Source organism: Arvicanthis niloticus, chromosome 1 (genome assembly GCF_011762505.2).
Source record: "Arvicanthis niloticus isolate mArvNil1 chromosome 1, mArvNil1.pat.X, whole genome shotgun sequence".
Classification (NCBI taxonomy): domain Eukaryota; kingdom Metazoa; phylum Chordata; class Mammalia; order Rodentia; family Muridae; genus Arvicanthis; species Arvicanthis niloticus.
In genome coordinates this window covers 98,048,800-98,273,614 of record NC_047658.1, presented here as the reverse complement: position 1 = coordinate 98,273,614, position 224,815 = coordinate 98,048,800, and the positions used below count along the sequence as shown (strand labels likewise).

General features: G+C 43.1%; 6 protein-coding genes across 32 annotated transcripts; 4 read left to right on the top strand and 2 right to left on the bottom strand.

Annotated features, from left to right (window-relative positions):
- Positions 1–5,390: 5,390 nt before the first annotated feature.
- C1H10orf88 (chromosome 1 C10orf88 homolog) lies at positions 5,391–27,084 on the top strand. Its single transcript, XM_034488992.2, has 6 exons — positions 5,391–5,628; positions 6,245–6,448; positions 7,222–7,294; positions 9,935–10,141; positions 15,936–16,387; positions 23,059–27,084. Exons 1-6 carry the CDS (start codon positions 5,465–5,467, stop codon positions 23,291–23,293), a joined length of 1,335 nt encoding a protein of 444 aa, XP_034344883.1. The 5' UTR covers positions 5,391–5,464; the 3' UTR covers positions 23,294–27,084.
- Positions 27,085–32,636: 5,552 nt separating this feature from the next.
- Positions 32,637–33,825, bottom strand: LOC117697216 (protein FAM24A-like). Its single transcript, XM_034488179.2, has 2 exons — positions 33,707–33,825; positions 32,637–32,817 (listed from the first exon to the last, which is right to left on the bottom strand). Exons 1-2 carry the CDS (start codon positions 33,820–33,822, stop codon positions 32,637–32,639), a joined length of 297 nt encoding a protein of 98 aa, XP_034344070.1. The 5' UTR covers positions 33,823–33,825.
- A 5,014-nt stretch (positions 33,826–38,839) lies between these two features.
- On the top strand, positions 38,840–44,928 carry LOC117723298 (protein FAM24A-like). The gene is made up of 3 exons (XM_034522831.2): positions 38,840–39,827; positions 43,613–43,748; positions 44,643–44,928. The coding sequence occupies exons 2-3, from the start codon at positions 43,615–43,617 to the stop codon at positions 44,854–44,856; spliced, it is 348 nt and encodes a 115-aa protein (XP_034378722.1). The 5' UTR covers positions 38,840–39,827; positions 43,613–43,614; the 3' UTR covers positions 44,857–44,928.
- A 5,093-nt stretch (positions 44,929–50,021) lies between these two features.
- Positions 50,022–70,051, top strand: Cuzd1 (CUB and zona pellucida like domains 1). The gene is made up of 9 exons (XM_034522817.2): positions 50,022–50,178; positions 51,799–51,949; positions 54,151–54,365; positions 55,569–55,719; positions 56,055–56,272; positions 57,405–57,577; positions 60,024–60,415; positions 68,803–69,071; positions 69,775–70,051. Exons 1-9 carry the CDS (start codon positions 50,085–50,087, stop codon positions 69,945–69,947), a joined length of 1,836 nt encoding a protein of 611 aa, XP_034378708.2. The 5' UTR covers positions 50,022–50,084; the 3' UTR covers positions 69,948–70,051.
- A 4,361-nt stretch (positions 70,052–74,412) lies between these two features.
- LOC117710731 (scavenger receptor cysteine-rich domain-containing protein DMBT1) lies at positions 74,413–191,558 on the bottom strand. Of its 27 annotated transcripts, XM_076911717.1 has the most exons (75): positions 191,460–191,558; positions 182,005–182,103; positions 180,147–180,461; positions 177,146–177,190; positions 176,461–176,490; positions 175,482–175,796; positions 175,079–175,111; positions 171,651–171,680; positions 169,913–169,975; positions 165,733–165,786; positions 164,651–164,716; positions 154,244–154,303; positions 151,579–151,896; positions 151,053–151,082; positions 150,257–150,295; positions 148,417–148,564; positions 146,307–146,497; positions 145,311–145,340; positions 140,723–140,764; positions 140,407–140,460; positions 139,536–139,853; positions 138,636–138,665; positions 137,419–137,736; positions 136,840–136,872; positions 134,590–134,622; positions 133,031–133,184; positions 130,951–131,168; positions 128,966–129,283; positions 128,280–128,306; positions 126,636–126,789; positions 122,574–122,791; positions 121,345–121,656; positions 120,685–120,717; positions 118,152–118,305; positions 116,354–116,571; positions 115,452–115,763; positions 114,253–114,303; positions 113,395–113,433; positions 111,415–111,726; positions 110,824–110,847; positions 110,087–110,128; positions 108,435–108,749; positions 106,960–107,004; positions 105,643–105,957; positions 103,583–103,612; positions 100,450–100,491; positions 99,637–99,705; positions 99,283–99,321; positions 99,056–99,094; positions 98,861–98,899; positions 97,299–97,337; positions 96,659–96,691; positions 96,524–96,562; positions 96,315–96,350; positions 96,141–96,185; positions 94,875–94,907; positions 94,313–94,348; positions 94,173–94,211; positions 92,996–93,034; positions 92,633–92,677; positions 91,083–91,118; positions 90,559–90,594; positions 90,409–90,447; positions 90,043–90,087; positions 89,735–89,773; positions 89,599–89,637; positions 89,407–89,445; positions 86,108–86,146; positions 85,765–85,803; positions 84,281–84,319; positions 82,108–82,419; positions 80,757–80,789; positions 79,860–80,035; positions 77,884–78,263; positions 74,413–75,174 (listed from the first exon to the last, which is right to left on the bottom strand). In XM_076911717.1, exons 1-75 carry the CDS (start codon positions 191,521–191,523, stop codon positions 74,889–74,891), a joined length of 8,238 nt encoding a protein of 2,745 aa, XP_076767832.1. In that variant the 5' UTR covers positions 191,524–191,558; the 3' UTR covers positions 74,413–74,888. The 27 variants fall into 27 exon arrangements, with proteins under 27 accessions (XP_076767832.1, XP_076767852.1, XP_076767842.1 ...); XM_076911737.1 differs by lacking the exon at positions 89,407–89,445; XM_076911727.1 differs by lacking the exon at positions 94,875–94,907.
- Positions 191,559–213,159: 21,601 nt separating this feature from the next.
- On the top strand, positions 213,160–216,726 carry C1H10orf120 (chromosome 1 C10orf120 homolog). Its single transcript, XM_034517018.2, has 3 exons — positions 213,160–213,406; positions 213,551–213,626; positions 215,563–216,726. The coding sequence occupies exons 1-3, from the start codon at positions 213,210–213,212 to the stop codon at positions 216,289–216,291; spliced, it is 1,002 nt and encodes a 333-aa protein (XP_034372909.1). The 5' UTR covers positions 213,160–213,209; the 3' UTR covers positions 216,292–216,726.
- The last annotated feature ends 8,089 nt before the right edge of the window (positions 216,727–224,815 follow it).

The following is a 224,815-nucleotide window of genomic DNA, read 5'->3' as shown; positions in this document are numbered from 1 at the left end:
AAATGCACATCCTTATCCCCAGTGCATGCCGGCAGAAAACTCGGATTATAAATAGATTTTATAAAAGTATTAGCGAGCTTGGAGTTGGGGTATAATTCCAGCACTTGGAAGGAACTGCACACAGCATAGCAGCACACAGGAGAAGCAAGAGTTCGAGGCAAGCTTATGCTACAAGTGACCGTCTCAAACTCCTTACCCTTAACAAACAAACAAACAAACAAACAGACCTCGGCGGAGAACTACCAAACAAAAATTTGTGAGTGGTATTAGAAAAATAAGCTCAGATTCTTTGACTACCTTTATGGTTCTTTTTATTCATAAGAGATGTATTCAAACTGTGGTCAACACTTAAGAACAGAATCAGTGTGTGCTGATATAATAAGCAGGGTGTTACACTCCTCTGGAGGTGCAGTTAGGAGAGTCATAGTAAGTTCAAGGCCAGCTTGGTCTACAAAGAGAATACCAGACCAATTAGAGCTACAGTGTGAGTGAGACTTGTTCTCAAAAGACCAAACCAAATCAACAAGAATAAACAAGAAGCAAAACCCAAATGATGATCGGATGCTAGCTTTGGTGTAATGTATGATTATAAAGTGCATACACGTTCTCTATCTCTCTTTTAGTTGAAGAGGAAAAGCACTTCCATTTTTGCCATTGGCCCAATACAAGGGTATATCCTAAACCATTTGCTTTTATTCTTCATCCTTCTCCATACCCACAAGTTTCCTTCTTTTCTCAGGCAACAAAATAAAGGCTATTTCGGGGAGAATATCTATATCTATATCTATATCTATATCTATATCTATATCTATCTATCTATATCTATATCTATCTACCTATATCTATCTATATATATTTGTTCAACTAATTCTTTAAAAATCCTTTATTGTTGAGAATTCCATACAGGTATACAATGTAATATGAATTTATTTATCCTTACTGTTCTCTTCCTCTAACACCCTCACCCAGCACCCCGTCAGAAGGTGTGAATGGCAGAGCTGCTTATGCCTGTAACCCAATATTTCACGTGGGAGACAGGTGAACTCTGAGAGTTGGTATCGTGTGAAACTCTATCTCAAGGCAATAGACAGGGAAGGCCTTCCTCTGCCCTCTGTATGCACTTGTGCAACTGGACGCACCCCGCCAAATGCTTGTATCATAAACATACTCTATCTCTCCACACACAGTTTTCAAGTTTACATTAAGGTTCACTTTTCAATTATATATTCTGTAGTTGTATTTTGAAGTGATAGCAAAACCCAAGGCTTCACATATACTCAATAACTCCATCAACTGAGTAGTAATATCTAGAAAGTATTCAGGATCAGTCTACTTGCAACTGTTACAGATTTAAACATTTATTGACCTCAGATCATTTTCATTACTTCAAAAAAACCTATGTAGTTTGCTCTCCTTTTTCTCATTAAAGTAATAAAAAGCAATGTGTCTACTCAGTTAACCTGTTTCCCTTGGTTCTTGCTCCTTCTTTACCCCAATTTACCAGCTCCCCCATTTTCTCTTCAAAATACATTTCCATCTTCAGCCACCATATTAGTTATATGTCTCATTACCCACAAAAAGCAGTTTAAGCATTTGTTTTGCCTTGGTGTTCAGGGGTACAGTGAGATAAGGCAGGAAAATCTTGTCAGTGGAAACATGATGCAGATTGCCACCTTGTATCCACCAGAAGTAGAGAAAGATGATTGCTGGTGTTCCAGTTGCTTGCTGCTTTCAATTCAATCCAGGACCCCAGTCCATAGGTTGCTCACATTTGGAGTATTCCCACCTTAGTCACCCCAATTTAGAAAGTTCCTCATATAAACAAGCAAAAAGAAACTTACAGACATGCCCAGAAGCATATCTCATTAGTGATTATAATGCCAGGTTGCAATGTTAACTATCACTGTTATCTCTCATTCCTAGGCTGTACAGGTTCATGGTACTGTAAATGAAACCACTGCCCCCACATATGTTCTAAAGTTTGTAATGTGTCTGGATAAAGCCAGTGGGTGTCCAGGATAACATCGCATATCAAATGCATTACCATGGGTGTTCCTCCAAACCAGGGAACATCATCTGGACCCCCATACTCATCCCCCTTTTGGATCTACATTCCTGAAATTCTTCAAATCTTTAGAAGAAGCATGATGTTATCTGTAGGCTTCAGGAATGTAACTTTATATTAGCTTGCCAAGAGTCAGCCACCCATTGTGCTGTATAGCTTTATGTAAGCAAGTCATTTGAGGAGGGAACTTCAGCTAAGAAAACGCCTCCACAAGATCTGGCTGTAGGCAGGTGGATAGGGCATCTTCCAAATCAGTGACGGATGGGGTTGGGACCAGCCCACTGTGCGTGGTGCCATCCCTTGGCTCCTGGCCTTGGTTCTATAAGAAAGCAGGCTGAGAAAACTACAGGAAGCAAGGAAGTAAGCAGCACTCCTCCATGGCCTCTGCATCAGCTCCTGTCTCCAAGTTCCTGCCTTGTTTGAGTTCCGGTCTTGACTTCCTTCAAGACATTTGGAAGTATAAGCTGTTTTGATAAGTTTACTGGCTTTGAAATATATTCTGATTTTATTTGCATAAAACTGTTACACAATTAGACCAAAGGCCATATTTAACTGCACAACTCCATAATCTCCAACATAACTGTTATCCCTAACAAATCCACTTAAAAACAAAAAGGGGGAAGATGTAGTGATTTGTAAAGTAAAGCCTTTGTGTCTGGTTTTAAGTGAAATGTACAGTAAACTTATACTAAAACTCACTATGTAGAGCAGGCTGGCTTCAAACCCACAGAGATCTGCCTGCCTTCCAAGTGCTGGGACTAAAGACGTGTACTGCTACCTCCAGCAACTAACAAATACTCTTAATTATTTCAAAAGGAAAAACAAAAACAAAAAAAATCCTTTGCAATTTTTTTTTTGCATGTTGAGATTTAGGTCAGCTTTGAACCATAGCCATGCAGGCTTTGAAAAGAACCTTAGTGTTCATGATTTTGCTTTGCTGTACTTTTTGTGATATAGCTGCCATCTCTCACCAACTTATTCACACAGTAGAACTGTTCATTACAAGTGCAGAATGATTCCTTATGCCACCAGGCATGCAGCTGGAAGGGAAAACAACTCTGTTAATGGGCTAAGCCCAGGGCTGCAAGGGAATTATAGTACTTCAAAAAGTACATGTACTCAGTTTCATTCTACAAGACAGATTTAAGCTGGGTTGTGAATGATAGTTCTTTTTTTTTTTTCCAGAACTATTGAAAAGAAATAGTATTCTAGGGAGAGGAGATTGGAAGGAAGGTAGGATCAGAGTCCAGGAGGCTTTGAAATGCTAAGGTGTAAAGGTCATGTAGGTTGGGTCATCAGCATCAACCATTAGAAGGGAGAGAGGGCAGAGCAAAGGATACGGTGGTGGTGTTGAGAATAGACTCATGATCTTGATAAACTCCCAGAACAGTTCAGATGAAGCTAATGCCTCAACACATGACAAGCAGAGATGAAGAGAAGAACTTTTGAGAGGATGGAGAAATGGTGACTTATTGGCAGGAGTCTTTTATGATAGGTGTCTTTAGTTTTCTGATTCATCAGCCTTATTTAAGGCTAAAAACCCACACGGTATTATTAATCTTGCACGCAAAACTGCAAGTTAGCGTTTCTAGAATGTACTTTCATTTGGACTGTCTACATGTTTTAACCTAATTCATCAACAGAGGATCTGGAAAGACAGAGTAACAGGGCAAGACAGTGCAAAGGTTATTCCACCTTGTATTCTTGTCGAGCCCAATTTCAGGTTTATCTAGCATCTGATCTCCTTGGTGGAGAATCCCATAGAAAATTACTCAACTCTGTTCTAGGAACCAAAGGTCAGGATGTTCTAGATAACTTATCTTAGCCTTTGTTGAAACTGCTTGTTTGTGCGGAACCTCCTCCAGCTAACTGTTCTTTTAAGTTGCCTGTTTGTGCAGAACCCTCCTTGGCGGCTGGCTAACAGTTTATCTTAGTTTCTGTTAAAACTGCTTACTCTGAGATGCTCCGATGCAGCAGCCAAGGGAGATGCCTTAACTTTAACGTCTCTTAAAATCCCATGTTCTGGACACTTAGGGGCTATACCTAGAATAAAGACTTTAAATTGGTTATGCACTCTGAGGGGGCTACCCGTACTATACAGAACAAGAACGATGACCATTTAGAACGAGTGGAATTTCTTTGAAAAATATAAATTGAGTCTTTTAAAATTAAAGGTTACTGCTTCTAAATTTTGTTTATATTGAGTCTCTGATTTCTCCTTCAAACTTGATGAACTCACTATACATACATTCTGGTGACTGCCTATAGAATACAATCATCTTTTCCTTGTCGGATGCCATAAACACGTTTTGAACAGGGGTACACATACAGACTAAAATGAAAATTAAAGCAACACTTTATTTCTGGGTGATGAACAAAAAGTTCTGGGACAAAACTAGGTTATAGGTGAACAAAACTTCTCCAGAGATTATACATAAGGCCTCAAGCACAACTTTGAAATTCAGGTACTTCACATTTCTATAAACAAACTTCTTCCTTCATCTTAAAAGATGTTTAAATTATCTACACAACCCACTTCAGGAAGATAACTGGGGGCAGCTGACACCTAGTTTTCTTTCCTATGAGTATAAAGTCTCAAGTCCCACTTGTCACCACAGAAAGCTTGACGGTACAATCTACTTCTGCAGAGAGACCGAGGTCCATTATCGGTTCTTGTCAAGGTTATGAGTGAAAAATTTTTAAGTCGCAGCTTTGTGTCCCCTGGACATTTTTAACCTTGAGAATTCTGCCAGTTAGGACGTGCAAGCACGCTCCACCTGGTTGCTGATGCCCAGAAGCCGGAGTTTTAGTGGGTTCAGTGTTTAGTGCCTTCTGCCACTCAGCAGTATTCTGCAGTGCGTGACCTGAGGAGTGGAACAACACGATCAGCCGTGGTCGCACTGCTTCAAAAGCAGCCCGCGCGGCCTTTACTTCACAGGCTGGCGCACGAAGGGTCCCCGGACTCCTCTTCTGAGGTCCTCAGATTGGGAGCTGGTCTTACAGGCTGCTTGAACCAAGGAGACCACAACTATCTGCTCTGGGACTATCCTCAGGGTTTGCAAACCGCCTAGTCTGCCTAAAAGCATCGCTGATTTGCCAACATAGAAATAAACCCCTTCGTTTCCGCGCGTAGAGTACTGCGCATGCGCACGGCACCTGCTCCAGGGGCGGAGGAATTCTGCGCACAAGCGAAATCCTGGAGCTTCTCCCGCGAAGATTTTAAACAAACTTCTGGATGTGAGATGAATGCGCATGCGTACGAGTGGTGGCTCCCGGGATTTGAGGCGGAAAAAAAAAAAAAAACCGGAAGTTGTGCGGAACCTTCACTTCCACTGGGCACTGAAGGAAACGAAAGCTCCGCGAGAAAGTTCCGACGCCGCCTGGGCTGGAGGAGACAGAATGGAGACTGCGATCGAAGATGCGGGGCTGGACAGCGGCCCGACTCTGACCTCGTCCTGGGATGTAGCGTGCGGGACGCTGACCCAAAGCCTCCTTCTTACTCGGACTGGGCCACGTGCCCAAGACTTGGACTTCGAGCAGCTGCTGGAGCCGCCAGCTCCGGGGTACGCCGGGCCAGGGCCGGGTGACAGTCACGCTGCTGAGGAGCTGGGAGGAGGACGGGAGCCGAGACGGGCGAGGGAGCAGAGCGAGGCCGCGGGGCCGGCGGGGGTGGGCGGAGGGCGGCGGTGCCTGGAGGTGGGCGAGGCTGCGGGCAAGTGGTTTGCGCCGGGCCAGAGAGGCTGTGAAACTCGTGTTCAGGATCCCAGAGTCAGGCGGGACCCCTCCACAGGCTCCTGTTAAATTCCTCCTCGCCCCCACCCGCGAACTCTCCCAGTCTTCCATTTGGGGGAACAAGAACGGAACAAGAACCACGGCATCTTAGAAATAGACACATCGTTATTTTTACATTCAGTAAACGCTTTTAATTGCCTGCGAATGAATTAGATATTTGAATAGACTGTCCACGGTCTAGGAAAGGTGGAAGGGAATGAATGCCCTAGCGCCTCAGGTCTGTTCCTTATGAATTCTGTGTGAAGTATCTGTGGGTGTTGGGGAAGGGTCTTGATTCTCATGGCAAGTAGAAGTGAGTTTGAAGGGATCAATGGGTTATGAGTCTACTCAGAAAAGTTCTCTGTGTGATGGTTTTTGTTTTGTTTTGTTTTTCGATTTCCTTCTCAGCTCGGATCTGGTGAGTCTGAAAAGCAGCTTGAGCTCCCGAGATGAGAACCCCTGCTTCATTTACTTGAAGTGTGGGCCTAATGGGGGTGAAGAAATCCTTTCGGTTGGCATTCTGAGTTCAGCAAGAAACATGGAAGTGTACTTGGGAGAGGAGTATTGTGGAACCAGTCGAGGCAAGAATGTCTGCACTGTCCTGGGTGACAGGTTTGTGACTTGTCTAGGTGAAAGTGTTCATATGAATCAGTGTCTTTAATTCTCAGCTCTTGATATTTGTAGATTTTCTAGCATTGCCAGGAGTCATTAGGGGAGAGAAATTAAAAACATGCCAATAAACATAGGTTAGACCACTAAGCCTTCAAATGACAGGGTAGATGAGCAAGCTTATAAAAATGGAAATTTAGGGCTAATTAACTGGAAGTGAATTGGCAGGTCACTGATGATTAGTGGAAGAGTTTTATTAGAATGAAGTCCAGGTAAGTATTCCTGTTCCTCTCATATAATTCAGCAGGATCTGTTTTACAGCCATTAGACATTCTGAAACTGAATATTCCCTTCTAGAAAGCTCCTATAATTGGGATATCAAACTAAGACTGTCACGTCAGCCTATTTATCAACCTATTACAAGATGAACAATTTGTGATTTTTAACCCCCTTAGTCTCCTACTAAGAGACTAAGGGTTATGCCCAGTTCTATCCTTAATATAATGCAGACTCTGTGTCCTACACATGTTGGAAATGATAGTGGTATTTACTGAGCTTTAAAATATGCCATGTGCTACCTTATTTAGTTTCCACATAGCTGGTAAGCAGATACTGCTCCTCCAAGCAGTGCAGCACAGTTGGGAGCCTCTTACACCCTGTGCCTGACCAGGAAAAGGGAATCCCAGAGATGAAGGAATGTCCCTGGGTCATTTGTTCTTAAGTATATGTTAATGCTTACAACCAATAGCTGTTAAAAATGAATTCTTTTATTTTAGTGAAAATGAAAAGATCTTACTGTACAAAAAATACCTAAAATTGGAGTCTCCCACACATGCCTGTAAAATAAAGGTAAGTCTTCACTACATTTAAGATTTAAAGTTAACCAAATTGTTTTTGTTCTGTACATACTTATTTTCTCTTGGTTTGGCAGTATAATTAGTCCAGCTAGGTCCCTAGGTTTAGTCCAGAAATGCTTAGGTAGCTTGTAAAGGGGTATTATTTTCTAAAAAATGGTCAATCTTTTAAACATTGAAATGCTCTTTAAAGTGAGGTAATTTATATTAGTTAGAGAAAATGTTCTGCTAATGTAGTAGTACTATGTTTTGAAGCCTTGGGAAGCTCAGCTAAGAACGTTTTAAAAGTCTTTCTCTATAACTGTAGTACCATAAAAGGCAGATGTGACACTGGCCCTGCGTCTAAAGAATGGAGGAAAAGGTCAAATGAGAGCCAGAAGTCCTAAGGAATCTGGACTGTTGTTTTCAGCCAGAATACTATTCCTGAAATAAGTATTAGTGATGTTTTCAGAGTTTAGGAATAGGTTCTGAGTTGGAATACTCAAGTGACATTATAAATACTAATTAAGCTGTGTTGCCAAGTAGTACTTTGGCCAGTGCCAGCTTACTTAACTGTTTGAACCTAATTCATGAAGAAAATTAATGGACCTTAGAAACCAAATTCTTGGGTCTTTTTTTAAATATCTAGAATCATGTGCTTATTATCACAGAAGACTGTAAGACTTAGTTTTAAAATAAGAAAAATAAATTATTTTCATTGAAGAGCTCAGTTCACAAAGCTGGTTGTGCCAACATCTGTTTAAGTGGAATAAACTAATAGCCTGTAAAGGCATTTTACATAAAGTAATTTAATTCATCTAGCATATATTTTAGTACCTGTTGATAACAGATACTGCACTAGGCATTTAGGAATATCAGTTGAAAATTGAAGTGCCAGCCTTCATGTTGCATCTATTTTAGTGGGATAAGACATGATAATCAAATTTAATGATTATATGTAATATAAAATATATACTGCAGTCTCTGGTTATGGTGGCACAGACCTTTAATTTCAGTACTCTGGAGGCAAAGTCAGAGGCAGGTGTATTGCTATGAGTTTAAAGCTAGCCTGATCTACACAGTGAGTTCTAAAACAAGCAGGGCTACATAGAGACCCTGTTTCAAAAGACAAACAAAAAGACACTATAGTTGATGGTGAAAAAGGGTCCTAGGATTATAAAATATAAAGGAAAGAGTAGGACCCATTATGATGACACACATACCTATAATTCCAGCACCCAGAATCTCAGAAGCATTGTATGTTTGAGGCCTGCTCTATGTAGTGAGTTCCAGACCAGCCAGAGCTACCTACTGAGAGTCTGAAGAAACAAAAAAGTGGAAATGCATAGATAAAAGAAGGGAGGTAATTCCAAGGTAGAATGCACACTTAAAGAGTGTTTCCTTAACTGTTGAGGACTGTCACAGACTTTTTTGGTACCACTCTTGAGTTTATAGAGCCTGAGTTTTTTTGACCCTTGTCTTTGTGAGTGGAGTCCATGTGTCTTTCAAAGTAAATAATTTTTGTAACTGTTCTTTGGAAGTATGTGTTAGTCTGAAGAGAGCTTTCAATTAGTGAGCCCCTCTGGCATATATCAAAGCTTGTGTAAATGTTCCTAATAGAGAATTCAGAGTATTACTTAGTGATACAGAGTGGGTATTTGGCCACACAAACTTCTATTCAAAGTCATCTTACCATCGTCTGGTTCAGTGTTAGTATTTGCCCAGGATTGCACAGGTTACAAAATGGCAGAACTCACAATTTAAACTCATGTGTGTCTTATTTAAAGTCATTCTCTTTATAGCATGTATGAAATGTCTTTTGGTTCAGAAACATGCATAGTCTAAACTGCCAGAGTGTTGGGAGTATGGCTTAGGGGCAAGCACTGACCCAGCATGTAGGAGTTACCATTGTCTCCTATTGTACCCCAAAGGTAATGGGAAGACACAAAAAACAAAAATGGAAAATGTATGGTGAAAAAAGCCAGGAGACCTTACACCCACTGAATGTCCTGCACCAGTTAGAAAGTCACTCTGACCTCCGAATTCTATGTAAACCACCAGCTATTAAATATTAAGATTATTATGTATATTATTATGTACACTGCATATTAAGTAGTTCTGGCATTACATCCCTTCCTTTCTGTGCTACAGAAGATGGAATTATGGTAAGGATTTAGATAGATCTTGAATGGGCATCTAGATAATTTTATTTTATACTAAGTAATATTAAAGCCAACTGGGATATGCTAAGATCTAGGGTTCTTGGGTTTCTTCTTCTCCCCTGGTCATATGGAGGACTCAAATCTGGGATCTTGAGCATGATAGTCAAATGTTATACCACTGAGCTATACCACCAGCCAGGTGTGGTTTCCTTTTAATTCCTTAAGCCAAGTAAACAAAACTTTAATATTCTTTTTTTTAATGTCTTATGGCTTGGAAAAGATTTCTTTATTTAATTAGTTGGTGTTTGCCTCATGATATATTGGAGTTTATTTTCTAACTTTGACTACTATAAAGGAAATGTTAAATGCACTTGAAGTTAATTTATAGACTCTTGAATGCCCTGTCTTGCTTTGATAAATACTAAAAAGTCTTCCTGAATGATAGTTGTTTGTAATACCACCGTCATTTCCTGGGATGTTTTGTTTCATCACAGTTGTTGTCCTTCGGTGAAAAGCAGTGTGTGCTCGTCAGTAAAGTTGTGGTGCACTTGAGACCACGGTCTGCAAATTCTTCACCAAGCTCTGCTGCTCTGGGATCACGGATAGACCTTGACAACATCCAAAGCATAATGGAGTCCATGGGGTCCAAGTTATCCCCTGGAGCCCAGCAGCTGATGAATATGATTAGGTTTCAGCAGCAGGCAAGTAGAGATGCATTCTATTAAAATTTTAAATGCTGTTTTGGGAAGATGGTTCAGTGAGTTAACCTGAATTTGGATTCCCAGAGCCTGTGTAAAAGCAGGAAGTATTTTTAAACATGTCTGTAGTCCCCGTTTTCCTACAGAAAGTTAGGCATGAAAATCCCTTGAAGTTCACAACCCACTTGGTAGGGTATATACCTAGTCCCAAAGAGGTGGAAAGTGAGAACTTGAGATAATCATCTGACTTCAGCTCTCCCCTGCTCCCAAACACACACACACACACACACACACACACACACACACACACACACACACCCTTCCTCAAAAAAACAACAGAAAAAAACTCCAAAACCAAACAATTTTTTAATGCTAGCCTTTAATAGAGTAACACAGTGTATGTGTGTGTACATATTTTTTAATTAATTTCTACTACTCACTTAACTGTCATCTATTCTTAATTTTTATAAAAGTCACATTTTGTAGGCTTGCCCTTCTACAAAATGTTCTGACTGATATCTTCAGTTTTTCCTCAGATCATTTTAGGCATTGATTCAGCAATGAATAAGACTCTGGCTTATTCTCTTTTGAGGGTATAAAGGTGGTCAGTCAGTGTGTAGCCTATATTTACACATTATATGTGGCAAATGATGAGATTAAGAAAGGTATAATGGCCAGAGACTTTAATCTCAGCACTCAGGAAGCAGAAGCAGGTGGATATCTTGAGTTTGAGGCCAGTCTGGTCTACAGAATGAGTTCAGGACAGTCAGGGTTACACAGAGAACTACCAAGAAAAAAAGTAAACTGAAGTAAGTTCCATTTCATTTGGGTTATGGAAGAGGAAGGTGGGGTATTCACGTCCAACTGGAGTCTGGTTACTTTAGAGAAATTCCAGTAATGGGTATGATCCTCTGTGCTGGAAGGAGTAGGATCTAGCTAAGAAATGAAAGGGAGTGAGGAGACAGGAGAGATTTAAAGATTTGTGCTAGATCATAGAGAGCTTTGATGCTATCTTTAGTGTGTAAATGCTTTTGGCCTATTTTAAAAAGATTTCAAACAACTATTATGTGGAAGGTAAATCAAAAGACTACAACAGAGAGACCAGCTGTATGGGATTTCCCCACTCATGAGAGATGATGTGGTTTACACTAGGTTTGTGACACTGGGTTCTGAGATTAATAAGCCAGGAAGCACAGAGTCATTGTGATTAGACAGTTAATATTGCTGTTGAAGGAGAAAATAAAGTCAGATGAAAAATTGAAGTTTTGAGGATGGCAGTACCAGAAATATAAATGGAACCAAGGGGATGAGGGCACTTGGTAAATGAAGTCTAACTTGGGATATATTAAATTCAGCTGTGAACAAGGGATTGCCTGGGAGGCTATTATATACAGCATTAGCAGATAGGATCAGGAGGGGAGGTGGGAGCTGGATAGAAGGGAGGCTTGGGGGAAGTGTGCCCACAGCAGAAACACTAAACAGAGAGACTGAAACTAGAGAGAAAGACCCTTGCAAAGTAGTTACATCTGGCAAACTGTAGGGAGAGGAAGGAGTCACCAGAAGAACAGAAGGCACCAGTGTGACCAACTAACAAGTGCCATCAAAAAAAGGCAGGTTTTATGCCAGGTGAGCTCCTGTCTTGTCACTCAGTAGTTCTGTCTCCTTCAGCTTCACTAAAGTGAGATTAAAGTAATATATTTATAATGAAATTCTCTTCACAAAATTTATGTGATACCACTGTAAAGATCACAGTGTTGGTGTGGAAATGTAAGCTAACTACTGAAAAAAACTTGTAAATACCATATGGTTTCACTACTGGAGTCAGGGCAGTCCTAGAGTATGGGCAGAAGTAAGACAACCAGGAGAACAGAAGATTTGGAATCTGCAAAAGCATTTTAAAACAGATGGCAGTCTCTGGTTTACTTCCTGTCCAGCATTATCTCAGTTGGATAACTTAGGCTCCTGTTCAACCACAGCCCACCTTTAACATCCAAGCAGAATGAACTCAAAAGGAAGCGCAGCTTCCTGTGTAAAGCCCTGACTACTTGTCTTTGCATGTAGATATTTGAGTGTCTTGGCCATCTTTCCTTCCTCAACTTGGCTACAGATGCTTGGGTCCCATATTGAAATTCTGATGTTTCTATTCCTCACATAAGCAAACATGTTGCTACCTCAGGGCCTCTATATTCAGTTATTTTCTTTGGCTGGAACTCACCTCTTGTGGTATTATTTTTTGTGGGTTTTTTTTTTTTTTTTTTTTTTTTTTTTTTTTTTTTTTTTTTTTTTGCCCCAAACCCCCCAGACAGGGTTTCTCTGTGGCCTTAGCTATACTGAGCTTATATACCTTGTAGACCAAGCTGGCCTTGAACTCAGAGATCCACCTGCCTCTGCCTCGAGAGTGCTGGGATTAAAGGAAGGTGCCACCACTGCCCACTGTATCTATTTTCTTAATGTTCTTACTACTCTAATTTTACCTTAATTATTATACCCTTAATGACACCTTTTCTGTCACCCAGTTTATAGTAGCACATCCCTCTTAATCTCTATCATAGTTTTATTTGTATCTTTCTGACCACTTTGTTAGTTTTTCTCACTAAATTGAGATTAAAGTTGCAGGTAGAGAGTTGTTTGTTTTCTTTATGGCATTGTGTGTATGTATACATATATTGCCAGTTTGGTTTATCATATGAATACTTCTTTCAGTGCTTCTGGGAGTGAGTTTAAATAACAGTAGGATATAAAACACATTATAGAGGATTCAGTAGTAGCTGGGTTTGGGAGGTATTGATTGCAAACAGTTTTTTCCTCAAGCTATTTAGACATAAAGAAGAAATTAGAAGGTGGACATATAAAGAAATAGTGAGGATAGTGGAAATACTTGTCAGCTTGTGAGGTTTGTCCCTTTTTAGGATTATGACAGTTTGATTTTTCTTTTCAATTTGTTTTAGCTAGGGTCTCTATTGTAGTCTGGGCTGATCTAGAACTTGCTCTGTAGACCAGGCTGGCCTCAGACTCACAGAGATCCTTCTACTTCTGCCTCCTGACAACTGGAATCAAAGACATACTACCACCATGTCGGCTAGTCTGATTTTTCTTAAAGTATGTTCTACAGAATGCAAAGTTTTTCTAATGTCTTCAGAAGATTGGCTCCAAGCCCTTGCTTCTTACCTGCAACAGGACAGAGTTCAGGAATCAGTATTTTAGATGGTGACTTCTGAGGCAAAGTTCATGTGTATTATATAGTCTCTTAGTAGATATAAAAAAGCAAAAAAGTAATTATGCAAGGGTTATGGAGATGGTTAGAGGAGAGTAATGAATTAAATATAATTAGCTCACTAATTTCTGTCTTAAAAATCTTGACTGGGAAAAATTACATTTTTTTTTCTGGTTTTATTCTATTAATAATAAGTTTTCTATCCCATGAGTTTCACTCAAAGAAAATTACTGGTGGAAAACCAGTGTTTTTGCTGCTGTCATTCTGTTCCCCAGAGGTAACCAAGGCAACAGTTTGTGTATGTCCTTTTCTCTGTACATGGAAACACATGGAAGGGCTTCCTCCTTGACAGTTAAAATGGTGGGTTACTACTACGTACCCTGTGGCCAGGGATTCCGGAGCCCACAGTGGAGCTTTTCAACCACGTGATAGTTATATTTTTAAATGTGTGAGGGATTTCCATGCTGTTTTCTGCTACTGCATTTTACATTACCGTTGGCTAATTTTTATAATCAGTGAATTCTTACAGATAACCAGTCAGGATTTACTGTCAAAAAGGATTGCCTTTAGCCAATACTTTTACATTTATGATTATCTGTTTTTCTTTCTGTTAAGCTAATGATAACCCTTGATTTTGACATGGACTATAGTATAAATACCATTACTGTTAGTATGTATATATCAATTCCCTAGTGCACACTTTTTAGCTATAATAAAGAAATGGCATTTTGGTTATGATTGAATAAAGCTTCAAGCTAAAGGAAAGATATCTAATGTTATAACTGTTGGTGCTTTGTTGGTGGTGGTGGTGGTTGTTGTGGAAATATGTTCAGGTTTATTCAAAACTGACATTCAGTAGAACAGGATAAATTAACGACAGGGTAATATTTCTCTAGAAGGAGCTTTTTGAAAAATGAAATTCAGTAAAGTTAGGTGGAGACTGTCTTATTACAGACACCACCTCAGCCCCGACCTCTGTTTCCCTGACCACTAGCCTCCTTTCCTCCCTGATGTCCCCTAACGTATTTATCATCGTCTTCATCCTGTGGTAGATTCCCTCTCTCCCTTGGGTCTTCCCGTACTTATGCATCACGTAGGCTCCATGAGGTTAGGGGATGTAATTTGGTTTGCTCACTGATGTATTTCTTACACTTGAAATGAAACATAGCACAGAGGGGACTTCTGGTAAACATTTGTTAGATAAATGCCTTGCAGCTCTGGCCTAGCCTTGTGATAATTAGAACATTTAGATGAACATATATGAGCATAGTTTTTCAGGTAATCTTGATTACTTTTTGGACTGGTCTCTGAAAATCTGTTGACCAGCCATAATGGCATCCATCATTGGCATCTATGTTTTGAAGTTAAAATTAAATCATTTGTATGACAGTGTTCATTGGACTAGAGGTATTTTACTTTTCTTATTGAAAAAACTGAAAGGCATACTAGAAAGGTAGTGTGGGCTTCTCCTTAACATAAGCCAGGCTCGTCTTATACTAAGTTTACTTATGGCTCTAGAATATAATGCTTATTATCCTAAAAATAACTAAAGCAAATGCAGCCAAGGTCATTTCAGTCATCAGAAATGTCACAAATGTACCCACAGAGCATCTACTTCTATAGTACAACTGTCTACCTTGTAACCTTTATGAAAACTCATTGCAAAAGATATGGTGAGGTAAAATGAATGTTTATATTAAAAATATATAGTTCAAATATTAATATATATGTTTATTATATGTAAAAAAGTTTATTATATATCTAAAAATTACAAGTTAAATTTTGAGAAGATTAACTGGGACTAGAGAGACGGTTCAGCAGTGAAGAGTACTTGCTGCCCGAATAGCAGGTCCTGTTTCCAGCATCAACATCAGGTGGCTCACAAGTAGTAGAAACTCTAGTTCCAGAGGCTGACATCCTTTCCTTCCCTTGTGGGCACCTGCACGTACCTGGTGCAAACACATATGCTCAGGCATACATGCATATACATATAAATAAAAATTAAAGAAATCTAAAAGAAAATAATCAACTATTGTGACTAATTAATACTATACTGCCATAAGAAAGCAGTGAAAACATTACAAACTGCTAGTGTATTTTACCATAATAGTAGTGTATATTTTAATATGTTCCTTAGAAAAGCTACAGTGAAATGATTAAAAGGAGTTTAGGTTGGACTGGAGAGATGGCTTACATGTTAAGAGCACTGGCTGTCCTGAGTTCAGGTCCCAGCAACCACATGGCAGCTCATGACCATTAGTATAATGGGATCTGATATCCTCTTCTCGACTGTAAGCAGACATACAGACAAAACACTCATACAGATAAAATACATAAATGGTTTTTGTTTTGTTTTGTTTTGTTTTTTTAAAGAATTTTAGGTCTATATCTCAACCCTGCCACTTACTGACTGGTTTCCTTGGGCAGGACTTTTCCCTTGGTGTCCTCTTGGTGACATTGAACAATAACAGCTCTCTTCATGGACATGCACGATCAAAGGAAGAATGCACAGTGCCTGACTTATAGCAACCACTCCAGAGGCTAGACTTTACTCTTTAATATTTGCTTATTTTCCTTGTCCAGAACTGTCTTCCCCTCGGGGATCAACTTCAGTCGGTGTTGGGAACAACAGGACACAAGCATCTAATTGCACTGCAGTCTTCACCGTCTTCAGGAGTCTTAGACAAGGCATCCTCTACACCTTTTCCTTTTAGAACTGGATTGACACCTTCAGCCATCACTGAAAATTTAAAGGCTCTTATTGATAAAAGCACACAGCCATCTGGAGAAGGAAATACCACAAACCATGATGAGTGTCACCTTATGCCACAAAACCATTCCCTTGAAAGTGATCTTAAAAACGCAGTGTCTTCTTTCTTACCAAAGAAGGCAAGTGGCAACTCAAATGTGCCCAACTCTGAGTTGCTGCCTTTTCTTCAGAATTTGTGTAGTCAGGTCAACCAGCTCCGTGTGGGACATAATGCCAGGTGGCAAGAAACCATCTCCAAACCCCGAGAGGGCATTGTTGGTGTTCCGTAAGTATTTTATTTTAAGTCAAATATAGTTGAGATTTGGTTGGTGGGAGAGTTAGATGAAGGGAAACAGATTTGCCTCAGGTGCACTGCCTGATGAGCTGTTTTCAGCATTTACAGCTCATCACTGACATTACTTACTAGGAATAGAATAGAATGGACTGCGTTGAAACAAATATCTAGATTGCCGTTGCATGGGTTTCAGGCATTTGTGGAAGAGTTCCAGCTATCAGCTAATGGTTGCAATAGAAAGCTGTGTGCATGAATTTGGAGAAATGATGAGAATTTATAATTTTTGATTAGGTTTGTTATGCATGTCACTGTAAGAGATTACCTTTATAGCCTGTGTTTGTTTCAGGTTACTTTATTGTCAAAACTGTAGTTCTATGTGAATTATTTATAGTGCAGAACCTCTTATCCTCTGGTCTCAGTGCATTATCTTTGTAGCATCTATTTGATGAACGTGTTGCCAAATGGCATATTCCTAATCCTTTTCACAGATATAGTTTGTCAAAATGTTGTTCTAGTTGAAATACAGGACTTTGGTCTGTCTTAGTTTAAAGTTTACATCTGGAAATGGTACTTTTATCAGTTTGGAAGTAAACATCTCCAACCAGCATGATTACATCAGCACTTATACTAGGTTCTACTGACAAGAGCAGAATAGCTTTTTCATGTCTGTGGAAGAGTCACAGAAATACATTGTATCTCAAGTCATAAAGAAGCCTCACCAAATTTAAGAGGACTGAAATTATAGAAGGTGTTTTCTCCAACTGTAAAGACAGATAAGAAATCACTTAACAGTAAAGGAAAGACAGTAAGAAAATTTCCAAACACTTGGATGATTAAGCAACACAGTTTATGTGTTTCAAGAAGTCCAGGAATTGGAGAAATGGCTCAGTTGGTAAAGTGCTTGCTGTGCAGGAATAAGGACCTGAGTTTCAGACCATAGTACCCATATATATATATATATATTTTTTTTTAAAAAAAATACAGCCTGAGTGTGGTAGTGTGTGCCTATAATCCTGGTCCTGAGGAAACACAGACAGGAGTACTGAGGGGATTGCTGGCTGGCTAATCTCACTAAATTGGTGAGCTCTGGGTTCTGTGAAAGGCTCGTCTCAACAAATGTGACAGAGTGACAGAGATAGACACTGAATATCAGCCTTCTGTTCTAAAGCTCTTGTGTACATACATGTGTGCATCCATATGGGCAAGTGCACATGCATACAGCATGCACATCAGACACAAAAGTGTCAACAGAAGTGGTTTTAAAATACATTAAGTTGAATAAGAATTCAGAGACCAGAGTTTGTGGGCTTTAGTTAAAGAAGCAACGACAAGTGTCTGTAGTATCATATGCTGTTAGTGAAGATGGCTCTGAGGACAGTGACACCAAACTACCCCAAAAGAATGACTGGAGAGAATGGGCTGGAGAGATGGCCCAGCAGGTGAGAACAAGTGTTGCTTTAATTCCCAGCACCACAAACTCACAACTCTAACTAGCCTGTAACTCTCGTCCCAGTATTTCAGTGACCTCTCTGGGCACCAGGCATGCATGGAACATACGTGTACATGCAAGCAAAATATTCATACAATACTAAAAAAAAAAATTCAAGCTAAACAATCAAATAGTTGCTCCGAGTAGTCCTATCACATTAAAGACTGAATTAAAAGTCCACTTGGGGCACAAACCTGCAGTGCCAGCATTCAGGAAGCCAAAGGAGGAGGTTCATACAACAGGAAAACAATAAAGAGACCAATGAAATAAAAAGATGATTCTCTGAAAGTTTCATTAAAGTTGGTAAGCTTCTATTAAGACTAGACAATAAGGGAGAAGATACAAGCACCAATATGATTTGCAGAGGGGAATATCATGCACAGCCTTGGACATCTTACAGGCAGTAAGGGGCTGTGGGAGTAACTTAATGCTTGCAAATTTAATGACTTAGAGGACATGGATTAACTTCTCAAAAAATGCAAGCTACAGAACACAACTTATCTACACAAGTAGATAATGGAATGACCTTATAGTCACTACAAGTGCTGAATTTGTAGTGGGAGGGAATTACAGTTTGAATGTGGTTTGCCCCCATGTTGAAGGTTTAATTTCCGCTCGGTGCAGTGCGTCTCTACCTTTCTAATGCTGCGACCCTTTAACACAGTTCCTCATGTTGTGGTGACCCCCAACCATAAAAAATATTTTGTTGCTACTTTATAACTGTAATTTTACTACTAGTATGAATCATAATATAAATATCTGATATGTGAGTATCTAATGTGTGAGAACTGCTGGCTTCGTGGATCTAGTCATTCCATGGTAATTTGATCAGCAGGGCACTCAGACTGATGGAATTGTACTTTAATAGTATTGTTTAGAGATGATACGAAGGGGCTGAGGTGGAGGAAATAGGTCACTGGGGCATAATTTTGGAGGATGTCCCATCCCAGGCCCTTCCCAGTTTCTTCTTTTCTAGTATCTGGCCACTATGAGGTGAACCACATTGCCATGGCCTCTCCCATGTATGCTCTGCATAACCCCAGGTCCACAGCAGACTGTATACTGAAAACTCTGAAACCACGAGCCAAGTAAACCTGGTGTTTAATATCAGATATTATTACAGTGATGAAAAGCCAACTAACACAAGAATGTTTATGAGAAGAAAAATCCTGGTCCAGATAGTTCCACTAGAGAATTCTGCCAAACATTTAGAGAACACCATTTTTTACATAATCCCGAAAAATCAAAGGAGAAAAAGACTTCTTATTTTATGAAGCTGCTATTACCCTTGTACCCAATTAGATACTACATAACTTTAAATACATAAGATATTGTTGCAGCCCTCTCCACTCCACGCTTGGCAGCCACTGTTTCCCAGCCCAAGCTGCCGCTCCGGTCTGCGGATCAGGGTCTAGCAAGAGAGAGAGAGTCGGGGGAAGAAGGGAGAGACTCGAAGAATGGAAACAAACCAGAGGATCTGTAGTCAAGTTTCCTTTACTGTCTCCAACACACACAACTCCTACTCTACTACACCACACACACAAGGAAATCCTGGGTATTTATAAGCACAAGCAGGGGAACACAGGTGAAAACATTTTACCACGTGCACCATGCAGCTGGGGTCACTAAACAGCAAAACAAGCTATGTGGGATAAACTATATTTATCAGAGTGTGCTTCAGCTGTTACAGGCTTTTGAAAAACGAGTCTCTCATAGGGGATATGGCTCCAGATGGCTGCAAAGTTGATAGCTGCTTTCTACTTAAAGTTGGCTCCCAACAAGATATATGTAAATACATACTTTAAATATCTATAAAATAATTATATCTGACAAAATATGGGATCTGTGAACTGAAAATTATAAAACATATTAATAGAAGAAATTTTGAAAAAGCCTAAAATAATGGTAAGACATGCCATGTTGTTACTTTGTAAAAGCAATAGTCTTCCCCTAATTGATATAGGTACTGGATGTAGTTCTGTCAAGGGCCATCATGATTTTTTTATAAGTATGGAGGAGATGATTCTAAAACTTGGAATTAGAAAGCTCTATAAAGTAGAAAGATAACTAGAAAAAAAGTTTCAAAAGAATAAAGCAAGAGAAATCATTTCTCCACTTTTGGACATGCTACCTTGGTAGCATTAGGTGTGGTACTAGTGGGACCCACAGGTGGATAGCCAGAAATACAGAGGAGGCTTGGCAACATTGCAGCTCAGTTAGAAAGAGCAGTGGTAAAGGTGGTGCTAAGCCCGTGTGCTCTCCACAGGCAAACCTAACCCTAACCCAAAGCTCACACTTCTGTGAACATGAACACAGATGGCCTACTCCCAAAAGTAAACAGAAACGTTCTAATTATATGGGAGAAACACCTGGGGACTTAGGAAAAACTACACTGTCAAAACATGATCAACGAAACAAATGATGTGTAGACCCCAGCAAAATGTCAAACTTGATTTTAATGTAAACTGGAAGAAAATGTTTATAGATCACAAATCTAAGAAATGGCTTGTTCCTAACAGAAAGAAATGGCACAACTCAGCATTTAAAACAATACTAAGTAAACTGCAGAAGACAAAGGATCTTTTCACCAGGAGGAGGCTGTAATGAAAGCAGATGAACACAAAGGGTGGCCAGCACTGGCTTCACCGTTGCCAGGGAAATGCTTATTAAAACCAGAGGAATGCTGTGTGTTTCTTGGAATGACTAGAACTTAAAAATGCTCACAGGGACATGGAGCACTAGATCTCTCACAGCTTGCTGCTGTAATCAAAATGGTACAGTCACCCAAAAATATTTTGGCAAGTTGAACTACTCAGATGCACATTACCATATGACCTGGCAGAAATATTCCTAGGCATTTATTTATCTTAGAGAAATGACATTTTATGGCCATTAAAAAATGCAGTGAACAATAAAGTTCATAGAAGCTTTATCGTAGTAGTTGTGTTTTTAAGAGATGATTTAAGAACTTGTATCCACACTGTGGAGTGGTAATCAGCAATTATAAAAAACAACCACCTAAATGGCTTTCAGCTGAGAGGTGAGAGACACCAGAGACTCATTCGGCCACACAGCAGATGGGAGAGAGCATACTAATAGGAATTAGGAGACGGAAGGCGACATCTTGACTGGTGTTTTGGGAGGACAAATACTGTGTACATAATAAAATGGCACAGTGTTAAATATATATTTGGTAATATGAGTTTTGATGTTATTTCATGGTTCCTAAGTATGAAAATAAGCAAAAACTTAAGTGAAAATTATTTTTTAATATGTGCAAATCTACATATACATATATGTGTGGTGTGTGTGTGTATAGCTTTTGGCTACAGATTTCTATGTATTACCTTACAACATATAACTAGTAAGACAACTGAGAGCAAAGCAAGGTACTGTCTGAAGTGCACATATTTATACACTACCTCTACCACCTTAGGACATTCTAGGGAAGAGAAGAATCACTGCTACGTTTCTGCAAGCTCTCGAGTAGTGGCAAGCAGTGGCATTACACTTAATGTGTGTTTGGAAAATGCTACTGTGTGTTCACAAGAGCATAAGGATGAACGAGTCGTTATCACCAGTCTATTAGCATAGAAATCCTATGGACCTCATTGAGTCCCTGCAGGAGAGATGCAAGGTTTGTAGACCCCACTGTGAGGTTCACTGTCCTGGTGTTCACTGAATACAGCAGCCCTTTTCTAAAAGCTTAGTAGTTTTTATGAGACAAATTCTCATGTAGTCCAGTGTCTTAGTTATTTTTTATTGCCATGATAAACACCATGGCCTAATCAACTTATAAACAATAACAACAACAACAACAACAACAAAAAGCCATTTAATTTGGGAACTCATTTTTCCCAAGGGTTATAGCCATGGCCATCACAGTGGGGAGCATGGCAGCAGGCAGGCAGGCTAGCTGAGATCTTACAATTGATCTTTAAGCACAATGCAGAGAGTGAACTCATGCAATGGCATGGTGTTTTGAAACCTCAAAGCCCACACTCTCAGTGGCACACCTCCTCCAACAAGGCCATATCTTCCCTAACACTTGAGACCAGACTTTCAAATCTGTGAGCCTGTGGGGGTCATTCTCATTCAAACTGCTACACTCAGGCAAGCCTCCGATTGTCTATGAAATTGACCATGAACTTTTGATCTTTTTGGCTCCTTTCCCAAGTGCTGGAATTAGAGGTGTATGCCACACCTTGTGTTTGTGTATGCTTGCATGTCAAGCATGTTCAGCATATGGAAGGAAGCCAGAGGACAACCTCAGGTGTTGTTGTTTCTCAGAAGCCACCCACATTGTCTTTCGAGATAGGATCTTTCACTGGCCCAGAGCCCTCTGACCAAACTTGATTGGCTGGCTAGTGAGCCTCTGAGATCCTCTTGTCTTTTATCTTTACCTACCCAATGCTGGGATTTTTAAGTTCACACTACCACACCTGGCATGTCTATGTGAATTTACATAGTGTGTATTTCTGTATGCATGAGGTGTACGCATATGGGTAGAGGGGAGAGGTTACTTTTGGATGTCTTCTTCAATCATGTCCCATCTTGGTTTTTGAGACAGGGTTTCTTACTGAACCTGAAGCTCCCTGATTTGGCAAGGTTAGCTAGCCAGCCAGTGTCACGCATCCTCCTTCTGCCTCTTCAGCACAGGGATTATAGATACAGGCTGTAGCATCAGGTTTTTTATGGAGTGCCAGGGATAGGAATTCAGGTCCTCATACTTGTATGGCAATAGCTTTCCCAACTGAACCATCTCCCTAGCCCCAGCTTTTAATTTTAATTTTTAATTTGGATTATGAGACTCTAACTTGAATCTTCAAGCTTGTAGGCTTGCACAGCTTTTAGTGACTGAGCTGCTGTCTCTCCTTCCCCTAAGCCTGGTCTTTTGCAGTGCTAGGGACCCAGTCGAAGGTTTCTTGCAGTGTTTTTGTTTTTGGAGGGGTTGTCTTTGCTTTCTCTTGTTTTCAGTTGTCTAGACAAAAGCAGGAACATATTGTGCATTCAGGAAGGTGGCCACTGCTGTAGGTTTTAGAGCTGGAAATTGTGCCCTGAGGAGATGGCAGTTAGAGGCCAGTGTTGATGGTGTAGTGGGGCTGACATTTGGGGCTCAGTTGTTTTGTCATCACATAAGAGAACATTAATACACTGTAATTTTTATTTTTAGGATGGAAGAGCAGCCTATTTGCTCCTACTTGGAAAAGATTCTTTCTAAAAACATGGAGCTGATGGAAAAGAAGCTTATGGAGTACATTGATGAGAGGATCTATCAGCTCCAGGAACACATAGATGCTAAAGTGGCTTTGTTAGTGGACTTGCTGCGAAGTCCCAACTCCCCACCCCCAGGGATGCCTCTAAGACACTATGACTCCAGAGAAAGACTTTCCAACGGAGAAAGATAAGCTATGCAATACAGTTATTGCAGATATTTATTACATATTTATTACAAAGCCAGAATCCAAAAAGGTTATGAAAATCAAGTCTTTAATGTCCTTTGAAGGACTTGTCTTACATGAAGTGACCTCAGTGCTTGTTTGCATTGCGCTTGTTACTGTAGATCCAGGTCTGTGCGCCAACAGCTATCCTGATGCAGTCTAAGTTATTTTGCTTGCTGTATTTTTTACCCTTACAGAAGTGTATGCTTGTGTTGCTCAACTGTTTTAGATGTTTAAGGACTTCTAACGCAACTTGTTAGTTTGTATTGTATATTACATGTGTGTGAAGTGGATTTTTTTTATTTATACAGATACCTATAAAATACAGTCTCAGGAGTATGAAAAGTAATAAGATATTCATTTTTTTTCTAATTATTTTTGGAAAGTCGGATACTTGGGCTCTTTCAGATTACCAGTTTACACTTCCCATTGTTTAGCCGAGACGAGTGTGTGCCCTGCTCGGGCTGTTTGAGATAGTTTACACAGTCAGGGTAGTGCTGCGTGTCCATTAGAGTGCAGCTGTAGATTGCACAGTTTCAGTCCTGGGATTTCAGATTTGGTGCTGTAGGTAAAATGGAAGGAAATCCTCTTCTGGAACTGGCAAGTGCTTCTCAAATGTATAATGTGTGACATTCTGAGAATCTAAAATGAGGGTTAAGATAAGAATCCAGGGGACTGCAGTCCCCGACAGACTAAGTTTTCAGAACTTCACTGTTATATTTGTGTTGGTAATACAGCTGTGCCTAAAGGGATTGCTCTGAAGACCACCAGTGAATAGAATTCTTATCAGCTAATTCGACTAAGTTGGTTTTTTTGTCTTTGTTTTTTTTTAAGAGGAATATTTTGTACTTGTCCATTGTTTTGACAAACTGATGATTTTGATCATACAGCCAATGGCTGACACAGCATGTAGGACACACCACACTTTGGCCATCTTTGGTGGGCCAAGATTAGGCTAGTCATACCATGTGCAGATGCAAGATGTCATTCATTTCCTGATCAGTGAGGAGAGAGCCACTCACGCAGGGCTCCAGGCTGTGGTGTTGCAGCTCTCAGTAGTTGTGCTTCCTCCTAACATACAGAGCACCAACCTTGACTTAGTAATGCCTTCTGCCCATAAATCACCAGCTGGGACTACCGGGTCTGCAGGATGGGACCACACCCCTAAGTGAAGGCCTTGAAACCATCTTCACCTCAGCCTGACACACCTTTCTTGCCTCAGCTCCACAGCCAATCCCTGTGTTCTCACCTTTGATCTTTGTGACATAGAGACTGAGCAGGGAGCAGGAAGGGGCCAGTTGGAAGAACTTACAGAAAAGCAAGAAGTGTAAAAGATGGAAGCATAGTTCATAAGCCATACAGTGTCTGTCATAGAGTTACATGGACCCTAAAGAATTATAACCCTCCAGGAAATCCTGTGTTGGGGCGGGAATAGCCTGAGGTCCACAACTAGGACAGCCTCCTGCCAGGAAAAATGGTTCACAGTCTGATGAACTCTTTCACGGTTAAGTCTATGCACACATAGGCTTGTTTCACAGTTAAGTCTATACACACATAGGCTTGTTTCACAGTTAAGTCTATACATACATAGGCTTGTTTCATGACTTTTGTTTCATCTTTTCTGTTGATTGTATCACTGCCATAGAAAAAGTGGGGAGAAAGGAACACCTCCCCACCCTCCTCAGTTCTGACTAAAACTATAAACAAACCCATCTCCTTTTTCTGTCTCTTGATTTTTTTTTTTAAAAGAAGTTGCTGGTAGCAGAATCTCCAGATTCAGATTCGGCTTGATATGGGATCTATAAATGTCAAATTAGGCTTCATGTTGAAAAAGAAAAACTTTTAATTGTGGACACCATGCTTGATATTGTGCTGTGCACCCTGATATGATACAGAAATGAAATATTCCTTGTCAAGTGGCCTTAGTCAGAAATAATTTAAAATAGGACCACCAAGGCCTGTGCATAAGGGCTCGAGCAGTCCCCACTCCCTGTTGCATCTGTTTCTGCTCTGTTAAGAAAACCTTCCTCTCTTTCTCATCTCTGGCTTCTCTCTGGTGGTGGCAAGACTGTTTACACTGATGAGAGCTCTCAGGGCTTCTCTGAGACCTTCCAGGACTCAGCCACTAGTACCTCTTAACTGCCTCTGGTCTCCCCATCTGTCTCTGATGACCTTGGAAGACATTTACATGTCTTCACTTGAAGGATGCTTCTCTTGTTTACAGTTGCTCTCTGCTCATATTACAGATCTTTCCTCACCTCTGTGTCTTGCTTGTGCCTCTGAAACCTGAATCTTATTTAGCTTGGTGTTTTCTAGCCATGACTTTCTTTCCTAAACCAATACTCTGAACTGTGTACCTGAATCTCTTACAGAGCAAGAGTATTATAGAACAGGAGGTACTCAAGGAAATACAGATGAACTGTATTTTAGTGTGTGTGTAGTTTGTGTCCCTATGGGTGAGTGAACATGTATATGTGGAGGCCAGAGGTCAGCCCTGGGTGTCTTTCTCAGGCTCTGTCCACTTGTGTTTTACTTTACTAAAAGTGCTGTAGTTTGTGGGTATTTCTCAGTCCTACCCATGCTAGACTAGGCCTAAGCTGTAGAACACAGCCTGTTCCTACCATGTCTGGAGCTCCCTCACTTGTATGTAGGATTGGGGATGAGATAAGATGCAGAGAGAATGGAGCCTTTACTCTAAAGTATGGTTGTAGTCTCTAACCACCTGAGAATCAAGATGTTTACTAACATTTCCTTTGAAGGTTGCTTACATGCAGGCAATCTTTCTTTTATATAGAAATATTTCCCAAAAAAGAATGTTAAAAAGCTGGGCTTGGGTGGGTTGGTGAGATGGTTCAGCAGTTAAGAGCACTGGCTGCTCTTCCAGAGGTCTTGAATTTAATTCCCAGCAATCACATGGTGGCTCCTGACCATCTATAAAGGTATCTGATGCCCTCTTCAGGCATATAGGTGTACATGCAGACAGAACAAGTCTGCATTTAAAAAGATAACATAAGTAAATAAGTTTAGGTGTATGTGATAGCACATACTTTTAATCCTAGCACTTGGGAGGCAGAGGTAGGTGAATCTCCAAATTTGAGGACAGCCTGGTCTATAGAGTGAGTTCCAGGACAGCTAGGGCTACACGGAGAAACTCTACCTTGAAAAACAAAACAAAACAAAACAAACAAAAAAGTGGGCATGGTAGTGCACACTTTTAATCCTAGCACTCAGAGACTAAGACAGGCTGATCTTTTGAGTTGAAGGCTAGCCTGATCTATATAGCAGGTTCTAGGCCAGTAAAGCCTGCATATATAGTGAGACCCTTTATCAATGCCCCTCCCCTCCCCATACCTTCAAAAAGGTTAAAGTAGCAATAAACCAGATTTAAGGCCTAAGTATACATGACCTTGAGTATTCCTTAATATTCTCCTGGATATTTTCTGGAAACTCCACTCACAAAACTGTTAACTTTTGTTCACAGTGAAGATATTTTGTTCACAGTGAAGATATCTAGTGTGTTATAGTTATAATCCTGTCCAACATACCTCATGAGTATTCTGTGACTGCATTTACATTTAACAACTCTTTCAAGATAATAGCCTTCTATATAATAGAACAAAATTCTATGTATGACTATTAGAAAGACATGAAGGGTGCTTCTCCCTTAAGAATCCCACACTCACATTTTTGGGTGTAATCTTACCTCCTATTAACCCTTGTTCCTTAAACTGTCTTTAATAAACTACAACTCTGCTTCATACTGGCTTATCCTGAAATTCTTTTCTGCTACAAAGCCAAAATTTGCCTTTATCTGAATGGCTTTACCCAAGAGGGGAGCGAACTCAAAACTACTGCAGGTGTCAGAGCTGTGTCTCCTCCAGCACTTGCACCACTGACATGGAGGTTGTTCTGTGAGGGTTTATTTTATATATTGTTTTATTGAACTTCTGATCCTATCATCTCTGCTGCCTCCTGAGTGCTGGGATTACAGACTTGTACCATAATGCCTGGCCAAGGCTTTCTTTTGTTGACTCTTGAGGACAGTAATTATGACTTTTCTCTGGACTGATAGTAGAAGGCCTAGGACCTATTAGGTATCTTGAGGAATGATCTCTAGTCACGAAACAAAATCAGAAAATGTAGTTTCAAGATGGAATTGATGTTTTAGCACTCTGAGACTGAGAGTCACTGATGAGCAGAGATGAAAGCAGAGCTTTTCCTCTACCACCACCACCACCACCACCACAAAAGCACAATTAAGGAGTGAAAACTAGATTGGCTATCTCAAAGCTAGTTCATGTGGGACTAAAACAGAACTCACTTATTTTTGTCAACTTTGGTTGTCAACTCTGACTTCATCTGAAATTAGCTGAAACCCAAACAGGTGAGTATGCCTGTGAGGTGTTTGTTTTTTGTTTTTTTTGGTTTTTTTTTTTTTTTTTTTTTTCACTTAGTTAAATCTCTTAAAAAGGGAAAACCCACTTTTAATTTGAATCTTTTGAGGTGGAGAGATATTTAATCCAAATCTTTTGAGGTGAGAGGATCCACCGTTATTCTGGGGCACACCTTCTGGTGGCAGCCTATATGAAGGACAGAGAAGAAGGAAGCTTGCTCTTTTGCCTGCTTGTTCTTGCTCTCAATGGCAGGTCCATGCTTTCACTGGCATTAGGGCCGACTTCTTTGGGATCCTTGTATATACTGAAGAGCAGCTGAATCATCGAGCCTTGTGAACTGAACAATTGCTGGATTCTTGGACCTTCCATTGGTAGACAGCCATTGTTGGACTAGCTGGACCACAGCCTGTAAACTATTATAATAAGTCATACACACACACAGACACACACACACACACACATATACATATATATATATATATATATATATATATATATATATATAATAAGTTATATATATGAATCTCATAACATGTAATGTATATTTACATATTTATTATATTTTTATTTTATATAAATTTATTGTATTATATATACATATATATACATATATGTATATCAGTTTATTTTATATGATAGTCAGGAACTTGGAAAAGAACATGACTGGAAATTTTGTAAGACATCTGGGGAAGAAGTATGTGGATAGATCTATCCAAATGGAGGAAGGATACAATGATACCTGTGTCCCATGTAAGTGTTCATCAGAAGGTGACTTCAGCAGAGGAGAAGTTCAGTAATGAAATAAGATGACCCGTTCTGTGGACAGTCGGCCTCTTTTGACTCAGCTATCTCTGTAGTTGCCCAATGGGCACATGAAGAGAATGACCATAGTGGCAGAGATGGAGGTTATATATGGGGCTCAACAAACAACATGGATTTTCACTCATTGAGGCTAATCTTGCCTATGGGTGCTGCTGCTGCTGGGTGCCAGATCTGTCAAAAGCAGAGACCAACACTGAGCCCCAGATGTAGCATCATTCCCTGGGATAACTAAGCAGCTATCTGATCACAGGTTGCTTTTACTGGACCACTTCCTCCTTACTGGAGTAGATACTTAATCTGTTTATGGAGTTGCCTTTTGTGCATATAATTAATGCTTCTGCCAAAACCACCATTTCATGGACATAGAGAATGCCTTAATCGCTGTCATGGTATTTGCAGAATTGCTTCTGACCAAGGAACTCACTTCATAGCCAGAGAAGTGCAACAGTGGGCCCACAGTCATGGAATCCACTGGTCTTACCATGTTTTCTACCATCCCAAAGCAGCTGGTCTGATGGAAAGATGGAATGGCCTTTTGAAGACACAGTTTCAGCAAATATTTGAATAGCAATTAGGTGGCAGCAGCCTGGGTGCCTGGGACAGGGTTCTCTAGAAAGCAGAATATGCTTTGAATCAGTGTTCATTATAAGGTACAGTTTCTCCCATAGCCAGGATCCATGGGTTCAGGAACCAAGGGATGGAAAAGGCAATAGTTCCATTCACTGTCACCCCTAGTGACCCACTAGGAAAAAATTTGCCTCCTTTCCTGTGACCTTAAGTTGTGCTGGCCTGGAAGTTTTGGTCCCAGATCAGGAAGCATTCCTACCAGGAGCCACAATAAACATTCTATTGAACTGGACCCTCAGACTTCCCCCTGGGCTTCTGATGCCCTTAAGACAACAGGCTAAGAAAGGAATGACAGTGTTAGGAGGGGTGCTTGATCCAGATCACAAAGGGAAAATTGGATTGTGTCTTCACAACTGAGATAAAAAAGATTATGTTTGGAGCACAAGAGGTCCTTCCTTCAGGGTTTCTCTTGGTTACTGCCATGTTCTATGATTAAAGTTAATGGGAAATTACAACAACATAAAGTAGGATGACAAAGGGCACAGACCCTTCAGGAATGAAGGTATGGGTCATTCTGAGAAGAGCCAAGACCTGCCGAGGTACTTGCTTGAAGGTGGAGGAAACGCAGAATGGGAAGTAGAGGAGGATACTTACAAATATCAGCTAAGGCCGTGTGATCAGTTGCACAAGGGGCTTATAATTGGCATGAGTGTTTCTGTCATACTTTGTTAAGAATGTGTTTGTACAAATACTTGTGTTCTTTCCTTAGTGTGTTTATCATGTAATGTAACATCAATTAAGGGGATATCAGTGGTTATAATCATTTAAGTTTGAGAGGCTAAGAGAACGTCCCTCAATGGACCCTGCCACCTATTCTCAAACTTATGTTTGCAGTTGCACGAGGAATAGTTATATCATGTTACCTGTAATCATGGACTGGCTAAATATATATAAGGCGGTTGTGATTGGGTAGTTATATCAGGTAAGGTATGATTATGACCTGGTTATTGTTCTCATTGGGGTTTAAGGATGTCATAAGGAGATAAATTGTGTGTCAGGTTGAGAAGGAGGGGACTTGTGATGACTGTTCTTGGTTGTCAACTTGACTACACCTGAAATTGACTAAAACCCAAGCAGCTGGCCGCACCTGTGAGGAATTTTTTCTTTAATCATTTGAAGTGGGAAGACCCACTTTTAATCTGGGTCACACTATCTGGTGGCAGCATATTTAAAGGATACTTGCTCATTGCCTGCTTGCTCTCGCTGGCAAGTCCATTTCTTAACTGGCATTAGAGCCTACATCTTTGGGATTCTGGTGTGTACTGAAGGCCAGCTAGACATCCAGCCTCATGGATAGAATAACTGATAGATTCTTGGACCTCCCGTTGGTAGACAGCCATTGTTAGACTAGCTGGACCATCTTCATTCTGTATGTATTGTATTCCTCTAGAGAACTCTGACTAATACAATCACTCCATTCTTGTTTAGTCTGGTCTGTTAGGGCCTGTGCAGCCAGAGCGATAATTCTTAACACCCTGTAATGGTTAACACTGGTTGTCAACAGGGTCTCGGATCATCTAGGAGTCAAACCTTTAGATGTACCTGTGAGGGAATTGTTAGACTGGGTTAAGGTGGGAACACCAACCCTAAATGTGGGGGCCTGGGGTAGGTCCCAGGCTGAATAAAAGGAGAAAGCAAGCTAGGCACCAGCATTCCTCTCCCTTGCTTCCTGACTAAGGACACTGTGTTGCCAGCTGCCTCATGCTCCTGCCACCGTATTATCCCAGAGCACTGTACCCTGAAACTGAAGGCAGCACAAATCTTCCTTCCTGTATTACTGTCAGGAATTGGTCTCAGCATTGAGAAAAGTAACCAGTTTGAACTTGAATTTGGCAACTTGGTAACAGATTTGTCAACTTGATCCTGGGAATTCAGACTCACCAAACCTTTAAGTGTTTTATTTCCTGTTACACTTACTGGTAAGTTTTTTTTTGTTTTTTTTTTTTTAGTGGTACTACTTTTAATATTTAATAAATGGAACTTAGAAATAATACCTGTTTTCAGTAATAAAGTTTGAGCTAAGTAAATTATAATACATCCATAAACATTCTCATATTCCTGATAAAAAATACTTTTCGAGGGCTAAACCATGGCTCAGTAGTTACGAGGGCTTGCTACATTCTAGATGACTGAAGTTTGGTTTCCAGCACCTATGCCAGGTAGCTCCCAACTGCCACTCCAGCTTTAAGAGATTCACCACCCTCTTCTGGCCTCTATGGGTACTTCCCAGAGATGGAGAAACCTTGGAATTCTGGATGTCTCTGTCAATCCTCTCCCCTCACCTGTGGCTTAGGGAAGCCTACAGAAAAGGGGGTGGGAATATTGTCAGAGCCAGAGGAGATGGAGGACACCGAGTAAACAATGCATTCTAACACAGCAGAATCGATGCACACATGAATCCACTGAGACTGCGGGCAGGCAAAAGGCCTGCATGGGTTTGGGGTCTCAGCATCTAAGTACAAGTGGACACAAGCCCACATCCCTGACTGAGACGCTATCTTCAGTTGATAACCACTTGCAAGTGAAAAATTAGTTTTCTCCAATAGAGTCTCACTGTGTATACAAACCACTCAAGGCCAGGCCACATGCCCAGCAGCAGATGGACAACAAAATGAACTCAATGGTATTTTCGGAGGGCTTTTTGTTTGTTTACTTTCACAATGCTTTGAGATTTCTTTTTTCCTTTTTCTTTTTCTTACACTCTGCTTGTACATTATACTTTCCAACTTTGTAATATTGAGGAGGTTTCCGTGTTTGCTAATGTGTTTGTCTCTGTGTCTGTATGTGTTTCTTGTGTTTTCTTTGACCCTGTTTTTCTGTTCATTTGTTCGGTTTGTTCTATTCAGGTTTATTCGTTATTTTATTATTTATTTCTTTAGATGCCCGTTTGTTTTCTAATGTAGGAGAGCAAGAAAGGATGTGGACTTGAGTGAGTGGAGAGATGGGGAGGCTCTGGGAAGAGTTGGGGGTGGGGAAATTGAACTAAAATCGAAATGAAGGGAAAAAAACAAGAGCAGCATATAACAAAATTCAGGCAGAATTTACCACAGAAAAGCTCATCTCACTTAGAGGCATCATTTTTCTTTTTGGGCACAGGAAGTTTCAGCCTTAAACCTAACTTTAAAAAATGTTGAAAATTATTTTAGACATTTAGTAAAATGATATCCCATCTTTAAAATTGCTTACATGTCCCCTTTGCTTACATTGCAACATAGTAATATTACAGGCTAGTTGCCTCAAGTCTCAAAATGAGTAAAAATTTTAGAATAAAGGACATTATAACCATTACCATCACCAGTTAAAGGTACAGGAGTATTTTGATTATTGTGTGCTTATATAAAGTACATAAATACCATATTAGATAGTAATTAAGAATATAAACATTACAGAAATTGACTTGAAAAATAAAACATTCTACTAAGAAGGAGATACTGATTGTGAAGATTTTTGTGTCCACCATTGCCATGTCAGAGTCCCTCATTTGTGCCACAAAAGCATGGTGGCAGGGAGCCAACATCCTTATAGATGTTACAGTCATCACAACACTGGAGGGGACGACAGGTCTCAGCAATAATGGGCTTGGCCCGGATGATCTTCTCATGGGGGTCCTTGCATGGATCCATGCAGCTTTCAGCCTCCCTTGCGGTTCTTAAGAAAAGACACACAAAACAAGCTTAGAGTTTTCCTTCCCAGTGAGCTCCTTACAATGATGAGGGCTATGGGAGAAAGTCCAGGGTCAGAGCCCATCATACAAGTGACACCAGCCTTGACTTTAAAGCTCTCTGTTCCTTTCCCATCTTTTCCTCTCCTACAATTGCTGTGCATATGAAACCAGGATACCATTACAAGTGAAGGAGAGTGAATTGTACCCCAGTGGCTGCTACAGGCCTGGGAGATGTGGAGATGATGGAGAAGGCACAGCAGTTGGCTGGACTCAGCTCTGGCCCCTACAATCTAAGTCCCTAGTAAGGGACACTCTCACTGCTGACAGCCAGTTTCTCCCATACTTAATTAAAGCTTCTCTCCCAAACTTCAACCATCTCCTGTCTGACTTACATCCCTGTCAGCTGTCCTCCATGGACTCTCTTCTCTTGGCCCACTTCACTTTTCCCAAAGTCATTGGCAATGAATATAGGAACATATGAGCTTCCCTGTACGAGGAGAAGAGCTCACTATGGCCAAGCTCTGTGTGAGGAGGAGGCAGCTCATTCCCAAGGCATCCTCTGGCTTCTCCAGTCTACAGTGCTGAGGATAAAAAGGATGCTCATCCAGGGCCCTGATAAGTGGCTGAAGGTTCACTCCCTGTGTCTAAGAGACAGGAAGAGTGATGCTGGTACCCATGGTGTCCAGGCTGAGAGCAGTCGACTTACTGGTTCACAGTCCCAAGTCAGGAGGAGAACCTTCAGACTTCTGTGCCCACCTGGCCTCACTCTCAAACCTGACAGTGGACTTTGCTCTACAAGTGGCCAATTCGGGAAGAGGTTACCCAGCTCCAGCAGAGAGCCCCAGTGTTGTCCCCTCCGACTCCGAGACTCACTTGAGGGCCTTGGATATTTTCAGGTAAAGACAGAGGACAACAGTTATCAGCACAATTGCAGCAACCAGCAAAGTGCTAGCAATGCCGATCATAATCTTCGTCCTCAAGTCGAACATCTTTCACACCTGGCAAAGAAGTTCAGATGGGCAAGTGGCTTCACTCCCTAAGAGCCACTTGGCCATTCCCCTCCCTCAACTTCCTTCTGTGGAAAAGAAAGAGGCTTATGGAACTCTGCAGGGTGGCCCAAGCTGACCTCAGGTGAGTAAGAGGGTTGATTTGTGTTGAAAAGGGTTGGATATAAAACCCATTTACCAGGCAGTGAAAGGCCCTTGTAAAACAAACAAGCCTGCTCTGGGGCCTCCCCACAAGCCTTCTGAAGTGTGCCCACAGTGAATCAAGTACATTGGGTTAGACCTTTATGGATTCAGGGAATGGCTCTTCAAAGTGTTACTGCCCAAAACTGCTGAGAATGTACAAATCTATTTTCAAAGGGGTGCTTTTAGTGAGGGATGGGGGAAACCCTGAAAACAGACAAACTAGGTTTTGCTATCAGTATTCTGAATGCTTCTAGCCAACCCCTTCCTGAGGCTGTGACAGAGGCTTGCACAGACCATGATCCAGCTTCTCACAAGTCTCTTATGGCTCAGGCTGTCTTGTAGTGGACTATGTGTCTCCCTACTAAACCTTAATCCTCCCACAGAATCCTCTTTTTCTGGAATAAGCAATATGCTTAGTCTAACATCTGAAGCAAGCCCAGAGAGGACAGAAAACAATCTGACTACAAAACATACTTACTAAAGCCATCTGTCCAGCATTAAATTAAGGATAATTATTTAAACACACACACATACATATACACATACACACACACACACACACACACACACACACACACTATCTCAAAATAAAACAACAAAAAACCAGTTTTGGGAATAGAATGTTTCAGAAACCTTCAGTTTCTCAGATTTGAGAAAGAAGGATCTAAATAAACATACCTGTTAGGTCAATTAAGATCCGGGCTGATGTGCCTCACTGTTGGAGGGCTGAGGTCTGCCAGGACTGCTAGAATGTAGCGGCACCAGACCAGCCTGTGTGACATCAATCCACAGCCCTGCCTCCTCAGAATTCCAAATTCCATGTCCAAGCACATTTTTTTTTTTTCTCCAAGAAATATAAATACTATTTGGGATCACTTAAAAGTCTACCATTTGAGAGTCTGCTAATCAAAAGCTGGTTAACTTTCAATTATTTAAAAAGGCAATGGCGGATCAAGGTATTTTAAACATCCGTACAGTTAAAGCCATCCGTGATTGGCAGTGTTTCAGCTGAATAGTGAAACAATGTGAAGATGTTCAAAACTAAGATTCAAGCACACATTCAGTGACACTAGCAGAGTCGCACACTTCATAGTTGAATAGCTACAAATAAAGTTTAAGAGGAAACCTATTTTAGGCAGATTTGTATTATATGATTTTTTTTTTCTTGACTTATTTTTTCAGGCTCCATTTAATTATTTATTTACTTACTAATTTTAATCTAAGGTGACCTGAGAGAAAGTCCCACACCCGCTACTGGGATACTTATTTCTGAAGCTTTGTTCAGATGCAGATTTCTCCCCAGGAACAGAAGTTATTTCTCGATGAGAAAGTTCAGTTTCCAGAGGGATCAAGTTACCTGAGCCAAGTTTTGAATCTGATCAATTGTTACAATTGTCACCTAGACATAGACACCCAATTACACATCTCAGCTGAAAGGAAAAGATATATACAATTTAAGAAAATTCTCTCTCTCTCTCTCTCTCTCTCTCTCTCTCTGTGTGTGTGTGTGTCTGTGTGTGTATAATTTAAAAATTTATGCATATAACATAAAAAATCTAAAACCATATCTGAGACTCAAGGCAGTCTTAACTGTCAACCCTGTAAAGTTAAAAAAAGAAAATATAAACCTCTGACATACAATAGCAAAAAGTATACATCTTTCCCACTTTCTGACTGGACATCCAGGAGTTCAGCTAGCCCTCCTCCAGCCCCAGGAGTGTGATAATGACTAGCTAGGACTTCTAACATGTTGCTGGCTCTTGGGCAGTTTCTGCTGCTGGCAAGCTGTGGGTCTTTGTTCACCTGTCTGTGGGTTAGGGAATGGCTGTCTGTCCTGACTTTGGTTCTATGGCTGTCTTCTGTAGAGTTGCTGATTTTCAGTTCATCCAGCTTCTTGTTGTGAGCATGGGAATGACCCAAGCTCGTCACACAGTTGGAACAAACGGGAAGCAGCCTTGGATTCATTTCTGCCCTGCTTTGGCTGCCCACAGTTGGCCCATCTTCCAGTTCATTGATTCTGTCTTCTGCTTGCTCACATTCACTATTAAGTTCGGCTTAATGTTATTTATATTATAGTTTCCAACTCCATAATTTCTACCAAACTCTTTGTTATAGTTTTCTTTTTTCTACAAATATTCTTCATGATAACATATTTTCTCTTAGTTCTTTAGACATGGCTTTGAACATAATTTTAAAATGGCCAAATTAAATCTTCATCAAAGTAGGGCCGAAGTCTTATTTGGCTTTTTCAAATAGCATTTTGACTGATTTTTTTTTTTTTTTATGGACTCTGCTTCTCAATGATTTATAGTTACTTTTGAAAATTAGATTATTTGTCTCTTTGTTTACTTTTTTCTCATTTTTTTTTAAGACAAGATTTCTCTGTATAGCCCTGGTTATCCTGGAATTTATTCTGAAGCTCACTCTGTAGACCAGATTGAGGCTGGCCTCAAACTGCCACTGCCTCCTGAGTACTAGTATTAAAAGCGTGTGTACCACCACCTTCCAGCCTGAAAACCAGATATTTCAAATGACACAACATGGCATCTTTGAAAATCAGTCTTCTGTCTCCCCAGGACTGCTGTTGTGCCTGTTGTAGTTATGTAGTGTCTTTAGTGACTTTCCCCAGCTGATTCTCTAACATTTGTGTCCTTTGTCATATGTGTCACTGATTTGTCCAGAGGTGGTTAGGCAAAGATTCCTTTAAATTCCTGGAACAAGATCCACAACAAAATCTCCCAGTCATTGCTGAGGGGCTCAGTGTATCCCTAGGCCATCCCTGCAACAAATGAGCCAGGCAGCTGAGAACCACATCTCAGCCCCCTCTTCCTTGGGAAGAGCCTCCAACATCCTCCAGATGGATTAGCTTAGGGCTAGCTCGGACTTTTCTAGGCGTGTTTATAATCCTTCCTAGGCACACAGCTTTATACATGTGCATGGTCTTTAGACTCCCAGGAATATGTCAGAGCTATCCAAAATCCATATCATTTGGGAATCAAGGTGTCAGGTTCAAAGGGAACTCCTTTTCCCCAAATTTCAAAAGGTAGAAGGGACAAATGCCTGTCTGCATTGCCTGTTAGCATACCAGAGCACATGCTGGCCTCAGGAATCCCTCATTGTCACAAGTACCTGTTACACATTTCAAAGTTCTTGCCGGCATCCTAGCTCTTCTCCTCTCCTCCCCTACCCTCAACTCCCCCAGCTCATGGGCTCCCCTCCTCCCAGCTACTCCTCCTTACAACCCTGCTATTTTTCTATGCTCACTCTGTCTTCTGCTCTGTCTCCCTCATCTTCCTTTCTACAATCCTATGCCCTCCCTCTGTGTTCCCCTTTTTCTCTCTGCTCTGCTCTGTTTCTCTTTTGACTAGGTCTAGTCAGCTGGCCATGCTCAGTCTTCTTTCTCTGTCCTAAACTCTTCTGTATGCCTCTGATGGTTTGGTCTCTTATCTACAATAATAATAATAATAATAATAATAATAATAATAATAATAATAATAATAAAACCCTTCCCCTTATCATATATGGAGTCTTCATGTCATCAGTTCACACACTATGGATAATTGTTGCTCAGCCTTCCCTTCAGTCTTATTTTTGTCAACAAGCCAGAGTCATCTGAGAAGAGGGAACATCCAGTTGAGAAAATGCCTCCATCAAATTGGCCTATAGGCAAGTTTGTGGAGGACATAATTCTTGATTGATGATTGATATGGGAGGTCTCATCCCACTGCAGACAGTACCACCTCTGGGCAGGTGGTCTCGAGTTTTAGATAAAACAAGCTGAGTGATCCATGAAGAACAAGCCAGTAAGCAGTGTCCTTCGTGGTCTCTGCTTTGGTTCCTGCCTCCATGTTTCTGCCTTGAGTCCTTTCCTCAGTATCCCTTGAGGATGGGTTATAACCTGTAAGCTAAGAAAATACTTTCCTCTCTTAAGGTTTTTTTTTTTTTTTTTTTTTTTTTTTTTTTTTTTTGGTCAGTATTTCATCACAGCAAAAGAAAAGAAAACTAGAACAGTAGCCAAGGTTTTTGTTTTTCCCAGGCTTACAGTACCAGGCATGCATTTTCTCTTGTGGAGTGGACCTCAACTCCAGTCAGAAAGCAGTTGGTTACCTCCTCCCTCCCCATAATGGTCATGCCACTATTGCTCCAGTGGACACATGGTGCCTGGAAGGTTAGTATTGTAGTATTCAGGGTTCATTGATCTCTTTTCCACTCCAGAGGCCCACAAAGCACCTTCAGGCACTTACAAGCTAGCCAGCAGGAAAAAAAAGTTTTCCTGTCAGTTCCAACTTGGTTTCTCTTCGTTTTGGAAACAAAGTCTGTGGCATCCTTGGCTATAGAGTCTTACCATCCATCCAGTTATGGTGCCTAACCAACAATGTATATCTTTGACTGAATATGAGATTTTTCATTTAATAAGCTATGTTTACTGGAAGTAGCATTATCTACCCATGCTGCATATCTGTTTCAACTTTTTATTTCCTTAAAATCTTACATATTTAGTATATTAGATTTATTTATTTTATCATGTGCTAGTGTGCATACATGTATGTATTCCTGATGCCCAGGGAAGTTAGAAGAGGGCATAGGTTCCCCTGGGACTGGAGTTATAGATGGCAGTTGTAAGCTGCCAAGTGGGTACTGGGAGTAGAACCTGGGTCTTCTGCAAAAGCAACAAGTACTCTAAACTCTTTAGCCCCTCTAAAATTATACTTTAAAAATTACCCACATAGTGGGTCTCCATGAGAACTTTGATGGAGCTTGAGTTTTCACTATCCCCCAATCTTCTCCTCTCCCTCATTCACCTGCTCCCATCCCTGCCTTTAACCCTCAGTATCCTTCCCCTTGTTTTAATATCACATGTTCTACCATTGCCCCCCTCCATTAAGCTGCTTCTCTCCTCTCTTCTGGGCCATATCTGGCTACCTGAACATACAGGTTGAAATTAAACACACAGATCTAAATACTTTAAGCTAGGATCCAGGTATGAGAGAGAAATGCAGTTTATCTTTCTGGGCCTAGGTTATGTCACCAGTATAATGTTCTCTAGTTTCACCTATATTCTTGCACATTCTATTATTTCATCTTTCTTTGCAGCTGACTGCTATTGCATGTGTGCTGCATGTCCATTCTTCCGAATTCAGCAGATGAACATCTAAGCCAATCCCATTTACTACCTTTTGTGAATTTGGAGTTTCTTATGCCTGAAAAGGTTGACATAGTCACTGCTCTTCTTGGCTTCCCTTAGGTTTTTTCCAGAGCAGCAAGGAATACCTTGCACTGTCTTTTCTGGGTTGGAATACCTTGAGGACAGAGAAATATGATTAAAGCAGGTGTCTTATATGTATCAGCCTTTTGGGATCTTTTCCTCTTAACCATAAAGTATATGACACCAATGGGTTTATGATTGAGTTCTTTTACATGACCCCATATTTGTGTAGCTAAAATACAAAGTCTAGCCAGTCTTCTATTATTGGCTTTTTAGAGAAATGAACATTCTAAGACATTGGCTTCCTCACCTTACGTCTCTCTCTCTTTTTTAAACTCTAATTTTACTTTCGATTGACAGTCAAATTCTAAGCTTCTCTGGAAGAAACAGAGTCTGAAAAGGAAAATTAGGAGCTACACATGCTCAGATGGGTTTGGGCAAGTTGTGATGAGGTTTATTTGAGCATGGAATGGAATTCAGAACTCTGTGAAAGAAAGCTGGTATCCAGAGAGTTGATGTCACACAGCATGTGTCTCAGACTAGGGGAGATGTAAGAGCTAACAATGGCTGTCCATTCCAGCAGGCCACCCTTCTGAAAGTAAGCTCTTTAAACTTAGACCTCAATAATTACAATTTCATGTCTGTCTTGGGTAACGTTTTTAATTCTTTAAATGTGGGGAGCCAACAGAAGGCAGCTATCATCCTTGCAGCCATCTTGAGCCATATACCCTGATAAGAGATTTGATTACAATAGCCTATAACAGCTGAGCACACTCTGATAACATCTTGGTTTAGACACCCAGGATCTTTCCTTGGGTGTGTGAGACTTAAAGGTGTGTGACTTAAGGGTGTGACTTAGAGATCGGATTTAGAGACAAGCCCTAAGGGCATGACTTAAAGGCGTGACTTAGAGGCATGGCTTAGAAGTGAGACATATAAAAGGTGAGAGGCAGACAGAAGAGTTCAGTACAACTTACAGTACAACTTGGAACTAGGAATTAGGTTAGAGAGTACAACTTGGAACTAGGAATTAGGTAAGAGAGTACAACTGAGAGTACAACTTGGAGTAGGAATTAGGCATTGAGGAAGAAGACACTTGGACTAGAGAACTCAGAAGAAATTATTATTGTTAGGTATTAGACACTTGGAAGGGAGCTTGGAAAGAAGCTTGGAACTTGGAGGCACCAGGGACTAGGAATTAGGGACTAGGAACTCAAGACTTGGGACTTGGAGAGAAGAAGAGAGACTGAAGAATAAACGGGATTGAATCACACTCTGTCTGGTCTCCATTCCTCAAGTCCGTCCTCACTCTCTCTCTTGCTAAACCCCGACCCTGGGACCAGAGCAGCTTGGGGCAGTGCAGGCTCTAACAGTTTAGCCCCCAAGGCTTTTGGCAGTGCAGGTCCAACATTGATAGAGCGGTCCTCAACATTTTTTGGTGCCCAATGTGGGGCGCCAAAAAATGTTGTGACCTGAGCTGCCCCATGTTTGGGGGCCCAAGTGTCTCGGACTGTATTGTCAGTGTTGGAACTCGCACTGCCAAAAGCCTTGGGGGCTCAATTGTCCTGCACTGTCCCAAGCAGCTCTGGTCCATGGGTTCAGCAAGAGAGAGAGTGAGAATGGACGCAAGGAATGGAGACCAGAGTGTGATTCAATCCTGCTTATTCTTCAGTCTCTCTTCCTAGTCCAAGTCCCAAGTCTTGAGTTCCTAGTCCCTAATTCCTAGTCCTTAGTGCCTCCAAGTTCCAAGTTTCCAGTTCCAAGTTCTCTTCCAAGTGCCTGCTACCTAATGCCTAATAACTAACTCCAAGTTGTACTGTCTAACCTAAGTCCTAGTTCCAAGTTGTACTCTCTGAAGTGTCTGATTCTCTGTTCTTCAAATTGTTCTGAACTCTCCTGTCTGCCTCTCGCCTTTTATATGTCTCACTTCTAAGCCACGCCTCTAAGCCACACCTTTAATCATGCCCTTAGGTCTTGTCTCTAAATCTGATCTCTAAGTCACACCCTTAAGTCACACACCTTTAAGTCTCACACATCCAAGGAAAGATCCTGGGTATCTAAACCAAGATGTTATCAGAGTGTGCTCAGCTGTTGTAGGCTGATGTAATCAAGTCTCTTATCAGGGTATATGGCTCAAGATGGCTGCAAGGATGATAGCTGCCTTCTGTTGGCTCCCCACATTTAAAAATTTCATGTATGTCATGTATGAATATGATGTATCTTAATCATATCTATCCCTCTGCCTTTCATCTCTCATACCCAGAAAGCCTTCTGACATCTTTTTCCTACTCTCATGTCATCTTTTTATTTTTTATAACCAACTGAATCCAATAAGTGCTACCTATGTGCACATAGGTGTGGAGCCATCCATCATGGCACCGGCAAGCTTGTAGTGGCCATATCTCAAAGAAAATTGAGTCTTCTTTTCCCAGAAACACCCAATAGCTGCTGTCTAGGTGTGGAGCCTCAGGAGGCCCTACCCTGTATATACTGAAATTTTAACTGGCTTGATCTTGTGTAGGTTATCACGGCTGCTACAAAACCATGGCCACAAGACAGCAGTACATAGCACTCTTCATGCCACATCCTCTTGCTCTTATATTCTTTCTGCTGCCCCCTTTCCACAATGTTTCCTGAGTCTTAATGTTGGGGGAATCTAAAGTTGATACCATATGTCTCATCTATGCCTTAGCCTCATGGTCACTTATTCTTAGCACTCTAAACAGTTATGAGTGTGGACAATAACTACTGCCCACTGCAGAAACAACCTACTCTGGCTGAAGTGGAGACCAGCATTGGCCTATGGGTATAAATATAAATATGAAAAGGCAGTTTGACATGACCATTTATCAAAATAAGAATATGGATTCCCTCCTAAAGCCCAGACCCCCTTAGTCAAGGTTTTTGACCAGGATTATATTACCAGACATGGATTCCCTCTTGTGGAGCAGGCCTCAAATCCAGTCAGAAAGTAATTGGTTAGTCCCACCCCACATACCAAATAGTAATGCCACTATTGCCTCATACATAATGCCAGGGTACATACTACCTAGCAAGTTAGTGTCGTAGTACACAGGGTCCAGCATCGAGGAAGCCCTCTGATATCTCTCTCTCTCTCTCTCTCTCTCTCTCTCTCTCTCTCTCTCTCTCTCTCTCCCCTCCTCCCTCCCCTTTCCCCTCCCTCTCCTCCCCTCCCCTTTCCCCTCCCTCTCCTCCCCTCCCCTTTCCCCTCCCTCTCCTCCCCTCTCCCTCCCCCTCCCTCTCCTCCCCTTCCCCCTCCCTTTCCTCCCCTCCCCCTCTCTCTCCTCCCTTCCCCTCCCCTCCCCCTCTCTCTCCTCCCTTCCCCTCCCCTCCCCCTCTCTCTCCTCCCTCCCCTCCCCTCCCCTCCCCTCCCCTCCCCTCCCCTCTCCTCTGTACAATACATTCTGGCCCTATAAAAGCCAATAGTCAGGAGAAAGTTTTCTGATCAGTTTGAGATTAATTTCTCTGTTGTGCAACCAAAGTGTGGTGTGTTCTGCAAAAAGATCTAATTATGACAGATAACAAAGAACATTACAATACCTTGGGTTGTGGGGGGGGTCGGTTCTGGGGCCTCCCTGACCAGTAACCCCTAGGGAGTTAATCCATGCTTAGCATTGTTAAGGTTTATTTTATTCATCTAATTGTTGTCTAATTGTATTTTCACCCAGCAATGAAGAATCAGAAAACAGCAAGTCGGTTTCTGTGACCAGAACATCCCCCCCCCCCGCACCCCCTGCCCCCCAATTGATTTTTCTCTGAGAGTGTCAGAGAGTTAAGTTTAAAGAAATTCATTATTCCAAATGAGAAATGTTGAAGATTCCGGTCTTAAAAGAAAAACAACAGCTTTTAATACTTGATTTCCCACCCCTACCCACATTGCCCCTAATACATTGCATTTACAACATGGATTTTCAGGCTCTCAGACTGTTGGACATTCTTGTACAAGACCTCTGAGCTCACGCTCATGGTTCAGATAGTTCTGACTCTGAATGTGAGCATAATTCAGGAGGCCCAGGCATGTGTGCAGGAAGCAACGCTAGTTCTAGAGTAGGCCCATTTATTATTGTCTGTTAATTTCTGCATGTCTGTCCCTCCACTGCCTAGCCTTCTATCTTCAGACAGCTTTTAACTTTCATGCCTCTGGATTTTACATTTTAATCCCTTTTTACATGGAAAACTTCCCTTCTAACTTACCTTGGGCCAGGTAGGACCTCTCTAGAAAGAGTTCATCTGGTTTACAGGTCTAAGTAAGTGTCTGTGTTTGAGGTTCATTTCTCCCTCGCTGAAGGAAGTATGTGATGGCTGATACAGGTGTGTAGGAGGGACACCACATTTACTGCTTGTCTGCACTTCTCTGCACAGGTATGTATAAGCCTTTTGACCTCCGAACAGTGATCATGATCAGCATTGGTGGTGGGATCCTGGCAGCCATGTTTCTACTGATAGTTCTTGTGCTCTGTCTTTACTCCAAAATCTCCAAGGCACTGAATTCATCTGGGTAAGAATGAACAATACCCCCTCTAATGGGGCACTGGGGCCCTCTGCTGGAGCTGGGTAACCTCTTCCCGAATTGGCCACTTGTAGAGCAAAGTCCACTGTCAGGTTTGAGAGTGAGGCCAGGTGGGCACAGAAGTCTGAAGGTTCTCCTCCTGACTTGGGACTGTGAACCAGTAAGTCGACTGCTCTCAGCCTGGACACCATGGGTACCAGCATCACTCTTCCTGTCTCTTAGACACAGGGAGTGAACCTTCAGCCACTTATCAGGGCCCTGGATGAGCATCCTTTTTATCCTCAGCACTGTAGACTGGAGAAGCCAGAGGATGCCTTGGGAATGAGCTGCCTCCTCCTCACACAGAGCTTGGCCATAGTGAGCTCTTCTCCTCGTACAGGGAAGCTCATATGTTCCTATATTCATTGCCAATGACTTTGGGAAAAGTGAAGTGGGCCAAGAGAAGAGAGTCCATGGAGGACAGCTGACAGGGATGTAAGTCAGACAGGAGATGGTTGAAGTTTGGGAGAGAAGCTTTAATTAAGTATGGGAGAAACTGGCTGTCAGCAGTGAGAGTGTCCCTTACTAGGGACTTAGATTGTAGGGGCCAGAGCTGAGTCCAGCCAACTGCTGTGCCTTCTCCATCATCTCCACATCTCCCGGGCCTGTAGCAGCCACTGGGGTACAATTCACTCTCCTTCACTTGTAATGGTATCCTGGTTTCATATGCACAGCAATTGTAGGAGAGGAAAAGATGGGAAAGGAACAGAGAGCTTTAAAGTCAAGGCTGGTGTCACTTGTATGATGGGCTCTGACCCTGGACTTTCTCCCATAGCCCTCATCATTGTAAGGAGCTCACTGGGAAGGAAAACTCTAAGCTTGTTTTGTGTGTCTTTTCTTAAGAACCGCAAGGGAGGCAGATGATGACTGCTTTATTGATCCATACAACAACCCCCATGAGAAGATCATCCGGGCTGAGGCTTGTCATCCCTTCCCGGCCAGCACAGTTGCTGTTGGGAACTGCCATCCCCTCCAGTGTTGTAATGCATATGGTGTCTATGCAGATGTTAGCTCTCTGCCACCTTGCCTTTGTAATAGTGTAAAGGAAGGACTCTGACATGGCACTGGTGAACAAAAGCAAATCTTCGTGATCAATATTTCAATTTCTTAGTAGAATATTTTCTTACACAAGCCAATTTCTATAATGTTTATGTTGTTGTGTACTATCTAACATATTTATGTACTTTTGTATAAATGTACAATAATGAAAACAATCTCTGCCTTTATTATATTTCTTAGTTATATTTCTTATACCACTCTGTGAATTACCGCCCAGGACCAGCCTCAGTCATTTTGGATTTCTGGAGAATGGGAGGGTTGGATTGGTGCAGTCAGAGTGCAAGCTGACAGGTCATCATTGCTGTTCTGAAGCTGTGCTCAGAGACAACTTGCAGTCTCTCTCTCTCTCTCTCTCTCTCTCTCTCTCTCTCTCTTTCTCTTTCTCTCTCTCTTTCTCTCTTTCTGTGTCCCTCAGATTTTTTTCTTTCTCAGGTTTTTTTTCTCTCTCAGATTTTTCTTTTTTTTCCCTCTCTGAGTTCACCTTAGTCTTTTATTGGTTACACACTTCCTTGGTATACAATAATACATAATCAAAAGCCTTTTCAATATTTTCCTCAAGCCCATTGTTTTTCCTGAAAAACCCCATGTAACTTATGTCACCAGAAATCACAATGCACACACAAAGTCACAATTCAGTTTCTGCAAAAGCAAGTTATACATTAACTCTTAACTCTCTGAAAAGCCTCCAAATCACAAGTCATCTGGGCATAAACGTGTGGTTACAGCATTAGCCTGAGAACAGAAAGATGCTAAACAGGTCAGGGTAATGTTCATGTTTTTAACATGTCTAAATTTGCAGACTCTTTTTATTAAGCTCATCCAAATATCTATTTGTACAATGCTTTTCAAACTTATTTCTATATGAAATATTAATTCCTCTTGCAGCTTCCCCCGGTGCTCCTTCACAAGCCTGACTTCTCTTAGAACCTGTACCCTAGTTCCCTTAGGCAGGCAATGCCAAGGGTTCAAATCAATAACGTTTCAGTCTTTCCAGGAAGGTCAGTTCACTAATCCAACAGCCCCCTCACGGGGTCCAAACTCTTCCGCCTGAATGTTTATCTTTTTTATTATACATATATCTTCCTATTTTCCCCAATAATATCTCTCAGTCCAACTATTATTAGAGATCTCCCCTCGTGGGGGCTCTCACCATTGCCCTCTAATCCAGCAGGCCCAGCTGTTTCTTCCTCTGTCTTGTTTCTTGTATTTTATGAACATCCCTGTCCTTAGCGACCCAGCCCACTATTCCTTTTCCTTGGAGATCTTCAATTTTTGTAACCACTAAACTTCAGGTTTCTCAAAAACATTTCTTCCTTCAAATATTTCCTGGTACAACTTAATCATCATGAGCTGGCTAAGATTTCCCAGAGAACAATTAGGGCAGTCATTCTCCACATCCAGAACCTCTCGTCCTGTTATGCCTGGGTTGATTGCTTGAATGGCCAGGGCCAGAGCACTTTTTTGCTATAGACATCAGAGCCGTTTCCTTCTCTAGTAATACCCTCAATCCCTTGCTCAGATTTTTTTTTTTTTAACCAGAGTTGTATTTGAGGACAAATATGGTATAGAAAAAAGCAAACCAGACAGGAATACAAGAAAGAACAACACCATCCGTATAGAGAGCCAGAGATGCGCTACTCAGGTTGACCGTGCTCCTGCAGCTGAAACTGTGTCATGCAGCCACAGTTGCAGCTGTGTCACACCTGACATATTACCTACTATGAGATTTGGGCAAGTAGAAATGTAATATGTTTTTAATAAAAATAGGAAAAAGTACAAAAAAAAAAAAAAAAAAAAAGAAGTGTTGCACTCTTCCAGCAATGGGTGGAAAAGGAAAGTGGATTTCAGGGCACTTGTAACTGTAGCAGCAGTTAGGTGTGGGAAGCTGGGGGAAGGCAGTGCTGCTTTTGAGAGCTTATTCCTCCTCCATCCAGCTTGTCACTCACTGGGAGAGAGGGGGTGCATCCTGGTGGCATAGCTCTCAGGTTACACTGGCTGACATTTAATGTTGGGGCTGACCTTGGTGCCTTCTAAAGACAGGAAATGGAACATAAGGTTGCCTATCTATACCCCACCTGGGAGGTGGAGGATCCCATGCTCAAGGTCATTGGCAACTACATAGTGAGTTTCAGCCTATCTGGGGGGACATTAGACACTTTGGAGGGGTCGGGGAAGGGAGGAGAGGAGAGAGAGAGAGAGATGGAGGGAAGGAGGGAGAGAGAGATGGAGGGAAGGAGGGAGAGAGAGATGGAGGGAAGGAGGGAGAGGGAGAGAGAGAGAGAGAGAGAGAGAGAGAGAGAGAATATATGCATGCTAGCAGATTTCCCCACTGCTGACCACTCAGATCGCACATTTGGTCAGAAGCAGATCACTTTTTTACTGGCCAGTGCTGATTCAGCAGATAAAGTCAATTATACCAAAAACCTGGAACCCAAGACTATAAAGCCCAGGTTCCCTTTGTCACCCTCCAGGCAATAGGGTACACCTCTTCTTTCTCTTCTTTGTATTGAGGCCTCTGTAGCTCCTGCACAGGACAGATGTCTCTCCCTTAACCACCATGAATTTCCTCTCCTTAGCTAGACCTGTGAACACCGCAGATACAGTTAACATAAAGAGCAATTATCTAATGATGGGCTGTCGCCTACTAAAGGGAATTAAAGAGTGGAAAAGCAAATGCTTCCTAGAGGTGGGCAAATGGGGGGCTTCCAGATGGGGCCCCTGCTGCTCTTCAGGAAGCATCTTGCATCCCTGCCCTCATACAATGAGCACTTCAGTCCCAGCTCCATACTGGGCTCCCAGGGGCACTGCCAGGATTCTCACGGTGAGAGAATCTGTCTCTCTTGAGTTTCCAGCACTGCCCTCATTCCTTACTTGGTTTTGATTTCTCTTGTCCACCAGCAAGGTCCTAGTGGGTGGAGAGCAGCTGAGAACCTTCTAACCTCAGCCAGTTGGCAGCTGAATACCTGATCCGGGGAGGCCTGTGGCAGCATGCCCTTACCTAAGGGACTCGGTCTGTTTGGGGTATTGGAAGGGACATCAGGCAGGTGGGACAAGGCATTTGTGGGACTTTGATGTTAGGCAGTAGGTCAGAGCATGCACAGGGCTTTTAGAACCTTTGATCCAGATTGCATTTCATCTCCACTTTGGGAAGCCCCATGACCTCTCCCAGCCAGCAGTTACTTTAATCTTTAATTCAGAGTGGCACTTATATAGGGACCAGAAGGCTCAGAGAAGGTCCTCCCAGCCCATAGAAACCATGACTCATGGCAATGGCACAAAGCAGACTTCTCACCTACCTGAACCCCAGGTATTCTTCATGTCTACCATACCCCTTCCTGGTGGGACTACAAAGCCTTCACATGATCAGGGACAGACGAGCGAGGAGATGCCAGTCCTGGGAAGGAGGAGTGATTGAGGCAAGGCAAGGCCAAGAATGATTATATACAAATATAACTGGTCATGAATACTTCTTAGTAATTAGAAGGATCCACACACAAGTATACCACCCACTACCACATGTCAATACTATGTCCCTGCCTCATATGTGGCTACTTGTGTAGATAGGAATCCAGGAGAGTTGTGTAGGGATCTGGAGAGTTTCCAAGCTCCTTGTGAGAACCACTCCTCAGTACCATTGCAGCTACCTTGTTTTGCAGCCTAGGGAATGGGGCTAATGCCTGACCCAGGGATCACCAAGAGTGGATTCCCTGGGGGGAACTTGCTTCACCTTGATCTTCAAGGAGCTCCTGTGTGTCTTAGTTACTTTTCTGTTGCTAGGATATGACACCATGACCAAGGCAACTTATAGAAGATTGGGGCTTACAGTTTCAGAGTGTGAGTCAGTGACCATCATGGTGGGAAACATGGCTGCAGGCAGGCAGGCCTGGCGTAGCAATGAAGCAGTAGCTGAGAGCTCACATCTGATCCACAAGCATGAGGCAAAAAGCCCACCCCTGGTGGCATACCACCTCCAACAAGGCCATACCTCCTAATCCTTCCTAAACAATTCTACTAGCTGGAGACTAAGAATTCAATTACATGAGCCTACGGGGCCATTCTCATTGTAACCACTATACCTAGAACTGGCCATTCACTGAAATGTTCCACATGAAATTAAAACAAGACTGAGTTTTTCTCTGCCACACAGGTCTGTCTCTATCAACTGTTGCCTGAACTTTTCACTGCCTCCTTTCCCCCTTCCCTCTCCTCCACACATAATCATTTTATAGAAGTTCCTGCACCAAGGGCCTTTACACACACACTTTTAAACAAAATTCCTCAAGTAAGATACATGATTGTCTCCCTCTTTTTGTATTTGCTTCCATTTCATCTTCTCAAGATGCTTTTCCTTTGTCCAAATTTGCATTCTTTCCCAACCAAGGCTGCCACATTCTATTCTATCTATCTGTAGCACACTAAACACACATGCCCCTGTATGAACTGGGATTCATTCATTGTCTGTTCCCTCCACTTGGACTAAAGGTTCGCTAAGAGTCCAGTGTATGTATCTTGTACTCAGCTCTGTATTCCCACATCGTAGGACAGTGAGCAATAAAAACTTGCTCAGTGAATGAATAAATAAATAAGTGAATGAATGAATAAATAAATGAATCGGTAGTCCCTTTCACATGCACACTCTTCTCCCTAGTCTCATGTTGGACACCAGGACTTCTATCCCTGAGTTGCAAGCTCAATGCCTGAGGGATTCTAATCCATCCATGTTAGCCTCTTCAGAGGGAACAGGGGTCAGCAATCCTTGCAGGGTTGCAGGGAGGCCTGATCTACATTGTCTTTTCTTCCACATCCTTTGTCCCTTCCTTACCCCTTGGGTCAGCCTCCTGTAGGCATCTGAGGGCCCAGCTGGGTCCAAGAGTTTGCTCTCCCCTGGCTTGCTGAGCTTTGGATCCTGGAACAGTGCTCTTTCATGATCTTCACAGACAGGGTCAAGGCTCAAGTTCAGAGCAGTTTCAAGGCCAAAGGAACTGCTATGTAACTGCTGAGCTCTGTGGGGAATCCCGCTGGCTGGCCCATAGCCCTTTGAAGAGAGACCTGGAAGCATGAGCACAGTACCAGGAACTGCTGGCCAGGATGCAGCTCCACAGCTGTGGACTTCTCACCAGCACCACCCCTGGCGTGGCTAAACTGACACTTTTCCCTAGACACCAGGAAGCTTACAAAACTCAGGGGATTATAAAAAGCCTGAGGGCCCTGAGGCACCCTGCAAAGATGGCAGTCACTGGAAGGCTGGTCATTTGGGCTGTTTTATGGGCTGTTTTAGCTGTCTCCTGTGGGGCACAGCTGAATTCTACAGAGGCTGAAGGTAAGAAAATTGAACCAGATTCTTCAACTCAAACAAAAGCAGACTGGCTTTTACTAGGCTTCTCCCAAATCTTTGAAAGCTTTCATAGATGCCACTGCTCTCCATACAGGGAGTAACTCCGCCTCATGTTCTCTGGGCTTAATTAATAGTCACTTCATTAAGGCCCATGATCATTGAAATAAAAAAAGGTGCACACAATTTCACTTTGAATTCATAACTCAGGAAGATGATTTCTACATGAATAGATATTGGTCTAATTCTTATAAAAATAAGTTTTAGTTGCTGATTTTTTTTAAAAGGGCAAATCAATAACAGAGAAATAATCTGTTCAGTTCTAAAATGTTACATACACAAAAAATGGTCTCTGTTAAGAGGGAAAATGCCTTAAGTTTTACAACATGATGCTGTTTATGTCTAGAACTGTGCACAGAACTTCTTTAAAATCAAAAAGAGAGGAGGAAAGGAAAAGACAGAAGAATTCGCAGAAGGTTTTAATAAAGATGCTGTCCCTGGGTGGGTGGGACTGTGCCACCTCTTCTGTTATCTTTGCTTTCTTTTCCCTGACAAATGTAGACATAGTTATTATTAAGTAAAGATAGCTAGACAGTTCATTCATCAGTCATGGGTGAAAGAGAACATATGAAAGTTTGTTTCTAAGTACGTAGGGGTTTTTACAGTCTCTTTTGGAAAATGTGTCAAAGAGTGACAGACAGACACAGAGAGGGTGGGGGAGGAAGGGAAGGGAGAGGGATTGTGTGTGTGTGTGTGTGTGTGTGTGTGTGTGTGTGTGTGTGAGCTTCTTTGCACGGGAGCCTCTTCGTCAGCCTTCCAAACACTGCAGTTACAAAGGTACGCCTCCATATCTTTCTTTCCTCATTTTTTATTGGGTTCCTGATCTTTAATTTTTTTTTCTTTTTACATTTATTTATGGTGTGTGCTTAAGCACGCGTGTCCTCACATCTAACAGTCCTCAGGCGAAGGTCAGAGCATAGCTTCTAGAAGTTGGTTTTCTCCTTCTACTATGTGGAGTCTGCGGACTGGCTATGGATTGTCAGCTTTGGCAATGAGGGCCTTTACCCACTGAAGCATCTTATCGGCCCCATCTTTTTGTCCAATAAGTTTTTGTTATATAAAACATTTTTTCTTTTAGACAGAGTTTTAGTGTGTAGTCCTGGATGTCCTGGAGCTCACTCTGCAGACCAGGCTGGTCTTGAGCTCACAAAGATCTGCCTGCCTCTGCCTCCTGAGCACTGGGATCAAAGGTGTGTGCCACCACTGCCCAGCTAACACTTTTTAAATTTAAATGTATTTTGATCATATTCTTCCCTTTTTCCAAGTCCTCCCAGATCCTCTTCTCCTCTCTACCCACTCCACTTTAAGTTGTTTCCTCAAAACAATCCCCAAGCCCAATACAACAACAAAATCCTAAAAACCTAGAAAGCAAAATGCATCAACACCCTAAGGGAGAGAAACTGAATTCAAATAAAAGCACACAAAAAAATTGTGGAGTCTGGTATATGTTGGTCAACTACTTTCTCTTCCTGTGGGAGGTTGAATCCTAGTGCCTGCTGGGAGATGGGGACTGCTCCTTTCCTCAGTGCCAACTATAGTATCTACCAGGCAGATCAAGATGCACAGCCAGTCTGGGAGGGTCCAATCTGGGAGAGAACCATAAAGCCCTGATCCTACAGCTCAATGCTGATGAGAACTGCACTTGGACCATAGCGAGACCTGAGAACACAAGCGTCAGAATCATCATCTCCTACATCCAGTAAGTAGAGGCTTCAACTTCTCAAGGAGGGAGATGACTCTAGCCATGTTGGGGTGGGAGATGAGCTCTCTGCAGAGGGAACTCAGCTGCTTCCAGAGGCTGATGCGGTGATCCCCATGGTGACAAGAATAATGATCATGGCCACTGGTCATCACCAAAGACTGGCATGCAAAAATCTGGGTCACACAGTGATTGTGAGGCCAATGCTAAAGCTACAGGCACAAGGAGTTTGAAAGCTTGTGGAGGTCCATCAAAAAGTGTACACATTGATCAAGGTTGGTACCCAGCTATTTACTGCTAGAATGTAGGTCTTAAAATCTTAAACTCTGACTCCAAATTCTGGTCTATATTAGAGCCATTATGGAAGTTTCCCAGCGTGCACCCTGGGCAGTTAGTTCAGAGTATCAGAGGATGGGACCTAGCCTTGATAGTTTTTGAAATTGTATTTTAAAAACAGCAGACATATATTGTAATGCCTTGATGATGCCATGCTAAGATCTGAGACTCTGTACTACAAAGCCTCGGGACTTCAGAGGATCTGCCCCAGTTATTTCTCAACACCCCTCTGCAACGGGTACAACCTAACTCAGTAGAAAAGAAAGCTCAGAGAAGCTACTTTCTGGACCAAGGACACTAGTCCAAGAAGGGAGTGGGATCCCAGCATTCTTGCTCCAGGACTCCTATTCTAGGTCAATGCTTCTTGCTCTGTAGCTGTCAGATTCATCAAGAGGGCTCATCAAAATGCACATGCTGGGCTGGGCTGGGTTCTATACTATCTAATTTAAATAAGATATGTGGAGCCTGAAAATCTGTGTGTAGTCCTGGATGCCTTGGAACTCACTCTGCAGACCAGGCTGGTCTTGATCTGCCTGCCTCTGCCTCTGCCTCCTGAGCGCTGGGATCAAAGGTGTGTGCTGTGACTGCCCAGCATGGAGCTCATGACTGATAAGAAACATTCTCAAGTGACTCTGATCCCACTGTTCCAGCCACCATACTTGGAGAACCAGGGCTCTACATTGCAGAAGCTGGAATTGACTGACCGTCAGTGAAATGCAAAGACAGCAACTCACTGACTTCCCAGAACACTAGAAACCTACACCCCTTCCCCATTTTTTGATATATAAAGAAAAGAGCAGGATTGTGCTAAGAGCAAAACTCAGTAGAAAGACATCATGGATTGAGGCGACTTCTTGTATAAGAAGCCCATGGAAGGTTTGTCATGCTAAGATGGCAAAAAACAACAAAAAAAAACCAAACTTCCAATGCAAGTACAGAAGAGGAAACTGAGGTCAAGTGTGGCCTAAGTTCCTGGTCCAAAGCTATATATCAGGGGAGTGCTTAAGCTGGAAGGGAGTTCAGGCTCTCAGAGCCATCTTGGGTATAGATCCTCTATGGGTGTTTGGAAAGAGCCTGACGTATGCACAGAAAATAGAAATCCTGGGCTGTCTTGTCAGTGCAGAGCATTGGGCCATCCTCCAGAATGAGCATACGGTGGGGTGGAAGAGGCAGCTGGGGGATGCTTCACTGGAAGGCGGCCATGGAAAGTTGTTTTTTCAGCAAGCTTGGCTATCAAATATCAGTGAGGCTGGATTCTAAATTAGAAAGATCTATACTAACTACTCACCCTGCAGTTTCAGGGAACAGAGGCAAGAGGAGAAGGAAGAAGAGGAAGAGGAGGAGGAGGAAAAGGAGGAGGAAGAGGAGAATGAGGAGGAGGAAGAGGAGGAGAAGGAGGAAGAGAAGGAAGAGGAGGAAGAGGAGGAAGAGGAGGAAGAGGAGGAGGAGGAGGAGGAGGAGGAAGAGGAAGAGGAGGAAGAAGAGGAGGAAGAGGAGGAGGAAGAAGAGGAGGAGGAGGAGGAAGAGGAGGAGGAGGAGGAAGAGGAGGAAGAGGAGGAGGAAGAGGAGGAGGAAGAGGAGGAGGAAGAGGAGGAGGAAGAGGAGGAGGAATGCAACCCTGGATTCTAGGCCTGTTTTTGTTCATTTACTAAGTACAAAGTGCTGCAAGTTAGTTCACTTTCCTGAGCCCATTAAGGTTGTGGCCTGACTGATCTTGAAGAGGGATGGAGCTTATGATTGATTTAAGTGAACCAGATTGCCCTCACTCACTAAACTGCTGTGCTAATACGAACAGGGAACAATGCCTTTTAAAAGCCACTTTCGCTAGTGGCTCTTCTCCAATCACAGGTGTGTTCTGTTCCCAGGTTGGATCCAGACAGCAGGTGTGAAAACGAAAGCATTAAGGTGTTTAACGGAAGCTCCACCAGTGGGCCTCTGCTAGGGAAAGCCTGCAGCAGGAATGACTTCGTGCCTGTGTTTGAGTCGTCATCCAATTTACTGACATTGCAGATAGTCACTGACTGGACAAGGCTCCAAAGGAGTATCTATATCTTCTACTATTTCTTCTCCTCTGGTACCAGTAAGTTGTCCATGACACATCCTTTCTCCTGCCCTCTGCAAGCACAGGTTACACCAGTTCCTGCTGGGGACATTGTGCTCTTGGATCTGTTCCCTCACAGAGTTCTCTGGTGGAAAGGCAGTTCTCCAGTGGCGTGCTGAGAAGAATTGAGTGTTCAGTCGCCACCTTTGTAATCTGATCCTTTGGTTCTGGAGAAGCTCCTGATGCTCTTCCTCTAACCAGTCCCCTGGCTCACCACACAGCTACACGTTGATAAGCACTGTGTCTGAGCCCAAAGGACTCTGTTCAGCCTGTTTAATAACCTTGAGACCCCTTTGACATTCGTTAAATATGAGTTGAGGCTCTTGGGCTTTTGTCCAAACTATCAAGTTCCTGGGGATGATTCTGACAACCAAGCAAATGTGGGTGAGGCTGAGCTAGTTTGGGGGCAATCAGGCGCTACACAATTCTATGTAGCTGGCCCCTAATTCCAGTTTTACCTCAGGTAGAATGCCATGGACTTGAGCCAGCAGGTTCATAAGGAGAGCTTCACTCTTCTTTTCTAGAAGAGCTGATCTTGACACTGATATCTTTGTGCTACACAACCAACAAGGTGGAGACCAAGCTCTTCTGGAGCTGGACCCAGGCTACCTCCTCACACCTGACATGAAGACCCTACGTAATATGGGTCCTATGAGTCAACCAACCTAAACTATTTTATACCAACATAGCAGTCTTCAGTTTGCTTCTCTGTCATGCTGCCCACTACAGTACCTACGGTGGCAGGGATGGATAGAGGAAGGCGACATCTGAGTTGAAATTTGAATATTAGCCTGAGAGAGTAGCAGAGGACTCTATACTGAAGCCCTAACAGACATCTTAAGAAAGGACAGTTTAGAACAACAGCTCCTTTGGTGATAGCCAGTGAGCCTGGACAGCAATAGTGGGGGAGGAGCCTCCAGCACTAACCCCAAGAGTGTGGCTACTTTCTACAGCTCAGTCCAAGGGGTGGAGGGCCTCTCTAGCCAATTCAGTCACTTTAGTATGATTTGACTGCAGGACAGAGCTATGCTCTCGGGTGTCCCAAGGGCAAAAGGTCCGATGCTAAGAGAAGAAAACCCCCAACGTGATCCACAGAGGAGACGGGGATGGTGTGACACTCAGGGAATACATGTTAAACTCCATGCATCACAGAAACATCTAACGGTCTTTGTGTTTTTCCAGCTATTCCAAACTGTGGTGGTTACCTGCGAACACTGGAAGGATCCTTCAACAGCCCCAATTATCCAAAGCCGCACCCTGAGCTGGCATACTGTGTGTGGCACATACAAGTAGAGAAAGGCTATAAGATAAAGTTGAAATTCGCAGAGCTCTTGTAAGTATTGTGGTCTACTGTAGAGACCCCCAAGCCACTGGGGGACCAACCTGGGGAGCAAAACAAATCACATGCTCCCACATGTAGGAACTTCTCAGAGAATCACTGTAGAAGGAAACACACTTACCAGTTCTGTTGACTATTTTTCTGGACATTCTGAGGTACCATGAAGGGACTCACGAAGTTCCAGGTTTGTCATCATAAATCTGAGATGTCATTGTAAGGAAAACTCCTTCCTGACTTTAGAAAGAATGATCAAAAAAAATTAAAAATAAAAAAAAAAATAGAACTGAATACTTTTGAAAAGCTTTTACACCAGAGGCTGTCTTTCTCAGCCTAGAATTGGATGAGCACTGCAGGTTTGATTTCATGGCAGTCTATGATGGCCCCTCCACCACGTCAGGCCTGCTCAAGCAGTTCTGCGGCCGTGGGAAACCTACCTTTGAATCTTCCTCGGACACCATGACTGTTGTGCTGTCTACAGATTATGCAAATTCCTACAGAGGCTTTTCTGCTTCCTACACTTCAATTTACATAGAAGATGTCAACACCAGTAAGTCACTTGTCACAGCCCTCAGCTACTTTGAGCTCTCTGATTATTACTTACATAGAGCCTTCTCCTTGATTCTTAGCCCGATTGTGGCTAGCCTTGTTTGCCAGCCTGTCACATGTACTTGGGAATATAGCTAACCTGGAGGCTTGAGGAGCCGCCCTGTGTCCTGCTTACTACAGGAGGAAGTGAATGACTCCACTAAGCTGAAAATTATTTCAATAGAACCCAAGATCTGGTTGGCTTAATGTCTTCTGTAATAACATAATTTTAAAGAAAAGTAACAATAATAATTGGATAAGAAGAGGCTATGAATTTAGAAGTGGGGGCATAAAAAGAATTGGAGGGGGCACTTGGGAGGGGCTTAGGGGTGAAAGAAAAAAGGGGGAAAGTAATGTAACTGTAATAAGGTGTATAGATTATATAATTAAATCAGATGTGTAGATTATAGCGCTAAACAAGGTAGCAGTGGGCATTGTGAAAAGCTCACCAACAACTAGGCCGTGTCAGTCTTCCACCTACCATTTAATGTATTGTGAGTTTGGATAGTTATTTATTTATTGTGTGTGAAAGTGGGTGTGCATTCGTGTGTGTGTGTGTGTGTGTGTGTCTGTGTGTCTGTGTGTCTGTGTGTATAGAGGCCAGAGGAGGACATTGGGTATCCTGCTCTTGCACTTTCTGCCTTGTTCCCTGAGACAGGGTTTTAATCTGGCAGCCAGCAAACCCTAGTGATCTTCCTGTCTCAGTTCCCAACAGCGCTGAGTTACAGGAACGTGCACAGCAATAATTGGCTTTTTATCTGGGTCCTGGGGATTCTAACTCAGGCCACCCTGCTTGGGCAGAAAGTTCTCTTACTGACAGCCATCTTTTCTGCACAGAGGACTCAGGTTGTTTGTTGCTGTTATTGTTTTCTTTTTGACACTATGTAGCCCTGGCTATCCTGGAACTCATTATGTAGACCTAGAATTCACAAAGATCCATGTACCTTTATCTCCTGGCTGCTAGGGGTAAAGGTGTCTGGCACCAGTCCCAGCAGGTTAAACTTTTTATAGAATAGTCTGCACATGGACATTTTAAAAATGTAAAGTTCCTAGCTGGCCCAAATGTGATCATTCTTTCCCCCGTTTCTTGATAGCATCTTTAAGTTGTGCTTCTGACAAGATGAGAGTCATCATAAGCAAATCATACCTACAGTCACTTAACTACAATGAGAGCCATTTGCAGCTAAATGACCCAACTTGCAGACCGAATGTATCAAACGTCATAGAGTTCTCTATCCCTCTGCATGAATGCGGTACAACCAAAAAGGTACTGTGAAACCCACAGCAGGGTTCTGTCGAATGCTCACAGATGCGCCATATGGGGATGCACAGGTACGGAACTTGCTGTATCTTTCATAAACTACAGCGGACACACATGGCTGGACTGAGAAGGCATGCTCATAGCTGTGCAGTTCACTCACACACGGAGGCGTGAACATAGCTGTGTACACGTTCACTCACACACAAGTCACGATTGTCTTATTTATTTGCAAGGGAACTGGAGGTCGGCTGCTTTTCACAGAAGGCAGAGAGCTCTGAAGCCTCACTAGAGAGACTTGGGATATCTTTGGTGTTTAGGGTTTCCTAGCCTATTGGGAAAAGTTGTACAGAATATCATCATTCCGTATTTGGTAAAATTTAGTTGGATTTAAGATCTTATTATCTTATTATGAAAAGAAAGAAAGTAAAAGCATATTTTAAATATTAAGAGTTGTAAGTCCGTGATTTGGTCTGTATGCTTCAGAAATGCCACTTAGGATCCTAAGCACTGCCAACACTCTTAGGCCTCTCAATATACATATTGTAAACTTAAACCACTTTGTGTTAAGAGGATGGAGACTAGATCAGAGGAGCTGATAAAAAGTAAATATTTTCTTCTGTTTATTTATTTCTTCCAAAAATGAACACACAGGCTTTATTATTTCACAGACATCTATGGTGCAGCAAGGCCAAGCTTCTATCTACACACACTGGGGACCTGCCGGGTTAGACACACTAACTTAGGCCTCTTTGCAGAGGGAACATGTCGTAGAGTTTAGTCTTCTATTTATCAGCTCCAGGGCCTCACACACGCCAGGCAAGCCCTCTGCTGCCGAGCTGTATTCTCAGTCTTCTTACCTTATGTTTCAAAACAGGATCTCATTGAGTTGTCCAGGCTGACTTTGAACTCTGCAGTTTGCCGAGGACCAGCCTCGGCCTGCAGAGGGGTTCTAAGGAAGAGGTGTCCGGGAGCAGTAAAACAAAGGACTCGAAGTAAAATCTTGGGTTCAAGCTGACCATCTATGTTCTGCTGGACACGGCTTTTCATATTGCCTTCTCTATGGTCTGCTCTCTCTGAAGGTCTCCAGACAGCGCTCTCCTTCGATGTTCTGCTCAAGATAGTTCTCCAAGCAGCTCCCTCTCCCTCTCCCTCTCCCTCTCCCTCTCCCTCTCCCTCTCCCTCTCCCTCTCCCTCTCCCTCTCCCTCTCCCTCTCCCTCTCCCTCTCCGTCTCCCCCTCTCTCTCCCAAAGGAAAAAAAAAATCTACGAATAGCACATCTCTTGTAGATCATAAGCCCAGACTTTCATTTTACATATCAGTCCAGTTATTTACTCCAGGTTCCGTCTTGATTATCCTATGAATCAGCGTCTTGTGACCCAGCCCCTTAATTCTTAGGAGACAGCAAGCACACATTGCCTTTAACATTGTAAAAGAATTCAGAGATATGCCTGCCTCTGTTAAGCACAGACAACAAACTAGCTAAGTAGGACCCCAACATGAAATTACCATTTCTCTATTCCCCCCAGCCCCCGCCCCCTGAGTCTAACCCTGCTTTGTCCCTGGCCTACCCTGAACTCAGGAATCTGTCTGAAAACCTTAGCTGAGTGGGATCTCCTGTAATCACCAGTCCCCATATTTATCTTCTTTGTATCTTTCTGACAAGTTGGCTCACAGTACGGCTGTTTCTGTTCCTTTAGATCTGTGAAGCCCCTCGTATAATTCATATTGCATCCTTATTTTTTGAGAAATTATATACGTTTGAACTCATGTTTTTAGAGTTTTAGAGCCCTTAAGGGCTGTCCCTGAAGATCCCAATGTTTATCATTTTGCCGAGACATTAGTCACACCTTCACCTCCCAGACTTGTGTTCTCTCTGATTATGATGGAGTCATTAACATTAACATTAACATTAACAACATTAACATTAACAGGGAGGGCATTCCTTGAAGAAGGAACGTAAAATATGTACATTATTACACTAGCAAGCCTTATGCCCACAGCAACCATTGACAATGCTGGCTCTGTTTCAGGGGCAGGAACTATGTCATTCTGTCCTTATTAAGGCCATGCCAGACCTAGCAGTAGCTCAGGTGGGCTTTGAACTTGTGATCCTTCTGCCTCAGCCTGCCTAGGAGCCTGTGCCAACAGGCTTGATCTGGTGAGTTTAAAGTCCTAAAAGAGCTGGAAAGTTGCATTCCACAATGATGTTAATGTAATTGAAAGAAAATTCTACCCAATTCTATCTTTCAGTCTTTCTAATACAAGCTGTATCTTTCACTCCCTTCCCTCTGCACAGTAAAACACATTTAAGGTTGAGAGTATTTAATGTGAAAGCTGTTATCTCAAGACTAAAGGAAATTAATTTGCTATCAACAAGTCTTATCCTTCTCTATACTCTGCAATATATTGATGGATTAAAATATAAAAAATGGAATTCTTCCCCATTCTGCAGATAGAGGACGACACCATCAGTTATGCCAACGTAATCACCTTCACCAAGTTTCCAATTTCTGCTGTGATCACCCGACAGAAGCACCTCCAGATTGTGGTGACGTGTGAGATGGAGTATAATTCTACTGTGGAGATTCTGTATATAACTGAAGATGACATCATACAAAATCAAAGTGTTCTGGGCAAATACAACACCAGCATGGCTCTTTATGAGTCTGGCTCATTTGAAAATCTTATACAGGAGTCACCATATTATGTAGATTTGAACCAAACTCTTTTTGTCCAAGTCACTTTGCACACCTCAGATCCAAGCCTGGTGGTGTTTCTGGATACTTGCAGAGCCTCTCCCACATCTGACTTTGTATCTCCAACCTATGACTTAATCAACAGTGGGTATGTAGTGGATCTCTGGATTTATCAGTATTATTTTTTAACTGGATATTTTATTTACATTTCAGATGTTATCCCCTTTTCCCATTTCCCACCCAGGAAACCCCTATCCTATTCCCCCTCCTCCTGCTCCAGTGAGGATGTGCTCCTCCCCACCCTTCCCACTCAAACCTCCCCACCCTCAAATTCCCCCATACTGAGCATCCAGCCTTCATGGGACCAAGGATCTCCTTCCCCACCTATGCCCAACAAGGCCATCCTCCCCTACACATACAGCTGGAGCCATGGGTCCCTTCCTATGTGCTCCCAGGCTGGTGGTTTAGACCCTGGGAGCTCTGGTTGGTTGGTATTGTTGCTCTTCTCATAGGGCTGCAAACCCTTTCAGCTCCTTCAGTCTTCTCTCTAACTCCTCCTTTGGGAACCCCATGATCAGTTCAATGGTTAGTTGTGAGCATCTGCCTCTGAATATGTCAGGTTCTGACAGACCTCTAAGGTCTATCAGGCTCCTGTCAGCATGTACTTCCTGACATCCACATTAGCATCTAACTTTGGTGACTGCACATGGGATGGATACCCAGGTGGAATGGTTTCCAGATGGCCCCTCCTTCAGTTTCTGTCCTACACGTTGTCTCCATATTTGCTCCCTTGAGTATTTTGTTAATCCTTCTAAGAAGGACCGAAGCACCCATACTTGGTCTTCCTTCTTTATGAGCTTCATGTGGTCTCTGAGTTGAATCTTGGGTATTGCGAGCTACTGGGCCAATACCCAATTATCAGTGAGTGAATGCCATGTGTGTTCTTTTCTGATTGGGTTACCTCACTCAGGATGTTATTTCTAGTTCCATCCATTTACCTAAGAATTTCTTGAATTCATTCTTTTTAATAGCTGAATAATACTCCGTTGTGTAAATGTACTACATTTTAAAAAAATTTATTCCTCTGTTGAAGGACGTCTGGGTTCTTTCCAGCTTCTGGCAATTATAAATAAGGCTGCTATGATCATAGTGGAGCATGTATCCTTGTTATATGTTGGAGCATCTATCTTCTGGGTATATGCCCAGGAGTGGTATAGCTGGGTCCTCAGGTAATGCTATGTCCAATTTTCTGAAGAACTGCCAGACTGATTTCCAGAGTGGTTGCACCATCTTGCAATCCCACCAACAGTGGAGGAATGTTCCTCTTTCTCCACATCCTCGCCAGCATCTGCTATCACCCGAGTTTTTGATCTTAACCATTCTGACTGGTGTGAGGTGGAATCTCAGGGTTGTTTAGATTTGCATTTCCCTGATGACTAAGGATGATGAACATTTCTTTAGGTGCTTCTCAGCCATTTGACTTTCCTCAGTTGAGAATTCTTTGTTTAGCTCTGTACCCCATTTTTAATAGAGTTATTTAGTTGTCTGGAGTCTAATTTCTTGAGTTCTTTGTATATATTGGATATTAGCTTTCTATCAGATGTAGGATTGGTAAAGATCTTTTCCCAATCTGTTGGTAACAATTTTGTCCTATTGACAGTGTCCTTTGCCTTACAGAAACTTTGCAATTTTATAAGGTCCCATTTGTCATTTTTTTGATCTTAGAGCATAAGCCATTGGTGTTCTGTTCAGGAACTTTTTCCCTGTGCCCAAGTATTCAAGGTTCTTCCCCACCTTCTCTTCTATTAGTTTCAGTGTATCTGGTTTTATGTGAAGGTCCTTTATCCACTTGGACTTGAGCTTTGTACAAGGAGATAAGAATGGATCGATTTGCATTCTTCTACATGCTGACCTCCAGTTGAACCAGTACCATTTGCTGAAAATGCTGTCCTTTTTCCACTGGACAGTTTTAGCTCCTTTTGTCAAAGATCAAGTGACCATAGGTGTGTGGGTTCATTTCTGGGTCTTCAATTATATCCCATTGATCTTCCTGCCTGTCTCTGTACCAATACCATGCAGTTTTTATCACTATTGCTCTGTAATACAGCTTGAGGTCAGTGATGGTGATTCTTCCAGAAGTTCTTTTATTGTTGAGAATAGTTTTCGCTATCCTGTTTTTTTTTTTTTTTTTTTTTTTTTTTTTTTTTTTTTTTTTTTTTGTTATTCCAAATGAATTTGAGAATTTCTCTTTCTAACTCCATAAAGAATTGAGTTGGGAGTTTAATGGGGATTGCATTGAATCTGTAGATTGCTTTTGGCAAGATGGCCATTTTTATTATATTAATCCTGCCAATCCACGAGCATGGGAGGTCTTTCTATCTTCTGAGATCTTCAATTTATTTCTTCAGAGACTTGAAGTTCTTGTCATACCGATCCTTCACTTGCTTAGTTAGATTCACACCAAGGTATTTTATATTATTTATGATTATTGTGAAGGGTGTCATTTCCCTAATTTCTTTCTCAGCCTGTTTATCTTTCAAGTAGAGGAAGGCTACTGATTTGTTTGAGTTGATTTTATAACCAGCCACTTTGCTGAAGTTGTTTATCAGGTTTAGGAGTTCTCTGGTGGAAGTTTTGGGGTCACTTAACTATACTATCATATCATCTACAAATAATGATATTTTGACTTCTTCCTTTCCTATTTGTATCCCTTTTGACTTTCTTTTGTTGTCTAATTGCTCTGGCTAGGACTTCCAGTACTATATTGAACAGGTAGGGAGAGAATGGGCAGCCTTGTCTAGTCCCTGATCTTAGTGGAATTGCTTCAAGTTTCTCTCCATTTAGTTTGATGTTGGCTACTGGTTTGCTGTATATTGCTTTTACTATGTTTAGGTATGGACCTTGAATTCCTAATCTTTCCAAGACTTTTACTATGAAGGGATGTTGAATTTTGTCAAATGCTTCCTCAGCATCTAGTGAGACGATCATGTGTGTTTTTTTCCTTTGAGTTTGTTTATATAGTGGATTACATTGATGGATTTCTGAATATTGAACCATCCCTACATTTTTGGGATAAAGCCTACTTGATCATGATGGATGATTGTTTTGATGTGTTCTTGGATTTGGTTTGCCAGAATTTTATTGAGTATTTTTGCATCAATATTCATAAGGGAGATTGATCTGAAGTTCTCTTTCTTTGTTGGGTCTTTGTGAGGTTTAGGTATGAGCATGATTGTGGCTTTGTAGAAGGAATTGGGTAGTGTTCCTTCTGTTTCTATTTTGTGGAATAGTTTGAAGAGAATTGGTATTAAGTTTTCCTTGAAGGTCTGATACAATTCTGCACTAAAACTATCTGGTTCTGGGCTTTTTTTGTGGGGTGACTTTTAATGACTGCTGCTATTTCTTTAGGGGTTATGGGACTGTTTAAATGGTTTATATACTCCTTATTTAACTTTGGGACCTGGTATCTGTCTAGAAAATTGTCCATTTCATCCAGATTTTCCAGTTTTGTTGAGTATAAGCTTTTTTATTGGGATCTGATGATTTTTTTTTGAATTTCCTCAGTTTCTGATGTTATGTCTCTCTTTTCAGTTCTAATTTTATTAATTTGGATTCTATCTCTGTGCCCTCTGGTTAGTCTGGCTAAGGGTTTATCTATCTTGTTGATTTTCTCAAAGAACCAGCTCCTGGTTTTGTTGATACTTTGTATAGTTCTTTTTGTTTCTACTTGGTTGATTTCATCCCTGAGTATGCTTATTTCCTGCCGTCTATTCCTCTTGGGTGTATTTGCTTCTTTTTGTTCTAGAGCTTTCAGGTGTGCTGTCAAGTTGCTAGTGTATGCTCTCTCCAGTTTCTTTTTGTAGACACTTAGAGCTATGAGTTTTCCCCTTAGCACTGCTTTTATTGTGCCCCATAAGTTTCGGTATACTGAGCCTTCATTTTTATTAAATTCTAAAAAGTCTTTAATTTCTTTCTTTATTTCTTCCTTGACCAAGCCATCATTGAGTAGAACATTGTTCAGTTTCCACATGTATGTGGGTTTTCCATTGTTTTTGTTATTATTGAAGACCAACCTTAGTACATGGTGATCTGAGAGGATGTAAGGGATCATTTTAATATTTTTGTATCTGTTGAGGCCTGCTTTGTGACCAATTATATGGTCTATTTTGGAGAAGGTACCAGGACATGCTGAGGAAAAGGTATATTCTTTTGTTTTAGGATGAAATGTTCTATAGATAGCCGTTAAATCCATTTGGTTCATAACTTCCATTAATTCCACTGTGTCTCTGTTTAGTTTCTGTTTCCATGATCTGTCCATTGCTGAGAGTGGAGTGTTGAAATCCCCCACTATGATCATGTGAGGTGCAATGTGTGCTTTGAGTTTTAGTAAGGTTTCTTTTATAAATGTGGGTGCCCTTGCATTTGGAGCATAAATGTTCAGAATTGAGAGTTCATCTTGGTAGATTTTTCCTTTGACGAGTATGAAGTGTCCTTCCTTATCCTTTTTGATAACTTTTGATTGAAAGTCAATTTTATTCTAAATTAGAATGGCTACTCCAGCTTGTTTCTTGGGACCATTTGCTTGGAAAATTGTTTTCTATCCTTTTACTCTGAGGTGGTGTCTGCCTTTGTCACTGAGGTGCATTTCCTGTATGCAGCAAAATGCTAGGTGCTGTTTACATATCCAGTCTGTTAGTCTACATCTTTTTATTAAAAAATTGAGTCCATTGATGTTAAGAGATATTAAGGAAAAGTGATTGTTTCTTCCTGTTATTTTATTTATTAAAGGTGGAATTATGTTTGTGTAGCTATCTTCTTTTGGGTTTGTTGGAAGATTACTTTCTTGCTTTTTCTAGGTTGTACTTTCCTTGTGTTGGAGTTTTCCATCTCTTATCCTTTGTAGGGCTGGTTTTGTGGGAAGATATTGTGTAAATTTGGTTTTGTCATGAATATCTTGGTTTCTCCATCTGTAGTGATTGAGAGTTTTGCTGGGTATAGTAGTCTGGGCTGGCATTTGTGTTCTCTTAGGGTCTGTATGATATCAGTCCAGGATCTTTTGGCTTTTATAGTCTCCGGTGAGAAGTCTGGTGTAATTCATATAGGTCTGCCTTCATATGTTACTTGACTTTTTTCCCTTATTGCTTTTAGTATTTTTTCTTTGTTTTGTGCATTTGATGTTTTAATTATTGTGTGACAGGAGGAATTTCTTTTCTGGTCTAGTCTATTTGGAGTTCTGTAGGCTTCTTGTATGTCCATCGGCATCTCTTTCTTTAGGTTAGGAAAGTTTTTTTCTATAATTTTGTTGAAGATATTTACTGGCCCTTTAAGTTGGGAATCTTCACTCTCATCTATACCTATTATCCTTAGGTTTGGTCTTCTCATTGTGTCCTGGATTTCCTGGCTGTTTTGGGTTAGGAGCTTTTTGCATTTTGCGTTTTCTTTGACAGTTGTGTCAATGTTTTCCATGGTATCTTTTGCACATGAGATTCTCTCTTCTATCTCTGGTATTCCGTTGGTGATGCTTGCATATATGACTCCTGATTTCTTTCCTATGTTTTCTATCTCCAGGGTATTCTCCCTTTGAGATTTCTTTATTGTTTCTACTTCCATTTTTAGATCCTGGATGTTTTTGTTTAATTCCTTCACCTGTTTGGTTGTGTTCTCTTTCAATTCTTTAAGGGATTTTTGTGTTTCCTCTTTAAGGGCTTTTACCTGTTTACCGGTGTTCTCCTGTATTTCTTTAAGGGAGTTGTTTATGTCCTTCTTAAAGTCCTCTATCATCCTCATGAGAAGTGATTTTAAATCTGAATCCTGCTTTTCCAGTGTGATGGGGTGTCCAGGTCTGCTATGGTAGGAGAAGTGGGTTCTGATGATGCCAGGTAACTTTGGTTTCTGTTGCTTATGTTCTTGCGCTTGCTTTTTGCCATCTGGTTAACTCTAGTGCTACCTGCACTCACTGTCTCTGACTGGAGACTGTCTTTCCAGTTATCTTGCTTGTGTCAGAACTCCTCAGAGTCCAGCTGTCTCTGTGATCCTGTGATCCTGAGCTCCTGGGCGGAAGAGCTCCTGGGACTCAGGCCACCTCTGGGATCCTGAAATCCTGCTGCTCTGAGTGCAGTGGTTTCTCTGTTGCTCCAAGTGCAGTGTTTCCACTGTTGCTCTAAGATGGTTCAGGATATGGTGTCTTCATAGGAGCAGACCAACTAGGTGTCTGCCCCAGCCAAAAGTACCAAGCAAGGGGTGGTGTCGCGCCTAGATCAGCAAGGAAGACGCGACAAACTGGATCCTTCTCAACAGCCTTTATTGGAAGCGCTCTTTTAGATTTCTGGGAGAGACTGACTCGAATGCCCAGAACGGGCTGCTTATATACCCCCAGCCCTGGGCGTGGCAAAGCGCATGGAGGTGTCCGATTGGTCAATTTGCAATGCCTCATTAGCATACTCATTGGCATACCCTGCCCGGGAGGGGGTGATTGGCCAGGTTTGTGGTACCCTAGTGGTACCTCATTTGCATGCCCCGTTCGGGAGGGGCTGGAGTCAAATTCCTAAGTGCACTGATAGTTCTACCTGAGCCTAAGCAGCCGCCATCTTGGATTGTGCCTCAGAGCGGCTGACGTGCGAATGCCAGTCAAAGCGGCAGTGTTGTCAGCTGCTTTGAGGCAGGCGTCACCGCTTCCCTCAGCTGGCAGCTGCTTTTAGTCAGCTGCACTGTGCGTCAAAGCAGGCAGCCACTTCTAGTCAGTGGCGCCGTGAGTCAAAGCGGGCAGCTGCTTTACTAAGCCGACAGACCTTCGGTGCCTTTAGTCAGCCGTCAGGTTGGCTGCTTACAGGGTGGGAGGGGAGTTGTATTCTGGAGGGGCAGGGTTTGGGTGGGTGATGGGTCCAGAGTGCCCCAGGCTCTCAGTTGCAGTTCTGGGTCTTAGGGTTGTGGGGGAGGGTTCTTACCTGTTGCTCTAGAAAGGTTCAGGATATGGTGTCTACACGGGAGCAGACCTGCTAGGTGTCTTACCAGCATCATTTTTTTTTTCCTTTTTCTTTTTTTCTGATGTGTGTATGTGTCGTGAGTGAGCAGGTGAATGTGCACATGTGCACATGTGAAGCTAGAGACTGACATCAGTTGGCTTCCTCAAAGACAGCTGACTTATCTTTAATTATTTTTTCTTATTTGTATATACGTGTGGTATGTGCATGTACACATGTGCACTTGTGTACTGGCATATGTGAGTGTTCACATGCATGGGTGTGTGCATCTGTGGAGGCCTGAGGTTGATACTGAGAGTCTCACTCTGCATCTTAATAATAAGGCTATATAATAATAATAATAACAATAATAATAGTTATATTAATAATAATTAATTAATTAATAATGAGGCTCTGTGTCTCAGCTGAATGTAGGACTTAGCAGAGGCTGTCCTGGCTAGTCAGCTTGCTTTGGGGGTTTTCCCTGTCTCCACCTTCTGGGTGCTGAAATTACATGTGGACCACCACACTTGCCCTTTTATGTAAGTTCTGAACAGGATCCAAATTCTGGTCCTCAACGTGTGTGACAGGTGCTGTAACCATTGATCCATCCCCTCATCCTCTCATTTTATGAGATAGGGTCTTTCACTGAACCCAGAGCTTGTAGATTCAGGTAGGCTGTCAGCCAGAAAAAAATCAGGCATTGTCCTGGCTCTGCCTCCTCAACACTGGGATTGCAAGCGTGCTAGACTTGTATGCTTGTATGTGAGTGTAGGGACTGAACTCAGGCTCCCATGACAGTGTGCCCTTTACTGACTGAACAATGTCCAGCCTCTCTCTCTCTCTCTCTCTCTCTCTCTCTCTCTCTCTCTCCCTCCCTCAGCGTCTCCCTCTCACTGTCTCCCTCACTCTCTCTCTCTCTCTCTCTCTCTCTCTCTCTCTCTCTCTCTATATATATATATATATATATATATATTATAATATTTTTCTAGTATGGAATTTTATTAAGCTTAATCATTTAAAATTTGTTACTGTATACTAGCTGCAGATAATTCATGATAAAATTTTTAGATAGACTTTCCAAATTCCTGGGATCTTAAATGTGACTATAAAATATTTGATTGTAATTGGGAGAAACCACTTATAATTTGTCTAGAAAGGCCTATTTGTGTTTCAGTTTTTGTTTTTGTCTTGTTTTGTTTGTTTGTTTTGTCTGTTTTTAGCAAAGACTTGGAAAGTTGCAGCTTTTTTTTTTTTTTAAAGCACCATGGTCTTTTTCCTCTAAACGTTGATGGGCAATCAGCTGTACTTGTACATCAGTATAGAGAATGTGGGGAGAGGTGTTTGAGCCCGAGTGCATAGGTGCTTATGTCCTGGTAGCTCACAGGAGCAGGAATTTCAGAGTGGGAACATTATTACATTTCTCAGAACCAGCCCCATAGCTCAAACCCACAACGCTCTAACCCACTGGCGTCTTTCTAGAGAGGTTCACACATTGAACATGCTTGTATCACCTCATTTAAATATGAAAAAGCTGCTGTGATAAATTCCGTTCTGTCCCAAAATTCTGTTCCAGATGTAGTCGAGATGAGACCTGTAAGGTATATCCCTTATTTGGGCACTATGGAAGATTCCAGTTTAATGCCTTTAAATTCTTGAAACATCTGAGCTCTGTGTATATCAAGTGTAAGATTTTGATCTGTGATACCAATGACCACACGTCTCGCTGCAATCAAGGCTGTGTCTCAAGAAGGAAACGAGATATTCCTTCATACAAATGGAAGACTGATTCTGTTATAGGACCAATTCGCCTGAAGAGGGACCGAAGCGCAAGTGGAGATTCAGGCAAGAACATACTATTCATGATCTAAGGACACCCGTGGCTTGTAAAATGTGGCTCAAATCTGTTGTTCCTGAGGTGTACAGTTTAGACATTTAACACAGAAGTCTTAGCAAACAAGTGACTAAGTACACAAGATGAATATCTCATATATATACATATGTAATGTATATATAATATGTATCATATATGTGTATATATGGAGAGCACACTGATACTACAATGTTGTTTGTACAGCCATTTGTACATATATTTAAGAATGTATTGTACTAACCTCATATCTAAAACCAACTTTCCTTTAGCTTCTCAGTTCCTCATTATAGATGTTTGAGCAGATAATTAAATTAGAAATAATCTATTTTCAACTTCTAAATGAGGAACAAAGTCAACCAGTGTCCACATCAGAGACTATTTGGGGAAAAAGTTATTTTTTCAAAACAGACAATATTATGTTAACATAGGACAACCTACTTCTGGGCACACTGAGACCTCAGAGGCTATGTAGGAAAGACTCAAAGACAGTCCAGCACTAAATGGCCTAAGGTAAAACCTAATATAATGAATTTAGATGTTTGAGAATCATCTTTCTCTATTGAGTTGAAAGTACACATTATTAACTTACACATAAGATTCATAGGGTATAACTTGACATTATGAATACTACCAAAATTTTGTAATGGTAATACTTAAAACTATTTCTAATTTCAGGACTTCTGCCTCAAACACATGAAGCAGAAATTTCAAAGCAGCCTCTCAGCCGTCTGTACCTGTTTTCCTTCATGGTTCTTGCTCTGAATGTGGTGATTGTGGCTGCAGCCACAGTGAAGCACTTTCTAAATCGGTGGATGGATCACAGATACCAGAAGCTTCAGGTCTACTAGCCGTGAACCCCAAGAAAGGCCTCTTGTCTTCTCCTGGGTGCCTGATAGAACAGTTCCCTGTGCCTACAAGGGTTAGGAATAAACCAGGAAGGCCTAAAAAGCAACATGTGTACTGTCATGTTCAAATCACAGCAACGGTGTGTTTCATTATGGGATGGCTGAAATGAATAAATAGTACGTCTGGTCACTTTGTTTTGGACAGAGTCTCTGTTACCCTATAACTCTGACTGGCCTGAAACTTGCTATGCAGACCAGGCCAGTCTTGAATTCACAGAGATCCTACCTCTGTATTCCCAGTGCTGGGACTAAAGGTGTGAGCTCAGCTTCTTTTTTTAGATGCTAAATAAAATGTGTGCCATCTCTAAAATGTAAAGAATCAATGCAAATATTCAACCCTTTGAAAGATAAAAGTTGTAATTTGAAACTGGAGTGGAGTGGGCTCTTCAGCCCACTAAAGCTGCTGCTGACCCACAGTCTGAATACCTCTCCCCTGTGCAGCTCACAAAGGGGTTTTGGTGAGAAGAATCTGACAGTAAAATGAGACGTCAGACTAGTTTCTGAGTTATGAGATAAAAAACACTCGTCTTCTATTTCCCATGAGAATGAGCAGATGTTATTGGAGACTCTAAGATAAACTACTCTATATCTGCCAAATAACAAAGCTAATTATTTTAAACAAAAAGAAAAAAGAAAAGAAAATACAACCTCATCTTGCCACCTAACCAACACACGCATTCATGTTCCGAATAAATTTAAACAGGAATCTCGGATTGTCAAAGGCATTTGCTTCTTTTATTTTTTGTTATGTTTTTCTTCTATAAATGTGCACCACGCACACCAGATATTACAGGAAATTCATTGATATACAACAGATAAAAAAGACACCAACCCTGTCCTTACAGGCTTGCTGCTTTTCCAGCCCTAAATCAAAGCAGAAATTCCACATTTACTGTTTTTAAGGCTTTGAATAATTTTTAAAACTTTTTCCTGGTTCTTTGTGAATTTCACATCATGCACCCCAATCCCACTCCTCTCTTTCTCTTTGTACCTACCCCCCTACTCTTGCAACATCCCCCCAAAACAAGACTTTTTTTTTCTTGGTTTGTTGTAGTGTGTCACAGTGTACCCTTTTGCCCACACTTTGATTTCAAAATATTCATTGCAATGACTCATTGGTCTGGCACTGGCCTCTGGACCAACACTGGACCCTCCCTGGGACTCCTCTCAGATATCCTGTGATTGCCCTGTGTCATGGAGATCCTGTAGTTTTGGATCTGTAGGACCTGCTTCTTCATGCACTCTAGCAGTCCATCAGTGGGGTAAATGTTAGAGTGGGCCAATCAAAGTCCCGGATCTGCACCTGAGGGTATCTGAGCTGGTCAGCCCGCCTGCTCTCCTCAGGGCTGGCTTACCCAAAACCCTGCTACCAGGGCCAGCTCTACCCTGTTGCCCAGGCAAGGTGCCAGCCTGCTCTCTCAAGTGTTGCAGTCATTGAAGGACACGGCCAACTCTCCGGCCTGCCATAGATATCGAGAGATGAGGGAGGGGAGGGGAGCTCTATCCCTCATCAGCACCACCACCACCCAGCAGACAAGAAGCAGCTTTCCCATACTCACACCCTTGAGGCTGGCTCACCCTCAACCACCACATCCGTTGTGCTGCCCAGGCAAAGTACAGGGTCTGCTCTCCTGAGTGCTGCAGCAGGTGAGGGACAGGACCGCCTCTCTTGCTCTGATGACCGTGGGGCCAGCTCTCCTGCCTGCCATCGGTGGCAAGGGGTGGTGGTGGCAGTGGTGATCTCTCCCTCATCCATGTCACTGCATGGCAGGCAAGTGGCGGGGCCAGCTCTCCCACACTCACACCCTCAGGGCTGGCTTACCTGGGCCCTGAGGTAAGCTCTACCGTGCTGCCCAGGCGAAGTGCAGGGCCGGCTCTCCTGAGTGCTGCAGCTAGTGATGTACAGGGCCAGCTCTTCCACTCTCATGACCCCAGGGCCAGGTCTCCTGCCTGCCACAGGTGGTGAGGGAAAAGTGGGGAAGAAAATATCTCTCCTTTATCCACCCAGGAGATGAGTGGTAGGGCCAGGTCTCCCACATTCATATCCTCAGGTGATGGCTCACCTGCAGCTCCTGCAGTATATGGGGGCCATTCTCCCAAGAACTGCAGCTGGCAAGGGTTGGGGTCAGCTCTCCTGATAGCATGCCCTCAGGGCCAGTTTTCCCATGATGCCCAGGTGAGGGGTAGGGACAGTTCTGCACAGCCTTCAGACATTAACATGTCCCTAAACAGCAACCCACACCAAGAATGTCCACTTAGCCTTTGGTGATAGAAGATCCTTGCTGCTGAAGTGTCACAGACCCAGCTGTGGCCCCCAGTGGAAGCACAGACTATGACCCCACCGTGGTCCCAGGCATCATCATCAGCTACTCACATCAGGCCGATTCTCATTACCCTTGGCTCTCCAGTTCTGCCTCTCTTCATTGTGCCCACATCCTCCTGTTTCTCGTTCTCTTTCCTCTCTCCATCACTTATTCCATGAGAGCATGAGTCATTAGTGACACCTGAGGTCTCTGTATGTCTACAGTCATTTCAGTACTGGCCTCAGGAGTGCTATTCTCCCTCCCAGGCCTGCGAGGCACTGGGCTGGTGGTCATCTCAGGCTAGCTCCCTGTCCAGGTCCCATGGCCCCTCCATCATCTCAGATTTGTTCCTTGCTTGGCCTGCCTGAGTGGCTTTAAGCCCCCAAACAGATGATCCTTGCATTGAGCCTCTCAGGCAGGTCAGGCAGGTCAGGCAAGGAGCAAGCCCAAGATGACAGAGGTGGAGGAGAGAATTTCTAAGCAGCCAGGGTGTCCATGCTCCACTACCCACAACTGAAAGGTCACCTTTGGAAATGGGCTGCTCAAATGGAGCTGGGAACTTGGGCAAAGCAGTTGTCTTGATAAACATCCCCAGGGAATGGTGGCTGGTGAGCCCCTGGCCACACTAAGAGCCCCTGGCCACACTACACAAAGCCTAGTAGATGAGTCCATCTATTTGAAGGACATCTTTATTTCCTAAAATGTTTTCCAAAGCAAAATCTACTTGTATGCTTCCTTCAGGAGACTTACTTAACCAAGCATTTCAGAAACACTAAAGCAAAAGGGGAGGACTGAAGTACCAGGTATGGGCCAATCAGAGGGATGGAGGTGGCCTGGTCTTCCTGGTGTTCTCTGCCCCCATTGTCACCTTACTCCTGACTCTCCACTGGGCCTGCTCAGGGCAAAAGATTCCAGGTCCTTTCTAAATAGGAGTGGGAGTGGACATCCAGGCTCCCTACCTGGTCGGCTTCTGATAGGTGCAGATGAGGCCTCACTGCTGTCTGGCGGTGACGAGCGCCTCATTCTGCCTTCCCTGGTATCACCCTGTCCCGATAGAGGGTAGAGGCAAAGCTTCTCAGTCTTACCAAGCTGGCAATCGGCCAAGGATATTTTTGTAACGAAACTGAAATGGCCCTTAATTAATGTGAGTTGTTTGTCAAATGTCCACCTCAGTACCTCAGAGTCAGCCACCAAGCTCCACCAGACACCAGGCCTTCTCCCCTCAGAAGGACAAATGAATTTTTTTCTCACACACTTTTTTAACAACAGAGACTGAGAAACCATTCCTTGGGCAAAGATAAGGGCTCATTTTAGATATTTCTAATGAATATTTTCAGACAGGGGAAAGAACAAAATCTCTGTTCAAATTACCATTTTCAAAGCAAATGCTCTGAGCACAATTCCATGTTCAAAGTCAACCTGGGCTATGCCAAGAGAGCTTGTCTCAAAGGGTAAAAGAAAAACAGTGATAACTTTGAAGGTGCCGAGTACAGCACAGCCTGCTTCTCCTGTCAGGAAATAAGGTGGGGGCGGTCCTCCTGCCTCAGGAACAGGATGTTTCTGACCTGTTCTTGTTTGCTCTTCAGCTTTCTTGGGTTAATTTCAAGTTTCCCAGATGTTTTGTGAACTTGACTGTGTACATATGTGCAGCTCGCAGAGAAGGCACTGGGTTCTTAGGATTCTGTTTCACCCCTCTCATCTGCAAGCTGAGAGCTAGACTCCAAGCTGAGAGCTAGACTCCTAGCAGCTAGGCTCTGATTTGTTCTCTTCCAAACAACTGAATCAGACTTTTTTTTTTTTTTTTTTTTTTTGGTTTTGGGTTTTTGATACAAGGTTTCTCTGTGTAGTCTTGGCTGTCCTGGAACTTACTCTGTAGACCAGGCTGACCTCAAACTCACAGAGATCTGCCTGCCACTGCCTCCTTAGTCTGGAAGTAAAGGAATGTACCATCATGCCCAGCCTGAAGGACACTTTTAAATATATCATCAATGATTTATATCATAGTGACTTGTGTTGTCAATGACTTACATTGTCAATGACTTGTTTAGCTCAGTTGTTCTGCTTTAAAAAAAAAAAAAAAACTTAAAGAAAACTAACAGTCTGGCTTCCTGGAAAATACTTTATTTTTTACAAGATTACTGGCAAGGTGTGGAAATGAATTCTCACATTTCCAGAAGAGCAGAGAGAGACCCACCTCCCTATCAGCACCCAAATAGTAAGTAGACATTTAAAAACAATCTTTAATTGGCCACAGGGTAAAGAGAGACAACCTTGTGTTTTGTACATTTTAAGACAATGATCAAGTTGAAACAGTGAACAATAAGAACAAAATCAGCTTTTTTTTCTTTTTTTTTTTTCTTTTTCTTTTTTTGCCTACAAACAGAGCAACTGCCTTAGAGTTAGCACTCAGGGATCTATTTAGTAACAAATCACAGAGAATCCCTCGGGTTCTTCCACCTGTCTGCATGGATGTGTAGACAGTGTGGTCAATGTTTGGTTTCTGAGTAATCGATCAAACATCGATAAGAAACAGACCTGACTTCAGTTTTCTGCCATACTCAGTGAGAACAGGTAGGCGAGATCACACCAGGGCTTTACTCTGATTGACTTCTCTGTGGATCTTCAGTGGTCCCACTGTTTGGAAATATTCAGTTTGTTTTTCTCTGACCGCTGCAGAGCCTGCGCCTCTCCTTTCCCGACAGCCCTGTGAGCATCGGGAAGAGTGGTCTCCGAGTCGGCAAACGGCAACTTTACACTGCAGGTAGACCACATCGTAGCTTTTGAGGAAGCTGAAGGCATTGAACCTGAACTGGGCCACGTTCTTCTCAGGAGCATGGAGGTTGGAGTAGGAACTGTCTTTGATGCAGCTGATGGGAGAAAAACCCAGACCTAAAAAGTTAGCTAATACGTGACATGACTTTTCTCCAACCCACATAACCAGGCTTGGTTCTGAGATCCCAAATCCCAGTGGAGTGCTTTCTACTACCTTCATTTTCTGAATCAATCACTACTAGTTTCCATTGTTAATGGAAACCTCATACTTGGCCATGAACAGAAGGGAACAGTTAAATACAATGAAAACCAATCAAGGTTTTCGCTGCAACCTTTGCCTTCTAGGTCTACCCTATTTTGCCTACAGGGATGATTACAAAGTGGCTGTTACATTTAAAAGTGCACTTAGATTATTTAAGAACTGATGATGCAGGTCAGTAGTTGACTACTTGGCTAGCATCCCCTATACCCCGAGTTCAATTCCCAACACTACCCAAAGAAAGTATAGTGTAAACCATAAGGCGGTGTAAGTGGTACATCAAGAAGAGATAAGATGAAGTTATGTAGAATGTGCAGCTAAAAATGAACCAGAGAAGGCAGAAAAGACAGTAGAGCAGCTTTCATTCTGTACAGAACAAACTTCAGAGAGAGAAGAACTGACAGGGACAAGAAGGGCGTTTAACAACAACAAAAGAAAGGGGCAATCCTCTGAGAGGAGATCCTTAACCAAGATGATGGAAGTGAAGACTACTCTTTAGCCATATACAATAATTGCTAGTGTCATGTACCTACAAGCCGAGCATTAAAATGTGGAGGCAGATACTGCAGTCAGATACTGACAAACCACTACATAGCTGGAGGCTGCAATATCCCTCTATCGATTGATAGCCCCAGTGGCTTGAAGGTCAGTAAGAGTTCGGATGACCTAAGGATCTTGACTAGATCTCAACATTAATTAAACAGTCAATCATACAACAGCAGAATAAGTCCAGGTAGAACATTCATTAGATCAGACCTCATTCTGGGCCTTAGGGAATACTCTAAAGTCTCAAAAGGAGAGAGATACATCCTCAGGTAGCAGTGGGATTAAACTTGAAATCAATGGCAGCAAAAATTCTCAAAGACTTGAAAGTAAACAGTATACTTCCAGGTAACTGATGTTTCAAAAATGCCCTAAGGGAAAAGTGAGACTATTCTGAATGAAGTGAAAATGAACGCCTGTGCTGGTTTGAGTGAGAAGGGCCCCTTGAGGCTCATTCTGAACACTTGCTTCCAGTTGGTAGAAGTGCTTAGGAAGCCTTGTTGGAGGTGTGCGACTGGGGGCAAGATTTGGGTTTCCAAAAGACTAGTGGCACTCTCGATGCTCTCTCTGCCTCCTACTTGTGGGTCAAATGTGAGCTCTCAGCTTTCCTTGCCACTGTCCTTCACTCTGCCACCACGGACTCTCACCCTCTAAACCCATAAGCCGAATTAAACACTTTCTTTTACAGGTTGCCATGGTCATGATATTGTGTCACAGCAGTAGAAACGTAAATAACACAATACCCAACTTATCAAAGTGTTTGGAATGCAGCTAAGGCAATGCTTGGAGGTGGGTATTTATAGCATTAAAATGCATATAATTTGTCAAGATGTCCTATCAATAATATAATATGTAAAGGTTAGAGAAAGGGGGAAAGCAAATTAAGTCTAAAGCAAAAAGGAGAGTGTGCTAGCTGGAGAATTCTGGTGCCAATTGAACCTCTTGCCTTATTATGACCATAAGGAGGGTCAAAGGGGAAGAACCTTCTCCCTCTGGAACTCAGGTTATGTGTCTCAAGTCACCACTCCCAGAAACGGAGGCAGGTGCTGTCTTGTTCCTCTATTGATCTTTGGAAACAGGTGCCTCACTGTTCCAGTGGGCTTAAGGCTACTGTGGCACTTACCACACTAAAACTGCCACTGAGTAAGTCATGAATTTCTTAACTGGTTGCCAGTTAACCTCATTCATGACATTTGGCCCCTGTTCTCAAGGTATGACCACTTTCACCCCGAGATCAGAGCAGCTGGGATCATCCCCACCACACCTATTAGCATTCCAGTGGAGTGGAAAGGTCATTAGCTCCTCAGTGGATTCCAGCCCCTCCCTCCTACCCAACCCCAGCTGTGTGTCAGAGTGTATGAGGTAGAAGCTTAACTGAAGTGGGACCTGTCTATACAGCAGTCATGGGGATATGTCATCCATGCTGGGGTGTCACATGGGGTCACCTACACAACTCCTTAGACATGCTTCTGCAAATAAACCCAGAATACTTATTTGTCTACCAAGCTGGACTTGGATGGAATTCTTTCTTTGGGTTTGTCCTTCATGCTATCTGGAGCAAACAGACATTTGTGTATGTTCCCCCCATGGAGAGCAACGGCAGTAACACGTGATAAACCAAAGAGCAGGCAAACAACCTGCCAACGTTCTCATTTGGCAAAGCATTCAGTGAACCAAAGGAGCTGGAAGCTATCTGGCCAGTTTAACTAAGGGCTTAGTTTGGGAGAACACATTGACCTCTTACGTGAGCCAAAGTCAGGACGGTTTGTCCTGGGAGAGGGAGATTAGAAAGAAAGAAGGGCTTAGCTAGAAAAGGTAGGATGGGCAGCAAAGAAACTCTGAAGACCCAAGGGAGATTGTCTAGGCTGCTGTATCTGTGATCAGAGGTTTGGTCACCCTATACTCTTCTAACTTCTAAATCTAGGTTCAAAAACTACAAGTTCCCCCAGAGAAATACCATGCACATTTAACATCAACTAGAGAGAGTTTCCATTTCCCTTACCCTTCCTGGATCAAATCATACTTGACAGTTGTGAAATCACTGGCATCAGGAGAAGCCACACAGGTGTCCACGATGAGCCTCAGATTGGGGTTGTGGCTGTGGAGGGTGGCCTGGAGGAAGACCTCTTCCCTCTGACTAGCATAAGGAGCTCTACCCCCTGGATTCTGAGATACAGGTGACTGGATGAATGAAATGGATACATCATAGCTGACATCGTCCTTCTTAGCGTCACTCCCGTGCACAATTTCTACTGCAGACTGGCCATTCACTTTGCAGGTGAACTTCAGCTGGGGTACCTTGTGCCTCACAATGATTCGGCCAGGGTGGCCTTGCGTTCTGCCTCGGATGGAGTTGGAGTAGCTGAGAGAGCCCTGGTGCTCCTGTGAAGATGAGAACCAATTGGTGGACAGTGTACTTGTGCTGGTACCAACTCCATGCCATGTTTGAGGGCTGGAGTCCCTGGCTGGACTGCTGTGGTAACATCAGGAAGGTGTATGTGTCAGGGGAGTCTCATGAGTAAGGACTACTCCTTCCTTCCTGTCATGACCAATCTATAGAGCTGTGAGCTGGGTGGCAGGTCTGCTATGGCTGCCTGGAGCTTCTTCTTCTTTGAATTCTTCTACACATCTAATAACACCTGGCACCCCACCACCCTTACCATATACAACTTGGATCTTGTATCTTCTCTCCTCTTGACCCTAAGCTAGATTTGGCTGCAGGTCTGTTCCTGTCAGCTTTGATGGCTAGCCTTGCTTCTTGCTTGCATCCATTACACATCAGCTCCAGTAGGATATAGAGGTCTGAAGTGGTCTGGACAGCATGATAGGTAGGGTCCATCTCCTGTGCTTTCTCAGATGTCCTGAGTGGATGCCCAGGGACGCAACTTGGCCAGAAGCATTTCTGAAGCACACGTGACTCACATCCAGAGACTCTCTGCTAGGGGCCACCTTTATCCTAGACAGAGGGGCCTTCTGGCTGGGCTTCAGCTGCCCAGATCTCCATCAAGAAGTGGAATTTTTTAGGCTTGAGAGATGGCTCAACAGCTAAGAGCACTGACTATTCTTCCAGAAGCTCAGAGTTCAATTCCCAGCAACAACACGGTGGCTCACAACTATCTGTAATGGGATCTGATGTCCTGTTCTGTTGTGTCTGAAGACAGCTATAGCATACTTGTATAAATAAATCTTTTTTTTTTTCAGAACCAAAAGGATAGAAATAATCATGATCCATACAACCAAAGAGCAGACAACGTGGGAAGAGTGGCACTCGAGGGCTTATGTGGGGTGCATTGCATGGTTGGTTTGAAGGTGACCTCCACGGGGGTCAGGTGAACCTTTTGCACATGTACAACAGGGAAGCCAGAAGACACCATCAGGACCATGCTTTGCATCAAGTCACTGTCAAATACACTGAGAAGACTATCCTGGCAGAACAGTTCCTTCACGAGTACGTTTCCCTAACTTCAGTGCCGTTGGTTCATGAGATAAGAAGATGTTTGTAGAGAATTAAATAGACAAGCATATTTAATGACTCCTGAATATTTAATGACTCCTACATGTTTGCTTCTTATAGTGTGGAATGTGCCTAACTACTTAGAGACATAGCAGGCAGACAGACAAACTCTCCTCCCTCATCCCCAGCAACATAACTTGCTCATGGTTGGTGTTTTCCGTTTAGTCAAGAAGCATGTTGTGAGAAATGCTGGCTTTGAAACGGGGAGACTATTGTCAGGCACTCATCGCTCACCTATCCACCACATTCCTCACTGCACTCAGTGTCTGTTACAGATCATCTCAGGTTGAGTGTGTGTCTGAAATTCTTCGGCTGGCAGAACATTTCAGACAAACTAGTGCATGCGCTGCTTCAGCAGTGACTTCCTCTATCTTACACAGGTTTTGATAGGCAGTGTAATTTTCTAAGCCTCTCTTCTTGCACTCCATCCATAGACGGTCACCACCTCCCTGTCAGCTTCTTACCTGCCTGACGGTGCCACAGTGGCCATACGGAATATTGAAGATGAGGTAACGTCCAGTGACTTGGGGGCGACACATCTTATCATTTAAGTGGATGTCCCAGGAGGAGTAGCCTAGTCTCCGGAGATAGCCCCGGTCAATGACAGCTTGGAAGAGGTGAGGCAAGCAAGATAGCTGGGCTGAAGGAGAGAGAGAGAAATACGCTGGCACATTGACAAGTAGTTCAGAGACTGTCCTATGTTACAAAAGTACCGTGGATAGTGCTCTGGGCTGGGCCTGCCTTGGCCTCCTTTACTCTATCCCCATGACTTAATGTGTGTGTGTGTGTGTGTGTGTGTGTGTGTGTGTGTGTGTGTGTGTGTGTACATTCTGTGTGCAGGAGGCCATAGGTAAATGTTGGATATCTTCTTTGATGATTGTCTATTTTTTGAGGGTAGGGTCTCTCATTTAACCTGGAGCTTGCTGGTGTGGTCAGACTGGCTGGCCATCAAGCCCTCAGGATTCTCTTCTTGTCTCCACCTTCCCAGTGCTGGGATTACAGATGCACACAACTAACTGTCCCTGGCTTTTACATGGATGCTCAAGACCTCATGCTTTACTGTCATTGGCCTTACTAATATTCTCAAAAAGGGCTCTTTACAGTTCATGCAGGTCAGAGCTTTGCCTCGGTAGTTAAAGGGCAACTCATGGCATGCTCTGTCTGACATGCATCTGTCTGAACCTTTGCACAGAAGTAAGCGAGAAGAGTAAAGCAAAAATGGAGAGAGCTCAAGTACAAAGGGGCTCCTTCTCCAACTTCCCACTGTCTAGGCCCATGGACTTCCTTCTCCTCCCCATTCAGCTGCTCTCTCAGCTCCTTCCCAGAAGAGTGTCAGACCTCAAGAGGAAAGATGACTTTACCATTATCCTTGGGTACAAGAGAGTCTGCTGGACCTGTTGACCAGATGAAAAAGGAATGTCACTGGACTGAAACTTACTGGAGGAGAACAGTAAGCTATCGTTAGACAAACCATTGCAGCTGAAGGGTACTAGCACAAGAACATTCCAGAAGATGCAAAGATGACCCAGTGTCTTCTGACAGAAATGGATTCTAACTCGCTCGAAGTAGCACCAAGAACATAGGTGTTATCAACATCAAGATTTGCGGTAGCAAATACCTCTGCATGGACGGGCTCTTGGTTTCTGTTTCTTTCTACACACAGGTATGCTTGGGGCCCCAGGTTGAGAAAAATGCACTCTGGGATATCAGGAACTTCTCTGGCTCAGGATCAAGACAGGGCAGTGTCCCAGGGCCAAGACTCATCCCAGGAAATATACAATCAGATTCACTCAAGCCCTTTAGACACATCAGATATCTTTGGATGTGGGGAACGAGCCCCCTTGGTTTACAGAAGAACAGGATGTGGATCCTTATTGAAAGTAGGATTCCTAAAGGAATGGCCGAACCGTGAAGAGGCATCACAACTGCCTAAGTCTGGGAGGTACAGGCTCCAGAATAGATTGATACAGTTTTCACTTCCTGGGAAGTGCTTGGCTTTTGGGGACTTTGTTCTTTCTTGGGCCCCATGTTCATGTAAAACAGGGCTTGCACAGGAGAAGAGCAATGTTCACCAACAATAAAAGTAGCAACAGAATAGATGAGGTGAGCTCGGGCTTCTTCAAGTCTTAGAGTTCTCCAACTCTCTGAAATTTGCATGGACCAATTTAGGGCTAACTTAGAACTATTAGAAGGAGGTACTGTGCCATGTTGGTGGTAGTCAGAATGTCAAGAAAGACGGGTGACAATAAAGTATAGATGCAGGCAAAATCTTAAATACAATGGACACAGGGAAGCTGGCGCACTGTGGAGTGAGTTTTAGACGCTGCGGGTTAGTTAGGTCCAGGTGATATGGTGTCCCCAGAATAGGACCCTTGATGACCTCAGAGACAGAAAGTAAACAGGACAAGCTGTGTCTGGCTGCACCAATTGCTATGCTCTTAATGGCTCCATGAAACAGTCACTCCCTTCTTTGAACCTCATAATTCTTCAGCTAGATTTCTGACTGAAACATTTCACTGATCTGGGATTAGAGCAAGCTAATTAACAAAATCAGACCAGTGGTCAAAACATCACCACCACTAGCTCTCTGTCCTAAAATGGGATATTTTGGCTAAGGGATGAATGCCTTAAGGAGAGGTGGACTGGGGACTTTCACACGCCTGGGCCCATACCTGCACAGGAGACCATGTTTGCCTGCATGGGAGCCCCTACCTGCGCAGATCACACTAGCATCCTCATGGTGGTGGCAGTTGTGCCTTGTCCAGCCAGCATGGGTACAGCTCTCCAGAGAGTTCTCCCTGCCAGAGCAGCGCACTTCATTCATCAGGATGGGGCCTGTACCAGGCCCGAAGTGGCTTCTACCCGGGGCGCTCAGCGCTGGACCGCAGCCCAGGAGGCGGCACACAACCCGGGCGTTCTTGATGTTCCAGCGGTCATCACATACGGTTCCCCACTCCCCCTCATGCCGCACCTCCAGCCGGCCCTCACAGCGATTCCGCCCGCCTACCAGGCGCAGAGGCAGGTCTGCGGAGCAAGAGAAGTCAGTTCAGTTCAGGTTTCATAGTAGACACTACTTGGGTTGTCACTTGCAGTGAGAGCCTTCTCTAAAGCCCCTATATCACTCTTAGCTCTCAAAGAATGACCGTTAAGAGCAAGTCTACTCTCCCAAGCATCTAACATCCTTAAACAAAAATACAAAACTAAAAGCAAAACCAGGCAAAAGCTGATCCAACAAAAGCCACACCCCACCCCAACCCCATGCCCAAATCTTTGTAAATTATTGCTTTAAATGGAGGCGTTGCCCTGATTCATCAAAGCAACACATCCTGTTAAAGCCCTACTATTCTCCAGAGGCAACATTTTAATAACCAAAGTGTCTTATGTGATTTAGCTGTTCTACCATTATACACAGATCTACCACCACAGAATTCTCCACTGGGGTCATACACTGGAGATAATCTTGTGGCTGATCCACTGGGCAATGGGGAGATTTTGTCACATGTACTGCAGCATATAAATACTTCAAAAACGTGTAATTTTGAATGAAAAATGACAAAAACCAAAACCTGCACAGCCATGCTGCTTACCCATGAGGATTCATTTTGAGAAATGTGCTGTTGGGAGACTTGGTTGTGTTATACACAAAAAGCTGGCTGTGGAGTCACTAGGGAATAATCTACGGAGCCATTGCTGTACATGGATTGTATAAGACCCACTGTTGACTGAGCCACTCTTGTGGGAGACATGACTGTATCACACTGGAGGGTCTACACTCACAGACAGGTGCCAGGTGGTTTGTCTTGGTAATAATTAGCATTGGGTTGTTTGGCCCTAAGAAAAGCCTTAGTGAATATTAAATCTGTAGTTTTGACTGTTGCATGATGGTCTAGGGCAGCTGCCCTCTGTCGGCCTAATCGATATCATAATGACGAAAGCATGACACTTGTGAGGCTATGGGAATGGGCTGAAGACATAGCTCAGTGGGAAGAGTAAGGTCCAGGTTTCCATCAAGCACCAGGAAGACAAAAGTGGTGTGACTCACGGAATGCACATGGGTATCTTCTGAGTGAGGTCCTAGAGATGAATTGCAAGTGTGAGTGACCCCACGCTGTGTATATGTTGGCATGTAATATACCCATGTCTGCAGAGGTGTAAGGTGCTGTAAGATGTGAAAGGGAAACGTGATCCTAACCGTATCAATGGACACCTTATCATTTTGGTGAGAAACAAAAACTACCAGGAAAGAGGTAAATGCATCATCAGTGTAAAACATTAGAGTTTTACAATGCGCTCCCTCACAGGTTCAGTTTCAAGCCAGAGAGAAAATGCTCGTGATTATTGCAGGCTCCACTCCCTTGGCTTGAGTGCAGGAATGCATTTCTTTCTTGGCATCAAAATGTGACAAATATTGTTATGTTTCGTTTATTCTCCAGGAGTAAAACAAGTTGTTAGATGCTCAAAAAAAAAAAAAAAAGAGCTTCATATGCTTTTTTTTTTTTAAGAAATAAAAACCATTCCTTTGTTTGTTTGTTTGAAGACATGGTCTCACTACTTAGCCCTGGCTAGGCCCTGGAACTTGTTATATATAGACTAGGCTTATTCAAACTTACAGAAACTCATGTGCCTCTGCCTCCTGAGTGTTGGTGTTCAAAGATGTGTGCCACCATACCTGGCATTAGGCAACATTTTTATAAGGGCTGAGAATAAAGGGCAGGAAGTTGATTATATTCCTCAGGTGCCGTTTTAGGTGAGAAAGATGGAATACTACATTAAACTATACAGAGGGAAGCCAGGTGGAAAATTTAGGAACAGCTGGAGAGATGAAACGTGATAGCAATTCAGAGAACAGAGCTTTCTCCACGGCAACAAGTACAGGGATCGTTACCAGGCGATGAAGTCACTTTTGTCAAAGCTGGAACTGTGGCTGAAAAAAAAAAAAGTCGTGAAAAGAAGGGGTTAAAATGTGGCTTCACTGAGATTCTACATCAGACTGCAGGTCTACAATAGCAAACCTGTTCTGAAGCAGTGTGCACTTCCCATGTATGTTTCTGCATGTAGGCATGGCAGGGTGTGTGAGAAGCTGGTGTGTGAAATGTGGCTTAAGAACATTCTCATGCTTCACATCTACAGTGTGCAATATGACAACCTATACCCCCAATTTTTAAAAAAGATTTATTTTACAGATATGAGTACACTGTAGCTATCTTCAGACATACGAGAAGAGGGCATCGGATCCCATTACAGATGGTTGTTAACTTCCATGTGGTTGCTGGGAATTGAACTCAGGACCTCTGGAAGAGCAACCAGTGCTTTTAACCTCTGAGCTATCTCTCCAGCCCTATACCCCCAATTCTTACAAAAACTAATCTGGGAAAGTTTTATTACTGCTTCAGGATTGAAAAAATGGAAATTCAGAGGGACTGTATAAAAGGACCAGGTCATTCACAGGTCAAACCTTCAAGTCCCAGGGTCATGTTCTTTCTAAATATTGTGCATTTGGGGAGCAAAAGCTGTAGGAGTTGTGTTTGTGCTGGGCTCAGGGCGGAGCATTAGAAAAGAAGGAAGGTGAGGGTTAACAGTCTCTGTGCCATCTTTCCTTTCTGAAAAGCATTTTCTGTCAAAACATGAAGTGATTTAGACTGCCATGTTTTCACAGAGGAAGTAGATGGCATGTGTGCCCTAACTCTGTAAGATGGGGACTTTGCAATAACCCAGTCTGCAAACAAAAACCTGCCACATGTGATGTCAAGAGCCACACAAATGAAAAGTAAGGGACCTTCTGTCAAAAATGGAGTCAGATAGAGAGAGGGGAATTACTGAACCTCTGAACCTGTAAGCCAGCCCCAATTTAATATTGTCTTTATAATTGTTGCCTTGGTCACGGCGTCTGCTCACAGCAGTAAAACCCTACCTAAGACACCAGGTTTCATTGAGTTTCAAACATAGACATTTTCAAAGTAACTAGGGCTTGAAATTTAATAACTAAATGAGTAGCAGAGACTTGTTACTGAAGACAGAAATGCCACCAGAATTGGAGGATTCTCCATAAACCCTGGGCACTGGGAGGACCTTGGATGAGAGTTTCTATATCTCATTTTGTCTTGCCCCGACTCTGTGATCTTAAGCAAATGTGTTTCTTCTTTAAGATTTCTTTTCCTCCAAAAGTGAGAGATCAATTTGACACTCTTGTCATATTGTTGTCCATGTGTGTAAACCAGAGAAGAGGCTGCTTTAAATGGCTATATTTGTATTGGTCTTTATTTGATGCCAAATGTGATCATTAAACTTATTTTATAAGCTTATTTTATAAGTAGAATGCAACAAATAAAAACTCATTATATAAGTTTAAAGATTACAATAGGGACTCACCACGTGGAGAGGTCAGTTTTGCTGAGGTCGAAGAAATATCTATAGACAAAGAGCAGAAGAGACATAGCTAGTTTCATTTGACAAAAGTAAGCAGAAAATCCATGACTGTTTAACTTTTTAAAAATAGGATAGTCTAGCAGGCATCTTCTCTGTTGCATCTGAAGGTGCATCTGTGTGTAAATCCAAAGGACAGGATGCTTTAACTTTTACATAATGATGTTGAGGGCATGTCCATTATCTTTACTTTGGGGTCAATTTGATCATTAAGCAGGTTCACCTTCAAAATACACTTAATAAATAAGAAGTGCATTCCTTTAGTTTAAATAGCACAATGTAGACTTGCCATTTGGAGAGCTTGCTTCTGCTGAGGTTGAAGAAGTATCTATAGACAAAAAAAAAGAGGCACAGTTAGGTCATTTGCCAAATAGGAAGAGAAGTGCTCTCCTTGTGTTTAAGAAATGAAGTTCTGGGTATGCTGGGAAATTGGAAGCTGTGTTGTGTATGTATGAACACAATCAAGGGGAGAAGAACATGGTGTGCTATGACAGTGCTCTGGACAACTCTCTGACCCAATATCCATTGTTAGCTTTATTTCCCAAAGATTATCTCCCACAAATTGCATGATAGAAGGCCGGGTTAGTTGTGAATGGAGTGTGGACTGAAGCAGGGAACAAAGCTGCTCAGCCTGATGCTGGCACCTATCTGGAACACTGCCATTGATGCTGACCTCATGGCCACTGAACTGTTCACAGAACTGGCACTGGAAAAGCCAGTGAAAATTCCAGAAGAGTCAGTCAACAGCAACAAGCCTCACCAATAAGCAAAACTGAGTAGAAGAATGAATTTCAGGGATCTACAACGAGTTGAAACAATAATACAGTCCCAAATACATAAAAAAATTTCACAAATATAACTTTAACTTTCAATAGATCAAGCCTAAGAATACATGAGATAGGAGAAGGAGTCCCAAGGGCCGTACTCATCAGCACAGGGTCAATGCAGGCCCTATGCTGATCCAGATTGTGCTGTTGGCCAGCTCCTCCCAACAGCCCACATGACACAGTCGAGGACACCTCTTCCATCTTCACTCCTACCATGGAAACTTAAATTTGAAGACAAAGAAAAGAGGGACTGTGGATATGAAGACGAGGAGTCACCAGGAACTGAGGAACCGGCTGTTAGAGCATTTGTCTTAGCTAACGGAAAATCAAATATTGGGAAACTTGAGAGGTCAGCAGCAGAATTTGTGAACTTAGAGTTCCCAATTTTAATTAGTGTAGAGTAGGTGTTATGTTCAAGTCTCCTCATGATACTAAGTTAAAAAAGTTTGAGTTCATAGACACAGACTATCAGGAGTGTGGATGTACCAAGAAAGGCACCTTTAAATCCCATGCACATAGGTCTAAGTGGAACAACATGGAAAGACATCAGCACCTTGGGACCTCTGAAAACATTGGATGATCTAAAAGATTTGGATCTGTTGGCTGGGATGACACTGACTTAGATTTTTACCAAGAGAACTTCCTCAAGCTCTTGCCCCAGCTGATTATCACCAAGAGAAACAGGAAGCCCCTGATTCAGATACAGAGGTTGATGCTATGACAAAAAAGACAGAGGAAGAGGATGAAGGCAGAGAAGACAAGAATAGAGAGGAAGAAAAATTCGATGAGGAAGAGGATGAAGATATGGAAGGAGAAGATGACCAAAATGAAGTCATTGTTGAAGAAGAATAATTTGGACATGGTGGAGAAGTTGATGAAGATGAGGAAGAGAGCAGGAGAGGTAGAGGGAACAAGGAAGGGAGGGAGGGAGGAAGGGAGAGAGAGAGAGAGAGAGAGAGAGAGAGAGAGAGAGAGAGAATGGAGAAGATGATTAATACCCCAAACAACTTGCAAAAACAGAACCATTCAGTATTGGTGGCATTGTTTATAGCTTTGGTAGCTGTTTACAAAAGGGTAGCTGTGAAATGACATCCAGGAGACACACCCACTCACAGTCAGGAGTGGCTCCTGTGACAGTCTGCCTTCTTCCACTTCGTCTCCCATTGGTAGTGGTAATCACCATTACCAATCTTGGGAACTTTACTCCAGCAAGATGGTTACGGTTGTTAATTTTTCATGCAAGTTTCTTGCTGACATATGGATAGCTATGATTGGTGAGTGATCTGTGGCTCCCATAAGGTTGTAACAACACTTTGATTTTTAGTACAATGAGAAAAGGCTTGCTAAATAAGATCATCACCTTTGGGGTCAGAAAATAACATACAATGGAGAGGGAAAAACCTGGCCAATGCATTGGGTATCTACAGAAGAATAAAATCAGATTTGTATGTCTCACTCACAAGGTAGGAAAATTCCATTTAAAGATATAGAACTAGGCAAAACCATTCTGGATAGACTCCATTAGCAGAGTAAATAAATTAAATAATTGAAAAAGCTGTGACTGCATGAAATTTAAAAGCTTCTGCACAGCAAAAGAAACCATCAACAGAGAAAACACACAGCCTACAAAGTGGGAAGAAATCTCTTCCAGCTATGATTCAGACAGGTGGTTATTATCTGGAATACATGAGACCTGCAAAAGTTAAATCCCTAAACCCTAAAACTGTCACTCAATATCTGGACTGATGAAAGGGATAGAAAATTTACAAAGGAAAGAAACATAAATGTTCACATTTTTGAAGTTGTTCAACATTCTTAGCCCATCAGGAAAATGCAGGGTAAGATGACTTCCCAGGCTGGAGAGGTGGTTCAGTGGTTTGAACAAGTACTGCTCCTGCAGAAGACTCAAGCTCAGATTCAGGCACTCACATCAGGGGGATAACTGTTTGTGCCTCACTCCAGGTGATCTAATGTCCTGTTCTGGACTCAGGGAGTACCTGCATTCACATCTGCACATACTTACAGACTCATACACACATTTTAAAAAAGTAGACTACTTCCCTCTTAACCCAGTCAGATTGGCTACCATTAAGAAATTAAGTGAGCAGATGCTAATGACGATGTGGGGGGAGTTTCCTTATTCACTGATGGTGGAAGTGTAAATAGGTAAAGTCACCATGTGACTGTTACACATGTAGAGATCATGTGTCTATTGTTCACAAAACTAAATTAGAAGTACCATTTGACCCAGCTGCTAGTGTGAGTGTATACCCAAAGGAATCTAAGTCCTACCACAGAGACATTGGCATAATGATGTTTACTGCTACCATATTCACAGTAGCTAGATGTTCATCACCAGATGGATGGATAATGAAAATTACACACACACACACACACACACACACTATGGAGTTTTATGCAGTTGTAAAGGAAAATTAAATTACAAACTCTGAAGAATATTGATGCAACTGGAAATTATATCATGTGGAGTAACAAAATCAGAAAAGAAAAATACCATATTCTCTCTCTCATATGCAGATTAATTACACACACACACACACACACACACACACGTGTGTGTGTGTGAGAGAGAACAAAGTGTCTATAAAAATGATGCACTAAAACTATTCAGTGTTTGCTCATTTTTTTAAAAAAAGCAACTAAAATGAGTTATGGTTGAAAAAGAAAAGAAAAAGAAAAAGAAAAAGAAAAAGAAAAAGAAAAAGAAAAAGAAAGAAAGAAAGAAAAGAGAAAACATTACCAGAGGAGCTGGACTCTTCTGCTGAGGTTGAAGATGTATCTGTGTAGAAACCCAGAGAAGTGGCACTTTAAAAATCTTTCACTGATCTGCATTTGATGCTAAAATGATCAGTTAATAGGCTCTTTTTCTAAGTTTAACATGACACAGGAGAAGCTCAGTTCAGTATATTGAGCATGAGAACAGGGGACTTACCACTTGTAGGACTTGATTCTGCTGACGTTGAAGACATATCTAGAGACCGAAAGGAGACACACAATTGTGTGCATTTGCCACTTAGAGGAAAGGCTGAAATTGTGTTTAACTTGAGAAATGTGATAGAAAGTGTTACCTGAGGAGGTCTCTTCTCCTGCAGAGGTTGAAGATGCATCTGTGTAAAAACACAGAAAACAGGATGCTAAGTAATCGTAATTAAACTGGTTAGCTCATAAATTAGACATGAAATTAGAAGAGGGCCTAGCTGGGAAGAGGAACAGAGTTAGTAAGGGTATGAGGGCATAGAGGAGGTGACGGAGGTGGATATAATTGAAACACACTACACACAGAGTGAAATGGTCACAAGACTCATTATTAGGTATAGTTAACATATGCTAAGACAAAAATCACTTATTAGTTAAAACAACACAATGAGGACTTTACCACTTGGCTCTCCACTCTTCCCTTCTGTTGAGGTTGAAGACATGCCTATGAGCACAGAGAAGAAGAAATGAATGGAGGACCACTTTCCAAACAGACAGCTGATAAACTAGGATTGTGTTCTACTTAAGAAATGTAATGGGTTGAAAAGATCACCAGAGAAGATGCTGTCTGTGGTGATGCAGGATAGATCTGGTGTGACCTTAGAGAGCAGGATGCTTTGAAATGAGTAGAGTGATACTCTAAAAAGTTTTCACTTACTTTACTTTGTGATGAATGTGGTTATTTAAATAAGTTTATTGTCTAAATATATAAATCCAAAATAAGGAATTTGCTTTATTCGTTAAGCAGAACAATAGAGGGCTTTACCATCTGGAGAACTTGTTTCTGCTGAGGCTGAAGAACTATCTGTAGACAAAGAGAAATATGTATTTAGATAGTTTGCAAAATAGGAAAAGAAAGGGTTGGTTTTTTTTCTAACAATATGTTAAATACATGACAACAGGCAGAAAACATTACCAGAAGAGCTATCTTCTCCAGAGATTGAAGACGCACCTGTAGATAAAACCAGAAAATAGGGAGTTGTAAAATTAGCATCATGGGCTGAGTGCATGACTCAGTAAGTAAAATACTTGTGTTGAAAACTTGTGAATCTGGGATTCATTCCCAGAACCCATGTAAAAATGCCTAGAGTTGTGTGTACTTGTGATCCCAGCACTGGAAAGCAGAGACAAAAGAAACCCCATGCCTGTAGCCAGTCACTGTAGCCTAATTAGCACACACATGCATTGGGTATTTTTGCATTTTTAATCTTTTGACAAGGTTATCATTGACTAGAGTAATTTTTTTTAAAGCATGACAAACTAGCTGAATGCGTAAGCAGCACAAAGAGAGAGTCTATCAGGTGGAGAGCTTGCTTCTGTTGAACTTGAAGAAACAGCTATAAATCCATAGAGGAAGGGGCATACTTAACCTGTTTTTTCTAAAGAGGAACAGCTATAATTGTATTTAAAGTAATAGACATGACAGGTTGAAAACATTACCTGAAGAGGTCTCCTCTGCTGAGTCTGAAGATGCATCTGTGTACAATCCAGAAAACAGGATGATTTAAAAGACGACTGTCTTTTGCTGATCTTTGCATTGTGGTCAATATGACTTAAGTAGATTAACTTTCTAAATATAACATGACAAATAGGAAAACCATTTCTGTTGCTGAAGACAGAACACAATCAGCTGGCAGGGCATGTAGAAATGAAACTGGAACTGAGCTGGAAGCTTTCTCCCCACTGGCTAGCTCTCAGTGTTGGAAGATACGATACAGATTCCTGGGAAAGAATTGTCATCAGCAACACTTCTCAGCTGTGAGCCTTGCAGATTACAATACTGACCATTTAGGCCATATACGCTCACTGGTGTACGAGTGCCATGTCTGTTGGAGGTGTGACCAACTATTTTTCTGACCGAATGTGAGGCTACTCCATAGAAGTTTTGCATTGAAACTAGATCAAATGTTCTTGGTACCAGAGGTGATAGACTCTAGTGGCAAAGCTATGCTTGCTGTTTTGCTAGATGGATGTGACATGGCTGTCAAATTGACATCTAATTAATTATGCTTTGATTACTGCTTGTTTAGCTTTGGTCATAGAAGCTTCTTTTGCAATAGGTGATATTTACTGTATAGACTCATAACTGATCAAAATGATGATAAATAGCTTGAATACTCAGCCTTAAATGGGGCACCTCTGTGTTCTAAGATTAGGGAATATCATGTAATAGAATGCAGGTTTATCATGAATTCCATTTAAGGTTTGGCTAGCTCTAATGACTTGTACTTTATTATAAAGAACATATTAAAAACTTTAAAAATAAATTAAGTGTAAAAGCCAGAGGAAGGGGTGGATTTGGAGTGGTACAATTGCATTTGAGGTCTCTCTGCCACTGTAATTACCTGCACACAACTTCCCCAAGGTTGAGCCTATAACCATCATCATGGAAGTTTGGGAGAGACTCACAAAGCCTGCCACTCCTTAAGGGTGTATACAATAACTGATTGCAATGGGAGGGGGAGACATTTATTCAGTGGCATAGCCACTGCTAAGTTGCCAATGCTTTCAGAAATAACCCCTCAACTATGCTGCTCCAGTAACCCAAATCAACTCATTGGTCCATAAAACAGAAGGCACCACAGTAGGAGAGGACATCACTGGGAAAACGAGCAGGGTTAGGAGTAGTGTGTGGAGGATGAGAGAGAGCATGGGATGTGAACATCATCAAAATATGTACGCTATGAACGTCTCATAATGAAATTCACTATTCTGTATATTTAAATGTTTTTTTTTTTAAAAAGAAGGGCTGGAGAGATCGCTCTATGATTAAGACTGCTTGCTGTTCTTCCAGGGGACTCAGATTCACTTTCCAGCACTCACACTGGTGGCTCACAGCTGTCTGTAACTCCAGCTCTAGTTGGATCCAAAGTCTTTGGTAACCTTGGGCACCCACACTCATGTGTATAACATACACATGTGTAAGCACAATATAACTAAGATTTTAAAAAAGCATTTCATTGTTTAAACAACTCAGTGAAGGACTTTACCACTTGGCTCTCCACTCTTCCGTTCTGCTGAGTTTGAAGACATGCCTATAAGCCCAGAGAAGAAGAAATGGATGTGTAATCACTTTCAAAACAAAACCCAGAAAGACCATGATTGTATTTTAGCTAAAAAATGTAATGGGCTGAAAAGATCACCAGAGGACATGCTCTCTGCAGTGATGCAGGATGGATCTGGTGTGACCCCGGAGAGCAGGATGCTTTGAAATGAGTAGAGTGATATTGGGAGTAGTTTTCACTCACTTTACTTTGTGATGAATGTGGGTATTAAATAAGCTTACTGTCTAAAAATACCACAGAAAATAAGGAATTTCTTCACTAGTTAAGAAGCACAATAAAGGGCTTTACCATTTGGAGAGCTTGCTTCTGCTGAGGCTGAAGAAACGCCTATAGACAAAGAAAGAAGAGGCATGGCCAGGTCATTTGCCAAATAGGAAGAGTAAAAGCTTCCACTGTGTATAAGAAATATGACAGGCAGAAAAATTACAGAGGAGGGATCTTCTGCTGATGAAGATGCAACTATGTATAAACCCAGAAAATTTTATGCCCTAAAATTAATATATTCAACTGGGAGGATGGCTCGGTTGGTAAAGTGTTTACCTTACAAATATGTGAACCCGAGATCAACTTGTAGAATCCATATAAAAATGTGGGAAGTGGGCCACCCACCCCTCTCCAAAATTTTAACCCAGAATTGATCCTGTCTAAAGGAAATACAGGGACAAAAAGTGGAACAGAGACTGAAGGAAAGGCCATCCAGAGACTGCCTGACCTGGGGATCCATCTCACATGCAGACACTATTGCGAATGCCAAGAAGTGCTTGCTGACAGGAGCCTGATATAGCTGTCTCTTGAGAGGTTCTGCCAGATCCTGACCAAAATAGACGCGGGTGCTCACAGCCAACCATTGGACTAAGCACAGGGACTTCAGTGGAGGAGTTAGGGGAAGGACTTAAGGAGCTGAAGGGGTCTTATCTGGCGTCAATGGGAGGGGAGGCCCTTGGTCCTGTGAAGGCTTGATTGACACCCACCCCCAGTGTAGAGGAATGCTATGGCTGTGAGATGGGAGTGGGTAGGTGGGTGGGGGAGCACCCTCATAGAAGCAGGGTAAGTGGGGATGAGATAGGGAGTTTTAATTAGGGGATATCCAATTAAAAAATGTGGGAAGTGGTTGTGCATACTATATTCCCAGCACTGGAGAGACAGAGCAAGGAGGATCCTTATAGCTCTTTCCCTCTAGACTAATCAGTGAGCTCTGGGCCAATGAAAGACTCTACCTCAAAGGAAGTGGACAAACATCCCTGGGAATGACATCTCAGGTTATCCTCTAAGCTCATACACACACGAAGAAAGGTGCTCACACTTTTCACACAAACACAACACCCACAAGTGTGTGGAAGATGAGTTTCTTGTCATTGGGCTTTATTTTATGGTCAATGTAATTATTAAATAGGCTCATGGTCTAAATTACAACATGACTGAGTAATTAATTTCATTTAGCTAAACAGACTATTGGGGACATTACCAGTTGGAGAGCCTGATTCTGCTGAGGATGAAGAAATATCTACAAACAAAGAGAAATATATATTTAGATAATTTGTCAAACAGAAAGAGAAAAGGCTGTCATTTGTCTAACTTAAAAACATGACAGGCAGAAAACATTACCAGAGGAGGTATCTTCTGTGGAGCCTGAAGATGCATCTGTGTATAGAGCCAGAGAACAAGGATTTATAAAATTAGCAACATGGGATGAGAACATGGCTCAGTAGGTAAAGTTACTTGCCTTGAAAACTTGTGAATCTGAGATCCATTCCCAGAACCCATGTAAAAATGCCTGGAGTTGTGTGTGCTTCTGATCCCAGCACTGGGAAAGCAGAGACAAGAGGAGCCCTGTGCCCATGACCGGCAACTCTAGCCTAATTAGTGAGCTCCAGGCCAATGAGAGACCCTCCTTCACATATGTGTATACATAGACACAAGAGCACCTGAACAGCACATGAGCATGTATGTGCACACACACCCCATATGTATGTATGTATGCATGCATGTATGTATGCATGTATGTATGTATCATCACAATAGGTGACTAACCAGTTGAAGATCTTACTTTTGCTGAAGAAATAGCCGTATATGAAGAGAGGAGGACATATACCTGGGTTCCTTTACCAAGCAGAAAGAGGAAAAGCTCTGACTAAGTTTAATAAATTTGACAGTCAAAACACATTACCAGAGGAGGCATCCACTGAGGCTGAAGGCACATCTGTGTATAAACCCAGAAAACGAGATGATTTAAAATGGGTGGCTTTCACTGATATGTATTTTGTGGTCAATGTGATTATTAAATAGGTGCATCTTCTTCATACAACATAAATAAGAAAACCATCTCTGTTGCTGAAGAGAGCACTCAATCTGCTGGCAGGACATGCAGAAATGAAGCTGGAACTGAGCTGGAAGCTTCCTCCCCACTGGCTAGCTCTCACAGTGTTGGAAGGTGCTATGCAGATTCTTGGGAAAGAACTGTCATCAACAGCGCATGTCAGCTGTGAGCCCTGCAGGCTACAATACTGACCTTTTAGGCCAGAGAAGCCCACTGGTGTTAAGAGTGGCATAACTGGAAGTGGCTAACTCCTTTCTAGGTAGAGTCAAACTTATTCCTATAGGAAGGAATTTATGTCTGGCACTGAAAACCTGACCTGGAGATACGAAATGTCTTAGTGGGGAAGGTACTTCTGCTGCATTGCTAAGTGAACGTGGTGTGCCTGTCAATTTTTCTTCAAAATGTTTATATTTATGCCCATAGATTAGTACAGCTGTCAGCTTTGATCAGAGAAGCTCTTCCTTGCGGTGGTTGATGGCTACTGAAGAGACTCATAACTAATCAAAGTTCTCATAGTAAGTCACCACCCGGATCACCCCTTCAAGTGTCAGGAAGTATCGTGATAAGAGATTGGCAAGGAAAGCATATGAGGGTGGGGGAAAGGTAGAGTATGGTGGATATGGTCTGTAGGCTCTTGAACTCTCAGCAGCTGTGATTATCTGCACAAGACAATCAAAGACCAGCCTCATCATCATTCCATCATGGAGAAGGGAGGAGCTCATGAGACCTCACCCCTCCCTGAGGATCTATAGAGAGTGAATGGTGGCTGGGAGAAAGAGTTACTTCAGTGGTGTGGTCCTGGTAAGCTGCAAACAGTCTTGCGAATAACTCCCTACTGGGGAACTCCTAATAACTTAATTAAATTGATCAGTTCATGAAATAAAGATATGAACATAGAAGATGGTCAAGCTGGAAATAGAAACAAAATTAGTGTGAGGGACAAGGAGAGCGTGAGGAGGGTTATTAAAGTAGACACGGATATACAAATGGCATAATTAAACCTTTTCTTAATTAATTTTATTAATTAATTTTATTAATTAATGCGTGATAATAAAATTCCTCAAAGATAAACCCCACATTTCATTAGTTAAAATACAACACTGTGAAGGACCTTACCACTCGGCTCTCCACTCTTCCCTTCTGCTGAGGTTGAAGACATATCTATGAACAAAGAGAAGAAGACTTGTCTGTGTGACCACTTTCCAAACAGAAAGAAAAAGATCTCTCTGGTCATTTGGTAAGAAATTTGAAAGTTAAACAAACAAACAAACAAAACGCAAAAATCATTACCAGAGGAGGTCTCTTCCGCTGAGGCCGAAGATACATCTGTGTGTAAACCCAGAGAACAGGATATTGTAACATGGGTATGACAATACTTGGGGTGTTCTCACTATCTTTACCATGTGGTCAGAGAACCACTAGGTAGGTTCACTGTCTAATAGAGCATGACAAATAAGAAACTTATCTTATTGGTTAAGCAACACAATGTGGGCCTTTACCATTTGAAGAGCTTGTGTCGGCTGAGGTTGAAGAAATCTCTACAGACAAAGATACAAAGAGGCACATCCATATCATTTACCAATTAGAAGGAAGAAAGGCTCTCATTGTATTTAAATTAATAAAGAAAACATTACCAGAGGAAGTCACTTCCACTGATGAAGATACACCTGTGTATAAATCCAGAAATAAAAAAAAGATGGGATGCTTTACAATTAGTGTCTTGAGCTGGAAGAATGGCCCAGCTGATGAAGCTGAGCTAATTTCCCAGAAGTTATGTAAAAGATGCTGGCAGTGCTGCTGTGTGCTTGTAATCTCAGCACTGGGGAGCCGGAGACACGAGGGTCCATGTGGCTTACTGCCCAGTCCTTCTAGCCCGTGAGCTCCAAGCTAATGAAAGGCCTGTCCCAAAGAAAGTGGGTGATATTCCTTCTCCCATCTCTCTACACAGTAGCACTTATGCATACACATGCACCTTCACATGTGGACACACATGCATCTATTCAGAAGAAATGATTGTCTTTCATTGATCTTTGCTTTGAAGTCAATACGCACCACAACTAGGCTCATTTTAAAAATACAACACTATGAATCAGAATATCTCATTAGTTAAATGACACCCTAGGAGACTTTACCAGCTGAAGAAGTCACTTTTTCTGAACTTGAAGACATGCATATGAATGAAAAGTAGAAGAAACACATTGAGAGCCAGTTGCCAAATAGAAAGAAGAAAATCTCTCATTGTGTTAAAGAAATGTGATAGTCAAAAAACATTACCTGAAGATGTTTCCTCTTCTTCTGAGGCTGAAGATGAATCTGTGTATAATAAACCCAGAGACACAATGCTTTGAAATGAATGTCTTTTCCTTGATCCTTGCATTGTAAGCAAGATGATCATTAACCAGATTAATTTTCTAAATATGACATGACAAATACGGAATCCATCTCTATTGCTGGAGACACCACATGCTTTGCTTGTTGGGTCTTCAGAAATCAGTGTGGAACTGAGCTGTAAGCTTTCTTCTTGCAGGCTAACTGTCACTCTGTTGGATGGCATTATTCAGGCTGTTGGGGAAGCTCTGCCATCAACAGTCTTCCTGAATTCTGCATATTGTACTATTGATTTGCCAGATAAGATGCACCCATTGGTGTATGAACAACATGGCTGTTGTAGGTGTAACCAACTCTTTTCTGCTTAGATTTGAGAATACCCTCTAGGAGTCTGGTACTGTAAGCCTGGTCAAAAGCCCATGATATAGGAGGTGATAGGTCTAGTGGGAAAGGCACTGCTGTTATTTTGCTAAATAGAATTTATATGGCTGTCAAGTTGACATTTAAATAATTATGTTTATGCCTGTAGATTGCTGCTGGTTCTTGCTATGGTCAGAAAAGCTTCTTTTTGCTGTAGGTAGTGGTTACTGCAGAGACTCATAAATGTTCAAAATGTTAATAACAACTGACTTAAAGGTTCAGCCCTAAGTGGGAGCGTGTCATCCCCTCCAAGATCAGGGAACATTGCTGAAGAGGAGTTGGGTTGATTGTGAGTTTCATTTAAGTTTGTGGTTAGTTATAACAACTCATCCTGTATCTGAAGAAAAGATAAAAAAAACTTCAAAACCAAAGCAGAATGCAAGTTCTACATGAAGGGTCATAGTGATTTTGCATGCCATCTTCTGGGCATGGTGTGCCTATGGCTCTCTCACAACTTCAGACTACCTGTGCCAAGACTGGAACAAGACTAAGCCCACTATTATTCTGTCATGGAGAGGGGCACTTATGAAGCCCTTTCCCTTTCTAAAGGGTTATAGACAGTAAATGTTGGCTAGGGAGGGAGAGACATTTTCTTTAGTGGTCTGGCAACTGCTCCTGCAAATAACCTCCCCCCCGCTCCTGTAAGTAGCCTAATTTATGCTCATTGGTTTTTACACACACACACACACACACACACACACACACACACACACACACACACTACATGGAAGTAGAAGAGGGAGATGAGCAGAAGTGGGAGGGTAGTGGGGTAAATCTGATAAAAATACAGTATGTACAAATGTATGAAACATCAAAACAAAGCCCATTATCATGTATAATTTAAACATGCTAATAAACATGAAAAATGAACATCAATGAATTAAAATGAAATAAAATTTTAAAATGAACATGTCTCTGTAGTTAAGCAACACCATGGGGGACTTTGAAGAGGTTGCCTCTGCTGATACTGAAGTACTATCAGTAAACAAATACAAGAAGAAACTTACTTATAACCACCCCCCTCCAAAACAGAAAGATTAAAAGCACTGAATATATTTAACTTCAGAACTACAAGCTGGAAATGTTACCAGAGGATGTCGCCTCTTCTGTGGAGACTGAAGATGCATCTGTGTAGAAACCCAGAGAACAGGATGCTTTAAAATGAGCAGAACAATGTTGGCTGTGTCTTCTCATTGGCTTTTACTTTGTGGCCAGTATCATTAAGTACGGTCACTTTCTAAATACAACATGACCAATAAGAAACAACACCACAGGGACTTTACCGTTTGGAGGGCTTGATTCTGTTGAGGTTGAAGATTTACCTATAGACAAAGAGAAAGAGGCATTCTTGGTTCATTTGCTTAATAGAAAGGGGGAAATGTTTTACAGGAAGATAAACAAAAAGACATGGCAATAAGAGGGAGGAGAAATGGGGAAAAGGGATGGTATCTGAAACGTAAATAAAATATCCAATAAAAAATAAAAATATATATAAAAAAGGAAGTGTTACCAGAGGAGGTCCCCGCTTCTGTGGAGGTTAAAGATACATCTGTAAGCAAACCCAGAGCAGGAGTTTTTACCTTAGTGTTTGGGCTGGGGAAATAACTTCCAAGCATGAGAACCTGAGTTTCATCCCCAGACTCCACATAAAAGCCCAGGCCTGGTGGTATGCACTTTTAATTCTGACACTGAACCAAAAAAAAGCATTTAAATTACCCATTGGAGTGGTTATAGATGGAGTATGTGTATATGGATGGGGGTGTTGTGTGTGTGTGTGTGGTATGTGTTGTGTTTTGTGTGTGTGTATGTGCCTGTCCTCATTTTAGCCCCAGTATCATGGCAACCACCCTGCTGTCTTTCATACCTGTGCAGTGTGGTGGGCAGAGGCCCTTGTCAGGTAAAGGAGTTACTTCTACTGGAGTTCCGGTGATGCCTGATATGAAATGCAAAGGGACATCCATCAACTGATGGAAAAGTCTTCACTCTTTTTCTGGTTACACTCAATCCCACCACTATTGCCGTCTGCCTTTGTTGTTGGGGAAACTGATATGAGTTTCCCCATGTCTTTCTGAGTAAGTTATAACAGCCAAATTCAAAGCATATACTGTGATACTATAAGCTAAATCTTTCCTGAGATGAATTCGGCTACTTGCATGATCCAGACTCATTGGGAAGAATATCACTCTCTTTGTATTGTGATATAGAACAATATATCATACAAGATATAGTGAGGTATCACAAAAGACAGCAGAGTAAGTGGACATGTTTGATCCATGTCACTGTTGTAGCATCTATTAGCATTCCTGCCACGCCAGTATGGGGCTAGCCCTACCTGTCCATACACCCCACCATTGACCTATGTTCTTCCTAATGTTCAGTCGGTAGGAATGCCATATTGCCAAGTGCTAAGAGCATACAAGAAGCAACAACACAACGGCAGGCTCTGAGAGAGGCTTTGTGGAATGCCCCAACATGAATGTAAGCACTTGGACTTGAGCTTGAACTTGGGATCTTGACTTGGCTTCATAGAGGCTCTCTTGGTATACTTCTGGGAGTTTATCTATTTCTGCTAAGTGACTCTCAGAGAACCAGGGGTAAAACTGTGCTCTCTTGGCAGACTTTCAACATAGTTTTATTCCCGATAGGAAGTGAGTAGAAAAAAGAGCAGAAAACTTACCAGTTAGAAGGAACGAAACCATGGCTGGATTTGAGGTAGGAACTGTTGAACCAGCAGGGCAAAGAAATTGAAATTAAATGTCATTCTTGTCAATCAAGTATATTTATAATTGTAAATGACCTCACAATGAATGTGCCCTAATACATTCGATTCTGTTTCGTTTCCATTGGATTTCCTCTTTTTTTTTTTTTTTTTTGTCTCATAAAGTTAAAGGGAGTTAGTGGTGGCAAGGAAGTGCATGGGGCTGGGGCTGGATCCAAAAGACCTGGCTTCTAGTGTCCCTGTAACAGAGTGTGTGACGCTGGGTGAGTCCTGAATCTTTGCACTTCAGCTACTGCCTAGGAAGGTCTGCCCAGTGGCGCTGCAGTGTCTGTGCCCTGCCTTTAGAAATTCAGACTCCTAAGGCTAGAGAACACTTACTGATCTTGAAGCTGATCTATATTTGGTTCCCAGCCCTCCATGGTGGCTCACAAACACCCATAACTCCATTTTTGGGAAATCTGCTGCTCTCTTCTGACTTCTGCCAGCAGCAGACACACTGATGGTGCACATACACGCATGCCAGCAAAACATTCACACATATAAAAATAAAACAAAAAGAAGAAAAAGAAATGCAAACTCTTGTATGCAAATCTGCATTGAAACAGCATCCCAAGTGAGTTGTATGCTCAATAAACTCTTGAGAGACACTGAAATGGAGATGCCTACAGATCCGAACACACACATGGTAGGGTCAGGATGAAATGGGAAAGCCTGTGCTTATATGAAGGGCAGCCTCTCTGTTCAGCCTCAGCCAATTACTTTCCCAATGAAATTCACATAACCATTGGGCTTGTTAAGAGTATTCTTTTTGGTCCAAGCTAGAAATTTTGGACCAGGGGTATAGCTTGGGAGTAAATTATTTGTATGAAGACTTGTGTTTGACCCCTGGCACAAGGGAGAAAATAGCTGGATGTGTGGATTCTTTTATAAGACCCTCTGCTTTTAAAACCTGGGGCTAACAAAAAGAGAAGCCATGTCATTTGCAGGAAATATATGTAACTGGAAAGATGCCAGTCTCAAGACAACAGATGAGATCATGTTTTCTTTCATTTATGGCTCGTGGTTTTTCATATAGATGCATAAGGTCATGTGTGTTCATATGGTATGAAGGGAGAAGCAAAGCTGTCCAGAGGATCCAAGGGACTGGCGGGAGCAAGAAAAGGTAAGGGAGAAGGTATGAGAGGGGTCGAGCTTATGTGCAATGTATACATGTGTGGAAGGGTTGTTATGTAAGACAGTATCACCTACAATAAAGATATGTGAGAATTATACACAAATATGAAAAGGAGAAAACTGTGGAGCAACAGATAATTTTGACACTCATAGGCAAACTTTGGTGATCTGAGTTTCAGTTCTTAAGTGGGTCAGTGGGCTCATGGGTTCCCCATTTGGAGTTTCTGGTCTCTGCAGTCTCTGAAGTTTCTTTCAGCCCTTGTAAAATGCTTAGCTGCAATGTTGTCATAATTAATTTGTCCCAGCTTGGGACACTTGGGCACATCCCACAGGTTCAACACAAAAAGAAGAAGAGACTGTTTTCATTGTTTGATTTGCTTTCAAGGTTAATTTTTACTAAACCTGGAAGCTGCCTTTGCAATTTTGAAAATATGGATGGCATACCATGTTTGTAACGGTTTGTGGTTCAGAGAGAACTTGGGTGGTTCCCTATATATCTCCAACCTATTTAAGTGTATGCTCATCAACACAAGCTCTAGAATGAGCTCCAACTTGTCACATGGGAGGAGATTTACAAGAGGGTATAAAGTGAGGAGGGCTTACAGTCGAGAGCCATTAGACTCAGCACACAGCAGTGCACACATCCATGTAGAGTTGCTATCACTGTGCCCTGAACAGCATAGACCACTCAGTCCCAGGACATAGCTCTGAGGTCTTTATCTTTCTGTTCTCTGTGGATCATGAGCCAGTGGCTAACACTGGGCCAGAGGATAACCCCAAGCCCTCTGGCCCTGGGTCCCAGAGTACAGCATGGTTACTCTATGGCTTTTCAAGTGCTTTCCTTTCAGTGAGAGAGATCTGAGCAAGATTGTATTTAATCAAAACTTCCAAAGCTCTGTTACTATAGGACTTTCCACAAAACTTAGTATATTGATAGACTGTATTCAGAAGAGGGATCTGGTATTTTCCCAGCACATCCAGCAGTGCCATTTCTTCCTGCTTATGTCCATGTCACTGAATTGGAGTCTGGTCCTGTGAACACACTGGAAGCCTGTGTCTCTACATTATGTTATGGAAATGTAGACTAGAGTTTTGTCTGAGATGTCTGACATCTTACGAAGATTACTAAAGAATGAAGACAAGCTTGAAGACCCTAGCTATCAACTGCAATGAGGATGCAAGGGAAGCTACACCAGGGTAGCTTAATCTCAGACACCAGTTATTATGTCAGAAAGGGATGGAGCAGGAGCCACAGAGATGGCTCAGTTGGCTTGCATGTAGGAATGAGGACCTGAGTTTGGATCCCAGCATGCATCTAAGAGCTGGCCCTGGCAAGGCTGAAACAGACAGATCCTTGGAGCTCACTGGATGGACAACTTGGTTCAGTAAAAGACCCTGCCCCTCAAAATAGAGCAGAGAGTGATTGAGGAAGACACCTGATACCAACTGCTGGACTCCACAAGCACAGGTATACATATGGCCCCCAACACACATGTACATTGTCAGACACACATGAGACATACTATATGTAGGCATACTGTATTGCACTCTAGTCCAGCTAACTCTTTTAGTTAATGAATGAAGAAATACGTTACTTTGATACAAATTTAAGGTACAAGTTTCCCCTTTCTTATATAACTTTTTCAGACAGAGTCTCATGTAGTCCAGATTGTCTTCAAATTCACTTGTAGCCAATAAACTTTTGATCCCCCTACATCTGCTTCCTGGGTGTGTGATTACAAGCCCCATGCTATGCTGGAACCAAATGTGGGGCTTTAGACACTTACACAAGCACTCTGCCAAGTGAGCTACCTCTCAATCACGGCCTGTCATTTCATATGACACACAAACCTTAATCACAAGTAAGGCAATCTGTACATACCTGACTTAGAGAAAACAGTAAAGAAAGAAACATTACCTGGTGATGTTGGTCTTTCTGCGGCTGACGCTGAAAAGACAAAGCAAAGAGAAACTTTGGAGATCATTTTTATTTAGAAAGGCAGATACATGAGCTGTATTAAAATTCCACCCGCTGGGCAGTGGTGGCGCACGCCTTTAATCCCAGCACTTGGGAGGCAGAGGCAGGCGGATTTCTGAGTTCAAGGCCAGCCTCGTCTACAGAGTGAGTTCCAGGACAGCCAGGGCTATACAGAGAAACAACGTCTCAAAACAAAGCAAAACAAAAACAGAACAACAACAAAAAAAACCCCATAAAATCCCACCCAAGCAGCTTTTGGAATGTGAAAATAAATCAAAGAGCAGAGTCTGTGTTATTATTGTTTTGGTTTTTTTTTTTTTTTTTTTTGGCTAAGACTGAAGTAGAGATAGAGATATGTGAAGGCAAGAAGTGAGAAATGTTCATTGTCTAGGGGGACAGTTTGTCTGGGAGGGGTCAGAAAGGCCACTTCTCTGGTGCAAAGAGGAGGATGATTTGCAGAGTGACAAATTACTAGGCACCTTCTTAATTCGACCCTTAGATGAGTAACATTGACTCCTCAGTTATGCCCAACAAAGATTGCAACACATAGCTAGGTTGTCTGAACATGAAGGAAACAACCCCTTACAACAACAGAGCAAATTATCACCCTAGAGTCAATCTTCATTCAAGTCTGTTCGTGTTCTACCACAGTGGAGCCGCAAATGTGATTGCAGCCCACCTTCTGAGCAGGCAACGAATGCGTCCTTGTAACCACATGCTCAGTGCCCAGAGAACTCAGCCTGCCTCACAGAGAGTGCATGGAAATATAAGTTAAACAAGCTCTCATCATGGACAGTGTCCTGAGAATAAGCGATTACTGAGTGCTCAGCTCTAAACCGGAGCCCAGGGAATGCAGAGAAGAGGGGCAGAACGAATGTAAGAGCTGGGGGTGGAGGGGGCACCATGTCTTCTGGGCATAGTATTGCTGTGATCCTCATGACTCGCTGCAGTTATGGTTATATGTTCACAATAGAGCCAACAAGCCTCTCAAGTCGTCTAGGAAGATGGGGCTAGAGCCATCGCCAAACAGACTGCTCCTGGGAGCTGTCAGGGTTACCCCACAGCCCAGATGCTGACATACCACTTGGGTGGCCTGTACACCCCCCAAAATCACACACAGGCAGCACTACTTGGACTCGGCAGATTACAGAAAAAAGAAAGAAAAAACGAAAAGCCTTGAAAGAGGAGAGGGAATGTGTTGAGTGGAATCCAGGTATTCATGGAAAGTAGGAGGGGGGAACTGGGGATGGATATGATCAAGATACATTGGCTGAAAGTGTTAAAGGATAAATAAAATCTAAAAATGAATATATGTTAAATAAACAGACGAATTACTTAAATTCTCTTATCTTAGTCTCTGCCTTATTTAAGAGATTCTTGGCCAACGTTATTTACATCCCATCTGATTTTCTTCTCTTTTATGTTGGGACAGAACAAAAGAAAACATAATCCATAAACTTTGTTGAATGAAACAAAGAAAAAGAGAAAGAAAGAATGAAGGAAAGAGAGAAATAAAGAAAGAAAGAAAGAAAGAAAGAAAGAAAGAAAGAAGAGAAGAAAGAAGGAAAACAACAGGAAACAATCCAAAATGAGAGGCCACAAAGAGACAGTTTAAACTAAGAAAGAGAAACTGGGTTGTGTTCATAGCCTTCTCAAGACCAGTACTGAAAGCCTCAGAGCTCAAAGCAGACAATATAAGGAAAATGCCATTACTGCAGTGGCTAGTGAACAGAGCACCTGGAGAGTCCTTAAAGATGTGTCTCTAAGAGGAATTCATGGGTGTTGTGTAAAACATGAAACACTGAGCAGTGATGGGCAGAAGGAAGGGCAGGGTGTACAGTGAGGCTGTTACATTACACATGTATCTCTGCCCCAGCAAGCTTTGGAATGCTGAGATAAGGCCTTGGGCATGATCAGCAGACCCCACCAGCATCCAAATGTCCCCAGGTGAATTTCCAGTACTCTCATCAAGGATCAGTGACAAAGCCAGCAGTGAGTACCTGAGCAGATGACACTGGCATCTTCATGGTGGCCACAGTTGTGGACAGACAAGCCTGGGTGGTGGCACTGGCCTAGGGACATCTCACTGCCCTGGCACTTCACATCGTCCAGGAAGATGCTCCCTACGCCCTCTCCAAAGTGGCCACTCCCAAGGGCACTGACACCCTTCCCACAGTTCAGCTGCCGGCACACAACATGGGCATCCTCGATGTCCCAGAGGTCATCACAAACAGTGCCCCATGTGCCATTGTGGTGGATTTCCACTCGCCCTTCACACTGGTTCTTTCCATCCACCAACCTGATGGTGAGCTGGTCTGGAGAAGACACAGGGGTTAGTCCTGGGGTGTTGTGGGTACCACAGTGCACTTTTCTTTAGTTATTAATACTATCCCTCTAGAGCCAGAGGGGTCAAGGACACCACAAAAAGACCAAAAGAGTCAACTAACCTGGGCCCATGGGAACTCACAGAGACTGAACCATTGACCAAAGAGCGTGCATGGGCTAGACATGGGCCTCATACACATATGTAGCATGATCTCCATGTGGGTCCCCTAACAACTGGAGTTGGGGCTAACTCTGACTCTGTTATCCCATTTTGGACCCCTTTCCCTTAGCTGGGCTGCCTAGTTTAGCCTCAGTGGGAGAGGTTGCAGCTAGTCCAATTGCAGCTTGATGTACCACAGTGGGTTGGAAGGGGGACTTCCATTCTCAGAGGAGAAGGGGAGGGGGAAGTAGGTGGAGGAAGTGTGAGGTGAAACTGGAAGGAGAGGAAGGAGGGGACACCAGTCGGGATGTAAAGGGAATAAATAAACAAATTAACTAAGGGAAGAAAAGGAAAAGAAAAAAATATTATCCCTCTAAATCTCGGAACTGTAGGAACCCTGGCTTCCTGCCTCTAAGCACCACAGGACTACACCGTATTAATGGTCCTAAGGGCAGTGACTTGTTTTCTCTTGTTAATTCTGATTTCTTATCTCTAGACTAAAAATACACTACATTATTACAACGATTATTCTATCCTTGGATCCAAGCCACAGAATCTTATCAGCATCCCGGTAACTATGCCAACCTCAAGCTTTGTCTCTTTCTTCTAGATGAAGCTTGTTTCTTGGTGCAAGTTCAAAGTCAAAATGATCTAAAAGGCTGGGACATGACGAGCAGTAACAGTCCATATGAACAGCCTTCCCTCCGGTTCACTTTCTCATCCCAGGGAGAGTGAGCTCTAGGTAGCCAGCAATAGATGGTTCAGGCTATAAACTTAGTGGGATCCCTAGAAAGGTCTGATAATCAGGAGGGAAAAGCAATGAGAATATTACCAGCTGTGGGAGCCACTCCTGCTGAAGCTGAGGCACCAACAACAACTAGAAGAGAAAATCAGAAACACTGACATCAGTGGGGGTTCATCCAATAAAATGTCACAAGTCAAGTGATCATGAGTCCTCATCATGCCCCTGTGTTGGGGCACACATGTGGCGTGGTCATATGTTGTAGCCAGCTAATGCTGACAGTGCCTCAGAGCCACCGATCTTTCCTCACCTGACTTACTAATACTCACTGGGACCATCTCTCAAGCTGATAGGCAGGTGGCACTTAGTCCATCTGTGGCATGGACATTTTAACTTAGAGTTTTTAATTCCCCGGCATCATGAAACTAACTCTTCAGATATAAACAGAACAAGACAACCAGTAAACTGACAGAGTGGAGGACAGACCACCTCTCTCCACCTTGATCCTCACACCATCTCCCAGCCTCACCCCTGCCTGGCCCTCTAGAAGGAGGAGAATGAGGTGTACTGGGCAGTGGTGAGGCCCAGCAGTGGAGCAATTAATTAATAACAAAGCAAAGTTTCAGTGGTCAAGATTTTTTAAGGTTTTATTAAAATCTATTCTCTCATATATTTTATCCCAACCACAATTTCCCCTGCTTCCTCTCTTCTCAGTCTATTTCTCCCTATCTTCCCTGTTCCCCACAATTCACCACTCCTGTTTCCTTTCAGAAAAGTACAGGTCCCCCAGGGATATCAAAAAACCATGACATATCAAGTTGCAATAAGACTAGGCACCTCCCCCCATATCAAGGCTGGCCCAGGCAACCCAGTGGGAGGGAAGTGTGCCAAAAGCAGGCAAAAGTGTCAAGGTAGCCAGCACTCCCCCTGTTAGGAGTCCCACAAGAAGACCAACCTATACAACCATAGCATATATGCAGAGGGCTTAGGTTAGACCCATGCAAGCCCCCTGGTTGTTAGTTCAGTCTCCATGAGCCTCTATGAGGCCAGGCTAGTCAATTCTGTGTGTTTTCTTGTGGTGTCCTTGACCCTTCTCATTCCTAACAATCTTTCCTTCCTCTCGTCCACAAGATTCTTTGGTCAAGTTTTTTTGAGTGGTTACCTAAACTCGTTCCTTGTAGCAAGAAAGTCCCATCATGGGAAGTGCATGAGGAGAGCATTGGCATAGTCAAGCTGTCTGAAATTTCATCGCGAGGACTTACAAGTTTGATGCACACAGAAGGGCCATTCCCAGGAGTTTAACGGTCTGACAGCAGGTGTATTATTGCTTATAGGACTTCCATGTGTAAGGCTTTCGAAACAGGCTGTGACAATGGACACCCACTTCCCGACACTAGGGTGACCAATGTTGTTGGCTGCTGGAGTCCAAGTGTGCTGGAGGAGCATACCAGTCTCAGTGCAAAGCCAGGACAGGTGTGCCTCTGCAGGGACCCTGTGCCCTTCTGTGCTATGCTACCTGGTTTGTAGCTTGGGAGGAAAATAAATTTCCAGCAGAGATCAAGTACCTGAACAGATGGCACCCGCATCCTCATGGTGCTCACAGTTGTGCACAGAAAGGCCAAGGTGGTGGCAGTGCCCCAGGTTGGTCTCTGTGCCCAAGCATCTCACGTCGTCTAGGAAGATGGGGCCAGAGCCATCGCCAAACAGACTGCTCCTGGGGGCTGCCAGGGCCGCTCCGCAGCCCAGTTGTTGACATACCACTTGGGCGGCCTGTATGCCCCAAAGGTCATCACACACAGTCCCCCAGGTCCCGTTGAAGTAGACTTCTACACGTCCCTCACACTGGCTTCTCCCGTCAGCCAGTCTCACCAGCTGCAGATCTGCAGGAGCCAAGGATCAAGTCAGCTGAGGGTCCTTCTGTGCTCAAGGGAAACTGCAAATCAAGCTGGAGAATCCTAGCCTGGCGTGCAGCCAGCTGTTGGGGTAACATGCACCTGTCTATGAAGGGCTATGAATGCAGGCTACCTATATACCCAAAGGAACACATAGGGCCACTTTCTGTACTGGAAATTTAACATGTTTCTACTTGTGCTAGATTGCTGTCCTGGGCAGTTTGGTTATGGAATGGAGACCGCAGTCTAGCATTGAGGAAGATGTGCCTAAAAATATTGTTCTCCCATGGAGCTGTTTCCATGGCTTTTTTTTTTTTTTAACCATTTCTTTTTTGAGATGAAGGGTCTCACTAACATTCCTAGACTGGCCTAGACCTCACATCCAGGTAGGCTTGGAACATGTCTCAGTCTCCCAAGCAGCTGAGGTTTCCAGGCCTTTGACACCATGCCCAGGGCTCACTGATGTTAGGGTCTATTTTTTTTTTTTTTTTTTTTTTTTTTTTTTTTTTGTCTTCTTCAGAAAATCACTTTCTAAAGGCTAAAAACATTGCATCTCTGTGCAGAGAGCTCAGGCTGTATGTCTAACTTGGTTCTCTCAGGTAGGATGTAACTGATAAGATACAATTAGTTGCTCATCCCTTGAATCTATAAAGCTGTAAACTATTTTTCAAAGCGGGCACAGCATCCCTGAGGCAAAGTGTGAAAAAGACTTTGAACTAAAGCAGAGTCGGAACCCTCAGGACTGGGAGAGCACAACGTGGAGCCCAGCCTTTGAGCATCAGATGCTGCAGTTGAGGTGAGTGAATTGGCTTTGTCCTTTATAAAGAAACAAACAAAACCCATAATAGAAGACATCACATGTCACAAGCTTTACTGAGCTTCTTTGTTTTATAACATCAAGGCCATGAAACTAATTTTTTTTTCTAACTCCTCCCTTCTTTCCCCCTCACTGCATCCCTCCCACCGCCCGATGTGTGTGTGTTTGTGTGTGTGTGTAGACCATGTTAGATATCATTCCAGGTTTATTCTTCGGGATACCTACTACCTTGTGTTTTGGAGACAACATCTTTTATGTTTTCTGGAACTGGCTGATTTAGCTTGACTGGCCAGAGATTGCCAGGGATTTGTCTGTCTCCATTTGTCTCAAACTAGTATTTCCAGCATGTGCCACCATGCCTGGGTTCTGGAGACTGAACCAGATCCTTGTTCTTGGGTGGCCAGAACTTTACCTACTGAGCTGTCTCCCCAGACTTATTTGAATCATTTCTGTTGGTCCCAGTCAGCCTCAGAACAGAGATTCACAGACTGTAAGAGTGGGAAGGTACCTGGATGCAAACCATGTAGACGTTCCTCAGAAGCTGAAGTAGCTGCACAGGTAAGAATGGGGGAAAAGTCACTACAGACACATACTAAGCAAACAAAATGATACCTCATACTCTTAAGTGTCACCTAAATTATATAAGCAAGTTGGCCTTTAAACAACCCCACTGAGTAACCAATCAAATAGTTTCCAATTAAACTGTGATAATGGCTCATGCCTGTATGTGCTTATTATTCTAAATAAGAATGAGACATAAAATTCATGTTGGGATCATGAAGCTCCGGCCTCATAATAGGGGCCTAACTGTCATATCAGCTCCATCCCAGATCCCAAATACACACTGCAGATAAAGAAGGAGCCCCTAACCCCAGGTTCTTTTGCCTCTAAGCAAAAGAACTCTGATGGTCTGGTGGTCTGCACTTTGTGGCCTACCAAGGCCTCTACTGTAAGAACATCTTGGGTCAAAAGCTGGTATCATATTTTCCTGCTGAAATGTGGTGCTCGTGTGCAAAAGGGATGACACACCAATATGTTAATTTCAGGATACCTTTCCTCTGGGTGCATGGCAGGGCCCCCGGGGACTAGTAAATAGCCCTGGGTCCTAATCTTCTAGAACAGTCTAGAGATCAAGGAATTGTCAAAAAATAATTTAAAATTCAGAAGAGAGACCCAGTGTGGTAATCCTTCTGGTAGACTCTAGTCACCAAGCAGGAAACACAGTAGTCATGAACTCGCACATACCTGAATGTCCATTAGCTGCAGAATCTATAGAGAGAATGGAAACATGACATGCCAGGTATTAGAAACAAGATGGTGAAGTGCCCTAAGGACATGGTCATTGTTTAATTATAATTGAAGAAAGCTAGGTGTGAGCAATTCTTCTTAAGTATCCAAGACTGTTTCCTCTTCTGTGAGTTTTCACCTGCCTAAAAACGTAGGCACACTATTTTGACTGTGTTAATCTTAATAACTAAAATGATAATAGCTAGTTATTTGTATAATTTATGGTTTCTTAGATGCTCAACTAAACATTGTATGCAGGTTGTCTTGTTAACTCCTACCAACCCTGTGAGGCTAGTACTATTATTTTCTTTCTTCCTTCCTTTCTTCCTTTTGTCTGTCTGTCTGTCTGTCTTTCTCCCTTTCTTTCTTTTGCTGATTAATCTCTTTAGACCCTCAGTTTGAAAACAGACACCCTAAGTGTTGCGAGCATCGTTTTCAATGTTGGAAAAGAAACCCACTGTCCTGACTGTGGGGTAGGCTCCAGGTGTGTCAGCATTCAGATTTGGCTTGGGCAGTTCCCTGACTGGTCTAGGATAGACTTTCTCTTACCTGAACAGATGACACCAGCATCTTCCTGGTGCCCACAATTATGGGTGAGCCAGTCTCTGTGAGAGCACTGTGCCAGGGAAGATTCTGTTCCTGTGCAGTTGACATCATCAAGGGCAATGCTGCCTGACCCAGGGCCGAAACTGCTGCCTCGCAGGGCAGACAAAGCTGGACCACAGCCAAGCTGTCTGCAGACCACGTGGGCATCCTCTATGGACCAGTTGTCATCACACACAGTCCCCCACGTGTTGGCGTAGTACACCTCAACTCGACCTTCACACCTGTTTGTTCCATTCACCAGTCGCAGGTCCAGACCTGTAAGTAATTCAGGAACAATCCTCTCGAAGGTCTATCCTCAAAGACTGCCAGGAAAAGCAGCTATTTCTTGGGAGTCATGAATTGATAGTAAAAGGATGGCAAACTCACTTCCCCTTCATTTCATTTCAAATTGATTAAATTTTAGTCCTTGGTCCCACTCAGTAGGTTTTCAAGGTTGTGTTTGGTAAAGAAATGATTGTCCCTTGGCCAGCTGGATCAGGAACTTGCCCTTGGTCCTCTTACTGCAAGTTGTAAGTTTTGATTTCTGGTACTCACAAAATATGTCATATTTTTATCATTTTCTTTTCTTGATAAGCTGTGCTAATTGGTATGTGTGTATGTGTGTTTGTGTGCACGCATGTGTGCGCATCTGCATGTGTATGTGTGTGTGTATGTGTGTGTGTGTGTGAGTGAGTGTGTGAGTGTGTGTGTGTGTGTATGTGTGTGAGTGTGTGTGTGTGTGTGTGTACACTGATCAAGGGATGATAGTACTAGACACCGGGATCAAGTGTGACCCATGTGTCACAGTATTCCGGGGAATGAGAAAGATTCCCACAAGAAAATGATTCCCACTGTCAAAAGTTGCTATGTCAGAAGAGAATAAAAGGTCAGAAGACAGCTAAGATCACTTCCTAGGTAGGGCTGGGTAAGGACAGAATGACACCCTGAGCCTTAACGGGAGCCAGCTTTCACAACTTCCATGCAAATCGTTCTTGCTTCTTGCAGGATTTCCTTTTTGTTTTGTTTTGTTTTGTTTGGAGAGGAAAGAGTTTATTTCATCTTATATCTTATAGTACATTATGAATGGTAGTCAGGAGAGGAAATCAAACATGAACTTGGAGGCAGGCACTGAAGAAGAATTCATGAAGAAATAGAATTACTATCTTCTGCAGACTGATTTCTTATTCCAGCTGTTCAGGGATGGCACTTGCAATGGTAAATCATCAGTCAAGAAAATACTCAATGATCTTTTTTCTCCTCGACAGTCTGATGGAGACATTTTTACAACTGAAGTTTCCTTTTTCAGTTTGACTCCTGTTAGACTATATTTGATTTTTTTTTTATAAAAAGCAAAGAAAGAACAAAAGAAACGAGGAACAAAAGAAAGAAAAAGAAAGAAAGAAAGAAAGAAAGAAAGAAAGAAAGAAAGAAAGAAGGGAGGGAGGGAGGGAGGGAGGGAGGGAGGGAGGGAGGGAAGAAGGAAGGAAGGAAGGAAGGAAGGAAGGAAGGAAGGAAGAAAGAAAGAAAGAAAGAAAGAAAGAAAGAAAGAAAGAAAGAAAAGAAAGAAAGAATGAATTTCTCAGAGAACCAGCTCCTGGTTTTGTTGATACTTTGTGTAGTTCTTTTTGTTTCTACTTGGTTGATTTCAGCCCTGAGTTTTATTTTTTCCTGCGTCTACTCCTCTTGGGTGTATCTGCTTCTTTTTGTTTTAGAGCTTTCAGGTGTGTTGTTAAGCTCTTGCAGTATTTTCTAGTCCCAGATTTTCTAGATAGTCCAGGCATTCCCAGTCCTCCAGAATCAACAGAATCAGCCTGAGCTGAGCAGTGGGAGAGGATGGGAATACACAGTGGACTCAGCAGGGATGCTCCTCCTAGTCCAGCACTGCTGGAATCTAGACTCAAACACACAAAGGAAAAGGCAACTGAGGAGAGAAGAAAAGGTTACCTGTTGATGTGTGCACCTCTGGCAGCTTTACTAGTGATGCTAAAAATGGATAGAAAGCAAAAAGAAGAAAATTATACAGCTTTGTTAGGTGTCAGGTGTCTTCAACCCTTCATCAACTTCCAGTGGGCTCTCCACCTTTGAACCATCTAAAGACAGCTTCTAATCACCTGCCTTCATGGTACTTTTCTCTGTAAAGAATAAGCCTCCCATCTCTCAGTCAGTGTGCACACAGTGAATACAAATTACTTTATAAGCACAATAAAACCACAGCCTGGGGTGAACAGATTTTAAAAAAAATAGATACAGTTTAAAGCCAATAAAATATCCTTTGAAGACCTCTGCTACAAGAGCCAACCAAACTGGCGCTTCTTCTGAAGGCTTAGGGTCATTCTTTCTCTCAATTCTGCATATTGAACTTTGCTCCTTAAGATCTGTCCTGAAGATCAGCTGACTGAATTTGAAATGTGGCAACTACTGGGCCCCAAATAGCCAGGAGCACATGGAAACGTTAATGCTTTTTCATCCTTCCTTCAGGGATAAAGTAAGAGGGAAATTCTTACAGTACTCTGATCAGAAGATAATGGCTGATGTCTTCATAGCACATTTTGTCACATGCTAAGCACTGTGCCAACCTCTCCTTCTTGCACAAGGAAGGTCACCCAATCCCAGCATATCCTGAGGATGCAAATGCCACCACTCACCTCACTCATCCAGGGGAGAAACCAGAGATAGTTCAGGGTTTTGCTCAATGTACAGATGATGAAAACAGGGTGTTTGACCCTTAAACATCTACCCTACTTCCTAGTGTGACTTTGCCAATGCAAGTTACAGCCAATCAATCAAGAAAACTGACATTACCTGAGATCATATCACTCACAAGAAATGATGGTGCTGGCTGGGACAGAGAGGCTATAAAAGACATAAGAAGAGTAGAAAGTCACCGTCACTGTCTTCATTCTATTAAACCCCATAGGTAAGCCTGTTTATTTGAATTATTTGGGGAAAAAAACTAAAGCTAGATGTATTCCATCTCTGCATCAAAGAGTGACCACTAGTCACCACCTGAGTTTCTGGATTCCTAGATTCATTCTGTCCTGATAATGGATACTAGAATATAATTTTCTTTCTTTTAAAAAACAAACTGTGGCCACAGTGATAGTAACCTATATGAAGCATCTGTCTTGCTAGTTAGTTTGGTATTGTAATTCTTATTTTTAATTAGTTAGTAAGTTGATCAATTAGAGACAAGATCCCATATAGTCCAGGCTAACCTCAAACTTGCTGTGAACTTGCTGTGTAGCTGTCATGTGGTTGCTGGGAACTGAACTTGGATCTTCTGCATGAGCCATATTAGGGCTCTATATTAAAATTTAAATAACGTGTCTTACATGATTTTATTGTCACTGTGTATGGTGGTTTGAGTGAAAATGACCCTTATAGGTTCACATATTTGAATGATCAGTCCCTTGCTGGTAGAATTGTTTGGGAAGGATTAGGAGGTGTGGCTTTGTTGAAGGAGGTAGGTCCCCGGAGGCAGACAGTGAGGTTTCAAAAGCCTAAAAAATTCCCAATCAGCTTGATCTGCTTCTCTGCGTGGATCAAGGTGTGAACGCTCAGCTACCACACCAGCACCATGCCTACCTGCCTGCTGTCACACTCTCTGCCACGACTCTAACCCCTCTGGAACCATGATCCCCAAATAAAATATTTTCTTTTATAAGTTATCTTGGTGATGGTGTTCTTTCATAGCAATTGAAAAGTAACAAAGACATTGTGTTTGTGCTTAAGTATGGTCTGTTTGCAGCCTGCCTGTGGCCCTGGTTCTCTAAGCTGATCAAGTTTAAAGCTTCCTTGTGAAAGGAATGCACATAAATAAAGGGCCAGGCAAAAGGAAATGGCTATGAAAATCACACCTTGAGTAGCAGGTAGGTGTGGTGGGAACAGTGCGCCTGGGGACTTTCCTAGATTTTTTTCCTTTTTTTCTGTGTGGTGTGGCAGAACAGAAGGTTCCCAGAAGTACAGAGTCATTAACCCACCTAGTTCAGAACCCAGCCCACCTGAGCAGACAACACCAGCATCTTCGTGGTGGCCACAGTTGTGGGCGAGCCAGCCACTGTGCAGACATTGCCACAGTCTGGCTTCTGTTCCCATGCACTCCACATCATCCAGGACAATGGGGCCTAGGCCTCGCTCGAAATGTGCTCGGCCAATGGCTACCACAGCCCCACCACAGCCGAGCTGCCGGCACACCACCTGGGCGTCTCTCAGGTCCCAGCTGTCATCACATACTGTGCCCCAGCTGCCATTGTAGAAGAGCTCCACTCGGCCCTCACACGGGTGGCTGCCATTGGCTAGTCTGAGAGCCACATCTGAAAAAGCAGACAAACCGGGTCAACCACCCCCAGGTCCCCTTTGTCAATGGACACTTGAAGGTGTGGAAGACATGTTCTCTGCCTTGGCTAGCTTTGAGGGCTCTGTCCTCACAAGGGAGAGGGCATCTTGAAGGTTAGAGCTGGCTGTTGAGCAGCGTGGGCTTGATGGAAACGTGTTAGGTGGTCCAGGGAGAGGTTTTTAACACCCCCGCCCCTTCACACATAAATCTATATTTCACAAAACTCAAGAAAGACTCCCAAAATCCTTTTGTAAAGTGGGAAAACTGGACATGTAAACACAGTTGAGCTACCGTTTGTGAACTCATTATTAGCATAGTTGGGAACAAGACAGGTTTTAACACAGAGCTAGTTGAGTTCCCTTTCTTTTAAGAGTCCATGGACCTTTAACCTGATGCAGTATGCTCAGAGCAGTCTGCTTAGCCACTCTCTTCAACCTATATGTCAGGAGCTATCTATATCTGACAGGGATCTCTGGGAACCACTTTCAAATCCCTAGCTCCCAGGTAACTGAAGAGCCATCTGAGTTCAGCGTCACCAAGCAGGGCTGAGATGATGAACGGACCTACCTGTGTCTTTCTCATCTTGCAACAGAGACTCATAAGATGCAAAAAATCCAATGTTGGTGACGATTGCATCGCTGTGGAACACCACGCTCATGTGGCTCGAAGAAGAGGTAAATATTGGGGTTGTTTCAGAGCAGAATCTCCCCAGTAAAAATGGGTCACTTTGTGGGCCATCAAAAATCTCAATGAAGTCGTAAGGGCAGCCGTAGAAGTTTTCCATCCTGTGAATGAAATGGCTTCATTCAAGCTCTTTTCTTTCCTTGCTTTTTGTGTCTAGGAGGTTCCCAAGAGGTTACAGCAAGGGTCAGGCAAAGCTACTGCAGACCTGTAACTCCTCCCACAGGTTAGGAGAAGAGCTGATCCCACTGTCTCAGGCAAGGGTACCTTTCTACTTCCATTTGTGTGTGTGTGTGTGTGTGTGTGTTAAAACATTATTTTCACACAATATGTTCTGGCCACAGGTTTACCTCCTCTCAGTTCCTCCCACCTCCATGCTCTCTCACCCTACTCCATGTCCTTCCTTTTCTCTCTTTAAAAGATAAATAAACTAAAAAAACAAACAAGAACCCCTCCCAAACCCACAAAAGTGGAACTCAAAATATATGAGCAAAATACTTGGTACAACAAAATGCACCAAACAAAGCAATTTTACACACACACAAAAGAAAAGAAAGTCTACAAAATACCATTAAGTTTCTTTTCTTTTAATTTGTTAAAGTTTTAATTCAATAATATCTTTTCAATGTGAGCTATAAGCTCACGGAACATAATTTACATGATACCAATGGCTTATGGCAAAAAGTAAAAATCTGTCTCGTTCACCAGTCTCCCACACTTTATTCCCCTTCCCAGAAGCAGATCCTTTTCCTCCCATAGACAGTTTACACAGGAATGGTGGCAGACTTGACAGTTATCCACTGTTGCATCTGGTTCTGTAGCGATGGTCACTTAGCCTGTGACAGTAACATGTGGTGTACCAAAATTTGCTTAGTGGCTCTCCTGCTGATGGATAAGTAGCCTAACCCCAATCTACTGTTGCGGTGTGAAAGCTGCAAGCCTCTGTCTGTACTCACAGGAAGTAAGTTCCTGGGATTTGTGAACTTAAGCTTTTGTTTGGTATTACTAGGCCCTCGAAGGTACAGCTCACTTGGGAGACTTGTGGCTCTGTAGTATTTTACGTAATGTTTATGCATGCATGTGCTACAAGCATCCAGACATTCCTAATTCCTTCCCTTCTGATTTCTCCACTACCTCCCTCTCCACTTTTCCTCCCAAATTCACATGCTCTCTCTTTTTAAGTGTTATTCATTTTTACCTATTTGTTTATTGTGAGACAGGTCTCACAATATAACCCTGGACAGCTTTGAACAAATAGAGGTCTGCCTGCCTTTGCCTCTGGAGTGCTGGGGTTAAAGGCCTATGCCACTATGCCTATTTTTTTGGTTTGTTTGTTTTTAATTTGCTATCAACTAAATCCATTTAGTACTTTCTCTGTGTACATGGGTATGGGACTATCTAACAGAACATGGGTAGTCCTCTTAGTGTCCGAAGAAAAGTGGCTCTCTCTTAGTAGCTATCAACTACTGATAGTTCCTCAGACAGGGGTGGGACTTCATGAGCCCATCCCTCATCCATGCTGGGATTTTGGCTGGCTTGACATTGTGCAGGTCTTGTGCATGAAGTTTAGGCTGTTATGAGTTCATGTGTGCCACAGCTCTATTCTGTCCAACAAAGAGGTAGTAAACCTGTCATATGCAGAGCCAAGTAATAATAATCATACAAGCAGAGAATATTTACTCACTTGATCACTTCAAAGGTGAGTCTGATGTGAGCACTGTTATCCACTTGTATGTCCCAGGCACACACCACATTGGTGGGGTATTTTTTAGGATACCAAGGACTGGAGAAGGAGCCTGAACTATTTGTGAGCAAGCCACCACAATGGAAAATTTCATCTGTAAAAAAGAGTGAGGAAATCCCATGAGGAGACACTGACCTCTGATGCTTTTGCTTTGTTTGTTTGTGTGTGCGTGTGTGTGTGTGTTTTATCAATGTCAAGAGGAGATACAATGAAAGCAGGAGAGTAAAGAAAAGAAGCTGAGTATATGGAGTTAACACCTATAATAATCCTAGCACTGCGAAGGTGCAGCTCAAGTGTGAGGCCAGCATGAGCAGTAGAGTCTGAAGAAAGACTTCGCCACCAAAAAGAAATAGGGAAAACTTACTTCTTGTTGTTAGGATGCATTTTTAATGCAGTGTGTGTGTGTGTGTGTGTGTGTGTGTGTGTGTGTGTGTGTGTGTGTGTGTGTGTTTGTCTGTGGAGGATAGAAGAGGGCACTGGATCCCTTGGAACTGGAATTCATAGGCAGTTGTGAGCTGCCTAACACAGGCGTTAAGAATTGAGTTCAAGTCCCTTACCAGAACACCAAGCACCCTTAACTGATGAGTCATGTATCAAGCTTAAACAACAACAAAAACAACAACAACCCAAATCCAACCAACAAAATCCATTTTTTTTGAGACAGGGCTAACATAGCTCAGGCTGACTGTGTAGCTGGGGTGACTATGTAGCTGGAGTGACCTTGAACCTCATAGATCATTCAGCCTCTTCTTCCTGAGTGCTGGAATTATAGGCATGTACCATTATGACTACTTTTATGCAGCGTTAGGGACTGAACTCAGGGCTTCCTGTGTGCTAGACAAACAATTAAGCTACACACCCAGCATCAGTATCAGCCTCTTCATAGCTGAAGATCATTCTTTTTTTTTTTTTTTTTTTTTTTTTGTTTTTCGAGACAGGGTTTCTCTGTGTAGCTCTGGCTGTCCTGGAACTCACTCTGTAGACCAGGCTGGCCTCGAACTCAGAAATCCACCTGTGTCTGACTCCCAAGTGCTGGGATTAAAGGCGTGCGCCACCACTGCCTGGCGAAGATCATTCTCTTAGTGAAGAGAAAAATGATAACATCTAGAAGTGAACAGGCTTTATGAACCCAGGTGCACAGGAAGGTTTACATGTGCAAACCCAGAGGCAAAAGATCCGAAAACAATACAAACCAAGGTGGCCTTTCTCAGTAGGTTGTGCTATAGAACAGCTCATATTAGAGCAGTGGTTCTGAGCCTGTGGGTCGTGACCCCCATGGGGGTCATATATCTGATATCCTGCATATCAGATATTTATATTATGACTCATAACAACAGCAAAATTACAATTATGAAGTGGCACTGCAAATAATTTTATGGTTGGTGGGGGTCACCATAACATGAACCCTATTAAAGGGTTGCAGCATTAGGAAGGTTGAGGATCCTGATATGACTTCATTAAAAGAAATAATCGGGAAGCCACGAAACTGATGTAGCATCTTAGTTCCTATGACAGGAAGCCAACGTCAGCTCAGTATAAATTGTCCTAATCAATTATAAGCTGCCAACTCAGTTTTAACTAGGGACTCCCCAGGGAAGGCACTGGCACTTTCACCAGACATTTGCCTTGCCTCCAATTTTGCCCTCTCAAAGCCTGCACAGTCAGGGAAGCCCCAGATAGCTCTAGCTTGTGGCTGCTCAATTCAAAATGGCTATCTGCTTAAAATTTTTAAATTCTTTAAAACTTTAATGCTTACCTTTTAATTATTATATACAAATTGGATCTGAAATCAAGACCCAGATTAACTAAAGCAGCCAATTAGGGCAGAACTCTTGGTTTTGGTGTGGGACTATCTATAGACCCCATGTGCAGCAGCCTCATACATATTAAAGAAGAAAGGCCGGGTTAATGAGGAAAGAGAAGTGTATGCAGAAAGAGCTTAAGTGACACTGCAGCACCTGTCGTGACCTCACCGGCGGAGTCTGTGGAAATGCACAGACAAAAGGGTCATGATCAAGAATCTGCATCTATATTTGTTCTTTTCTTAAAACACTGAAGACTCCTGACCTTCAGAAGCCTTGTTTCCCCTGTGCCCAGCGAACAGAGATGGTATGTTTGTACTTCAGCGATATGGACAGGGGCCACTCCATACCACCCTGGAGTTTCTGGTTCCGTGCTCTGTCTCGACTCTTGTGATACGATCATCACTGCCAGCAGTTGGTCCTCTATCTACTGAGAGCCGAGAGATTTCATCTCTGGTTACATCTGAACCTCCTCTTTGTCTTATCTTCTCAACCTCTGCAGCAATTTAGTCCTGCCACATTGACAACTGTGATGGGCGTTACTGCTTTTGCTGATTAGAAACAAAGTATCTAATTGGGCCTTTCTCTCCAGCATCGGAACTTGAATGGTAGCTGGGATTCTCACCCACGAGGGCCCTGGCAACTGATTTGGATGAATTGACAGACAGTACCTGCTGGTTCTCCACTTGGTGCATCATCGGTACCTATTCAAAGACAGATGTGAGGGTGAGAGACAGGTTAAATAAGGTGGTCACATAACTCCCCAGAAAAATCTGGTACTTTCTTCAGAAGCAGACATGCTTTGTTCTGGGCCATTTGGAAAAGTAGACTTAAAACTCATCCAGGCTAGTGAAGGGATCAGCGAGCCAGAGTGAGGGAGCTCACTGTGCCCCTGTGGTTCAGGTGCAGCACTGTTATCACTTGAGTACAGATGCTATAGTCTCTACTTTATTGGAAGCTGTGGGTATTAAAGGAGAAGTCTAAGGCATTGGCTGTAGGACAGAGTTCAGCACTCGCAGAACACTTGGTGGGCACTAGATTGTTACCAGTACCCAGGCGTGCCGTGCCAGGAATACAATGTCCAATAATTCTAACCATTTATATAATTGCTAATTTCCAGATAAGATTTTTGAACCCTTTACAGATGCCAGAATCTAAGATTGAAAACTGACTCTTAAGTAAATTGACTTAAAAATTGGCTCAAAACCCAGAGCCCATTACTGACTGCTTGCCTGCTGGTGTTGACATCTCTCTTCCCAGTGGCTGGGGGCGGGGGGTACGGGGTTGGCAAGGCTCTCTCCCTGAGATGTGATGTAAGCCACACCACTCACCTGAGCAGACCACGCTGGCATCCTCATGGTGCCCACAGTTGTGGGAGAACCATCCGTGATGTGTGCATTGCCACACCTTGGCTTCATCCCCCATGCACTGCACATCATCCAGAATGATATGGCCCATGCCTTTGTCAAAGAAGCTCTCTGCTGGGGCCGACATGGCCTTGCCACAGCCGAGCTGCCGGCACACCACCTTGGCATCTGTCAGGTCCCAGCCGTCATCACACACTGTGCCCCAGGTCCCATTGTACAAGATCTCTACTCGGCCCTCACACCTGTGGCTGCCATTTACCAGTCTCAAGGCCATCCCTAGGAATGAAAAAAATAGGTGCTTTAGAGATGTGTTGTCCTCAGATTCTAGATGCATCTGCAAGTTGAAAAAAAAATGTTCTCCATGTTCAACCCTTGGAGTGGTCCTGTGACCTGATTTCCTAAAATTTTCTGACTGCTAAAATGCAATTAATGCCTATTAATTTTTAAATCTCTCTCTCTCTCTCTCTCTCTCTCTCTCTCTCTCTCTCTCTGTGTGTGTGTGTGTGTGTGTGTGTGTATGTATGTATGCATGCATGTATGAGTGTAAGTACATGTGTGGAGGTCAGAGGACAACTTTGGTTGGTGGTCCTTGCCTTGTTTGAGACACATCTTTTCTTCACTACTGCTTCCAGTTCACACCAGTCTAGCAGGTGTGTGAGTGTCTAAGAAGTCTCTGCCTCCTGGACTCAGGTTCTTGACCAACTGAGCCATTTCCAAACCCAGTATTTTAGAGTCTCTTAAGCTCACAAAAGCATCCCAGCTGGAGGATAGCTTACATTAAGCCACTGGAATGTTCTAGAACCCTGCAGCATAACCTGAGAGGTTCACAGGTGTATGATTAACCCAGCCAGAAGAAAGACTGACAAGTATACTTCGTGACAGTTCTAGAATAATATTTCATATTATCTCTTTTCCCTCCTTTGAGAAAGGAAATGGGCTTCTATTTGAGCACACACACACACTGTGGGAGACAGGAGACTCCAGACATCTGTTTCTAGATGCTTGGTGGAAGACAGTGACTGTGGCTGGCTGAGCAGGGGTAAGGGTTATGGCTGGCAGTGAGGATGCCACTCAGCAGAGGTGGGAACATCAGGTGTGGTGTAATTCAAGTCAGATTTCAAAAGCTTCTTGCCTCTAAATGGGACAAGGCACACCCAGTGCACTTCCTGCAAGGCGGGGGTCGGGATACCCACCATTTTGCCTTTCGCCTTGCTGAACGGTGTTGTACAGAGCATAGAAGCCCGAGTTGGTGATCATGGTGTCACTTTTAAACACCACCGTCATGAAATTTGAAGAGGAGAGGAATGTGAGTTCTGCCCCAGCACAGACTTTGCCCATGGAGAGTGAGGCGACTTGCTGTCCATCGAACACTTCCACAAAGTCGTAAGGGCACCCGTAGATGTCCTCTAGTCTGAGGGGATAGAAGCAGCATTAGTCTCCTCAAGACAATCCCCCATCTCCTTCCTCCCGCCCCCACACACTCCTCATTCCACATCTAAGAACCCCTTGAATCCGCCCCTCTCCCACCTCCCCTCCTGGTCTATCCTGATCTGTCAGACTTCCCATTCTTATCTGGTCCATTTTGGTGGCCTCCATCAGGAAGCCTAGCTTTCAGTCTCTTGGACCTTCTCCCTTTTTACCCTGAATATCTCTTTATTGTCTCTGACCCTTTAATCCAAGTCCTGCTTTGGGTGGTGGTCAGTGTCCATCAGAGATGAGCAGAATAAGATGTTCAGGAAGACCCCGAGTTAGGGAGATAATGACAAAAGGGCCTACTGGGAGGACTCATCTCACCAAGGTCCCAGCCTGCCCGTGTTTGCTTTAACCTGGATGATGAGAGAGTTGCACCAGGCATCCCACGTGCTGTCATCTTCTCCCTTGACCCCCAGCCTAGTTTTACAGGTATTGATTGCTTTGACTTCATAGTACATATAAACTTCTCACTATCTGAAAGTTTCCACTGAGTTAATTGGTTTGTTTCAGTACTGTTTGTCTTTCCATCTAGAATGTAAACTCATAGCATCAGAGGCCTTATCTGTTCTGTCCAGCACCGTAAGCCCAGTCCTAGACAGGAGCCCACACAGACTGGGAGCAATGAGCATATGTAGAAAGCACACCAATGTCTATCTAACATAGTAAATATTACATAGTACGTAACATGATATATACATGAAAGCACACCGATGTCTATCTAACATAGTAAATATTACATAGTATGTAACATGATATATACATATATAATTTCTGAGCAAGTAGCAGTCTCTGTGTCCACTACAAATTCTCATTGCAAACACACACACACAGATATATGTATATCCACACACCTGATGGGCACACTTTACACACAAATTCAGAACTAGATTTTAAGATCTGCCATTGGACACCTATCCCAGTGAAGTAAAAACCAAATACCTAAAACTAACACATTTTTGTTTTGTTTTGTGTTTGAGAAAGGGTCTCTCTCTAAGTAACTACGTCTGTCCTGGAACTCAGTATGTAGACCAGGCTGCCCTGGACATAGAAATCTGCCTGTCACTGAGCTGGGACTAAAATTATGCACTGTTATGCCCAACTACAAAAGAACCTATTGAGAGAGAGAGAGAGAGAGAGAGAGAGAGAGAGAGAGAGAGAGAGAGAGAGAGAGGAAGAGAGAGAGAAACAAAGAAAGAAAAGGAGTGATACAATGTATGTGGAAGGCACAGGAGAGCATCAGTAGCAGGTATTAAACTGAAATGGAGGCCACGCCCAAAGCCTTCTGTGCAGAGGAGCCAAGTAAGCCCCAGAGGTACCTTGGGATGCCTGTGTTGGGGCTGAGACTACAGCTCATGATAGCTCGAAGCTTTGAGTTCAATCCCTAGCACCTCAAAGGTAATAAATAAATGGTTACTTTTGCATTAAAGAAAAATAACTAGGAAAGACTAACATAATTACATAACTAGAAGCTTCCCAATGGGATGGACCAAATGAGACAATTCTACAGCTGCTGTCAGGTGACTGTCCCCTCACCCCTTCTCTTTTTACTGTTGTATGCTCAGACTTTCCTCTGTAGTTCCTTAGTGCAGCTCCTGAACCAGTTCTTGTAAGTTACCTGAGTCACAAATCTTTGTTTGCCAAATCAACTAAAAATATCAGTGTGCCCCCAATTGAGCCATTTTCTCGGTCTGAGTAATTATTACTTTCAAACACAAGAATGATTAGTAAGAGAAAAAAATTAAACAGAAGTACCATCTATCTCTTTTGAGAGACCTCAAGGATCAGCCTGGCTCCTCCTCCTCAGCAATGGGGTTACAAGTAGGTATTGCCGTACTCAGCATTTTTTTATGTAGGTTCTGAGGGTTGAACTCAGATCCTCTAGCTTGCCAGGCAAGCACTTTACTGACTGAGCTATCTCTCCAGCCACCTTGTATAGACACAATTTTACCACTTAAATGTGAAGCAAAGTGCTGTGGGAATTGCAAAAGGAAAAACAAACCTCAGCATAAGACAGGGTTTCTTAATCAGCCTCACCTCTGTGCTACGATGGTGCTGGAAAACCTTTCTTGGGAGGAATGGAAGGAATTGTCTAGATCATCACAGGACAGTTAACAACCTTCACCTCCACCCATCAGATGACAGTGCCCCTCGACTGACCCCAATCATGACACCTAAAAATGACCCCAGATCTAGGGAAAAATATTTTGGAAGCAGGTATTACTATCACTTCTAGTTGAGAAGCCCTTTGAAAAAAATTAAAATTTTATATCCCAAGAAAGAAGATGTAAATAACAATATACTTAGATTTAAAAACCTTAAACTCCAAAATTATCAACTTTCTCCTTGTTCTGGACAATATATTAAATTACTCCGTAATCAATGTGCTTTAAAAGTATAGGAGGAATTTAATGCTTTAATAAGTAAGTAAATTAGAGGAGTTTTGGGGGGTTACAGATGCTTGGAATAAAGAGAGTGTGGTATGCTCTGCTTTACTGTCCACACTTTTTACATCTTTAAATACATCTTTAAAGAGAAAACTTGGATCATTGGCTGCCGTGGGTAATGAATGCAGGCAGAAGGACACACAGAAGCCTGGACAAACTGAGAGACAAAGTCAGGAAGAGGAATGACCAGGATATGACAGTGTAGGGAGATGAGCACATGATTTCATAGAATCTGGAAAGGCTTTGTTGACCTATATGAATATATGCATATATTTGTAGTTGGTCTTTTGTGTCTGAGGATTTAACTAAGTATGAGTCAAAAGTATTTGACATAATCTTTGTGCTGAGCATGTGTAGGCGTTTTGGGGGTCACCATTCCCGAAACAATACAGCATAACAATGATTTGTCCCACATTTATATTGCATTTCTTGGGTGTTATAAGTAACCTGATATGATTTAAAGAACACGGGAAAATGTACAAAGGTTACATCTAAATACTATAATATTTTATATGAGATTTAGACTTCTGTGGCAGCTAAGGGGGAATCTTGGAGCCAATCTATGAACACCAAGGGACAACTGTATATGCAATATATAAAGGTATACACGTAAACATATACCTTTAAGTATATATTGATATATAAGTAAGTGTTTTCAAATGGATGATGGCTAGAGCAAGAAGCAGGAAACACAGGTACTTGATGGGAGAAATGGATAAAACCTTTTAATTTTTGGAGAGAATTCCCTGATAGAAATTCTTGAAGGGAAAAGCAACTAAACTTACTTTACATAGTATCTGAGAAGAGATGACCGGACAATGAGAACAAGGAAGACCAAATCTGGATCTTCAGGAGGCAGAAACTTACATGTGATGGGGCAGGGGCAAGGTCATCAGGTGTGGACCACCCAGCTAGAGTTCCATGTCTCGGTGACTGGGCATTCATGGGCATTAGCTCAATGAATGGGATACTGGGATAATTGACTATAAGACACCCACAACAAAGACTATCAGTGGCCACCTGAAAAGTAAAAGGGTTTTTACTAAAAAATAAAAACCCCGCTGGGCGGTGGTGGTGCACGCCTTTAATCCCAGCACTTGGGAGGCAGAGACAGGCAGATTTCTGAGTTCAAGGCCAGCCTGGTCTACAAAGTGAGTTCCAGGACAGCCAGGAGTACACACACAGAGAAATCCTGTCTCGAAAAACCAAGAATAAATAAATAAATAAATAAATAAATAAATAAATAATAAAAACCCCACGGAAAAGGTGTTCCTCTCAGAAAGTCACAGGTTCAAATCTAGTCTGGCCACTAAAGTAGAGGAAGGCAAAGCTGCTTACTTCAGGCTTGGGATCGTCAGCTCAATGTTGAACTTCTCAGCCACATGTATCTCCCAGATGCACTCTGTGTCCGTCGGGTAGTTAGTAGGATACCAAGGACTGGAGAAGGAGCCTGAGAGACTTGAAATTACTCCTCCACAGGAATGACTTCCTTCTGTGAAAGCAGACGAGAGACTTGTAGTAGGTATCTTCAGGAATGCACTTGGCATTTTTCCAGATGTGAGAGCTAGAATTGCATCAGATTCCACAGTGGGAATCACAGAACAGGAAGTGGTGTGGCTGGTCTGGATAGCTGCTGTTTGACTGGCATGTATACATCTAAGAGGAGCGTGGGAGGACGAAATATATATGATTCGTCACAGGACTCTGAAATTGATTGAAAGTGATGCTAGATGCATTGATGTACATAGAGGGCATTTGGGCAGCATCCAAATCACACTTTTGTGTGTATGTTTGTATAGGTGCATATACATATGTGTGCATGGGGTGGGCAGAGGCCAACCTTATGTTATTTCTCAGGTGCCACCCACCTTGTTTTTTTGAGACACAGTCTCTTATTGGCCCTGGAATTCTCTGGTTAAGTTAGTCTGGCTTGCCAGGGAGCACCCCAAATCCACCCATCTTTGTCACTCTCATGTTGGTATTTGAAGCACACAGCACTATGCTTAGGGTTTATTATTATTATTATTATTATTATTATTATTATTATTATATGTGGTTCCTGGGCTAAAACTAAGGTCCTTCCACTTGCAAGACAAGTACTTTACCAGAGGTCCACAGAGGAGCCTCAGAAGGTTTGCTTTCTTAGCAACACTGCGTTCTTGTTCCACTGGGAGGGTTTGCTATGGAATGAATCTTAGTTTTCCTGTTTGCTTGTACTTCTTAACCCACGTGCCCATATCCACCTTTCCTCTCCTCTACATACCAACTCTGTCCTCAGCCACAATGGCCTTCCTTCTCCTCCCCCTTCTGCCCTTCCTTGCTCTGACACCACAGAGGATGGTTTGAGATCTAGTTCCAATTGGGAAATGTCACACCCAGTTCTTGTCTGAGCTACTGTTTTATTTTATTGCAATGAGTTATGATATGGCATCTCCAAACATAAGTACCATTGCAGCCAGCTCTTGCTATTCTCCTCCCATACTGTGCTTCGTCACCCACTTCTTCCTGGTTCTCTGTCTCCAGTTAGTTCCTTCATCTACACTTCTATTACATAAATTATACTGCTCTCTACTTCTTACCCACTTTAAAAAGTCATCCTCCCATAAACTTTTTAATTTCACAGCTTAAGATGTACACACATAAACACACACACACACACACACACACACACGTATACACATCTTTTCCAACTACACATCTCACAGGGGATCAATGTATAAGGTATATAAAGAGTCACTGGTTTTTAAATTTCTGCTACACAATTATAATCACAAGAGAGCTCAATTATTACTGGCAACTAAGGGTGGAACTGGGGATTCAAATGTGACTGGTCTTGGGAACAGTTGAGGTACCGGGAATCTCAGAAGCTTCCATTGTGCAGCCAGAATTGGAAATCACTGCTCTGGTCACTGTCCACCATGTCTAGGTCAGGATACAGATTATTCAACTTTGAAGAGATGGAATTTACAGTGTTGGACTTACCTGTCGGTGAAGGAGTCACCTCTGCATCTGCATGAATGGGAAATAAATGGGTTTAGGGAATTTAAATTAAGTTCTATGGAGAAAAAAAGTGTCATTGTTTTTCTAATATGAGCATGCCTCCCTGGGAGAGCAGCATCCCATCTGGGGAAGTACAGACAATAGGAGAAGCCAACAAAGTGTCCCTGGGCATCTGTTTTCAAACAAGTTGTACTCAGCATTCCCTCCCTTTCTTGCTAAGGGAGAGTTGCTCTTGTCAATTTACCAGGTCTATACAACCCAGGAAGCAAACCTCTGTGCTTCTCTAGGGAGTTTCTAGCTTAGGCTACTGAGGTGGAAAGAGCCACTATAAATATAGCTAGCACCATTGCATGGGCTTGGATCCCAGACTGAATGAAAAGCAAGTTCACTGCCAGCATCCATCTCTCTCTGCTTCCTGGATTCAATTCACTATGACCAGCTGCCTCAAGCTCTGTCGTCCATGACTTCTCTGCCAGGGTGGACTGCACCTGAACCATGAATCAAACCCTTCCTTTAGTAAGTTGCCTTTGTCAGGTATTATGTTTACAGCTATGAGAAAAGAAACTAACATGGCCATTTTCAATAGAGTCACACCCCTGCTCTGTTGAGGGCTTCTATCTATCACTAAGATGCCTCATAGAAAGAACCCATTATGGGAGACAGAATACCTGAGCAGATAACTCCAGCATCCTCATGGTGGCCACAGTTGTGGTCTAACCAGGCAGAGCTGGAACACTGGCCAAAGTGGTTTTCCTTTCCTGAACACTGAATGTTGTCCAGAAGGATGTTTCCAGAGCCTGGACCAAAGTAGGCACTTCCAGGAGCAGCAATGGCATGACCACATCCCAGCTGTCTGCACACAACCTCAGCTTCATTCATGTCCCACAGGTCATCACACACGGTGCCCCAGGTCCCCTGGTGGAGGATCTCCACGCGTCCTGAGCACTGTCCAGAGCTGCCTGCCAACCGCAGCACTGGTCTTTCTTCTAAACAGAGGAAGATTTCAGTTTTGAGCATAGGGAAGTTTCTGTAGAAAGTGACATTGGATGGAATTTGGAGACTCTTATGGAAGAGTTGGGGGAAGGACTGAGGACTCTGAAGGGGATAGGAACTCCACAGAAATAACAACAGAGTCAACTAACCTGACCCCTTGAAGGCTTTCAGAGACTGAATCACCAGCCAAAGAACATACATGGACTGGACCTAAGCCCCCTACACATATGTAGCAGATATGCAGCTCGGTCTTCATGTGAGTGCCCCAACAACTGGAGCGGGAGCTGTCCCTAAAGCTGTTGCCTGTCTATGGATATCATTCCCTTAAATGAGCTGCCTTGTCTGGCCTCATTGTGAGAAGACGTACCTAGCCCTGCAGAGATTTGATGTATCAGAGTGTGGGGTGCTGAATACCCAGGGAAGCCTCCATCCTCTCAGAGGAGATGGGAAGGAGGAATGGGGGAAGGGAGTGTGTGAGGGGGGAACCAAGGGGAGGTCAATGAGGTGGGTGGTTATATGGAAGAGTTTGGAAGGAGGAAAGGAAGGGAGAAATGTGATTATATTATAACACTCAAAAAAGAAGAAAATAGAAAGAGAGAAAGAAAGGAAGGGAGAAAGAAAGATCCAGATAAGTAGTGGTTTTCCTTTCTTTAACATTAAATGTTGTCCAGAAGTATATTTCCAGAGCCTAGACCAAAATAGGTACTTCTAGGAGCAGCAGTTGAAGAAAGACAGACCATGGCCAAGGTCATCACAAATATAAACCCTTGAGGTTGTCTTGATTCCACATGAAGCCCAAGGGTTTTAGAGTAAGACAGAAACTGGGGTTGAATCGCATTCTATTCCCCCCTACACGACAATCACTTCACCTCTCTGCGCTGTTATCTCATTTGTAAAGTCTATCAAATGTTTGTCATAGAGGCTCTCGGAATCAATCAGGAAAAGCACATATAAGATACACAGATCACACCCAGAAAGGAATTTCTTTCCTCAGAGACAAACAAACCCAAACTTCAGGCAGGAACTTACTTACTACTTATCTGGTTTTCTGGCAATCTCAAAGAATTACTGGAGTTCCTGCAGGGGGAACCTAAACATCAGCCATCTCACAGCTGACAAGCAGGGTACAAACTGAATCTGGCTCTGCAATGACTGTCTACAAGGCCAAGGATAACAGGAGTCCCCGAGCTTCCAGTCAGGGTGCACCTATGGTTTAAGGCATGCTACATGTGAGTTGAGTCAACAGGTAAAGGGAGGGGGGTGGAGGCGTGAAATCTCCAGGAGTGTTGCACTTCCACGTTTCAGAACTCTGGACAGTTCCCAATGTGTTTGTGATAGCAAATGCAGCCTGAAGACCTTTCATTCAGCTTGGTTTTCCATGGAAGCTGCCTAGCCTTTTATACCTACCCTTTGCAGCATTTGAGCAGGATGTACATCACCATCTTACTGTTGCTTGCTAATTGGCCCTCACAGTGAGAAAATCTATCCTCTTGTGATGCTACTAACTCTAGTAGGTGTGCCGCTCGCGCGCGCACGCGTGTGCATATGTGTGTGTGTGGGGGGGGGTGTGGGTTAAAATTGAACTAGGCTTTTGTGATTAGGAGTGTCAAGTCAGAAATTGTTCTTTATTATCTCCCCAAGGTTACCGGAAGCTTCCTACCTGACTCCCTTTCATCTTGTGGAATTGCATTAAAGAAAGCATAAAAGCCAGTGTTTGTTGTCATATAATCACTGCGGAACACCACTGTCAAGATGTCTGAGGAGGAGAAAAACACCACAGCTGATGGGGCACAAAACTTCCCCATGGAGAGCGATGCAATTCTGGGGCCATCAAAGATTTCAACTGAGTCATAGGGACATCCAAGGATATCTTCCAGGCTGGGGTGGGAAGAAGATGAAAACTTGGTATTAGTGTCACAGTACCAACATCCTCAGTATCAATGCCCCAAAATGTGACAATCCCAGAACATGAAGTATTCATTAGTCTTTCTCAAATGCTTTATCAGGATTCTATTTTCTTTGCCTAGGCAGCATATAAAGTTTATTAATACAACTTTATCATGATTTTTTTAAATCATAGTGATTCTAACCAGCCACCAAGATACTGTTTGTTAGGAATTTGTGGTTGCTGTTTGTCTGGGTTTAAAGCAAAGTCTGAACAGCCTTGACACAGTCCTGATTGAACCATGAGTCGGTGCCTGGCGGAGGCTGGTTTGTCATGGAATCTCATGGTCTTGCTCCACTGCAGCACGGGTACTATGTCAGAGGAGAAAGGCCTTGTGAAGATTTTGCTGGAAGAAAAGTTTTGGTGAGGAACTGGGGCTTTGACATCAGACAGACCAGCATCTGTTGTCAATGGGCAAGCTAGTTACTCTCCATGGTCTCATTTTTCTCATATCTAATGAGGATGGTAAAGACATGCATAGGCTATAATGATGCTGGAGCATGGTAAAGCCTAGAAGCATATAACCCAGGATCTACAGAGATAGCTCAGTAGGTAAAGTACTTGTCATCAAACCCAAGTTTAGTCCCCAGAACCCATGTGAAAATTCTGGTTATGGTGTCCTAGCTACTTCAAGAGCCCAAGGCCAATGAGCAACCTTTCTTGAAAAACAAGGTGGATAGTGCCTGAATGACACTTGAAATGACCTTTGACCTCCATGTGAACATAGGTGTAGAAGAAGCATGCAACCCAGGTTCTAGGCACACAGTTAGCATTCTAAAATGTCAGCCATTACTTTCTGTCATGGCCATGAGAAGGTGGCAGTAACTACAGGACATTGTCCTCTTTGCATCAAAAGAAAAGCAATGGCTATTCTATCTCCTTTTATTTTGGGAAACATTTAGAAAATGTGCACCCACATCTGGAATAGTTGACCAATATGTCTAAGGAGTCTCCTAAAGTCTGTATAAAATATAGATGAGCAAAAGGCTAGTCTGAATGGAGATATATAAGTGCTTGGTGTATAAGTTCAATGGTTTTGAGCATTTAGAGAAAATATTTTATCCTCTGAGACAGCTGACTGAGACAGATGCAGATACTTGTAGCCAACTATTAGACTGAGGTCAGGGACCCTATGGAAAAGTTAGGGGAGGGACTGAAGGAGCTGAAAGTGATTGCAACCCCATAGGAAGAACAAAAGTATCAATTAACCCAGACCCCTCAGAGCTCCCAGAGACTAAGCTACCAACCAAAGCGCATACATGGGCTGGTCCATGAGCCCCACTACATATGTAGCAAAAGACTGCCTTGTCTGGGCTCAGTGGGAACGGATGCACTTAATCCTGTAGAAACTTAATTCCCCAGGGAAGGAAGATGCTAGTGGGGTAAGGTGGGAGTGGGTGGGTAGGGAAGCACCCTCCCAGAAGCAAAGGGAAATGGGGATGGGGTGAAGAACTCATGGTAGGGAGAACAGGAAGTGGGCATCACTTGGAATGTAAACAAATAAAATAATTAATAAAAATAATAAATCCAGATAAGATTTAAAAAGATAAAAAATTAAAAGACAAATTTCCAAAGCTGATCTGTGTCAAAAACATTGATAAATGGCTTGCTGCATTTTTCTAGCTAGAGAGAACTATTAGATACTGCTACAAAATTAATTCAGACTTTCACTTGGAAATGCTCCTATGCCTGTGCTCTTATGCTTTTTCGGTCAGTAAAAAAATGTCTTTACCACAGCTAAGCAAAGCAATATTCTTACTCGGATTGAACCCTCTCTTTAAAACTAGTTTCTTACTTCAAATTTGGAATCATGAGCTCTATTCGAAAATTTTTCTCCACATGGATCTCCCAAACACATTGTATGTCTGCTGGATAGTTTTCTGGGTACTGTGGACTTGAAAATGAACCAGAGAGGCTGGAAATGACTCCTCCACAAGAGTTACTTCCTCCTGAAATAAGGAAAACGATGTCATGTTGCAGCCACATGGTGTCATTGAGTGATCTTAGGAATGACCAGCTCACAGTGTGACCAAGACAGACAAGTCAAGTGTGGTCATGTGGCCATTTCAATCTAATTCTGATGGCTCAAAAGTATCACCAAGTGAAAATTCCCCATCTTCCTCTTTGCTCCAACCATCTGCAAAGAGATGTCCAACTTATCTGCTATGCTTACCACCTCTCTCCTTTCCAAAGGGAAAGAATCTTTGCTTGCTAGGAGAAAGATAAGGCTCTGGATTATCAGAGATAGGGAAAGAATGTCACTGAGACAGGCTATCTGGCTTGTGTAAGGGGAAGTGCTTTGAGACGGTTTGTGAAACAAGAGTGGCAAACAACTTCAGAGTCCAATGGGTCAAGGAAGGAAATAGATCATGGGCACAGCTGATAGCCTATGACTGGGAGCACCTCTCAGGACATAGTAAAGCACTTTGCTGGATCATATTCACTTATTTTTAACACACTGTGTTCAGACTGGAACTTGTAGATTTGGGGATTTGTGAAAGTTAAACAAGACAAAGATCTCATTCTTCCATAGTCATTGTCATTTTAGAATGAAAAGATATAGCCCTACACAGGTATACAAGGCAGCTTGCTGCCTAAAAAAGTAGATAGCAAGTTAATCCGGTTATTTGGAGGGACTTTGAAAGCACAATATACTTCACTTGAATGTAAATTTTATGAAGCCGTTTGATTTTTCTTCTTTTCACCCCTATGACCATCTAGTAATCCTCCCAGGCTCCCACAGTTTTCTAATCTTTCCTAAGATGGATCTTCAAGCTGATTTGAGACATCCTACACCTCTGCCACTGATGGGATGGGAGAAAGCCAGAATCAAATCCAAGGTATTGCACAAGTGCTTTCCACCACAGAACCCATTCCCCAGTCCTCTTTGTAGAGACAGAGTCTTATTATGTAGCCAAGAATGGCCTTGAACTCAAATTGTACCTGTACCTCTCAAGTAACAAGATGACAGCTGTATGCCACCATACTTTACAGTCCATTGATCACCTCTATACGTTATAATAATAGGGTCAAGACACACGTGTGTGATAGGAGATGAAAAACAGGTGTGTATGAGCACCCACTCCAGGGCTATGCTTAAACAAGGCAGGCTGTGGGTCAGAGGGACTGCAGAACTACATCTACTAACTTGTTGACTTCTTGTCTACTTTATCCTGGGAAGAACCACAGCCTTCCTTCCCTTCATGCTCCTCCTAATATATAGTCACCATTTACAGAATGGCAGCATAGAAGTAAGCCCCTCACCCACATGCCAGGGACTCTCTTGTGCTATATTCCTGGACGTTGCCTGGAACCTGCTGACATGGAGTTACCATGTCATAAAGAAGTGACTACCTGTTACTGGATCCTGAGAAGTTGGAGGAGGTCCTGAAAAGGAAAAAAGAAGATAATAATGACATCCAGGGGAAATCTTTAGTCTCATCTACAAGCTAGTGCATGGTGAATGGTTTCCTTGAAAACAACAATGTATTTGGTGCCATCTTAGAAGAGTCTGAAGCTGCTAAGTGAACATTTTCTATAGTTGTATGGCAGAGCAAAGCCAGCCAGTAATACTTGGACATGCCTCTTATCACCAGATGAGGACTAGGCTCCCTCCCTTGAACCTGAGTGGGCTCTGTAATTGCTTTCAATAGGATATGGCAGAAGTCATGCTATGTCTCAAGGGACTATTGACATATACTTCCTGTTTCTGAGCCTGGGCCTTACTTATACAGTTTCATACCATTCTATCCCTTAAAGAGACTGGATGAAGAAGCCATGAGACTCCCTGGAAAGGAAGAGGGCTCACTTTGGCAGCTGCACTCATGAAGGCACCAATGATGTATATGAAGCTATCCTGAGCTCTCCAAACCAGAACCCAGGTAAATGACACCACGATCCTAGCTTGATGCTCTGAGGAACAGAAGTATCTCCCAGCTGAGCCCTGTCCAAGTTCCTGACACAAAACTATGGCATGTATTGGAATGTAGGTGTTTTAAACCATGAAGTTTTGAGGCCACAATGGATAACCAGAATGGATTTTACTTCATTTCTTTATTACCTATACAATTCCCGTGCAAAATGAACAAACTACAGACAACACTTCATTGAATAGCTACTGTTGGGGATTTAGCTCAGTGGTAGGGTACTTGCCTGGCAAGTGCAAGGCCCTGGGTTCAGTCCTCTGGTCTGAGAAATTTGACCTTAATTGTAGCTTTAGACATCACTTCTTTTCTCAGCAATGACCTCAACACATAAGCTCCCCTTGCCTCAGACACCCAACACTCATCAAGATCTCCCCCAGGCAAATGCCAAGAGAGATGTTTCTTTCAATGACTTGTGACTTGTGTGCTGGAGAGATAATCCAGGCACATTCAAAGGGTAAATTCCAACTTTCTCTCAAGATAAATCTTACAAGATATTTCTTCTGTGGGGAGAAATGTGAAAGGTCCTAGGAGAGCAGAGAAAAGAAGAGGTGCTTTCTCTAAACTGTCCCTGATAGAGGGAGTGTGGGCAGGCTTTGGACCTCCCTTATCCTCAACCATAGGGATTAAGTAATTAATGAATCAAGGGTCCTTGCATTGTATCTACCAGTGTTTTGGGCAGAGCTTGCAATGAAGAGAAATATGTCTTCATTAACCTCCAATGTCATTCTAGAATTTATAGTATTAGTATAATTTTTCTAATACCTCTCTCTCATATATACATAATCATATATATATGTATACACACACACACACACACACACATATATATATATAATTACATAAGATTACTTACTATTATATAAGGACATGTCTGTCTGTCTGTCTGTATGTATGTATGTATTTTCAGTATAAAAACTTAGTTCTCCCACTAACTTGTTTAATGATCAAAACTGCTTAACCTTTCTTAAATCTTCTTTCTAAAAACACAGCATGTGTGACTTTTAAGGAATTTTCTTGGTGATGAACAATAACCTGAGCAAACTGTCCCCCATTTTTACTATAGCAATGTCTGATCTGGGTGTCCTGAGCCAATGTGTATATGGCAAGTGACTAGAGGTCAAGTGTACTGGGAGTTTGGTCCATATCCCTTGGATAACCAAAAAGTTCCTTGCTAACTTTTTATGTGTCTGTTTATCTGAAAAACATAAATAATCAAAATATCTTCCTAGAAGGAATTAAGAACTGGAGGAAGTCCCTGATTTATGAAGATTTGACAAATGGTTTTTCAAGTAGGAGAAACTGTCCTTCAGATTTTGAATGTGGATGCTTTCCTCTGGCCACATATGTGATCTGATCCTCCCTTGGGATGCTGGGCCTCAGCAGTGAGCTCCCAGGCACCACAGATAGTGAGAATGCATGGCAGGTGCTCTGTGTGCTGTTGCTGAGCCAGGACATTCAGAAGGTTAGCTATGTGGAATGCATTCTTTGACTTATGGTAGTTTTACAGTGGGCTTTCTGAGCTATAACTCCATCATAAGCTGAGAAGAGTCCATCTATACATGTACAAAGAGCTCAGAATGTCTGGCTCTTAGCATTTTTAAAAAGGTATTTGGTACTGTTTTCACAGTTGTTCTTCCTGAGTGGGAAGTTTCCTTAACTAGGAGAGCAGTGGACATACCTGGCGGCATAGGTGGAGGAGGGGCATCTGAATCTGTATACAAAAAGAGAAACAACAGGTCACTCTCTCTGATGAGCTCAAAGGATGGAAGGTGAGGTGACACGAGGGGGATGGTGAGTAAGAGGGACAGACTCATGACCTTTCTGGGTACAGAAATCATCTCTTAGAACCATCAATTGGACACCCTCATCTAAGCTGAGTTATTGGCTTAGAAAACTTAGCCCAGCCACTAAGTAGGCTGTGTCTCATGGTGTGCAGGGCTAGGTTACTCATGGTACCCCTATGCAGAATTCCTGGGGACTCTTAATGTGCAGACTCCTGAGGTCCTTCTCAAATCTACTCAGTGATAATTTCTTAAGAGAGTGACCCTGGAATCTTTACTGTAGTGCCCCCAGAGTGGTACCCATAGATATCCTAGACTTCCCATAACTGCCAAGAGCTACTCATGACAGGGTAGGTATCTGTACCCAGGACCTGGTCCTGAAGGGTTACTTAATGAATCAAATGGGTGGATAGAAAATTTCACCCATAAAAGATAGTTTCAAAATTCCTTCAGTTGCATAGGAAGAGAGTGAATACCTGCGCAGATAACACCAGCATCCTCATGGTGGCCACAGTTGTGTTCAGACCATCCCGAATGTGGACACTGGCCAAGATAATGTTCCATTCCAGAACACTGAAGGTTGTCTAGGAAGATGTCTCCTGACCCTGGGCCAAAGTAAGCCTCACCAAGACTAGAAATGGCCTGACCACACTCTAGTTGGCGGCATACAACCTCAGCTTCATTTGAACCCCACAGGTCATCACACACGGTGCCCCAGACTCCCTGGTGGAGGATTTCCACTCGTCCTGAGCACCGACTGGAGCCACCCACTAGGCGAATCTCTGGCCAGTCTCCTGGAGAAAGGGAAGGAGAGAGAGAGAGAGAGAGAGAGAGAGAGAGAGAGAGAGAGAGAGAGAGAGAGAGAGAGAGAATATGAGTCTTCATACCCCAATACCTTGCCTGGAATCCTGCAGTACTAGGCTTAGAGGAAGGCTGGGTAGAGCCTTGGGCATTCATTCATCTTCATATTTACCATGGATTTCTGAGGGGCAGTTTGTGGGGGTTGCAGCAAATTTTATTTCAGCCGACTTTTTGTTTCCTGTGTTAGCCACAGATGGTATAGCCATAGACCCTTAGGGAACCTGAGTCTATTTACTTGTGAAATATAAACAGTACAATGTACACTCCATACTGTGATAAATACAACAAAAGCAAAGACAGGACGTTAGAGGATAACGGCAGAGAGGAGATCCTGGCAGACACTCTTAGCAATGTGAAAAGGAGCTAGTGAGCAGAAGAGCCAACAAAAAACAAAACAAAACAAAAAACCAACCAAACAAAAGCAAACAAACAAAAATAAAAAAAAAAAAAAACAGAAAACAAAAACCATCCTTTGGACCAGAGAGAAGAGTACAGGCAAGGAGCCCTAAGGAGCCATGTCACTTTAGTTTGTAGCTTTTCTCTCCTCGGTCTTATGCCAGTGACGAAAATGACCAAGTATGTAACCTATTTTTTTTAGGTAATATGTGAATACTTTACAAATGATGGATACCATATGAACACACATGCGTACACACACAATACATCACATGTGAAAAAGCGAAAAGAATCCCAGCCAGACTTTCCCATGGCATCCCATAACAGTTTTTGCAGCCTGGAGAAGTGAACTCAGAGGTGAAAGACCAAACAGCTCAGAGACAAAGTTAAAGGCAGCCAAGTGCCTTTAACTCCACCCATAAAAGACACCACTGACCTGGAGCATCAGACACAGGTTTTTCAGCATCTGTAAGTAAGAAAACCAAATAGGTCAGTATTGGGAGGGACTCCAGGTTTTGATAACAGAGATAAAGTTTAATTATATTCTCATATGTATTGATTAATCAATTATCAATCCCTTTAAAGAAAATGATAACAGAAAAAACAAATTTATCAACAGGTCTAAAATAAGCTTCTCTCTGGGATGTTAGTTTTTTACAGCAAAATGAGAAAATGGACAGATGTAGAATGTTGTGGTTTGAATAGTGTCTGCTTTCAGAAGCCTGAGCCTATTTTCAGGTGAAATAGATACATGTATTGCATGTATTGCATGTATTGCATGTATTGCATGTATTGCTCTGTATGGGCAGCTCTGTGGATTGCAAGCCCATTCTATTGATAGTGACTGATTTTTTGGAGTTACATCTGCGATTGTAGCTGCTTCCTTAAAGACACTGAATTGTCGGACAGAGCTAGCAGTAGACATTCCAGAGGAAACCTATTTACTCACAACTACTCACGCATAAATTAGGGTATTTAAAAAAAATGACACAGGCAATTAAAATTAGTCACTTCCCAGAATTTCCTCTGTTATGAATAAGGAGAATACTGAGGCATACACTTCTTTTTTGGATAGTAAGCCAGTGCTTTGTCAAAAACATCTTTGCTGCAAAAGAGCAATCAGACTTCTAGTTTCCTAAGTGAAGAGACTGGTGTTCTGAAAACATAGGTGCTGCACAGAAGCAACCTGGAAGTTCATGGCAGCTCTGAGAGCTAAGCCATGTGGCCCCGGCCTTCCTGCAGCAGGCTGCTGCCTCTGTATTCAGACACATTCTTGGCATATTTCAGCAAAGTACACATTGCTAATCATGACTGCCAAATGAGAAACTTAGAGTACCTGAGCAGATGACACCGGCATCTTCATGGTGGCCACAGTTGTGGTCTGACCAGCCAGAATGAACACACTGGCCCAGGAAGTGCTCCACCCCGGCACACTGAAGGTTATCTAGGAAGATATCTCCTGAACCAGGACCAAAGTAGGCCTTGCCAAGGGCAGACACAGCCTGACCACACCCCAGCTGTCTGCACACGACCTCAGCTTCATTCAGGTCCCACAGGTCATCACACACAGTCCCCCAGACTCCCTGGTAGAGGATCTCCACACGCCCTGAGCATCGATTGGAGCCACCCACCAGCTGCAGCTCCGGCCAGTTCCCTGCAGACAGAGACCTGGTGACTGTTGTCATCTGGGAGCATGACACCTTTCCATGAGATGTTTGAGTTGCCCTCTCCTATATTATATTAAATAAAGAAAACCTACTAGAGTCAGCCAACTAGTCAACCCAAGCTGGGGTGTGATAAGTCACAGGGGTTGTCAATAGCATTTAGGGTGTACAAAATCCACTAATTACTATCTGTTATGTCAGAAACATTCACAAATCTGCTTGGGCCAAATGCAGAAAAAATGAAATTTGTACAAAACTTTGTTATTTTTTGTGAGAAGTTTTCAAGTGTCACTTTTATGGTAGCTCAAGGTTATAGAGCAGGGTGTTGGCATGCCAACCTTATCTGAAAGGAACTGAAAGTAGAAAAATCAAAAAGATTCCCCTGAACTCTATTCATGGCAAACAAGGTGTCTATTTAAGGCCCTCCACACCCCCTGCTTCAGAAGTGCCTTATTCTTTTTCTGCTGGTCTAGTTCATTGCTCTGAGGCTCTGCCCATTTTGGAAAAATCAATTAGCGATTGAAATGGTGAGGCTAATTATACCTGAGTCAGGCACAGGAAGAGGTGAGATGTCCCCACTGGGAGGATTTGAGAATTCTGAAAGGTACAAAAGCAAAACCAAGCAATAATAACAGCTATAACAACAAAACAACCTGTTTATTCAGAATGTAAGAGATGGAAGACTGTAGGGGTTTGCAATGGCCCTAAGTCCTAGGGTAGAGTCAGTTGGCCCATTTGCACGCAAATGGACTGTATGTAGTTCTAGCATTCCACACATGAAGCAGGTACAGCAAGTACAGAAATGGGAGCTGAGAGAAAGAGACACTTGGTATTCAAATGGGTGCCTTCTGGGACTTACGTGGTCTTTCTGTTACCATCTTGGAAGTTTCTGTGGGGATAGCTGTGGAGACAAGATGAGGGCAGACGTAAGAAGTCAAGGGCACCATCCTTAAATCAGTCATCCTTAGATCACTAAACACCCAGATCCCCCTTGATTCTCTCACCTTGTCACTTATATAATAAAATATGTCCTAAGCCAACCCCTCTCTTCACATGGGTCTCATGTAGCCCAGAAGCATGGAAGCTGACTGACAGACCCTTCTGACTCCTCACCAAATATGACTTTATTTTTATTAAAATGCAAATACTCATACACATTTTTCCTAGGGGGAACCCTCCTGCATTTTTTGACTTGCTTCTTGTGATAGCTAATCTTAATTTTAACTGAATTTTCATTGTAGAGGTACATCTGCCTCTTCAGTTAGCTTTATTCCTAGATATTTTTTAGAAGCTATTTTGAATGGAAATGTTTCCACGATCTCTTTCTCAGCATGTTTGTTATTGTTATATAAGATGGCTCAGTGGTTAAAAGCAGTGACTATTCTTCTAGAGGACCCGAGTTCAATTCCCAGCACCCACATAGCAGCTGACAACAGTCTGAATTCCAGCTCTAAGTGATTTGACACCTTCACACAGACATACATGCAGGCAAAACACAAATGCACATAAAACAAAAATAAACCCTTTTTAAAAAGAAATATATATATATTTTTTCCATAAGTTGATTTGATGTATGTCATTTCACTAAAAGTCTTGATCATTTCTAGAAGTTTCCTGTTGGCACTTTTGGATCCTCATGTTTGATGTCAAATCATCTGCAAATAGGGATAATTTGACTTCTTCTTTCCCTATTTGTATCCCTGGAATCATCTTCTCTTGTATTATTGATTTAACTAATGCTTCAAGAAGTGGGGAAAATAGTGGACATCCTGTCAAGAGCCATCATTGGACAAGCTAATAACTAGCAGATGATCTTCCTGAGATGGTCTGTTTTGAATTAATAAATAATCCATAACAGATTTGCTTCCATAGGCAAGGCCCAGGAGAAAATCATTTAGGAAAGATTCCTATTAATATGCTTTTCCTGTTATTATTATATATATGACAATCACTAGGTATTAGCCCAAACTTTTGAGCAGATCTCTGCAGAATTACGAAGATATACTGTTTCTTAGTAATTCTATATAGACAAATAGATGACTTCTTATTTCTTAATGATGATCCTATAAGAATTCCTAAAGTTATATCAGTGTTTATTAAGCTCTTTTATAGTGGTACTGTTCTTAGGTCCTTTCTGATAGTCAAAACTGCACAATGAGAACTGCCAGCCTCCCATGTGTCACCATTAATTAGTTCTAGATAGTAACCAGACTTTCTACCACTCAGAGCACATTCCAAGAAGTCGTAAAACCATTAAGCAAAGGTCATCAAAAGGGAACTATGATTTATTATAGGTGTTATGGCAGAAGATAAAATATTAACTTGTTTTATCTATACAAAACTTCACTTATAATTAAGTTATAGTTTTAAACTTTCAGTGAACCTGTGGAGCTGTGACAGGTGATAAATGTTTAGCCAGATAATTACTCCTAATGGATATGCATGTAAACATTCTCTGTTGTAAACTTCTTATTCAATTTATGATTTGAATTTATGTGTAAACTTGTGATGAACTTTTTACCATGTGATCATGTATTTTTAAAGAAATGTAAATGCTGAGGACAAAGAGAGGCTTGTGAATTTCCCTTGCCTCGCTTAGAATTTTTCCCGCTTTTCCCTTTTTTCTTAGAGAGTTTTCATAGGAAACCTTTTACAACTTAGAAATAAATTCTAAATTCACTTTTCAAAGTCTTTTTTTTCTGTGAGTTCATCTAGCAGGCTGAAAGTTAGGGAATTCCTCTGGAGTTAGAACAAAGGCTACTTTACTTAATTTTACTTAATCCCTTGCTTTTTTTAGGATGAGGTGCTAAGTGTCAGAGACTGTACTATGTGGCCTCAGAAGAACTCAGAAGGCAGGTCAGCTATAGTAGCAAAGTAGCTGAGACTTAGGCATGTAAACTTTTTATTATTATACAGCAACCCTAAATATCTCTAAAGGCAAGGTCTTACCCCCATATCTCATAAGACAAAGTCTTACCCTCCGCCGATGCTCTTCCCCCTCTGCTGCCTCAAGAACTCAGAACAGAAAGAAAAAAGACCCCACCAGGTCTGGTCCCCAGCACATCCCAGCCTCATTCCTGATTTTTAGGAAATTGCTTTAAGGTTTCCTCCATTTAGGATGATGTTGACTATGGGTTTGTCATGTATAGCCTTTATTATGTTAATGTATGCTCCCTTCAGTCTTACTGCTTCTGGAACTTTTATCATGAGGTATACTAGATTTTGTCAAATGTCTTTCCTGCATCTATTGAGAGGATCATGTGATTTTTGTCTATAATTCCATCTAAATGATTTATTACATTTATGAATGATTTACACATTCTGAACCATTCCTGCATCTTTAGGACAAATCCAAGATTATCATGGTAGGTGATCTTTCAGATATGTGTCTTTATTCAGTTTGCTAGTATTTTGTTGAGGATTTTTACATTTATGTTCACTGGGGACACTGGCCTATAGTTTTCTTTTCTTTTTTTTTTTAACCTGTGATTTTTTTTCAAGTAATACTGGCACCATAGAAGGAGATCTAGAGTAATCCTTCTGCTTCTAGTTTTCTAATAAATTTTAAAGTATTGGTTGTAGATCTGTCTAAAAAGTTTGGTAGAATCCTTCTGTGAATCTGGCATTTTTGAAGCTATCATCATCATCATCATCATTACTATATTACTATTTCAACTTATTTCTTATGGGTCTTTGCAAGTTAGTGATCTTTTGTTGGTTTAACTTTGGTAGTTTGGAAGAATCTAGAATTTGTTCATATCTTTTTAAAAAAATGTTTATTTACATTCCAGCAATTGGCCCCCTTCTGGTCCCCCTCCCACAATTCCTCATCCCATTTCTTCTCCCCCTTGTCTTTGAGAGGATGCTCCTCCTCTCCCCCCACCACTTGGCATCCCCCTTCCCTACGGCCTCAAGTCTCTCGAGGATTAGAGGCATCTTCTCCCACTGAGGCCAGACCAGGTAGTCCTCTGAAGGAAAGATAGTCTCCAGTGACCAGCCCAACTTGGGATCTATCTAATGCGGGGGGCACCAAGACCTGACACTATTACTGATGCTTACAGACAGGAGCCTAGCATGGCTGTCCTCTGAGAGGCCCTACCAACAGCTGACTGAAACAGACACAGATACCTACACCCAAACATTGGACTGAAGTCAGGGACTCCTATGGTTGAATAAGGGGAAGTATTAAAGAAGCTGAAGGGTAGGGTGACCCTATAGGAAGACCAGGAATCTCAACTAACTCAGACCCCTGGGGCCTCCCAGAGACTGAGTCACTAACGAGTCAGCATACATAGGCTGGTCTGAGGTCCCTGCCACAAATACAGCAGAGAACAGCCTGTTCATTTCTTTTATAATTTTATTTTCATGGAGTTTTTTTTTAATATAAGCTTTTTATCTTAATAAGTTTTTAAAAAATATTTCCCTATATTATTCTGAATTTCATTGTTCTATGTCATAAGGGTTCCATGTTCATTTCTAATTCTATTAATTTGGATAATCTGCTTTCTTTTGGTTAGTTAGGCCAAGGGTCTATTGATTTTATTTATCTTCTCAAAGAACCCAGCTCTTAGATCTGTTGATTCTTCATATTGTTTTATTTGCTTCTACTTTATCAATTTCTGCTCCGATCTTTATTATTTTGAGGAGACAAACCTCTGGGAGAATCTGTGAGGCCATTGACATAGAGCTTCAACTGAAGTGAGAAGGAGCATCCTATGTGTAGGCATGGCCTTTGCACAGGTTATGGTTCCAGGCTGAATAAAAAGCAGAAAGTGAGCAGAACACCTGCATTAACCTTTCTCTGCCTCCTGACTGTGGAGGCCATTTGAGCTTCACCCACCACAACTAGAGCCACTATGTGCCTTCCCAGGCATGGCAGGTTGCACTTCAAACTGTGAGCCAAAATGAACCTTCTTCCCTTAAGTTACTTTTGTCAGGTATTATTTTGTAATTGCTTTTTTAAACAAGGAAGATAACTGATATTTTTCTGCTATATTAACTTTTGAAGTGGAATATCTAATTAAGTATGTCTTACATTGGTTAAAGACAAGGAATTCAAAAATTACAGAGACAATTATCAACATAAAGTGACCTGGTGGTTGAATAAATGTAACTTGGTCTCAGTGTGACAGGGCATTAGGTTCATGCAGAAATTCTGCAGACAGATTGTCTCTGTCATCTGAGACTTGAACTAGGAACTGGGAAACAGAAGAGTGGGAGCAAAGGTTGACAGTAAATCACCAGCAAGGCTGGGCATTGCAGTGTACTCAGAAAGCAGAGGCAGGTGGATCTCTGTGAGTTTGAGGCTAGGCTGGTCTATATAGAGAGTTTCAGGACATCCAGGGGTGCTTAGTAAGACCCCATCTTAAAAATAAATTATCAGGAGTGAGGGTAGAAGAAGAAACATGAGCTAAAAATGGCATGCAGTGACATGAGAGTTGACTCACTGATCAGATACGGGGTCTTTGTTGTCATCTCTGCAAAAACAAAAAAGCTACAATCAACAGATATATCATTCCAATTATGAAGACATATTTAACCCATTGTTTGGTACAGAGCATCTCCTCTGTCTTACAGCTTGCCCAGTGAGTTAGCCCATCACTTACTAAAGGCCCTGGGGACTTTCTTAACATCATCTTAGACAAAACAGATAAGAGGCTTGACTAGTATTTATAGGTAGAGAGTAGTGTAGAACCCCAGGTAATTACTGAACCTCTGAGGCCTCCATTTCCCCCTGTAAAAAGGGATGATCCATGGGTTTGTGCAAGTATAATACATTCAAGAAGCTTATCTGTGCTAGCAGATGGATGATATTGTGAGTATTGGGCTCACAATTGCTTTAATTGATCTTACTAACTTGTGTACACTGTGCTTTAACAGAGACCCTCAGCTTAGCTTTTGCCTTCCCAGCATGCACTGCATCTCATTTTCAACCCTGATCTTATGCCTTATGAGTTCTCTCGCTGTTTCTCTATGAACAGCCTACCTAATGTCACAGGCAAATTCAAAATGGATCTCTCCTGGTGTTTTCCTTGTGTTTGTAGCCTATAGTGGCCCTGTCTTTTCTATTGTTCCCTTTTGATGTGCACATGTGTGTCTCTGCAGCACATTCTAGTTTATACACTATTTTATTGGTTTGCTTTAACTTAGTATATATTCCATTTACCCTCTAATTTTGTGTTGTATATTAGTCTTGACCTCCTTATCAGCATGTACAAGCCTGAGAAGGTCCTAGAGGGAACATGTTTCCTGTCTCTGTCTAAAACACCCATCTGGGACTAGAGTCGAGTGTTAACGGACATGACTCCCTAATGGCCCAGCTTCTGTTGTATGAATCCTCACGACAGATTCCCCATCAGTCAAGAGTCTTGTCCAAGATTACAGAACAAATGATGGCACATCACCAGGAAGTGCAGAGCTGTGATTCTGTGCCATCTTCTTACCTTTGGCTTCAAAATAATAATAAGCCATGAAGTTTTTCCCAATGTTGTTCTCGCCTCGGAAGTATACAAGGGTCATTGAGTTGGAGTGAGATGCGAAGGTGACGTGCATCCCACGGCAGGGTTTCCCCAGGGACTTCGTGGAGGATGGAGGGCCATCCAGAATTTCAAAATACTCATTGGTGCAGTCAAGGCTAGGGAAGCAAATATCATGAATACCTCTTAATCTCTTCATCACAAGGTTAGGAGATATTTTGTGAATTCTGTTTTATGTTATAGAAGTAAGAATGCTGGGGACAAGCCCAAAGCCTGTCTGTGATGGAGACACAGTATGATCACTTTTTTCTGTATTTTTCCTCTGAAAAATATTGTCTGAAAGGAATGGGACTTTTAGCAGATGGAAGAGGAAGAACACTGACTCTAGAGGACCCTGTTCAGGGCCTGAGAGGTGTTGTGACCGAAGGGGACTGCACAGTCTTGGACTGACAGCTAATCAAGGTCATTTCACTATGTGATGTTTGAAAGAAAAAGTCTAAAATCAGCAATAGTGTCTGGCTGTTTGTGGGCCTGGTAATAAAATAGCTCTAGATTCAAATCCACCCCACTTCCCACAGAGACAAGCTTTGACAGCTAGCCTGTCTATAGGGACATGGGCTATAGACCTGTCCCATTGACTTAGTGAAGGCCATCTGGCCTTGTCAGCTGCAGTGTTTCCCTGTGAACTTTTGTGTAGCTGTCACCAGTGCTTGAAGCAGATTGTGCCCTGTCACCAGCCCAACAGCTATCCATTTCAAACCATCCTTAAGTTATGCACAATTCAAGATGCATAAATAATGTGGAGGTTTCTTGGAGTTATTTTCAGTATAACTTTAATCTATGAATAACTTTATCTTTATGTATTTACAATACTAAAACCTGAAATTTCCTCAGATCTGTATCTTTTACCACATAGCCAGGACACACAAAGTGTGTGTGTGTGTGTGTGTGTGTGTGTGTGTCCCTCTCTCTTTGTCTCTCCTATCCAAAGCCTGTAAAATGAATTTCTTTTTAATTAAAAATACATGGAACTGTGTATATGATCAAAATATATTGTATACATGTATAACATTTTCAAATAGTGGATAAATATTACATTAAAAAAATAAAGCAACATGTCTTAGAAAAATTCACCAACATACAAAAAAAGGATTCATATTTCCTTATACATATAATGAAAGTGTGAAAGCTATAGATTTCACAATCATTCTGACAACACCAAAAATAAAGAGATATTTGTATATGCAGGCTTGCATAAAAATAGGTAGTTTAAAATCTTACTACCTAGGGCTTGGAGAAGGCGGGTCACATGTGTTGCTGGTGGGAAGATTACATGACAGTCATCCTGGGAAAGCCTATCTGTTCTAAGAAGATACCTTACAACTTAGCAGTCATACTCTTGGGTATTCAGCTCAGAAGAATAAACTAACATTGGCATAAAACCTCCCCTGAATGTTCCCAGAAGCTGCATTTGCAATAGTTGAAGACTAGTGACAAGCCAGAAGTTTCTCAGAGGGGAAAGGATTGACCAACTCTGGCACAGCAACAACTTCTGGGTACAGCAACCTGAATGGATCTTAGGGGTACTGTGATGAGAAAAAGTTTCTGTCAACCCCTAAAACTATATGCTGCATGATTCCATTCACAGAACATTCTTGGAATGGCAACAGGTAGAGGAGAAGAATAAACCATGGTTAAGGAACAGAGATGGGTACTGTGTGATGTACCTGGAATAGAGCAGTGGTTTTGTGACATCATTCACAGGATTAAACTCTGTGGAACTACGCACCCTCACCATCACACAAATAATTGCATGTAAAATTTGTTGGGAATTGAGTATAGGTTTTGGGTCACTTACCAGTAACACCCCAATATCAATTTGCTGACTTTGGTAATGTTCTACCACTTAGAGATGCTTGTGAGGGTCATACAGGGCTGTGGATTATTTTTGCAACTCCCTTTTGAGTTCAATATCAAACATTTAAAATGCATGGAGGACTTTTGCATATGAGAATCAGAGTAGGGATGAACAGTTAAGACACTGAGCTTCACTGCATGCTTACAAAGTGTCACTTACTCAAGAGATGGGAATGCCAGCCGTACATGATCAGAGGTATTTGCCCTGATTTCCCACACACAGGTTATGTTGTCATGCATTTCGTTCATTGGGGGATTCTTAATTTTTCCAGGTGCATTGGTAATGACTCCACCACACCGAGATTTTTCTAGAAGAAAAAAGTTGTGACAACAAAACTGCACAAGTAAACCAGTTAACATGTCAACGTGGGTGGAAGAAGATTCACGGGAGTCCCCACCCCTAGCTGAAGAGCTACAGGTAGTCAGTGGCCCCTGGGGGACAGTCAATTTTATTTAGGGATGAGGCTCCTGATAGGCTGTCCTTCTTCTAGTGATCAGTCCTAAACCCTTGTGCACATAGGACACACTAACTGGACTCAGACAGGTAGATATATGGATGGATGGATGGATGGATGGATGGATGGATGGATGGATGGATGGACGAATGGATGGATGGACAGACAGATGAACAGACAGACAGACAGACAGATAGATGACAGATAGGGATACTGCCTAAATTTTAAATGTGAATTGGGGGACCATAGGAGCAGTTAGAGAGGTGGAGGAGGGTGGATATGGTACAGCTACAATATACTCATTGTATAAAACTCTAAGAAAAGGTGCTTTAAAGCTTTAGTTTGCATTGTTCAGTTTACTAATTTTATAATTTACACCTTTTTTTCCTTTTTTTTTTCAAAAAGAGGTTTTAATGGTCATTACTTTGTGGGTATGCCTTGGGATGTATTGAAGTTATAAAATGGCTTAAAATATTTTCCAAACTTAAGCTATTAGCATACATGTGTTTGAAGTTTGAAACAGCTCTCATCTTTATGGAGATTTCTAGTCCTCTGCTGGGAAGATGTCTGTTGGTAAGACCTCTCTCTAATTATTCCTTAATTGTGGATTCTATTATTCATTGTCAATCACATCCTGCCCATGAATATCTCATTATCTCACACAACCAATGAGTAATGCACTGCTTCAGTGTTCCCAGTTAAGAGCAAGCCTGTGTGGGACTCCTATGTATGTATGTGATGATGACAATGGCTGACCCACCCAACCATCATTTCTTAAAATGATGCTGGTAAATATCTGCTATTGGGTAGAAAGAAGTTGGCCCGAGTCATAGACCTCTCTGTTAATGATAGCATTTCACATCCATCAGTCCACCCATCTGCCTATCTTGTTTTTGTTTTTTCAGCCTGGTTGTCTGTATGTTCACTCCAACACTCAGTTCAATGGCAGTGTAAATAACTCATATCTAGTCAGATTATCTGGCTGTGTGGGGCCTGGTTCTGAACAGCCACACACTTCAGGCATCATTATCATCATTTAGCTCTTTGTCATTAAGTGGTGCTAAGTCTGTGCTACCCAACTGGGGGGTCTAGAACCCAGTTACATAGTCAAAGCTAGAAAAAAAAAAAAGAGCATATGAAGAAGAGAAGGTGGAGAAGGTGGGTATGGGGAGAGGGCAAGGACAGAGAAGGCAAGCATGCTCTTCACAGTGGACTCCCCTTCTGATATAACAGCTCTGGGTGCTGGCTGGCAATGTCATCACATAAATGGCCATGTCTAACCTTCACTCATAGTGCTCTGACTTTGAGAATATAGAAGTGGTACCATGTCTCTGCTTGAAACTCCTTCTTTGACTGATTGGGCATAAAATCACATCCCTAAGTACACTGGCCTCTTCTTTGGGACTCTTCATGTAGAACAATTCTAGTGGGGTGACCTAGACCAGAATACCAGGCAGTGATATTCTGGGTAGTTTCCTTGAAGAATCCCTTCAAAGTTTGAGTGCTAAGGAAGAGGGGATCCAAGCACACTGAGCTCTCTCTCACCTGGATCCATTGCTCCTTCCATGATAGCCAATGGGGGATCTGCCAAACACAAAAATACATGTGGATGACAGGTGCCATGGGTCTGCAAAGCTGTCTATATACAAGAATCATGAGAAGCTCATGGCAAGCACAGCCCCTCAGCCCCTCCCAGGCCTCCTGAGTCAGTCTCTAGAGGAGAGATTTGAACATCAAAGGGCTTTGTGGTACAGTAGTCAAGCAGTGCTGACATATACAACCTGCTTAGATTTCACTGTGTTACTCTCTTGACCCCCAGAAAAATGAGATAATTTTAAAATTAAGATTTTTTTTTTAAAAAAAAACCTAAGACCTTGAAAACTGGGGCCATAGCTCAGTGGTACAGTACTTGCCTAGCATGAATATGGTTCTGGGTTTAAACCCCAGCATTGAAAAAAAAGATTTGTTAAGAACAATCAAACAAAGACATCAAATTCTAGCTCCTAAAGCCTCTTCGAGTAACCCAAGGGGCTGGGGATTACAGTTTAGGATGTAGCAATCAGGAGACACACCACTTCAGGGGCCAGACTGAGTGCTCAATTGTAAAGTGATTACCTGGCAAGCTCAGGACCCTGAGTTCAATCTCTAGAACCCTCACACAAAAAGCTGTGTTTAGTGGTACACATTTGCAATCCTAGTGACAAGGAAGTAGACACAGGTGGATCCCTGGAGCTCAGTGGCCAACACATATGTGTATTTGCACGCACGACACACACACACACACACACACACACAAAGAAAGCTTCCAGGGAGCCACAAACATAAACATCGTCTTCCCTACCTGATAGTGTGGCCATTCCATATTCAGCATCTACAAAAGTGAGAGAAGAAAACATCTGTGAGGTTCTCACATGCTGGCTCTGTGAGGGGCTGGCGTGCTAGCACGTGTTCAAGTCATTTTTACACATAATATGATAATTAGTTTATCTTCACTGTCAACTGGAATTGGAACCACCTCTGGACCTATCTGCAAGGATGGTTAGCTGAGGATGAAAGACTATAATTTGATGGGTGAGGATTCCAGACTGAATAAAAGGGCGGAAGTGGAAAGCAAGCCCCACCGCCATCTGATTTGGGACTGCAGGGATAGTGAGACAAGCTCACTTACACTTACACCACCATGGTGGAGTGTGTCCTCAAATTGTGAGCCAAAGCACACCCTTCCTTCCTTCCTTCCTTCCTTCCTTCCTTCCTTCCTTCCTTCCTTCCTTCCTTCTGCTTTTGTTAGTATTTTGCTACAGTAGAAAGAATAGTAACTGACACCGGTGTGAAGGGTATTCTCCTAGAAGGGCGGAAGTGGGCCTCACCTGAACAGATGACACTAGCATCTTCACTGTGATCACAGTTGTGGGAGAACCACCCAAGATGGGAGCACTCCTCCAGGTGCTCCTCATGCCCCTTGCAGTGCACGTTGTCAAGGAGAATCTTCCCAGAACCTTGCCCAAAGTAAGCTTCACTCAGGGCCGAAACAGCCCAGCCACACCCCAGCTGCCTGCAGATGATGTTTGCTTCTGGAAGGCCCCAGAGGTCATCACACACAGTCCCCCAGACTCCCTGGAAGAAGAGTTCTACACGGCCTGCACAGCTCCCGTGGTTGCCTGCCAGCCTCACGGGGGCCCAGCTACCTGGGGAAGAAAAAGGAAACAGAGATAAATGCCACCTTCTCTGCCCACTGATGGCTATTGTCCACAGCCCAGCCTCTGTTCTTAGTTTCCTTGAGCTGCCCAAAGCAGCCTAGACAATTACCCGACTGTGTCTGCTCCAGAACCTATGGTGTTTTCCTTCTCTACATCCTATTTCAAGAGAGCCTCACTGTCATGAGTTATTTGCAGAAGTAGCCATCATTCTCTTTACCGAGTGACCCTGAGATGCTCCCAGTGAGAAGCCAGGCTTCTTCTCCCCACTCTACCCCCCATCGGCATTATGCTTCAGGCCTTTGGTTCATCTTGGCTGTGAGAGCAGGCACACGTAGCTTTACTCCCTGAACACCCTGGGACATCGTGTGGATTAGCTCAGGGTAGCATGCTGGATGATGAAGGACATGTAGCTGGTCACTTTGCTCATTTCTGGAGACAGCTGAAGTAAGGGGCCCAGTCCTAGGATAGGCATCTTCAGCTGACTTTCCAGTGAGTCACATGCATAGCAAACCAAAGCCATGGCCAACAAGCCCAACCTAAAACAGCAGATCTGACCAGATAACTTGAAAACGCAAACAATTTTTTAAAAATGGTAGCTATCTCATGTCTGTGTTTGGGGGACAGTCTTACATGGCAATGGGTAAGCTAAGCATTCCTTTATTCATACTCCCTTTTAGATAGCCTGCTCTACTCACAGCCAAAGGAAGACCTGGGGTCAAGGGCACACATCCTGGGATGGAGTCTGCCTGGTTAGGGTGGCAACTAAAGTTCACATTGATTCCAGAAGAACCAGTGCATAGCTGCACAGGTTCAGATTTTGGATCTTTGGCTCTTTAGAACCAGAAAGAGAACTATATAATATGGGGTTTGAAACTTCTCTGGGGGTAGTGGTAAGTCACACAAAACAGGTAATTAATAGAAAAAAATTTTAGGGTAGTGGCTAACAGCCAAGCATGAGGGTGCACACCTGTAATCTCAGTACTTGGTAGGCTAAGAAAGGTGGGGTCTTCCCATGAGTTTGAGGCCAGCCTGAGCTATAGAGTTAGACCTTGTTTTGTAAAATAATAATGAAAAAGAAGTGTTATAGTTGGGTCATATGACAATTCTATTTATTTTCTTTCTTTCTCTTGTTATGAAAAATTCCCAAACTGATTTCCAAAGTACCTGTCCTAGTTTACACCCCACTTACAGTGCATCAGGGTTCCCTTTGGATCCCCTTTGCCACATCCACTCCAGCATTTGTGGCCCTTTGTGTTCCTGATGATGGCCCACTCCTCTGACTGGGCTGAGGTGAAATCCTGCAGTAGTTTTAACTGGCATTTCTCTGATAGCTAAGGATGTTGCACACGGTTTGAAATAGTTACTAGCCACATGTATTCCCTCTTTTCAGATATATATATATATATATATATATATATATATATATATATATATATATCCTGCTATAGAGATGCTTGCACATCTGTCTTCATGCTGGGAAATGAAATCCACCTAGCTATGCACTGATTGGTGCATGATGGTGAATATGTGCATCTACACAATTGGATATGATTCTGCTGTAAGGAAATCATGAACTTTTCAAGTGAATAGGTAGAAAGGGAAAGATTATACTTAGTGATATCACCTAGCCCCCCCCCCCCCATAAAACAATGCTGTATGTTCTCACTCACATGTCAGTGCTGGTTTCAAATCATGTGTTTTATGTGTTTACCCTGGAAGTCACATGGAAATCAGGAAGTTAGGAGGCCAGTGGGAGGGAGTCATGCATTTAAGGAGGGGATATAGTAAATTGTAGGTGAAATGAAGACAGAGAGAGAGAGAGAGAGAGAGAGAGAGAGAGAGAGAGAGAGAGAGAGAGAGAAGAGAAAAAGGAGACATAAAGATTCAAGCAGGTGGTGGAATGGTGGGGACGAGGAAACAAGGGGGAAGTGTTAACAAAAATGAAGAATGCATGAAGAAACGATATGCAAATCTATGGTCTTACATTCCAAGTTTTAAAATGTAACAAAAGGGGACAGTAGAGCACATGTGATAAAACAAAAACAAAACAATCAACAAGCAAATAAAATAACAACAACAACAACTACTACTACTATTGCTACCACTATTACTACTACTACAAAGGGGAATACTGGGAGCCAAAGGCTTAGATGGGGATAAGGGCAGTGGGAGTGAGACATAAGAATGTATGAAGAATCCTTGGGACTCTCCACTAATTTATAAGCTTAATGAAGCACTTAAAAAAAAAGAACCCAGCGCAGTGCCAAGGTCTTGCTACACTCATTTACAAAAGGGACATCCTCAGGAGGGACAGCCACAAAGCAAAACCACTAACCTGATGGCTTGTATGACTCAGGATCCATTACTGGAGTGAGGTCTGGTGACCTGTCAGCACCTGTGGGAGAAGGGAATCAGCATGAGAAGCTGGAGTGGTGTTTACAGTGTAACCTCAGTAACTTGTGGAATAGGAATGAAATAGTATTGAGAAGATATAATAGCATTGACATCCAGGGAAAGCTACAGCCTCACATCACTGCAGAAAGTGCTGGACCTTCATGAACTGGATTAGAGTTTATAAATTATTTGGAGACCATTGATATTTCCTAAATAAATAGCCTTTAGAAGACGGCAACAAAGAGCTCTAGATAGAACTCATTTGATGCAATATATATCAATATCCCCCAGAATATCCCATTCTCTGCTTGAATGGATACAACTCTTTGACTGTTATTAGCATGTCCTTTACTCTCCTGGCCCAGGTAGATCTACTATAAGCTCACAAAATGAGTTACCTCAAGCAAACAATTGGAGAATTGGACCAACCCAGGAGTTGTGTGCTGGTGCTGCTACAACCCTAGACTCTGCCATCATAGCAGAAACCAGAGCCACTAGCCCTAAGGCTGCTTAAAGTGTACCATGGAGATCCCATAAAGACCAAACTGAAAATACCGACATTACAACATGTTGACAAGGATTCACAACAACTCTATCATATGAAGGTGGTAACTCAACATCCACGTTGGAAAACTGCTCACAAATTCTTGGATACTTATGGTGGCTTTATTCATATCAATGAAAATCAATAACAAATTTGATATCCATAAATTATGAGCAGATAAATTTTGGCATGCCCATATAATGAACTAGCACTTAGAAACAAGAAAGAATGAATTAGAATAATAAAAAATCATTAATATTACCAATATAAAGGATAGATACCAGAAATTGCTTGGATAACTTGTTAAGTGTTATACAAGTAAAGAATTCTAGCACAGCTGGGTGTGGTGGAGCAAGTTCTTAATGCCCAGACAGGCAGATCCCTATTGAGGTATAATCTACCTAGAGCAACATTTACCAGTCTGTAGAGACCAGCCTGCTGTGTACAGAGTTCCAGAGCAGCCAGGTCTAGGTAGTGAAAGCCTGACTCACAAAACAAACAAACAAAAACAAAATGTATAAAATGTGATGATGTGATGTAGTATCTTGGGTCTTCCATAAGAACAGCAAGTACTCTTAATCCCCGAGCCACCTCTCCTGCCACAAACATTATATATCTTAAATATGGTAACTATTACAATTCAATGAAGCACATGGTAACTTTTGCTGTAGGTAGATTATACCTCATTGGAGCTGACTTATAATGAAAGGTAACTGACTTCATGTAAACATGGGGCTGAATGTAGGGGGGCGTAGACACTAAACGCAGGTAGGAAAAGTCTGTTGTCACCCAGAATGGAAGGGGAGTGAAGGCTTGGATCACAGTGTCTGTAACATGAAAAGGAGACCGTGATTGGAACCCTCGGTGCCCTTGAATCCACAAAGCTATGATTCGAAGCTAAAAAATGTCTGCTTGAAGGCTCTTGTGTTAAAGCCTGCTTGCTTGGCTGGTGGCCTTTTGAGAAGTGGTTGTGTCATGAGAAGTTTGATTTTCTGGTGGAGAAATCTATTGCTGAATTCAGAGCCGAGTGGACCGTGAGGAGCTAGAACCTGGTTAAGGGTGGTAACTCATTGGAGGTGTTTCACTGAAGGGTACCCATGTCTTTGCTTCTGTACCATCTGGACCTTCTCTTCCTAAACACACTGAGGTGAGCAACTATGCGCTGCTACTATGATGTCCTGCCTCTTGCCACAAGTTCCAAAGCAACGGAGCCTGTCCATTGTGAACCCAAATAAAGCTTTCCTCTCTTAACTATTTTCTGAGTCACTTCATCATCATAGCAACAAGAAAGTGTCCAACACAGTAGCTACCAATTAAGCACTGCATATGCATAGTCATGAAACATGTATGATAAAACAGAAGCAAGCCACAAAATTTGACTTACTGTGGAGACTCGTTTTTTTGAGGGTGGGGATGATGATGATGATATGATAGACAGACAGACAGCTTTGATGATAATAGTGGTGGAGGTAACAATGACGATGGTGATATTTCTGTGTCTATTTGTAAGGATGGAAATATTCTGCTTTAATTATGTTTTAAGATAGCGATTTCCTGAGCATGGCCCCAAAAGCAGCATCATAAACATACTAGACTTGTCAGGTAGAAAACCGTGGTGGTTTGAATGAGAAAGCCCCTGTGTATGCTCATATATTTGAACGTTTCATCACCCGAAAGTGAAACTGCTTGAGAAGAATTAGAAAGTGTGGAATTCCTAAAGTAGGTGTGGCTTTGGTGGAAATGTACCACTGGAGTGAGCTTTGAGGTGTTAAAAGCTAGTGCCAGGCCCAGTGTCTGTTTCTCTGTCTGCTTCCTCTGGATCAGGATATAAAACTCTAGCTCTTGCTCCAGCATCATGTCTGCCTGCTTCCTGCCATGATGATGACCATGTACTAACTGTAAGAGTTATCTTGGTCATAATACCTCTTCACAGCAATAGAACAGTAACTAAGACACAGATCAATCTACCCTAAACCTAAGAAATTCTGAGGTCACCCCATGACCCATGTTTTAGTAGGCCTTCCTTGTGGTTCTGATGTCCCATGAAATGTGAAAAGCACTGCACTACAATAAGGGGTTGGGGGTGAAATGACCTCATGCTGTTTCTGTGTGGATGAGATACTCTGAAATCATATACACAAAAAATATTTTAATTGCTGTTGTCCCTTGACAGACTTCAAAGACATTATTTCTGACCTAACGTCTCTGGAAAATAGTCATGTATGCTCCCATAAGCACTCATGGGCTGATGAGGTGGCTCAGTGAGTGGTGTTTGCTGCCAAGCCTGACAAGCTGTGTTCAATCCGTGGGCCTCACTTGGTGAAAGGAGAGAACTGACTCCTGAAAGTTGCCCTCTGTCCTCCACACATGCACCATGGCATGCACACACACACACACACACACACACACACACACACACACACACACACAATGTAATAAAAATGTTGTTTTGCACCTTGAGATCCCTGCTGTTCCCAGTCACTGTAGAGTATATCTTGAAGCCAGGGCTCTCTGTTCTTCAGTAGCCACAGAAGACTCACTTTGTCTGTAGCTACTTGGGGATTATGATCAGATCACAGAGGCTCTGCCCTCCAGGAGGCAGGAGGCAGAGTTCTCACCCCCCACTTTCTCACTGTCCGTGTTCTTCTGGGGAGCACTGCACCAAATGACATGCCCCAAAGATGTCTAGGATTACCCCAGAGAAGCTGCCCAGAAGAGAGGCTAGTCCATAGGATACACTTCCTGGAGTGGGGCTGGAGAAAGACAGAGCACTCAACACAGAGCTCTGTGCTCTTAACCTATCTGTTAAGGAGTGCTGAGATTTAAGCAGCTTTAATGGTAGATCACTCCAACCAGTCTTCAAACCAGATTATTTTGTAGACTGCTAAAACTGATTCAATAGGCTATTCCTCATGCTATATCCATTACACAGAATAAACTAAAGAGACAGAAGTCAGTGTGGGAGAGATACAGAAACCAGTGCTACCTGGGGGGGGGGGGCAGAGAGAGGAGGGGGAGGGAAGGAGGGAGAGACAGAGAGACAGAGAAACAGAGGGAGGGAAGGAGGGAGAGAGACAGAGAGAAAGAGAGATGGAGGGAGGGAAGGCAGGAGGGAGGGAGGGAGGGAGGGAGGGAGGGAGGGAGGGAGGGAGGGAGGGAGGGAAGGAGGGAGGGAAGGAGAGTATTGCTGCTGTTAGAGAACTTGTTAGAGCAACAAGAGAAGGTATCAGCTCTCCCAGGAGCAAGTCACTGACCACTCGGCTGGGTAGAGCTCTTGGAATATAAAAAGACTCCCTTACCAGAGCAGATGGCTCTGGTGCCATCCATTAGTGTGTGAAAAAGCTGCTGTGGGCACTTGGGACCAGGTGGCTCTCTGTGCCAATTCTGCACATTATAAACCCTAGCTGAAGAGGGAGGCAGGGGGAATGGATTTAGCAGGACTGCACATGAACTGCCTATACATGACCCATGCCCCTAGCAGGTCCCAGACATCATCACACACAGACCCCTGCAGGTGCCCTAGTGGGAACCTCACCCACCCAGATCATCCTTCAGAGACATTCATCAGCCTCAGCCTAGAACAGGCTTCTGAAGATAAAAAGAAGTCAAACGGAAACTTTTCATTGAACTTGCCTACTTGCCTAGCTTACGAGCCAGAGTGACTCACTCCAGCACCTCAGCTGCATAAGAGCATTGCAGGCAGAAAGTATTCACTAATAATTTCACGAATGTCTTCTTTGTTAGTCACTAAACAAATCAGTTAGGGGATGGAGCAGCTGTTTCTCATCAATGGTACCTTACACTGACATCAGCAAGGGAGACATGACAATCTGGAGAAACTGATCTCACTATGTGGAATATTTCCCAAAGTAACAGGAGCAGCTCATTCTCAATCTCTCTCTCTCTCTCTCTCTCTCTCTCTCTATATATATATATATATATATATATATATATATATATATCATCGATTTGTCTAAAATAGCAACTGTCTTTAAAAACATGGCATGATATATATACATATATATGTATATATGTATATATACATATACATATTGTCTAAAACACATACATACACACATATATACATACACATACAGATATACATGTGTGTGTATGTGTGTGTAATTTGTATTAAAGCAAAACCACAAACTATAGAATCCAGGGGCTCACACTTGGTAGCAAGCCCTCCACCACTGAGCTGTGGTCCTAGTCCTAAAGGCTTTCTTGGTTTGAAAATTTTATGCGGGGTGTGTGTGTGTGTGTGTGTGTGTGTGTGTGTGTGTGTGTGTAGAGTTTTCCTTCAGTTCTGGGCCAGAGCACTGAGCAGATCTTGGGTGGCAGCTCTGCCCCCAATCTCTAAGAACCCAGAAGAAGCAGGGATCCCAGGTGCTCTAACTTGGGCAGTATCTTAGGTAAGCAGACAGCAAGTCCCGCCCCAAACAGGGAGTAACTGGGACCCACAAGGACCCAGGAAGTCGTTCCCTGCCTGAAGCACTAGTTCCTTCCGGTCTGGGCTCAGAACACTGAGCAGATCTTGGGTGGCAGCTCTGCCCCCAATCCCTAAGAACCCAGAGGAAACGGGGCTCCCAGAGCTCTAACCTGGGCAGCATCCTGTCTGCGCCTGAGCACTGAGCAGAGGCTTACCCCAGTAGTTACACCCACCCCACAAAGTTCTGATACAACCAAGATAATATGAAAGACAGGCTCCAGTCAGGGACAGGACAGGTAGCACTAAGGAGATACAGATGGCAAAAGGCAAGTGCAAGAACATAAGCATCAGTAACCCAGGGTACTTGGCATCATTAGAACCTAGTTCTCCCACACTAGAAAGTCCTGAATTCCCCTTATCACCAGGAGAGCAAGATTCAGATTTAAAATCACTTCTAATGATGATGATAGAGGACTTTAAGAAAGACATAAATAACACTCTCAAAGAATTTAAGGAGAACACAGGTAAACAGGTAGAAGCCCTTAAAGAGGAAACACAAAAATCCCTTAAAGAATTACAAGAGAACACAACCAAACAGGTAAAGGAATTGAACAAAACCATCCAGGTCATAAAAATGGAAGTAGAAACAATTAAGAAAACACAAAGGGAGACTACGCTAGAGATAGAAAACCTAGGAAAGAAATCAGGAGTCATAGACACAAACATCACCAACAGAATTCAAGAGATAGAAGAGAGAATCTCAGGTACAGAAGATACCATAGAAAATATCAACACAACTGTCAAAGAAAATGCAAAATGCAAAAAGTTCTTAACACAAAATATCTAGGAAATCCAGGACACAATGAGGAGACCAAACCTAAGGATAATAGGTATAGATGAGAGTGAAGATTCCCAACTTAAAGGGCCAATAAATATCTTCAACAAAATTATAGAAGAAAACTTTCCTAATCTAAAGAACGAGATGCCCATAAACATACAAGAAGCCTATAGAACGCCAAATAGACTAGACCAGAAAAGAAATACCTCCTGTCACATAATAATCAAAACACCAAGTGCACAAAACAAAGAAAGAATATTAAATGCAGTAAGGGAGAAAGGCCAAGTAACATAAAGGCAGACCTATCAGAATTACACCAGACTTCTCACCAGATACTATAAAAGCTAGAAGATGCTGGACAGATGTCATACAGACCCTAAGAGAACACAAGTGCCAGCCCAGGCTACTATACCTAGCAAAATTCTCAATTACCATAGATGGAGAAATCAAGATATTCCATGACAAAACCAAATTTACACAATATCTTTCCACAAACCCAGCATTACAAAGGATAATAGCAGGAAAGCTCCAATACAAGTAGGGAAATTATACCCTAGAAAGAGAAAGAAAGTAACCCTCTTCCAACAAATCCAAAAGAAGATAGCCACACAAAAATAGCTTCACCTCTAATAACAGAAATAACAGGAGACAACAATCACTGTTCCTTAATATCTCTTAACATCAATGGACTGAATTCCCCAATTAAAAGACATAGGCTAATGTACTGGATATATAAACGGGACCCAGCATTTTGCTGCATACAGGAAACCCACCTCAGTGCAAAGACAGACTCTAGCTTAGAGTAAAAGGCTGGAAAACAAATTTTCAAGCAAATGGTCCTAAGAAACAAGCTGGAGTAGCCATTCTAAAATCTCCAGCCCGAGAACACAAAGGGGGGGGGGCGGAACTCATGGCTCCACCTGTATAGGTAGTTGAGGGTGGTCTTGCCAGGCATCAGTGGAAGTGGACAGCCTTAGTACCTAAAAGTTTGGATTCCCTAGTGTTGGGGAATTGCAAGAGCAGGGAGGCGGGAATGGGAGGATGGTGGGAGCACACCTTCATAGTAATTGGAGGGGGGGAATGGGGTAAGGGGTTAGGCATCAGTGGAAGTAGAGGGCCTAGGTGCCTGAAAGTTTGGATTCCCTGGTGTTGGGAAATTTGAGAGCAGGAAGGCAAAAATGGGAGGATGATGGGAAACTCCCAGAATTATATGGATTAGACATGACAGAGGCAGGCCGCCAGAAGACTAGATTCCAGAATTCAAACAAACAATTATCTTGACACTAAAATTTGTTTTGAGAATTGTATATTGCAGAATACATAGCCTTGGTGTATCTACTCATCAGGCAAGCTGAGCAGACCTGCCCGAACCTCTGATGTTCTGGAATTCCAGCTGGATGCAGTGAAGACACAGTGTCAGAGGCTTATCAATTTACTCTTCCCCCAACCCCTCTTCTAATATCTCAACACCCATAATCAGCTTGAAGAAGTTAAGGAAGAGTCGGTGCCCCTATTCCCTGGGCTTGGGGAGTGAGGTGGTTAATATTGGGCTGTCTTTCTAGGGAAAAGTAGTGGTTTTTATGGAACAGGGAGGATTAGCTAGGATTTATTGCATAGCCATAACCTACTGGTAGAAATATGTATAATTGTTATTAAGATGAAGTTATAATTTCTTAAATGGTACAAAATTTACTTTGATTTCAAATTTAAGGTTTTCATTGGTATGAGCTTCTTATTAATATAAAAGTGAGATGAATATTGTTAGTATCATAGGCATTGTGCCTGTATAACACATTTAGGAATACAAGTCTTAGATCCAGTGCTTCTTTAACTTTTTTAACTTATTTGAGATGGTTAGCCTGTGAGTTAAGGGCCTATAGCAAATTCATGGCTTTGAGTTTATTGTTAGGGTGTTTTCTATATTTTCTTTAGAAATAGCTGAGAGGAGTTAACACACAGCAGTCCAGATTGCCTTACATAAATAGTTGGTTTTCAAAACATCAGAAAACCACAGAATTGACATTACAAGCATTTCTGTATTAATGTTCATTTTGATTAGAGACCTGTCTGTTCCTGACAGCTTCCTGCCTTGGATTCTAAGAAGAAACTGAGCATCTTTGGAGTTATTCCAATTGTGGTGACAGCCTCTAGGCAAGAATTGCTTCTTTCCATCTACAGACAAATCACTGTCCAGAAAAGGACACACTTGCAGAATAGTCGACTGATTATATCTGCCAAGACAGAGTAATCAGCCCTTAATAATTCTGCATCACTAGGTCTGTCAGATGATCCTGGACCAGAAGACTGAAGATCGGGTGCTCCAACGTTCTGTAGTATAGGGACTGTCCAGGTGTTCAGCAGTCTCTATAAATTGGCTATGTTTTAGAAGCTATGCTTTGTGCTTCCCATAATTTCAGTCAACTCAGTCATTCTGGATTTCTGATGGGGTTGAAAACTTATAGTCTCATAGCCAATCCTTGCTATTTACTTTGAGAGAAAAGATTTGGGAGGATGGTTTTCAGCTGACATTCATTCTAAAGCCAAGAAAAAAAGCCAGGTTCAGAACTAAGTCTTTTATTTAGGAGAGATAACAGAGGTTCTGCTTAGTCAACAAAATGATGGACTGGGTATTAGGTCTATCTTGCACCTTACTGACATAAATTGGTATAGTTATGCTCTAACCGTATTTTGAGAGAAAAGTTTTATTTTAACAGGAAGGGTGATATGTAGGAGGAGCTAAGGTGGGAGGGGTAAGGAGAGGAGGAGAAGGAGAGGAGGAGCTAGGTGATGAGAGAGAAAGAGAGAGGGGGCCAGACATGGAGGCAGATGTTCACATGTCTCCACCAGTCAAAGATAGTTGATATATCTAGGTTGGGTATTAGGTTACACTTCTAATTAATATTGAGCATTACCAAATTTATAAAGCCATTGGTTAACATTTTAAAAAAATTGTATAAAAGCAAAAAGGAGAAGGGGTATGGGGTAGGGATTTTCTAGGGAGGGGAGATGGGAAAAGGGGATGGCATCTGAAATGTAAATAAAATATCCAATTTAAAAAAGAAAGAAAGAAAGAAAGAAAGAAAGAAAGAAAGAAAGAAAAAAATTTTATGCATGAACATAATGTGTTATAATCAAACCACCCCTTTTCTCTAGTCTCCAGTTTCTAAATATCCCCACCACCTTTCTCTCCTAATTTCAATGCTCTTTATCAATTTATTTATCATATATATTTGATAACATATTGATAAATATTATTGATATGTTATGATTGGTATTATATCACACACACACACACACACACACACATTCTGTATGGCTGTAGGTTAATCCACTGGAGCATGGTTACCTTCACAATGACCACGTTGCTGAAGAAAATCAACTCTGCTCCCTCCCCCAGCTTCCATTGCTTACCAGCAGCTACTCAAACAGGGTTGGAACTCTGCAAGCCCCTCTCCCATCCATGCTAGGCTTGTGCCTGACTTGATCTTATTTAGGTCTTGTATAAGCATTCAAATCCTCTGAGCCCTGTGTGCAATAGCACTGTCATGTCCAACCAGTGCTGTTTTGTGTTATCTACTACCTCTGGCTCTTACAGTCTTTATGGTCCCTCTTCTACAATGATCACTGAACTCTATGTGGAGGAAGAGTGATATAGCTGTACCATTTAGATCTGGCCACTCCACAGTCTCTTATTCTCTACACATTGACAGTTGTGGGTCTCTATTGTTACCTACTATAAAAGAAAGCTTCTTTGGTGAGGATTTGAAGATTAAACATATAGGTATAAAGGTAAGAACTTAGGAGACAGTTTATTACTATGTAACAATAATATTAATGTTAATAATGGTGGTAGTGGTAGTAATAATAGTAGCAGCAGCAGCAGCAGCAGCAGTAGTAATTTCTCCCCTAGGACCTATGACATAGACAGTCCCACTTTTTTATTTGGTTTTTTTTTTTTTTTTTTTTTTTGCCTATCAGTGGTTCTAGGCATGAGTTCCACCTTGTGGATAGGCATTAAGCCTATTGAGAAGGTGGTTGATTGCTCCTATAACCTTTCCACCATTACCGCATTAGTAAGTATATCTTGCCAGGCCAATTGTTATCGTAGCTCACAGAATTCACATCTATGCATAACTTTCAATTACTTTTAGCTCCCATTAGCATGCAGAGTATCTTCCAGAGCTATAAAAACTATCCAATGGGCTAGAAAGATCCCCTTTAAATGATTCATTTCTTGGTAAAAAATGGAAACTAGTAATATAAAACATAGGCATTAATAATGTCTTGATAATGGCACAGTTTTGGTGTGTGTGTTTTCTGAACTTTACAATATTTCCCTAAAAGAGCCGGAATATAAAGGTTACAGGAGCCAAAGTCCTCTGGGAGAACCAACTCATCAGCCAGGTCTGGAGGATGGTGAGTCCTCTCTCACTGTGGTGCTTTCTCCTGTGCTTCAGCAACCGGATAGTTGCCCACTCACTTCTACCCCAGCTCCTTCCGGTGATCCCCAGCTGTGGATCACAGGAAGCTCTCTTACCTTTGAGGCTGAGCCTGGGCACATGCGCTCTTCGACTGCCAGGTGCTGAGTCAGCCACAGGTAGAACTGGAATAATACGGAAATGGGGGTCAGAATAGAAGGTCTTTTCTTAAAACAAACACACAGCACATCAGAAAGGGGCTCAGCTAGCTGCTGGCAAGGCAACTCAATCTTGCCTTAACCCATGCACCCCGACTCACAAACTGCCGAATTTTTCAGTGGAACCTGAGTCAAGTTCAGAAGGCTGACAGAAGTCTACCCAGCAAGACCCTACAGACCGAATGCTTCCCTCCAAGTCACCCTGTCCAAGTTCTACATGAGAATGCTTGCTGTTAATAAGGTCAGCGTGATTGAAAAACTAGACCAATGATATGAAAGGGATCCATAGGGATATTGGTTGTCTTCATTGACCCCAGAGGATGTTATACAACCTTGGTTTGACTGCTTCACCATTCATTTAGATGGTGAGGCTGCACACACAGGACTCAAGATGAAGGTGCTGCTCTTACCTGATAGGACACTTGGCAACTTCTCACCATCCAATGATGGCAAAATACCCCCCCACACACACACACACACACACACACTTCCAGAAGCAACTTGCTCCATTCATTTGTTCACAGGTGAAATGTCAACACCACTCTCTGAGAATTGTACAAATGAGGTTCTCATCATTTTACAAAATGGTCTGCTTCTTTGTCCCACTGTCTAGCAGGAATTGGGGCCAAAACCCAAGGTCTGTCAAGGGGGAGGGGGGGTCAAAAGTCCTTTTTACTCACACACTCAATATATACCGTCTTTTACTTGTTCAATAAACCCTGCTTTGGTATCTAACATGTGACAAGTACTGTGTAGGGACATAAAGATAACGATCAGAACAGATGAAGACCCCTCCTGGTGGGTTAATGCGTACCACTGCAGGAGACCCTGAGCACCACGATTCTCCTGTATCCCTTGGCAGTGCCTTTGCTCCGTGCCCGAGCATCAACCCATTTGCTCTACAGGCCTAGAATGCTGGGCATGGCGTGTGCTGTGTACCACATCCAAGTTTTATTGTTTTAGTTCATGGCTCATTGACTTACCAGATGGTTTGGTTGGATGAGTTATGTCTTCTGAAATGTGGAAAGCTGGAAGAGCTATTGGAGAAACCATACAAGGAAACTGACTTGGGGTGTTTAATATGGAATAGAAAGAAGAGGATTTTTGCCTGTTTTACGTTTCCTGGAAAGGAATTGATTACCTTTCCATTCAAAAATTGTAAAAGGAACCACACAGCTTTGCTGGGGTATGTTTTGTGAAACTGTGTCTCTGTTCTTCCACACCAACCTAAGGCATTCTCTGATTGGCTTTAATAAAAATATGATGGCCAATTAGCTGGGAAGGAAGTACCCAATAATACAGAATATTAATCATATTAATTTACATAGCCTTGAAGATATTATGCTATGAATGAATACACTGGATTTTCTGTGGCTCTATTTACATGAAATATCCAGAATAGGCAAATAAAAGCACAGAGGAGAAAAGCAAGCTGGGGAAACTTCCTGGGGAGGGAGAGAAAGGAACTCTGGGAAGAAGAAAGAAAGGCCTTTAACTAGGAGACTCGAGAGGAGACAGACGTAACCGGCTTGGAAGGTATCTAGTCACATGGCTGGATGAGACTTGGTGGTCAGGTTATCTAGATGAGCTAGTTGAGGGTCTGCCCAGCTAAGGCTTAAACTTTGAAAAATTAAAAGGTTTCTGCATGGTTATTTGGCAAACTAACAGGTTAAGGAATAATTGCTGCCATATTTGTTTCGTGTTAATTAATATATACAGAATATTAATCATATTAATTCACACAATCTTGAAGATATTATGCTGGACATGAAGACACTGGGTTTTTCTGTGGTTCTATTTACACAAAACATCCAGAATAGGCAAATAAAAGCATAGAGGGGAAAAAAAGAAAGCTGGTGGATGGCAGTGGTTGAGGGAGAAGGGACAGGTGGCTGAGGCTAGTGTCGGAGAATGGCACTTCACCTGCTTATCTACTTCAGGGCAGAGGCACTCCATTAAACCAGACCACACCATCAGGCACCTGCTGTGCACCAGGCTCTTCACTAGATGCTCTGCTTACTAGGTCCAAGAACTTTGATGCCTTTCTCCTCTCAAAAGCAAGATAAAGCTGGATGCCTGCTGCTCAGAAATTGGGGACCTGCCTAGCCTGAGTACCCCCCAAAATAAACAGAGATGGCTGGAGAGAGGATTCCATTGGTGAGAGCTTATAGAAATCTTACTTTCCACACAGTGGGATCAAGTAGAGCCTTCAGGAGCTGACAAGGATCTGAGGGACTTATATCCTTAGGAAAGAACCCTTCACCCTTGAGGCTGTGAAGCACATTTACAAGGGCAGGAAGGAGCCCTCACTTGCACTGAGTTAGGGTTGGATCTCCCAGGCTCCAAGGCCAGGAGAGATAATTTTGTTATTTTTAGCCATTCAACTGTGGTGTTTTGTTTTAGGATCAAATAGACTAGGGCAGACATTCTGAGGGGAACTTCCTCACCCCATCATCATGTGTCACTGCTGTTCACCTTGGAGCTTCTTGTCACCAGGGCTCATGGCAAATGAGGGGTTTGGGGATATCTCTAAGACAAGGAAGACTCTTCCTTCACCTGTTCAATATCTGGTGTTCCCTTCTTCTCAGAGTCTGGAGCTCCCAGGTGGTTTTGGAGGAGCAGGCCCAACTTGGAGACCTGGATACCTTTTAACCTCACAGTCTAGGCTCCCCCTGAGGTATCTGCTTTGTGGTGTCAGCCCAGACCACAGTCCCTTTGGCTGGGCCTCATTGCCTCCCCACTCTCTGGACCATCATTGTAAACTTCAGGTCACATGCACACCCATACCATACCCCTTCCTGCCGCATCTCCCACCGCAGGTATCTTCCTCTCTGCCCTGCCTTCTACCCTCCCTAACTTCTTCTAGAAGGAGTCTGCTCTCTTTCCCTAAAATGAAGTCCTGCTTGCTATCTGGTGTAGCTAATTTCATGCATATTTGGCCATCTAGGTCACGATGGTCCTTTGGTTTTCAATCTCTGTCTCTGTCTCTCTGTCTCTCTCTCTCTCTCTCTTGTGTGTGTGTGTGTGTGTGTGTGTGAGAGAGAGAGAGAGAGAGAGAGAGAGAGAGAGAGAGAGAGAGAGAGAATAGCCAGAAGAAGATTAAGGTTTTGTACCCAAGAATCTTCATCAGGAAAACAAGTGGATTCATACTGGCTGTTAGAGAAATACAAACTAACAGTAAGGGCACATTGGAATCTGCGGCCATCAAAGGTGATGAGCATGTGAGTTTAGCAAAGGGGCCAGAGTGAGAACATTTAGGATCTGCTCAGTGATGAATCCCTTGATCCTAACTCCCCTCATCTCAAAAGGATCCTCTGAGTTCCTGAACAGGCAACATGCCTGGCCCAGTGGCAAGTAGTCAACAGAATATTCTTGGAGTTTACTGTAGTTCATGTACCACAAAGTTCATGGTACTTTGGAGACCACAGTCTTAGGACTGTAGTCAGACTGTTATCATTTCATGGGACTTGATGACAATATGAAACCTATTTGAGCATGAGTCTCATCAGCTGGAAAGAAGACTAAAGAGGCTTCTCATACAGCTGTTGGGAAACTCAGAGAAGAAAATGTACCAAAAACATCCAACCTCATGGATGAAAAGTCATAAGGCAATGCTACCCAATAAAATTAGGCAGGAGCCACAAATTTAGTTTAAAATTTCTGATAACCACCCTTGAAAAAAAGAAATGAGACAGGAAGAATTTATTTTTAATAATCTTACATAACTTAATAGAACTAAAATATTATCATTTAAATAAGAAATTAATATAAAAGGTCAGCATTCTTTTTATAGTACTCTTTAAAAAATTTTGTATGTGTGTATGTGAGTCTATGTCTGTGTGCTAGTGATGTGTGTGTGTGTGTGTGTGTGTGTGTGTGTGTGTGTGTGTGATATGCACATGTATGTATAAAGAGGCCAGAGGAAGGCATCTGGTGTTCTTCTCTGTCACTCTCTGCCTTATTCCTTTGAGACTGGATCTCCCACTGAACATGGGGGTAGAATAACAGCCAGGAAGTCCCAGAGGTCCTCCTATCTCTGCCTCTTTTCTCCACCGCACACCTCTGGGGTCATACAGGCATATGTGACTATATCCAGCTACTGATGTAGGTGCTGGGGGTCTGAATTCAGCTCCTGATATTTACATAGAATGTGTTTGTACCCACTGAGCCATCTCCCCAGACCCTAAGTAACTTTTTAGAAAATAACTTCATTGAGGTATAATTTATATGCTGAAAACCAGCACCTGATTTCAGTGTATGCAGACTGATAAATCAGGATCCAAAATATATCTGTGTAAGCATCACCATAACCAAGAGAATGAATTTATCTCGGGCCTCCAAGTTTCTTTGTGTCCTGTGTATGTGTGTAGCAAGAATCTTTAATGAGATCTGCCTCCTTCACAAATTTTAAGTGAGCAATACTGTGTTAACATCCTGTAGCTCTCAAGAACTCACTCATGTTGCTACAGAAACTCCAAGCCTGCTGGACATCAGTATCCCACTTCCCCAAGTCATCAAAGACCCAGTGTGTTCTTGGTATATACAGCACACCTCAGTCCCTCTAGCTGTGTTTCCAGCACTCAACAACCACAGGAATTCTGCAGAAGGGTACTTTTCAACGGCTTTGCCACACGATGACGTATGCAACTGTACTATTGACATGCCAGTTGCTACAGATGATGAGAAAGCATCAACTGTGATAAATGAGGTTGGACAGTAACGGTGACTCCTGCCCACTACCACCAGGAAGAGGTGTGCCTGGAACTCACCAGCTTGGGAAAAATTACATATTCCTATTTCAGATGCGCCCCCATTTGACACTAGCCATGTGCCCCACTTTATTTTTTCAGTTCCAAGCATGTGAAGTGACCCTTTGGTAATTTCTCTAGCTCTAGCACAGGTGCATCTGTTCATTTTATGCTTCTCATTTAGGGAAACAAGAAGCCTTGATTTCCAATGTTCTTGACAGTAAAATTAAAGACAGACAAACATAAAGTGAAACTGGCCAGGGTTGAGTCCAGACTACCTCAGTTCTATTTCCCTCAAATCACATGAGCTCAGGTAAAGCATTATTGGTAGCTGGTGGTTGTAAAACCTTTGACTACCACCGTAGACAACTGAGAAACCACAGTAAATTCAGTGATGATGATGATGGGGTCCTACCTGATGCAGGGGAACTCGGGGCAAGCTTAGAAGATGGCTGAGTGGAGATGGCAGCAGGCAGAACTGGAGTAAAAAAGTATTTAACAGTAAGTGTTTATGGTGATCAATGGCAGTGGGCATGCAGGGCTCCCTGTGACTTCACATAGTATAGCTTTCCTGGACTCTGAAGTGCCCACCACATAAGAGATAAAATTGCTAACCCATCTCTTAGCCACTGACTCCCTGCCCCAAGACCCAATCTGTGTTCTCTATCCTGTCTCTGCCAGCCTTGAAATCCAAGTGCAGGTATTAGATGTTCTTCAGTGATAATTATATTCCCTCTAAGAATCCATCTGATGGTACAGATCTTCAAGATCTCTTATTTGCTTCTTATGCTTATTTTACTCAGTGTTTCATTACTGGGGATTTTGTTAGTAGATATTGTACTGTCAGTAGGCGTCATACTATCTGTAGGTACTGTACTCATGTCTGTAGTTGTCACTCATCTGTAGGAGTCACTTTGCCTCTAGGTTTGTACTATTGTGTAGATGTAGCAGTGTTGGGGGTGTGTATCAAACTATCTGTTGTCACATTGTTGCCCGTTAATTGTTAACAGAATCTAGATTCATATGGGATATGGACCTGTGAGATATTATCACAATTGCAATCATTGAGATGGGAAGACCTGCTCACTGTGGGGACACCATTCCCTAGGCTAGGATCCTGAACTGTGTACATGAAGAAAGAATGCTGAGCAGCAACATGCAGTCATCTCTCTCTGCTTCCTGATTATTGGTGTGATGTTGCTCACTGTGGGGACACCATCCCCTAGGCTAGGATCCTGAACTGTGTACATGAAAAAAGGATGCTGAGCAGCAACACGTGGTGGTCATCTCTCCCTGCTTCCTGATTATTGATGTGATGTAACCAGTTGCTCCAAGCTCCTGCCACCTTGATTTCCCCACCATGATGAACCACACTGTTAACTGTAAGCTAAAAAAAGAAACCCTTTCTCCCTTAGATTGCTTCTGTCAGAGTATTGTATCACAGCAACAAAAAGAGAAACTGAGAAACATTTCTACCTTGATGAATTATACCTCAAAACTGTGACCCAAAGGAAACCCCTCCTCTTTACTGTGTCAGACATTCTGCCACAGTGATGAGAAACACTAACCCAGAAATGGTCCTTCCTTTTAAAGACCTTTAACAATAAACATAGCCTGGATGACACCTTGCTATTGGCTAAGTGAAGCATCTTTTGGATTTAGGAACTCCAGAACTACAAGACAAAAAAATCCCCCAAAAAACAAAAGAAAACCCTATGTTATTTAAGCTATCAAACTTTGACAGTTTGTTATAGACGTCATAGCAAACTCATACAATAGGCTAATGTGAGGAAATGACTCTTCCTCCAAAGAAAATTTGAAACATGTCATTTACGAAAATTGAAAAGTTTGTACATTCCCAGAGCAATTAGTTAATTAATTAATTAATTAATTAGAAAATGCAAATAATGAAAACATTTTCTAATGGTTTCTAAAATAAAAGTAAGATAAGTCTTTTTTAGGCAGTTAGTGAATCTATGCAGTAACACCCTGGAGATCTTTCCCACACAAAGTCAATATCCAGGGCAGGTTAAGGTGAATTTCTCAGGGACACAACTGACCGCCTACTGTTCATCTTCTCTCTTAGATTTAAATGGGCAAACAGATGTGCCCAGGGAAAATGGCAACAACACTGATGATAATAAATCACTTACCTGATAATATGGTAGCTGGATTTCCAACACCTGGTGATACAAATAAATCAAGATATGTCTTATTAAACTCAGTCGAGTGACTTTTACTTGCTGTATTTATTAGTCTAATGTGATAGGTCTGAAATACAAAATAGGAAATCAATTCTTGGTGAAATATAGACTCCAGGGATTAGCAGAGTGAGAAATATTTGCTGAGTTGATTGCTTTGAAGATGTTCTAGGGTAAAGCCTTAAGTCGTGGCTCTTTGGAATAACTGCGAGTAAGCCTGTCACCATGGGAACTCAGGACCACTTGTCCGTCCTCAACTAGGCACAAAGTAAGAAGATGGTGACGTGTCCACAACTGAGACATAGTCCCAGCTCATGCTTCCCTCAGAGCTGAATGGACTGTCAGTGGACAATTCCATTAATCTCTTCTATACATGATTAATTATTCCAAAGAATGTCATATCATATAATAACACAATGTATTATAATAATTTAATTGTAGAAAATGATTATATAATGTATCATAGTTATTGTATATGTCATATTATTATATACTAATATTGACTTATGATGTGGTTACATCCTGAAAAAGACCATAAATCAAAATTTCTTATACTAAAATAACCTAAATGAAAAGCTTTGTGTAGTGGTGCATGCTTGTCACCCAGCTATGGGGAAGCAAAGACAGGCAGAGATCTCTGAGGTTTGCTGGCCTGCTAGCACAGCCTACTAGAGGAACTCCAAACCAGTAAGAAACCCTGTTTCAAAAGCAAAGTGAAATGATGATCTGAGGAAGGATATCTAGGGTTGTCTTCCACATGCATGTGCCCAAACATACATGTCCACATAAACATGTGCCACTCATGAGAACATGCACATACCTCCACAAAATATGGCAAATGCATTTAGTACATGTAATCTACCAAACATCAAACTTTAGCAACACAGAACCCTGTAGAGACTGGTGGTTCATATGCTGTCATATGGCTGACCGGCTGCTGTGATTCCCTGTGGCTGCCCAGTATAAGGAAAAATGATTGTATGGCATGCTGCTGACCTGAGGAAAGATAAAATTTAAAATACAAAGCACCAAAGCATATGTTCTGTTTAATGCATGTTGCTTTCTTACAATCATGAAGTCAAGAACACAGGTCAAGGCAACATAAGTAGAGACCATCTGTATATAACTATATATAAATACATACACACATATATATGTATACATAACTATATAACATAATAATTATATGTATATGTGTATGTATGTATATATTTATACTGCTACAGATTTCAAATGGTTGGTAGTAAAATGTGTGTGTGTGTGTGTGTGTGTGTGTGCAGCAAAACCAAAAAATTAGAAATATAAAGAAAATAAAAAGAAAAACGACAAAACACCCAACTGATCCTTAGCTAACTCCTGGAATTGATTGTTTAAACTCTAAGCCTCTTGGCATTGGAAAGATAAAGGAAATCCTGCATAACGGGATGCTCTGTGCTTGGTAAGTGGTGTTTGCTGAGAGGAGGTTGTTGCCCTTGGTCATTGATTCAGGACGCATATTAGAATGATGTGCATATGCCTGTCTCATTCCATTCCATAGATATCTACAGAGGAGCCATCTCTTACTGACCAGAACTGCTCTTGGCTCTCAGATAAAGAGAAGGCAGGCTTTCTCACCAACTCTCCACCCTGGAGAGAGGGGAGAACAGAGGATGGGCAAGGGATTAAAGCAAAAATACAAAAATTATCTCAGATGGGAGGAAAACAGATGGATCCTACAGAATGTGACTGAGAGGAAGAATGTTTGCATTGTGTATTCAATGGAATTCTCTCTGTGGGAGTGGTATTTTATCTGAGACATGATGAGAAGTCTGGGGAAATGTGAAGGGGAAAAGGGTCTTTCGAAGGAAGAACTGGAGCAGGTCCTAGGTCAACATCTCCTTGTCTATTAGAAGCGGGACAAAGGCCAGAGGAAAATCTAATGCAGGATAAAGTGTTTCCTCAGTGGTCAGAGATATACATGGGAGCCTTTGAGTGGTATATACCTTTAATCTAACCTAGAATCTGGATGATGAGTTCAGCTTGGGAGGCATATATATTCATTCTAAGTTCCAGGCCAGCCTGACTGCATGGTTTGCATAGTTACACACACACACACACACACACACACACACACACACACACACACGAGAGGGAGGATCAATGGAGCAATCTTTAGGAGGTTTTGAGCATGAAGAGGTGAAGAAATTTACAATTTATGGTGGAATGGTAACAGGCAGGTGGCTGCTTAGAGCACTGTTGACATCCAGGAAGAAAGATAACAAGAGTCTGGAGGATGGCAGTCTGAGGATTGAGAGACACTAAAGAGTTTAGCATATACTGGGGCAGGAAAGGATGAGGGGGGAGCATCCTCATAGAGGCAGAGAGGAGGAGGGAGAGAGCAGATGTGGGAGTGGCGTTTGTGGATGGGTAACTGTGAAGTGGGATATCATTTGAGATGTAAACAAATGGAATGATTAATAATAAAAAGAAAGTAGACTCAGAATTTTCTGAGGTTATTAAGTAGAATGAAGAAAGAGAAACAAGGAGGGTCTCCAATTCTTCTTCGTCAGGACACTAACTGTGCAGGGAGACTGAGACTGCCCTCAGCATCAGCATCCACCAGAACCGAGCTACACACGACCCCATCCAATCCACACTACACACAATGCCATCCAACCAACTTCCACAGCCCCCCTGACTAGTTAATGATGTCATTCAGGGAAATTGAATTAATTTTCTGATTCTGTTTTATTATCAGTAAAACGGATATTTGAAAAGCACCAACTCATAGGTAGGTTTCTTATGAAAAAGTCATGCTAGGTCTTCATGCTTGTGCAGGAGGAAGTTTTACCAACTGAACCATCACCCAGCTCCAGAACCTGATTTTTTTTTTTTCAAGAGGAATTTTATGTGGAATCAGATAGACTCGTGAGTTCATGATTGCCTGAGGCTGGTTTGATATGTTGTCTGCAGCTGTTTAGAAAATACCATGAAAGCATCTGGCTTGTGAAACTTAAATGTTCCAAAAGGGGTTCTGGCCTCTGAACTTAAGACTCAAACAAGAGGTGACCCTGCAGGAAAAGCTGTCCCCCAGAACCATCTCACACTTCAGTGAGTTTGTATTTGTCATTGCCCCAAGTCTGTGACCTTCAACCCAGATGGACTACCGTGAAGCAGTTGTTTTGTCTCCTCTTCAAGAAGGACATAGATGGCCTGTTAAGGTCACTTCCACTAGTGAAGTGTGAGAAATGGGACCTAAAGCTTCTGCTGCCAAAGTCCTGACAGAGAGGAGACTGAGTGTGGAGTTTACCACACATTCTCCAAACCCAGCTCAGCCAGTGTTAAGGAGTCTGTGTCAAATGAGGGTGAGTAGAAGAGCTGCCCATGAAAACGCCTCCTACCTTGAGGCCTTGCCACGGGCTCCTCACCATTTCCTGTAGGGAGTAGGGGTTGAGATTTCAGTGGCTGTTGGAATAAAGAGCTAATGGCAATCTGGTGACATTTGTTCCTGGGTTACTCAGAGGTTGTCTCTTTGTGAGATGTCTTGAAACCCTTATGATGGAACTTCCCATGTCTGCCACTATGTTTCTATATAAAATCTATGTCAACATCCAGTGTCTAAAAGTCCTGAGCTCAAGCCTTGAGCGCTTAAATTACCCGTGTCTCTTTACATCAGGCATACCCAAGCAGCAGGGTCAATTTGTGATTGTTGCTGTGGAGGCAAAGGTGCCAGAGGCATTGGTGTAGGTGCAATCTTGATCACAAGATGTGCACTATTGGGGGTGGGGGAGAGGAGGCCCTTACCTTCACAGATGACACTGGCATCTTCTCCGGGACCACAGTTATGTAGGTTCCAGCCAGCATGAGGACACTGACCTAAAAAACTCTCTGTCCCAGTACAGTCCATTTCATCCAGCAGAAATTCCCCTGGACCATCACCAAATTGTGACAGGACTGGGGCTTCGAGGGCACGCCCACAGTTGAGCTGTCGGCACACCACCTCAGCTTCACGTAGGTCCCACTGGTCATCGCAAACCCTGCCCCACTGGCCATGGTAGTAAACTTCTATGCGCCCGGAGCATCGTCCTGACCCATTCGTGAGCTGCAACTGTGGCCAGTCTTAAAGGTACAAAAATACTGCTAGGAAGAAGCTACTCTCCTTGGATCTCCCAGGATCCAGCCTAAATAGAACACCAAGCACTCATACATGCACCACATAGGAGTGCATAGCACAGGGGATCCTGCCATTAGCAGGATGGATGTGAGCCTTCTTGTCACAGAGGTCAGGGTCTGGCAGCAAAGGTGAGTTCTGCCTCATCCTGGCTGAGTTAGGATTCACAGGGAAAGCTGTGAGACATCTCTGGCACATTTAATCCTTAAGGCAGCTCCCACTGACCATACCACCACATTACTAAAGTGAATCATTTTAATGTAGAATGAAATGAAGATCTGCAAGCATGCCAAGTGCCAAGGAGCAAAGGTGGCTTGGGTAATGGGTTGAGAGTGGGTAACGGGTGGTAGGGACAGGGATGTCTCTTCTAAATGGCAATGGACTCAAGGCTTGGAGAGGAGAGGGAAGGAGTTACTTGGACCAAAAACACCTGGGAAGAGGGTAGAACTTCCTTCAACACAGAAAAGAAAAAAAACCATCAAAACAAAGTGGAATTCTTTGGTGAAGTCATTCTATCCAGCAAGATTTGTATGGCTACGGAGCTACCTACTAGTTAGAAATGTGATACCCGCCAAATGGCATCACACAAGGAGCTAGGAAACCTTAACTCACCACCAGGAAATGGTGTTAGGAGTTCAGCATCTAAGAGCAAAGTAAATAAAGAGAAGTCATTACCACGCAAAGAGCCCACCCAAGTGCACTGTATGTGTGGCGTCCTACAGAGTGGGTGTTGGCTGGCACTGTGACTGTGTGCAGGGAGAGTGTGTTCAGTAGAATCTGGTCAGTGAGAAGTGAAATCAGAGTCACCTACAAATTGGATTATGTGCACAATTACACCGCCTTCCAGAGGACAGCAGAGTCAGAGACCTCTAGAAAGCACTCTTATCGTCTCGCAAAGGAGCACATCCAGAGACTCAGTTGTTAAACACATTGTCCTGGGACTCCTCTCTCTGTCCTTATGTCTCAAGTCTGGACTTGCCTTAGTCAATCTGAGTTCTGTTGCATCTGTGAATTAGAATCTGCCAAGCCAGATGCATTCATTTCTCCTCCAGAATTCTCTGAAATATGTTTGAGCACCAGAACAAAGCAGTTTGGGATGACATACTACCTGCATGGTTAATGCCAAGGAAGTCACCTTTTCATTTTTCTTTCTTTTGCTGGGTCCTTCTGATGAAACCCATTGTTCGTCTCCTGCCCTCCCCTGCCTCCCACATGGGTTATGGTAGCAAATTCGATCAAATGACTAAGGGAGCTTGTGGGTGTTCTATTAAAGACTTGCCAAGGTCTTTGCTCTTACCAACATCTCTTGAAGTTTCATTTTCTATGAGAATGTGTTCAGATTCTATGAGGAAGAGAAGGTAGAATGCAAGGTGAGTTGGTAGGAGAAGGAAAATCTACAGTGCCATGGCTTGCTGTCACCCTAGCACCATGTGCCCAGTGGGACGCTTAGCCTAGAATTGGTTACACGGGGCTAATACAAGAAGGCCAATGCTCTCAAGCACATTGCCTTTGTTCAGTATCTGTGGGGATGTCACCTGTTAGTATGAATCATGCTCACATCTTTCAGTGAGAGTTGGTTTGCAGAGCGTCTCAGCTTGAGATTGGAGCTGAAATGGCCATAGGCTAAATAGGTGCAGTTTCTTAAGGAATTTATGCTAGTTTGTGCTGGCTATTTAAGTATGGTTTCATATTATAATAATGCAACTTTGGTTTCTCTTAGACTTCTAGAGACAATGGGATTTCAGAGTCTCTGCTTAGGGCAGGCTGTACCGTTTGGAAATTAGCTCATTGGCATTTGTTTGTTTTCTCACTGACAAACCAACTGCTCATTTTCCCAGTTAGCATCCTTTGTTTTTCTGCCTGTAATAAGGGATGCGGACACTTACGGAGTTGGAATGGGAGAAGAGTGGGTTCTGATGGTGAAGGCTCTAAAGAGAAACTAGGACAGCTCAGCTGGGGTTCTCCCTGTACTTGGGGATCTTGTCAGGTTGTGGAGTGTGACTGTGTGTATGTGACTCTGTGTGTGTGTGTGTGTGTGTGTGTGTGTGTGTGTGTGTGTTCTGGGGAGGCCAAATAGATGGTGCAGATGAGACACCTAGCAGAGCAACAAAGACAACTGTGAACGCTGATACATTTTCCTAAGGTTCATGGCATCTTCTCAAAACTGTGGACATATTTGGGGGTGAAATGGGGCATTAGGTATGGACACCTCAGGTCCACATATGTGCTGGGTGATCCTGGTCAAGAAGGAATTCATCTTGACCTTGATTTGTCCTTTAATTTTGGTTTCATTATTTTCAAAACAAGAAAAGTAAAACAACCCCTCTTGAGTGGCAAAGATTGAGTAGGAAGTGGAGAATCGAAAAGACCCACGTGAGCAGAGAGGATTTAGGCTTCGAAGCAGTCTCTCGGGCAAAACCAGTCAGAGACCTGTTCCTCCTGCCCTTAGAATACAAGGCATGCTATGATTCAAATTCTAATTCACCATATCCACCAAAATAGCATATTTACAAAAAATTACAGGACAAACTTAATAATCAACTTTAATCAGTAAGAAAGACAATCAGATAAAATTGTTTGGAAGCTCTGGGCCCAGGCTCACCCTTGGATAAGGAGTTGTAGACAATTTCCATCACTTTGAAAGTAATTGTTAACCAACTATTAATGCATTATTAATTTATAACCAGTTACTGAAGTCTAGTCTCCACCTGTATATGTTTGATTCTAAATCTTCGGCACTATTGCCATCTTGTGTTGGAACATTCTTTGAAAGAGAGAGCCATCCTGTGCATCGTAGGGGGCTTGACTATGTCCCTGGATGCTACCACACACACCAGGGGCATCCCCCAGTGTGAAGACCAAAATTTCTAAATGCTTTCTAGGGCACAAAATCACCTCCAGCTGAGAACAACCACAGAAAGATAAACTTGAAAAGGGCTTTAAAAATCCCCCAAAGCAAGGCTTATGCTTGTGCTAATTTGCTAACTAGGCTGTTCTCAGTACCCCTCCGGCACCCCCAAAGGTACCTGGTCCAAGAGCGTGCAGCCTGAGAGAGCAGCAAAGTCCTCCTCTGCCCACCCAGGCTGCCCAATGTGAATTCTGCCCCCATAGTAGCTCAGAGGGCTCACCAGAAGCACTTTCAAAAGCATGTAGCACAGTTCAACCTTAAAGCAAGCCTCGGACTAAAGATAATCAGAGGAACTAAGGCTATCTGTCTCCTGAAGGCTACAGGGAAGCCTTAGGAATAGCAGTTTCATGGACCAGGACTCTCTAAATTCCCTACAGGGGGAAGACCCTGACCAGGGCAGGACTCATGACATCTACAGTCACCAAGAATGACATGCCACTTCTGATAGGAGCAGAAGGCCATTGGTTCATCCCATGGAGCCAGAGACATGTTCACTGCTAAATTGACCAAGCCTTCCACAAAACATGCTTGTTAGGGGAGTATTTAACTCCTGGCCAGTGGATGGAGCCTCGGGTCCTGCTTCTTGGAAGATTGAATCTTGTGAAACATGAGCAGAGGAGACCTGGGAAGCAGTCTCTGGCTCACCAGTTAGCAGCTGGTGAACAAGGATAGAGCCTTTCTTTTCCCTTTTACTCCACTCTGCATCTTGCTCTATCATCCACAGTTGGTTCATCAGGGGCAGAACTACTCTGCCTCCGGTAGCTTTATTTCCACCCAAAACAGGATTTTGAGGACCATGTTGTTGGCAGCCTGGCTCTCAGGATATAAGGCAGGGTAGTAAGTTCCAATGATCACCGTCACAATGATCACTCCCATTTAATTAGAGGAAAGTTAAAAGATACGCAAGGCCTCACCAAGCACAGGGAGATGAGTGTGGGAAGAGGACCAGTAGAGGGTTACCCCGGGGTGCCTTCCTGTAATCCCTGAGGGCCCACAATTTAAAGGTCCCCATCCTTTGGCACTCTGCTGTCTCTGTCCTGAAATTTGTCATAGCTCTCACACTGGGACCCACAAATCACATAACCCTGCAGCTGGCCTGAGTGTTTTCCTTTCCATCTGTTCCCCTCCCAGTGTTACCGTTGGCCACCTAAGTGGATGCAATTAAACTGGAGTAGAATAAGAGGCCCATATCCAGCTGCTTCCCAAACCTCACGAAGGAGAGGTTCCACACAGGTGTCATTCTGAAGGTTCCCAGGACCATGAGCAGACAGGACTTTTGATCCCACATGACAGTATGTTACAAAGGCTTCCTTTAGATCAGTCGGGGAGAAAGGGAAATGATTGGATAACATAAAAAATCAATTCTTGGAAAAGATGGAAAATAATTTACCAGAGCAGATGACACCAATGTCTTCCTCGTGCCCACAGTTGTGGATGAACCAGCCAGCATGGGAACACTGCCCCAGGGAGACCTCCGTCCCAGAACACTGCACATCATCCAGAAGAATGGAGCCAGAGCCCTGGCCAAAGTAGGCCTCTCCCAGGGTGGACACAGCAGCCCCGCAGCCCAGCTGCTGGCACACGACCTGTGCTTCCTTCTTGTCCCACAGATCGTCGCACACTGTGCCCCACACACCTTCAAAATACACCTCGACTCGGCCAGAACACCTGCTAGAACCTTCCACAAGCTGCACGGGAAGCCAGTCTTTGGGAGAAAAGTTCCCCAACCCCACCTGAGTGTTGGTGAACAGAGTCACTTCCCCACCAGCTTCCCGGAAGTCCCGCCCGTGTTCCCAGCACTTGGTTGAATCCTTTACAGTGGTTCTCAATCTTCCTAATGCTGTGACCCTTTAATATACTTCCTCCATTTGTGGTGACCCCCAAACCATGAAATTATTTTGTTGCTACCTCACAACTGTAATTTTGCTACTGTAATGAATCATAATGTAAATATTTGATATGCAGGATATTTGATATATGACCCCTGTGGAGATTATGACCCGCTAGTTGAGAACTGCTGTTTTACATGGACATCTTTATAAGGGGCATTGTCACATTATACCAGAGAGGAAGGGCATCAGCTTTCAGGTATCAGAGCATTAGCTAATGAGGACCAGAATGGGACCCCATAGATCTCCCTAAAGTCCTCATTTGTAATAGAACTATTTATTCATAAACAAGTTTAGGTTCTGCTGAGAGGGGAAAGCCACAGGGCTTTGCTTTGTCCTTTCAGCCCCTTTTCATTCTGTGTCCCAACCACTACCCACGTTAGCAAGGAAATCTTCATCTAAGAAGACAGAGACTGTCCAAACTGCCTGCTTGATATTTCAGTATAAGAATTTGGATTCCTGAGTCATTTCCACTGTGCCCTGTGGTGCTGGGGAAAGGCAAATGCTTGGTGAGTGCAGAGTACATGCTGCCCTCTGCTGGCACCCGCCACTCCCAGTTTTATCCGCCAGCACTTTGCTGGGCAGCAACCAGCTGGCTCACCCAGGGCTCTCAGGGGCAGCAAGCTTTGCTAGGACAGTGGATAGAAAACAACCAAAAGTGAGGTTTGGCTGGGTCAGCCGCTAGCTGTGTAGTCAGTGTATGTGGGACCACTTAGATTCTGTTTTCCTCGTCTGCAAAAGAACACAGTGCACACCTTAAAGGATGATCGTGAGCCAAATGCGGGTGTAGTGCCTGTCACAGGGGGATGCTCAGGGGCAATTGTTATTAGCTTCATTTTGTAAACCAATAGTTAGATAGATAAGGGTTGTTATACATTCCCAAAACTGCTGAGGGAAAGCTGTGATGGGGAGGGAGAGAGGGTGCTCTCTTGGTAGCTCTCCTCTTTCCAGTCACCAGAGAGCAGAGTTTCAAAGTGTGGCCCTTGGATAGGCCCTGTTCCCATCCCTGAGAAAACTTGTTCAATATGGACTTCTGGGGTACACCCACATCTAAGGGTAAGACCCAAGACTTTGCACATTCTATAAGTTCTAGAGTGGTTGTCATGTGCTCCACCATTTAAGAACACTCTTCATGATTAATGTGTAAGAACCAAGAAGGCAGGAAAGGCTCTGACAGTATCTCTGTTTTGTTAGGCACAAAGAATATTGGGGTGTGTTTGTCTGAGGATGAGAGATTTATCCTACCCGAGTGTGGACTGTCTATTCCTGGGGGCTTTGGTGTCTTCTCATTTCAATGTCCCTTCTCTCCTTCCCCCCACCACTTCTGCAGGGCATGGGCACTGTCTGGCTAAGACTTACCTTCTTCTTGTTCCTCAGACGTGTCTTGGATGAAGGTTCTTTTAGGCCGTTCCTTCCCCAGCCTTGCTCCAGATCCTCTGATGTCCTTCCTGTAACAAGCTGAGATACACCAGCCATGTCAGAGACTTGCAGGGACCCTGAACACAGCTAACCCAGGCCTTATGGAAACCTCCTGGGTCTTGCTCCAAACCCATCAATCCCCAGGCATAGCAGAGAAAGGCATGGGGATCTAAATATGCAGCTACCCAAAGCAGGGCTATCAACGGGAAAGAGGGCTATCAGCGGGAAAGCACCAGGTGCCTGGGGAAACCTATTTTTCTTAAGCTCCTGCTTTGCAGTACACTTGGTTTTAAAATTCTCCTTGCTGTCATTTCTGTGTTAATTTCAGCTATTTTGACAATGGGTCAGCCAGTATACTTCATTATGATTCAATAGCTGTCTGTGGCTGGTGTATTTTCTTTAAGGAAGTAACAGTTTCTACATAAATTCTACTATGCTCTTAGTTAATTCTATGTTCCTAACATTTCTTGCACTGGCTTTTTAAACAATTTTTTCTTTCTTAAAAAAAATCTATTCTTATAGAATTTTCATTATCCTTTTTCATTTCGAAAGATTGTTTTTAAAAATTTCTTTCCTTCTTTCTTTGTTTCTTCCTTTCTTTCTTTGCTTCCTCTCTTTCTTTCTTTCTTTCTTTCTATCTTTCTTTCTTTCTTTCTTTCTTTCTTTCTTTACTTCTTTCATATGATGATGTCACACTATATGGCCATGGCTGGCCTTATGCAAAACAGACTGACTTGAATTCACAAAATCTGCCTGCCTCTGCCTCTCAAGCACGGGGACTAAAGGTCTGGCCCTGGTTTTTGTTTTGTTTTGTTTTGTTTTGTTTCATATAAAATTTTGTTATTTTACTTTCCCAAAAAAATGGATATTCATTATTGCCATTTATGCTGCATTCTTGGAATTTTTTCTTTTCTTTTATTGGATATTTTCTTTATTGACATTTCAATTGCTATCTCCCTTTTCAGTGTCCCCTCTGGAAACCCCCTATCCCATCCCCCCGCCCTCTGCTTCTATGAGGGTGCTCCCCGACCCATTCACTCCCACCTCCCAGCCCTGGTATTCCCCTACACTGAGGCATTGAGCCTTCACAGGACCAAGGGCCTCTCCTCCCATTGATGCCCAACAAGTCCATCCTTTGCTACATATGTGGCTGGAGCCATGGGTCCCTCCATGTGTGCTCTTTGGTTGGTGGTTTAGTTCCTGGGAGCTCTGCGGGATCTGGTTGGTTGATATCATTGTTCTTCCTATGGAGTTGCAAACCCCCTCAGCTCCTTCAGTCCCTTCTCTAACTCCTCCAATGGGGACCCTGTGCTCAGTCCAATGGTTGGCTGTGAGCATCCTCCTCTGTATTTGCCAGGCTCTGGCAGAGCCTCTCAGGAGACAGCTATATCAGGCTCCTGTCAGATTTGGTTAATAAGAAGATATTTGGCTACTACTCAGAATAAATGTGGTAGGGTTGTTTTTATTGTTGTTGTTTTGTTTTAAACTACTTCATAGTTCTTTATGAACAAAAACAATAACTTTTCTCTAACATCATTAATTGCAAGCCAAGACTGTTCCCCACAGCAAGCCCCCTGGTGGATCTATCTGCCACTCAGCCCGTATCTCTGCTATAGCCATTGGAAGGTGACTTCCTGCTCAGTAGACAACCAAGAACCCAGTCCTATGGTGCTTTTGGGTCAGGGCACTTTTACAATAGCCTAATTAATTACCAGCTGTCTGTTAGGTGTGCCTGGTGTGATTTGACATTGATAACGCCCTGGAATTCATCAAGTGACCCAGTCACTTTGTCCTCTTCACAGACGAATAACCAGATGAGGTAATAGACAGCCCACTGAGCAGAGATATGAGTTGGCAGCAAGAAGAGACAGCAGAGCTGCCTAGGGCTCCTGGGAGTCCAGAGTTGGGACTGCTGACCTTTATTCAATGCTCATGGTGAGCCCCCTTGAGTCAAAGCACTGTCAATTCCCTATTCTGAGCTGACTTAGACTCTACCATCAGTTCCACTCCCATTTCACAGATAAGAAACTTAGAACACATAGAGCCAAGGAACTTCCCCAGACCCATGGCTGACAGAAGGCAGCCCCAGACCTGCAGCTGGCAGGAGGCAGTGCCCTTGTTTGGTTCTGGAGGAACGTCAGCCTCGGCAGCACCTGGCCTCCCTAGCACCTTCTGGGTCTTGTTCATGATCTATGGCTTGGCTTTGACCCATCGACTCTCCCTGACCCCACATTCTACTACATCAGGTCAGGTCTTCCATTTTCCATTTATCCAGTCTTTCCCACCTCCACTGAGACAGTGTCTTAGTAGGTATCTCCAGGACAGCCTCTAACTTGATATCCTGCCTCAGCCTCCTGAGGGATGAGGCTACAGGTGTTTGCCATCATGCCTGGCACCAATTACTTTTCATTAATAATAATAAATCTTTGTGTATCTCTCTTTTGAGACAAAGTCTCACTATGTAGCCCTGGCTGACCTGTTGATGATTTTAAGACCGGCCTTTAACTCATAGGGACCTGCCTCCTAACTGCTGGGATCGAAAGAGTGTGCCACCAAACCCAGATTCAGCATTTTGAAAGAATTATACATTCATCATCACATTAGAGACCATCTAGTGTGTGCTGATTAGGCCCAGTAAGGTGACCTGGAATACAGGTGGTCATGGGGAGGAAAAAAAGGAGGAAGGAGTGAAGGGAGGGAGGAAGAAAAAAAGAAGTAAAGGTCTCTACTGCTGTTGTATAAAAACATGGCCATCCAGAGTAAGGAGAGGTGTGTATGTGTGTACATGCACATGTGCACATGCATGTGTGCATGTGTGCATGTGTGCATGTGTGTATATGTGTATATGTGTATATGTGTGTGCATGTGCATATGCTTTCATGTGTGTATGTGTGCATGTGTATATGTGTATGTGCATGTGTGCGTGTGTGTATGTGTGTATATGTGTGTACATGTGCATATGCTCTCATGTGTGTATATGTACATGTGTATATGTGTGCGTGCATGTGCATGTGTGCATGTGTGTGTGTGCACTCAAGCATGTGTGTGAATGAGTGAGTGTCTGCTGTCATTCTTTCACTTTCCCTAATTTAATTTGTCTTCCATTCTAGTGCATGTCACCTTCTTACTCATCCTCCCCCCAAAGCCACATTAGTGTCATTTGATAACTATACTAGGTCCTAATTGTCTATTAAAGATCAAAGTTCTTAGCCTGAATTCAAGCCCCCTCTGTAATTAGACCATAGCTCCCTTCCCAGCTCCTGTCTTACTGGTGGGTTGTTCTCCATCTCAGCAAGAAGCCTCATTCGATCCACCTCTAGTCCTTCTCTTGAACTATTAAGATTCCCACATCTGAACATGGCCATTCAGACATAGCCAACCCTAAGTCAGAGGCCGTGGTTGCACATGCGTCGGCAAACTGCTCGAGGTGGTACAAATTAACCCAAGTAAAACAGGTGCTCTTTGCCACGCTCCCTGAGACAGGAAAGCTGATTGTGAAGCTTCCGGGGACAATAGTCATGCAGCCATCATTCACTTCCTGTGATAATCAGTGACCCAGTGGCCTGAGGGACATGAAGGAGACATCCAAGAAGCTTCCAAGCAATTGAGTCACCAAAGGCTCAGCTTCAAATACAGCTTTCATGCTGTTTAATGGACCTCACTTTTCCCTTGCACATTACCAAGCCTGGGATCCCAGTTAAGATGTTTGTATGCGTGAGAATGGGGAAAGATGACCACTTTGCCCCCGGTAATATTTAATCATATCCTTTGAATACATTTTCTAAGGCTGTGAAGTGGGATGAACAGCCTGCTTGCTGAAAATATGGAGCGTGATCCGTAGAATGTTGAGTAGAACTGTAAGGTAAGTGGAGGCAGGATGGGAAAGGTGTTGAGTGTGAGGCCAAATGTATTGCAGGAACAGGCTGAACTTCAAGGTGGGGAGGCTAGAGGCAGGGGAGGGGGGGAAGGGAAGCATATTCCTGAAGCCATGGTGGCAGTGGGAGGGAAGAAAGACTGGTGTGAGTGAGCTGCTGGGGTGGGGGAGGGCAGTGATGGGACTGGCCAACTAAGAGGAGGGACAAGGAAGAGTCAGAATGCAGCCACAGGGCTGGAGCCTGTGCTTGGAGTGTCAGACACAGGAAAATCTAGAGACCTGGATGGGTTACATGATCAGAAATGATTGCCACAGGTCAGGAAGCAGACTGAACCATTAGGGGTAAGTGATTAGATGGGCCAGCCTAAGATGAGACAGGCCACAGGAAGAACCAATGGCCGAGCTCGTAGACACTAACCAGACTGGTGCCATTGGCTCAGAAAATAAAGGGTAGGGTCCATCTTCTCCTCAAAAGAACAATGACAGGAAAGAGATGGGGTTAGGATAGGGCTAGGAGGTGAGGAGAGTGAAGATTTATGACCACTTGGCCAGAATCTGGCTGTGGAGAAAAGGTGACTTTCCAGAAGGGCCCTAGCAGGGAGGATTAAGCCAACTACTATCTGTTATCTTGCTCTTTGACTCAGCTTCTCACTATATAGCCTGGACCGGCCCTGGACTTACAGTCCTTAGTCTCCTGAGTGCTATACCAGGTGGTCACCACAAGGTCTAGCTGTAGTCTTTGTATGGAGAAATGGGTGCTATTGCTGGCGCCTGAGCCTAGGGCCATACACAGGCCAAGAATGTACTCTACCGCCGAGGTACACCAGCTCCCAGTCTTTCATATGGAGAACTGACAGTCTCCCAATCTTAAGTAAGGCATGCTGCATCTCTGCATGCCCCCAGCAAGCTGTCCATACCCCTCCTCTACAGAACTCCAGGGCATCCAGCAGTGGGGACAACTGGGGTCTTGCCTGTTTGATTTGGACTGTTGTTGGAAACATTAGTTGAGGAACCAGGGATGAGAGATCTGATGAACTAGGCATGGAGATAATGGATACCCCAGGAAGGAGGAGGAGAGGATGATGACAAAGAGGCCTTCTTTAGAGCAGGAATAAGGGGAAAGTGTTTGAAGCACCTTGGTCGTGTGTGATATGTGTGAATGATTGCGTATGGCGAAAGTGAACTTGTGATGTGTACCTCTGAATGAATGGATGAGAGTTTGTGTGAACGAGTATGAGGATGTGGGTGAATGTACATGAATATACGTGAGAGGTGTGTGGACAGGTTTGAACGAGTGTGTGTGTGTGTGTGTGTGTGTGTGTGTGTGTGTGTGTGTGTGTGTGTGTGCGCGCGCGCGCGCGCGCGCGCATGTGCCTGCTGGCTAGTAATGTCAGCTTGACACAAGCTAATCATCTGAGGGAAGGGAACCTTGACTGAGAACTTGTCCCTATAAGATGGGGCTTCAGGCAAGCCTGTAGAACATTTTCTTAATTAGTGATTGATGTGGGAGGGCCCAGCCCATTGTGAGTGGTGCCATCCAGAGCTGGTGGTCTGGGGTCCTTTAAGAAACCAGGCTGAGCTAGCCCTAAGGAACAAGCCAGTAAACAACACACCTCCATGATCTCTGCATGGCCTCCTGCCTCCGGGGTTCCTGCCCTGTTTGAGTTCATGCCTTGACTTCCTTCAATAGTGACCTGTGATGTGGAACTCTAAGGTGAAATAAACCTTTTTCTTCCCAAGCTACTTTTGGTCATGGTGTTTCATCACAGTGATGGTAATCCTGACTGTATTGTGAATGTACGCATGAGTGTTTAGTAGTGTAACTGTGAGTATTTATATCTCAGATCCTCATTGCATTCAGCAGGGCAGTGTGACATTTGCTTTGCATTTAACCAGTGGTCCGTGGGACAGCAGGGCAGGCATCCTTCAGCAGCACAGGTGGAAGAAGTGTCAGTTGATCATGAGATTTGTAGAGACTGTTTCCCTATTTAAGTTGGAAAGTGTTATGAACTGAAGCTTCCAGAAAAATAAAGTCATTTGTGCTGAAGAGTGTACATGGCTGGCTAGAACTTCATGACTGAAATAGTCTGAAGGCTGAAGATCCAAAATTAAAATCATTTTGAGCTGTGTTTAATCCCTTCAACATCCATTTATCACCCACCTTCTGCATTTGACCCAACATCCTTTTTTAATATCAGACAACCCCTGGAAAATAGTCTTAGCAGACCACTAACTTCCATCAACTCAAAAGCTAGGCATGTCATCGGATATCACGTGAGACCTATAGCAGAGATTTCCCCCTGTGTTAAAACTGGCCTACACTTTATCTCCAACAGCCTTCTTAGGGGGCCACCAAGTTGCCCTTTGCATCTTTTGTGTAAACTGCCCCAGTAATACCCAAGGCTCCAGTGATCTACAAGTCCTTCAAATCCCTTCTATGGTTAAGTGACCTTCGGGGAACTGCACTACCTCCCTGGGTGGTTGTTCTTAGGTCACACTGGCCCCATTGTCTGTTAGGCTCTTGTGTAATTACCAGGAGCCTGGCAAAGCCTGTTACACCATATCCTGTCATTAATCCTTGGTTCCTGGCTCAAACCCCTCAGCTCCCACCCCTCCACCTGAAAGCTGTAGAATGACATAAACATCTCAGGGGAGAGGTGTGGCAAGAGCATGGACAGGGACAGAAAGTTTTCAAGGCACCCAGATAAAGGAGGTACCAGGGCTAGGGGAAACCATCCCCACTGATAAGTGAGACTTGCGAGAAGTGTCTACCAGATCGGCTGAGCTGCTTAATTATCTTTGTATTTGCAGAACATGGGTGAAAGAAAAAACTATAATCCTCTTATTTTTGTTTTTGGAGAAGCTTGTGGGCAGAGGGGGCCCAGGGTATGATATTCTTGTTCATTTATTTCCATTCCTTTTTTCCAAGTACCAAGCTGGCCTCAGTGGTGCCAGCAGCTGTGCTGCAGCCTGGGGCCACAGAAGAGCAGGGTGTTCTGCTGAACATGGCAGACGGCTCGAGCAGTGAGCAGGAGGTCAGCCAACACCAAAGGGGATAGAGGTCAGGTAGAGAGGAGAGCTGTGACCAGGTTACAGACTTGAGTTTCAGTAAGATAAGAGGTGGGGCTCAGTGGAAGTTAGGATCAGGACCATGGTTGATTCTTCCATGGGGGACCTACTCTGTTCCCTGTTTTATAAGGGAGCTTCCAGAATACATTCTTAAGAAAACCACTCCCACCCCAACTCTGAAGCTCTCAGAAACTGTTACACTTGTCGCAGACTGAGATCTTTCTATTTCCCACCCCTGCATCCACACTAAATTCTTTCTACACTCAATTCCAAACAGGCCTGGTCATACCCCAAGAGCACTTCCCCAGAGCAGCCCCAGCTGTGGCTAGGAGCAGATCTCATTGGGGTGCCTTCTGGACGGGGCCAGGCAGGAGTCATGCTCACTCAGGCTTTGGTTGACATCCCCAAAGCCAGCACTGTCACTTTGAGATCAACCTCAGCATCATCTTTTCCACGGTAGAGCCAGAATGATTGACTAGAACTGAATTCTCGCAAAACACTCCAAACGTATTCATGTGCCAGGGAACTCCAAACGTTCCACATAGCATTGGTAGGGTTCATGCGTCCCCAGTGTTTACCTACACAGCTTCCTATTCATGGAGGAAGAACGAGAAGTTCCCCCCCCCCTTTTTTTTGCTATATTTGGAAAGTTGAATCAATTACTTGGGAATTATTACTGAGGGGCTGGGGAGATAACTCTGACGTGAAGAGTATGCTACTCCTGCAGAAGACCAGAGTTCAGTTCCCAGCACATACACTGACTGCTCACAGCCCCTGTAAGTCTAATTGCAGGGAATCTTACTTCGATTCTAGTTTCTAGGTGAGTGTGCTCAGGTGCATGCACCCACACAGAGCCACAAACATACAATGAAAAGAAAAAGAGGAAAAGGAAAGAGCTGCTGAAATATTGAAAGGGGGAACTATCCCAGTTTCTTAGGAGACTTGGAAAATGGAGAAGTCGTGGCTAAGGGAATGTGAGATTCAACAATTTTACCTCTTCATTTAAGATGTACAATTTGTAATCCACAACACCTATGGCAGCGGTTAGACTGACTGAGCACTTTCTGTGTCCGAGGGACCCTTCAAAGTCTTTTACTAACACTTCATTAATCTACCCAATAGTCTCATATGTCATGTCCCTTTGTAGGAGAGGGCACAGCAGCATGAGGATTCAAAACTTGTTTCAAGTTCCCAAGACTAGAAAGTCCTCGTTAGGTCTTGAAGGCTCTAGAGCAGTGGCTCTCAACCTTCCTAATGCTGTGAACCGTTAGTACAGTTCCTCATGTTGTGGTGACTCCAACCATAAAATTATTTTCATTGCTATAATTTTGCTACTGGTATGAATCATAATGTAAACATCTGTGCTTTTGATGACCTTAAGTGACCCCTGCAAAAGGGTTGTTTGACCACCAAAGGGTCAAGACCCACAGATTGGGAAACACCACTAGATTGTTGCGTCTCTAACCCAGGCTCAAGTATTATAGGACATGTAGATTCAAAAGAAAGCATAAAGCACCCAAGAAATCATCACATTGTTCCTTATGCTCCAGTACAACTTAACTGTTTTTTAAACACTGGGAATTTTGCATAAATATATGCATGCAATTATTTGTAATCAAGTTATTTGATTTGAATTTATGAATTCATTATGAAATTATGAATATTTTCAAATATTCATTTGTTTACCTTCTCACCTATAGTCAAGTACGAAAATTAAGCAATAAAAGACTTTAACATTTCCCCCCAAAGCCACTAAACAATGATAAAAATAATCAAGATTATGTAAATGTTTCAAATTAGTTTCAAATGAAATTAAAACTTCCCTAAGCAGACGAGTAGAGAACATACGTTAAAACCAAGAAAAGCAAAGGACTCAATCTGGTTCAATCTGGTTTTTATAAAGTACAGATTTCTCAGAGTAGAAATCTTTACAAGTCCAGTCCAGGTAATTTTGTGTCATATCAAATATTTGAAGCTAGGATGTTTTATTGACATTTTCCAGATCCATTCAACACTAGAAAAGAAATGCCAACTATAATTCAATACTCTTGGTGAGTGCTAAACACCAAAACTTGAGCACATGAACCAAAGAAGACTTCACAGTCCCTTGCTGGCTCATCTTGGCCAGTAGCCCTTCTATCTTTCCCTCCAGAAGCCTACAAACAGAGCCACAGTCCATGAAGACAATAAATTGACTGATGCTTTGTTCACAGAAAACAAATCTTTCATAAGACATTTGATTCAACATCCATAAACCAGATCAAGGTGATGTGGCCGATCACAGCAGCAGTCAACAGAGGTCAGATTATGTTAAACAGAGTAACTGCTCCCTTTGTGCTGACTTAATTTTAAGCTGGCACATCAGAGGACAAGAGACAAAACCACACTTTCTCTCTCCAGTCTGTCACAAGGCTTTAGCTGTGTACAGAACCCTGGGGCATTAGCTGTGTACCTGCTTCAGGTAGAATCGCAGCGTGGAAGAACAGCAGCCAAAGTAGGCGGGCGTGGCAGCCCATGTTGGGAGGGCTTCCAGCTACTGGCTAGCCTCAAGTTCCAGCTTTATATTCTCTTCAGGCTCCCCAGTGGGAGTGGCTTGGCAACTCGATGCTCTTCTCCAGCTCGAATTGGCAGGCATCTGGAGCAGGGCACAGCAAAGCATTTCCCTTGGTGTCTTGAATGTTTGTTCTGGGGAGCAAAAGTGATTTTGGCCTATTAGATACATTCCATTAGAACAACCAGAAGTCGATGTTAGAGAAGACAAATGCTAAACAGTGTGCTGGCACCTGGCCAGGCAGACAGAACCCTCTAGGCCATAGTCAAAGAGAAGCTACCAGGAGCCGAGATCCTACCTAAGGTATTTCCTTGTAGCAAATGAACAATCCCAATGTAAGAGGCCTCTAGAGCCCTGCTTATCCCTCAATGCCCACACCCTACCTACCTCTCTCCTCTTGAAATTCCCCATTAGTCTCTAGCTTCTTACACTTGCACAGTTGATCGTCAAACTCCTGTAGCATTCATGAAGAGTGTACACCTTACAACACTCAACACATTCTGCCTTGGTTATCATTGCTTGCCTTCCAGTCTGATTTCCTCCATGGGCCTGATCTAGTTTGCTTCCCATTACTGTGATAAATGCCATGCTCCAAAGCAACTGGGGGTAGACTCTGTTTACTTTAAAGCTTGTAGTTGCTCAGTGGGGATGTCATAGCCAGAACTCAAGCAGGGCAGGAACTTGGAGGCAGGAACTGAAGCAGAGGTCATAAAGGAATGATGCATACTAACTCTGCTTTCTTATACAACTCAGGACCACCTTCCCCGATGGGGAGCACCGTCCAGAGTGAGCTAAGCTCTTGCACATCAATTCTCAATCAAGACAATGCCCCATAGATTGCTCTACAGGCCAATTTGATGGATACAGTTTATCTCAGTTAAGGTTCTCTCTTCCTACGTAACTGTAGCTTGTGTCAAGGTGGCAAACACTAACCAGCACAGGCCTTTATCAAGCTTTATCAAGGGAGGGAGTCTCTTCATATTGTTGAAGTCTTATTTATCACATGCTTAGCACAGCGCCTTCTGTTTGAATATCTAACAGATTTTAATTGCTGCTTCCATCATAGGTGTCTTCTTTCTGCCTGAATCATTAATCTTCCAGAATCTCTAAGAATCCTCTGCCTCAAGTCTTCTGATTCACCACACACCTTCTAGAGCCAGTCTAACTTACATTCCTGTATATGGAACAGGTATAAAGGCCTAGAGTGTTCTGTGGACTTGGGCCATGCCTCATAAAAAGGAATAGCAGGAGACCATTCTCCAGGACTGAAAACTCCTGCCTTACTTTTAAGGCTGCCCTGCTGGTTGGGTGACTCAAATGTCTTAGACACCATGTCCATTTGAAAGTGCTGAGTCTCCACTGTGTATGCTATGCTAAAAAGTGCCCCAGCTCCACACATGGTTAGGTCAGAAACAGGTCCATGTGCAAGAAGGAGAAAATCTGGGATTTGGGTTTGAAAGGTTGGGTCTCAGGCTCAGAATTTAGCTCAGTGGCAGAGTACTTGCCTAGCGTGCAGGAAGCCCTGGGTTCCATCTCCAGCACTGCAATATATATAAATAGATGCTTTCGAAAAAGCCTTTGATCTTGTGTCCGACACTGTGACTTGGTACAAATCAGCTTAGATTCTCACAGCCTCAGTTCCTACGTGTGAGACAGTAGCTCATAGCATCTGCCAGAAGGGAAGAACATAATTTAGTCCCTGGTGATACATAAAAGATGTGTACAGGATGAAAACAGTAACTCTACTGTCTCATGTTGTTTTGAGATAAGGCGTTACTCTATAGCCCAGGCTGGCCTCAAAATCATGGCACTCCTCCTGCCTCAGATTCCTAAGTGCTTGAACAACAGCATTTTTTCCCCAACACTATTTACCAATAGAAATCCTGTTTAGAGATGTTGAGATATTTTTACCTCATAGTTCTCAATGCTATTAAGCCATTGAATAAATTCAATTTTATTCAATTTTACCAAGCAGGAAAAGGCATCAAGTAGGGAGAAGGGTTTAGTCAGACATAACTGTGGTCAATATGTTTCACAAGCCCACAAAGGATCTCTGGGGTTTTTCTGGGTCAGCCTGTCTCTGGAGGTCTCAGGCTAAGTAGTCTACAGATTCACACAGTGACTGCACTGAGAAGTCACATTCTTGTCAAGTATGCCCTGGTGAATCAAAAGTCACATATTCTTTCCTTCCTTTTCTCCCTCTCTGTCCCTCCCTCCCTCCCTCATTCCCTTCCTCCCTCCTTCCCTCCCTCCCTTCCTTCCTTCCTTCCTTCCTTCCTTCCTTCCTTCCTTCCTTCCTTCCTTCCTTCCTTCTGTCCATCAGGAAGCATCATGCAGCTGTGGCCCTGGATTTTGCCTCCTGTTCACACTGCCATCCACACAACACACATTTAGTCATGTACTGTCTTCAGACATGAGCATCCATCTGTGTCCATGCTTGCAGAGATGTCCATGTCCTGCTGCAGTCTGGGAGTGGGGGAGGGGCGATGCTTGCTTGCTATCTTCAGCATCCTATTCTTGGCTTTCACACCACATCAGACATGGTTTTCTAACACAGCCCCCATGCTCAGTCCCTCTCTCTCCTCTGACTCTCTCACTTTCTGGGGAACTGAGCCACTTCAGAGTTGCCCTGACTCTCGGTCCCCTCTGACAAGGGTGGCATCTCCCAATTCAGATCCCCTACTCATCTGTGTGTTATGATGCTTGGTGAGCATCGGCGACCTGTCAGCATCCACCGTTCATTCTATTCCTGCCCACTGGACATTTATATTTCTTTTGTTACAAGAAACATGTGACATTTCTCCCATATGTTTCCTACTCTACATCCTCACACACTAAGTCTGGTGCTTTTGCTTTCTAGTGCCGTTGATCCCAGAAGTGACACAGGGAAAAATAAGGTGGGGGAAAAGCTAGATGGTTCTTCATGATCCCACTAGAAGAAGGGAGTTGGGGTGTCACATCAGCAGGGCCTGAGATGGCAGAATCTGGCACCTGTACCATTTCAGCTCTAGGTGCTTCTGTCTTCCAAACAGGACAGTGACAGAGATCTCATGGAGTCTTTGGAAATCATAGAAAACAGGTGAGGTAGGGTTGGGAGATAGCTCAGTTGTTGAGGTACTTGCCTTAAAGAAATAGAGACCTCAATTTCATCCCCAGAACCTACTTTTTTTAAAGCAAGAAAACAGTCAGACATGGTATGTGGGTTTGTGACCCCAGCACTGGGAAGGCAGACAGCAGACCTCTGAGGCTTGTTGGCCAGGCAGCCTCGCCCAGGCAGGAAGTTCTGAGTCTAGCTTCAAAAAGAACCAAGCTTGGCAGAATAAAGAAATAACAGCAGAGGCTGTCTTCTGGCCTCCATTTGCACTTGCATGTGCATGCACACCCACATATGCATGTGCATTTGCGTGCGCGCGCGCACACACACACACAAACACACACACACACAAATAAGTAAGAACATCCTAAGAAAGGTGATTGATAAATGACTGCAGCCATTCTACGTTATGCCTGAGAACAATGGGAGATGACAGTGACTCTCAACCTCATTCCAGAAACTTCTCCTTGAAGTAGTCTGCAATGCACACAGAGAACCTCAGACGGTCGGTGCATGGAGAACAAGAGACTGAGGGATGGTCAGCCTTAAACAGAGTGTATATGATCACATCCCTCCCGTCTAAGCTCAGCTATCTTTGAGGAAGTGGGGGAGGGGTGGAGCTGAAAAAATTGTTAGAGCCAGAGGCAGTGATGGCTTCAAGGACACAACATGGCAGTTACACATATGAACTCACAGTGATTGTTACAGCATGTATAAGAACTGCACAACCTCCTGCTAGACAGAATCCCAGCATAGAGGCAGGACATAAAATCCCAATTCTAGTGGAGGAGCTAGTGGTATTTGATAACTACAGGGAGAATTTCCTTTAAGGTTGTGAACCGTGGGCAGGTCCTACTCCCAAGAGGAGTTGGTCAACATGAACTAGATCAAACTGGAAAAAGAAAAGAAAGGGAGGAAAGAAGGAAGGAAGGAAGAAGGAAGGAAAAGGGTAGAAATGGGAAGGGCTGGGAGAAAATGTGAATATGGTCCAAATATATTGCATGAAATTCTGAAAGAATAAAATGTTTATTTTAAAAAGAATAGTGTATACAGCATTCTCCCTGCATGTATGCCTGCGGGCCAGAAGAGGACATCAAATCTCATTATCTGATGGTTGTGAGTCACCGTGTGGTTGCTGGGAATTGAACTCAGGACCTCTGGAAGAGCAGCCAGTTCTCTTAACCTCTGAGCAATCTAAATCTTAGGCTACGACAAGGAAGTAAACTTCAGATATGAAAATGACTTTGGGCTAAGACAGAGAAGCAGGCTCAGATATTTTGGTCATCCTGATAAGCCCTTAGAAACAGTGATCACAGGAGTGTTCACAGGACTTTGTTTAATGCCTTGCTTATTCTTAGACTATTTCTGTTTATTGTCTTGCTTGTTCCTTGACTATTTGCATCTATTGTATTGCTAGACCCTCAACCTAGAACTGACCTTGATACTTACATGTAATTAAAATGGTATAAAAGCAAAAAGGAGGAGGGGGGTTGGGAGAGGGGGTTTCTGGGGGGTGGGGAAATGAGGAAAGGGGATGTCATTGGAAATGTAAATAAATAAAACATCCAATAAAAAAAAGAGTGACCTCACCCACCCACCCACAGATAGAAGCTTGAATTGTCGGGTGCAGAAGGTTCTTGAGATATTTTTATTATAGTCTCAAGTTGAATTTTATATAAGCAAACTGATCTAAGGCTTTGATGACCCATCCATGAATATTAGAGTTATGGAAGACTTGGCTTGTTCTGCTATGACAAGAGGTCTGAGGCTTCTATTGAGATCAGTTCTCACCCAGGGAAGTGATTCAGTGTTTAAAATGCTTACTGTTCAAGCAACAGGATGGGAGTTTGGAGCCATAGAACCCACATAAATACCAGGCAGGCATGGTGGCCTGTTTGTAATTCCAGCCGTGGAAGATACACACAGGGAGATGGGGGATCTCTAGAGTTCATGAACGTTGTCCTATCAGTGAACTCTGGATTTGATTGAGTGACCCTACCTTAAAGAGTAAGGTGAAAGAACAACCGAGGAAGATTCCTGACATCAGCTTTGGCCTCCACACACAGGTGCATGTGCACCCACCACATACACACGTAAACACAAGAGCGGAGGGGGAAGAGGGTGAGTGGGAGGTGACTGGCTCCTCCCAGGCTGCTGTGGGAGGGGGATGCAGCTCCCTTGAGAAATTCAGCCCACTGCCATCTCCTATCTGCCAGCATGGTATTTAAGTAGAACCTGGATCACTGGAAGGAACTGTGTTCAGTTCGCTGAATTTTGCAGAAGATGAGTTGGTGTTTTCAGTTTAGACACTCTTGGTATATTCCCTCTGATGCTCATTCAGGCACCTGCCTTTTGCTGTGTTATCACCAAATCGTTCATCACCAATTTGGGGTTGCTATCACAGAGAATGGCACGGTGGGCGCTCTATTCCTCTTCTGGATTTTTTTTTTATATACTTCTCATCCTATCACAAGAACTTTCATCTTTGGAAACAGGAAGTGGAAACTTAAGGGCTCTTTGGAGAATCAGTTGTGTTGGATGGTGTTTTGCTGGGGCAAACACATGAAGGAGTGTTTTCCTGAAGTGGATACAGGTGAAAGACTAAGGCAGACTCATGAAAGAACGTTTCACTGAAGCAGACACAGGAGAGAGGATGTTCTGCTAAGGCAAATATGAAAGGTTATGTGATGGATTCTTTACTGACAGAATGCATGTATTGGTCCGCCTTACATTGTGTAGTTGAGCCTCATTTGTCAGGACTCCTTGGACTCAGGCTGACAGGATGCATGTGCTGAGACAAGACCTGTGCTAAGGCAAGACAGGTGGAAGACAGGTGATGTTTAGAGGGTATAAATAGGACTCCTGTGTGACGGAGAGGGAGCTTGGCTTTCTGATACAGCTAGTTATGCAATACTTGTGGATCTACTGTCTTCACTGATCTTCACTTTCCTGAGAGAGGCACAGCTGAGAACCTCTCCTGGTGTTCCTGCTGGTCCCTCCTGCTGACTAGACCCAAGGCAGAGGCCTGGCTGTCTCTGCTAGGTCATGTCATCACTGTTACTAACCCAACTCTACGGAACTGGACTGCTGGTGGGTCTGTGAAGTGTTTGCGAGTGGCTCAAGCTGCAGCTCCCTGCTAACCTGTGGATTGAACTGATTTCAAGACAACACAGACAGAAGTTGCTCCAAAGAACCTTTCTAAACAGGTCCACTTCCCCCATCCCATCCCATCCTTTCTTTCCCACTACCTCTGGTGGGTGGTGGACTACAAGGGAAGTTAAAGCATTTAAGAACCATCATTAAAAATAGGAGTTGAAAAACTTGTAGTTACAGAAACATGATTATGATTCTGAGTCCCGCATATTACTGAGAGCCCTGTAACATGCCCCACTTCTCTGTTGTTGGCTGACTCTAGTATTGTCCCTACTACTAAGTTAGATGCATGCAAAAGCAACAGTTAGTCATACTTTGCTTCTAAAATGTCCCTGTTGCTTTACTAGGCCTGGTTGGGGGCGTCCCTAATCCACTGCCCCACTCCCATCCTCTCACTCCTGCCTTTTGTCTGAGGCTGTGGATATAGCTCAGTCGGTGAAGCACTTGCCATGTAAGCATGAGAAGTTGAGCTAAATCCCAAGCACCCATGTAAAAATTTGAGCATTGTCCCCAAATCCATGGGGGTAAAAATAGGGGAATCCTTAGGCTTGCTGGCCAGTTAGTGTAGAACCCAGGAACTGGTGAGAAACTGCCTCAAAAAAACAAGGGGACCGCTCCCAAGGAATGAGACCTGAGGTTGACTTCTGGTTTCTCCATACAGGTACACACGCATGGATGCAAAACAGCACACGTGAATAACTAGTACATACACACAGAACATACATTATGCACAGCACACACATGAATGAATTTGTACAAGTTCACACAGCTACATAGATAAAAATTTTAGTCCAGGTTGAGGAGATGGAGAAATCAACCTTGAGATGACCAGGAAACTTTCCCTGCTGGCAAGTTTACATAATGCCCGACAGTGGTGGTCAGGCTTCTGGTAGAGAAAAGACACAGTGTCTTACCTGCCACTGAATCCTGCATGCTTCAGCATGGACCTGCTGGCAAGATGTGCCAACAGGAATGATGGTGTGACAGTTATGGGGCTAACCGACCACTTTTTGATTGGTTATGAGGCCTGCACAAGATCGACTTCATTCCTGTTTCTGTAAATCTGATCTAAAGCCCATGACTGGGACGATCATAGACCCAAGGGGGAATCTTACTCTTATTCTGTAAAGTTGTTGTCCTGTCACACTGCATTCTAAATATTCGTGTTTATGTGCATAGATCTGTGCTGTGCTCAACTTTGGCCAGAGAAGCTTCTTTTCACAGAGGGTAGTGGCTAATGCAGAAACTCATATTTTTGTTGGTCAAGATGCTGAGTATAAGTAATGCCGAGTATTCTTGACTGAATCATCTTACCAACCTCTCACCATCCAAGGGAAGGGAAATGCATGGGAGAAAAAGAGAAAAGAATGTCCGAGCCAGTGGATGGGGAGGAGGGCTGTGAAAGGCTGACTTCTGGACACGACATGGCTATTATATACATCAGTGAACAGCAGCTGTGGCTAATCACAAAATCAAGCCAGCCAAAATTCTAGCATGGGTCAGGGAACAACCATGGAGGCTCCACCACGCCAGAGGAGCTATTGGCAGCAATGGCTGCTGAGGAAGAGAGAATCACTCTCCTTTGGTGACATGTTCATCCCCTAGTGGATGGATACATATCCATGTGCCTGTAATAGACAGCAATAATGGGACTTTAGGAAGAGATATTTAAAACAAGAGATAGGGAGAGAAACAGGAAGGTGGGAGAAAGGTGGGGTAGAGGTACCAGGGAGATTTGGAGGGAGGTAATAGTGCATGGATACGATCAATGTGCATTATATAAATGTATGAAACCTTCAAAGAATGAGGAAAATATTTTTAACAACAAAAACCCTAGACTTTTAATCCAGGGACCCCAATTCAAAAGAGTGAGTAAAACGAAACTAATTGTCTATTAGCCAGAACCCCCACCTTCTAAAGTGATGACTAGGGGTACATGTTGAACACACAGAACACATCTTCTAAGTGAAATAATTTGTGTACATTTTATTGTACCATTATGTGTATTTCTGTGACCTCCTAAAACCAACAGCTTTATTAGAATGCATATAATTTAAAAATAAAGACCTTAGTGCTGTGAGATGGATCCACGGATAAAGATGCTTGTCCTGTGTTCAAGCCTGATGCACTGGAACCACAGGTGAAGTGAAATGAGCCAAGACTCACATGTTGTCCTTTGACCGCCACATATATGCCATCACACACACACACACACATCAAACAAATAAATGCAATAAAAATCATTAGTTAATCAAGGAGTCTAAAATAAGACAAAAACAAGAGCAGGAAAGAAAAGAGTTGGAGGCAGAAACATGATGAAAAGGGACAAGCCCATTTCAAAGCCCAGTCGCTACACAAGTGAAGATGGTTGATGGCTTCTTCTATTGCCTAACATCTGTTTGCTTCCATGTTTCACATCTATGATTCAGGATAACCTTCTTAATAGCCCTGAGAGTAAGCAGAGAAGATCATCTTACCGCCAATCTAGGCATGCAAGAACTGAGGCAGGGGGATGATGCTTCCACTGAATGAACTGAGGAGGGCATTGAACGCAGGTCCTCATCAGAATCAACCACAGGTGTCTTTACCCACTGAGCCAACCTACTATCTCGTTTTTCCTTAATTTCATTAAAAAAAATTTTGTATGTATGAGTGGTTTTCTTTCATGTATATGTGAGCAATGTGTGCATTGAGGGGGCCAGAAAGGGGAAACTGGGTCCCCTGAAACTGCACTTACAAAAAATTGTTAGCTACCACGTGGGCAGTGAGAACTGAACCCAGATCTTTTGAAAGAGCAGTTGGTGCTCTTAACCTCTGAGCTATCTCTCCAGGCTCTCACCAGCTCTCTTTATAAAAGTCAAAGGAGAGACATGTAGATAAAATCTTGCAAATGTTGCACACATATGATGAACACACATACATGCAGGAAAGACACTAATACACATAAAATAAGTAAATCTTTTAAAATACTAGTGAATATTCTCTTCATAGTAGACTCAACTTTATAATAATGTAAAGTAGTACCCTTGACTTCAGGCTGTAAAGCTAGATTATAATCATTCTGTATATATCTCCTGGGCATCTGTGGAATTAGTCCCCGAACCTCTGTGGATCTCAAAGTCCACAGATACTCAAGTCTCTTATGTATGGCACAGTATCTGCATAGAATCTGCACATAACCTCTATATATATCATTTTTAATACTAAACAGCAAAGCTTTCTTTACTCACACACAGTCTAGTTATTTTAGAAGACCATGAGGGATCTACAGAAGAACAAAGAGATAAATTTACAAGAGTCAAAAACTCAGTTAAAAGCCTCCATTTTCATATTTTGGCAAAGAATTATTAGAAGTTAAAAGTGCCAAAATCAAATTAATTATTACATTTAAAACCAAGAGTACTTATGGACAGATTTAGTGAAACATAGATGAGAGTAAGAAAATAAAAATAGAAAACACTATTGCAATTAAACACCCAAAATAATATAGAATTTCACCGGGCTCATCAGATGTATAACCCTGTACTATTGAAATATCAACGTGCCTCAGTCGATCTGTAGTTACAATGTGATTTCAGTCAGCGTTGTAGCAAAAGTTTTATGTCAACAAGCTGGCTTCAAATGATACATGTGAATGAAATGAAAATACAAAGGAGCTACAATAGGAAATAGGTCTTAATGTAAGCAAAATTAGACAATTTTATACAGTTGTGTAATAAATGGGTTATGTGTGTATGTATAGGTATTTAAATTTTTTGCAATTTGTTTTTAATGCTGGTATCATGGTTTTGTTACTATGACTCTATGGTATAATCTGAGACAATGTATTCCTCTGAATGGCTTAAGTTCTCTACGCTTAATAATACTTGATAACAGTGTAAATAGTTACTGTACTATATTGTTTATGAAATAATGACCAGAAAATAGACTACACATCCAGTATCAATGGATTTTATCTCTAAATAATTTTATTTGAGTGGTTGAGTCCATAGATATAGGTTCCATGACTACAGAGGGCCAACTGTGCTGGTCACTGCTATGTGACGCCACTAGCTCAGCCCCTTGCACAGAACTCTCATATGCTAGTCTCCATGCCTCTTTCTTCACCTCTATTCTCCTGCCTCAGTGGTAGTAGTTGGGCAGGTTGCCATAAAGGGACATCCACAGGCGGTAGTGAGGGGGCTGCACACACAAGTGCGCCAGGCATCACCCGTGACTGTAATGACAGAGGGTGGACAGTGAACCTGTGACCACCAATGGGCTCCCCAGATAGAGCTTTTTCCATTTTGATCATCACAGTATTAACAACCAGGTCAACCAGATGGCTCAGCAAGTAAAGTCCGTGCTGCCAAACCTGGTGAACTGAATTTGATCCCCAGGTCCTACGTGGTAGGATATAACCAACTTCCACAAGTTGTTCTCTGATCTCCACACATGCACCATGGTACTCTCATCCCCCAACACACCAAATAAATGTAATATAAAATGTTAATCATGGAGCAAGAAAATTGATGGACTCCTAAGGGCAAATGAAGCCAAGCCCGGTTGCTCCTATGTGAGAGTTCAGCCAACTGTTAAGTTCCCAGGACTGACCTACTGGGGCTCCTCCTGGGACTGTTCTGAGGCTTATAGTTGAAAGCTGAATACAGATTGATTGTAAGTACCTCCCTCTTCTCCACCCCTTTGTGAGAGTGCCAGGATCCTGGACAAGGCCTTGCCAAGCAGGGTTTTAAGATAAGGTAGTTTCATGTTTGTACACCGTAACTTACTTGATCTTCTTATGCATGTTCAATTAGCTTCAGCCCTCCTGAAAAACATGATTCCTTCCCTGGGCAAACCCCTCAAGGAGCAGTGAGGAGTCTATGGGGAGGTTAACAGAGAGAACTCTTTGCCCCATCCTCTTACAACCCATAGAGAAGCCCACATCCTTAGGAACCCTGCTTAGTAAAGGTGGGAAAGGCCAGGGCTACACTAGAGCTTGTAAACCCTGGGAGAGCAAGCAGGATTGCTTTCAGACACAATGTATCAAAACTTCCAGATAGAAGGAGATGCCCGAGGGAAGTACATCTGTATTTTCTGCTACATAGAGGAGGCCCCACCCTGCATGGTCGTGATATCTGGTGGAGTTGCCTGAGTGGTGAAGGTGAATCAGAACTCAGCCTGTCCATGGAGATGGTATTCAGTCTGTATCCATGCCACAGCTGTCTAGGCTGCCGAACTTTCTCCCTGGAAGATAATGTTTCCTTGAATGTCTCTGTGACTACTAGGAGTCACACTCCTTCCTTAACCCAGATATTCCCAGCATAAAGCATTAGAACAGCATTAGTCTGGTCAGTGCCCCATGCTGTACCACATACATGCCTTTTAGATTTATTTTACACATATGAATGTTTTGTCTGCATTCATGTATGTGCACCACTTGTATGCCTGGCCCATGGTCAGAAGAGGGCATCAGATCCTCTGAAACTGGAGTTTTCAATGTTTGTGAACCAATCCCAGACCCTCTGCAATAGAGAAGGCTTCTTTTAATCACTGAGCCATCTCACCAGCCCCCAAGTTTCCATATTTTTAGCACCCTATGTCTACCGACACATGTCACTAAAGTGGTTGATATGACTTGTTTCAGAAGTGTGGATTTTTAAACTTACCTTGCTAAGTGTTTAAGTGAGTTGATTTTTGAACAGCATGTAGACTGGAGCCTGCTTATAGTAAATGTGCTGTCAATATCTGCTATTGCTTTCATTTTGATGAAATTTCTTATTCTAAAACCAGCCAGTCATTAAAGGGTATTTTGCCTGAAAGTATGTATGTGTGCCACTTGAGTGCTGGCGACACAAGGGTGGCAATGAGAACTGTTAAAGCCTATCACTGTTTTTCTATGTGAATGACTTTAGCTTCATATTTAATTTCATTGTCCTTATCAGACCACACTATTTCCTGGGGAGTCTGGCCTCAGATTATATTGAGATTGGAACGACTTTGTTTTACTTTGGGTTTTCCTAATTTAAAATAGTGTGACCTTGGGCAAATTATCGAAATGTTCATTCTCTACACTGCTTCCTTTGTCTGCAAAATTCTGCAAGCCAGCCCTTCCGAGGGTTGCCTCCGGACTGGCTCTGGCAGAGGTCTAGTTAGGAAGGCAGCCCTGGCTTTAGTGCAAGCTTGGCTGTGACCAGGTGCTGACCTGCCCTTCACCCAGGGTGCCTGGGTGATGGCTAAGTCTGTAAATTCTCTGATCTTCCCCATCATCTTTTCCAGTTCACAGGGAGAACCTCCCAGGGGTTCTGTCTATCTATGGTCACCCTTCTATTTCACAATCCCTTCTCTCATTTCAGGGAGTTGGGGAGGAGGGACTTAGTATCCATCAGTCAGTGTCTCCTTACAGTTTGAGTCCAACACAGCCGTCTTATCATCTCCTTGTGTTTAGACACTTGCTTGCTCCATCTTGTCTAAACTCCCACAGATCTATAATGTCAGAGCTGGGCCTTGAGCCCAAGACAAAAGCCTCTCTTGGGAAGCACAGTTTTATTTCTAAATGACAAAGCCTGGATGCTTCTTTTCTCCTCCCAATCTTTCCCCTCCCCATCCCCTCCCCTCTCCCCTCTCCCTTCTCTCCTTTCCCCTTTATTTCAGCCTTTTCTTCTCCATCCACCTTGCCCTCCCACTCTATGGCTACCTTAACCATGCTGTGTCCCATTTGTGCAGATTACCCTAGCTGTGTCTGACTCCTGTGCCCTAACTCACTGCTTGTTAAGGGTCTTGGTCACATTAGCATATCAGCAAAGGGAGTTTTCAGAGTGGTGCCTGCTCAGCAAATTTTGAAACAGAGTTGGAGAAGTCCAAGGCAGAGAAGTAGCCTTTGGGGGGCCTTCCTTTGGTCTCAACTTGTTCCAGGCTCCCCTGAACCTACTTAAAAGTCTATGTTTGGAGGTTTGGGATAGTTATATCCTGGACATGAAGGTTGGATTTGTTACCTCTCAAAATTGCTTTGGGAACCAGAAAGTTCAGGTGTCACAGCTTCTCTTCAGGTAGAGTACTGCCCCCAAGAACATCTCTGAAGGACACAGGAGAAGCTGAATGTCCAGAGCTAGCCTCTCCTGGAAACCTCTGGTGTTGGGTCCAATGACAGGGAAGCTGCTCATGAGAGGCCACTGAAGACTGGAAATATAGTTTAATTTGTAGAGTTCTTGCCTAACGTGCCCTGTGTTCAACACCTAAACCAAGCACGGTGATGTGCACCTATAGTCCCAACACTCACACAGTAGAGGCAGGATAGCAGGCATTCAAGTGTTCTCTTGTCTACATAGCTTGTTTGAAGTTTTAAGCTCAAAGCTGCATAGGATGTATAAAACTCTTTCTTTAAAAAAAACAAACAACAAACCATTGAGGAGCCGTGTAGCCTAGGAGTTCCAGGATAAAGGGAAAGTCCACGGAACATCAACATCCTACTGCTTTCTTGTTCCCCGTGGGTGGACCTCATTGACTTTGCTTTGAGGCAGAAGACAGACAGATGTGTCTGTGAGATCCTAGCAAATGTTCCATCAGCCATGCAGAGATTCTCCCTACAGAGGCCCAAAAAAGGAATTCCCCAAATTCCTCCTCTTTGGGTCTCCGCACCTGCTATTGCTACTGTCAAAGGCTGAGAATTTGTGTGAAGTCTATTCCATGGGAAAAATCCATATTAACTAAAGGAGGTAGGTGAATGCTCCCAGATTTCCATGTGCTTTATCTTCAAACACCCCCAGTGTTGTCCTGTAGTTCCCTCTGAGCCCTTGGCTCAGCATTGTGAGAGCATCTGTCTTCTTGCCATAGTGTGTATTGTATAGTTCACTGACCTTGCACTTCTGCCTATCCCACCACACAAGGGTTTTTCTTCAAGGCAAGAACCCTGTCTTTTTCACCACTGTATTCCTAGGGCCTAGCATAAAGAGTGGAGCTCAGGGAAGTACCCCACTGAATGCATTAGTTTGTTACTACCACAGAAAGCTGACCAGAGAGAAATAACCCTCTTTGCACTTTTAGACAAGCACATATCCCACTAACCCCCACAAAACAAACTGCTCGGGAGTTCTACTAATGATGTCAATACACACAAAACAAGCACTTGAGAGTTAAGTGCTTCTGCAAATAAGAAGAGGAGTGGTATAGTTTGTCTATAAAAAAAAAAAAATCTCAGGCTCATCCCATTACTATACCCCAATCCTAAATGTCCTCCATCTTTGCTTTTCCATGTGGTGGTGTCATGTTGGTTTGGGCGGGACGCTGATCTGCTATAAGCCACTTATTCTCTGTTGATTCCTCTTCAGCCCTATCTCTTAAGCCTCCACAGGTCCAATACACACCCCACCCATAGTGAGCCACGTAGGTACTCCTCCCCAAAAGGGCCAGTTCCTTTTCTACCAACCCAAATGGAGTTATCTAATGGAGGATGAAGCACAGTAAGACTAGAGTGGATCCTAGACCCTGTTCACCCTACACTTCCAAGGTCCTTACCATGCCTCATCATGGGAGGAAGAGTAATAGCTATCGTACTATATGAACTTGACCAGGTACAGCCCCAGGGTTGGGGAAGGGTCATCACTCCAATATTATTTCTGTCCAGACTGCACAAACAGGATGAAGGGCTCCAAATACAGGGATTCCACCCACCCAGTCTCCAGCTTTGTCTGGTTGTGGTAGGACCAGTAGAGTCATGGGAGGGCTTGCCTGGCGCCATGTTCATGCCGTTCTAATACAGGAAGCTGTTATTTGTAGATAAGGGAAACCACAGTCAATGCCCTTCCTTGGTAATCCGATACAGTCTTGGAACTGAGCGAGACTACAGGACAGGTTAGAGGCTCTATAACTCAGCTGACCAGGAAACCAGGTGACCTGTGAGCTCAGGAGTTGATGCAACTCTAGACACAGACAGGCACTTCCAGCTACATGAGAGGGAAACATGGTTCCTGAGAATGGAGTGACAGATGGTTACTTTGATGGCAGAGGAACAACATTTGCCATGTTGCCAACTTTGCATGTCCCACCCACCCACTCCCTCTGCAAATCAAACTGCCTTTAGTTCTCCTGACCATACCAGCTCTCTCTGGTTCCCCTCTAGAGAGCTCTTCCTCTCTGCCTGCCAAGTCCTCATTGTTGAGTTTGTGCAAATGTCTATAGACAACAGAGTCAAGGTCACCTTGGCATTAGGATGGAGCTATATCCCTAAGACTTCTGGGTACCATGAGCCACCTTTAAGTACCCTTTTCTGGAATATACCTTCCCCCAAAGGGTTCTGTGGTGGTCTGAATGAGAAATGTGTTTGAACACTTGGTCCCAAGTTGTTGTAACTGTTTGAGGAGGTTTTGGAATCTTTAGGAGTTGGAGCCTGGTTGAAGGAAGTGCATCATTAGGGGTGCGCCTTGGGAGTTTATAGCCTGCCCCACTCCAGTTCACTGTTTCTGTTTACTATTAAATACAAGATCTCTCAGCTCCTGGCCTGGCAGCCTGCTGCTCTGCCTCCCCCACTGGTATAGATGTCCCCTGTGGAATCAAAAGCCCAAATAAACTCTTATTTTATGTTTCCTTGGCTATAGTATTTTATCACAGCAACAGAAAAATCATAAATACAGGTCACTAACTCTTAGGGTTTCCAGAGTTCTAGCATTATGGGAACTTCCACTCTTCTTCCCCCTTGCCTCCTTCAACCCATCTGAAGTAAGACTCAACTGACTGTTCAGGAAAGTGAACACAGCTGAAAAAGACCATAGGTCTGTAGACTTGCTCCTGACTGGCTGCAGCCTGTGCCAGAGGCTCCCAGCCTGGCTCCTAGTTCTGGATGTGGCTGTAGCCTGCTCCATGTGGCAGCTCGGCCCTTCCCTCAGCACCAGGGCTCTTTGCAGGGTTGGCTGGACTTTTCACAGCCTAGTCATGGAGAATAAGATGGTTCCCACTCCTGTCAATACACAGTCCTTCTGTCTTCCCCTTTTCTGCCTAAGACCTGCCCTCTTCTCTTCAAGGAAATCCATCTCTAGAAGTCAGAATCACCATTCAGGCTGATTGGACTTGAGGTTTTGTTTCTATCAAGGCAATTCCTGCCCCCTCCCATCATGCCTGGAACTCACTTCCTACAGCCCAAGGCTCCCAAGTCATTTTGTACTGCTTCCATATCTAAGCATTCCTCATGCCGCAACTATTTACTGAATAACCCCTGTGTGCCAGAAATCACATTGAAGGCAAAGAAAATAAAGTTAAGATCATCAAAGCCCCTGCTTTCCTAGAGCAGAAATGGTAGAAGTGAGGTCATAGTAACCTGTATCCTGGGAGATTTTGCAAGGTGCTGATTCTCCATCGTGCTGTCCAGTTGAACTCCTCGGAAAGCATCCAGTTCTGCTGATATCCTACCACAACAGCACCTTTGGGGAGTGGGGATCCAGACATCGGCATCTTATAAAGCCCAATATGAGTTCAGTGCCATCCCATTCTAAGCACCATGACAAGTTAAATCATCAGCTGCAGAACCTGTAGGCCCAGGAGGCTACATCAATTCACCAGGGTCAGTAATCTCTTCCTAAAATGGAAAAAATCCATTAAACTCATCAGTGATTCCAGAAATCTTCTGCAAGTCCAGCCTACAAGGTTTCTAAGAAATATGCTATGAGGCTGGGATGTTTTAGAAAGATGGAAGGGAAGATGTTGTCAAGGGGCCTATGGTGGGTGAGAAATGTCTGTTCAGGACCTATTAAATGCAATACTGAACCCATGAAAAAGTTTCTCAGAGATGATGGGGACAATAGTAGGCACCATCCTTCCTGGAAACAGCCTGTTTGGCTTTTGATGACTGAGTTGATGCTGTAAATGTGTGGAGACAACTGTCCCCATACACCGAGTCCCTTGCTGGCTCTTTTATTCACTTGATATTCCCAACTGCCTCTTAACAGAGTCATGTTTTCGTTCTGATTGTTCACCCAAAACTGAAGCTGTCTTATGTGACTACCCAGGGGTAGTAAGTTGTCAAATGGCAAGGCATAGCATTTGAAAGCGAGCCAATTGTGTGCATGTATTCCTACTTCCAATTCCCTGACATCACTCGCCTTAGCATCTTAATGTCAACACCGTGGGACTATTTACACCAAAGAAATGGGTAAGAACTGCTCGTCAGCCTTTGTTAAGCCCTCCACCAGCCCAGAGATGGAACTGCCAAACAATATATAAAACTCCCTGCTAAAATGGAATTTTCAATTAAAATGAACTATTCCTTAAGTAAATAGGATATATCTAAAATTCGAATTTAATGGATTCAAATTTGTTATGGTCAAACACAACAGCTTCACCCAGAGAACTGTTGTTAGCACACAGATGCCTTCCCACCACTCTAAAATATGTCGTTGTCATTCATGATCATAGACATTTTATCAAAACCCATCAGAACATTCAGTTAATAAATTAGAGTTTTAATATCAGACATCTAGTAACATGATTAGGGAGCACTGGGTTATTAAAATGTTCCTTTATTAACTGTGATGATTAGTGGTAATTACCAGTGTGACAGAATCAGAATTACCTGGAATGTGGGCCTCTGGGTATGGAGGGGGTCAGTATATCGTGAGGTAGGAAGACGTACCCTGTAGGAATATGGTCCAGGAATGGAGTCTAGTGAGGAGACTTCTGGGTGCTTATGAGAACACTCCAACAAAACAGGACAAGGTCTTGTGACCTTCATGTCTTCAAAACACCAAACTGTTCTTGGAATGTGGTTTTGTGATCCTCCCAGGTGTCTCGGATAAGAGTGAGTTTACTTCAGATTACTCATTGTGGCTTGCTGCTGTTATTCTATCATCCAGTTAAATGTTTAAACTATCCTTTGTGTGCCTCTATGGGAAAGCATGGGTTTTTGCCACATCACACGCGGCTTGTCTTTATTACGGTAAACTGCTTGAAGTCCAGTGAACATTAACGTGTGAGCTCCCTTAACCCTCACAACACAAATTGTCTGCTGCTCTGAATGAGGTTGGCTGTTGCATGAGACTTTAGTCGGCCTCATGTATCAGCTCCATCCTCCCAGGCCTCGGGAGCACAGAACCCACTATGGCTGCCTTCGCCATTCCTTGAGTGGGATCCTGGACTGCATGGCTACAGAAAGGGGCCTGAGAAACACACGTGCATTTATGTGCTCTCTTCTTTATGACTCTGAATGCCGTATGTCCAGCTTCTTCAAGCCTTGCTGCCTTTCTTCCCCACCATGATAGACCATACCTTGAATTATGAGCTAGAACAAACGTTTTCCTTTAAACTGCTTTTGAGTATTTTTTCACAGCAGTGGGAAAAGAAACTAAGACACTGGCCCTAATTTGGAGATTAAATTAAATTACCGTCTCAAGTCTCTGGATCCAGGAACTCATGTGTTTTAGTTTGAGTCACTATTGCTATGATGAAACACCATGGCCAGAAGCAAGTTGGGAGGGAAAGAGTTTATTTGTCGTATACTCCCACCTCATAGTCCATCATAGTCCATCCTGAAGGAAGTCAGGACAGGGACTCAAACAGGGCAGAAACCTGGGGCAGGACCTGATGCAGAGGCCATGAAGAGGGTGCTGCTTACTGGCCTGCTCCTCATGGCTTGCTTAGCTTGCTTTCTTACAGAACCCAGGACCAGTCATCTAGGGACGGCCCCACCCACAATTGGGTAAGCCCTCCCACATCAATCACTAATTAAGAAAATGCCTTACAGGCTTGCCTACAGCCACATTTTATTTTTACTTTTAAAAACTTCTATTTACATCCCTATGGAAGCCCTCCCCTCTCCTGCCAGTCTCCTCTGCCCATGTATGCCCCTCCCCTTCTTCTCTGAGAATGGGGAGTCCCCCATACCAACCTACCCTGACACATCAAGTCACTGTAGGACTAGGTGCATCTTCTCCCACTGAGGCCAGACAAAAGCCCAGTTAAGGGGAACAGGATCCACAGACAGGCAACAGAGTCAGGGACAGCCTCCCTCCAGTTGTTGCTCCCCCACATGAAGACAAATCTGTATATTTCTCTATATATGGGGGGTCTCAGTCCAGCCCGTGTATGCTCTTTAAATGGTGATTCAGTCTCTAGGAGCCCCCAAGAGTCCAGATTCATTGACTCTGTTGATTTTCTTGTGGAATCTCTTTCCCTTCCAGGTCCCTCAGTCCTTCCCCCAACTCTTCCACAAGACTCCCTGAGCCCCCTCTAATGCTTGGCTGTATGTCTATGCATAGGCAACTGGTGGGTGGAGCATCTCAGAGGACAGTTATGCTACACTCCTGTCTTCAAGCATAACCGAGTATCGTTAATAGCGACAGCCTCATCTCATGGAGGTGTTTTCTCAGTTAAGGCTCCCTCCTCTTAGACAACTCTGGCCTGTGTCAACTTGACAGAAAACTAGCCAGCAGAATGCCTGCCTAGACTTCAGGAAGACACTGCTCATGCCTTGTGCTGGATCTCAGCAGCACAAGAAACGAATGGAAGACTATATTAGTTATTTTCCTATTGGTGTAATAAAACCCCACAATTAAGACAACTTATAGAAGAGAGGGTTTATTGGGGGCTTACGTTCCCAGAGATATAAAAGCCCATCTCCATGATGGTGGGAAAGCTTGACAGCAGGCTGGCAGGACGGCAGGAACAGCTGAGAGTTCGCCTCTCCTACCACAAGCAGCAGGCAAAGAGATTAAGCCGGGGATGGAGCATGGCTTTTGAAACCCAAAAGCTTGCCCTCAGTGATAACACTTCTTCTAGCAAGGCCACACTTCCTAATTCCCCTCCACCCCAACACTCCAACACTGCCAGTAACTGTGACACTGTATTCAAATGCCTAAGAATACAGGGAACATCCCATTCATAACACCACAGAGACTCTCACAGGTGCCTTGAACCCATGGGGGGGGGGGGAGGGAGGGAGGAGGCTGGCAATGATTCTTATGTAAAACCGTATTTGTTTATGAATCAATGTCAGAAGCAGAACTCCATGCTTCAGGAACCTATTGCTTAGTCTCTAAAATGGCAGGTGGGCCTTGAGAATCATCCTTTAATGGTTTGAATGTGAAATGCCCCGGATAGTCTCATGTGTTTGAACACACAGGCCCCAGATGTGACATTATCAGTGGTGGTGTTTTAGGAGGTTATAGAAACTCTGGGACTGTGGCCTAGCTAGAAGAAATGAGCTGCCAGGGGTGGGACTTGAAGATAATATCTATATCCTGGCTCCAGCCTGAGCCCCTTGCTTCCTGATCTGAGAAACTTCAGCAGCAAAGAGTTCCCACCACTCTGGACTGGACCACTCCACCAAGCCTTTCTTGCTGTGATAAAATTGCGAGCCAAAACAAACCCCTCTTCCCTCAAGTTTTTTCTGTGCTTTGTTGCAGTAATGAGAAGAGTCATGGATATAAACTACGAGCTCTATCAGAGGGAGCCAGAGCCCAGGACGGTGGCTTCAGGAACAACTGTGCATACAGAGAAGAGGGTTCTTTGGCTGGTTCAGAAACACACATACATCTTAACAGCCATTATAAAGATAACTTAGAAATATACGTAATGAAGTGTAAAATGAGGTGTGAAAATGATAATGAATACCCTAGAGTTAATTACATGCATATGAGTGTATCATTCCTTCTTCGACTAGGTGACAGTTTCTTACACAGTGCAAGGAAAGCATTAACCATAAAGGGAAATATCAGTAATTAGCATGCACCTGACATAAACATAGGAGCTGCCATTCACTTTAAGAAAGTCAAAAGGTGGCTAAGGGCACTTATTACTCTTGCAAAAGAGGAGCCAGGTTCTCTTTCCTGCCCCCACATGGCAGCTCACAACCATCTCTAACTCCCTCTCAGGGCATCTAATACATTTTTCTGGCATCTGCAGGCACTGCATGCACCCATACAAACACTCTGGCACACGTGTATATACATAAAATTTAAAAAAATAAAAAAATAGAAAGATGTGTTAAGAATATAAGTAAATATTCATAATTTATTTAACTAAAAATATGGAAAGAAAATCTATATGATATTATGAAAATAAAACCTTAAGACAATACAGTTCCTCCCTCCACCAAAAAAAAAAAAAAAAAAAAAAAAAAAAAAAAAAAAAAAAAAAAAAACCACCTTAAATACGTATCAGTGCAAAGTCTTTTTCTTTATCCTATAACTGAGCAGTTGTACTGACTCCCAGCTGAACTCTGCCCAGTCTCTTCCTGGACTCCAGCCTGCTGCTGAGTGGAAATAAGAGCCTGTTTCCCTCTGAGGGTCATCTAACCCTTAGGCGCAGACTTCACAATGAGCCCTTGGCTAGGCCAGTTATGACACATGAAGTGCTTTTAACTGTGCCTTGAGCTCCCCTTAAACTGTCTCAGATACAAACTCCAGGCGGTAACACCTCCTGTCCTAACCTATTGCCAGAGCATGATTAAGGAGTGGGAAACCCGCTTTCAGAGGTATAAAAGCCAGAGAGATGGACATCCAAAGACTCAGGAAGGGACCACAGCTGAAGGAGAGCAAAGTAATAGAAAGCCATCCAAGATCACCAGTGAAAGCCATCCCTGGATAGTTCAAGATTTCCCACGCTGCAAAGAGGACCTCTGTACTATAACACCTTTGGGGTAAGTATGATTTGGGTACCCAGTCTTTTCCTAGGTGGCTTTGACCTAGTTAACGTAGAACCACTGTCTGTGAGCTTTTCACCATGAGAAGAGACTAGCAAGGCCCTTTCTAGAGCTTTCAATCATTGGCCCTCTGTCTTCTAGGATATGGACGGCATTCTACAAATCAGACCCACGCTTTGCCCTTGGAAAATACTCCCCAATGGAACAAAAAATTCTAGTAAGTACCCTCAAGTTTGCATGGATAGAGGTTCCTCTGGAGTCTGCTTGCAGAGGTAGGGGGATCCCAGGGTTAAACATTCACAAAAACAGACATTTTCACAACAGCTCATATTGGCTGTGTCTAGTGGTGGATTCCATTCTCTGAATGTCCCAATCGGGAGTACAGCCATAAGCAGGGCTTGAAAAAATGGCTCAGTGGATGAGTACACTTGCTATGCAAGCATGAAGACCTGAGTTTCAGTCCTTTGCAACTATATAAAGATGCCAGGCATGGCTGTGTGTGACTGTAACCCTGGCCCTGGGGAGCAGAGACAGATGGACCCTGAAGCTTGCTGGCCAGCTAGCATTAAAAAAAAAAAATGGCAAGCTTCTAGTTCAGTGAGAAATTATGTCTCAAAGGCATATGCAAGTAAGTGATGAGGGAAGGAAGACACTTAATGTTCTCGTCTGGATCCTGAGTGCATATGCATAGGGTATGCATCCTCTCCCACATGTAAGCAACAGAGAGAGAGAGAGAGAGAGAGAGAGAGAGAGAGAGAGAGAGAGAGAGAGAGAGAGCTGTAAATGGAAATAAATTATGAAACCGCCATTTCTTCCCTGGTACTATGTTGTACTTTGAGTGTGACATGTCTCTCACAAACTCATGTGTTTTAATACTTGGCCTTTTAATACCACACAAGATCTGCCCAAGATGGTGCCCATCAACAGTCAGTCACAGTGGGGGAGCTTATAAGTCCTCAGTCCTCCCTCAGCAGTTGATGCTAGGGGTGGTGGCAGGGGTGGAGGCAGGGGTTGGGGTGGAGAAGGAATCGTTTCTTCAGTGGTGTAACCACTGGTGAGATGTTTGTGACCCAAATTAAATTGTAACACGAATTAAAGTTTGGGGGGGGGGTCACAAAACAACAAAATACACAATGAGAAAGAGAGATAGAATGGAAGAAAGGGAGGGAAGGAGGAAGCAGGGCAGGGAAAGGAGGAGCCATGAAAGCATGTAGTGGCTGAAATGTTCATTATATAATCTGTGAAACTGTCAAAAATGAAAATCCAGGGGCTTGAGAGATAGTCTACACTGCTCTTGCAGAGCTCAGTTCCCAGGACCCAAGTCAGGTAACCTACAGCTGCACATAACTGTACCTCCAGGGACCCTCTTCCGGCCTCCACAGTCACCTGGACACACATGTACATACCCCGCCCCCACAGACACAAATATACATAACTAAAACAAAATTAATCTTTATTAAAAAAATCGAGACATTAAAATAATTAAAAATAAAATCAGTAATAATCACAAATGAGAATGAAAACCCAAAGCTAAAGGCGCACTGCAAACGCGGGGTAAAGATGAAGCCGCTGGGCCCTCAGCTCGTCCTCCAGGAAGTGGTACAGTTCTGAGAGGTCATGGAACCTTTAGGAGGTGGGGTCTAGCTAAAGAATGAAACGGGTCACTGATGGGATGAGGCTTCTGGTCTTTTGCCTGGCCTTGGTTCCTGTCCTGATGATGATGTCCTCTGAGAGAAGGGCAAGCAGCGTCATGTACCCACCATCACAAAGACCTCTGCCACTGTGCCTTCCTTACCATGATGAATTATGTTCCCTCAAAGTGTGAGCCAGAGTAAATGTCTCCTCCCTTATACACACACACACACACACGCACGCACGCACACACGCACGGTTGCTCTCATACACCATATCTTCTAAGGCTTCCCAGTGACCTTCATGAGGTCAATAAAATTACTCTAAATTTATAGAGGATGAAAGGAGAGCCAAGCTTTGAACCCAAGCCTATTTAACTCTCAACATCTGCCCTCTTTCCAGTTTGCAGAGATTCGAATGCTCTTAGCAGCAAAGGGAGAACCAGGCACTAACTAATTCTCATGGCTGGGGCTGCCTACCTCTGGGTATTGAGATTTTTAACCATCTTTTTCCACCTCCAGAAACTCGGTGGCGTTCACACCATAGCAGCAAGAAGATTTTTGGCTGACAAACACTACAAAGAGTGGAGGATGCTGAGGGAACTCCAGGAGCAGTCTGCAGACTACAAAAAGGCCATGGAGTTGGGAAGATACTCTTCTACTTGTGCTGTGTGTGGACCCCCGGAAAAAATATGGACAGCGAAGGTGTCTGTGCCTGCAGAAGAATTCCAAACGCCCCACCGAGAGATCATTGGCGTCAAGAAGCATATCAAAAGAATGCAACTGGCAAGAACCCTGGGAAACAAACCGTTTTCTACATATATGGACAGGCTCGGGAGTGCCACACTACACTCTGGATTAGATCTGTGTTCCCCAGAATCATACAAGTCCAGTGAAGAGGGGGAGGATGATGACAGGGATAGCAGTGATAAAGCCAGTCAGGGGGATAAAGGGGAGGCCAAGTTTGAACCCATAAAAACACGAGAAGTTACATTGAATGTGGTTTTCAAGTCAGAAGAAACCAAAAGTTGTTTAGTATGCCATCGAAATGATCGGAAACCCTTCCTTCCTGTGAAGAAACTGGAGCGGCACATCACGGGCCTCACCAACAGAAACCTCTTCCCTATCACTGGCTTTCCTGGAGACCTGATGCTCATGAACCAGGATTTTATATCAAAGGGAATCCACCCAAATGACGCCATTAAAATCTACTGGCTCCCAGAAGAGGTTCCCTTCAAGGCACCCAAGTAAAGTCCTCCTTGCTGCCCACATTGAAGCGCTATTTAGTCCTGAGCATGAGCAAGTGTACTGTTGTTCATTTCTCCTGCACAGTGTGCCCCAGGGTCCTTCCCCTCTGCTCTTCTGAGCTCCTTGGCTCCTGCTATGTGTCTACAGTGTCTCCAGGATGAGAGGCTTCCTTATCTCCAGAAGCTCTGGAGTCTTAGCTACCACCCTCACCACAATCATTGGTTTTAAACAATAGGTTTGCCCCAACTGGCTAGGCTGGTTTTTTGATCCCAGGCATTCATTGAAAAACTGAAGTTGCCCATCAAAGGCTGAGTCCTGGCAATTAGAAAGCAGTCCAAATGTGAGTGACAGGGAATGGATTCTCAGACTCCTCCAAGGTATCTTCTGGCTCAGCACCAGCATAGACAAGAACTTCAGTTCTAGGGGGATATCTGGAGCAAATGAAGACATTTCCCTCCAAAGACCAAGCTCTGGCACTTCCTGCATGTGCATCAGTACACCACATATGTGCCTGGCACCCCTGGAGGCCAAAGAGCGTGTTGGATCCCCTAGCACTAGAGTTAGAGATGGTTGTGAACCACCACATGGGTGCTGTGAATCAAACCTGGGTTCTCTGGAAGAGCAGCCAGTACTCTTAACCACTGAGCCATCTCTCCAGGCCCTTTTTGTTTTTGATACCTCAGTAAATTGTCCAGAGCTTCTGCCTTGCCTTTTCAAGTAGCTTAGATTATAAACATATACCACCAGGCCCAGTTTATAATCTGGTTTTGACCGGCAAAAAAATAAAGGGAATTCAACACTCCCTGCCAAAAATACATTCACATTTGTGTGTGCATGCACACACACACACACATACACACACACACACACACATGTGATCACATTCATATGTATACATACCCATAAAGAAGGCATCTGGCCAATAACAAAGACATTCTCCTCTTTGTTCCTTCCTTCTCTAGCACTGAGGAGAAAGTGAGACACTTTCATTTGGATGAGAGTCTCTTGAAGCCTATCTACCATGGGATTTCTTTGTATTGAGCAAGCTACAAAATTCTGAAGTTGAACAGGGAGTGAAGAGTCTTCAGGGTATAGAGAGGGCTCACGAATTACACACTATCCTTGTCAACAACACCCAAATGAAAGATACAGACATTCATCCAGAGCTGGGCCTGGCTCCAGCAGCAAGGACAACTCAGTCTGATGGCTTGAGGCTATTCATGGGACACTACTAAAATCTGTCTCCTCCTCTCCTGGAATGACACTGGCCACAGTGAAGTTTCTGGAGGTCCCCTGAGTGGTCTAGAAAAGAAGAGTAAAGTGGCTAGAGACAAAATCCCATTTACCTTTCTCTACAGGGCTCTGGGGAAACAGTGGCTCCTGTTTTACTATTCTGGAAGTCTCCAAGGAAGAGTAACTAGTTGACCATGGCCCATCATGACTTCATGCTTGAAGAGATTCCAATGGCCTTGAAGCTGGAGGTGAGGCAGTCGAGAAATCTCTGAGCCTAAAAGCCTTGCCTACATTCACTAGATTTCAGTGTCAGAACTGGAGTCAGGTCCCACTACCCTGACTGATTGATTCAAAACCCTTTGAATGTGCCTGGAACAAAGGCACAGAAACAAGCCCAGGTATAACAGCAGAGAGGTTGCAGGAGCTGGCCCCTTGGGAGTGGGGTTGTCCAAATGGACAGACATGTGTCTCCACTTATTACATATCAGACTAGAGTCCTTCTGGTTCATTCCGAAAACACTGTCCATGGTTACAAAGTCTACTGTACAAGCCCTTGTGGAACAGTCTAACAATACAATAAAGGAAAGGGTTATATATAGCTCCCCATCCCTCTCTCACGCTCAGGATACATCCAGGATAATCCAGATTATATCCACACACAAGTGTTTGTACATAAGTGCTCATAGCAATTTCCTTACAGTAGGTCTAAAGTAGAAATAACCAACATGTCCATCTGGTGATGGGTGAGGTGATGGTAACGTTCATGCAAGAAAATGTTTTTCAGGTGTGTGAAAGATTAAGAGCTGCTCAAGATCCAATCGTGATTAAATATAGAAGGATCATGCCAATCGAGTGAATCCAGTCCCTAAAGACCACACACTTTCCGATTCCATTTATTCAAAATGCCATCAGAGATAAATTTAGAGCCAGAAATGAGGTTCATGGTTATTGAAGGTTTGGAGTGAAGGTGGAAGCAGATGAGTAGGTTTGAATGGATTTGGCATTTCTCGTGGAAGTGATGAAGGTGTTCTATGGAGGTGTGATGGTACTGGACTCCTCTGCCAACCATCTAAAGATCTCTGGATTGTATTCGTAAGTGAGTTGATGGCATGGTATGTGATTATGTATCAATAAAGCTGGCATATAAGGTATTAGTGCCCATGAATGACATGGTTAATTTACTGAAACAATAGCGGCAGAGGAAAAGCACTGCACATGTGTCAACAACAACTGGGTCCCTCCATTCCCTCCATCTGTATTTCTCTAACAACTGGCCTGAGCTCTGCTGAGGTAGAGAAGGAAGGACCCAAGGCCAAGTAGGATGGGGGTGGGGACTCCCTTCTCCTCTCCCAGTGGTAGACGAGCCCCACAACAGAGCAGTTCTAGACCTTGGGCTTCCCACCATGCCTAGCCTCTGCTTCCACAGTGTTATGTCTTTAGGGCGGGGCTTCTTAACAAGGTTGGATCTCAAGTCCTTACTCCTCACAGTGTTTGACAACTGTAGACACTGCCTTGGGATGAAGGCTGTGCTATGTCATTTTGACCTGAGAAAAGAGCAGGTTGAGCCCATAGCAAAGTCACCACTGCCTCCAAGCAGGACCAAAAAGGTCAGGGTTAGAGGGTTGGGGTTAGGATTATGGGGTTAGGGTTAGAGGATTAGAGTTAGGGTTAGGGTTAGGGTTGGGGTTAGGGTTAGGGTTAGGGTCAGGGTTAGGGTCAGGGTTTGCTAGGGTTACACAGTGTAAAGCTCATCTCTCAGCGAAATACTTATTCAGTCAGACACAAGCTCCAGGCATCTCACCTCGTAAGACCCAAACAACTAAGACACTGTAACTTTTAATTGTGTCCTGCCTGTCTGCCTATTCAGAAATCCTGTCATGAAGGCAGTATCTTAGAATACCCCTGCAGTCTCTCTAACTGCCCCTACTGTAGCTTAACACCAAGGATCTAATAATGTTACACCTCCCCTTTTTGTCTGGGTGATTTCTTTCACAACTTACGAATCACTGGCCTGTCACCCATCTCCCTGTTTGGCCATAAGGTCTGGAGACATTTTTCGTGTTACAACTTAGGGCTGTGTGGTCCTGTCTTCTGCCTCTCCTCAGGTGGTGTCTGGATGCTGCCCACAAGCTTTCTCAGGTAGGGCAGGGAATCAGCAGTCTGGGTTTCCCTTTGGTGCATCAGAGTACTGCTGTATGCCTGGCTGGAGGGGGAATGCAGAGTCCAGGGGTCAGGCAGGATGCTGGTCTGTGAAATAAGTACCCAATTCCAGAGTGGGTGGAAGAAGAGAGAAGGCCTTCTTCAGGAGTCTTAGTCTCATGTTTCATTTAGGCAAGGGCAAAGGCCTTCCCCATGGTGATTTTTGATGAAGCAGATCTCTGAAACAATCTTAGCTTGTTCATATTTATTTGTTGGGGTAGATATAAACATATACACTTTATTTGGGATGAACCAAAGTTTATATAATTTGGGGTAAGGTCATGAGACTATCAGGAGAGGAAGGTCATTACCTGAAGGCTAAGGCTATTGAGATGTCTCATTAGCGTTGAGAGGGATTCCACATGCTGTGCTACATGATTGACTGACAATGGTCACTTTAGTTGAGTGTCCTGGTTTCGTGCTGCAGAGCAACCATAGAAGCAGGGAGGGAGCAGTCCCATCCTTGCTGTCTCGGATCTCTGAGATCTCAGAACCCTCTACTTCTCCTGTTCTTACGCCTGTCTGGTGGAATAGTCCACATGTCTCACAGAGATTCGAGTCAGAAATGTTGCTGGCATCTTGTAGGAAGGGGCTGGAGACCCTCATAGAGAATGGGGTGAGGAACCAGGTTAGAACACTGTCTCCTGCTCAATATTCAACAGAGATTCCGCTTCTGCAACTCAGCCTCCAGGCCATGACTAATAAATATAAAGCCCCAGCTTTCAACCATTTCCTCTTCCTACTCCGGAAACCTTCCACCATGTCTGTCTTCTTCCTTCTACTCTCCATGCTGAACTGTGGCAAGAACAAAGCTCTCTGCGATTTTGTCAGATGTACCCAGGTAGAGCAAATGCTGGGGAGAAAGTAAAGCCTTCCTCCTGGGTCCCAGCCCAAGGATCTGGCATCCACTCCACCTGTCAAGCCTGATTCCCTGCTCTGCATCAACATACCCACAAGCTTGTGGCTGCCTGGGGGGAACAAAAGGACTGTTTTCCAGGGATACTCAGAAATCAAAGTCTTTGGTATTCCATGTCACAATATCCTCTTGGCAGAAACTTCTGAATTAGCCTCAAGTTTCTGAGGATTTGCATCCCCCAGACTCTTTGTACTGGCTACACTGTTTCTAAAGGTTCCCTAGTCTCTCTTACTTCTCCTGTGTGTCTTCCGCTTCCCTACAAAACTTGAAACAATGTATCTGTGCAAACCTGCCGACAGCATTCACACAGTCGGCACCACCCATCTGGTGTCAGTCTGTGTTGACCCAAGGCTGCCTTACTCCCCTCCCTAGTGCCCTGGCTTTCATTCCACAAGAATGGGAATGGCTTCAAATGCAAGGGCTAAAGGGCATGTTGTAGGTAGCCTCCTCTGCATGGTTCTCCTCTATCGTTAACAGAGAACTCCAGGTTTGTCCAGCTATCTATCCCTACCCCACTAGCCAATGTTCCCAGGAGGAAACAATCCAAGCCTTGCTTGGAAACTAGCCCGAGAACAATGCAGACAAGAGATAAGTGATGGCCAGGAGTCTCACCATCCGCATCGGTGACTGGTGCAGACATGAATGTGATGGACCCTGGAACGAGTCAAAGTGATGCAGAGGGGGGCGAGAAGAGCTGCTCCCGAATTGCTGCCCGCCAAGAAGGAGGTCAGCTCTTAGAGCAGGCAGAACGAGGATGGGGCATGGAAAAATGCCAGGGCATCTAATTGCTGTCAGCCTGCCACCTTTGTGTGACATTTCAGAAGTCGATCCTGCTTCTTCTTTAAACCCATCAGAGACTGGCTTTCTAAGACCTGCCACTGCAAGGAGTCATAAATACCTAAAGTGCCTGCCTCTTAGAGAGTCAGATGAACACAGCCTGCTATGGCTGGCACGCCCAGGTTGAGAAGACTGTCTCAGCTTGTTCTCTCTGGGAGATGCTAATAGCTTGGGCAAATGGTTACAAAGCACCTTCCAGGTGTCTCTGATAAAATATATTCAGTCTATAGATAGACAGATAGATATTGGGGGAGAGTGGAGGGTTAGCTCTCTTCAGTTGTGCTTTACTAAAATCTCCAAAGCAGTCACAGCTGCCAAAAATCTCATCCAAAAAAGTAACAAGATCAGAGAGAAATATTCAAAATATTCTATTCCAAGAACACCTGTCCTGAAGAGTTACTCAGAACCATTCCTAATGTCTTCCCTGACTTTGAACTCCACCACCTTGGAGTTCAAAAATCCAACCATGGAAGACCAAGACACAGCCCAAACCAATGAGCCATATCTTAACGGCACCCACAGTGCCATTCTCCATCGCAACAAATAATCATAACACTATTCTGCATAATTATTGCTAGTCTTGGGGACAAACTCAGAAACCCAAGTGATATCGACCCGGAAGTCCTAAAAACTTGGTCCTCAGTAAAAGTATCCACAACCCTACGAAGATTAATCAATGTCCTGGTTGTCCTTCTAGTTCCCCTTAGTATTCTATGGTAATTGCAACATGATGTCGCACACGTGTCTAAATCCACACGCATCCCTCGATGTTCCCTCCACTTCAAATAAGCCCGTTTCTTATCATTTGGTAAATTCTCTTCCTGGCAAGGGACACCACTTTTAGCTTTTAAATCAGCTATTACTGAGAAAGCTTTTTTCCGTCACAGCTTCTAACAATCTAACTCGAAGCCTATTAAAGGTTGTTTCAGTTATTTTTGATATTCTGTGGAGAGTGTGAGGTACCCTTCCCTGCCTAGAGGGGAAATTTCCCCTCTTTGAACCTGAAATGCTTTCAAAGAGGAGAGATATTGCCTTTCAAGAGTTATAAAGCTGTCCTGTTCTTAAGAGCCGTGATGGTATCCAAAGGCCCCTAATGCACAGAAAAGCATTAGCCGCTTACATTTCTGTCTTAATGAGTACCTCGCTCAGACCTATCCGAAGGTAAATGTCACAACCTTAGGAATTATTTCTCTCAGTGTGGAAAAAAAAAGTCAATCTGGCTCCCACACTGCCCTTTCTATCTACAGTGAGCCTGCATATGCGTGAGTGTGAGAATTTAGAGATCTCTTATTACTGTTCTTGAGGTTAACACAAATCCCAGCTGTATTTCTGCTGAAGAACTTATCACTTAAGAGTAGGAGACAATTACAAGCAAGATGGTAGAATAGGACATCCCTAGCTCTGATTTCCTCCCATAAAAACAATGTGGTAACTATTAAAACGGAGTCTGATGTGTTCCCCCTCAGACTCATGTGGCCCCCAGTTGTTATAGGGCCAGGCTGGAGGGAGTGGGTTACTGGGGACTGGGACATGCTTGCCTTTTGTCCTACTTAGGATTACTATTTATGTGATGAAGCACCATGGCCAAAAGCAGGCTAGGGATGGATGGGTTCATGTGGCTTATGCTTCCCCATCACTGTTTACTATCAAAGGAAGTCAGGACAGGAACTCAAACCGGGCAGGACCCTGAGGACAGGAGCTGACGCTGAGGCCATGGAGAGGTACTACTTACTGGCTTGCTCCTTGTGTCATGCTCAGCCTGCTTTCCCTGGACCACTGACTCAGGAATATCCCCACCCACAATGGGTGGGATCCTTCCACAACAATCACTAACTAAGAAAATGCCTTACAGGCTAGCCAACAGCCTGATCTTTATGGAGACATCTTCTCAATCGAGGCTCCCTCCTCTCAGATGACTTTCGCTTATGTTAAGTTGATATAAAACTAGCCAGCACACACTTGAAGGTTATGGCTAGCCCCTCCTCTGGGTCTGTTCTCTGCTTCCTGGTCTGGGAGCCACCAGAATATAGTGTGTCACTCCTCTTGCTGTGTCTTCACACCATGGTGAACTGAGTCCCCAGAAGCAGAGAGCAAAATAAACCCCTTGTCCATCAGCACATGTCACTGGGACAAGAATAGTAACCGAAATGTCTCAGGTCTGAGGTTCAGGGGACGCTGTAGTAGACTATCATTTTGAATAAAATTCATTGGGAAAAAATGTAACCTTATGGGCTTACAAAGAGACAGACGAGATGGCAGGGGATCTAAAAGGAGTGTTTTAGTTTGTCTCTCTGCCACTGTGATAAACACCATGACCAAAAGCCACTTGCAGAGGAGAGGGTTTATTCGGCTCACAGGTTAGAGTCCACCATCTAGGAAAACTGAGGCAGGATCCTGCAGGCAGGAATCAAAGCAGAGGCCATGAAGGAACACTACATACTGGCCTGCTCCTCGTGGTTTGCTCAGCCTGCTTTCTTATACAGCCCAGGAGCACCTGCCCAGGAGTGGCTCTGCCTACAGCAGGCTGAGACCTCCCATATCAATAATCAGTAAAGAAAATACTTTGCATTTGATACAGGCATTTTCTCAATTGAGGTTCCCTCTTCCAAGACAACTGCAGCTTAAGTCCAGCTGACCAAAAACCAAACCAGCCGGGAGGGTTCTGGCCCATGATGCAGAGTGGCTGTCCCTTCTCAGAGATCTCAGAGGAAAGGAGAGGCTCCCAGACAAGTGGTTGATGAGTGGGCCACGATAGGGGCCACACCCTTGCTTCCTGGTGGCAGGGAGAGGGGAACATGTGACTAGGAAGGAACATGTGACTCTCGGGGTGTGGAGGAGGAGGAGTAAGGTGTACCCATTATACAGTGGGGGAGGGGGGTGCTGGAACCTGGTAGTCCCCTGATACCCCAGAGTCTGGCAACTTGAGATCTGTAAACTTCCTTGAGGAAGTAAAAATGGCCTGGGCTTCCCTCCTGGAGTCTGTCCACCTGAGGAGTCTGGGATGAGGCTGGGGTGGAGAGTGGGGGGGGGGGGTCATGTCGAGATTAGCTATATAGCAGACATAGCTATAAGGCTAAAGGGAGAAAGAGGCTTCTTCAGGGGGACATGTCAACTGCCTCCAAAACCAGCGCTTGAGAAGGTGAAGGCAGAGCAAGCAGGTGCTCTAGAGCAACAGCATTGGTGAGCTCCAGGTTCAGCGTGAGAGCCTACCTGTGTAAAGTGGAGAGCCGTCAAGGAAGACAGCCAAAGTCTCCCTCAGAGAGCGAGAGTGAGAGAGCGAGAAAGCAAGAGAGCGAGAAGTGGGGGAGATACCTACATGCACACCATTCATATAGGAAAGGA

Bases quoted from the DNA above. Each gene is read 5' to 3' on its own strand.
- C1H10orf88 (XM_034488992.2), top strand. From the start codon at position 5,465: ATGGAGACTGCGATCGAAGATGCGGGGCTGGACAGCGGCCCGACTCTG. The intron at 5,629-6,244 runs GTACGCCGGGCC...TTTCCTTCTCAG, and splicing joins CTGGAGCCGCCAGCTCCGGG to CTCGGATCTGGTGAGTCTGA. The intron at 10,142-15,935 runs GCAAGTAGAGAT...TTCCTTGTCCAG, and splicing joins TGATTAGGTTTCAGCAGCAG to AACTGTCTTCCCCTCGGGGA.
- LOC117697216 (XM_034488179.2), bottom strand. From the start codon at position 33,822: ATGTTCGACTTGAGGACGAAGATTATGATCGGCATTGCTAGCACTTTG. The intron at 32,818-33,706 runs GTGAGTCTCGGA...TCTTTTCTTAAG, and splicing joins AAAATATCCAAGGCCCTCAA to AACCGCAAGGGAGGCTGAAA.
- LOC117723298 (XM_034522831.2), top strand. From the start codon at position 43,615: ATGTATAAGCCTTTTGACCTCCGAACAGTGATCATGATCAGCATTGGT. The intron at 43,749-44,642 runs GTAAGAATGAAC...TCTTTTCTTAAG, and splicing joins AAGGCACTGAATTCATCTGG to AACCGCAAGGGAGGCAGATG.
- Cuzd1 (XM_034522817.2), top strand. From the start codon at position 50,085: ATGGCAGTCACTGGAAGGCTGGTCATTTGGGCTGTTTTATGGGCTGTT. The intron at 51,950-54,150 runs GTAAGTAGAGGC...TTCTGTTCCCAG, and splicing joins ATCATCATCTCCTACATCCA to GTTGGATCCAGACAGCAGGT. The intron at 56,273-57,404 runs GTAAGTCACTTG...GTTTCTTGATAG, and splicing joins CATAGAAGATGTCAACACCA to CATCTTTAAGTTGTGCTTCT.
- LOC117710731 (XM_076911717.1), bottom strand. From the start codon at position 191,523: ATGGGCTGCCACGCCCGCCTACTTTGGCTGCTGTTCTTCCACGCTGCG. The intron at 180,462-182,004 runs GTAAGTCTTAGC...TTTCTCCCAAAG, and splicing joins GTCTGAGGAACAAGAAGAAG to ACTGGCTTCCCGTGCAGCTT. The intron at 86,147-89,406 runs GTAATGTTTTCT...TTTTGTCTATAG, and splicing joins AGAAGAGTCCAGCTCCTCTG to ATACTTCTTCAACCTCAGCA.
- C1H10orf120 (XM_034517018.2), top strand. From the start codon at position 213,210: ATGATTAAGGAGTGGGAAACCCGCTTTCAGAGGTATAAAAGCCAGAGA. The intron at 213,407-213,550 runs GTAAGTATGATT...TCTGTCTTCTAG, and splicing joins TGTACTATAACACCTTTGGG to GATATGGACGGCATTCTACA. The intron at 213,627-215,562 runs GTAAGTACCCTC...TTCCACCTCCAG, and splicing joins CAATGGAACAAAAAATTCTA to AAACTCGGTGGCGTTCACAC.